Genomic DNA, 288,358 nt, shown 5'->3' with positions numbered 1-288,358 from the left:
TATACAATGAAGAAATGGCTTACACATCTGCCATGAAGTGAGTGAGAAGAACGATCTAGACCTCAAATGGAAGTTTCCCATTTTCTGCCAATGTAGCAGAGCACACTCAACTCACAGGAAGATTACAGTGTCTTACTAAAAACATCTTCAAAACTAAATTTTATAAGTTTCCATTTGTGCTTAGTAATACAATGCTACCATGTCAGGGTGCCTGGCTTCCTGTTAGTTTCCCAAAGAAAATTCAGAATAATAACTTCATGGGTAAAGGATAAATTCTTTATTGGACTAGATGCTTTAGGACACATAGTCTATTAATTATCCTATTAGGTGGTCATCTCAGAGAGGGACCCTGAAATTAACAACTATTTTGTACAACTATTTTGTTGTATGTACACATAAACTGAAATTAAGACACACTTCCAGTTTCCACTTGAATTTGGAGAGCTATAAATGGTGTCACTCCCTTCTTCTTAAAATAACAGCAGTAAAAAGAAAAGCCAAAGAAATCACAAGTTTTGGGGGTTTTGTTATGTTTTGTTTTTTTATTTTTTTGAACCCATCAAAAAGTTGAGATCACAGGGCAACCAACTAGCCCAAAATCTGACGAGATAAAGTACACAGCAGGAGCACTTTCTTACCAGGGGGAAATATTGCTAGAAAACAGAAGAATTCAGTCGGAATTGTTAACAAATTCACAGGGGTCCTGCGTGGGCTAGAGAAAGTGTGGGCCCCTGGGGGCGAGAGATACAGAATGAGCTCACAAATACTTATAATCTCTTTTTCATGGATCTTCAGCAAATGGTCACAAAAAAAATTAAAAAACTAAGGAAGGAAGGAAGGAAGGAAGGAAGGAAGGAAGGAAGGAAAGAAAGAAGGAAAGAAGGAAGAGAGAGAGGGAGGGAGGGAGGGAGAGGGGGAGGGAGGGAGGGTCAGAGGGAGGGAAGGGAAAAAGAAAAGAACAGAACTGGGCAATTCTCTAAAGGTGTAGGCTTAAAAAGGAGAACATCAGCCACTGTAGGAAAAGCATGAAATCCTACTCAGATTCTCCTTCCCTATCATCACTTCAAAGTTTTGGACTGGGGAGAGAGAATGAATAGTGTTGCTCTTAGGGCACGGGTGAAACCCATTCTATCTGGGGTAGAAAATAGGAGAAAAACATTCTGTCCTTGGGAAAGAGGTAGAAATGTGTGCTAGGCTCAGAAAAATAGCTGGAAGAGGATCAGAAGCACCAAAAATGCCACATTTCAGAAACTCAAGGGCACAGCACCTACTCAAAGCTAAGCTTTCTTTAGAACAGGAGAATATTTGTCCCCTATCCACCACTTTGAGAAAAACAAATATTTCAAATAACACTGAAGTATTGCTGGAAGAAGGACAGGAGAGAGACAAGAGGGTGAAGAGAGAAGCTATCTGAAGCAAAACTCATAGAGACCCAGAGCTCAGAGTTGAGTATATAAAGAGAAAATCCCTCTGGTAAATGATCCCCAGCCCTAAATACAAAATATCCCAAGAAAAATTTGAAACCTGTGGTTCTCTTAAGGTATCTACAGCTACAAAAAATCCTAACACAGTTCAATTCCAAACTAGATTGACTCATACCACCACACTACAGGGTTAATAGAAGGAAAAGCATGACCATTTTCTATAATAAAAGCTATTTAACTCAAGGACACCTGGATGGCTTAGATGGCTAAGTGCACAACTTTTGGTTTCAACTCAGGTCATGATCTTGTGGTTTGCAAGTTCAAGCCCCACCTCAGGCTCTGCAGTGATGGTGCAGAGACTGCTTGGTATTCTCTCTCTCTCTCTCTCTCTCTGACCCTCTTGCTGATCGTGCTTGTTCTCTCTCTCTCTCTTTCTCTCCCTCTCTCAAAATAAATAAATAATAAAATAAAATAAAAATAGTATGTCAAATAATAAAAAATGGCTCAATTAGACCAAGCAAAGGCAGAAATGTTGAAGAAATGGTATACATAGAAAAATGATAGCAAGATTGTAGATTTTAATCCAAGCTTTTCAGTAATCACACAAAATGCAAATAATATAAAAATAACTTTTAGGAGGCAGACTTTCAGGTTGAATAAAAAAGCAAGACCCAACTACATGCTGGTGAAAAGAATTTCACTTTAAATATAAAATATAGTTAACAGTGAGAAGTCAGATAACCCATGGATCCATGGATTAAATAAGATATCAAAAGAGGACTTAAAAAAAAAGACGACTTAAAATATTTTTAACTGAATTAAAATGAAAACACAATATATCAAAATTTATAAGATTCTACTAAATAGTATTTCAAAAAAAATAAATAGTACTTCAAGGAAAATTTATGGCAATAAATATCTATGTTAGAAAAACATAAAAGTTCTCAAATTAATAACTTTATAATCCATCTTAAGAAATTAAAAATGATGAGCATATTAAATTCCTTCTCACCCTTGGGGCGCCTGGGTGGCGCAGTCGGTTAAGCGTCCGACTTCAGCCAGGTCGCGATCTCGCGGTCCGTGAGTTCGAGCCCCGCGTCGGGCTCTGGGCTGATGGCTCAGAGCCTGGAGCCTGTTTCTGATTCTGTGTCTCACTCTCTCTCTGCCCCTCCCCTGTTCATGCTCTGTCTCGCTCTGTCCCAAAAATAAATAAACGTTGAAAAAAAAATTTTTTTTAAAAGAATAAATTCCTTCTCACCCTGGCATCTGTGGCCACAGGCAGTTCCTGTGGCACCAGGCTTCCATGAACCCAGTCTTCTAACTCATCCCAACTCTGGCTGGTTCCCATGGCCCTGAGCAGCTCCTGTGGCACCAGGCTCCCAGTGGGCTCAAGCAAACTCAGTTCCCAACATCCCAACACTGGCTAGCTGTCCATAGCCCTGAGTGGTTCCTGTGGCATTAGGTTTCCGATCAACATTTGCAAACCCAGGCTACAGTAGCTGCCTATGAATCCTGGGTCCCAGGGGCCCTGTGCCAAACCAACTACCACCTTTCCAGGGTTTTGATATGCATCAGCACCAGGCCACCCAAAGACTGAAGCAGCAAGCCCACCCATGGACATCACCAGACCACCCACCCAGAATCTCTAGATGGGCTGACTGATGAAGGGTATTGCTTCCTGAAGCCAATATATAAAGACTAGAGGAGGTGTCTACATCTTCAAACATGTAGACACCAATACAAGGCCATCATATTCACAAATAATCAAGGAAATATGACACCACCAAAGAAAACTAATAAAATTCCAATGACAGACCTAAAGAGAGATCTATGAATTATCTGACAAATGATTCAGATTAATCCTCTTAAAGTAATTCAGTGAACTGCAGGAATACACAAATAGACAACTAGATGAAATTTGGAAAACAATGAATGTACAAAATGAGAAGTTCAACAAGCAGAAACTATTTTTTAAAAAGAATCGTCGAGTTGAAGACTACAATGACTGAACTGAAGAATTCAATAAAGAGCTTCAACAATAAACTCAACCAAGCAGAAGAAAGGATTAATGAACTAGAAGATAGGTTATTTGACGAAATAGAGGAAAAAAAGAAGAATGAGGGGCACCTGGGTGACTCAGTCAGTTAAATGTCAGACTGTTGCTTTCAGTTCAGGTCATAATCTCACGGTTTACAGGATGAAGCCCCACGTTGGGCTCTACACTGACAGCACAGAGCCTATTTGGGATTCACTCTCTCCCTTTCTCTCTACCCTTCCCCCTGCTTGCTTGCTCTCTCTCTCTCTCAAAATAAATAAATAAATAAATAAATAAACATTTAAAAGAAGAAGAAGAAGAAGGAGGAGGAGGAGGAATGAAAGAGAGTGAAAACATGAAAACAGCCTACATAAATAATAGGATACCACAAAATAAATAACCTACATATTGAAGACCCAGGAGAAGTGAGAAACAAAGGAGCAGAAAGCTTATCTAAAGAAATAATGGCTGATTTTCCAAATCTGGGGAGATATTTAGATATCCAATTTCATGAAGCTAATAGGTTACCATGAAATTTCACCCAAATAATCTTCTCTGAGACACATTTTAAAAAACTGTCGAAAATCAAAGACAAAGATAGATCCCCAAAATAAACCCATTCATGTACAATCAAGTAACATTTGAGAGAGAGCCAAGAAGATACAGTGGGGAAAGGATAATGTCTTCAATAAATGATGTGAGTAAAACTGCATAACCACATGCAAAACCATGAAATTGGACCCCTATCTTATGTCACTCACAAAAATTAACTCAAAATGGATTGAAGACTTAAATTTAAGACCCGAATGTATAAAACTATTATAAGAAAACAGGGAAAACTCTCTCTGAAATTGGTCTTGGCAAAATTTTTTTGGATATGACAAATAAAACACAAGCAGCAAAAGCAAAAATAAACAAGTGGGGATTATATTAAATTTAAAATCTTTACAGCAAAAGAAATACTCAACAAAATGAAAAGGCAACTTATGAAATGGGAGAAAATATTTGCAAATCATCTATCTGATAAAGGGTTAATATAAAAAATATATAAGGAAGTCACACAACACAGTAGCAAAAAACCCAAACAAAATGATTTAAACATGACCAAAGATATACAAATGGCCAAATACATGAAACAGTGCCAATATCACTAATCATCAGGGAAATGCAAATTAAAACCACAATGAAGTATTTCCTCACACATGTTAGAATGGCTAACATCACAAAGAAAACAGGTAACAAATGCTGTTGATGTGGAAAAAAGAAAACACTTATGCACTCTTAGTGGGAATGTAAATTGGTGTAGACACTATGGAAAACAGTATGGAGCTTCTCCAAAAAATTAAAAATAGAATTTCTATTTGATCCAGCAATCTCACTTCTGGGATATATCCAAAGAAAATAAAATCACTATCTCAAAGATATTATCTGTACCTCTATGTTCACTGCAGCATTATTCATAGTACCTAAGACTTGAAAACAACCCAGGTGTCCAATGACAGATGAATGGATAAAGAAGACGTATGATATATAAAAAATGGAACACTATTTAGCTACAAAAAAGAATGAAATCTTGCCATTTGTGATAACATGGATGGACCTTGAGAATATTATGCTAAGAGAACACAAACAGAGAAAGAAAAGCACTATATGTTCTCACTTAGGTGTATAATCTAAAAAAGGCTGAACTCATAAAGTGTAGAATGGTGGTTTCCAGAGGCTGGGGGTGGTAAAAATGGGGAGGCATTGGCCAAATTAAACTCTCAGCAATAAGATAAATAAGATCTGGGGTCTAATGCACAATAGAGTGACTATAATCAGCAATACTATATACATTATTACAACACACACACACATACACACACACACACACATACACACACATACACACACACGATGATTATATGAGGAAATGGAGCTGTTAACTAACTTTATTGTGGTAATCATTTTATTATATATATATATATATATATATATATATATATATATATGAATCTAACTATCATATTGCACCTCTAAAACTAACACATGTTGGGGTATCTGGTGGTACCAGATATCATTTGGTACAGCATGTGGCTCTTGATCTTGGGATTGTGAGTTTAAGCCCCATGTTGGGTGTAGAGATTGTTTAAATAAATTATCTTAAAAAATAAATAAAACTTACACATATTTTATGTCAATAATAGCTCAATAAAGCTGGGGGGAAATAAAATAAATCTATGGAATCAGAATCTGAAGAAAAAGATAAACAGATCAATAAAACAGAGTCCAGAATATATCCACACATACATGGACAATGGACTTTGGGCAAAGGTATGCAGGCAATTGAGTGAATAAAGACAGTCTTTTCAACAAATGGTGTTGGAACAATTGCATATTCATGTGAGTAAAAAAAAAAAAAAAAAAAAAAAAGGAAAGAAAATTTGATCATTACCTCACTCCATATATGAAAATTAACTCAAACTGTATACTTACCTCTAAAACCTAAGACTCCAAAAGACTTTATAGGAGAAAACAAGACAAAAAATTATTGTGACAGATTAGGCAAAATTTTCATAGATATTTCACCAAGTTATGACCCATAGAAGAAAAATATTGAACTTTACTAAAATAAAAGTAGGGGCACCTGGGTGGCTCGGTTAGTTAAGTGTCAGACTTCGGCTCATCATGATCTCACGGTCCGCGAGTTCAAGCCCCGCATCGGGCTCTGTGCTGACAGCTCAGAGCCTGTTTCAGATTCTGTGTTTCCCTCTCTCTCTGCCCCTCCCCTGTTCATGCTCTGTCTCTCTCTGTCTCAAAAATAAATAAAACGTTAAAAAAAAATTAAAAAAATAAAATAAAATAAAAGTAAAGACATTCTCTGTGAAATGAAACATGCTCTGTGAAAGACATTATTAAAAGGATGGAGAAGAGAGACATAGACTAGGAGAAAATATTTACCAATCACAAAACTGACAAGAGACTTGAATCCAGAATACATAAAGAACTCTCAAATGCAACAATAAGAAAAAAAAACCCTATATAAAAATGGTCAAATGATTTGGATATTTCACTGAAGTGGTTATGCAGATGGTGAATAAGCACAAGAAAAATGTTCAATTTTATCAATAGTTTGGGAAACGTAAATTACAAACACAATGAGATCCTGTCATATACCTATTAAAATGGCTTAAATTAAAAAAGAAAAAAAAAAACAGACTTAACAATATCCCATGCTGGTGAGGATACAAAGCAACTGGAAATCCCACATACTGCTAATGGGAAGATAAAATGGTACAGCCATTTTGGAAAACAGTTTGGAAGTTTCTTATCCAGGTAGACATACATGTACTCTACGATCCAGCAGTTTCCCTCCTTGGTATTTACCCATGAGAAATAAAAACGTGCTCTCACAAAAACTTGTATACCAGTGTTTATAGCAGCTTTATCCATAATTACTGAAAACTGGTGCAACTAGAGAATAGATCTAACAACTGGGGAATACTGACACAACGGAATACTGCTCATAAATTAAAAAGGAGTGAAATACTGATTCATGAAACAATATGGGTCAATCTCACTGCAACTTACTAATTGAAAAAAGCCCAACCAAAACACATAGTGAGCAATTCCATTTCTATGACACTCTGGAAAAGACAGAATAATATGGATAGAAAACATCAGTGGTTGTCAGGGATTGGGGTGAAGAAAGTGCTGACTTCACGGGGGTATCCGGAAGAAGTTTTAGTGGTTGATGAAACTCTTCTGTATAATGATTATGGTATAAACATAGTACTCTAAGTATTTTTCAAAATCTACAGAGATGTACACCGCAAAGTATGAATTTTACTATCACTAACGTTTAATTTTTTTTTTAATAAACTGAAATCAAATCAGATGAAAAACTTTTTAAAGGCTCACAGGATTAAAAAAGTGGTCAAAAAATTTTGACTGTTCAATCTAATGGAAAGGCAGTATATATAGAAATTCATACATACCAACAGAAAATTAAATATCTAAAAAGACTGCATGATGTAATTGATCATTAGAGAAAGTATCACTCTGCTTTTTCCTTGAGAGAGAGAGAGAGAGAAGGAGAGATAGAGTATGACAAGTGGGGTAGAGGGAGAGAGAGAGAATCCTAAGCAGGCTCCACGCTGACTACAGGGTCAATGCAGGACTTGATCCCACATCCCTGGGATCATGACCTGAGCCAAAACCAAGAGTCGGACACTCAACCAACTAAGTCACCCAGTCACCCCAGAAGATTCAGTCTTAATCTCGAGCTTGCACCACCTTCCTGTGTATGCTTGGACAAGTCATTTGACCTTCTCAATTTCACCCATGGTAAAATCAGTTGTTATTTTTGTAGGGGAATGACATGGATTTTTCAGCTGGATAAGTAGGCCTCATTTCAAATGCTCTCACCTTCAATTTTTTGTTACATGATGTTGAGCAAGTTATGAAACTTTATGGCGTGCCAGGTTTCACCTATAAAATGGCAATAAAATATTAATGTGCCAATTAAGTTTACTAATGCCCTGTATTTAGTGAGGCCATTTGTAGAAATAGACATCTTCTATATTTGATTACATACAAAAAAAAGCTCTCACGGATAATAAACTAATTATGGTGACTACTTCTGTGGGAGTGTAAACAATGGGAATTTGCTGGAAAGGAGAAAAGAACAGGAGGGAGACTTGTAAAAAAATGTTTGCTAATAAATAACGTGAATGATTTAACTATCCAAAACACAAATAAAAATGTAAATAGATAAGATATAAAGAAACCATTCCAGGACCTGGCATTCAGACGGCATTTATAAGATAGTCCAGGTGGTGATGGGGGTGGGCACTGCCATAATTGAGCTGGCCTACAAAGGATTCAAGAGGGTGGAGTTCATTCTAACACGCAAATACTGCTACAAAAAATAAGCTGAGTATAGTCTCATTGGTGGATGCTATTTGGGTACTTAATAGCCTTTAGGTAATTGTCAATATTTACAAATCAAGACTTCCCCAATAGAACACCCCTTTAGCCAGACATTTTACTCTCATTTTGCTATTATCTCATTTTTTGAAACTAGCAGGAGATTATCTATTTTTTTAATTTTTTTTTCACAAATCAACTTCTAAGTCTTATTCTTAAATAATCATACTGTGTTATTCTAAGTATTAAGGTAGTGGTCTTGCTATGTAGTTTTGAGCAAATGTTTAAAGTCCCATTCACTTAAAAAGAAAAACCTTACTTCATTTTAGCAGCATTAAAAGAGAGCATTTCAGCACGGTCACCTGTCACATAATACAGTACATGGCAGTTTAATGTAGCATGCTGTAATTCCTCATGACAACACGCTTCCGTGGGTCAAAACCATGCAGTCTGGTTTCATAACAATTGATTTTACAAAAAGTGGGTAAATTTATGCAATAGGAATTATGATGATAGGTTATACAGCTTCTTATTACCCACTAGCAACCCCTCCCTTTTTCATTTCTTGCTGTCATGTCACTGAATCATCAAAGAAGTGCCCCCATTCAGAAGGATGCTGCCCTTCATCAGCTGTTGTCAGCTGTCCTAACAAGGCAAATGTTTTCCTGGTTTAGCTCTGCCAATATAGATTTTGTCACTGAAGTCCACTGTTGCCTAGGAAATTCATGGGTATGACATGCTGTGTGGCATTCCATTATCTAGGGCCCTGTCTGACATTTTACATGATTGCAGACAAACCACTATTTTAAAACACTTCATCCATTCCACATTTGGTGAACAAAAGAGAAAATTAAATTAATAGTAAATATTTCTTACTGTGCATAATCATGTATAGCGACCTGCTGTTACTAGAAAAGAACATACACATTCATTCTTTTTTTACATCTGTGTTGTATTATAATGACTGCGTTTTCCCTCCTTCAAAGATACACTGAATTATGTTCAGCACAGGGTTGTCTTCTCTAATTTTATTTACTTGAAAGCTCTACCACTCTTAACGAATATTAATTCTCATTAGCATCTCAATACTTCCATTTTATCAGCCAACATACGTTTCACAGTATGCTGTATTTTTATTTCAGTTCATCCTCAAAGAAATTCTGGAAGATAGATATCATATCCATTTTACAGATGAGGAAACTGAGGCTCAGAGAACTAAAGAAAATGGACAAAGTCACAAAGATATAAACAGGAGAAAAAGGACTGGAACTTTATCTGAGTGATTCTCCAAATAAGCTCTTTCTAATATATGATGTTTGCTCCCCTCAAGACCAAGGAACATCATTTGTATTTTCCCCCTTCTCTTATCCTTTACAGCACCTGACAGAATAAGTACATAATGTTGAGAGACAATTCTTCATGGCATTTCTGTATATCCTCGGACTATTGTTCTAATGATGCCTGTATAGCAAACAGCTTGTATAGCAAACAGGAGACAGATAGCGTCTCCTTTTGGGGCAGAAGATTTGTGTTCTGTCCAGGATAATAAAGATCATATCTTCCTATGGAGCAGAGGTTAGGAAGGTTTTGCTAGCAGTCTCTTTAAGAGATTGGAGGCATGGGAGGGGGATGGCATCCTAAGCTCACTGTCCTCAACTGTGACACAAACCCATTGTTTCTGCTTCATCCATTTGGGCCGCTTTGCACACCTCCCATGGGAGCTGGGGGTGAAAGAGAACTGAACCAATAGAAACAAAACCAATGATAGAAGCTCATATTTCCTGCTGTGCGGAGTAATATAGTCCCAGTAGTCTTACATGGCTAGCTAACTTGTTAGCTTTTATGCAGAACAGAATTGCAGACCCCTCTTAGTTCTTGACAATAACAGGTACACTATACCTATTGACTTTTTTTTAAGTTTATTTATTTATTTTGAGAGAGAGAGAGCCCATGAGCAGGTGGGAGAGGGGCAGAGAGAGAGAGGGAAATAGAGAATCCCAAGCAGGCTCCACATTCTACGCAGAGCCCAATGCAGGGCTTGATCTCATGAACTGTGAGATCATGATCTGAGCCAAAATCAAGAGCCAGAAACTTGACCAACTGAGCCACTCAGTCATTCCTATACCTGTTGACTTTTTAAGTATATCAGGCAGTATTCAGTATTTTTTTATTTATTTGTTTGTTTATTTTTAATGTTTATTTATTTTTGAGGGAGAGATCATGAGCAGGGGAGGGGGAGAGAGAGAGGGAGACAGAAGCCAAAGCAGGCTCCAGGCTCCTAGCTGTCAGCACAGAGCCCAACACAGGGCTCGAACTGTGAAACATGCGATCATGACCTGAGTCAAAGTCAGACACTTAACCGACTGAGCCACCCAGACACCCCCCAGTATTTTGAAATTTAGTGAACCATGAGTGCATAAAAACTCTGCTATGAATGATGTTTTACTAAAGAGTATTTTGCTTAGACAGAGAATCTATTTTCTGATACACAGTAACAGAACTTGATATAACTGACTAAGCAGACACACAAATGCCTTATCTCTTTTATAAAACTGAATAGTAATTTCTATCAAAATAAATAAATAGATAAATAAATCCATTTTCTATTCTGATCAACCAGACCATATTGTAATCTAATTAGGGTTATCAGATCAATAATTGTAAATAATAAGTAAAGAGAATCCTTGACTCCCGTTGCCCAAAGCAAATGAGATTGGATTTCAGGTTCTATTGTGTATCATTATAAAAAGACATTATACAGTATTTTTCTCTACCAAAAAAAAAATAGCTTAACATCATTTCAAATATGTTATTTGCCTAGTATAGATCCTCGCATCAGCTGACTCACATGTAACTTGCCATTGCTTTTAGCCATTTAAACTGCAAACACAAGCAAGAATTAATCATTCTCTATTGCTTTTGCTCTCATATATCTTCCTAAATTAAAGGATTCTGATCTTTAAACTCCCTTGACTAGGGGCGCCTGGGTGGCGCAGTCGGTTGAGCGTCCGACTTCAGCCAGGTCACGATCTTGCGGTCCGGGAGTTCGAGCCCCGCGTCGGGCTCTGGGCTGATGGCTCAGAGCCCGGAGCCTGTTTCCGATTCTGTGTCTCCCTCTCTCTCTGCCCCTCCCCCGTTCATGCTCTGTCTCTCTCTGTCCCAAAAATAAATAAACGTTGAAAAAAAAAATTAAAAAAAAAATAAACTCCCTTGACTAATTTATGAGCAGAGTTATGCAATGTGAACCATGGGAAGATCACACTGCTTTAGAAGACGGTACAGAGGAATAAAAAATTGGACCAGGTTAAGGTAAATTAAGACAGGCTTTGAGTGGGGGTTGGGATAAAATCAAGAAGCTGACATTTGAGGATTTTAGTATGATTCATCTTTTCCTTTCTAGGTTAGGTTTTGAATTTTTTAACTCAAAAATTCTATGACACTAGTAATCTGAAGAGGAGTAGAGAAGGATGTGAACCTAAAAGAAAAAACATAGGCTGATTAAATAATGGCAAGTTTTTAAATATTCAGTGAGTATTTGACACTTGAATGTGTTATTTGGAAAAATTCAGGATAGACACAGAACCCAGATTCCTGCATTTCTGGTTTTGAAATAAATTTCTCTATTCTGTCCGTAGAATCTGTTTTTTTCTTCCCCCAGGGTCACTTTAGACAGATGACCTAAGTGGGTAAAAAAGAAGGAAGATGCCCAAGAGCATGGCAGCTGCTACAAGTGTCCTGTGGCTTTTCCTATGGCTCAGAGTGCAGCTGACAACACAATGTATTTTACATCACTAGAGGGGAACCAGCCCTCTTCTTAACGTGCTGCATTTAACTCTTACTGTTCCCAACTACATCATCCTCTGTCAACTGTCTGCCCAGCCAGTGCTCCCCAAGCTTTAGTGAACATCAAAGTCACCTGTAGAGCTTGTCAAAACACACTCATCCTCCTGCTCCTGCTCCTGCTCCTTGATTTAGTGTGCAGGGTGTGGACGAGGATTTGCAACACTAAGTGCTCCTGGGCAATGTGGATACCACTGATCCTTTAAGTATCACTGTGGAGTATCACATTATCATGAGTGCAGAGTAGGAAATGTACCAGACTCTGAGGTTTCAGCTTCTACTCTTTTTTCCTCATGAAGATTACTAATAGTTGGGGAGAGGGGAGAGGGAAACTGTGGCTTTTATGCTATCTTATCACCATGATAGCCATAGAGAAAAAATGTTGTATTTTGGAAAAAGTTTTATGAAGAACTGTCAAGGCTAGAATTCCAACGGCTATACTCAAGTTATTATTTACCTTTAAAACTCCATTAAAGCCAAAATTATTATGTAGTAAAATTGCCATCTAATTAGTATAAATGGATTGTGTCTGGTCTTCTCTGAGATGTTCTATATAAAACCATTTTCTGCATAGCACAAGGTTTAAGATATGGTAATTAGGTCACTCTATTATTATTATTATTATTATTATTACCAGTAGCTAGTATTTATCAGGCACCTACTAAGGATGAAGGGCCAGGAGGAGGGCTTTCTCAAACATTACATAATATAATGTCAGTAAATACCATGGAAACTTCTAATAAAAGAAGCCCCAATATTGATTTTGTAAAAATTTTGACATTATATGGCCTGGTTCTCTACCCATATGTAATTGCCCATTAAACTTAAAGAACTCAGTTTAGCTGTGTGTAGACACAGCTTTGGAAAAATTATCACATTCCTAACTCATTTTTTAAGCCAGCATTTGTATCATACCAAAACCAAAGACTTAACTAAAAAAAAAAAACAAACAAACAAACAAACAAAAAAACCATGTTCCTGTTGAGCACAGACACAAAATCCTTAACATAAAACTTCTAGAATTTATCATAGAAAAAAAAAATCTCTGGTAACTCACAACAAGAAGATACCACCACAAGCCTAATAAAATCACTAAAATTGATAATACCAAGTGTTGGCAATGAAGCAAAGCAATAGAACTCTCACATATTGCTAAGGGAAATGGAAAATAGTAAACCACTTTGGAAAATAGCTTGATGGTTACCTATAAAGTTAAATATACACTTATATAACCCACTAATTTCACTCCTAGATATGTACCTAAGAGAAATGATAATGAATGCTCAAAGACTTACATTCAAATGTTTATGGTAGCTTTATTCATAAATGCCAAAATATGAAATATTACTCAAGAGTTAAAAAAGAAAGAACAATCTACTAATTCATGCATCATCATGCAAGAATCTTAAAAGTATCATGCTAGCTAAGAGAATCCAGATGCAAAAGGCAACAAAAAAAACTCTAAATTTCCACTTAGATATTCTATATGTATAACCTTTTGCAAAAAGCAAAACTATAGGCGCAAAACTCAGATCAGTAGTTGCCAGAGACTGGGGATGTGGACAAGTGACTGATGGATTATAAAGGAGTATGGGAAAACATTAGAGCAAACCCTTTTTGTTATATTTCATCTTTGGCATGGATATTACACAATTCTGTACAACTGTTAAATTACAAACGGTAAATTGTTAAAACTCATTGATATTTACATTAAAATGTGTACTAAATGAATCTATTTTTTTTTTCTTTTTTGGAGAGGAAGAGTTTTGGAGTGGCCCAGATGTTAGATAGGGTTTCTCCATCTTTTTAGTTCTCTCAGCAATCCAAATTCAACTGTCAAGAGCCTACTCATGGCCTATCAGTGCATTGACTTTAAATACAAAGATCTGGCATGGCAAAGAATCTGGAATGATCTAAATAAAATCTGACAAGGGGTGGGGGGTGGCGCCTGGGTGGCTCAGTGGGTTAAGTGTCTGCCTTCGGCTCAGTTCATGAGTTCAAGCCCCACATCGGGCTCTCTGCCGTCAGCGCACAGCCTACTTCAGATCCTGTGTCTCCCTCTCTCTGCCCCTGCCTCACTCACACTCTCTCACTCTCTTAAAAATAAATAAATACACTTAAAATCTGACAAGGAAAGGATGAATTTTCCTTGAGCTAGCCTTAGGTAGTTTCAAACTACAAGAACAAAGAGTTTTCTCTAATACAATTAAATAACTGCACTCTTGTTTCGTTTTGTTTTCTTTTCTCCTATGCTTTTTCATCAGAGAAACCTGGAACAAAGTGTTGATTTCTTTTGTAAGTGTGCTTTTCCTAAGGCTTTGAAGAATAACTGATATACTGACCTATCCTCTCATTTTGCTAACAGGGCTTTACCCTCTCTCTCCTCTTTGGCTCTGTCACTACTGACTTCTCAGTCAGGAATGGGTTCATCCATACATACCAGGCAGTTCCACAGTTAAACACTGAGGATTCCGAGATTTGCAAACCTGGTCTTATCAGTTTCTTTTCCAGTTGTACAAATAGCCAAGGCTCATTGAGACTAGCTCAAGTAAATGGGAGTGAGGGGGGGGAATTGTAATTTTGTTAATCTTTTTTTTTTCCTTTTCACCTCTTGACCCCCTTAAAGCATTTCTCCCACCTGTCAAGCCATGCCTCAGGCAATCACCAATCTGCTGTTCTCTATGAGTTTGCTTTGTTTGTGTTTTTTGCTTGTTTTTGTCGTTAGATTCCACATATAATATCATACGGCATTTGCCTTTCTCTGACTTATTTCAGGCAGCATAGTATCTTTAAGGTCAATCCATGTTGTCTCAAATAGGAAGATTTCATTCTTTTTTTACAGCTATATATATTCTATTGTATCCATATACCACAATTTTTCCCCATACATTCATTGATGGACATTTAGGTTGTTTCCATATCTTGGCTACTGTAAATAATGCTGTAACAAATGTGAGGCTGCTTTTAAAAATTAATAATAATGACTTTTCTTTTTTCCCTATAGCCTTTATATTTTAGGAACTTATAAGTATTCTTTCATTGGAGAGTGGGTGCTTGTTTATAAATTTCAGTCCTTTGCAACAAACAAAGTATCCTTCAAAGTTCTAGAAGGAATATGACTTTTGGGGGAGGAGGGAGGGTCACCTCTCTTGTTATCTTATACAAATTGTACACAAGTCTTGTTTAATAGTTTCATATTTGTTGCTGACAAATATTTGAATAACACATCAATAGATAATAAAAGCAACATTCAAAACATTCTTGGGACACCTGGGTGGCTCAGCCAGTTAAGTGTCCAACTTCGGCTCAGATCATGATCTTGCGGTTCAAGAGCTCGAACCCCACATTGGGCTCTGTACTGACACTTCAGAGCTTGGAGCCTGCTTTGCATTCTGTGACTCCCTCTCTCTCTGTCCCTCTCCTGCTCATGCTCTGTCTCTGTCTCTCAAAAAATAAATAAATGTTAAAAAAAATTCTTTTTAATATTCTTTACCGGAACATGAGTAAGGATAATAACTCTAATGAATTGACACATTTCATATAATTTAAATGAGTTTATGATAGTATAAATAATTAGTCACCATGAGGGATGTGTGTAAACCAAATTATCATTTTGAATGGTTAAATAAGTGACATAATTATTTATTCTGCTTTTCTTATTTGAACAGTACCACTGGATAATTCAAAGGCAGATAAGAGGAAGTTTCTCTTAATAGAAGTGTTAGAGTTGATAAATGAAGAAGAAATGATAAAATTAAAAGTATCATCATTTAGCAATAGGTTATTAACCTAGGTATTTATCATTAATGGCTTTCAACATCACAAAAAAGACAACCAAACATTGTATGTTCTGCTGGAAAAAAGAAAATACTTATTAAAAACAAATACACACAGAGACACAATCTGAACAATTCAGATGATTCCATCACTACAAGCAACTGAAGGATATGTAAGACACAATTTGGGAAGGCAATCAGCATAATCCAGGTGTGGGGAACAATCTTTTGAGAGAAAAATGTCCCATTTCTTCAACAAATTAATAACAAGGGAAAAGGAGAATGGGAATAATCTATAGATTGAAAAGACTTAAGAAACATATCAGTCATCCAAAAAAGACAATCCAGATAGTCAACAGACACACGAAAAGATGCTCAACACCACTCATCATCAGGGAAATACAAATCAAAACCACAATGAGATACCACCTCACACCTGTCAGAATGGCTACATTAACAACTCAGGCAACAACAGATGTTGGCGAGGATGCGGGGAAAGAGGATCTCTTTTGCATTGTTGGTGGGAATGCAAACTGGTGCAGCCACTCTGGAAAACAGTATGGAGGTTCCTCAAAAAACTAAAAATAGAAGTACCCTACGACCCAGCAATTGCACTACTAGGGATTTATCTAAAGGATAAAAAAAAAAACACTGATTCAAAGAGGCACATGCACCGCAGTGTTTATAGCAACACTCTCAACAATAGCCTGATTATGGAAAGAGCCCAAATGTCCACCGACTGAAGAATGGATGAAGAAGATGTGGTATATATACATATACAATGGAATATTACTCAGTGGTCAAAAAGACTGAAATCTTGTCATTTGAAACAACGTGGATGGAGCTAGAATGTATTATGCTAAATGAAATAAGTCAAAGATAAATATCATATGACTTCACTCCTATGTGGAATTTAAGAAACACAACAGATGAACACAGGGGAAGGGAATCAAAAGTAAGATAAAAACAGAAAGGGAGGCAAACCATAAGAGACTCTTAAATACAGAGAACAAACTGAGGGTTGCTGGAGGAGAGGTGGGTGGGGCGATGGGGATTTAGGAAGGTACTTGTTGGGATGAGCACTGGGTGTTAATGTAAGTGATGAATCACTAAATTCTACTCCTGAAACCATTATTAAACGATATGTTAACTAACTTGGATATAAATAAAATTATAAAAAAGAAACATATGAGTCATTTGCAATGTGTGGATCATATCAAAATCATAATTCAAACAAAATGTTAAAAATGTGACAATTGTGAGATAATGTAAACAGTAGATAATATTAAGTATTCCTAATAATGTCTAATAAGTATATGGAATTTATGATTATAAAAAGAGTCCTTACCTTCTAGAGATATATACTATAAATATAAGAAATGAATGAAAGAGTTAAGAGATGGAGATATAGATGAAATAGGATTGGCATGAGTTTGCAATTGTTGAATCTGGGCAATGGGTACAGTGGGGGTTCATTTATTCTGAACTTTAAGTGCTTACAACTTTTCATGATAAAAAACCTATTTTTAATGAGATACAGAAATACATACACAAAAAATAACATTTCTTGAGCCCATTTTATCTGGCTGTAATAATCACATCACCATTTCAAACCTTAATACAGGCAACACATAAAGGTGGGAAGATGGTTGACATTTATTACTTTCGCCTTTCAGATAATAGGAATTTTCTTTGCTCTTTCTAATCTTGTAACTAATGAGCTCTTAAGTTATAGTTATCATTCAATATTTTAAGACCAAAACTCCTTTCAGGATGACTCTTCAAAATAATCTTTACCACCACCAATTTGCTTCTCAACCTTATTCTAACACTGTTAGCACCTGGAACAAAACAGTCTTATACAATTGGTTATAAAAATGTCCACACTAAAAAGTGAAATCTAATGTCTAAGTATCACCAAATCTTCAAATTCCTTTATAAATTATTCCAAATGCACAGGGTGATATATGAAATTGCTTAATTACTACATTCTACACCTAAAACTAGTAACAATGTGTGTTAACTAACTGGAATTAAAAGAAACACTTTAGGGACACCTGGGTGGCTCAGTCAGTTGTCTGACTTCAGCTCAGGTTATAATTTCGCACTCTCTAAGTTTGAGCCCTGTGTCAAGCTCTGTGATGACAGCTCAGAGCCTGGAGCCTGCTTCAGATTCTGTGTCTCCTTCTCTCCCTGCCCCTCCCCTGCTTGTGATCTGTCTCTCTCTCAAAAATAACTAAACATTAAAAATAATTTAAAAAAAGAAACACTTTAATTAATTAATTAATCCAAATGTTGTCTTATTATTATGATGTGTTCTTTTGCCTCTGACTAGCTGAAAGCAATGCTAGTTATAAACGAAGAGTCTACTATTCATTTTTCCTTTTCTTAGTCAATGGCATTGCCATGAGAATACACATTATTTTTCCACTCGTTTACTCAGCAAGTATTCAGGATCTACTTAAGGTTCTCAGAGGGTATGAAAAGGAAGTCAATAATTATTTTAAATTTAATTAGATGGTAGAGAAGAAAATATTTTCAAAATTATTATATTAGTAACTTCATAATCATTTAGTCTACAGTATATGTAAATTTAGTTAGTCTTAAAGGTTCTGGATAACCTTTGTAAAAAGCAGTCTCACCCAAGTTTTTAAAATTAAATGATTTCAGTTGATGGAGATGCATCAGAACTGCTTTCAAGGAAAAATGAAACAGTACTAGATTTTTAAACAGAGATCAATAAAATGTAAGAAGCCATTCCTTATGTGTGAAAGTGCTGGAGAATGCTTACTGGAATGAAATAGAGTGAAAACAAGACTTCTTTGGATTGTACTGAATGTATCGATTAGATTGATTGGATTGACTGCGATGCTGGAGTTGAACTGATTGGGCTTAATTAAAAAAGGGAAGAACCTTTTTTGGGCACTAATAAGAATAAGAGGATGGGTAGTTAGGAGACAAGCAAGCAACGAGTTTGGGTTTGACTGGTTAGATCACTGAAAAGAGGTAAGCATCCTTAAACTAGGATTCACAAAACTAAACCATTGATTCAAATGTAAACGAACATTTATTAACCACGTGCTAGCAGGCACTATTAACTTTATAATTCTGGTTAAGAAACAATATCTCAGGGCATGCCTGGGTGGCTCAGTTGGTCAGGCATCTGACTTGATTTTGGCTCAGGCTGTGATCTCACAGTTTATGAAATCGAGCCCTTTATTGGGCTCAATGTTGGGCATGCAGGCTGCTTGAGATTCTCTCTCTCTCTCTCTCTCTCTCTCTCTCTCTCTCCCTACCATCCCCCACTTGCACTCTCTCTCTCTCAAAATAAAACAAAATAAAATAATTAAAAAGAAAAAATAAAAATGATCTCAGAAGCTCTCCCAGGACAAACTTGAAGAGGAATAGACTGCAGTGACAGAGATGAACAAAAAGGTCATTGAGTTCCTTCAGGCATGAAAAAGAAGGGTCTAACCAAGCCCTGAGAAGCAAGCCACCAGGATTTCAATAGCTTGACTCCCTTGATTGAGACCCAAGTCAGACCAAATATATAACAAACTCTGTTTTATACCAAAGCATATTATAGTAAAGTTCCAATGTATCAATATTAAAGTAATCTTGCAGTCAGTTTCTTTGGTAAATACTTTAGGCTTAAGTCATCCTTTACCACAACACTAGCAAAATAAAACAAACCACCCATTTCTCTTTTTATTACTGGCCAACAAGCAGAGTTATTGAACAGAGATTATTTCTGAAAGTGTAGTAAGTTCCCAAATGGGCCATATCTCAGAATTCTAGGGACTTGATGCTACTCTTTCAGATTACATTTCTATTCGTTTCTGTACATTTTCAAAGGGGATAGAAACCTCCTAGGAAAAGAACTCAAAATAGTTTGTACTAGCAGTTAAAGCCTACAGAAGAAGAAAGACCAACAAGAGGACTGTAGGGTTCCCAGGAGTTCATCCATTTGGGGGGAAAAGGTACCTAGGCAGTGAGTCAGACTGAAGGATGTCTGAAGACACTTCTAGTTTATAGTGTTGCATGCTGGTTATGACTGAACTTGACTTAAACCAGCCATCCTGGAGCATGTGTCTTAGGAAAGCCAATAAGTAGAAATAAAAGAGGTGTTTGGATAAGATCTGCAAACTTGGTGTCTAAGTCCTTCTCCTTGGAAGCAGTGGAGGGAACCAATTTCTTAGACCTTAAAATACTGGTAAAAACAGACACCCCTGTGGAGGACAGAGACTACAGAAATCAAAGGAGGCAGCAATCAATAATCCAGGGTTAAGCGACAGCAGTAAAGCCAAGAGCAGCTTGAGGGAGCTTCAAGCTTTTGCTTGATACTCTTGGGGGTCTCCTAAAGTTACAGGAAGGGAAGGGAACCTCCAAAAGAAAACTGAAATTCTACAGTTACTTATACTTGTATTAGGGACTATCAAAACAGCAAGATTCTGATTATTTAACACAGAACTGCCAATAAAGTGGATAAGTGATAAATAAATTGCAGGCATGTCACAAGATACTGATCCCTTCATCTCTCAGGGTAGACAGAGCCCTGTGCATCCAAAGCCCCATTTTCCACCCCACAGGAGTTAAATACTGGATGCTCCATGACAATGTCATGCTTGTAGCCAAAGAGGTGCTCTATCACCTGGCCAGAGTAGAGCCTATGATGGGCCTATGGAGCTGCCGGAGGTGTGTTCTAAGGACCAACAAGATAGCCTGAACCAAGGTATGGAGGAGTGCTAGATGTGGTGGAGATTGGAGATACAGGTCAGGGCACAGGTCTGGTAAGTACAGTCCCAGCGAACAGTATGAGATAATGCTTCACATGTAAAGGATAATGCTCTTTGTGGCCGATGTGGCCTTTACTAGCAATATCCAAGCCAGTGGCAGTGTGACTGCCTCAACAATGTGTGTGAATTCTGTAAGTGAGAGCATCATCAATACTTTGAAATGTTTAATATGAAAACTTCTATTGCATTCACAATCTGTTCATATTATCCCAAAAAAATTTCCATATTTCACTTGCTAATAAAAGAGCTGTAACTTTCTTTAAAAATAATTTCCAATCCTGTGCATTTTTGAGTAGTTGTGAAAAAAAATTTATCACTGTCTGTTGGAACAGCCTGGATGATGGGAGAGAAATTGATTGTTTTATTCAACACATATTTATTGAGCATCTCCTATATACCAAGCATGGCTCTGGGTGCTGAGGATACAGTAGCAAAGAAAAGAGACAAAAATCTCTGCCTTCTTGGGGTAGGTCAACAATGAACAAGTACAATATGTATGTTTTGGACAATGATAATTGCTAATGAGAAGAATAAATCAGGGAAGGTGATGAGGTTGCCAGGATCTCCAGAAAAGGCCTTATGAGAAGGTGATATTTGAGTTCAGACCTGAGTCCTGATCCAGTCAGGAATAGCAGAACCACTTCTAAATGTAAAACTTGATGTTAAAAAGTTATTTTCATATAAATAAGCTCAAGTTCTTAAAATTTGAAAAGTTTTTATTAGGAGGAAATATTACACTGCTATTGTGTTTAATAACTTTCCTAAATCTCTGATTATTTTTATAATGATATCATATAAAGAAACTCAAAGGACGTACTAACGAAGGTTCTCTAAGGCTGACCTTCCAGTGATGTAGAAGACAGAGGCAATGTCTGGATATTTCAAACTGCTGTCATTCTTTTATTATAAAGACGCTTGTTTTAAAAAATGATTTTTGTTTCTTTTGTAGCCTACATTTCTCATGTAACTGCTATTCTCCTCTATAGTCTTTGGAGATAGAAGGAGACAGACTCATATAACCCGGGTCTTTTCCCTCCAGAAGTGCCCACTCCTTAAAGGCAGAAACTTTGCCTTATTTGTTTTTATATTCCCATGCTTGGCCAGGCTGAATACATGGGAGCCACGAAACAGCATTTGTTAATGACTGAACTTTATTTTAAATATTTTCCCTCCTTCTAATGTCCATTGTAGATCTTCAAAGACAAGTTGAAAGAAAGAAAATTGCCCATTAGTGACATTCAGTGAGGACAGGACACCAGCTACAAGCCAAACTCCAGGCGGAATCTATCAGCAGCAGAGCAAGCGCTGATCTACTCTCCTATTCCTGCCTCTAGAAAAGCAAACCAGCCAAGGAAATGAGGCAGAAAAAACTGGCCCATGCCACCACCTGCCCCTGCAGTCTACACCTTATGGCTCCCTTTAGGCTGCTGTCTATACTACAGCTCTCCACAGCCACCCACCCATTCTTGCAGACCAACGCCAACTTTGTAGGCCTCCCTCCCAAGCAGCAGCAGAATTCAGCAAGTCCCAAATGCCCTTCTGTTCAAGGAACTGACAGGTGCGCAGGCCCTCTATCTTATTTTCTTCCCTCAGCATATCACTAGATATAAAGCTTTCCCATCTTCTGTCTACTCCCAATACTCTCATCACACCCAGAGTACCCTTTACTTCCTCTCCCCTGGTCCAACTTCCTGCTCCTCTTTTCCCATTTGTACACTCTTTAGACGAGGGCTGGAAGAATGATCAGCACACTCCTCTATGTCTTCCATCTTTGACATCTCAATTTCCTGAGCACACACCTCTCAGGAGCTGGCTACATCCCCTGTACCACCGAAATCAGAGAGAGGGGGCCGTGCCTAATTCATTCTCCAGTACCACTTCCAGCTACACTCTCACCTGTCTATAAAGCCCCACTCTTCAACGCTATCCAATTCTTTCTACTGCTCTTGCCTACCATCTCCTGGTCTGTCCTCCATTTGTGAAAAAGGCAATATCAGATTCATAGCCTTCCCTACCAACCCAAATCCTTTCATTATCCTGACTGAATCCAATGCCCATATGGACAATTGAGCCAATATCCTAGCCTCCCACCTCGTGTCCCCGTCGTCTTCAATGCCCATCGATTCCACTCCACTGGCTTTGTTACTTCTCATATTTCTATGGATGTACTGTTGAAATGTGTCATCACCAAAAACAAAATTAGTAATTTACATGTCCCAGTCATTCACTCCTCCCTCCTATCCTCCCAGCAAACTCACCCAATTACTCTAATATACTGTGATCTATAACCTCATAGGTGCCCCAGTCCAGAGCTCAATTGTTCTTTTTCACTACCCTCAACTCCTTTGCCTCCCTTCCCCAGTCTGTACCCAAAAAAGCACAAATATCAGACAGAGAAAGAAATACTTACAGGAGAGTGAATAGGCAGTTTGTAGAGTATAGGGTTATTCAGAGCACAGTACAATTATAGGAAAGAAGATAGGTATAAATAAGCTTCAAAGCTTTTACTAGTGAATTTATTGTCATAACTAAAAAGAGGAAAAAAGGCTCATTTTCTTCCTTCATATACATTAAGAAATTTGGATAACTGTAACAAGTACCAGCTAAAATTTCACTTTATCTAAAACTTAGCTGGTTAGGGAAGATGTCTACTAAAGGCAATGAAGCCTGATTGAGGTTGGAGGCCAAGACATTCTTTTCAGATAATTATAAAACCACTTTATGGGTAAAAACTGCTAAACATGAATAATATAACTGCCCAAAATGCACTTATATGACTTTTAAGATATAGCCCTCCTTTCCTCCCCTGCCTCTGTCAGCAGTGCCACTACAGGTATTTAAAATAATAAAACTGCATTTTTTTTTAATTTTTTTTCAACGTTTTTTATTTATTTTTGGGACAGAGAGAAACAGAGCATGAACGGGGGAGGGGCAGAGAGAGAGGGAGACATAGAATCGGAAACAGGCTCCAGGCTCCGAGCCATCAGCCCAGAGCCTGACGCGGGGCTCGAACTCACGGACCGCGAGATCGTGACCTGGCTGAAGTCGGACGCTTAACCCACTGCGCCCCCCAGGCGCCCCTAAAACTGCATTTTAAAAACTGAATGTTCCAAGTCAACTTGTCACTAAAACAGACAGGGTTTTCTTCCAATTAGGATTATTTTATCTTGTTTTACTGCATTTAAAGAGAGTTTTTAGAGATTCCACACCTGATTTTTTTCCTTTATGAAGGTATGGTCAACCACAATTAATTTAGATTCTCAAAGTAATCGGGAGGACAACTCATTTGAGTGAACAACATTAAATGACAGGTTCAAAGTTATTCAGTTGAACTTTTCAAGTTCAAGTGTTTTTAAATAAAGTTGTAATTATAAAATAAGGAAGCTGAAATTTGTTTTTAGCAAGAAATCAGAATAATGTTCCAATGGCCATTGTCTTTCGCCCAGAGACACGGTGAACCATTCCCAATGATCTCACTGTTGCATGAAATCTTATCTGAATTCTCCCATTAGAAAGACTCTAGAACGAGTTTCTGAGCCTCTCAAAAGAGAAAACAAAACAAAACAAAACAAAACCAAAAACAAAGAAACATCAGTCACACTACTATAATGTGACCAAAAACAGTATTAATTTTATTTCCAGTGTTGACCCCTAAAGAAAATTGGCTATTCCTACAAAACAAAAAACAAACAAACAAACAAAAACCCTTTCAAATGATATAGTTTATTAGTAAGGATATTCAAAAGAATATATTCTGAGAAATAATTCTAATAGAGGAGCTTCAAAAATATTTTGAACAGTGAGAGTGTCCTTCAAATAAATGTGTAACATCCCAGTGACACTGCTTACAGAAACACACCCAGTGAGAAATCAAAGTTCTGATGTGTTTATAAAAAGGTCATATCACTAGATAGTCACTTTTTATTTATTCAACAAATATTTACTGAACACCTATTTTGTGCTGGCTCTGTACCAGGCATACAGTGGTAAACAGAGATAGTATCTACACTCAGGGAGCTTAAAGTGTAGTGGGGAAGCTACAGTTGGTTAAGCATCTGTGTCTTGATCTCAGCTTAAGTCTTGATCTCAGGGTCATGAGTTTAAGCCCCGCACTAGGCTCAACACTGGGCATGGAGCCTATTTAAAAATAGTGTAGTGGGGAAACAGGCAATGGGTGAGTAAGACAAAAAATACATAGTATCAATTATATGTGACTCAGAGTCAAAGAACAAAGTGAGAGGGGTTGATAACTTCAGTGGGACCTTCTGAAGATAGAGTGCTCAGGGGAGGCTTCTTGAAGCAGGCTACACATGAGCTGAGATCTAAAGGCCGAGGCAGAGCCAATCATTTGAAGGAGGAAGAAGCTTAGTCCAGCCTGAGTAAGGACCCAAATGAGAAAAAGCCTAGTTGATTCCAAGAAACTGAAAGAGAGTGACTGTGACTGAAGTGTGGGGAGGCAGAAGGCATGAGACCAGTGAGACAGAGGTGGACCAGGCAATGCAGAGCCCTACAAACCCAAGTTAAAAAGTCGCCACCATTATAACTGGCATACCCACTGTGGAAAACAGTATGGAGATTCCTCAAAAAATTAAAAATAGAACTACCCTCTGGTCCAAAAATCACACTACTATGTAGTTACCCAAGGAATACAAAAATACTAATTCAAAGGGATGCATGCACCATGATGTTTGCAGCAGTATTATCTATGATAGCTAAATTCTGGAAACAGCCCAAGTGTCCACTGATTGACGAATGGATAAAGAAGATGCAGCGCGCACACACACACACACACACACACACACACACACACACACACACACTGGAACATTGCTCAGCCATAAAAATGAATGAAATCTTTCCATTTGCAACAACATGGATGGAGCTAGAGGGTATTATGCTAAGTGAAATAAGTCGGGCAGAGAAAGACAAATACCATATGATTTTACTTATATATGGAATTTAAGAAATAAAAGAGATGAACAAAGGAAGAAAAAAGAGACAGAGAGGCAAACCCAGAAACAGACTCTTAAGTATAGAGAACACACTGATGGTTAAATGAAGGAAGTTGGGTGGGAGATGGGTTAAATAGGTGATGGGGATTAAGGACTGCACTTGTTAGGATGAGCCCTGAGTGACGTATGGAAGTGTTGCATCATTGTATTGTACACCTGAAACTAATATTACACTGTATGTTAACTAAGTGGAATTTAAATTAAAAATTTTTAAAGTCACTGACACTACGAGGTATATTAATGTGGAAAAAAAAGAGCCACATGGTGGTCTCTGTACACACTGATGAAGGGATGTAAAATGTTTTGCAATGATAAAAAGAACACAAGCATTGAAACCACTTGTGTGTAAATTATCTTTTAATGTTTATTTATTTTTGAGAGAGAGAGACAGACAGAGAAACAGAGACAGAGCATGATCAGGGGAGGGGCAGAGAGAGAGGGAGACACAGAATCTGAAGTAGGCTCCAGGCTCTGAGTTATCAGCACAGAGCCTGATGTGAGGCTCCAACCCATGAACACGAGATCATGACCTGAGCCAAAGTCAGATGCTTAACCAGCTGAGCCACCCAGGCTCCCCAAAACCACTTGAGTTTAAACATGAGCTTTGTAATACTTTGTTTTAGAACTTGTTAACCAGGCAATAATATGGTTATAGTTTAGATTTTAAAAATGAGTTACTGCCACATATTTAAAAAGCTCATTCTTTCAGCTAAGGATTCACTTTAAAATCTTGGCATGCTACTTACTGACTGTAACAAACCCTGTTGGCTCTTCGCATAGGTCCTGTCTATCCATCTCCATGGTGCAGGGCATCAACCTTCCAGATTCTATATGCTTTGCTGCTAACTGTTCATTATGGAAACCTTAGATTTGTTCTTAGGGTTCAACCTTAGACTTTGTAGCTACCTGCAGGTGAGAACCAGAGGTGCCTAGGAGTTTGATGTCCTACCCAACCTGTGCTGGGTATAAACATCCAATTCACTTTCCCTAGAAAGATAAAACTGATGTGTAATGTACACTCCAGCACCTCGGGAGGAATTAGGCTTGGACTTTACTGGAAAGTAGACCTTTGCTTGAATTCTTCCCCAATTCATTCCTGGTTTTTCCTGGGAACACTTAATGCACTGACTGAACCCAAATCCTCAGCTCATGTTCTCATAAGTAGATCTAATCATTTCTTTATATCTGCAAGTTTTTATTTATTCATCTATGCATTTTCTCACCAATCTTTATTGAGGATCTACCAGGTGATGTGTGCAGTGCAAGGCAGTCAGTGTATAATGAAAAAACATGCTTTAGTCTAACCCTACATCTAAGTATAATATATTCTAAGTTAGTGAAGTTACTTGCAATAGATTAATCAAAGAATTTATGTGATTACTCAAACTAAGTTATTTGTATTTGATCATAGTCAATCAACTGAACAAATTAAGAAGGTACAACAAAGGTAGAATGCTTCCAGAAATGCCAGCACTTGAAATTGTTTCTACAATGAATACATCTTGAATAAAAGCAAAGTATATGCAATATTTTTAAAGCCTCTGCAGACCTAAAATCACTATGTGAGTTTAAAACTGGACTATGTGAAGCACAAGTTGGTTATAATTATCGTGTGTTTTAGAAGTAGTTCTGACTTATTATCTAGTTGTATTTAAAAATGCATTTGTAGGGGCACCTGGATGGCTCAGTCAGTTGAGCGTCCGACTTTGGCTCAGGTCATGATCTCATGGTCTGTGAGTTCGAGCCCCATGTCGGGCTCTGTGCTGACAGCTCAGAGCCTGGAGCCTGTTTCAGATTCTATGTCTCCCTCTCTCTCTGCCCCTCCCTCACTCATGCTCTGTCTCTCTCTCTCTCTCTCTCTCTCTCTCTCTCTCTCTCTCTCTCTCTGTCAAGAATAAACATAAAAAAAATTTTTTTTAAATAAAAATAAAAATGCATTTGTATTACAGCTGTTGGCAGAATACACTTATCCATAGACCTAATGTCATTGATTTCTAAGTTAACAAGAGCCCCACATTATAAACTGTTTAGCCCATAGTGTGCCTGAACTCTTATACATTCTCTATGGAAAAATAGTTAGAGTCCATGTTGGTGCGGTACTTTTATTTGATAAAGGAAGCAAGCAAACAAAGCCTGAAAGAAAGTCACTTTCACTCTTCCCTCAGGTCTAGTTCCATAGAGCAAGCCCTTCTTGTAGGAGTCTCCTTTCTTCTTGTGGGCCGTCCTAGGTCGATGCATTTTCCCTTCCATTTCTACCACCCCCCCTTCAATAATAGCGGGCCTCATTCAGTACATGTCACTCCCACATAAGGCTTTACTATGCTTCACCTGAGCCCCCGGAATTCCAGTAATACCTTCCCTTCCCCATCAACATCCTCCTGTAAAGGAATTCCATGAGATACTACTTACCTGTGTTTTCCTTGGGGAGCAGGATGTGTCACACGAGGAGACGGGAGGGTACATCAACAGCTGGCAAAAATCCTAACAGGTGAAGATCACAGCAGTTAGTAACCTTTTTACTGCTAATTTTACAGAGTTAACTGTCATTAATTACATGTTGAATTAATTACATAGTTTTTTTAAGTGTAAAAACATCTTATGCAACTTTTCTGTGTGAATATATATTCAAAGAGTAGTTATATCCCATGGCTTGTATGTTGTATTTTAAAATTAGAGACACGAGAAAGATGAAATCTTTCAAATAAGTACATGAGCATTTTTCTGTTAAAGTGGTCTCTGACTTTCCCAACTTGTTGGGAAAAATCTTCTTCACTAACTTTCATAATATCACCACTGTTTCATAAAAATAGTAAGAACTAGAAAAATTTGTTGGAGATGTGAAAGGCATGGACACTTTTTATCAAAACAAAATGCTCTTTTTTCACTATAATTTGACAAGGGCCTTATTTTAAAAGTTGGGTTAATTAGGGACAATAAAATTTTGATCTGTAGCTCACCCAAGTACTTGGAATCAAGTCAATCAACAGAGATCAGTCCCAAAGTGTGGGACTTTAGGACTTTTATTCCACTCTTTGTAACACAGATGCCACACAGGTTCCTAATACTCCTTAAAATGTGCCTAATATTGGTTCAAGTTGTTGCAAGTTTAAAACCTGCCCTGAGACATCTGCAAATTTCTGGGTGCTTGGACTCTCATGGTTACCGTTGGATTTTCCTTCTTAACTGAATCTCTTTCTCTACTCTGGGCCTTATAGCATTCACTTTATCTCCATCCTGGCATCAACCCAAGTTGCCCCTTGATTCCTAATCAAAACAATTGTATATAAAATATAATTGAATGTAGCAGAACTATTATTGAAGGTGTGTATGCTTCAAAGGAGAATTTAAAGACCTTATGTATCACTCATTCACCCACCTAGTTAAAAGAGCCTCTTAGACTTTCCTGTTCTTTTTCTCTTATTTATTAAATATAAGGATATTGCAAGCTCATATAAAAGATTCAAACAATGCATTAGAACATGTGGTGAACTAAAATTCATATCCCACATCTTTGATACTTTCTTGTTTGTCCTTCCCAAAGAGAGGTTATTCCTATTGTGGCACATTATGTTCCCTGACAAACCAAAAACCATCCCCTACTCCTGTGGGAAAAAAAAATTCATTTGTTTCAGGGCAGCAATATTGTTATTACTGGGGTGTAATCACAATTCATCTAAGCCACTTGTGTCAATCCATTTTCCTGTGTCAGATACTCATTTTCCGGCATACCTTACAATCAGTGGTCACTATTTGACACAGTTTAGAATGATGAGTCACATGTACGGTGTGTGTGCCTGTATTTATTAGGGCATGGGGCTGGCTTCTAGCACTTTGGAAAGTCCATGTGCCCAATTAGTGAAACATTCATACATTCACACAGAGATTCATTCACAAACACACCTATATACTCATATTCGCACACATTCCCAATCTTTTTCTCACATTCACAATCTGTTAAATACTTTCTCACAGGTGTTCTTCCCTCACCTTCCACATTCTCTGCTGTATTCACACTTTACTCTTGTGCATACTCTTGGTTGAACACTCACCTACACTTCCTCTTGTGCACTCTTTCTCACATACACTTTCTCATGCACACGCTCTCTCTTACGCCCTCAGTTTCACACTCAGCCACGAACATATTTTTAGTCTCACACACACTCTCACACACAAGTCACTCACTCTCTTATACGCTCTTATGTGCCCACTCTCTTGCACCCTCAGAGACAATCTTTTACTTTCTTACACTTTTTCATTCTTTCACACACACTCATACTCTACATACTGTGGTCTTATTTTCTTAGTCTTAAATAAATGTTTTGTGAGAATACTTGCAATAGAAATAAAGAAAATGGTCAAAGCAATATGTCTGTATGTGGTATTTCACCAGGGTCTAAGTTGTAGTCTGGTTCTAAAATATACATCATAGTATACCCAGAAACAGTGATGTTGAGTGTGGCAGAAATTTTCTAGGAGAGTTGATATAAAGTCCAAGGATTCTAATTCAGGATACTTCATACAGTTATAAAACTGAAAGAGATAGAAATCACTGTTTCGACCGATCCTCTCTGTACTAAATGAAGAATCTGAGACACAGCCAGGTCAAGCGATTTCTCACGCTGTAAGTAGTTACTTAAAAAACCCACTAGGGAAATTAGTCTCGGGCAACTGTTGAAGGCAACGACATAGCACAGTGATTAGGAATATGGCTTATGGAGTCACACTGCCTGCATTAGAAACCCTGCCCGACCACCCAATATCTGTCTCCCATATGCAAAATCGCTTCTCAAAGCCTCAGTTTGCTCATCTGTAAAATTAGTGTAAGAGGACCTACACATTGGGTTGCTGTAAAGGATATATTAGTTAATCCATGGAATGCCTTTAGTCTAGTTCTGGGTTCATAACAAAGGTTCTAGAAATGTTAACTATATTGCCTGCCAAGTTTTTATATCTATTTTCAAGATGTTGTTTTAAATTACATTGCTCTTAATTTATTAGGAGTTAGGTGGGGAAAGGCATTCTATCTAAATATTCTGTTTACAGAAATTATAAGAAATCAATGGACCTTATCCTATCAGGAAAAAAGAAATATATTTGGACAGGAATAAGACGAACAAGGACTGTTTTAGTTTCTTCAAAGTACCATCTAGAGTAATCTACATCATGAATCCTAGATGTTCTAAGAATGAACACATATCCTCACCTTCCTGAAAGTAGACATGTAACATCCTTCCTGAATTCTGAGTCAGACTCAAAAGATGAACACCAAGCAGGCATCAAGAGGCACATGGGGCCAGTCTCTGAAGAACTCTGAAGAAACCGGGAGGTAAAAGAAGAGGGCAATCAATACTGGCCCACAAAATGAGAGCCACAGCAAATAAAATTATTGATTGTGAGATAAAAACAAATAGAGAAAGTAGATTATGCCTTAGAATTTTGTTATAGTGAATTATTAAAGAGAACTCTCTTATGTGTATATTTTTTTAATTTTGAATGAACTATTAGAAAATAAAAAATAGAATGTATACTTTTTAAATGGAATCGTCTTAATATTTACACCTATTCTGGTTAGAAAAATCTAGCACACTTTTTGAAGATCATAGTTCACATTCAAGATGAGGGTGAAAACAGCTTTGTTTCTTTAAGTAATGCTATCAGAAAGCATTTAACAAACACTAAGTTACACATTTTTGCATGCTGAGTGACAAACAGCATAACCCACTTGCCTTCATTCTTAACACAGAAGGTCAAGACTGGACTCCAGTTTCGGTACTAACTAGAAGTTGAGGAAGAATTGTGGCTGGATTCTGCAGGTTATGCCATAAATTTTATGTTTGTCAGTATTAGTGTTCAAGGATTATACCCCCAACTAGCCTGCATGAATAGTGTGCTCTTCTCTACTGCTTCTCAGCATTCTTTTATATATATTATATATCTAATGTATTTATATAATATATATTTTATGTATATATATATTATATTAATATATAAATCATCACCACAATCTATGCCATAAGCATATCCATCATTTCCAAATGTTTCCTCTTGTTCTGTTTTTGTGTATGATAAGAACACTTAACATAAAAATCTACCCTCTTAGCAAAATTTAAAGGACACAGAACAGTATTATTAAATAGGCACTATGCTGTATGGTACATCTCTAGGACTCATTCGTCTTGCACAACAAATTTTGTAGCCTTTGAGCAACACCTCCCCATTTCCTCCTTCCCCTGGTTACCACCATTCTATTTTCTGCTTCTATGAGTATAACTATTTTAGATTCTTCATATAAGTGGTATCATGTAGTATTTATCCCTCTGTGTCTGGCTTATTTCACTTAGCATAATGGCCTATGTTCATACATGTTGTTGCAAATGGCAGAAATTTCTTCTATTTTTAAGGCTGAATAATATTCCACTGTATGTATTTACATTTTTAATCCATTCACCTATCAATGGACATATAGGTTATTTCCATATTTTGGCTATTGGGAATACTGCTACAATGAACATGGGGGTGCAGATATATCTTCAAGATTCTGATTTCAATTCCTTTGTATATATACCCAGAAGTGGGATTACTGGATCATATGGTAGTTCTATTTTTAATTTTTTGAAAAACCTCCATACTGTTTTTCACAGTGGCTGAACCGGTTTACATTCCCACCAAGGGTGTACAAGGGTTTCCTTTTCTCCATATCCTTACCAACATTTATCTTTTATTTTTTTATAATAGCCATTCTAACAGGTGTGAAATAATCTTGATTTGCATTTCCCTTGATTAGTGATTTGAACATTTTATTCTCTGTAGTGTTTATAAATTTCTGTAAATTCCAGGGCATACCTGTGTATTTATATTAAGCCTAGAGAGCTGTCAGGGGTGATGGTGCGGAGGGAGGATGTTGCATGAAGACAGCAAAGGAAATCGTGCATTGGATGGAAGGCCTAGCCTGGATCCACATAAAGAAAGTGTGTAGAAGAAGGGTCACCTGCATGGTGCCCCAATATTAATGACTTGTCTGTTTTGAGCGATGTGAAGAAAATAGAGACTTAGGTCTGGAGCTTCAGCTACTTGTGCCTTGGAGAAGCTAAGAACTGCATCCCAAAAGCAAAGTGTTGTTCAGTGAATGTTTGACTTCACAGCAGCCTTGCCAGGGCATGAACAAGATGGTGACCAGTACCCGCTTTGCATGAAAGCACACTATTGTGTGAAATCATATTCAAAGAATGACTTCTAGCTCACAGTGTAGGTTAGAAAATGGTCTCATTTGTTTTGTTCTGAAATAAGTTGAATCATGACAGATTGACTAAAAAAGAATTGGTGCCAGATAAAAGGCTACAGAGGTTGGCATGTTCCCTATATGCTGTGTTAAAGTACCTTTGGGAAAAACATGTGCCCTCAAAGAAATCATTTACATAGAAGCACCTACCATCTAGCTGGTGACATAGATCAATTTAAAGGCATGACCAATATAATACCAACCCATAATTACCACCAATAAAGAAATAGGTGTATTAGGGGAGAGGGAATTAAAATGCAAGTGAGTTTACTTTTTAGCTTGCCTTTCTCCATAGGTTCTCTCTTCTAGACATATTATCAGAATACATAAGCAGCCACTCTTTTTACCTCTATCCTATAGAAAATAGTACTTAATTCAACTAAAAATGACAACAGACCCACCAAGAAGCACAATCCAAGGTGAAGTCTCCTATGCCACATCTATAGAACCAGCCATAGAAAGTACCACAGAGAGCAAGATTATTCCCACTTCAGGGACACACAGATGGGGACAAGCAGATGTAGGACCAGATGAAGTTGTGTGATTCTGTCTTATTAACAGAATCAGGAAAACAAGGGAATTACTAGTGGAATTAAATCTGTTCACTCTCTGGGATGAACATAAGGAAGACCATAATAGAAAGTTGTAGTTAACTCAAGTGTTTTGAGCCACAGTAAAAACTATGGTCCCATTAAGAGTGAGAGACTGTGTCACCTCTTAGTAAACCTCTGGATTCAATTTTGCTTTTTGTGTGTTCATGGAAACAGGTGCTTTCAGGAGAAAGAAACCCCTAATTTTCCCCCAGTATGGTGCCCCTGTACTGATCTCCCTTATGATCCCAAATTGCAATTTTACTACATCAACTCAGTTTTTCCCCCCAATTTAAATGGAAGGAAATATTCTCATGGAAATTTAAAGCAACTTTAATAGAGCTGGCTTCTCCATTTTTCCAATCCTCAAAATGACAAAACCTTATTCTTTCTGAGTGTTTTAATTCATTCATCCAATAAGCATCTCCTGAGATTTTGCTATATCTTAGACAAGGAGAAAGAGCCTGTGATTCCAATGATAAATCAAAATCAGTCTCTGCTTTCAGAGATCACCCAGTCTTAATTCCCATGTTCCTATACTTCCCGTAATTCCCATAATTGTTCCCTTAAGTACCACTTCTGTTCCGTGTATTGGCCAGATCCTACATAAAAGAGTTTTCATAGAGTCTATAGCTCTTACTGGTCTATTCTGACCTGTGCAAACAACTGCCCATAACAGTGCCCAGCCTGCTTCCAACTCTCCTGACCACCAACTTCCTCGCTAGTTCTTACATTTGCAGCCCTATCCCTTATCAAGCCTGAAACAAACTGCTATCTTCCAAGTTATGATCTTGCTTTTTTCAGTGACGATTCTTGACCTCTACTCTGGCAACATGACAATATAAGCTTGGCTTAGGTATGCCCTTCCTGGTTCAGTTTATTCCCAGAACTTATATCACAGATGTAGCACAGAGGCCAAGAAATTAACTGTCAACTCCAAAGTCCTCTTTGTTTCTCTCAGCCAGGGCTGCCCCTAGGATGTGTAAGACCCTCTGTTTATATAAACCATTTTATTTAAAGTGCATTATAAAATTCATAGGTCCATGTGAGGTATGGTTACTTATCAATAAAGATTTATAAATATGAGTAAAAGTGTTGTTAATTTTTTTTTATTGTTAAATCATTGCATGGGAAGATTCTTCATGGTGTTTCGGCAACACCTATTCCTATTTAAGTCCAAGAACCATCTCATAATGTTCTTTTTTTTTAATTTTTTAAAAATTTATTTACTTATTTTTGAGAGAAAGAGACAGCAAGAGAGCAAGGGAGGGGCAGAGAGAGAGAGGGAGAGAGAACCCCAAGCAGTCTCCTCACTGACAGCATGGTGATGACACAGAGCTTGAACTAACAAACCATGAGATCATGACCTGAACCAATAGTCAGATGCTTAATGGACTGAGCCACCCAGGCACCCCTCATCATGTCCTTTATTGTTAAATATGCCATTCCTGTTAAATAAGTCATTCTTGTATAATTTTATATCTCCCACTATGACAAAGAAGTAATAATGCTATTATTATCCAAAATACCATGGCTCTTCAGAACATGTTTATATGGAAACAGCAGAGATCATGTTGCCTCTTAGTAAATAAATACTACTTAATCAATGGTGGTTACAGCATTACTCATGGCACTGCATCATCCCTCATGCTTCCATAAATACTGGCTTTCAACGACTTTCTCAAAGATTGCTACTGTGCTTCCTTCATGATAACCATTAATGCAAGTTTAACTCAAAGTCAGCAGAAAAATGTGAATGATAATTTTCTGAGAATGGTAAATTCACTGTTCTCAATTTTACAACATAAACATGAGGCAACATACCTTCCAACCATCTCTTCTCTTGAGTTCTAGAGTGTAATCACGTCATTCCTAAAAAAGTGATCGCTTTCAGTGTTGACCACACTACACCCCTGCCTTCCAAACACCACTTCTAGTGGGCAGGATAGACAAGAGGTTTGGAGATAGAACAAGAGCAGCCTCATTTGCTCAAAGAATGTCTGCACGTCAGCATGGCTAAAGACCAGGCCAGGCGTGCTTGATGACACATTAGTCCGAGGCAAAAGAAGTCTCAAAGTTCTCAAGGTGGCCCCATTCCTTGGGTAATGTTAATCAGAGGCAGTGCTATGGTCAGAATAAGGAAGAGCCATACCTAATGCACAGATTCACACGAGTGCCTCAAGCTAAGGTAAGTGGTTGAACACTAGTAGCCCAGAGCAATAAACCCTTCTTGTCTCTGACGTGAGAGTCACCCAATCAGTAGATTATCCCCATTCATGTGACTCAACATCATCCCCATGAAAGAAATACCACACTAGCCAGCAAGAGTAATCTGCTTGCCAGGCTGCTCTTCAGGGAACAGTTCCAGGCCAAAGGACCCAAGAATGACTCCATAGGACCAATTCCCAGAATATTTCTGGGCATCTAGTTAACCTACTCATATAGAATGGAGGGTTTGAGAGAGTCTGAAAGGGGAAAAATAGAGACCAGGACTTACAAAAATTCCTGAGGTGCCTCATTTGGAAGGCACTGGCAGCCCTGTTCAGCATGAGGCTTTGAAAAGGGACTTAGAAAATGTTGATAAAGACTCTTGAAAGCCCAGGGTCCCTGGTCTATGCCTCAGAGACAGAGGCTATGCTTGCCTAGATCAAAGGGCAGTATTGCTAGCTGAGATCAAAGTATGCAAATAAACTTCTTAACGATTGACTTTATCATCCTAAACTTTCTGAGGAAGGTAAAATCTGCAATTACCATGGTCTTGCTTTATTATTCTTGATCTAGCAAGAAAAACAAAACTAAAGCACTAAAAAGTGAAGGCAAAAAAGAGTAAGGTAATGGGAACTTGATAATGAGCTATAAATCTGCAAAAAAATAACAGAAAAGGAAGAGATAAATAAATTATATTCATGCTAAAGGGAACAAATATTGCACTGAAAAAGATTTCCCCCCCATAATCCAATATCCTCTTTTTCTCATTCTAACCCCTTTCCACCTCCTAATCAGACTCATTATTTTAAAATTATTACTTCAAATGTTAATTTTAGGCATATAGGTATTCTTGCCTAGAACATACAATTTTTTTCAGTCATACCAGAAGGAAAAGTTCCTGGACTTAGACAAAACTGGACATACCTGCTTCAAGCAGTTGTTATTGGACTAGCTTCTATCATCTATGCAAATTCCATGGAAGGAGTTAATTTTTGTTTTACTTTTCTTTTCTTGTTCTGTTACTACACTAAAGCTGAATTTTAACTCATTTTAGCATTATACCTGATTTTTCTCTTAAAATTACTTTAATGCCATTATTATTTAATGTGTTTTCCATTTTAAGTGTTGTATAGTATACTTAAAGTACTATAGTTACCATGGGAAACAGACTATTTGATCACTCCATCATTTTTCTATTTAAAAAGATGAATTAAATTCCCCCAAAAGGAGGTAAAATCACATTTCCTCAAGATTTTCTTGAGATGGAAACTTAGATAACTGATTTCTAATTTTGCTTCTTTTCTACTTACACTTTCAAAGGTATAGATTTCCCTCTAAGTCCTACTATAGTAGCATTCCATATGTTTTAAGAGGTCTTATATTATTCAATTTTTTTTGTTGTTTTGTTATTTCTTTTCCATGGATTATTTAGAAATGTAATACTTAATTTTTTAAGCATTTATAAATTTTATAATTGTTGCCCTATCATTGGCTTCTTGATTAACCCACTGCGGTCTGTCATATACTGTGTGACTGCAATCCTTTGCAATTTGTGGACGCTTGCTGTACTGTTTAGTAGAAGGTCTATTTTAGCATACATTCGCTTGAAAAGAATATATACTCTGTGATACCTGGATGCAGTATTCTGAATATGTCACTTAGACCAAGTTGATGATTATTTTGCTCAAGTTTTCCTGGTCTTTGCTATGTTTTGTCTACTTACCTTATCATTTCCTGGAGAGGTTTATTAACACACCTAACTATGGTATGGATGTGTCTGTTTCTTCTTTTAGTTTTGTCAGTTTTTGTGTATATGTTTTGGACTATTTTAACAAGTTTATATGAAATTAGGATTGTTCTGTCTCTCTAGATATTTGACCATTTTAGCTTTATGGAAGATTTCTCTTTATCTCTACAAATACTTTTTCCTCAAAGTCTGCCCACCAACTTCTTTTTCAGTTACTAATCACCTGGTATATCTTTTTCCCATAATTTTACTTTCATTTTATCTGTGTCCTTACACTTAAATTGCACGTCTTATAAGCAGCATTAATTTGGGTATTTTTTTAATATTATATGAACTATTTCCCTTTAATTGGAATATTTTGTCCACTTACCTTTAGAGAAATTTTTATATAGCTGTGCTTAAGTATGCAAATCTACCATTTGTTTTTAATAATTTATTCGAGTGGTCCTTCATTTCTTCACTTTTCCTTTCTTTTTTCTTTGAGAATCAAGTATTTCTTTAATTTTTCTATTTTATCTCCTCTATTGCTTTTTAGTTATATTTTTGTATTAATTTTGGTGGTTCTCCTAAAGATTATAGCAAACTCACTTGATCTGTCACAAGAAGAGTTAATTAACTACATCTACCACTTCCCCCCAAATGCAATAAGCTTACAATAGTTAACCTTTTACCCCTTTTCTGCCCCTTGTGCTATTATTGTTATACATTTACCCCTACTATCTTATAATCCTCAAAGACATTTTTATTACTTTTTAAACAATCAATGTTATTTATATTTACCTACATAATTACCCTTCCCAATACTCTTCATTCCTTCTTTAACTTCTATGTTTCAATCTATGACCATTTTACTTTTATTTTATTTTTAATTTTAAGTTGTAGTATAGTTGACATATTAGTTTCAGGTGTACAGCATACTGATTCAACATTTATAAACATCATGAAATACTCACCATGATAAACATAGTCCCCATCTGTCACCATATAAAGTTATCTCTCCTTTTCTGACTCTGTGTCTCTTTCCTTCAGTCTGCCTCTCTCTTACCCACCCTCCTACACACACACATACATACAAAGACTTTATTTTAATGTGACTACAAAGTTTAAAGACAAAAGATGAGAAATCAAGAGTCTAATTTTGCTACTTGCTTCTATGTACTTTCTTCTTTATAAATGAATACAGAGGACATCTTTCAAATTAAATGAAAGCATAGCTAAACTTATATCCTACTTCCCTTGCTAGACTCAACCCCAGTTAAGAGTTAAAATATTAGAAAGGGAATATTTTTATGTATCTGTGATGGTTAATTTTATGTGCTAACTTGGCCAGGCTATAAGCTATGCTGCCCAGTGGTTTGGTCAAATACAAGTCTAAATGGTACTGTGAAGGTATTTTTTAGTTGTGGTTATGATTCAAGTCAGTAGACTTGACTAAAGCAGGTTATCCTCCATAATGTGGATAGGATTAATCTAATCAACTGAAGGTCTTAAAAGAAAAGACGTATCTCCAAAAAAGAAAGGAATCCTGCCTCCAGATTGCATTTAGACTCAATACTGCACCAGTAACTTTTCCCTGGATCTTCAACTGCCACTCAGCCCTGAAGATTTAGGACATACCAGTCCCCATAACTGTGTAAGCCAATTCCTAAAGATATATCTTATATATCTGTATCTTATATGTATCATAATATATATGTGTGTGTGTGTGTGTGTGTGTGTGTATATATATATATATATATATTCCCAAATATATAGAAATATATATATCTTCTCTTTCTCCACAGAGATATTTATTTCCTGAGTTCCAGAGGGCATGGCTACCTCCTAGGACCCAAGGGTTGAGAATACCATCATGGTGTGCCTGAGGGGCAGAGCATCAAGCCCATGAGGAATCTCAAACTTTAAAAGGTAATGGAGTTTGCCCTGCTGCATTTCAGACTCTCTTCATCTCTGTGACTCTTTTTTTTTTTCCTTCTGATTTTTCCCTTTTGAAATAGAAATGTCTAGCCTGTGTTGATCTTAATATTGCATTTTTCAGGCATATAACTTTTCTGGCTTCACAAGTTCACTGATGAAAAAGAATCTTTCCCTCGGATGAACCATAAGCTGGTCTCACCAGTAACTGATTTACATGATTTAATATGATAAGATTTGGAACTTTTAGTTGATGATGTTTAAATGAAATTTTGGACTTAGAATTTGATGCTGAAATGATTAAGACATTTGGAAATGTTGGGACAGGCTTAATTAATATATTTTACATATGGAAAGAACATGAATTTTGTAGGACTACAGAGTCAACTGTAATAGGTTCAACTGTGTCACCCCCAAAAAAGGAGTTCCCCAGTATCCCAGAAAGGGACTTTTTTTTTTTGGAATAGGGTAGTCACAGATGTAATAAGTTGAAATGAGGTTATTAGCATGGGCCCTAATCCAATATGACTGGTATCCTCATAAGGGAAAATTTGGACACAGACATAGACATCATGTGAATATCACCATGGCTGGTGGAGGCATCAGATTAGATTGATGAAGCTACAAGCCAAGGAGTGTCAAGGATTACAAGCAACAACCAGGAGCTGGGAAAGGACAAGGAAGTCTCTACCCAGAGTTTCAGAAGGAGTGTGGCCCTGCCACACCTTGATTTCAGACTTCTAGTTTCTATAACTTTGAGACAATTTTTTGTAGTTTTAAGCAACTCCATGGTATTTTGTTATAGCAGCCCTAACACACAAATACAACAAATTAATTCTTTGTCCCAATGAAGCTATTTTCCCAATCAAGTCAAAATCCTGTACTAAATTTACAAAACAGAAAATTGGTTCAAATGTTCCAATGTTTAAGAGCATCACAAGGCCAGATTCTCATCTCTAGAAAGTGAAAGCAAAGATACCACCTCAGCTGCCTGCCTATGGACACTGTTTCCTTCTCTATTCAGCTCCTACACTGAGGTATTTTCTATTGGCAAATATATGACGGTGTTAGGTAGATGTTATTATGAATACAGATGGGGCTTGAACGTTTGGGACTAAAGTGTAAGGAAAGTTGAAGGACATTTTCCTCATGATTGAGGGATGAAAGACATATGAGGGATAAGACTACCTTTGAGGTTTCCTCTCCTCTCATATTCCCTAGACTACTGCAACCCACCAAAGCTAGACCAAATTGATGTCTTCAACTTAAGGCTCTGCCTTCTTACCAGGTCCTGGACCAATCATAACTTGATTTCTGCAGAACCAGACAGATGTAGCTGATATCAAGTCACTCTCACTTCCAAGCTCAACCAGGACAGAGAATCCCAGGGGTGACCATTGCTCTGATCTTTAACTCACAGATCACCCCCAAATAACCAGTCTCCTGCTTGGGATAAAGCACCCAATGTGCTACATCTGTAGGAATATATTTCTACTCTGGTCTTTGCAAGAGAAAAGCATGCTCATATGGTTCATGTCAAAGTAATCTTCCTACTCTGGTTTGTGTTTCGTACTTTATAGATGTAACTTTTAATGCTCACAATAACCCTGGTGTACAATTTATTATTCTCATTCTCTCTATAGGAGGCAACTAAAGTTCATGATGTTTAAATAATCTACCTTAGTCATGCAGTTAGTAGATGATGGGGTCAAGATTCAAACCAAGGACTGCCTGTAACTGGGTCAGAGAAGCACAAAGAAAACACACTGTTGGAGTTAGATTGTCTCTTAGGAGTACTTAGTTGCTTTCAGCCTTTGAGAACTTCTCACCTTCTCCCTGGTCTTTTCAAGGTGTCACCTGAGCATGGCTTAGTTAATCCTTTGTTGGCATAGGAGTAGAGTCTCATATTTGTACTAAATGCCCTATGCAGCATCCTTTACTCTTAATCAACTCATACCTCTTTGTCTGCCTTATCACTAGTGACTCTGCTAGCATCCATTTCTGGTATCTACACTAAAGAACTAAATCATGACCTGGTCTCCTTCAGTGTGGTGAGGGCCTGGTGGTCCTGTCTACTGCCCTGAAACCATCTTGGCTCTCAGTAGTATTGCAAACCCCCTTCAGGCCAACCATGAATCCTAAGTAGTCTGTCAAAAAGCCCTTGGACACTGCAGTCACTACCTCTTTGTCCTTGCAGCCACTGTCTTCTCTGGCAAGCTCCTCACCAAACTCCTGGCTGACTTTCTTTCTCCATATATCAAAGGAATCCTAGGGTTTGGGTTTCCTATCTCTACTACATGAAAAACGAAGTGGCTCAGGTGAGCCACACTGAGGTCCTCCCTCTGCCAGCACTACCTCTCTAGAACTGATGCACTCTCCCTCTTTTACAGTATGATCTTAGCCTAGAAAGTTGCTCTGATTTATAGTTCCTATCTATTATGCCTCCATCTGTCCAGGACTTCAGTCAGTCAGGAATAGTCTATATCTCATCTTTGCCTCTATTCCCATAATTCCTGATATTGGAATGGTATGTTTCTCCTTTCTCACATGAACTCCCCTCATGTTATTCCCTCCTTATTCCTGTGTGAACTATTTCTATGTCTCATTCTTAATGATGGAAGAGCTATCTTCTTTATATTATGGAAGAAACACTATACTCTACATGGTCAGGTGTGCCTCTTGATATGTTAATGAACAATTACCAGTTACAATGCCCTCAGCTATAATTAGTAGACAATGTCAACTCAATTTGGCTTAGACAGTAAAGAAATGGCATTATCAAATGTGATTATTCCCTAGGTAGGTTCATTCCAGGTTTGTTAATTCAGTGCTCAACTGCATCATCAAGACAGATCCCCTACATCTTTCTTCCCTGTCATCCTTAACCAGTTGACAGCCACATGAAAGCTGCCACCATCCCAGGTGTCCCAGGCAGGTACAATAATATCTAGCAGCAGAAGAAAACTACTTTTTCCTCTGTTGGGTTCTTTTATTTGTTTTGTAAACTTTTCAAAATTGAAGTATAATACTGTTGTCACACACTTTTGTAAACACTTGTACTGTCACTTATTTTTTTTATTAGGCCTTCTAGTGAGTATCTCAGTGCCCATGTATGTGTGGTAGGGGGGTGGTGTATTCCCTGAATAATAGTTATTTAATGCTAATTAGATTTAACACAGTGCTTCTTCTATAATTATTTTATATACTACAAGTCTTTTAAAACTCACTTTCACTAACAACTAAGTGATATAACTATTTGGCCAATTCATGCATTCAATTAGATGCTACAACAACATTCCTGTGACTTTTTATGGCAAAGAAAACATTCATCAGAATTATCCTCAGCATCTCACTTTTCAGAATTGTATCACATGCTGATACCTAAGCTAATCTTTGACAAAGCAAAGAACACCATGATTGGCTCAGACCAATGAGTCATAATTTATCCCTGGGCTGGTGCAGACATCTATCTGTCTTAAGGCTCATGGCCCAGTGAAGTTACTAAACCAAATCACGAGACTGTTAGGAAAAAAGAAAGGAAATGTACTGGTTATTGAATAGCCAAAAAAAAGTTCACACTAAAAATTTTTAAAAATCATTTTATCTCTTTTTTTAAGATTTTTTAAAGTAATCTCTATACCCAACATGGGGCTTGAACCCACAACCCTGAGATCAAGAGTCACATGCCCCACTGACTGAGCCAGCCAGGCATCCCTAAAGTGATTTTATCTCTTGACAAATTCAACCCTTCATAATTATTTTTTCTACTCAAAATCTTATTAATCTAAAGCTAAAAGACTGCCATATTAGGTAAATGAATGAATCAGACTAGTCAGAAGATCATGTACGTGGAAATGAAAAAGAGAAAAACACATTAACATATTTCAAAAACAATTTCCCCATTGACTTAAAATCAATCTGTCACCAAATGTTATAAGCTATAGTCTGAATTTCAAATGAGGTAACATTTGTTAGATGATAATGTTGACTTCAGTTGTGTCAGTTGGCTAATGACCAACATATATTTGAAAGTCAGCGAATCTATGTTTAGCCAACTAATGCAGCATTTGGCTATTAGCAGTGTTATTTGGCTCACAATGAAGATCTTTTTTCCCCCTGTGTGACACTTTGGTTCTCAGTCAGCTGTTAAAGTTAATTGTACATTTTGCTATCTATTGTCAAAAATCACCTGTTCCAGACTTTGGCTATGACATATGTGTTTGAATAGCCATATACTTCTTTTTATGACTACCAACGGTTCAAAGATCAAATCTCTCAAGTCAGAGGTTGAATCTTCCTCATTCCCCTAATAAACAATAAAATCCCTTACACCCTAGCAAGGTATGATTTTCTTTTGACAAAATTTTTCTATTTAAAAATATAATTAGCTTAAAAGTATCTTTTTTAATACATTATTTTATCATACAAATACATGTGTAAAAAATGTGAAAATTTAAAGAACACATTCGATTTATTCTATCATTTGTTTTTTACTAAGAAGATCCAAATTTAGCCTTATTATAATGATGTAGTCTTCTAATAAAACACGCTCTTAAGATTTAAAGATTTAACCACCATTTTCATTAGCTCTCCAAAGTAAATTTGGTAAGGTTTTATAAATTAGGTAACAGTTAATTACCCTTACAAGTTCATTAATTTGACTTTACTTAAATAAACATTAAAATTAATTAGAAACAAACATGATATTCAAGTCTAATTTTGGATAAGGGCATTTACATAAATCCTTTTCTAGATACAAAAAGGTGAAACTGCACATGCTGATGAGGCCAAGGACAAGCTCCTTCCAAATTTCTATTTCCATACATGTCAGCAAACAGCTGGATGCTAACAATAGTAGAGGTTGTTATTTTGACCCCTTTAAAAATAAAATAGGTTATACATTGAGAAGGCAAAAATAATAATAAGAATAATGCCCTAAGATTTAAACATATCTCTCTCAGGCTCACCCAAGCTTCCAGTAATAGTGTCTTCCTCTCAGGAGTTCAGCCATAACCAGGCACCCTGATCCAGTGCAGTTGGGCCCTGTGGTTCTCTCTGAGCCTTTCTCTAGCATATGTAAACATCCCTGGGGGAACAGTGTCCTTGGTTCCTAAATAATCAGTGAGCTACAGCCTTCCCTATCTACCCCTACCACACCATCAGGACTCCAGAGCCTATTTTTGGCTTAGCTCTCTACCCTGGAAAATTATGGTCTTGATCCTTTTTCCTAATTCCTATAGATATTTTTTTTTCTCTAGGGTTGGGCCATGCTTCCAGACCCTTCATCTTTTTTCCAGTCACACCTTCCATTCTTATATTCTGGATACCGAACAACAAGAATCATGGCCATCCTATGATCAGAAACTTCTCAGACTTTAATCTCATTCGGATCTAAACTGATTTTGACACTCTACTTCAAACTCTAATTTAGTTTATTTGCCTTCTCCTATTGGTCAGCTTTCCTCAGACTCCACCAATTAATTATCAATTCTGTGCAGAGGTCAAGTCTGTTGCCCTAGAAGGAAATAGTATTATACCATGCAGCTAGGTAGAAATGCTAATGACAAATGGGTATGGTGCATGTCAGAACACTGGCATTTAGTTGATAGCCTGCTAATGAAAGTCAGCGCACTTCAGGAGCTAGAACAAAAAAAGCAAGTGACTGTATCTAAAACAAAAATCTTTTTCCTCCTTCATTAGCATAACTGGATTTTTCAAACTGTAGTTCCAACTTTGTTGCTAGAGAGCAAACAGCTGGTAGGGCGACTATAACAAGAAAGAGGCTTAAAGAAAGCTGTGATTTTTACAGGTCTTCTAATACATGTGTGATATAGCCAATCTGGATACACAGGAAAAGTTAAGAGCTGAAAATGAATGAAATGCTACTTTAGATATATAATAAGAGGATTCTTCTTAAATTATAAGGTCAGAAATTTGTCCACTGTGAAGCATGTGTGTTAATACCAAGAGTAGGTTAGATTGATTAAACAGGCACTTTACATGTACTAGTTTAATTCCCACAAAAGTCAAAGGAGATAGTGTCTTTTACAGATGAGGAAACTGGGTCACAGATTGCTAAAGAATCTTATCCAAAGTCACAAAGCAAATTAAATGGCAGAATAAGAATTCAAACCCAGGCAGTCTGACTCCAGGATAATCCTAAATCAATATAAGTCAAAGTTCAAATGGTTAAAGAAGATGTAACCACATTGCAACAATGTGGATGGAACTGGAGGGTATTATGTTAAGTGAAATAAGTCAGTCAGAGAAAGATACCATATGTTTTCACTCATATGTGGATCTTGAGAAACTTAACAGAAGGCCATGGGGGAGGGGAAGGGGGGGAAGTTACAGAGAGGGAGGGAGGCAAACCAGAAGAGATTCTTAGATACTGAGAACAAACTGAGGGTTGATGGGGGGTGGGGGAGAGGGGAAAGTAGGTGATGGGCATTGAGGAGAGCACTTATTGGGATGAGAACAGGGTATTGTATGGAAACTAACTTGACAATAAATTATATATATATGTCAAGGTTAACTATCATGTAGAAATAAATGCACAAATTCTATGTACTTTGTTTCACAGTAAAATACTTCCAAAACAATTTTAGAAATAGTCTCGGGGCACCTGTGTGGCTTAGTCAGTTAAACATCCGACTTTGGATCAGGTCATGATCTCACAGCTCCTGAGTTCGAGTCCCGCATCAGGCTCTGTGCTGACAGCTCAGAGCCTGGAGCCTGCTTCAGATTCTGTGTCTCCCTCTCTCTCTGTCCCTCCTCGGCTCATGCTCTATTTCCTTCTCTCTCTCTCTTAAAAATAAATAAACAGGGGCGCCTGGGTGGCGCAGTCGGTTAAGCGTCCGACTTCAGCCAGGTCACGATCTCACGGTCCGTGAGTTCGAGCCCCGCGTCAGGCTCTGGGCGGATGGCTCAGAGCCTGGAGCCTGTTTCCGATTCTGTGTCTCCCTCTCTCTCTGCCCCTCCCCCGTTCATGCTCTGTCTCTCTCTGTCCCAAAAATAAATAAACGTTGAAAAAAAAAATTAATAAAAAATAAATAAATAAATAAATAAATAAATAAACATTAAAACAATTATAAAAGAAATAGTCTCTATTCTGTGTTAAGAGAGCAACACAAATTCTGGAAATTTCATGTCCTTCGTTAAAAGATTGATGATCAAAGATCAACTTAAGGCAGCATTTGAGTGAAACATCTTCTCTTGGCTTCTTCTATTATCCTGTCCTTAAATATTTAAGTGCTATCAGCAATGTTTACTGGGTCTCTAATGAGAGAGATGCTAGGAATTAAAAAAAAAAAAAAAAAAAATTGCTAAATCCTTGACCAGCCCATTAACATGGCTGATTTTTTTCTTAATGTTTATTTATTTTTGAGAGAGCAAGAGCACAAGCAGGGAAGAGGCAGAAAGAGAGGGAGACACAGAATCTGAAGCAGGCTCCAGGCTCTGAGCTGTGAGCACAGAGCCCAATGTGGGGCTCAAACCCACGTACCGTGAGATCATGCCCTGAGCCAAAGTCAGATGCTTAACTGACTGAGCCACCCAGGCACCCCTTAACATGGCTGATTCTTGAGAAGTCAAAGCATTGTGGACATTCTTGAAAGAGAAACACTCTTTATTACTAATTAAGACTGTGTTCCCTGTCTTGGTGTACTGGGCTGTACCATTTCTGATCTTGAGAATCCCTTTTCTAAGCAAGAGGCAGACCAAATGTCCTTCCTGATCCTTTTCCCCTAAACAACGCCCATACTGACCTTGATATTTGAGATCTTCCTTCCATAAAGATGAGAAGGAGGATGCAAAAATCAGCCCACAGAAAGCCTTTTCCTAACAGCTTGAATAGTGCACTTTATCTTTCCTTCCCCTTAAACTCTGTCCTAATCCCAAGAAAACTTCCCAGTTGAAAGGCCCAAGAATACCCATTTCCAGACTGCCCTATTGTACCAGATGGTTTCTGGAAGACACAGAAGCAGAATGATATGCAAAGCAATCAATAAAGGAGGATAATACAATAAGGGAAAGAAGGCATCTAGAGAGAATCGGCCAATGAAAGATAAAATTTCCAAAACTCTGCACAACTTGACCCAAATGTGTCTGAATTTCCCCCCTCAGAAGGAAAGACTAGATTATGCTGTAGAAACATAAAATCTCAGTGGCTTATAAAAAGAAATGTTTGCTTTTGGTTACCACTATATGTCCAATGAAGATCATAGTTAAGCAAAGAAAGAAAAGAGAAAGATTGACAGCCTTAAGCAGGCTCTTAGAGTTTCTGCTTCCATCCACATTCTCTGAGCCAAGGAAATCAGATGATCACTTCTGAGTTCAAAGGACAACAAAGTATAATTCTGCTGGGATGGGCGTCACATATAACATGATGCCAATGGAGCAGGGAAGTAAAATTTGCCCCCAGAGAAAGGCAGTGAATATTTTGAACAAAAATACAATATGCCACAGGTTGTGTTTTTTGTCCAGTGGTATGTTATATTCTATGCTGTATAACAAATTACCACAAGTTTAACAGCTGAACATAACACATGGGTGACTCCTATAGTTTCTATAGGTCAGGAATCTGGGCACAGCTTATCTGGATTGCCTGCTTTGGGGTCTCATAAAGCCGAAATCAAAGAGTCAACCAGAGTTTTGGTCTCCTCTGAGTTGTAAGGTCCTATCCAAGTTCACACATAGTTGTTAGTAAAATTCAGTTCCTTGTAGCTGTAGATCTGAGGCCCTTGGCTTCCCCAGGCTGTCCTCAATTCCTTGCCATGTGGGCCTCCCTTCCTGACATATGCAGCCTACAGTGTGACAGCTCCCTTCAGAGCCAGCAAGAGAGTCTCTGGAGCAAGTCTGTTAGGAAGACAAAGTCTTAAATACTATATTGTAATCATGAGAGCAACACACCATTACCATTGCCATCCTCTACCATTTAGAAGCAACTCACCAATTCCACACAAACGTAGGGGAGGGGATTATATAAGGGTGTGAACACCAGCAGATGGAGATCATGGGGCCCACCCTAAAGTCTGCTCATCACAGGTGGAGGGGTGGGGAAATAAGTGAGAGAACTTTAGACTCCCTCAAGGGAATATACTGTTAATATATACTTTAAAACCATGGCCAATAATATTCCAATTCTCACCAAAAACATTATATTATAGCTCCCAGTACTTGTAAGATTGTTTAGACTTGAGATTATGGCACCAATTTCATTTTAATCCCATAGTATTTCCCCTGCCCTGGGCTACTATTTCTCAAAACCATTTAAAAAAAAATATTTGGTCACAATATTGATAAGAACATTTTTGCTTCTTTACTTTTGTTTCCTTGACGATTGTAATTATTTTAATATATACTGACCCTAAATACATTCATATCTTTTTGTCTGTTCCTTATGAACTATCAATTAGCATTTCCACATTAGTCACAGACGATGTGTGTCATGAGAATAGCTAATAAACACAACCTATGCAAAGCAGCTTCTATCAAAGTAAGAGAATGCCAACCTCGTGGATTCCACAATCAATGTGTATTATGTGTTTACAAGACAACCAGTTCAAATAAAAACACTACCAGAGATCATACTAAATAAAAATGTTTGCTTACCAAAAAGAAATTTCTAAATGTTAATTATGACCAATCTGCTTTTTCCCAAGACTAAAATAATGCTGCAAAAGACTGTCAAATATAAGTTGTCAACAATAAGTCTGTCCAATTGTAGCAGTGCATGATATATATACTGTGAGGAATATTTTGACCTAAAGAGTAAAATTCATTTCAAAGGAAAAGTGCAAACATTTTGCAGAGCATAAGTTGTGTTGTGTTGTAGTACTAATAAAGTGCCTGATAGATGGGAAGTACAAGGTTTCTCTCACACTGTAATAACAAAAGTACCTTGGTCTCAACAAAGTTTCATAATAAAATATTATATTTACACACAACTACTAGACGACATTGGCAACACCAATGAAGATATGATTCCTGATCTTAAAGGTTACATGTTGTACTTATTCTCAAAGACACTGGATGGTAGCATGACAATCCAAATGAAAACTGGGCTTATTTAGCAGGTCAGAAGATACTCAGCTTGACTCATGAGTAATGAAATACTAATTCAAACAGTGAGATACAACTTTTCATCTAATATAATATAGGTCAAAGATCAAGGTTTTGAAAGTGCTGTGTTGGCCATGGTATGGAGACATAGGCACTCTCATGATATGTTAATGAGACTAGAAATTGGGACATCCTCCTTGGCAGGCAATTTAGTAATATCCATCAAAAAATTAAAATACACATAAACATTGACCAAGGAGCTCTGCCTAGATTTATACTTACACATCAGAGTAAAGACATTTTCTCAAGGATAACTTCCAAAACAATACCAGATTTAAAAATCTGAAAAAGGCAAAGCAGAGATGTATGTATACAAGATGGTCCCACTTTGTTTCAAAGAGGTGGTGTGTGTGTGGGGGTATATATTTACGCTTTTGTACACACATTTTTCTTTCCTTTCCTGGAAGGATAAACAAAAAACCTGTGAATAACAGTTACCTCTAGCAAAGAGAGCTGAATTGTGAAGTAAAAATACATATTTCTTTTTATTTGTAGTTTCTAGTACTATTTGAACATTTTCTTTCCATTTTTTACAATTAAAAATAGAAAAAATAAATAAGAAAATGAAACTGACTTCATCTGAATGAATCAGATACACTGAAAGTCATATTCTAATTAGAATTATGGAGTTACATTTGGCTTCTCAGACTACCCACATCTTAAAAGTCGTTAGGAGGCAAAATGAATGATAGGACAGTTGTCACTCAGAATGCTAATTGCTTTCGCTGGCATTCTGAGTGGTATTTAGGCTTTGAAGTCTTCAAAGCTAGCATGACCTCAAGAAATTCATCCTGTTAGGTTCAGAGTCATACTCTGAAGGTGACAGCATTGAGGTTCTGGGACTAGGACATGGTCTGGGAGACTAAAGCCTAGATGGTACCACTGTAGAGGGTAAGAAGTCATTTGTTGAGGAAGGAATCAAGAACCCACTCAAAATGTGATTAGGCAAAACTGCTTTGAGAAGTTTCTTTATTCCCAAAGTAGAAGGCATTCCAAAAACTGGACTCCCAGAGTCTGAAGACCAAAAATGGACCAAAAAACAACCCAAGTTCTCAAACACACTTCATCTATCCACTTACTCTCAAATTCAGACTACCCCCTGGTGGTTAAGTTTAAAGGAGAGATTCCTTTCTGTCTAACTGTGGCCATGGATTCAGAGGAATAGGACTTGTTTTATCATGAAGACAGTCATACTCCCCAGATATGAAAAACATAACACAACTGACCATCAGGCAGGGGACAAGTCTCTAGTATTGGCAGTATGAGTGGAGGCTGAGATGGGGAAGACAATAATTGGTAGGAAAAATTTTTATTTTAAGTAAAATATTTTAAAATGTTCCCCTGCTTTGTAAATGCCTTTTATTCTGGCCTCATTCTCCTTTCAAATGTCACAATTTTTATTCTGCTCAGTGTCATATGCCCCAGCCTCTCTGAGCTTCAACTGATTCCTTGGCCCTGATTTGTCCTCATATAGGTTAATAACATGTCACCTCAGTGTACTCTAAGTCACCAAAGACACACATGACTTCATCTTCTAAATTACCTAACACCCTCAGGAAGAATTTGAATCTCATGGCTAGAACTAATTCATGTATATTTATCTCACTGGATTTGGTGTCTTCTGAATTCAGTGTTAGAGTAAGCTATGGTACCTGAACATTATTTATGGAATACATGGCATCTTCATATAAATATCAAAATACCTATGGGCCCTAAGTAGCATGTGTAAATAAAAAAATGAAGAAATAGATATGTTTGCAGATTCTTTCAAGTGTCCAGCTATTTGTTCTGCTTTATTTAGTTTTAGTGAAACTGCAACTCTCCCTAAAGGGCTGACTTCTTGAAATTGCCTTTTTTCATCTAAGATTGGAATGAGAAATATATTTTGATATCATTGAAAAACCCCTACAGAGTTAAGAGGTGGAGGATGAAGTCTCTCACGTTTCTAAGATTAAAGATAAAATCCTCAGATCTTCCTTTCTTATGATAGTGCTTTCCATTCCTCCTTTTAAAAGCAAAATATTAAAATGTAGTCATGATTTTTTAAATTAAATAGACCAAAAGATAATATTCTAAAATATGGATGAAAATTTTGGCAACCAATCACTAAAATTAAAACTATAAAAAATCAAACAATTCAAAAATAGCCCTTTGGCCAAGAAATGACTCTTTCATGTGTTTGAATAGCTAAAAAGTGACTAACATCTTCAGGCATTGTGGAGATAGGATGTCCTGATTGACAGCCTCTCCCTAGATCCTAGTTTGGGAGTCTCGGCATCACTAACCATTCTCTCATGCCAAAGGTTTATGCCTACAGCAAGAGGGGGTACATTCACACCTTCAGATGGCACATCCAATCACAAACCAATAATCAAACACCAACAATCAGCCTTAGTATTCTTCAAGTCAACCATTAGCTCGTGGGACCACAAACCCTCTTTTTCTCCCATAGTTCTTTCCATCTTCTTAGAAAGTTAAAAACTATGAATTGGCCTTCACTAAGTGTTAAAAGAAGTTTGACCAATGGTTGCAAAGTATCAAGGTCATCACCCACAGTTAAAGCAAAAGCAGAAACTGAAAAGTCTTACTATGGCTTACAAAACCCTACAAAATCTGAACCCAGTCCCTCTGACCTGCTTCTTTTTTAGTGTCTCCCCTTCTCCCCATGCTTTAGCCAAACTCACTTCCTTGATTATCTTTCACACAACTGGCACACAGCTGCCTCGGGCCTCTCCATTTTCTCCTTTCAGATACCCTTGAGGCAAGCTTCTTGTACTCCTTCAAATATCTGGCTCAAATATCACCTCAATGCCACCATCCCATGCCCCAGCATTCCCGATCACCTTACCTTGATCTATTTTTTACATAGTATTTACCAGCTTCTTAATACTATTTAATTTAATCATTATATTTAAGTATTCCAGTCTATACCAAACCCCAACACACACACATTATAATGTAATCTTTACACGAATGGGTAGATTTGTCTGGGTTTTTTTTCACTGGTGCCTTATCTGTGTCCAGAAGAGTGTCTGGTATGAGCATCTGATAAATACTCAATAAGCCCAATGTTGTTAAATAAACAAACGAAAGCAAGAAGATATTAACAGTGTTCGGCAGATTGGTTCTTTTTGCTGTCTAAGAGCAAGTCTGGGTCAGAAAGACAGCCTGGGTCTGGCGCTCCCAAGTGGTGCAGTATACAAAATATACAAACAATGCAAAACTGCAGAAGCAAACAGGGTCAAAGGTGGTGTAACAGAACTTGAAATCTTCAGTAGTTACTGCTAGAATAAGTCTAGGGTAACAGTCGCTTGTCCCCTGCTTCTGAAGGATTTTTCTCCTTTTAAATCCAGAACATCTCTAGTCGGTTTACTAGGCTAGTCACCCTGTCCTGCACAAACACTGCCTCTGGTTTAAAGACTCTTCATTCTCTGATCGTAATTCCTCAGTTTTCATTACTACTTGAAGTAATGCCTTCTCTGAAAGGATAGAGGACCCTGAGGGCAAATCTAAATAACCCAGTAACTTGAAATTTGGCCCCACTCATTCTCATCAGAACTATCAACCCCCAGGGACACCACTTTGATATTAGCAAGAAGAGCTACATCATTTATATTCAGTTGACTGGGTCAGGAGAGATTCTTAACCACTCTCTTTTATTCCCTCAGAATCATTCTGCGGTGTATCTGAAATGCCTACCTTTGCAATGACTGCTTTTCTGCTGTGGATATATGTCTCCCTCTCTTATTTGCTCACAAATTACAGAGTGAGTACATTTGTGTTGTGACCTCTTCCCTGCATCACTCACACTGTTCAGGACCCACATTCGATTGGTAATCAATATCACCTGAATACTAAGTCTTCTTGACAAGTGAATACAGTGAAGTATCCTCTGTATGAAGATACAAAGAGAATGAAAACTAATGCTTATTTAGCTACAGCACGTCACACATACTTTCCAGATACTGCCTTATTTCAACTTCACAAGGAATTTTCACAAGAAATGGAGTATGTTTTACTCCATCAATTACATTTTAAGCTCCTTGAATAAGTGACAATGCTTCTCTTGCTCATCACTAGACCCACATCTAACAAGATCCCTAGCCCATAGCAGCTCCTCAGTAGTTTTAAATAAGTGAGTGAATAAAATTATATCATGGGAATTTCTCTTACCTATAATTCTGGCTCAAATTCCAATTCCATATCCTGTCTTATTAGCTGTATTTTACTCACAGGGCTGAGCCTCACAGGATGGTAACTATGATCTTTTTACATCCCAAGACAGTTTTTTAATGCAAACACAGTGATCATTAGAAACTCAGTTAATATAGAAAAATATCAGGCTGTCTCAGCTTGATTTAATTTCACTGTGACTTAGTAGAGAATAAATGTCTTTAGTAAAACATCTATTATTTCAAATATCTCATTGTCCTGCTTTTAGGTGGTTCATTGAAGCAGCCTAAGGTGAAATTCAAGATTTCACACAATAGAGCATTTCATAAATATATCATATTATTAAAACATGAGCTTTCTTCAGGATACCTTCTGTCAAGTTATAGGTTATGGAAGCAGCAAAGCAGTTTATGAATTCGTTTTAATTCCCATCATTCCATTAGGTGTGAATTAGACAACAAATCTGCATCTGTTTCTCAGCTTGAATCTTTTTGTAAGATGTTATTGACATGCAGTTAAGGAACCAGGAATATACTTCACTCTAAGTTAAACATGACGATTAATGGATGACCTTTTTTTATGGTTTCACTATTTTTAGAAATAATAATAAATATTTGTTCTGGTCATAGGCCCACTCAGGGTATATAATACTAGAAAAATAATTTTAGCTTCAATTCCAATATTTAGTTTATTAAACTTCTATCCCTTATTAGCCTTAGAGACTTTTGTAGTGAAATATTAAAAAACAATAAGACCATTAAAGCATTATTTTATAGCAAACACACCAGAGTCCTAGTCTCAAAAAATCCTATTGATAAAAATTTAAGGGCAGTTTGACTTACATAGAATTAATTCAACCAGGAAGGCAACAATGAAGTATGATATTAATCTTTTGAATTAATCTAGCAAAAAGTAATTTGTGCACTAATTTTTTAAAATTTATGAGTTGCTATTAAACTGAACTGTCCAGAAAATTATTGCCAATATAACAACCACCAAAATAGGAAAGTAAAGGGCACTTTCCTGTTTGATTTTTCTTCCTCAATGTTTTCTTAACTATTTTTACCAAATTTATCTTCTAGGTAAACTTTAGAATCAAGGTACATTAAAAAGTCAAATTTTATTGCAGTTATTACATTGAACTTACAGATTTTCTCAGGACTAATTGATGTATTTACAATACTGAATCATCCACACCAGAAATATGTTATACCTCTCTGTTTGTCAGTATTTTCTGTATCTTTCAGTACAGATTTATATTTTTTGTAAAATATGTACCTTTAACATTTTTGTTACATTTATTCCTAGGTATCTTAAAGTTTTCCACGCTCTGGTAAATGGATTCTTTCCACAAATACATAGAGATATAAGAAACCAAAGCAAATTACATTTGAAATCTAATGTAACTGGACCTGATTATCAATATGACTCATCAGGTCAAGTCACAATCCAGGAGTGGTCTTTTTAAGCTTGCCTTTTTAACTCTATTAGAATATGGTGATTCCAAGAAACTATTCAAGAACTTCCTGATCAGAAACATATGTGCAATCTAATAATGTTTTTATATCAAACTTGAAACAGCAGTCGTAAGACAGAAAAATGAGAAATAAGCTGAGATAACTTCACAGAACATCCAGTTACACAGAGCTCACTGCAATGTACTAGCTCTTTCAGAGCCAAGGGAAGAGGATGGAAGGGAAGCTTTATTCCAGCAATAGCTGCCAAAAATTTTTATGAGGCACATGCAGAGAAAGTGGCTTTGAAATTTCAATTTCACTCACCTCCCCAAATCCTGTGCTAAACACCTGGTGACTGGTGAGTTTATCATTGCAAATGATAAACTGCAGTTGTAATCTCGAAAGGATTACTAAAGAGAAATAGGAGTCTTTTTATTAAAAATAAGATTTATGGAATGGGAACAGAATTGTGCTTATCATAAAAACTCCTATTTGCTGAGCTTTTGTAGCAACAGAATCATTTGCTAGACATTTATTCTCCATAGGCCCTAAGTCTCCTTTTTTTTTTTTTTCATTTAGCTTTACAAGTCACATCTCCCACCTATTGAGTTCACTAAGAAGCCCAGTCATTTCCAACTCTTGTGAGATGAAGCAGGCACTTCGCAGAGCTCCAAGAATAGTTTGTCCTATTTAAGAAACACCAGATGGAACAGCTAATGCTGTGCCTTGCCTCATCTGTCCTGTCAACGTGGAACAACTTTTACTTTCTATCAAAACCAGGAAAGCCTTTCCCTCCATACAAAGAGAAAGGGAAGAAGCATCTCTGGATCTCCATCCTCTAACACAGCTGCACCGTGCCCTGAGCCCCTAACCCAGGATCAGTTTTTAAACAGCCATAGAAGAGGGATGGGTGATATAGATGAAGGGGATAAAGAGGTACACATTTCCAGTGATGAAATAACTAAGTCATGGAGATGAAAAGTACAACACAGGGAATACAGTCCATAATATTGTGATACTGCTGTATGGTGACAGATGGTATCTTCACTTACCATGGTGAGCACTGAGGAAAGTACACAAATATCAAATCAGTATTTTGCACACATGAAGCTAACACTCTATGCTAATTATATACCAAAAATAAATAAACAACCAAATAAATCAGCCACAGAATCAGGATTGGTGATTATTAAATAAAATTTTGAGCAGGGGTTTGCATAATGGTGTTCAGTCGGTATTGAGATTTCAAAGCTAAATTACCAACATAAATCTAAAAGAAGGAAAAGGTGACATATATAAAATCTATTAGAAGAATCAAACACTGAGGTTTCTGATGGCAATGACCATGTGGGGGGGGGGGGCAAAAAGTATCTAGCCCTTTCATCATTCTCCCCAAAACACCAATTCCCTCCTCCCCCTGAATGTGTTAATCATATACCTTTATTTAACTTCTACCAGTTTTTAAGGAAGACATAATCAAAGTTTACCCTTTCTAGGGACATATGTGCTGAGGGAAGATGCGTTTAAAATATATAAACAACCGTATTAGAGAGAAACCTGGAATAGAGAGTATCTCAGATCAAAAGTCCAGCTCTATGTATTCCCTATCTAGATGCCTTTAAATGACACATGGAATTAACAGAAGAAGGTACTATGAAATAAAGGTATTCCTTAAGATTTTCCAACAGTACCCTAATACTACCAGCTGAGCTTAATGTTATGCATGGTTATTCCCAAGTCAGCTAACACTGCCATTCATGATGGGAATATAGTCCATAATATTGTAATACTGTTGTATGGTGACAGATGGTATCTTCACTTACCATGGTGAGCAATGAGGAAAGTACACAAATATCAAACCAGTATTTTGCACACATGAAACTAACACTCTATGTTAATTATATACCAAAAAATAAATCAACAACCAAATAAATCAACCACAGAATCAGGATTGGTAATTATTAAATAAAATTTTGAGCAGGGGTTTACATAATGGTGTTCAGTTGGTCCCACTCATGATGTTACCCCAGGGAGAACTTGTTTCCCTGCATCAGTCATTTGCACAATCAGCATTTTAAAATCAAGTGGACAGTTGTCATATTACAAAGAAATCAAAGGTCATTCCTTACCAGGAAAATTTTGGAAAGTTTCTTCTTACAGGTTTCAGAATACCTAACAAAGGGCAAAGTGCTAGATATCAAAGTTCAGTAATAGCTCTCTTCCGGAAAACAGAGTTGATCTCATATTCCCCATCTGTAAGAAGGAGGTAAGTTAGACCCACTGCACTCAGGATGCTACAGCTGACCAACCTCTTATATGAGCCTATTAGTTGAACCAATCTGTCATAAATTCCCTCTCTATCAAGTCTATCTCCTGAAATCAAAAATGAGAAGTCAAACAGGCCAAGGAATATACAGTACTTCAGACTTTTCTTTAAAGTTATTTGAAAGGGAAGAGAACTAGAGTAATTCACAGTTTGATCCCTGTTCATAGATATGCTGATTAGAGAAAAGTTGACCAAAGATCATGAGCTATCTGGAAACAAAAGCTATCCAATGGATTCTTCATAAATTAGATGAGCAGGCCCCTAACCCCCCAAATTAGATTACAGCCCCAAAGGCATTATTTTCAAGCAAAAACTGCCATTCTAAATTTTTGTGTTATTCTCTTATTCTAGATGACACTTCTAGAGATAATATTATGTTCAGTTTCATTATTTTATTATCTACTAAATCTACATGAGTAAGAATAAAACAATAAAGGCCAAGTACAAATGGTGAAATTTTATATTAGGACGGGATATGCTATGCTATGCTAACAAATACACCCTGAAATGTAAGTGGTTTGACAGAACAAAGGCTTATTTACTGCCCACATCATAGACGAATGTGGGTTGGAAGGATTTCCTTCGTATCTTTCATAAATTGTGACTTTGAGTTCTTACATCTTGAGACAATGACATCTTTAAAACACACAAACTTTGCATTCCCAGTGGAAGGGGAAAAGAGAATCAGGATAAGGAACATAAACCCTTAATTGCTTCACCCTGGAAGTCACACAAGTGCCTTCTGCTCCCAATTCATTGGCCAGAATTCTCTCCTTGCAGGGAGGCTGGGAAATCCAAGGACACAAATCACCATCTCTGCCACAAGAACTCTGCAGTCAAGCATGAGAGTCTGATTCCTATGGCACCTTAGGCAAGTTACCTAACCTCTGCTCATCTTAGTTTCACCATCTGTAAAATGGGAATAGCAAAACAGCTGACAGGACTGTCACGATTAAATCAGCATCTGCATAATTATCTAAATTAATGCTCAAAATATATGGCAGCCATTGCTACCACTGTTTAAATGATTGAAGATTTTTGTAATGGCCCTAAGGCTAAAACAGATTTCAAGTTCAGCACCCTAAGATTATAAGACTCTTTTGGCCTTTAAAATCATCCTTGTGTGGATCTGAGCGTGTGCACTTTCAAATGCACTGCACCAGATCAAACTCTACACACACGAACATCCACCTTTAATTTACCACAGCTCTGTCTTCTCTGCTTTCTAATGAATGTTTCAGTTGCAACACTCCCAAGGCTTTTAGCCTGATTGTTTACCTCTGAAGATCAGGCATTTGCTTTTTTCTTTCCTTGTTGGTGTCCTTGTCTCTCTCTCTGTCCCCCACCCCTCTCTCACCACCAATGGATTGAAAGCTTCACAGATAACATTCTGTTGATCAAATGCATTTTTATTTCTGAAGGTTTACTATGTTTTCAGAAACTAGGTTGAAAAAAAAAAATTCAGAATCCCTGAATGCCTTAATAAGCAACGGAACCTAAGTGGCAGCCTTTTTATTCCTTCCCTAACTTTGCCTTCCCTCATTAAAGAGCTCAATTTAACACAGGTAAATGAATATACCTTCAACATTAAGCACTCCTGGGTCCAAATGCAGAAAAGACAAGTCCCTCTTCCATCTTCAACTCCCTATTTCAAAACAACTCCATAAAAGTCTTACCAAAAAGAGTGGATGAGAGCTCTGGTGTTGCTTTTTCTCATTATGCCTTTAAGATTTGATTCACACTACAAAGATCTGTCAACACAATCATTCCGGTGGCAAGAGAGACAGCAGCTGCTGCCTAACTAGGAAACCAATATTATTCCTGGAGTGTGTGTTGTCCCGCAGGGTTTGGATTAACTCAAGATGGATACTTTCTCTCCAGTGCTTTGTTACAAATCACTTCTGGTAGTACCAGAGGTACCGCAAAGAAGCATTCAACACCCGCAAAGGAGTTATTTAAAATGAAATATGAAGCGTTCTGACTGCTTCTGGATTATCTTTGCTGTGTTTCTTAATGAATTTTTTAAAGGAAGTAGCAGCTTTTCTTCTATTAGAGTTCCTGAAAATGTGCTTGTGCATATATCAACCTTGGTCAAGAAAATACTTGAAATATTAGCTTAGAAAATAGGAACCTATCCACTAGTCTTAGTTCTGCTTATACATTCAGTTAGTATTTGCTTTGTGATAACCCAGACAACTCTTACTCAAGCACGTTTGACTTCCACAGAGCGTCTGGGGGGTCCTCCAGTACTTAGACAGGCACTGAACTCCCAGCTCCTGCTGTTGTAATCCCTTCCTCCCTTTCACCGCCCCAGGCCCAACTAGGAAGAAAGTTCAAAATACTCTACAAACCATCTGAAGAATGTCTAATGCTCTAGGGCAAATGAGCCATCAAAGATGAGTCAAAGACCTGACTTTCAATGGAGCAGGGCAAAGAAATTACACCTAAATTGTTCTAAAAACCCATGGTCTTTAGTTCCTCCAATTCCTGAAATCATCTTGTACCTTAAATCATGCCTTATATAAGGTGACTCTGCTGGGTCATTACAGACATCTCTAGGAATTGCTCCTAGTTATCATAACTGACTTCAAAACTTCCAGGAAAAGTGGGGGGGAAATCTCTTGTGGTTCATCAACTCCTTGTGAAGGGAGTGTGATGTCACAAATCCCCAGAAATGCCTGACTCTTTTCTTCTCTCCTACTTGCCTCCTTAGATCCTCTTTGTAAGCATCTGAACAAAAAGAGACAAGATAAAACAGATGTCCTTTAACTTTGCTACATTAGTTGCTAAGAAAATGCTTTGAGTATGAGTCCTGAGCAGATTTTATAATGTCAGCTGCTGCTGGCTCCTCTGAGCATGGAAAGTTTGAAACCAATTCAGACCACATTCTAAGTGGCCTTGTCATTCACCCATAAATAGGGCTCCATCAGAAACAGATCCTGGAACCCAAGATAATAAGCATAGCAAGAAGGAGCTATTGTCATCATGTACTAAATATCTTTTATGACCAGAAGAGCAAGAGGTCAATTTAACTGCATGGCCTGGACAACTCCTATCTACCTCCTCCCTGAATCTTAGCCCCTCATCTACAAAATAAGATTTTCCTGGGGCGCCTGGGTGGCGCAGTCAGTTAAGCCTCCAACTTCAGCTCAGGTCACGATCTCGCGGTCCGTGAGTTCGAGCCCCGCGTCAGGCTCTGGGCTGATGGCTCGGAGCCTGGAGCCTGTTTCCGATTCTGTGTCTCCCTCTCTCTCTGCCCCTCCCCCGTTCATGCTCTGTCTCTCTCTGTCCCAAAAATAAATAAAAAACGTTGAAAAAAAAAATTCAAAATAAGATTTTCCTGACCTATTCTTCAGGATAACTCAGGCATGAAGTAATAGTTTTGTCTAATGTATTCTGCTATCTCATGTCTGCGATAAAGTGAAAATAATAAGGACTAAAAGAAAGGTGCATTAAGTTTCTTGTAGATATAAAATGGAGACAATTATTGGACAAAACTACACAAGAAAAACGGAGTTACAATCAATGCCAAGGATGGCCCATCACATGGAATGTGACTTAAGGAAAACCATGGAAACTAACATGCTTAAGTGCACCTCCTCCAACAAGCTATCCCTGGTACCCCAGTTGAAACCTTGAGTCCTTTAAAAATCCCAGCATACCTACGAGAGGAAAGAGGTAGATAGTAATGCCTTAGCTTTGATGAGTTATCAGAAAAGATTCAGCCCTTTGTGTCTGAACAGGTTACAGAAGGATTTGTAAGGGACAAGGCAGGCCCCCAGGCCCAGAGGAAATGGGGAGCTATGAACTGAGGTAAGGATTGGAATGCAAGTTTGGTGGGGAGAGGAGACAGAATCAAAATTCCTGGAAAGCTGGATACAAAGCGGGGACTGGATCACCAAAGAAATGATGGATCCAAAAGTCTGAGTTAGGCCTAAATGCACAGTAGGTGTTTCAGTGGCCCTAGCGATGACAAATGGTATGACAAATGGCCTCAAATTCAAGGAGTGATATACACAATTCTATCACCTTTCCACCTAAGGCTTCCTCTACTAGACTACAGTTTGAGATTAATTCCCTACATCACTGGGCAATATTACCAACTCTTTTTGTTGAACACCGTCATCATCCTCTGATTCTATAAGGATTTCTGTGCTACGTTTCTGAAACTCATAGTGGGACATCAAAGCCCATCATAGTCTTGGTCTTCTCCTTTCATGGCAAGTGGTCAATTGCCAAAAATCCAAGCTAATACTTAAAACCAGTAACCTAAACATACCAGAATGGTGAACAGGAAGGAAAATCCATTTCTTCACCAGTCTGTTTTTGATCTTTCTACACCTGAAACAGTACTTACCAGTTTTCAGCCAGGATAGTGTTTTAATTCTCTCATACATATGGGAAATTGTACATAGTTCTAAAGCCTCAGGCAAACAAGTAGACTCTTTCAATTTGCTACGACAATTATTTTGTCCCAATTAAAATAGCCCCACAGAACTCATAGCGGAGCTATGAATTTACTATATTGCTTCCAAGACCTAGTAAGGATAATAGCTAGTATCAGTTCAGGACTTCTATGCTAAGTGATGTTCTAAATGATCTACATTTATTTACTCATTTAATCCTCATCCAGAGATTGCTGAAGTAGCACCATTCATAACTGCATTTTACAGATAAAACTGAAGCACAGAGAACTTCAGTAATTTGCTCAAGGATGCAGAAATAGTAAGTGGTAGAGCTGTGATTTGAAAAGATTCAGGTTGACTCCAGTACTTAACTAACTTGCTGCCATACTTCCCATTGCTTGTACGTGCTGCTAAATTTCCTTCAGATGACCTTAGAGGAGACCTTTTCTTAAGCCAACAGGCTCCAGTGAAAACTGGAGTACCATTTCCTAAGTGGTATTTCCGAATTCTGTTCTCAAGGAGATCAATAAACATTCTGTGAAAAAGGGATCTCCGTTGAAATAAGCGTGGGGATGTTAAGTACTATATTCCCTTGTAGAGAGTTAAATTCATGCCAGCATTTCAAAAACAACGAGAAGTTCTATAGTAAAGACATTTGCTTAAATTTGTTTAACCCAGTATGTGTCAAGGGTACTTGACAATAGGACTCATTGTTTTTAACCCTGCATCAATTGACATTCTAGGGAACAGTGTTTATGAAACATTGTCTTGGGAAAAGCTGGTCTAGAGCCATGACAATATATTTAAGCTCATCTAAACATGGTTTATGGGATATGTGAACCTTGAGGTCTGAATGGAAACTGAAAAACCAGCCCCTTCCCAGGTGACTTTAGAGGAGCACAGAGAGTAGGATGCATGGTCTTATAGTAGTGGTTCTCAACTGGGGAAGATTTTGACCCTAAGGGACATTTGACAATGTCTGGAGACTTTGTCACAACTAAGGAATGGTACTGGTATCTAGTAGGTAGCAACTAGGGATGCTGGTAATCAGACAATGCACACGACAGCTCCCCACAACAAAGAAGTGTAGGGTCTAAAATGCCAATGGTGCCACTACTGACAAAGTCTGCCTTAAAGGATATGACCCCACCTATTGTTGACCTATAATTAGGGAGAGGACCAGTCCACTGGACCATGTAAATCCCACGAACAAATATCTATATCATCAGCACATGGCTATTCCTATTACATAATATACACTTTATCAATATTTGTTGTCTGATCATCTAAGCTAAAGGATTCTTCTCTAGCCTCTATAGTGTTTTCCTACTAGAATCTCAGTACTTCAGGAACTTCTGGCTGAAGGAAACCCCTGAGAAAAGCCACTCTGATGCAGGGAGGCTGGCTGACTTAAGAGGGAAACAGGAGGAGATGCTAGGTTCAGGCATCCTGGTCAATGAGCACATTTCTTTTATGTGCCTCACAAGTGTAAGGAATATTTGAGAACTTGTGCCTATGCCTGAGTGCAATGGCTGGCTAAAATAGTCAATCAGAATTTCTTTGTACTAGAGACAGTGTTTTTCTCCCTGGCTTTTAGGGAAGGTTCTTAGGACAGGAGTTTCTCTAACCTTGAATAAATAGGAGAATCTGGCCCACTGGGTTTGGAAGAAACAGATTAAGCTGCATATTAAGATACTTGGCAAATAAATAAAATGAATGAGAATAAACTGAATTGTGTCCTCAGACCACCCAAGAATAATGTCCCATGGTCTTGGGAGGTCACCTAGAGGCCTGGGAGCAGTAAACTGTGATAGTTTGAGGTCACTCTAGTGCATGGATCCTCATTCATTATTAGGTATACAACATTGTTCTTGGGGGCCACAGATTCCCCCAAACTCAGCACACATATGTCTGTAATGAATTAGGTTTCAGCCTCTGAGCATTTAACTTCTTACACATTCCAAGTCTGGAGTAACTACACTGGGAGCCATCTGCCACTAAGCTTCTGGTTGGATTTGGACCTCATCCATCTCTGCCAGGTGCCTGATAGTCACACACTCTGAAACCCCAGTGCCAAAATTGTATGTGAATCAAAGACCTAGGGTTTCAAAATGGTCCAATCATATATTTTTAGAACTCAACTTAATTTTTCAAAGGCTTAAACTTTAAGGATTATTATTATTACATAATCAGCAATCTTTTAAATGAAATTCAATTAGATAGACTTTTTTAAACTAGAGCATTTCTCCCTATGATTGGTAACTTTGTTAATACAATTAAAATATATCTATCTATACTTTTTTTCATAATTTTTTTAAAGTGGGCTTCACATCCAGTGCCGAGCCCAATGTGGGGTTTGAACACATGAACTCATGAGATCAAGATCTGAGAACAAGATCTGAGCTGAGATCAAGAGTCAGATGTTTAACCGACTGAGCCACTCAGGCACCCCTTTGTAATTAATACAATTTTTAAACACCTTTTTCAACATGATAGAATTCATAAGCCTTTGATTACATAGGCTATCATTTTGCCTCAAAAACAGGATTTTAAGTTTTCTGAGGAAAAATACCATGTCTTCCTCTTCTTTATATCTATAGTGTGATAACCATATAATAGGTATTTATTAAAGGTATTCATTCATAAATAGGTATTCATAAAGTAAACGTAAATTTAATTACCCCGTGATCTTACTAATAAAAATGGGGATAGCTAATGTATACTGTGAACTTCCTATTCCCCAGACATTGTGCTAAGCACACCTTACCTACATAATTGTCCCTAAAATCATCTGAGATAATCTCTGACTTTCCCCCATTTTACAAATAAATCATCTAGGGCTTAGAAAGCCTAAGAAAACTTCCAAAGAACACAAAGCTAGTAAATGGCAAACTGGAGTCACAAACTGAGATCTGAGTTCATATAAGTACCACATGCTAATGAATTGTGCTATTAGAGCTCCAAGATCTGTCTGACTTCAGAATCCACAGCCTTATACTTTTCTCCTCAGCCATGAACACATCCCTCATCTGGTCTTCTATCAGCAGTAGGCCTTGTGGAAGAAGACTGTTACATATTCAAGAATTCCAGACAGCAAGCTAACATCTTGAATTGTATGTGCTGACTATGCCAAGGGCTTCCTGGGACACCACTTCTTCTATCTCTGTCCTGCCTTGGTATGCCACATCAACTACTCTCCCTTCGCAGAAAACTTCAGACCAGGCTTCCTGAGTTTTCTACAGAGTTAGAGGAACCACTTACTTAGTAACAAAGTAGGAACCACCATTAAGATAGTCCAACAAGACTACAAAAGTGTTACTGAGGTAAAACAAGTGTTCACAGAATATTCAAAAACAAGTTACAGATCAAGTTAAATCCTCATTCTACATATACAGGCTTCTGAGGAGAAGGGATTTCCCTAACTTACACAGCCAATTAGTGACACAGAAAGACTAGATACTCATTCTCCTCTCTATCAGGACCTGTTTCCAGCATACCATACTCCCTTTCACCCTGAATCACTCCCAGGCAAACAAATACCAGTCTTTTTTGCAGGGTGATCCAAGGATTTTTCCAATGACCCTTCTTTCCATGGAACTTTCTAAAATTGGAGAAAGGAATTATTTATAGCCCTTATTTCAAGGTGCTTTTCAAATATCTAATTATCCAATGACCCACTCCTTAGCTGAAGGTGGCTAAGGACAGGGGACTTGGCTGTGTATTTTGTAATCACTCATGTGATGACCGAAACTCCAGTGCTTAGACAATGAATGCCCAGGTTGAGGATGCTAAGAAGTGAAACCAAACATCTGTGCCTGTCATTTAAAGATGTACTGAGGGCAGAAAAAAAAATCCTTGAAATGCTGTTAACCCATTAGAGGTAGGACACAAAATGTTTGAACTCTAAATGACATCAGCAAACTTTGCAAGAGTTGTCTGGGACAGATGTTGTTCCATTCTATTTTTCTTCAGTACTCTTTTTGGGCTTTCTAAAGCCTAAGATACAGTTAGGAGAATACAATTCTGAGTTGTGTAAGAGACTTCAACTGGCAGCATTTGTGATACAGTCCACAAGTCTTAGAAATGTTTCCATCTACCAAATTAGACTACTTCCATCTGGCAGACACTGCTACTTGCTTTGGGAGATGAATGGAGCTGAAAAAGCCATGGCTGCTTTTCAAGGTTTCAATTCAGTGTAGGCAGCATTCTCATGCCCAGGTCTAACTTGGTTTCATTGCTCTGAGACTACAGCACTGCAGTTATTATAGCCCAAAGAGAAAGATTAACTGTTCTGGGAGGAACCAGACAAGACAAAATTATCATAGATCCTGGTATCTGGCTTCAGGTGTTAACAGGTATGAGCCAGAGGATTTCTTTCAAAAGAAAAAATAGGAGACATAAACAAAAGCAAAGATCATCAGAGTACAAAAATGTTTCCTTTTTTTTTTTTTTTTCTCATTTAGACCTTTCACAAAAGAGAATACCATCAGAGAAATACACTTGAACTTCCTTGTGCTTGAGGCACCATCAAAGGATGGAATGATGATAGTAAGAGTCTTGGGCTCTAGCCACTACCAGAAATAACCAGAAAACACCAGCTTTCCCAATCTCTTCCTTGCTGGTGTGATTCTGTGATCACCCACTTGGGTTTCTCTTCAGCCACTAAAGTTTCCTTTTATTATTGCTGGGGGTTATTTCTCCATTCACTCCCTTGAAGCTCCTCTTCATTGCCTTTTATCTCTACTCTTGCTCACCAACTGGCTCCATGTTCTCCTTCAGAAATTACACCCTTTCTGAGCTACTGCTCCCCATGCTGCACAACTAGTTAGCTATAGTAAGTCACCATATTTACATCATTGCTTTCAATTCTGTGTAGTCCTCTACACAGAGCCTGTTTTATGCCTGTGATTTCACATGTAATAGTGTGGGCTCAATAAGACAAAACCTTGGGACTTGACTTTGTCACAATGACTTTACTGATTTCTCATAGGACTTTTGTCAATATTCTCATTTCCATATATAAGATTACAACAAAGGCAAAGAAAGCTAACAACATCCATAGAGCTACCACTCTTCTATTCATTCCATTTCACTTCTCCTTTCCTCTCCTCTCACACTCTCTCTCATTCTTTCACATTCCTCAAGAAACAATCTTTTGGAGGTCTTGAAACACTTTCTTCCAAAGTATTGGGCTGGAAGATGATATGTATTACATTACGCTCTATCTAGTATAGCAGCCCAGATCATTAGCCTGTTTCCTTGAACTAAGTGTGATCACTTAAACCTTTTGTCATTCCAAAGTAAGTCTTCTGCCCATTAGAACACTATTTGGTGTGTACAAAAAAGGCTCCTTCTCCCTAATTTCATCCATGCACTTATAAGCTCAATTACTTCCAGCAATAACAACCCCAATGGCTTTCCCAAATATGCCCCCAAGAATTCCACCAGTGTAACATTAAGTAAGCACCTCCCCTCCAAGGGCTTCATTCTGTATTTGAAGTCACCAAATGAACCATCTCTTATAATGAATTAATTTAAGAATCATTACAATAGCATGTGTCTGTGGAATTGATAAATTGATTGTACAGCAGGTCTTACTCATGAAGACCAATAGTTTAGGTACAAAGTTTAAGAAATCTGTCATTTCTTACAAATTGCAGATTTTCCCATAAAAGTAAAAGACAAAACAAAACAACACCTTTCATGATGTCTCTCTCAACTCAACTACAATTGAGTCCTTATTATAACAGCCCTCATTTGAAAATTTATTCTTTCTTAAATTGTATTGCTTGATATTTTTGGCTCATCAATTTATTCAGCAAATATTATTAAGCACTTACCACAAGCAAAGTATTGTGTAAAGTCTCTGGACTTAATTCCTGGTTTGATATTTAACCACCTTATTCTTAAGTTGTTCTAAGGATTAACAGAAATAATAGGCTTAGAAGTTCAGCATATAAAGAGACGATTTCTGGATGGCAGCATGAAGACCTCCAAGACCCTCTCCCCAGTAAGACAATCATAACTGGTGAAAAATATTTTTTTAAAAAAACAAATGAACAAAAATTCTGGAAATGGGTTTAAGGGAATACAGATAATGAAGAAACATTTCCTCGAGAAAATCTACTAAGTCTTGGTAAGAAGAGGAAGAGTTTGTGGCATTTGCATCAGAAACATCCCCCATCCCAGTTCAGTATGATAAAAGCTCCCCTCTGGGCAAGTACAACCAGAAATACAGGGCCCTCTTTATCCCAGTTCCCAATTTAAGGCTACAGTATTTCTTCAAGAGGGGTAGACTGCTAGTATGTCCAACAGCTCTTCCACCCACCCACCCTCATCTGTACTGAAGGAATTCTATTTCAAGTAAAAACACCTGTGAGATCTGGGGTTTTCTTCCTCTAAGTAGACCCCACCCACAGGGTAGAAGCTCTACCCCAGACATATAGGTCTTTAATTACAGGGGCCTGGATCACCCTCACTTCAGTTAATTCATAGGTTATACGTTCCATATCAGGAGAGAGAAGCTAAGAAGACCAGTGGCTACTGTTCCAGTCCAGCACTCCGCTTGAAAATCTGGGGTGTCATTCTCCATACTCAGGTCTGGGCAGTAGAAGAGAAGTTTTTCTCAGAGGGAGAAAGAGACATAAAACAGATCTCTGAAGATTTTCCAAGGGGAACTGGTTTTATTTGGAAGAAAGTAAGGAAAGTTGCTATGTTATTTAAAATGCCCAATATTCAACAAAAACATATAATATATGTAAAAAAACAAACAAACAGAAAATAGGGAACTATGTCCCACACACATGGAAAAAAAAGCGGGCAACAGAAATTACCTTTGAAGGTTCTACATATCAACTATACCAAAGGCTTCAAAACAGCTATTAGATATCTGTTCAAAGAACTAAAAAAAATCTTTGCTAAAAGAAGTAAAGGAAGACATGACAACAATGTCTTATCAGATAGAAAATATTAACAAAGGTCTAGAAATCATTATTTTAAAATATGGAACCAAATAGAAATTCTGGAGTTGAAAAGTACACAAACAGATGAAAAATTCACTAGAGTTACTCAACAATAGATTTGAGTGGGCAGAATAAAGAAACAGTGAACTTGAATACAGATAAATAGAAATGATACAATCTGAAGAACAGAGAAATAAAAATGAATGAAGAAAAATAAATAACCTCAGAGGAATAAAGAACACCATTAAGGGCACCTACATATGCATAATAGGAGAGGACACACAAACACAGAAATGATAAGGAGAGAAGCAGAAAAAAATGTCGAAGAAATAATGACTAACATTCCAAATTTGAGGAAATTATTCATTAACACATCCAAGAATTTCAATGAACCCCAAATTAGATAAAAACAAAGAGACGTGCACCCAAATACATCACAGTAAAAATGGCAAAGACAGGGGCACCTGGATGGCTCAGTCAGTTAAGCATCTAGTTCTTGATTTCAGCTCAGGTCATGATATCACAATCTGAGATTGAGCCTCAAAGTTGGGCTCCAGACTGACAGTGCAGAGGCTTCTTTGGATTCTCTCTCTCTCTCTCTTTCTCTCTCCCTCTCTCTCTGCCCCTCCCCTGCTCTCTCTCAAAATACCATTTTAAAAAATGGCAAAAGAGAAGTACAAAGATAAAATCTTTAAAGTAGCAAGAAAAACATAACCACTCATTAAAGAATACCAAACTTGTCAATGTCTTTCAAAAAACAAAAACAAAACAACAACCAAAAAACCAGAAAAGCCAAAAACACTTCCCAATTCTATGAGCTTATTATCAAAAACTTGACAAAGATGTCACTGCTATGAATGGAGTTGTGTCCTCCCCAAATTTCTTAATCCCCAGTGTGACTATATTTGGAGATAGGGCCTTCAGGATGTAATTAAAATTAATTGAAATAAGGGTAGAGTCCCAATTAAATAAAATTGGTGGCATTATAAGAGGAAAATCCCTCCCTTCCTTCCCTCCCTTCTTTTCTCTCCTTCCCCCCACCAACCCTGCCCCTTCCACAAGCTCAAATGAAAGGCCATGTGAAGACAAAGTTGCCATCCGTAAGACAGGAATAAAGCTCTCACCAGGAACCAAATCAGCCAGCACCTTGGTCCTAGACTTTCTACCCTACAGAACTCCAAGTAATAAATTTCTATTGTTTAAGTCATAGAGACTGTGCTATTTTATTGTAAGAGCCCAATTAGACTAATATAATCACAAAATAATAATAACACCTATAGACCACCATGAATTGCAATGCAAAAATCCTCAAGGCATTTCTATCAAACCAAATCTAACATATTATAAATATTTTTCACTATACCAAGTAGGATTATCCCAGGAATGTAAAGTTAGTTCAATATCCAAAGCTCTATTAACAAACCATATCAGTATAATAGAGTATAAAAGCTACATGATCATCTTAATAGATATAGAAAGAAAACATTTGATAAAATCTAGTACCCCTTCATCACTAAAAAAAAAAGAAGAAGAAGAAAACCCACACACAACAAAGCAGGAATAGACAAAAACTTCCTCAATATCATAAAGGGGTTCTACACAAAATAAGGATAATAATAATTACAGCCATCTGACAACTGCCCTATGCTCTGTGTTATAGATGGTATCACATACATCAGTCAACAATTGTTCCTTTTGACTACAAAGTCCGCACTAAAAGCATGATGACACCTTCCATCTTTACACCCAAATATCTTTCCATGTCTCTGTCAGTATACTACTCATATCCCTCTGTGCCAAATACATGGGGAGACTGGCTGTTCTCTAGAAGACTTGCCCTTTCCTACTTTGTCACTTGCCTAATATGCCTTTGCATTTGTTGTCCTTCAAACTTGAACTGTCCTACCTACCCATGTCTATCTGTTCATATCCTATTTGTTCCTCAAAAGTGTGTTCAAATGCCACCTCTTCTAAAATTTTTTTTTTCAACGTTTATTTATTTTTGGGACAGAGAGAGACAGAGCATGAACGGGGGAGGGGCAGAGAGAGAGGGAGACACAGAATCGGAAACAGGCTCCAGGCTCTGAGCCATCAGCCCAGAGCCTGACGCGGGGCTCGAACTCACGGACCGCGAGATTGTGACCTGGCTGAAGTCGGACGCTTAACCGACTGCGCCACCCAGGCGCCCCCAAATGCCACCTCTTCTAAGATGGCTCCATCAATCTTTTCCCTCCCCTCCCACCCCACCATAAACATCTGTCCTTTTCCTGCCTTTCAGTAGCCCTTTGCACTTCAACTATAAATCTTAGTATGTTCAACTTTGTAGTCCTTTCAGACATAACTTCTTGAAGTCAGGGATCTCATCTTCTGAAAGTTAGCATCCCAAAAAGAGACTGTTGACTACCATGCCTTGCATATGTTAGGTGCTCCAAAACTCCTGAAATGAATTTAAAAGCTGATCGTGAACACATTGTTGGTAGCATGCCTATGAGAGGCAAGTTCTGGTTTACATTCTAGGGGCTAACAGAATGTGCTTTGTGAAATGGTTCTAGAATAATCTGGAAGCACCACCATTTCATCTTAGAAAATGCCCAAAATAGTACCTTACCCTTCAGAAATTTCATGTCGACTGCCATAAAAATATATGAAATAACATGAAGTGAAGATAGTGTGCCTTCTGCTGAATTTAAATTTGTGACTTAAGTTAAAGGAAGAAATGCTGGAATGAAGCATTTGTGAATTCTAAATAAATCAGTAAAAAGAGGACAGACAGAAGACTTTCATATTCTCAAACATTTCCAGGAAAAGTGGTAAATTAAACAGGTAAAGAGAAGACTGAGGAAGACTTATTCATAACCCTCAATCTACCCACACTACTAATCAGATTAAAGGGCTGCAGGCTAGGGGTGCCTGGGTGACTCAGTCGGTTGAGCGTCCAACTTCAGCTCAGGTCATGATCTCACGGTCTGTGAGTTGGAGCCCCGATTTGGGCTGTGTGCTGACAGCTCAGAGCCTGGAGCCTGCTTCGGATTCTGTGTCTCCCTCTGTCTCTCTGCCCCTCCCCCACTCATGCTCTGTCTCTGTCTCTGTCTCTCTCTCTCTCTCTCTCTCTCTCAAAAAAAAAAAGAATAAATGTTAAAAAAAAACGTAAAGGGCTTCAGGCTATTGTGGCAAAAACACACAACTATTCATTGGGATTTACAGCAGAGCCAGTGAGTAATCAAGAGGTTGACAAAGTTGTGTGAGTGTGTGTTTGGGGTGAGGAGTGTCAGGATAGAGGGGAAGAGAATGATAGACTTCAATTAAAGAATTGTTCAATTCAAAATGAAGCATAAATGATGTTTAGAATCTATATTAATGTAATCTGGCATGTAGGTGACTACCCAATTCCAGTCAAAATAATTGACTTGATTAATGTTTTAAGTATTTTCTTCTATCAAATCTCTTCTTTTTTCTTTCTTTCAAAGGAGCCAGCATATTTTAAAGGGAACATCTCTCATCTTTGATATGACAAATCAATAAGAGAAGAAAGCTGAAAACAGGGATCCTAAAGATTCATACACTGAAAAATTCAGCGTTGCATATCATTTGACAATATTACTATCCTGCCTTTTATAATATCCCTTCCCCCCTGATGTTCAAAGCCCTTAACAACCTCATTAAAGTACTTGTGTCAGGTTACAGCTCAAAAGAGGTACAACTCTACTACAAAGCTGTCATCATCAAGACAGCATGGTATTGGCACCAAAACAGACACATAGACCAATGGAATAGAATAGAAACCCCAGAACTAGACCCACAAACGTACGGCCAACTCATCTTTGACAAAGCAGGAAAGAACATCCAATGGAAAAAAGACAGTCTCTTTAACAAATGGTGCTGGGAGAACTGGACAGCAACATGCAGAAGGTTGAAACTAGACCACTTTCTCACACCATTCACAAAAATAAACTCAAAATGGATAAAGGACCTGAATGTGAGACAGGAAACCATCAAAACCTTAGAGGAGAAAGCAGGAAAAGACCTCTCTGACCTCAGCCGTAGCAATCTCTTACTCGACACATCCCCAAAGGCAAGGGAATTAAAAGCAAAAGTGAATTCCTGGGACCTTATGAAGATAAAAAGCTTCTGCACAGCAAAGGAAACAACCAACAAAACTAAAAGGCAACCAACGGAATGGGAAAAGATATTTGCAAATGACATATCGGACAAAGGGCTAGTATCCAAAATCTATAAAGAGCTCACCAAACTCCACACCCGAAAAGCAAATAACCCAGTGAAGAAATGGGCAGAAAACATGAATAGACACTTCTCTAAAGAAGACATCCGGATGGCCAACAGGCACATGAAAAGATGTTCAGCGTCGCTCCTTATCAGGGAAATACAAATCAAAACCACACTCAGGTATCACCTCACGCCAGTCAGAGTGGCCAAAATGAACAAATCAGGAGACTATAGATGCTGGAGAGGATGTGGAGAAACGGGAACCCTCTTGCACTGTTGGTGGGAATGCAAATTGGTGCAGCCGCTCTGGAAAGCAGTGTGGAGGTTCCTCAGAAAATTAAAAATAGACCTACCCTATGACCCAGCAATAGCACTGCTAGGAATTTATCCAAGGGACACAGGAGTACTGATGCATAGGGGCACTTGTACCCCAATGTTCATAGCAGCACTCTCAACAATAGCCAAATTATGGAAAGAGCCTAAATGTCCATCAACTGATGAATGGATAAAGAAATTGTGGTTTATATACACAATGGAGTACTACGTGGCAATGAGAAAAAATGAAATATGGCCTTTTGTAGCAACGTGGATGGAACTGGAGAGTGTGATGCTAAGTGAAATAAGCCATACAGAGAAAGACAGATACCATATGGTTTCACTCTTATGTGGATCCTGAGAAACTTAAGAGAAACCCATGGGGGAGGGGAACAAAAAAAAAAAAAAAAAAAAAAAAAAAAAAAAAAAAGAGGTTAGAGTGGGAGAGAGCCAAAGCATAAGAGACTGTTGAGAACTGAGAACAAACTAAGGGTTGATGGGGGGTGGGAGGGAGGAGAGGGTGGGTGATGGGTACTGAGGAGGGCACCTTTTGGGATGAGCACTGGGTGTTGTATGGAAACCAATTTGACAATAAATTTCATATATAAATCAAAAAAAAAAAAAAAAAAAAAAAAAGAAACTCAAAAAAAAAAAAAAAAAAAAAAAAAAAAAAAAAGAGGTACAACTCAAAAGTACAGAGTAAAGCCAAGTTTTAAATCCATGAAGGAGAATAAAATGGAATTCTCATCTTAATTCTAGATACTACTAGTTAGAATATATACACCACATGCAGACAACATAAGGGTAGTAATTAACAGCATGGACTCTAGAATCAGAATCTGAAATTTGAACTGGGCTCCTCCACTTAATAGTTATGCGGTCTGCAACTTACTTAACCTCCCTCTGCCTCAGTTTCCTCATCTGTAAATAGGAAATAATACATACCTCAATTTTTATGATGATTAAATATTTGAAGTATTTGTAAGTATTTGAGAAAGCCTAAAAGAGTGCATATGCTAAGCATTATGTAAAGGTCTACTAAATAAATTTACATGGCAGTGAAACATCAAAAAAGTTAAAGAGCACAAGGAGTTCATACTAAAATCAAGAAAATAGTTCCATCTATGGTAAACATTATTTTGATTTGTTCAGGGCTAAGCAGTTCCTGAGGAGTGGGAATTTCAGTGCTAAAATCCAGAATCCAGGACTTTCAGTGAAAACCTAGACTGTTGTTCACCCAAAAGGGACTCAAGAGGGTAACAGGAATAGATTTCATTTTTAAAAAGTTTCTATCATGTACTAGTCAGTGCATAATTAGTCAGTATTACAGCATTTAGTCTTTCCAACAACCCTGCAAGTAAGGTAATTTTATTTTCACTGTTTAAAAAAAGTTCAGCTATAGACCAATAAATTAATTTTCCCAAGGACGTACAGTGTTAGGAGGTACTATCAGAGATGGACCCCCAATCTGGCTGAATTCAAAGCCTATGTTTTCCAATGTTTTTCTCGACTCTGATAGCCTCCTCTAGAAAGGAGTGGTTTCACAACCCAACCAGCTAAGGACCATTTGAGAACAGACCTGGAGTAATGAGTTAATCAAAATGGACCCTTAACACTCAAAGGCTATGTGGCCACTTTGTCCCTGACTTTCCAGACAGTATGGTCCCTTCCTGGGGGACTTTGATAAAGCCACTTGTCAATGCCATAGCTGTACATATAGTAAGTAAGGAGTCGCGCCCCTGCCTTTTTGTTGGAACTTAATAAAAACATCAGAGGAAGTTCTATTGCTTACCACTCTCTTTACCCTTTATTAACAGTAATTCCCTTTGAAAAATGCAGCCTTGCTTTTAGCATAAAATTTTGAAATTTATCCATCCTTTCCATATTTTTCCTCCATCCTTGCTATTATTTTGCTAGTACAACTGGAATAAAATAAACACAGCCAGATTCATTTTAATTTATTTTCTTTGAAACTTCTATTTGTTTTAGGACTCTTTCACTTCATAACATATTAGCAATGGGATAATTATACACCTGGGAGAGGGTCTCACCCAACAACATCATTCTCAGAACAGGGAAGTGTAGCTCTGTCTCCATTTAGAGAAGCCACTGAAGCCACCCCAACCATTCCTAACTTCTAGACCACAGATGTAAGTGTGTGGATGGTGTGAATGCCATAGTTTGAACAAAGAGTAAAACAAATAACCCACACACTCTCTCTATTTGGGGAACCTGTTCTTAATTGATTTGAAATACCCAAGAACACATTATACTGTCTTCATCTTTCCATGCAAAAGAGGATAAAAAAAATGATCAAGGGTAGCTTTACTTATGGAAGCCTCTAATAATAACTCTGATGTTAATTAAAAACTCTCTTGCTACTGTCAGAAATCTACTCCTTAAAGTGAAGGTTTTATTTATTCTAGCTGAGTAGCTGAAAAATATTTCTACATCCTTCCTTGCTGGTAAGTGCATGGGTTATGTTTTACAGTAAATGCTCACTCCGCCTTTTCTAGAAATAGCTGCGGCCCATACTCTGTCATGTTTCCACTCCTTTCCCTTTCCTAATCATACTGACCAAATTCAGAATATAAGACACTAGGCAGCATATTCATTGCCCAAGCAGATTCTCAGAATTTTCAAATAAGAAATATACAGAGGATGCCGTGTTGGTAGCTCCATCTTTGAAAATAAGCCCTTCTGCACCCCTGAGTCCCTGTCTTCAAAATGAGGCTTATGAACATTTTGCTTATGGGAAATCATGTTTGTTACAAAATAAAGGAGTGTCACCTCTAAACCAAGATAATTGTGTAAAGGCAGTAGACTTTTTGTTGCTTGGGTTTTTCATTTTGTTTAATGGAGTAATTTTCTTTGGGTGGGTCCAACCAAATTCAGGTCTTTATCATTTACAGCCTGAAGAAATTTTCTTAACATACATAGTGACAACATAAGTTTTAGTTGAGAATGACAGAATGTGCAAAATGGAATGAACTCATTAAATGACGGTAAGAGTAATAGACTCCATTTTTTAAAAAACTTCTGTCATGTACTAGTCAGTGCATAACTAGTCAGTATTACATTATTTAGTCCTTCCAACAATGCTGCAAGTAAGGTAATTTTATTTTCACTGTTTGGAAAAGAAAACTCAGCTATAGACCAATAAAGTAATTTGCCCAAGGAAGTACAGCCTTAGGAGGTATGATCCAAGATGGACCCCCAATCTTCCTGAATTCAAAGCCTAGGTTTACCAATGTTTTGTTCTACTCTGATAGCCTCTGTTGTGTTCTGATGGATATATACAGATGTGTATGTATGTATATATAAATATATATGTGTATATATATTTATACATGTATGTATATACATTTATAATACATAATATATATTTATATATGATACACAAATGCATGTTTTATACATAATGCATACATATAACACGCATTTATATATATATATACACACACACACAGCACACACAACACACATACATACATATATACATACATACACACAGAGCATTCCCACATTACACATAACTAGTATGATGGTAGTGCTAGAGCAAAGCATCACTAAGGTGCTGACGAAATCTTTGTTTTTCTGTTTCCACTGCTGTGACACACATAATAAATGGTAATATTGGCATAGCATACTGGGGAAAGCAGGTCATTTTCTCAATCTCCCGGTTTATCTCCCTTGAAATGATAATTTTCTCATATCAGGACACTTATGATAATTTCAGAGAATTTTCTATCTCTTTGTACTGGCTCAGAGTATACAGTTTAAACAGTTTCCATCAACTATTTTCACATAGCTCATTCTACTGGTGTCTCTAATTTGTTACAAATTCCTACACATCTTCTTGAGGAAGACCAGTACTGTAGCTACTCTCCCTTTTTCCATTTTGCTACAGATGGACATGCTGCTTTGTACCTGATCCGCAAACATAGCAGTTCATTCACACCACAGGCCTTTGTCCAAGCTATGCCCTTTGGTAGCATTGTGCTCCCTTCTCTTTGAATGACTGGCTCCTTGCAGTCAGAGCTTGCCTTAAATCTGATTGGTACTCCTTAATCACTAAATCTAAAACAACAATCCAGACACCCTGTAATGTTAGCCCAGTTTACTCCCAGCTGGTATTATGCTTATTGTATTTGTTTACTGCCGATTTCCCTCCCCCCTCCATGTAAGCACCATTAGAACAAGTTTGTGCATCTTGATCTCAAGTGTTCCCTGGAACCTAGAATAGTGATGGCATTTAGTCAACATTCAAATACTTCCTGAATAAATAAGTGTTAAATAAACTGTTCTCCTGCAACTGTTTCCTACCTGGGAATTATTTCTTTTTAAATTCCAATTTTAATAACAAGAGACCAAGTTTCCAGGGAAGTTCATTCGAATATAACTGTCTCACTGCACGGAACTTATTGATCATTTCTGAGACATGTTAATAATATCCTGAATTAATCAACAGGTCACTTTAAGTTTGTACTTTACTTCATGTTAATTTTTTATGTGAGGGTTATAAAAGCATTTTATAAATCACAAAGTCTTATGTAAAAGTTCATTTTTTATCTGTAGTCAGAGATGGGCACTGCCTATGCTTGTTTTCAAAGTACCCTTAGGTCTCCTCACCCAAATACATCCTAACATGTATCTGTAATTCCCAGACTACTCATGACTTCAGGTTATGCTATAAAAGCGATTTGAAATCCAAATGTATAATAAAGTCCTATACAGATCTAAAAGCAATTCCTAAGGTGAAAAATCACACTCAAATAAGTGAAAGTCTCTTACATTACCCATGAAGTATAGCATGCATATATGCCATTTCTCAGCAAATTTTACATCATTTTTTTTCTTCCCCAGTATTATTGGAACAGAAAACTATTTCTTCAACTGATATCAAATGAAGTTGTTAGCCATACTACAGGAAATTAACATATATTTAAATTTTAGAATCAAATCCAGCCCATTTGAACATATGGGCATTCATGGAATGGAAATAGAACTTGAGACTGACCAAGGAGAAATGCATAAATATATATATCTACATACATATGTAAGATATAGACAGGTCTGCCATTTTGTTCATCCTGATCATCCACAAATGGAATAGAATGGATGCTATAGACTGAATTTCGTTCCCCCCCCCCCCCCCCGATTAATATGCTGAAGCTCTAACTCCTCATTGTGACTATTTTTGGAGATAGGGCTTTTAGGAGGAAATTAAGATTAAATGAGATCATAAGGGTGGACCCCTAACCCAACAGGATTGGTGGCTGTATAAAAAACAGGGAGTTCTCTCTCTCTTCCCAACATGTGAAGAGACAGAGAGTTGGTGGCTATTGGCAAACTAGGAAGAGAGGCCTCACCAAAACCATACCATGCTGCACCCTGCTCTATGACTTCCACCTCCCAGGACTGTGAAATATAAATATGTTTGGTTGAACAAATAGACTGTTGGTTAAGCCTCCCAGTCTATGAGAGCTGACTGGGAGAATGGGGAACGCATTATAACTCATTATCTTCCTCTCTCTCATCTTTTTCGATCTTCAAACCCTCTGCTCGTGCTTGATTTAAGTTAAATGTGCATATGATACAACTCTTCTGTAACACACTGAATCATAATTGATTAATGCTACCTTAAATGGGGGAATTGATCACATTTGTTAGCCAGATATCAAGCAAAGCCTGGGAGGAAGGAATATGCTAAAGCAAGGGAGAACAAAGTAAAAGGAGTCCAGAAAAGTCAGGCACAAAGCTCCTCTGGAGGGAATTCTGAAATGTATGCTGGGGGGTGGATTAAGACTTGGGCTTTTAAAGGACAGCAGAAAGGTTGGGCACTAAGTTCTAGAAGTTTGGGAAGGAGATTAATAAAGGAGATAAAATAAAGATATGTTGGTAGCAAAGATAACTTTCTCAATTTTGCCTCAAGCTATTCCTGCTTATAAATATAATAACTGTGAGAATTGCTCTGTGTGTTATTAATCTTATAGCTGATGGATAAACAACCCCACTTACCAGAGTCTCATATGCCCTTCTCTATTCATCGTCTTAGAGGATGAAAGGAGAAAATTCACTTTCAGAAATGAGAAAAGGAAAGATTATCTATTCTTATTCACATCTATATAAAAATTTAAGGACACTTATAACACAAAGGTAGAGGAATCCTCTCCAAAGTAAAATGGCTTCTGTGATCTTCAGGATGGGAAAAGGAGCCACTTCATTTAAGCCTTCACAAAATAGGGAATTTTAAGTTAGGGACATTGGATGCTGAGGATTTGAGATAACTTTTAAGTGACTTTAATGGATTCTTTTTTGAGACTCTGCCCTTTATGGTCTTTTCGAATTTTCAATTTCTTCCATCTTAACTGTCAAAATAGAAAGGGTGCTCTGCCCATTACAGTAATTAGTCGAAATGAGGAGAGAGCTGGGAAAGGAATTCAGAAGCCACAGAACAGTCAGTATTAATGCTGTTTGTGTTTCAAATATGAACAATAGACAGCGATATGCATTCCAAATGACTGAAACGCACAGACATTTGGTCAATAGCATTCTTTGACATCTATTGTGTGAGAAGCACCATGCTTGGCTGCTGTCTGAAGAAAAGAAAAGAAACACAAGACAGCCCTTATCTTCCAGCTTGCCAGGCTGCAGGTCTCAATAGACCAAGACACTCAGAAAACTGAAGCTATCTCCACAACAAGAGGCCATTTTGTCAGACCTGATGTCAGCCCTTCCGTTAAGGGCAGTAATTGTATCTCTGTTACAAATAAATGTAAAGGTGTGTTCCCTAAATTTAAAGAGAACAATTAACTTTAGGAGACTTTAATCATCATTTTTCTAAGGAAAATCTCAATTTTGTCTATTACATGATGTAGCTCAAGAAAAAAACATGGCCCATTATCAATAGTTCCCTAGCAACTTCTAGGGAAGTGATGGAGTAGAAGGATCTTAAACTTACCTTGTCCCATGGATATAACTAGACAAAACCCACATCAGTGAAATAACCCAGAAAATGACCTAAGGACTGACAGAATAGATTCTCCACAGCTAAATGTAGAGAAGAGGTCACATCGAAAAGGGAAGGAAGGGCAGAGATGTGGTGGGAGCTAAATGGACCTGCGTGAGTGTTCACAAGAGGGAGGGATGCCATGGACCTGGGGAGGACCAGACCCCACACCAGGCATGCAGGCACGAGGAACCCACATGGGGTAAACCAAACCTCATAACATTTGGCTTTAAAACCAGACGGGTGTAACAATCAGTAGAGCTTAAAGCTTGGACCTTAAAAATCAGCAGGATCAGCTGGGGAGGGGGGTACTAGTAGGTTAGAGTCCACACCCTTAAAGAGACAGTACAACAAACAGCTCCACTAAGATACAACATAGAAGCAGCAGTTTGAAAATCGCTGGGGATACATAGGAAGGAGATTTACTTACTAATCTCAGAGCATGTGCTGGAAGGACAGAGATCTTTGGAAGAACTGTCCAAGAATCAAAGACTTTGAAGGTGTAATTTCTCCCTTCTGCCAACCAGCCTAGATACATGGACAGTGTGAACACTCTCTACCTAGCTTTTTAACAGGGCTCACCCCATCTCCACCTCCTCCTGCAGAAATGCCTCTTCCATCCATCCCTTGAGTTTTCCCAAGTGGCTATGGACCCTTCCTGCAGCAGACAAGCTCTGACCTTGCTGGCATCATGTGCTCTGCACCCATGTTCTCAGGCAGAATCACCTCCTCCAATATGCCCTTGGTCAGAGCCCATCCAAAGCAGTGTGAAAGCAGGTCCAAAAGGGGCGACTTCACTCCAAAGTGACTTCTGCCTGGGAAGAGAGGAAGAACACCACACATAGCATTATAATTGTGACCCAAGTAGTGGGCTGGGGGCAGACATCAGGTGTGACTGCAGGCCCTGCCAACCAATGAAAGCTTCTCAGGGGACAAAACAGGAAAGTGCTCTGCAGTTTAGTACTACTACATTTCCAGCAAACACCTAGTATGACTCAACTCAAACCCCAAGATGACCCCAGACTGGCCCACTAACAACAAAGAGACCAAATCCTGCCCACAACAGGCATAGAGAACAATTGCAGATGACAAAATTGAAGGCAAAAGTGGCTCAGCCACAATAGTAGGACACATGCAATATGCATAGGACATACTGCTGAAGCGCCTGTTTCTGGTGAATGGGGGACACTGCATTGCAGGGCATTAGGGGACCTCTTCTTAAGCCCACTACTTTCAAGAGCAAAAGACATAGCTGACTTTCCTAACACATAGAACCAGGCATAGAGAGTTAGACAAAATGAGACAGAAGAGTATATCCCAAATGAAAGGACAGGACAAAATCACAGCAAGAAACCTAAATGAAACAGAGATAAGTAACATACCTGATAGAGAATTTAAAGTAATGGTCAAAGATACTCAATGGACTGGACAAGAGTGAAGGACTTCAGTGAGACTCTCAGCAAAGAGATGGAAAACACACACACACACACAAAAGAACAAACCAGAGATGAAGAATTCAATAACTGAAATTAAAAATACACTAGATGGAATAAATAGTTGACTAGAGGAAACATAAGAATAGATCAGAAAACTGAAGGACAGAGTAATGGAAACCAACCAGGGTGAACAGGAGAAAGAAAAATCAATAAAGAAAAATAGACTCAGGGAACTCAATGATACCAGCAAGAGTAATAACATTCATACTATAGGATCTTAGAAGAAGAAAGAGAAGAGTGGGCGGAAAGTGTACTGGAAGAAATAATAGCTGAAAGCTTCCTGAAACTGGGGAGGAAACAGAAATCCAAATCCAGCATGCATAAGAGAGCCCCCAACAAAATCAACCCAAGCAGGTCCACACCAAAACACACAATATTTAAAATGGAAAAAAATAGTGATAGAGAATTTTTAAAGCAGCAAGAGAAAAACAAACAGTTAGATACAAGGGAAACACCATAAGGCTATCAGATTCAACAGAAACTTTGCAGGTCAGAAAGGAATGGCATGATATATTCAAAATGCTGAAAGAAAATAACCTGCAACCAAGAATACTTTATACAGCAAGGCTATCATTCAAAATAGGAGAGATTAAGAGTTTCCAAGACAAACAAAAGTTAAAAGAATTTGTCATCACAAAATCAGTCCCACAAGAAATGTTAAAGGGGTCTCTGAGCCAAAAGGAAAGATCACAGGTAGGAGTAAAAAAAGTAGGAAGCACAAAAGCAGTAAAATTAACTATATCTATAAAACAAGAGATTCACAACATAAAAGGATGCAACGTATGACACCATATACACAAAATGTGGGGGAGGGGGATAGAGAATGGGTTCAAACTTAAGCAAGTTAATATAGACTACTATATGCTAAAGATGTCACACATAAACCAAATGGAAACCATAAATAAAAAACAGCCATAGGTATGCAAAAAAATCAGGCACATCACTAAAGAAAGTCAGCAAAATGTGAGAGAAGAGAGCAAGAGAAGAAAGGAACAGGGAAGAACTTTAAACCATAAAACAAGTAACAAAATGGCAATAAGTACATATTTATCAATAATTATTTTGAATGTAAATGGACTAAACGCTCCAATCAAAAGACATAAGGTGAAAGAATGGATAAAAAAGGAAGACCCATCTATATGCTACCTATGAGAGACCTACATGCAGATTGAAAGTGAAGGGATGGAAAACCATTTCCCATGCAAATGGAAGTGGAAAGAAAGTTAAGGTACCAATTTATATTAGACAAAATAGACTTTAAAACAAAGACTATATCAAGAGATAAAGAAGGACACTCTATAATAATAAAAGGGACAATCCAACAAGAAGATATAATAATTGTGAATATTTAGAAACCCAACAGGAAAGCACCCAAATACATAAAGCAACTAGAAACAAACATAAAGGAACTAATCAATAGTAATACGATAATAGTAGGGGACTTTAACACAACACTTACATCAATAGACAAATCATCCAAACAGAAAAATCAATAAGGAAACAGTGGATTTGAATGACACACTGGGCAAGATGGATCCAACAAATATACTGAAAACGTCCCATCCGAAAACATCAGAATTCGCATTCTTTTCAAGTGTACATGGAACATTCTCCAGATTAGATCACATATCAGGCCACAAAAAATGTCTGAACAAATTGAAAAAGATCGATGGGCATTGAGGAGGGCACTTGTTGGGATGAGCACTGGGTGTTGTATTTAAGCAATGAACTATGGAAATCTACCCCTGAAACTAAGAGCACACTTAGTGTATGTTAGCCAATTTTACAATAAATTACATTAAAAATAATAATAAAAATAAAGAAAGAAAGAAAAAGAAAAAGATCAAAGTCATACCATGCATCCTTTCTAACCAAAATGTTATAAAACAAGTAATCAACCACAAGAAAAAAATCTAGAAAGACCACAAATAAATGGAGGTCAAATAACATGCTATTAAACAATGCATCAGTCAACCATTATATGGAGACAAATGAAAATATAAACACAACAGTTCAAAAATTTTTGGGATGCAGCAAAAGCAATTCTAAGAGGGAGGTTTATATCAATACAGGTCTGCCACAAGGGGCAAGAAAAATATCAGACAAGCAACCTAAGGTAACATCTAAAGGAGCTAGAAAAAGAACAAACAAAACCCCAAATCAGAGAAGAAAGGAAATAATAAATATTAAAGAAGAAATAAACAAAATTTAAACTAAAAAAAAGATGAATAAAACTAGAAGCTGGTTCTTTGAAAAGATCAACATCATTAATAAATCTCCAGCTAGACTCATAAAAGACAGAGATAGAGGACTCAAACAAATTCAGAAATTAAAGAGGAGAAATAAAAAACAACATAGAAATACAAAGGGCCATAAAATAATATTATGAAAAATTATAGTCCAACAAATTGGATAACCTAGGGAAAAAAATGCATAAATTATATATGCATATAAAGCAGGAAAATGGAAAATTTGAACAGATCAATTACCAGTAATAAAATTGAATTAGTAATCAAAAAACTCCCAATAAACAGAAGTCAATGACCAGATAGCTTCACAGGTGAATTGTACCAAACATTTAAAGAAGAGTTAGTACCTACTCAAAATGCTTGAAAAAATAGAAAAGGAAGGAAAACTTCCAAATTCTTTCCATGAGACCCTGATACCAAAGCCAGATAAAGACACAATAAAAAAAAGGAGAACTAGGGGCGCCTGGGTGGCTCAGTCGGTTGGGCGTCCAACTTCGGCTCAGGTCATGACCTCGGGTCCGTGAGTTCGAGCCCCGCATCGGGCTCTGGGCTGACAGCTCAGAGCCTGGAACCTGTTTCGGATTCTGTGTCTCCCTCTCTCTCTGACCCTCCTCTGCTCGTGCTCTGTCTCTGTCTCAAAAATAAATAAATGTTTAAAAAAATTAAAAAAAAAAAAGGAGAACTATAAGCCAGTATTTCTGATGAATATAGATGTAAAAATCTTCAACAAAATATTAGCAAACTTAATCCAAGTATACATTAAAAAAATCATTCATGACGATCAAGTGAGATTTATTTCCAGTATGCAAGGTGGTTCAACATTTTCAAATCAATCAACATGATACATCACATCAATAAGGATAAAAACATATGATTTTATCATTTCAACACCTGCAGAAAAAAGCATTTGACAAACTACAACATACATTCATGATTAAATCTCTCAACAAATTAGGTTTAGAGGGAACATACCTCAACATAATAAAGGGATATATGAAAAACCTACAACAAATATCATACACAATGATGTATGGGAAGAGCTTTTCCCCTACGATCAGGAACAAGACAAGGATATCTACTCTCACCACTTTTATTCTACATAATACCAGGATTCCTAGCCATAGCAATCAGACAAGAAACAGAAGGCATCCAAATTGGTAAGATAAAACGTTCACTATTTGCTGATAACATGATACTATATATAGAAAACCCTAAAGACCACACACACACAAAAAAACTACAACTACCAAAACTGATAAATGAATTCAGTAAAGTCACAGGATACAAAATCAATGTATAGACATCTGTGGCATTTCTATTCACTAATAATGAAGAGGAGAAAGAGAAATTAAGAAAACAATCCCATTTACAATTGCACCAAAAACAATAGATACCTAGGAATAAATTTAACCAAGGAGGCAAAAGACCTGTACTCTGATATGAAACATTGTTGAAAGAAATTGAAGATGACACAAATGGAAAGATATTCCATGTTCATGGATTAAAAAAACAAATATTGTGGGGCGCCTGGGTGGCGCAGTCGGTTAAGCGTCCGACTTCAGCCAGGTCACGATCTCGCGGTCCGTGAGTTCGAGCCCCGCGTCAGGCTCTGGGCTGATGGCTCAGAGCCTGGAGCCTGTTTCCGATTCTGTGTCTCCCTCTCTCTCTGCCCCTCCCCTGTTCATGCTCTGTCTCTCTCTGTCCCAAAAATAAATAAACGTTGAAAAAAAAAATTTAAAAAAAAAAAAAAAGAAAAACAAATATTGTTAAAATGTCTATACTACTCAAAGTAGGATTTAATGCAATCCCTATTGAAATACCAATAGCATTTTTCACAGAATTACAATAATCTTAAATTTGTATGGAACCACAAAAGACACTGAATAGTCAAAGCAATCTGGAAAAGAATGAAAACTGGAGGGATCACAATCTCAGATTTCAAAATATACTACAAATCTGCAGTAATCAAAACAGTGTGGTACTGGCACAAAAATAGACATAAATTGGGGCGCCTGGGTGGCTCAGTCAATTAAGCATCCGACTTTGGCTCAGGTCATGATCTCGCAGTTTGTGAGTTCGAGCCCTGCATCTGGCTCTGTGCTAGAAGCTCAGAGCCTGGAGCCTGCTTCAGATTCTGTCTCTCCCTCTCTCTCTGCCCCTCCCCTGCTCACTCGCTCTCTCTCTCTCTCTCTATCTCTCTCAAAAATAAATAAACATTAAAAAAAAAATTAAAAAGGGGGGGGGTGCCTGGGTGGCTCAGGGGGTTAAGCATCCAACTTCAGCTCAGGTCATGATCTCACAGTCCATGAGTTTGAGCCCTGCATCAGGCTCTGTGCTGACAGCCTGGAGCCTGCTTCAGATTGTATGTCTCCCTCTCTCTCTGCCTCTCCCCTGCTCATGCTCTGTCTCTCTCTCTGTCTCAAAAATAAATAAAAACATTAAAAAAATAGACAAAAAGATCAACACAACAGAACAGAGAGCCCAGAAATAAACCCACAATTATATATGGTCAGTTAATCTCCCACAAAGGAGGCAAGAATATGCAATGGGGAAAAGAAAGTCTCTTCAACAAATCATGCTGAGAAAACTGGATAGCTACACACAAAAAGATGAAACTGGACCATGTTCTTATACCATAAACAAAAATAAACAAAATGGATTAAAGACATAAATGTGAGACCTAAAGCCATACAAATCCTAGAAGAGACCACAGGGAGTAATTTCTCTGACAGCAGCTACAGCAACATTTTTCTAGGTATGTCTTCCGAGGCATGGGAAATAATGCAAAAATAAACTATTAGGACTAAATCAAAACAAAAAGCTTCTACACAGTGAGGGAAACAATCAACAAAACTAAAAGACAACATATGGCATTGGAGAAGATATTTGGAAATGGCATATCCAATAAAGGGCTAGTACCCAAAATATACAAAGACCTTATAGAATTGAACACACACACACACACACACACACACACACACACACACACACACAAATAATAATCCAAGTAAAAAATGGGCAGAAGAGGGGAACCACCCGGGTGGTTCGGTGGGTTAAGTGTCCAACTCTTGGTTTCAGCTCAGGTCATGATCTCATGGTTTGTGAGTTTGAGCCCTGCATCAAGCTCTATGCTGATAGTACAGAGCCTGCTTGGGATTCTCTCTCTCCCTTTCTATCTCTCAAAAATAAATAAATAAACTTTTTTTAAAAAATGGGCAGAAGACATGAAGAGACATTTCTCCAAAGGAGACATACACATAGCCAACAGACACATGAAATGATGCTCCACATCATTCATAAGGGAAATGCAAATCAAAACCAGAGGAGATATCACCCCACTCCTGCCAGAATGGCTAAAATCAAGAAATAAGTGTTGGTGAAGATGTGAAGGAAAAGGGAACCCTTGTGTACTGTTGGTGGGAATGCAAACTGGGGCAGCCATTGTGGAAAACAGTAAGGAGTTTCCTCAAAAAATTAAAAATAAAAGTACCCTATGATCCAGTAACAACACTACTGGATATTTACTCAAAGAATATGAAAACACTGGGGTGCCTGGGTGGCTCAGTCAGTTAAGCATCTGACTTTGGCTCAGGTCATGATCTCACAGTTCATGAGTTCAAGCCCCGCATCAGGCTCTGTACTGACATCCCAGAGCCTAGAGCCAGCTTTAGATTCTGTGTCTCCATCTCTCTCTCTCTGCCCCTCCCCCACTCGTGCTCTATCTCTCTCTCAAAAGTAAATATTTTTAAAAAACTTTAAAAAGAATATGAAAACACTAATTTGAAAGGATATATGCACCCCTATGTTTGTTGCAGCATTATTTACAATAGCCAAATTATGGAAACAACCCAAGTGTCCATCGAAAGATGAATGGATAAAGAAGATGTAGTATATGTACAAAATGGAATATTAGCCATAATAAAGAATTAAATCTTGACATTAGCAACAACACAGATGGATCTATAGAGCATAATAATAAATAAATTAGTTAGAGAAAGACATATACCATATGATTTCACTCACATGTAGAACTTAAGAAAGAAAACAAATGAACACAGAGAAAAAGAGACAAACCAAAAAACAGACTATTAACTAAAAAGAACACACTGATGGTTATCAGAGGGGAGGTGGATTGGGTGATGGGTGAAATAGATAAAGGGGATTAGGAGTATACTTGTCATGGTGAACACGGAGTAATGTATGAAATTTGTTGAATCACCATGTTGTACACCTGAAACTAATATATATAACACTATATGTTAGCTATACTGGAATTAAAAGAAAATAAAGAAGAATCCATCTGTCCCCAGTAGAGGTACACCAAAGAAAAAACAAGAGAAAAAAAAAGTCTCTTAGTGCCTTAACTGGTCATTTCCACAGATCCAATCAACATGAGTTATTCTTTGTGTGACTCAGAGATTTCAAAGTGAGCTTTGACCTGGTACCAGTGGAACTCTTCCAGTAACACATATTAGATTTACTCCAATTCTTTGACCATTCTATAGGAAAGACTTCCTTGACAGGCTCTCCTTCTAAAGTCTGAAGGAAATTAACCCAGCCTGATAATTCCATTTGAAAACAAAGTTTGTGAGAAATTTCAGCATCAACTAAAAATATGCCTGATTTGTCACAGAAATATTTTCAGACTAACATGAACAGCAATATCATACTAATCAGAGCTAAGCTGTGAAGCAGACAACATGTAACAAGCATGACTCATGGGGCAGAACTATAAACAACTTCATCTTTAACTCTCACAGTCTCTTCAAATGTATTCTTTTGGGTCATATTTGCATTGCCTCCAAATGAAAACTTGAGCATTCCCCATTACTTTTGCTAGGTATTCTTAAGTAATAAAAAGTTCTAGAGTCACTTTAAATTGCCAAACAACAACAACAACAACAAAGCATTTATTTATGTAATAAATCAAAAATCCAAACAAAACAAAGCCAAACCTTCACCTTTCCCACAGCAAAAGGCTAGAGGAGGAAAACACAATTGGAGAAGGGCAAATGTTTTCTCTCTTTTTCCATTTTGTGCTTCTACTTGTCCACCCCAAGGATAACATGGAAAAGCTAGAAGACAGGAGGTTCAAAAAAGACCTCACTTGACTGATACTCTCTTGTGAGTTGGTATTGGTCCTCCCAGGTTTATCAACAGTTTGAAAGTGAGTTTTTTTGTGGATTCTTCTGAGATCATTCTCACACAAACTCACCCATATACGCAAAGCTGGAGCTCTCTCAGCTGCCCTTGACACAGGAGATGAATTCTCCACATCATCTGCAAATATTGTTTCCTCATCTCTGGGCATGTGGCAGTCTCTCCAGATTCCACTACTGGGGTCAGCTCCTCTTCTAGTGTCTTCTTGCACATAATTTAAGATAACCCTAGACCAAGTCTCTCTAGGAATGGGAACATCAGTCACACAGAAAACAATCAATTAACCCATCAGCTGACTCATTCTTCAAATGTTCATGAGCTCTGATTAAGTACCAAGCCCTCTTATCAACATCATCTGCTAAAATATAAATAACCAAGCTTAAAGTGTACACTTTCTAAAGGGAATTTTAAAAAGGCATGATTTAGGGCAGTTGGGTGGCTCGGTCGGTTAAGTGTCTGACTTGATTTCGGCTCAGGTCATGATCTCACAATTTGTGAGTTCGAGCTCCTAATTGGGCTCTGCACTGACAGCGGGGAGTCTGCTTGGGATTCTCTCTTTCTCCCCGCCTCCCCACTTGCATACGTGTGCACACACACTATCAAAATAAATAAAATTAATATAATTTTTAAATAAAATAAAAAATAAAAAGACAAAGTTTTTTTCAACCACATGAATAAATCACACAACCCTAAATATACAGATGGATTTACTCAACAAAGTGAGTCCTAAAAGCCTATGCAGAAGATACAGATTAGGACTTCTACGTGGGGAGCACTCCAAAGGCAGCAATGTGCTCTGAAAGGTGAGGCCAGGGGGCTTTGAACTTTCGAAGTGCAATAAGACCCATTGCTTTTACTTAACTTGTGTGGTTATTTAGCATCATTTGAAGGTGGCTAATGGATTATGGAGAACAGAGGGGCTAAATCCCTTCAAGCTATCCTTGATTCTATTTTCACATATTTATAATTCTGTGTTCACATTAATTTTTAACAATAGAATCATAGAATATCTGTGCTGGAAGGGACATTAGAAGTTATCTGGTCAAAGTTTGTGTGTACTTACCTTTCCTGTGTATACATACACAGGTTCTTTCTATACATGTGACTATGGGGATTTTTGTTACCTAAGAATGTGTTCTGAGCATGTGTGCAAAAAACCCCACAAAACACCCGCACCAGCTGCGATTCTTTTCGGCAGTTGTTTGGCAGCACAACCGTGTATACTGCATCCTCAGCTCACCAGGATGAAGGCTAAATTATCAAATGACAGATCTTATATATGAGGGGAACATAATCCAGTCTAGCTTCAGGAGTTTTATTTAGAAGAAAAAATTACAAGAGGCTAGTCAGGTCCTTCCAGTCATAATTCTCTAGGGATCCTTGTGCCGGATGCTTGACATATTAAAACCTAAAGGAGGTTCGCTGGAGGAAGGATTGGCCAGCACAAAGGCTTGGAGGTGGGAGTGTGCCTGGTGTGTTTGAAAAATAGCCAGGAGACCTGTGTGTCTGAATATATTCAGGGATTAGAAGAAAAAGGAGGTAAGACGAGAAGGGAAAGTGAGAACAAATTTCAGAGGACAGTGGTTCACAGCCCTGGATGTCTATTAGCATTACTTGAGGACTTTTCAGCAAGTATCAATGCCCCAGTCACAAAACCAATGAAATCAACATTTTGGGGAATCAGACCCCAAAATGAATATTACTTTAAATCTCACCAGATTGTGTCCAATGTGAGCCAAGGTGGAGAATTTTTTGTAGGTGACTTTGGTTGAAATGGGAAACTGGGGTGCCTGGCTAGCTCAGTCGGTTAAGCATCTGGCTCTTGGTCTCGGCTCAGGTCATGATCTCTCAGTTTCATGAGTTCCAGCCCCACGTCCGGCTCCATGCTGATGGTGCAGAGCCGCCTAGAATCCTCTGTCTCCCTCTTTCTCTGCCCCTCTCCTACTCACACTGTCTCTCTCTCAAAATAAATACAATTTAAAAAGAAAAAAAGAAATGGCAAACCACTAGAGCAGGGATTTTGAACAGATGAGTACCTGACCTTGCTTAGGTTTTAACAGTCCTTCTGTCTACTGGGAGAACATATTGTAAGGGGACAAAAAGCCAGAACTTGTTCTAGAATACCTTTTGCAATAATCTGGAGGATAGTTGTTTGGTTCAGGGTGGGAGTAGTGGTGGTGTGAAAAGTGGTTGGATTCTGGTTATGTTTGAAGAGAGAACTGACAGGATTTGCGGATGCATCTGATGGGAGGTAGGAGATAAAAACAGAATCCAAGGAGCACACAAAGGCTATTTGTTTGCCCAAGTACATGCTTTCCTCTGACAAGCTCTGAAAGTGCCTGTTACCCATACACTAACCTCTTAAAGCTTTTCTCTCCTCTCTGTAGTTAATCCATTCCCTCAGCACCCCTTTTCTTCTCCCCCACGTGTTTCCTTCTCAAGATCTTGCTCCTATGAAAAGATATTAAAAACTTCATCTGCTAAAATATAAGGGAGTAGTAAGACTTGAATTGTCTTACCCTTTCCCAAAGGGTATTTGCATTTTAAAGAAATAGAGTCTTCTAAACTTCATGAGGACTTATTTTGATCCTAATTGCACATTGATTTCTTCTATGCAGCAAGTCCTCATTAGGAGCAGATCTAGAGTTTCTACTTTAAAGAGGATTTAGAGACAGCTCTATGAGGTAGGAGACTGGTCAGGGAGCTTATCTTGAAGCTGAGTTTGAAGTAGTTTGTAGGTGACTGATGGATTAGGGGGCTAGGTGGAGGGGAGGGAAAGGGCTAAAGTCCCACCCAGGCTGTGTCTTGGCATCATCATTATCTTCACATAGATTTTTTTATTTTTGAACAAAAAGAATAACTGAAATAGATGAGATCTCCCAAAGCATCTGTTTCACATCTGAAATTCCAGATAAGAACACTGAGCCTTGGAAAGGCTGAGTTTCTCAGCCATGGATCCATTGCTACATCAGATGCAAGGGCCTTTTAACACTGGAGCAAACCCAAGCTCTTCAGACATAAGATACAGTGGAAATCCATTCAAACTCCAAGCATCAGTGATCTCTTAACTAGAAATACGGTGTTTCTCTAAAATTTTATTTTTATTTCCTTTCATTAAAAATGTGTATTATCATAACTAGTGAAACAGAGCAGAGTTATACACAGAAAAAGTTAGTGATTTCCCATCTCCTCATTCCCTCTTTTCTAAGTTCATCTTTCTCATTACATATGTACATACATATGTGTGATTATGTTATGTTAGCAAAGTGGGTGATATCATATATATGTGTGCATATACATGTGTTAAAACACATAAATATATAAATTAAATTAAAATAAATATATGTATATATCTGTGTATGTGTGTATAAGTATATAAAATCACACTAAATTTATTTTCTCACCTAACAGTACTTCATATATATCTCTCCCAAGAAATATAAAGCTATTTTAAAATAGCTGTATAATATTTCATAGACTGGAACTATGACAAATTATGGAACCATTTTAGTTCTCAATAAACATTTTTGGGGGTTTTTGCCTCAAAAAACACTGAAGAAAAAAAAACCTGCACATTTATTCTTACATCCTGATGCTTTCCTTATTGCAGGACACACTCTCTGAAGGCTTGAATAAAATAAATGACTATTAAAAAAGGTTCATTCCAATCTCCTTTCTATAAATCCATTCAGTAGACTCTAGTATTCTTAAATTCAGACTTTACCTTTTCCTTTTATTAATTTATTCATTCTGCAAATATATATTTACTACTGTTAATGTAAATTGACCTGATCCTAAGACCCTTTCCTAGATTCTATATTTTTAGTTGGTATTTGAATATCAAAATGGTTCTTTTAATGTTCTCCACACATACCTCCATCAATTCACCTCCTATTGCCTACTGTAGTAGATAAATACCATGTAAGTATTTCAGGCCTTAATCTGTGAAAAGTAATAAACTATTTCTAGAAATCACCCCATTTGCCTTGGATTGGGACTTTCATTTTGCCAGAGAAAACACCTTGCAGAAGGGGCACTAGAAGATTATGAGTAGAAAGATGTTGATCAGCCTCTTGTCATCTTTCTTCCGCAAATCAAACCCTCAAGCAAGATCAGATTGCATTTGCTTCATATATAAGTAGAACCGCTGTTTGAAAATGTACCTTTCACTCTGGTGAGCTAAAGGTCCAAGATAAATGATCATGTGGGTTAACCAACATCTAGAGGGAGCCAGAAGTAATATTGATGGATTCCTCACACATACGTTCAAAGCACATTCTTATCTAAGAAATCTCCATCAACACTCTCTCTGCATAAACTCTCACATACGCAGAAGAGCTAGTGACACAGCCTTTTAGATATAAATAGAATGCTGTTTTCTGATTATAACAAGGACATATTCTTTGCAATGGTTTGAAGGTAGTCCCAATCTGAATAGGCATCAGTATCCAATAAGAGACAATATGACAGAAGAGGCACCGCGGTAGTGAAGACCATGATCTTTGGAGTCAGAAAGACACGGATCCAAAGCCTGAGTCTACCTCATACCTGCATGTTGACTTAGGTAAGATATTAGGGCCTATAAAAGCCTTTCTCCCTTCATCCATAAATGATAATATTCTTGCTCAACTCTTACAGTGGTAGCTATCATTAAATGAGTATTAAACAGAATATAACAGTTGCCACATAGTAAATACTCAGCAGATATCTGTTATAATGCCAAAGGAACTTCAACTTCCTTATTAGCCCTTTTACCAGGTAGAAATATCTTATATACAAAAATTATTATACAAAACTACTAAAGCCTTAGGAAAAACAACCATGAAATAAAGAATATACATCAAGGAGGTGGTAAAGCTCAGAAAACAGCAAGCTCAGAATAGAAGACCAAAAGATAGCCCATAAAACATACTTCAGAGCTGTATTGTAAACCTAGGAACCAAAAATAACAAGAAAATTAAAAGCACAAGTAAAAAGACAAATCAAAAAGACTGGGAAGACTGCAGTTCGAAAACTAAAATTATGGTCTCCAAATTCCTCTGGAGATAGACATCTCAATACCATTCTCATTACTTGTCCCTGAGTATTTGTGTGGTGGGGCCAAGGAAGATGTAGGGGAAGACGTTAGTTAAGAAATGAACTAAGGGAGGAAGACTAGAGTCATGTTCTTCTATAACTTCAAGTTCATTTGAGAATTTCAATCATCAGGAATATATGGATCCAGGAGGCTACACAACTACATTAAAGCAGTCAATTCAAATAAATCTGATATTCAAATGTCTACAATTCCTTAGCTAAGTATGCTGAAGGGGAAAATCAATTACTAAGGTTCAAGGCCTATACTTTAAAGTCTAATGGTTATTTTAGAATGGTGGATAAAATCATAAAATTGCTGATTTATAATGTTCTGTGCTACCACTAAAGACAAAAGAAAAAACTGGACTCAGTTCTCTGTTATCCATGCCAACAAAATCATACACTGGCACACTTTATTTTCTTCAGAGATTAGATTTCATATCCTTTTAATTTCTGGTTCATTTCCTGGCTGCTGAGATGTTCTACACTCTCTTAGTCGCCTTAGCATTCCTCACATCGATCCTGAAGGCTTTGGGTCACTCAGCCAGTCAGCAAAAAATTATGGGACATATCCCATCACCGGCTCAGGGCAGTGGGGCAGGCACAACTTTAACTCAGCTGCAACAGAACTCTAATAAAATATTCAGGGAGACACATCACTCTGAATAGAGATGAGATCAGCCACGAAAATTCTAAATGGAAAAAGTGAATTTCCATTCCTTCTCCTTTAGTATTTCTAAATAACTCATTTTCAGACTTCAAGAGGTTCAAATGCTAAATTCCAGGAAACAAGGCTCTAGAGTGCCTGATAAATAAATACTGGTTTCATTACAGTACAGGCTTTATTTTTGCCAGGTGGACACAATCTTTAACAGAATAGTATCAGAAATCTAAAGACAGTATGGCACAGTAGATAGATTCTTGAGTCTGGAGTTAGAAAATAGATGTGGAATCCAGACTGTGTCACATTCTATCAGTGTGACCTTAGGCAGGTTATTTTTTCTTTAAGCCTGTTTCCAGAGGGTTTTGTTGTTGTTGTTGTTGTTGTTGTTGTTGTTTTGGAGAATTGGGGGATAGTGTAAGTGAATATATTAAAAGTAGAACATTATTCATTCATGATAATTAAATATGGGGAAATTACTTTAATATTAGTGTATTTTCATTAAGATCATCACACATAAATATATATAATCACTATTATGTGCCTAGGCTAGTATTGGATTATAAAGAAAGTTTAAATACAATCCCTCCCCGTAAAAAGAAACTCCTAACATTTAGTTGAGCTCTAAGTTATTGCTTATATTTTACTTGGCTATTTGTCCCAGAGAAGACAGGTTTATCAGTGGAATTTTTAAAATTAATAATAATTGGTTTTATTTAAGCCATAAATATAAAGCATTTCTAAGGTCTTAGGATGTGAAAAACTGAAATAAGCAAAGGCACAAAACCTGAGTGTGATTCATTCAAATACCTTAATCACTAGACTTTCCTATTTTTCACTCTACCAGTCTGTTTTCTCATTGTGCTTGTTATCCTCAAAAGACCATACCCTACATCAACCCATTGTCAACATGAGTAGATTATGTAAATTAACCATGTAAATGTACTTAAACAATTAAAGCCACATGGATATTCAAAGTTAAAGAACAAAAGCAAAGAAGCACTAATTCTAATTAGAGAGCAATCAGACACAGGCTTAATTTCTCTTAGCACCACTTACTAAGGGACTTCTTAATACCTACTGTGTATATTGATGTATTTCACTTTTTTAATGATTATATACCTGCATATGTTAAATACATAAATATTAAAACTCCTTAAATTTGATTTGGTTTTTTTCTCCAACAAATTGTCCCTCCTCAAAATATATCTGCATACTTAAATCATTGTATTAATTAAAATGAGTCAGAAGCTAATATCATATAGTCCAGCTAACTATTACGGGAATATCAGGATCTGCAGCTGCCTTCCATTAACGCTATCAGACTGGACTTTCATTTGCAGAATGAAATCTATTGATTGCGTCAAAGAACATCAGTTTTGTCCTTTAATGATCCATGGCTCCTTTCAAAAGTAGCTCAGTAATGATTACTACATTAAAGCTTCAAACATGCGCAACCACAGATGAGTTTCTAAAGTAACACTTTCATCACCATCACAGGGTCATGTGGGAGGAAGAATATTGGCCTGGGAACCAACTGCTAGTGCAGACTCTGTTACAAACTCTTTACATGACCTTGGGCATAGGGTTGCCATAAAGAATACAAGATACCCAGTCAATTTCAATTGAACAAATTACATTTTAATATAACTCTGACCTAAATATCACATGAGGCACACTTATGGTAAAATATGATTCACTGGACAAGACCCATTTATATGCTGCCTGGAAGAGTCTTATTTCTGACCAAAGACACCTGCAAATTGAAAATGAGGGGATGGAGAAACATTTATCATTCAAACTGATGTCAAAAAAAAAAAAAGCTGGGGAAGCAATATTCATATTGGACAAAATAGACTTTAAAACAAAGACAATAACAAGAGATAAAGAAAGACACTCTATAATAATAATAAAGGGGACAATCCAACAAGAAGATATAAAATTGTAAATACTTAGGCACCCAACAGGAAAGCACCCAAATACATAAAGCAGCTAATAACAAACATAAAGGAACTAATCGTTAGTAAGCAACAATAGGAGACTTTAACACCACACTTACGTCAATGAATAAACCATCCAAACCATCAGTGAGGAAACTGGATTTGAATGACACACTGGACAAGATGGATCCAACAGATATATTGAAAACATTCCATCCTAAAACATCAGAATTCACATTCTTTTCAAGTGCACATGGAACATTCCCCAGAATAGATCACATATCAGGCCACAAAACAAGTCTCAACAAATTCAAAAAGATCAAAGTTACAGCATGCATCCTTTCTAACCACAATGTTATGAAACTAGTAATCAATCACAAGAAAAAATCTAGAAACACCACAAATATGTGGAGGTTAAATAACATGCTACTAAACAATGAATGGGTCAACCATTACATGGAAACAAATGAAAATGTAAACACAACAATTCAAAATCTTTGGGATGCAGAAAAAGCAATTCTAAGAGGGAAGTTTATAGCAATACAGGTCTGTCTCAAGGGCCAAGAAAAATAGCAAACAAGCAACCTAAGGTTACACCTAAAGGAGCTAGAAAAAGAACAAACAAAACTCCAAATCAGAAAAGAAAGGAAATAATAAAGATTAAAGCAGAAATAAACAAAACAGAAACTAGGAAAAAAAAAAAAAAAGAACAGATCAAGGAAACCAGGAGCTAGTTCTTTGAAAAGATCAATAAAATTAACAAATCTCTAGAGACTCATCAAAAAAAAAAAAAAAAAAAAAAAGGAGAGAGAGACTCAAACAAAATCACATATAGAAGATGAGAAAAAACATCTGACATCACAAAAATTTAAAAAGAATATTATGAAAAAATATATGCCAAAAAATTGACAACGTAGAAAAAATAGATAAATTTTTAGAAACCTATAACCTACCAAAATTGAGGTAAAACAAATGGAAAATTTGAACAAACTAATTACCAGCAATAAAGTTGAATCAGTAATCAAAAAATTCCCAACAAACAAAAGTCCAGGGCCAGATGGCTTCACAGGTGAATTCTACTCTTCTACATTTAAAGAAGAGTTAATACCTATTGTCCTCAAACTATTCCAAAAGTTAGAAGAGGAAGAAAAACTTCCAAATTCATTCTATAAGGCCAACATTACCCTTATTCAAACAAACAAAAACAAAAAAAACAAATAAAGACACCACTAAAAGAGAGAGAGAGAGAACTGCAAGCCAATATCTCTGATGAACATAGATGTAAAAATCTTCAACAAAATACTAATAAACTGAATCCAATAACACATTTAAAAAAAATCATTCACCAATCGAGATTTATTCTCAGTATGCAAGGAGGGTTCAATATTTGCAAAATCAATGTGATACATCACATCAATAAAAGAAAGGATAAAACCATATGATCATTTGAATACATGCAGATATAGCATTTCACAAAGTCCAACATCCATTCATGATGAAAATACTCAAAAAAGTAGGTTTGGAGAGAACATACCTCAACATAATAAAGGTCATATATGAAAAACCCATAGCAAACATCATAATCATTGGAGAAAAAATAGGAGTTTTCCCCTAAATCAGGAACAAGACAGTGATGTCCACTCTCACCACTTTTATTCAACATAGTCCTAGCCACAGCAATCAGATAACGAAGATAAAAGTCATCCAAATTGGTAAGGAAGAAATAAAACTTACACTATCTGCGTATGACATAATACTATATATAGAAAACTCTAAAGAATCTACCAAAAAAATATATATACTAGGACTGATCAATGAATTCAGTAAATTCACAGGATACAAAAATCAATGTACAGAAATCTGTTGCATTTTTGTATACTAATAATGCAGCAGAGAAAGAAATTAAGAAAGCAATCCCAATTTCAACTGCACCAAAAATAATAAAATACCTAGGAATGAACTTAACCAAGAAGGAAAAAGACCTGTACTCTGAAAAGTACAAAGCACTGATAAAAGAAATTGAAGATAACACAAAGAAATGCAGACATTCCATGCTCATGGATTGGAAGAAAAAATACTGTTAAAATGTCCCTACTACTCAAAGCAATCTACAGATTTAATGCACCCCCTATCAAAACACCAACAGCATTTTCACAGACCTAGAACATTGTTATCCTAAAGTTTGTACGGAACTACAAAAGACCCCAAATGGCCAAAGCAATTCTGAAAAAGAAAAACAAAACTGGAAGTATCACAATTCCAGACTTCAAGTTGTACTACAAAGCTGTAGTAATCAAAACAGTGTGGTATTGGCACAAAAATAGACACTACTGAGTATTTACCCCTAAAATACAAAAACACTAATTCAGAGGGATACAGGCACCTCTATGTTTATTGCAGTATTATTTAAGATAGTCAAATTAGGGGTGCCTGGGTGGCTCAGTCCATTGAGTGTCTGACTTCAGCTCAGGTTATGATCTCAGGGTTCATGGGTTCAAGCCCTGTGTCAGACTCTGTGCTGAGAGCTCAGAGTCTGGAGTCTGCTTTGGATTCTGTGTCTCCCTCTCTCTCTGCCCCTTCCCCACTCACGCTCTGTTTCTCTCTCTCAAAAACAAATAAACATTAAAACATTTTTTAATTAAGTAATCAAATTATATATATTATATGTATAATATATATACACACACAATGGAATATTATTCAGCCATAAAAAGAATGAAATCTTGCCATTTGCAACATGGATGGAGGTAGAGAGTATAATGTTCAACAAAATAAGTCAGTCAGAGAATGACAAATATCATATGAGTTTACTCATATGTGGAATTTAAGAAACAAAAAAAAAGGAGCAAAGGAAAAAGAGAGATACCAAGAAACAGACTTTTAACTATAGAGAACGGATGGTTCCCATAGGGGAGGTGGGAGAGGGATGGGTAAAATAAACGAAGGGGATTAAGAGCACATGGACCAAATAAAAAAAAAAAAAAAAGGTACATGCAACATGTAAAGCACTGAGTAATTTATAGAATTGTTGAAATGCTATATTGTACACCTGAAACTAATGTAATACTGTGTTAATTATGCTGGCATTAAAATTAAAAAGTTTAAAATAAAATACTTAACCATATGATCCCTGAAAAATAAATGATTCACTGGTTTTCTGAAATTCAAATTTAACCAATCCTGTATTTTTATCTGCTAAATCTGGGAACTATACTTGGTCAAACTAATGGTGGCTCTATATTTTGAGAAGTGCAGGGATTGGACAGTATGACATCCAAGTGACCATAAAAATTAAAAAAATAAAAAAAAACTACTGGGTTCAAAGGCAAACAAGAAGCAAAACTCAGTATATTTGTTTTCCTTAACTACTAAGCAGAGATTCATAAAATCCCTCACATTTAAAACAAAGCAAGCTAATGTTAGAGATAGGTATAATATCTCCGTAAATAATCCCAATGTAGACAAAAAGAAGACTCAGGTATTTTAAAGCTTTTGTATTTGCTATCTATTGTTGCGTAACTGGATAAGACATTATCCCAAAACTTAGTGGCATAAAACGACATTTATTATCTCACAGTGTCTGTGGGTCAGAAGTCCATGAACAGCTTAACTGGATCCTATGACTCAGGGCTTCATTAAGACTACAATGAAGGTTTTAGCTGGGCTACAACCATCTCCAGGGTCAAACAGAAAAGGACACACTTCCAAATTCATATGTGTGGCTGTTGACAGGATTCGGTACTTTGCAGTTTGTTGGACTGACAGCCTCAATTCGTTGCCGGCTGTTGGCTGCCCTCAGTTCCTTGCTGTGGGCCTCCCCTTAAGGAAGCATCATAAGCATTTATACTTGAGATCTTTAGAAAGAAGAAAGTCATCTGTCTTTATGAGATATACTTACAAATTGCAGCTTTTTCTACTAGAACAAGCAAACAAGAGCCAGAGAGAGTGTGGCCAAGACAGTCTTTGGTAGCCTAATCTCAGAAGTGGTGTGGAACCACACTTACCGTACTCTATCTGTTAAAAGCAAATTAGCAGGTGTAGATGCAGATCACACCAAGGGGAGAGCATCATGGAAAACGTGAATATCAGGAGGTGCAGGTCATTGGAAACTACTTTAAACCTACCTACGACACTTGAAAAATGGTATTTTTGGAGGGGCCCCTGGGTGGATCAATCCATTAAATGTCCGATTCTTGGTTTCTGCTCAGGTCATCATCTCACAGTTAGTGGGTTCGAACCCTGTGTCAGGCGCTGCACTGACAGTGTGGAGCCTGCTTGAAATTCTCTCTATTCCTCTTTCTCTGCCCCTCCCTGACTCGTGCCCTCTCTCAAAATAAATAAACTTTAAAAAAAGGATTTTTTCTGGAAAAGTTACGGAAGAGCTATTTCTTAGTTAAGTTTAATCGATAATTAGTTAAAGTGGAAGCTCTGTACTTGGGCCTTTAAAAGATGGGTAAGCAATACTAAAGACATCAAGCTTTGGATCTAAAGATCTCAAATACAAATGCTTCTTTTCCAGTTTGAAACATGCACATTGAGATTTGGTAATTCTAGATGTGCCAAAATAGAATTTTGTTCATTACTCCAAACGTACCGTGTTTATTAGTCCTTACTTCCTTTGATGATATAACACATTTATCTTGCCCTTTATTTGATCACTTCAGGTTTGAAAGTGCTATTTTTAGTTAATAATCAATTTAGGACTTAAAATCAGTCAAGTCTAACTAGAGACTCTCAAACTAGATGCAGAAAATGTTTCTAGGGATGTGTATTAGTTTCCTAGGGCTGCTACAATAAAATATCACAAACCAAGCTGCTTCACACAGAGATTTATTCTCTTACAGTTCTGCAGGCTAGAAGTCTGCAATCAAGGGGCTGAAAGAGCCATGTTCTCTCCATTCTGGCAGAAAATCCTTCCTTGCCTCTTCCCTGCTTCTGGTGGTTACCAGTAATGCTTGGCATTTTTTGGCTTATAGATGTATCTCTCCAATCTCTGCCTCTGTGTTCAGAGGTTCTTGACCCTCTCTTTTCTGTGTCTTAACACAGCATTTTCCTGTCTGTGTCTCCTCTGTACCCAGAGCCTCATCTTATAAGGATACCTATAATGGAATTAAGTCCTATCCTAAACCAATAGGACCTCACCTGTCTTAACTCGATTACATCTGCAAAGACCTTATTTCCAAATAAGGTCACATTCACAGGTACCAGGAGTTTGGATTTCAACACATCATTTTAGGGGATCACAACACACAACAGGGTACTCGATAAAGATGCAGATTCCGACAACACAGGAACCTCCCATCCCTTGGGAATTTTGATTCTTTAGGTATTGGGAAAGGTATAGGGATCCGCCACTTTGACAAAGCACTGCAGGTACATTCTATGGGAGTGGTGCACAGCCCACATTTTGGCAAACTCTGCTCAAGCCAACCAGCTAGACCTTCCCGCTAACTGTTGTTAGACAAACAATAGTTAAAGCCTACAGGCTTTTTCTCCTTGATTTTCTTAGTGAGAAAATGTAGGTGAAGGACAGTGTGGCAAAATGAGTAGATACTGAGGTTAGCATCAAAGGACCTAAGTCTGAATACTGGCTCCACACCAGCCATATGACTGTAGTTCAATCCCTCAGCATCTGATTCTTCAGCTATCTCACTAAGTTTTTCTTATAATTAAATCGAGTAACATTTGCAAAAGCATCTAGCCAGTTTAATATTATACTATTAGAACTAAAAATGATATAAAAATGTATTCATGCTATTTAATCTAGTAATTCCTCTTCATTCATCATTTATTTAACAAAAATTTATCGAATACATACCATATGCCAGACATTGAGCTTAGCACTGGGGATACAACACTGAACAACAAATATAGTCTGTACTTCATATTCTGGAGGAACTATAACTTAAGGAAATGATTTAAAATATTCAAATAAGGGGCGCCTGGGTGGCGCAGTCGGTTAAGCGTCCGACTTCAGCCAGGTCACGATCTCGCGGTCCGTGAGTTCGAGCCCCGCGTCGGGCTCTGGGCTGATGGCTCAGAGCCTGGAGCCTGTTTCCGATTCTGTGTCTCCCTCTCTCTCTGCCCCTCCCCCGTTCATGCTCTGTCTCTCTCTGTCCCAAAAATAAATAAATGTTGAAAAAAAAATTTAAAAAAAAATAAAATATTCAAATAAATTATAAACATAAAAGTCTTCATGACACCATTAATAAAATAGAAACAATAAATATCTAACAGTAGAAAAAATTTTTTATCTACTGAGTGAAATACCCCACCGGCATGTAACGAAGACTATGTCGTAATTTGGAAAATTGCATTTAATGTGAAATAAAAATTAAGGTACAAAACTACATGCATGCCATGATTACAAATACATAAAACTAATAATATATTATAGGGGGAAAGAATGGACTAACACTGACCAAAATGAAATCATGGTTAAGAAAATGAGGTAACATTACAAATGACTTCTTTTTTTTTCTTTTTCTAACACTCACTGGATGGAAGCATTAGTTTCTTCCTTATCTGAGTTTGGTTTTTGTTTTGTTTTCAACTTCGACAGAGTAATTGTTTTTGAAATCAGAAAAAAGGAAAAAGCATATTTTTAAATTAGTTGCATACTATCTGGTTACAGTGTGTGACAGTAAATCTACAAGTGTCAGGTAGATCCAGCATCCTACAGGTTTGTGAGGTCTTCCTGGAGGCAAGCAGCCCAAATGAATCTCTTCCAAGACCAGATGCACTGGGCTTGTGTCCAACATGCCCTCATGCTTCCCTCCTCCTAAGGGGGCCCAGTATTTTGCTGGTCTTTCTAGCTAAAGCAGCACCAAAACTAACAGGCACTCAGTTTTTATATGTAGGATTGAACTGAAATGTTCTATGTGGCTCCAAGATTCCTTTTGCTCATCACAATACACACTATCATATCAGGCAATAGAGTCTGAATTATTTTTCCCAGGTATATTATTTTTGGCTTCACTCACACTAACAGGCAGCTTTCTCTCTGCCCTGTGCTGTGTGCTTGGTGATACAAATTTTTGACCAAGGACCCACTTACTCCCACTCCTCCCCCAGCCCTAATTCCAATTTTCCAAGATGGTTATTTACAAAATTACTTTTATTAAATAACTAATCTCTATTTTTATTAAAGATAAAAACTAACTTCTGGTCAGAGCTTTAAACAAATATGAGATAGTAAGATTCCAACTGAGAACAAGTATGTTTAACCCTTTGGTTATCCTAGACAATGATTTGGGAAGGCAAAAATATGAATTCCATTAGGATTTTTACAATGTTAAAAATAACTGTTACATTCCCCATTACCTTGTCCTCAGATGCCCAAGGATCCCAAATAGGAAAAATTTTACCAGAACACAAATCTCACTCAAGACCCCATGATCCATGCAGAGATGAGTTTGAGAGGCCCAAATAAATTGTTTTCTAGTGGTACTCACTTCAACCCTTGGTAGGTAGATTAAAGGTAATTTTCTCATTGCTAAGTCCTGCATTTGGCGTCTGAGGGGAAGATTTATTTTCCCTTATACTGGAAAGAATCCTATCACGTGAAGAGGAAGGCTGGGCAGTTTCCTTATTTGTGTTGAGGTTGTTTTGTCTTCTTGCTTAAAGTAGAATTAAAACAGTACACTGGGCAAAGTGCCAGAGCCCCAGAGCAGGACTCTGAGGTGAGTTTATAATAAAGGACAGTAAAAATATTCCCCAATGGGCTTTAACTCTTTCTTCCTTATATATTAACACATTTGAAGCTTTTTTATTCAATATTTTGCAAACAATGTAATAATTATAAACATCATTGCCTTAGCTGAGTTTTCTCGGAGGTAGACTCTGCAAAAACTATTCCAAGGAAAATAGTTGGTTATATATAGGAAATGTATAAGGAATAAACTCTAGAAATATGACATCTTTATCATTTTTTATGTACAATGCATTTATTATGACATGTTCCAGTCATAATAGACAAATAATTGTTTCCTACTCTCAAACTGCCTTTTTATAAATAAATTTCTAACTCTTCAATTTCCTTATATTTTTCTTTTTTTTCTTAAAAGCAAGGATTTCACAAAAACTAATTAGCCTGGAGTTCTGGTTGGGGCCTACATTGAGACACGGTATAGTTGTTAAGAACCCCATGTCTGAAGCCTGGGTTCAATACTGTGCTCAGACACTTACCAACTGTGCATCTTGAGCAAGTTATTTAACCTCTCAGTGCTTCAATGTCCTCATCTATAACACGGCTCATAATTTTATGTATTTGGTAGTGCTATGGTAAAATTTTCAGGAGTTAGTATAAATAACCTAGAATAATGCCTGGCTCGTACGGAGTCCCATATAAGTGTATATTGAGTGGGGGAAAAAAAAAAGAAAAAGAAATAACAAGGATAATCAATCTATCCTTAGTGCCACTGGCTGTTCTTGACCTTGTAGCTATGCAGATCAATAAGATACATGACAGCCCACTATGAACACAACAGCTTAGTAAAAAAGACTAAAATAGGTGGACAAATTCTAGTTAAATAGATAACTGTATCACCATATAGTAAGGCCAATAAGAGCACAGAACAGGGAGCAACCAACCACTTGGGTGAAGCTGGGAAAAGTTTACCCTCAGAGTCCTTGTTAAAGGAGAAGCAGGCACTGGGGGACTGGAGGGGGTGATGGAGGCTCTGGAAAGGAGAACAGCCCAGGTAAGGAAGAGGACCTGTGACCTGGAACAGTACACTAGAGGAATAGTAAGAAATTGCAGTGTGACTGAAATTTAGGGTGTTGTGCATGAAGTAGTGTTAGGTTAAGACCAGGTTATAAAGGTCTTTGTCCACCAAATAAAGAATATTGACTTTTCTTCTATAAAAAAAAAGAAGCCAGAGTATGTTTTGCTAGAAGTGACATCAGGCTTGTTTCTCAGAAAAAAAGAATTCAGTCATCAATGGGAAGAACTGACTAGACTCAAGCAGTCAAAGAGTCTACTGTGACTATAGGCCAAGTCTGAGGTTAACTAAGTCTAGGGCAGGGGGGATGAAGAGCAAATGGCTGTTGAAGGAAAGTTTTGGAGTTAGTGACTACTTGGATAGGTCTGGGTAGAGAAGAGGGAGGGTTTAAGAAAGATACTATGATTTCCTACTCTTGAAACTTGGCTGGCCATAGCATTAATAGGCATAGGAAATAAAGAAGACAATCAAGTTAGTAAGCCAAGGGTGAGGGGCCCATGACAAGGTTAGACAATGACACGGTAAGTCTGAGGAGCCTATAGGAAATTCAGACAAAAGTTTCTATTTGGTTATCTTTTGGATTTGGAAGACATCAGCATGGGAGTATACAAATAGATGATCTCACCCAGAAATTATACTCTATTTGGAAGAAAATTCCAGTGCACCCTGGTGCCTCAATTGCACCAAAATAGATATGAAATAGTATATCTATTAAGCTGAATAACATCTCCATTTCCAGACTTTCAATGGATAAATCTCATATGGAAATCACTGTATAACATTTCTCTTTCATGTTTACGATAAAGCTAGCTGGCCATTCCATTTTATGATGCTACTACAATATATGCACTCTAAAACTGACAGGGAAAGTCAAATCTGGTTTCAAAAATATATGAGCCATAATTATTATTTTGTTCTGAAATTAATCTGTAAGTAATCATTTGATTTCCAAGATATATGTATTTATCCCAAGGTTGTACCATTGACAAAGACTTAAATAAATAAAGGAGGCTTGTGTTTAAAGCCTTGAACTGTGATCCTCTATTAGATCTCTGAAATAATAAGGCTGGGGGCACCTGGGTGGCCCAGCCAGTTTACCCTCCAACTCTTGGTTTCAGATGGGGTCATGATCTCATGGCTCTTGAGTTCCAGCCCTTCATCAGGCTCTGCGCTGACCACAGGGAGTCTGCTTGGTATTCTCTTTCTCTCCTTTCTCTACACCTCCCCCACTTGTGCTCACATGCTCTTTCTCAAAATAAATTAAAAAATAAAACAAAAAATAAAATAAAATAAGATAATAAAATAAAATAAAGAGGTTAATTACCTTAATTAAAAACTGGATGTAACTCTAAGTGTTCTTCACCTTCATTATGTTGTGGTCATTCAAGAGGCTAGACATTTTTTCCCCAATGATGGTGCAATCTCTTAAAACATTAGAATTTTTGTAAGGATAAGCAAAGCCTACCACTCTTATTTGATGTACTTAGTGACAGAAAATTCTCATTCTTTAAAATTGGATTTTGGGGCGCCTGGGTGGCTCAGTCGGTTAAGCGTCCGACTTCGGCTCAGGTCATGATCTCGCAGTCCGTGAGTTCGAGCCCCGCGTACGACTCTGCGCTGACAGCTCAGAGCCTGGAGCCTGTTTCAGATTCTGTGTCTCCCTCTCTCTCTGACCCTCCCCCGTTCATGCTCTGTCTCTCTCTGTCTCAAAAATAAATAAATGTTAAAAAAAAATTTTAATTGGATTTTATTTTTATGATCACCTAAATATCATTTGCAACCAAGTGATTAAGTAAACAAGTTAGAAAGTAAAACATAATCATAAAATAATAATAGTTTTCTTCTATTTTCCTTTTGCCATAGGCAAATCCTAAATACAAAATCTAAACATGACTATATTCTTAGAATCAATGACCACTTTGAGGGAAATATACATCAAATTATATGTCCTAGTCTGTTCATTAAAAGGAGAAAAAAAATCAATGTCATTACTTTGTTATAAAATCTTAGTATTTCACTATTCTTTTAGATTTTTAATAGAAAACTTCAACAAGACCTCCCAAAGAAATTAATTTTAGACAAAGTTAAATAGATGCTGAAGCTTTTTAAAAATATATTTACCTTGAGTCATTTGCACAATCATCATTAAGGATTTCAAGGCAACTCAATTTAAATTGGTTTATAACTAATTTAAATCTCCTTGTCCTTTATATATAATGTAATATCCTGGTAGTTTTTAGTTTATCCCCTACAACCACAACCTTAATTTAACCATACATCAACATTTCAGATAACACAGCTAAAATGTTAATGAACAAGTCTCAAATATACCACGGGCCAATTTTTCATTAAAAATAAAATACCCTTTGGAAAAGGGTCACACAGATTGATCATGAATGAACAGTGTTCCCTTAAGGCAGAGAAATGACCTAAGTTTAATTGGTTCACATAAAAAGGAGGCTTATTAGCTAAATCTGACAGAAACCTTTGCTGAATGTCATCTTACCCTTAGATTTTTCACCAACTCCTTTTTAAATGCATAATTACAGACCAATGATTTATATTATTATATACAAAGTAGGCAACTTTTTTTAGTACCTACTAAGTATTAGGCATGATGATATATAGTAAAGACACAGTGGAAAGCAAGAGGACACAAGCATGATTCTCAACCTTACAGAGTTTATGGTCTTGAACACATCATGAACAATTGCTGAATCTACATAGATTTTTAATCCCCCTTTTGTTCATCAAAAGGAATACTGACAATAATCAAATGTCACTTCCATTTCACTTTGATGAAAGCTTCAAGTATGATCACCAAAATCAAATCAGAATCTTAAATGGTCTTGAATTAATAGAAAGCATGAGTTAGCTTGATGACAATATACGCTAGTGTACCTTACAAGCACATTTCTTCTCAGTGGCATTGTTTTATTGCATTTCAGGATCATAAACAGATTTTTTTGATCTTGTATTTCACCTTTACCCAGGAAAGAAGGAGTAAGTCAGTGAAGGTAACTTGCTTATAAAAAATTTCCACATTCATTTGGAATGTGGAACAGACAAAAGTGTAAAGGCAGAGAAAGATGACAGAGGTACAGTCCAAAGCATAAGGACCACTTCATTTTTTATAGAGGTTTAAGATAGCATTTGAACAGCTTTTTGGAAATACTAAACAGTAACAGCTTTCTTATCCTGAAGTACTCACTATGAAGCAATCTGCTTAGTATTTTACACAGGTTATTTCATTTAACTGCCACGACCACCCCATGAGGTAGGTATTATTGTCCATACTTCGTAGATGAAGAAACTAAGGCTCAAAGAAGCAGTTTGCCAAAAGTCACATAGTTTGTATTTGTCTGAAATTAGATTTAAACTCAGGTCTGTCCAACTGTAAGTCCAATTCTTAACTTCTACACTATACTGCTTTGCAACAAAAGAAGGAGGAAGAAGTAAAGGAGGAGAAGAATGTTTACTAGTGATCAATGTTGAAATTCATTGGTAAAGGCAGTTTTTACCATGCCAGTTATATTCATTGCCAAACAAATTATAGCCAAAAGATAGTATAGAAATAGCTTCCCATGTCTGACCTACATCCTAGAAAAAAATGAGAAAAAAGATAACTTTATACCTCCAGGTAGGTTGTAGGTTCCCATTAGCCTGTCATTTCAATTGTTATCTCTTTCCCATATTGAGTTGTCAAAAGCAATCTTAATATCAAATTCTCACTGGTGGCAGTTCTCAGATGTGTTCACCTTTCTCTGCACACTGAGATCCAAAGCTATTACTAGCTCTTTGAAGTCGACTTCAAATTGAGGATGAAAGGATAATTATTTTAGTCAATAGTTTCTACCTCAAACTCTTCAATCTTTTCATCAGACTGCTGATAAGTAGGAGAATTAACTTCTTCTCTAGTCATGGCAGAAGGTCCCAGTCCAAGAGTTAAGGTTAGTGGGGAGTAAAACCATGGGGCTGGCTGCTCAGAAGGATAGGAAAGAATCTCCACAGGGAGAGAGGAAAAAAAAAAAAAAGCTATGAAATCATAGCCCCAGGAACAAGCAGACCAATAAAACATAAGGTCTGGCACAAAAACAGACACATAGACCAATGGAATAGAATAGAAACCCCAGAACTAGACCCACAAACGTATGGCCAACTCATCTTTGACAAAGCAGGAAAGAACATCCAATGGAAAAAAGACAGTCTCTTTAACAAATGGTGCTGGGAGAACTGGACAGCAACATGCAGAAGGTTGAAACTAGACCACTTTCTCACACCATTCACAAAAATAAACTCAAAATGGATCAAGGACCTGAATGTGAGACAGGAAACCATCAAACCCTTAGAGGAGAAAGCAGGAAAAGACCTCTCTGACCTCAGCCGTAGCAATCTCTTACTCGACACATCCCCAAAGGCAAGGGAATTAAAAGCAAAAGTGAATTACTGGGACCTTATGAAGATAAAAAGCTTCTGCACAGCAAAGGAAACAACCAACAAAACTAAAAGGCAAACAACGGAATGGGAAAAGATATTTGCAAATGACATATCGGACAAAGGGCTAGTATCCAAAATCTAGAAAGAGCTCACCAAACTCCACACCCGAAAAGCAAATAACCCAGTGAAGAAATGGGCAGAAAACATGAATAGACACTTCTCTAAAGAAGACATCCGGATGGCCAACAGGCACATGAAAAGATGTTCAGCGTCGCTCCTTATCAGGGAAATACAAATCAAAACCACACTCAGGTATCACCTCACGCCAGTCAGAGTGGCCAAAATGAACAAATCAGGAGACTATAGATGCTGGAGAGGATGTGGAGAAACGGGAACCCTCTTGCACTGTTGGTGGGAATGCAAATTGGTGCAGCCGCTCTGGAAAGCAGTGTGGAGGTTCCTCAGAAAATTAAAAATAGACCTACCCTATGACCCAGCAATAGCACTGCTAGGAATTTATCCAAGGGACACAGGAGTACTGATGCATAGGGGCACTTGTACCCCAATGTTCATAGCAGCACTCTCAACAATAGCCAAATTATGGAAAGAGCCTAAATGTCCATCAACTGATGAATGGATAAAGAAATTGTGGTTTATATACACAATGGAATACTACGTGGCAATGAGAAAAAATGAAATATGGCCTTTTGTAGCAACGTGGATGGAACTGGAGAGTGTGATGCTAAGTGAAATAAGCCATACAGAGAAAGACAGATACCATATGGTTTCACTCTTATGTGGATCCTGAGAAACTTAACAGGAACCCATGGGGGAGGGGAAGGAAAAAAAAAAAAAAAAAAGAGGTTAGAGTGGGAGAGAGCCAAAGCATAAGAGACTGTTTAGAACTGAGAACAAACTAAGGGTTGATGGGGGGTGGGAGGGAGGAGAGGGTGGGTGATGGGTATTGAGGAGGGCACCTTTTGGGATGAGCACTGGGTGTTGTATGGAAACCAATTTGACAATAAATTTCATATATAAATAAAAAAAAAACATAAGGTCATACAAAAATGTAGAATCATAATCCAATTTTAGCAAATCTTAGCATTTTTGGTGGGGCAGGACATGCATCATCTCTAAAAGCTCAGATTGGGGCAAGGTAACCTTCAGGTCCTGCCCACAGAATTAGCCCACGTGGCAGTTTGATGCAGGAATAGAGAGAAGCAATGTAGCCTGGGGGACAGCCTAGTAAAGAAAGCTTCAAACTAAATGGTTGAGATAAAGCTCTGGGCTGGCTCAGATGGCAGAGATGGGATTAAAAGAAAATAAGATAAGCATGTAGTCTAGATTTGCCCAAGAAGGTCTCTCCAGCAATCATAGAATCCTTATGTTATCTCATTCCCCCCAGTGGATGAACCTAGAATCAGGAAACTAGATCATCAGATTTAATCATTAAACAAACCAAACTATTTGGATAACAGGCTTAAATGGGCCACTGGTTCTGATCTTTATCAATCCTACCCCTTAGAAACAGCTCATAGCACAAGAGAGCTTGCTCAAGTGCATAGCAAGAGTTTCTCCTTGGAGAAGATGTAAAGGATTCCAAAGAGTTTCTTGTGTAAGTTACTGGGAAGAAGAAGAGGAATAAGGAGGAGGAGGGGGAAGAAGAAGAGATATTAATGAGTAGTTATTTAATATAGATCAAACAATAAGCTAAAAATTATATAGTTTGGTGGTTCTCAAACATGTCCATTTTGTAATTATGGGAGCATTTTGAGTTGTAATAATTACTGAGGTCACTACTGGCATTTAGCAAGTATGAGCCAGTGAACTAAACAGTCTCACATAATGAAGAATCAATGAACCTGGAATTCCTGTGGTATCTCTTTTTGATACAGATATGATCTAGGCCAATCCTACTCCCTTGAAATAGCCCTGTGAGTTAGTTCATTTGATCTTGACAATGCTACAATTGTCATCTTCATTTATTAGAGGAAAAAGCTGAGGTTGAAAGATGTTAAGCAACCTATTCTTTATTGTTGCTCACATCAGTGGCAGAACCAGGATAACAATACAGAGAATCTAGCCCATTATTTTTCATGCTTAAGCCCTGGAATCATGTCCACAAAATGACTCACTAGGGCTAAGTGTTAGGAATAGATGAAAAATTAAGAGAAGTGGCAAGGCAAGAACCGTCTACTTCAATTTTTGTCAATAGGCAAGTGCTATTTCACTATCTAAATAGTGAATCTAAATAGCCATCCCATTGCTGTCTTGACTTGAGATAAATACGAAAAGTAGTAAAGGAAAGCTTTGGAAAGAACCTCTTATCCTGGGCCAAAACCATGTCCAAAACTATACCTTTTCTTTCTATTTAATGTGATATAATGAAAAGCACACAAGATTCAATCAGAATTGTAAGTTTATAACCCTGGATTGGCCACTAACAAATTTAGGCAAGTCACATTTCTCAGTTTTTTCCTAATATAAAATGAGATGTCTAACAATGATCTAGATCATTTTAAGATCTGGGGAGCAGGAGTGATTTGCTTTGAATGGTATATGAGACTAGATATACGTACAATATATTTTGCTTCACTCAACGTACATGTCTTTTAAATGAAGCATGATTACCCAAGGAACAATGCTAAATATTGCATTAGCATCTATCTTCAAAATTCCATCAGCATCCAGAGTATCGCAGATACTTCTGAGTTCATAGGACTCAGTTTTGCCTATAACAACACCAATATTTCACATGCGCTTCTGTAAAATTTGTCAGAACCCTGCAGTACAAGATTAAGGAATGTTATTACTTGATGCATTTGAGCCATAAAATTTTAACAACCCACTGCTTACAGGAAAAACAAAAAACATTTAGGCTCTTTTGCTAAGGTTTTGCAATACTATTGACGCTTGCAATGTGGAATCCAGCATGAAGAAACAGAAACATCAAAGTCAACACCTCCAGAGTACAAAGAGTTAGGATCTGTCTTCCTGCCCAGATGAGCAGAAGATACTCTTAATCTCTGTCCTTTACTCTTTCAGAAAAAGGTGAGGTGTCAAACTCAAAATCATATGAACCAAGCATCTATGATTCTTGCCAGAACAAAAAGGGACACTAAAGTCCTCAACAAATAGCTTCTTAAAGTACATAAATGAACATTTTTAGAAATTCATAATTGGACTCATCAAAGTGGGGATATACATATAACATGATTCTCAAAAACCTCTCTTCCTTTCTACTCTGGCATTCCTTAAATGGATTTTGAACTGACTGAACCTGTATTTTAGTGAAGTATCTCTCATTCCTGTCTCTTCTTTCTTTTTTCTTTTAGTTTTATTTTTCTAATGTTTATTTATTTTTTGAGAGACAGAGAGACAGAGCATGAGCAGGGGAGGGGCAGAGAGAGAGGGAGACACAGAATCCGAAGCAGGCTCCAGGCTCTGAGCTGTCAGCCCAGAGCCCAATGTGAGGCTCAAACTCACGAACTGTGAGGTCACGACCTGAGCCGAAGTCAGACGCTTAACCGACTGAGCCACCCAGGTGCTCCTCTGTCTCTTCTTTCTAATTGCAGATCATCTGATTGGAACATATATGAGAGAAGAAGCTCTTTGATTTTGACAAGTTGTTCTCTATATATATCTTCCCCCATGCTGTCTTACATAGATTAAAGCTAAACCACCGCCAAAAACACCTAGCAGTGAACAGCACATTTACAAACTCCCGTTCTACATACAACTTTATTGAACAGATAGTGGATGTTTGTCTTTGAGAAGGGAAAGAAGGGGGACAGCTCAGTCGGTTAAGCATCTGATCTTGGCTCAGGTCACTATCTCACAGTTTCTGAGTTTGAGCCCTGTATCGGGCTCTGTGCTGACAGCTCAGAACCTGGAGCCTGCTTCAGATTCTGTGTCTCTCTCTCTCTCTGCCCCTCCCCCACTAGTGCGCGCGCTCTCTCTCTCTCTCTCTCTCTCTCTCTCTCTCTCTCTCAGAAATAAATAAACATTTAAAAAATAAAAATTTAAAAAAAGAAGGAAAATTAGGGGTGCCTGGGTGACTCAGTCAATTAAGTATCTGACTTCAGCTCAGGTCATGACCTCACAGTTTGTGAGTTTGAGCCCCGCATCAGGCTCTCTGCTGCTAATGCAAAGCCCACTTTGGAACTTCTGTCTCCCTCTCTCTCTCTGCCCCTCCCCTGCTTGTTCTCATTCTCTCTCTCAAAAATAATTTTTTTAAAGAAGGGAAATTAACACTTCAAATAAGGGTATCAATATGTGTCTATAATTAAGAGCATAAACATAAACCTAGTTCAATACCCTTTTTCATTTTCTAAGTGCTGGTGCTGATTTATTCTCTAAGCAAACATTAGCCTAGGAGGCGTAAGAAGACAAAGAAGTAGGGGGATGCTGGGCTTTCCTCATCCCTCAAAACATTAGCCTGGGAACAGAAGAATAACAGTAGTCAAAATTTGTACATATCTTTGGTATTTGATAAGGGCTAATTAAGATATTCCTTCCCACTTGAATATGGAATTAAGAAATAAAAGATCTTGAGAGCAAAAAATGTCACTTAGTACAAAAATAGCTGAATAGGTAGATGTGGCTTAGATCAGTGGAAGAGTTCTAATAATGAATCCAGAATTAGACTAATCTACCCAGTCATCGGCACTGCTGGGCAGACAGGGCTCTCCCTCCACATTCAGCTAATGAAGGGTAGAAACTTCACTGGTGAGGAGCAGAGCACATATTCCCTATAGGCAGCTGGCTTCCAAGAGGATTAAAGAAAAGAGTGGATCCAAGCATGCCCAGTTTACTTTAGCCAAAGTCACTAATCAGACATTGTTCAGTTACCCTGGGAATGGGTCAGCAAAGAGGCAGAGAGAGGCTAGGAATGTTACACCCTGCCCCTCCAAATGAAAGGACACATTAGGAATAGGGAAGAAATGTCATTCCTCAATAATGCTGTAAGCCAGACAGGCATTAGGTTTGGGGGTGGGGTAGGTTGCAAATTCATATCCCCATTACCCAATATAACCTTTAAACAGGTATTAGAAAAATATTTTATGTAAATTACTACCATCTCACAATTCATAAGGATTAGATGTCTCACAACGTAACAGTCAACTCCCAGAGACATATAACACAGGGCATTTATGTTTGATCAGAACTTTATAACTATTTTAGCAACCACCCTTATAGTCAGAAGGGAAAGAAGGAGACGCAGGTCCAATTTCAGAGAAAAGGATAGTATTAGTGTGATCTATTGTGATTTAAAAGTTCTTAGGAAAGTCTACTAAAATTACTTTATTTTTCCTCTGCGATCCACATGAATTGTGAGAAAGTTTACCTAAACTACACCCAAATCAAGCTGAGAATTATTCATGTTGGCAATCTGGGTAGGCAACTATTCCCATGTCTAGTGATGTTGCTTTAAAATCACATTTTCCCATCCTGTTAGCTCTCTAAAAACCGCTCCTCTCACACTGGGTAAATTTCTCTATTTTTAAATCATTTAGACTTAAATTAGTCACACACAACCCTTCTCACCTGTAAAAATAGTGACAAAACTGAACTATAGACTTTACCCAGAATAAGATTATATGGAATCTCTAGCCAAGAGCATTCTCAGTATTATGAAAGGTGCTATTAAAAAAAAAAATGGAAACAAATTTTGTTTTTGACTGTCATTCCGGTATTTCAGATTTGTTTTTGGTTGTCAAAGATATTGAAAGGAATTACTAAGTTCTTATTGTTTGAGATCCTTTAATGGATTTAATAAGAAATAGAATCATGATCTGATAAAGAATTTTTTTAAATCCCCAACAATATGCACACTTGTAACAATGATAAATGCAATTTTGGAAACCTCTATTGAGTTATGGCAACTCAATAGTTTATGCTTTTTGCAAAGCAAATTCATATTTATCTACTTCTCTTTGCTGTCAGTGACTATGGAGGGAGGAAGAATAGACGAGGTGAAGGTTGACAAGGACTGGTATGTTAGGGTAGTTCTTTTATAAACTTTTATGGGGTCATTCCAATCTCAAAGTTACTTGGGTTCATAATGATTTAATAGGCTTGGTCTTCTCTTGTACTCCATGAAAGAATCCTGTTTTTTTAACTTTATTTACTTATTTTGAGACAGACAGAAACAGTGTGAGTGGGGGAGGGGTAGAGAGAATGGGAGAGAGAGAGAGAGGCCCGATCAGGTTTCGCATCATGAGCACAGAGTACTTTAGGGGCTTGAACTCACAAAACTGAGATCATGACCTGAGCTGAAACTGAGAGTCGGACGCTTAACCAACTGAGCCACCCAAGCACCCCTAAAATGTGTGCTTTCTTCTAATACTCCAACTGAGCCTAGACAAGATTCAGTGCGTGTGATAGTCTCACCTCTTCTCCCTCAATATAACTCAAAGGTAGAAAGAAAGCCATAATATTGCTGATGACAGCAAGGCATCTTGCCCCACCTCCTTGACTATAATCCCACAAATAATCCTAGAACATCAAAGATGTAATGGTAGTGATTACATGGACCCCTCATCTGAAAGCAGTGAAAACTGGGGATCTCAGATGGGAGTTGTCCTGCCTGGAGTCACATCTGGTGAAAGGAAGAGGCAGAGCTAGAAACAAGAGTTCCTCACCCAAGTCCCATGGCCCTCCATTTATTAAACCTGCGGCAAGAACAGAGGTCTAAATACCATTAGTAGAATAAGAAAAAAAAACAGTTAAGTTGTCCTAAAATCCTACTACAAGAAGAGCTTTTCCAGAAAGAGTCCTTTACCAAGTTTTTAAGACTTACCTTTGGATGGTGTTTATTAGGTATCTGAAAGTGTCTATTATATGATTCCATTTTTCCAGCCTCAGGAAGACAGATCTATACTTAAATCTTTTAGAGCAAAATTTTGCCTCTGCTACAAAGCTATCAATGATCAAATGTGGGAAACGGGGGCCAAGGGATAGGAATAGTAGGTGAAAGGGCTGCATTCCAACTACTTGTTATTCGTGTTTTTGGTACATTTTGAAGAAATTCCAGTTCATTTTATTGATAGGATTTATGGGATGACTTAGTTTCATCAGAAAGTAACATTTTCTTCACGAATGTGTATTAATCCAAATAAGGTAACTCTGTCTTCATTTACAACCATCTGTTGAAAATGAATTTTTATGAGTTGTCTTCTCAGGACAGAGAGAAAACAGATGTACATTTAACCCCAAACCCCAGGATTGCTCAGCCTATTCTAAAGCTTGATAAGATGTCTAGGATGCCATATATACACATTAAAAATAAATTTGTTTACCTTGTGCTTTTATAGTTTAATATTTCATGCAGAACCCAAGTCTATAAATAAAACTGTTTAACTTTCAAACCCAATACAGCCCAAGTCACCCTGCTTTCTGCAAACTCACATCATCACTGAGCCTTTATTTTTAACACTTTAAAAGAATTAAAATTGATTCAGGCTTACTAAAAGTGTCAGATTATTGTCCTGAGCAGACAATGAACACAAGGGTCCACAGAAGATGAATAAAACTGGCAGAAGTGGAGATTCACAGACCTTCCTACGGGACAACTTAGATCATAATGCAGGCGTGGTACAACTTGCACTCTGAACTTTACACCACCTCAGTTGCAGAAGGAGACATTAGGTTGTTTCCTACTCATCAACACTGGACTGTCTTTCTACAAGGGCGGATAGAAAAGTCTTGTTTCCCGAATGTTAACAGAATCAAGAGAACTATCCTTCTGAAATGGTCTGTTCTGTTTTCCAAAACAGTGTGTACATATTCCTTTAGAACAGTACCAGATTTGAGGGTGATTTGCTTCCACTGTGCCCAGCAAATGCTTGGAGCCCATGAAATGCTTGTCAATGGTGAGGAGGATTATGACCAAATGTCATCTTAAAAGTTCCTCCCAAAACACTGAGCAGAGAGTCAGAGGACCTGCTTTCAAGGATTCATTTAACTATTGTATTATCCATGTGGACATCTCCTTCCTGAGTTTGTTTTCTCACCTTTAGAATTGATTCTCCCCATCTGTGATGTATACAAATTATCAAAATCCCATGAAATGTAGGGGAAAGAGACAGAAAAGAGATCTATTAAGAAGCAGTCCTACAGCAAGTTCATCTAGAAATCTCTATTATCTCTTGGACATGAAAACCCCAAGGCTATAATCATGTTATTTTATCCTTATCAGAGCCTAACCTACACTTGCTTCAATTGAGGCTCCAGATGCATCTTTAATATCTCTGTATATGAATTTATAATTGATCCCATATATACCAGTTTATTCAATGAAATGTCTTTATATGGGCACACGGCTACAAATCATATTCACAGCCCAGAGCAGCCAGAGATGCAATAGAGGGAAAGCACTACAGACAGCACTGGTTTCTGAGTTCAAAGATGTTGGATTTTAGGGCTGCTTTTTACCTTTGGGAATTAATCTCTGAGGCTCACATTCCTCATCCTTTAAGTATATCTTCAAGTGATGGCAGAATGACTAAAATTAGCAACTCAGGAAACAACAGATGTTGGTGAGGATGTGGAGAAAAGGGAACACTTTTGCACTTCTGGTGGGAATGCAAACTGGTGCAGCCACCCTGGAAAACAGTATGGAGTTTTCTCAAAAAAAAAAAAAAAATTAAAAATAGAACTACCCTATGATCCAGCAATTGCACTACTAGGTATTTATCCAAAGGATACAAACATGCTGATTCAAAGAGGCACATGCATCCCAATGCTTATAGCAGCACTATCAACAATAGCCAAATTATGGAAAGAGCCCAAATGTCCATTGACTGTAGAATGGTTAAAGAAGATGTCATATACAAACACACAAATGGAATATTACTCAACAATAAAAAAGAATGAAATTTTGCCATTTGCAACAACATGGATAGAACTAGAATGTATTATGCTAAGCAAAATAAGTCAGTCAGAGAAAGACAAATATCATATGATTTCACTCATATATGGAATTTAAGAAACACAATAGATGAACATAGGGGAATGGAAGGCAACATAAGATAAAAACAGAGAAGGAGGCAAACCATAAGAGACTCTGAAATACGGAGAACAAATAGAGGGTTGGGGGAGGGGTGGGGGGATAGGCTAAATTGGTGATGGGCATTAAGGAGGGCACTTGTTGGAATGAGCATTGGGTATTGTATGTAAGTGACGAATCACTAAAGTGTACTCGTGAAATAATTATTACACTATATGTTAACTAATTTGGATTTAAATAAAAATAAATGAATAGAATAGAATAGGATAAAGTATCTTCAAGGGGATGGGATCATCCCTGTCCACTCCCAGAATTGGGCTAAGGTCATTAACATGAGGTAGTATGTGTGAACATGTATTACAATACTGTAATAAAAAGAGATTAGCAAAACTAAAAGGCAAGCAACAGAATGGGAGAAGATATTTGCAAATGACATATCAGATAAAGGGTTAGTATCCAAAATCTATAAAGAACTTATCAAACTCAACACCCAAAAAACAAATAATCCAGTGAAGAAATGGGCAAAACATATGAATAGACACTTCTCCAAAGAAGACATCCAGATGGCCAACTGACACATGAAAAAATGCTCAACATCACTCATCATCAGGGAAATGCAAATCAAAACCACAATGAGATATCACCTCACACCTGTCAGAATGGCTAACATTAACAACTCAGGCAACAACAAATGTTGGCTAGGATGTGGAGAAAAAGGATCTCTTTTGCATTGTTGGTGGCAATGCAAGCTGGTGCAGCCACTCTGGAAAACAGTATGGAGGTTCCTCAAAAAGCTAAAAAATAGAACTATCCTATGACCCAGCAATTGCACTACTAGGCATTTATCCACGGGATACAGATGTGCTGTTTCGAAGGAACATATGCACCCCCATGTTTATAGCAGCACTATCAACAATAGCCAAAGTATGGGAAGAGCCCAAATGTCCATTGATGGATGAATGGATAAAGAAGAGGTGATAGATGGGGCGCCTGGGTGGCTCAGTCGGTTAAGTGGCTGACCACGGCTCAGGTCATGATCTCACGGTCCGTGAGTTCAAGCCCCGCGTCGGGCTCTGTGCTGACAGCTCAGAGCCTGGAGCCTGTTTCAGATTCTGTGCCTCCCTCTCTCTGACCCTCCCCTGTTCATGCTCTGTCTCTCTCTGTCTCAAAAATAAATAAACGTTAAAAAAAAAATTAAAAAAAAAAGAAGAGGTGATAGATATATATACAATGGAGTATTACTTGGCAATCAAAAAGAGTGAAATCTTGCCATTTGCAACTACGTGGATGGAACTGGAGGGTATTATGCTAAGTGAAATTAGTCAGAGAAAGACAAAAATCATATGACTTCACTCATATGAGGACTTTAAGAGACAAAACAGATGAACATAAGGGAAGGGAAACAAAAATCATACAAAAACAGGGAGGGGGACAAAACAGAAGAGACTCATAAATATGGAGAACAAACTGAAGGTTACTGGAGGGGTTGTGGGAGGGGGGATGGGCTAAATGGGTAAGGGACCCTAAGGAATCTACTCCTGAAATCACTGTTGCACTATATGCTAACTAATTTGGATGTAAATTTTAAAAAAATAACAAATAAAATTTTTTGAAAAGTGATTGAAAGAAAAATGGAACAAATACCTTCATTATCTTCTAAAGTTTTTAAATGTTTTATTTTGCTTTGTTAAATGGGCATAGTTTAAGTGATTGTAATCTTTGAGATGAGAAGACACATGAAAGTTAGAAAAGTAATTGTCATGGGGCACCTCAGTGGCTCAGTTAGTTAAATATCTGACTTTGGCTTAGGTCATGATCTCCCGGAAGTTCATGGATTAGAGCCCCATGTTGGGCTCTGTGCTGACAGCTCAGAGCCTAAAGCCTGCTTCAGATTCTGTGTCTCTCTCTCTGCCCCTTCCCTGCTCATGCTCTCTCAATCTCGATCTCTCTCTCTCTCTCAAAATATAAATAAACATTAAGAAAAGTTAAAAAAAAAAGAAAAGTAATTGTCATAAAAAAACACAAATTGGCCACCATGTTCACAGCACTACACTCCCTCCCCAACTGCAATGCACAAAGCATGTAATTCAGGGTTTGTTACAAAGTAACCACCACATGAAAAACTACTTGTTCCTTATGGATTTATTGTATTCTATTTACTACAAAAGTACCAAAACCTACTTATGAGCCACCTGTGAGACAGTATGCTTCCTTTTAGTAATGGTATGTGTTGTAGAGAGTGTTTAACCTATTAACAGTTACCACTTACTTAGCTATATTTGGATTGCTCACTTTGTGGATTTTCCCTGGCAAACTTTAAATCCCAAAATGGCTTTCCTTTGTCATTCCCCTACAATGTGGGGAGCTAGTTCTCTCCACCCACACACATTCTTGGGTGTGTATTTTGGAAATGAAAACCTATTTATTATCCTAAGCAAAATTAAGTTATGATGGTAAATTGGCTGCCAAAACATGGTCAGGACATCTTCCAAAGGCAAATATAAAATGATTTGAGGTCATCCGTTTTTACTCTTCTGTTCCTCTTTGGGCAAATAGTCTACTTTACTCTTGGTTCAGATGTCTTTTCCTTTAGTTTGCTGTCTGTTGTGCTCCTTGAAATCAGCATTGTTTGGTCAAATTGTGCAATGATGACCTTGAATTTGAAGTGAATTAATAAGAGTCACCACACAAACAGGTTTTAAAAATAGAATCTCAGTCTTTCTCCCAGATAGGCTAATCACTGGGAATATACATTTTAAGGAACACATTTTGACACATTTGGAAAACTACCTACCTCATGCAGATCGGGACAGACCCACACTGGAGTCCCTATATCCCCTCACTCACTTGGGTCATTGTCTCAGCCCTCTGAGAGCTTTTAGTGTCTGCATCTTGACAGTAAGAACTTTTGTCTTAGGGCATCTCAAGCAATTCAGCTGCACTTTATTTTGGACCTTATTTTAGTCTTGGATATAAATATTGCAAGGCCACCAAGTTGTCCAGATTAAGATACACAGACACACAAAGAGGACTTCTAAATGTGACCTACTTAAAGTTAGCAGGGTCTTTATTTTTGAAACCTATTTACCTACTTCAGCTTCTCTTTTCAAAAACTGTGTTGCCTAGAAAACTCAGCTGGGGCAATTTACTTCTCTAAGTATTCAATCAGATTTTCATACCAATTAGGATAATTATCAGCACAATTTAAACAGATTTCTTAATTATAGCTACAAATATCTCTCTCAGAGAAAACAAGTCCCAGAGCTTTTAACAAAAAGAGTTTCCTATAAGTAGGAGGTGAGCACTAATTTCCATGCCTCAATCGGTGGAAACAAATATCCCTTCTAGCATTCATTTGCAGGTCATCAAGAAATCATTTATCCTCACTCATAATACTGTATACTCAGGCCTACATCTCTTGGTGTCTGATATTTGGGTACACATCACACTGACACTGGCTAGAAAACAACACCTAACCACCTCATTCATTAATAAGTAAGTGTTAAGGTGTCTTAGATTCCCTTTCGTGCTTAGCCTGGAGGGTCTCATTTTTATTCCTTGTTAAGGAAACACTTGCCTAAGATGCAAAGAAGTCTTATGTTCACTGTGCTGGCACTTAGCTTCTCTCCGCTTCTGTAGAGAGAGTCATGGCATGAAGCACACTACTCAATCATATCAGACACAGATTCATATTGAGAGAGAGTGTGCTGGACCAAATGCTTCAAGGAGGAGTTTAGACAGGTTAAGTTCAGTGAAAGGCCAGAATCCCCTTGAGCACAGGCCAAATGATCCATGTTCTAAAGATATGCCAACTACACAGGGAGAAAATGATGCATAATTCATCACCATTTTTTTTAAGCCAAAATATATGTTGCCATGAACTTTCCCCTTTCATTTAGAAATCTAAGTATATGTCAAGGGAAATGTAACCACACAGCTCAACTCTGTGAAATGTAGTCTTTGGGGAAGTTATTTGAATAATAGTATTCACTTTAATTAGCACTTCTGAATATCCATGGGGGCCCCTGAACGCATCAAACAGGTGTTCATAACACAGAAAAGACACTGCCCTATGAACAAATGTCAGGTCAACAGAGACTTGTCAGTTCTATATATGCCAAGATTAGTAACTGAAATTAATACATCAAGAAAACATTTAAAAAAATTTTAATTGTAGGATAGTAAGAGCTAGAAGGAATGTTAGGTATCAGCACACATCATTCCTACTTTGTAGAGGAGAAGTATGGCCCCAAATGGTAAAATGATCAGAAAATACATCTGAAAAAGTGGTAAGAGTACCCAAGCATTCTAACTTCTATATGAGTTTCATCCCTTCATACTGCTCCTAACCAAAAAGAAGCTCCTGTGAGAAAATTATACCATTCTCTTTCTTTCAAAGCCTTACATATTTCTATCTATACATAGTTAAATATGGAAACGTATCAGACTTTGACTAAAGTCAAACACGGCTGGGTTGGATTACAGGTAGTTTTAGGTAGTTACTATTGGATCATCACTAGCTCAAATTACGTAGACACTGTAGATACCGTATAAATCTAAGTCTCAAACTCCAATATGTAAAGAGTCTAAGCACGTACTACAAACGACTGAAGCAAGACCAGAGGAGACCATGGTGAGCCAGGGCACGCGCATGTTTCCATCATTTGTTGTCATGAGGGTGTAGGAACACAGGGCTGCCAGGTTGTTCTAATTTTCACCAGAATCACAGGTATAAAATTTTGATGAAATCTCACTTTTCAATAGTAACAACTAATTCAAAATGTTAAAAACATCGTGAGAGCCAAATAAAATACATATGCAGCTTAGACTATTGGGAGCTGCTAGTTTGTAGTGTTTAAGTGGAGCAGGTCTGGGCAAAGACAACATGAGGAATGAGGCCAGATCAGAAACATTTAAATTTTTAAAGGGAAAAACTGTTACTTGCATTTAACAGAAGAGTCATGTTAATTCAAATTCACAGTTCAAAATGTAAAAGCCTAAATTAATACAAAATTAGTACTGCTTCAACTCACATTGATGCACTAATAGTAAAGTTGTACAAGGCATTGTGCTAAAGGTTGTAGAGGATATAAAAAGAAGTACATTATCCTTGCTCTTCAGAAGCTTATTCTTTAGTACAGAGGATAGGAAATTCACAGAAATTGTGAGAATAGAGAGAAAAATGTGAGGTCGTTAGAGAGTGAGCATAAGGTCTGAAGGAAGGGAGAACTTATATTTGGATTGGAAATCCAAAATGTTTTCTCAAAGAGTAAGTGAACCGGCAGGCAGTGGAGACCGGGTTGTTCAGTCCATCAGCAGATGGCAAATACCTATTGAGCACCTTTCAGACACAGTCTGGGTATATGGGCAACAGCAATGAACAAGGCACTACACATCTGCCCTCAAGGAACTTATATTTTAGTGTGGAGTGATAAATAATAAAGAACACAAACCAAGAAAAGATTATTCAAATACCACTGATAAGTATTGAGAAGAAAATCATCAAGGATCCGTAGTAGCCCTCTTCATCTATTTACAAGGGTAACTTCATTCACTCTGCACATCCAAACGGGAACTCAGGGTCCCTGAAAAGCCAAACCTACATCTGATAACAATTTGTACTCTCTCCTCAAAATTCCCTGTCACCTCTAAGAAATATCTACCTCCTCAAACTATCCGTTACGGTCTTTCCATCACACATACAATAATGAGAGAGAGTATTGGGGCCTATATAGGGTAGACAGGCAAAGTGTCTACCATAAGTAGTTCTGAAGAGTGTTCTGTGGGGGAGGAACAGCAGGAACTAAGCCCAAGAAGATGAAGAGCTTAACTTACCTCAAGAACACAGAGACGACCAGTTTAGCTACAACAGTGAACAAAATGTAGTATAGGAAGTTTCGGGTCCGTGAGGTACTCAATGGCAAGTATTGCAGTCTTTTAAGCCATGTGAGGAGTTTCATTTCTTCTGGGTGCAGAGCAAAGTCCCTGAAGGATTTTAAAGAGGAAAATAACATGATGTAATTTAGGCCTTTAAAAGGTCGGTCTAGGGGCCTCTGGGTGGCTCAGTCGGTTAAGCGTCTGACTTCAGCTCAGGTCAGGATCTCTCAGTTTGTGAGTTTGAGCCCCGCTTTGGGCTCTGTGCTCACAGAGCCTGGAGCCTGCTTCGGATTCTGTGTCTCCCTCTCTCTCTGCCCCTCCCCCACTTGTACTCTGTCTCTGTCTCTCTCTCCTTCTCTCTCAACATTAAAAAAAAAAAGCCAGTCTAACTGGTCTTTCAAAAGTGACAATGAGGAACGAGGAACAAATATGGAGGCCAGGCACCAGCTAGAAAGCTACTTAGCACTTTCCACCCTGAACTGTGTTTCGGTAAGCATGCCGTCCCTCCTGCCAACAGGCTATGCCTCTTACCTGTCGATATAATAGGTGTTAGCCAGCAACACACTTCATCACATGACTAAGTTAGTTCTAGGATCCCTCTGATAGACATTGCCATGACAGTATTGGCAAAAATACATTTTCGTATTTTAATGTTTCTTTTTGAGAGAGGGAGAGACAGAACTCAACCATTGAAAGGGCAGAGAGAGAGGAAAGCATAGAATCCGAAGCACTGTCCAGGCTCTAGCTGTCAGCACAGAGCCCAACGTAGGGCTTGAACTCACGGACCATGAGATCATGACCTGAGCCAAAGTCAGACGCTCAGCTGACGGAGCTACCCAAGTGCCACTACGTGTTCATATTGATTAGCATCTGTTGGCATGCCTGTGAAGGGTTTATGGTATACCATGTGACATGGCATGACAACTGATAAACACGAAGTTAGACTTAAGTTAACTTGAAGACTTAACTAGAAGATAAATTAGCCATTTTGGGCAACAGTTCTAAGAACAAACCAGATTGAGAGGGTATTATATGCCATCCCAACACTTACTATGAACTTTAAGTATTAAATACTATTAATATTTAAAAACACTAATTTAAATAATATGCCTAAAATGCATAACAAATCACAGCCTACCACAGGCAAATTTTCATTATGTTCTTTTTCTAATGGTGATAATATTTTCCTCCAAGGAAATGTCAACATTTAATTTTTAAACTGAAAATTGGAGAACCCCAACATAGCAAATGTCCCTTTCCCAATGGATAACAATTATTCAATAACTGAACTTAAGATATAACCACTAAAATAGTTAAAGATACTTCTGATTTAAAAAAAAAAGACACAATAAAAATTAAAGTCAATCTGAAGTCAAGAAGGAATGAATGATTTTTTTCTGAAGTTAGATGTAATCTATATCCAACTGTATATCTGAAGACATAGAACTGATCCAAGATGAAATGGTTATCTAAGTAGACCAATAACTATTGAGGACATTGATAGAATATTCAAAAGTCTACTTTTAAACTGAACAGAACACTTTTACAGTTTAAACTTCTAAGTAGTAGATAATCTCTATCATATATAAACTCTTCCTGAAGAAAAATTATACAGCTTACATTATAAATCAGGTATAATCTTGATAAGATAACTAGAAGAAAACAGAAGAAAAAATGGGAAATGAACTGTATAAAAAAATGTTATAAAATTGGAATCAAAGGTAATTTTTAAAATAAAAATGCATCATTACCACAGGGAATTTATCATGAGAATGACAGGATATTTTCACATTAGGATATTTATCAACATACTTTACTACAGTAATGGATGAAAGGAGAAAAAAGCATATGGTTTATTTCAACAGAGGCTAAACAAGAAAAAAGCATTTGAAAAATTTAACCCCTGTTATATAATTAGGAAACTAGGAAAAGAATGGCATTTCCTAAACTTAATAAAGATTATCTGCTAAAGCCATATAACAAACATCTTACAAATGGTGGTACTTTAGATATATTCCCATTAAAGTCAGGAAAAGACTGGCCTCACAGCTGAAACACTGTGCTAAAGGGCCTAGCCAAAACCAGAAGCAAGACAAGGGGGAAGGAATATAAGGATTGAAAAGAATAGGTTCTGTTTCAAACAGAAAACCCGAAGGGCCAAGAAAGTAGTTTGGTTTTTTATTTTTTTCTCCCCTCCTATAAATAAACTTTAGGGACCTGGACAGATAATAGACTTGACAAGTAATAGGGATTCACAACCTACTTTCTCTTGTGGATTTGCCATCTTCAACATGCAGTTTGCACTTCCTGGCCCAAGATGAATGCTCCAGCACCAGCCATCATGTCTGCATTTCATACAAGGAAAGGAGTGGTGGGAGATTATACACGTCCCTTCAAATACACTGCCCTGAAGTTGTATAGACTCCTTTTGGTTACACCACCATAATGAAAACTTAATCATAAGGCCACACCTAACTATAGGAACACCAGGGGAATTTAGGCTTTATCCTGTATAACCTATGCCCAGGTAAATGCAGTCTTCAAGAGGAAAAAGGATATTGGAGGGAAAAAACTGTTCTCTGTCACAGAAAGACTTTAAATATTGTCATTATTTGGGTTCATTCTCCAAAGAAACCCAAAAAGAAAAAAAAAATATGAAAACCCAGGTAGTTTAGTAACATTTCTCAAAACAGGATCAACATTCAAAATTAATCTTTTTTTTTTAATGCCAGTAAAAGCTGCTTTGGAAAAAGAAAAAGAAAAAGAAAAAAGAACTAATTCACAGTAGCAGTTTTAGTATATGAAAAATCCTAACCAAAAATGTATGAGACCATTTTGGATAAAATGATGAAACTCTTTTTAAGTCATAACATAAGCGTAATAAAAGGCCTTCTCCCAAAACTGACCTAAAATTGAATGCAACTCCAAAAAAAATTATGATAACATTTTCATGGAACTTAAGCTAGTTCTGAACTTCATATGTTAAGTAAAACAAAATAGCTAAAACAAATTTTAATGAAGAAAAGAAGGTTCTTGCCTATAGTAATTAAAATGGTATGGTGTTGATACCATAATTGTCAAATAAATCAATGGAATAGAAGAGAAAGCCCAGAAACTGACCCATAAATAAAGAACAGGGTACATAATGTATGTATGAATCAGTGAGAAAAATACAGAGTTTATAATAAATTATTTTAACAAAAGTGACTCTCCTGGGGTGCCCAGGTGGCCCAGTCAGTTAAGCATCTGACTTCAGCTCAGGTCATGATCTCACAGTTCACGAGTTTGAGCCCCACATAGGGCTCTGTGCTGAAAGCTCAGAGCCTGGAACTGCTTTGGATTCTGTGTCTCCCTCGCTCTCTGCCCCTCCCCTGCTCATGCTCTGTTTCTGTCTCTCTCTCTCAAAAATTAACAAACATCAAAAAAAAATTTTTTTTTAAAACGTGACTATCCTAAAGAAAATCTGATTTACTATTACACAACATAAACAAAAATTAGGCCCTGATACGTTAACGATCTGAATGTAAGACAGAAGCCTCTAAAATATTGGAAAATATATTTATAATATAATTAATTATAAATAAGACCCATCAAAACACTGAGTTTTAAGTAAACATTTTTTATTTTAGTTATAAAGTTAAAATAGAGATGGAAGTTTTTTGCCATGTATTATGCAAAGCAAGAATATCCTAAATACATGAAGAACTTCAACTAATCAATGAGAAAAAGACAAATCATGATGATAAAAATGTGCAGAATAGAAAAAACATTTCCAAAACAGTAACTCAAAATACAGATATGAAAATATGCTAATTCTCTCTTGTTATCAGGGAAATACAGATTAAAATAACAGTGATATTCTTCTATCATGCTTGCAAAATGTTTTAATCTAATAAACCATTGGCAAGAATTTAGGGGAAATGATATGCACACTTTGCAAAAAAGAATGAGAATTGTTATAGCTACCTTGGGATGTAATCAGCAGTATCTAAGAGAAATGCAAATATACCCCTATCCTATACCTCAGTGACAATGGTCCTGAAGGTGTGATGTCCAGAAACTCTCACAGAAGTGCACACACAAAAAATTTTTGAGCTATACTTATAATCCAAAAAGACTACAAAGCCCATGTCCAAAAGTGATGCATAAATACACAAGATAGAATGTTACACAGCCAGTAAGAAAAATGAACCAAATCTAGTATATATCTATATAGATTAGTAAAAACCAAAAATACAGAAAGTATGATGCTATCAATGGATATATATGGATATATAAGCATTTATGTGTGCATATATATGTTTATGTAAATGTATAGATATTATGGACATATCTACGGAAAAGTGTAAAATGGAACAGTATTAAGTTCCTGATAATGATTACCTCTGAGATTGGAAAGAGAGAAGGAGATTGAGGGTAGGGTTAAGGTAAACTTTATCTCCAACTTGATGGAGATATGTATATGTATGTATATGTGTATACACACATACATACACATGCAGAAAATAGGACAAGATATTTATAGTTGTAAGTGAAAATATATTTTTGTGAGCCTTCTTCATTTTTTTATTATCTTAAAAGATAATGACAAATGGCAAGTAGGTCAATTTTGAAGAATTATGTGAAACGTAATCAGTTGTTAAATTTCACAAATCCTCTTCATTGCTGAACCCAAACTCTTTGAGACTAAAAAAAACAGAACGCACTACATTACATTTGAGATAATAGAAGGTGAAGGGAATAGTTTCTCAAACATGCCCCCCCCCAAAAAAAAATCCCTTCTCCAGCAATAAAACCATGACAGATGATAAACAACCTGTGAGCACTCTAACATTCCCTGGACATGGTCAACCTTGAAGGTTCCTTTCTACTTCTGCCGAGCCCATAAAAAGAGTAATCTCAGATCCAATGTTTGCAAACACAGTGTGTTTTCCAATGGGCAAGTCCACTGACATTCTTTTCACTGACAAGACAATAGCCTAGTAGAAACTAGGGAGACTTGAGAATGTGTGAGCATGCAATTAAATAATGCTGCTCTCTGCCCACTAAAATAATTCAACAAAATTCACACAAACGAGAAATAAAGCAATTAGGTCTCTGGAGTGATTTTTCCAAGGTAATCCACGTATCACCATGATTAGAAAGAACATTTTCAGAAAAACACTAGTCTTAAAAGATGCACCATGGGGGGGAAATTGTTGCAGTCAAGTTAGGGAAGTACCAATTCTACATCTGCTTCTTGGATATTTACAATAAATGTTTTAGCATTTGAAGGTTCTAGGAAGTGTTACTACTGAGGAAACCATACTTTGTTCAACCCATGAATCTTCACATTTACTTACACAGTTACTTGTTTTTGGAGGCACCAAGTGACTAGCACTGCCATGCATAACAACTATATTGTAGACCACAGTGTGGATGATGCTGATTTATCTGGATGCATAGAATTTAGAATATATTCAATAAGTAATACCTATTAAACAACGCTGCCACCCATAGTGCCTAGCACTTGGCAGTCCGTCAGGGTTGGGCAGGACAGATAAAGGACAGGGTCAGAATGATACAAATCAATTTCTCCGCTCCTCACAGTGCCTTCGCGGCAAGAGCACAAGCTTATCTCAAATTCTTCCTAATGTGATTCTCAGGACATGTCTCCTCTGTGCTTCATGAACCAGTCCCTTTAGCTGCTGCCTAGTAACTGAATTTTCCTTCTTCCTCTTCAGCTCCTGCTCACTGCAGCATTGCTTCCTGTAACTGCTGAAACCCAAACCCATTATTATACTGCCACCGCTAAACTGGGAATGGCCTCTGTTGGTGACACCCAGGACTGCCATATTGACTGCTGAGGGCACCATGGGCCCCAAGGGTATGGTCACCAGGCACTGCCAATCTGAAGCCTCTGCCCATCACTGGCATCCGACACTCCACTGGACACTTGCAAAACTACAGTCAAGCTTTCTCTCCTCACCCTATGCATGAGTGCTTGGGCAGGGCCTGAGGACAATCTGCAGGACAAGGGGCTGGCATCAGAACTGGTATTGCACATCCTGTTCCTCTTCCTTGGAATGCATCTCCAGTCTTTGAAGCATATCCTAAACCTAAGACAGGACAAAGCTTACCCATATTGTTCATGAGCCCCTTTTGGAAGGAAAGCTGTGAAACGATCCTACAATCCTAAGTGAAAATGTTCTTACAACTTTGGGTTCTTTCATTATTATAAAAACTTAATTTTCCCCCCTGCTTCTATGACAACAGATGACCACAGAAGTAATAGAAAAACTTGGCATTTTCTGGGTATGAAGGTGTGAATGCTTTCAAGGGTCTTATTTGAACTAGATAAATTGGTTGAGATTCAGGTCAATCCCACACAAACCTGATCCGCAGCTCTGCCTCCTCCACACCCATACCTCTCAGCTCTCAAAGGTCTCCCCAGTCTGGCCTCACTCTACAGCCCCAGCCTCACAGCTTTCTGCTACACAGCAGCTGTGCATTTAAACAATGAACAATACTTATTGATCAGCCACTCTATGGTAGCCAGGCACTAGACTGAGTCCTGAAGTAAAAACAACACCGTTGCTGTTCTCTAAAGAGCTTTTACAAATAGTTCTCTTCTGCCAAGTGAATTTCCTTGGAGTTTCATAAGCACACCATATTCAACTGTCCTTCTGTGCATTTGTTCGTTCTTCTCCCTGGGCATGCAATGGCCTTCATCATTTTAAACACGGTTTATATATGATGTAGCTAGGGTTGCCAAATAAAATGCAGAACACCTAGATAAAAGTATCAGATAAATGATGAAAAATGTATGTCCAGATTATTGCATTTTGTTTGCAATGTTACATGATACATATTTATACTAAAAGAATAAGTATATATGAGGGAGTTAATGTCAAAAAGATATGTTATCTTTCACTCTAGATATTTGTTATATAAGGAAATCACACAAATTAATGGAAAAAGGTATAAATAAAATAACCTGGATTCATGTGTGTTTCTTCATAGGAGTTCTATTTTTTGTAAACAAATCACATCACTTTGTTATGTTTCAGTTTTCTTTTCCCTTTTTTAAAGTTTATTGATTTTTGAGAGGGAGGGAAAGAGAGAGAGAGAGAGAGAGAGAGAGAGAATCCCAAGCAGGCTCCACACTGTCAGCACAGAGCCCAACATGGGACTGGATCTTGCAGTGTCAGCGCAATGCCCAATGGTGAGATCATGACCTGAGCTTAAATCAAGAGTTAGATACTTAACCAATTGAGCCACCCATGTGCCCCTCAGTTTCTTTATCTTAAGAAGCCATACAAGGTGTCCTGGAGCCAGCACCTTTTTTCTACTCCATGTTCAGTAGCAAAGAGCCTTGACAGCTTAAATTAAGTCATGGTTACAATATTTACCCCACGGAAATAGGCAGATGCTAAAAATCAGGGTTTTATTTTTCTCCAAAAACCCATTGTTATTCTCACGGGTAATCAAAATGCTTCTTTATATGTCTTAATAAGTTGTTGACAGAAATAATATGTACACATATGTACACATATATAGACATTTGTGTTATATACTTTACATAAGTTATATGTTATGTTATAAGCATACAACATAAATATATGTAAATATACAGAGACCTTAGATATTACTACCAACCGGTTGAGATGTGTATACTTTTCTTCAGTTTTTATTAATGAATATACTGATATAAATATTTAAGGTCAAATAAAAGGAAGGCAAGGAAAGAAAATACTCATTTTCATTGGAGCATGAAATAATGTAACCAATAATCCTACAAGAGTCATAAACCCCATAGGTCACATTTAAAGAGAATAATTCCTTGTTTCTTCCGGAACAATTTTCCCCAAGTACAATTGTTTAAAAGTCCCCAAATTGACACAAAAGGCTTCTCTACACAGCAGTAAGTAGAAATTCATTTTCACAGACAGCTGACAGAATGTTGTAATTACATCGGCTATTGTTCCTGGTTTGATAAGAAGGGAATGCTTTCCTAGTTGTCATTCATTGTAGCTCCTGTGGACAAAAGCCAGAGCAATTCATGGCATATGCTCATTAGCTAGGAAATCCATATGTCAGCTTCTGCCATATTTTGTATAGCCTGGAGAATTTGTTTTTGGGTTTTTTTTCTGTTGTTGTTGTTTTGGTTTTGTTTTTTAGATAAAGCTCCCCTTCTTTTCAGGTTCATCAAACTTTGATTTCAAGCATCCCTGGGCTGTAAGGACATAACTTTAAGAACCCACCTGATCCTTTCAGAGAATTTCTTAACAATTTTCTACTTATTGTTTACATTATGAAATGAGAAAGTACGTGTACTTCTTCTAGAGCTTGTACTAAATGACAGTCAGAGAAGAATTACAACCTGGAAACTCTTCTTCCCTCAGTCTCTCATTTCATACAAAAGTAGCCATTAGGTGACAAATCGAGTTTTCTCAACTTCTAGCCATAATTACCGAGATGTCTTCTATACTACTTTCTACTCTCCTCAGAAATAGCATGACACTCAACTACAACTGAAGTCACTTCCACAATTTGACTCTGGACTGGCTGCATACTATGTGGGAAAGTATTGAATGTTTGATTTTTTCAAAATTGTGTCCCCTGCATAATATACTATAAAAATTGTAAGAGGAAAAAGAAAAATAATGGATATTATGCCTACTCTACAAGAACTTATAATTTAGACAATGTATAAAATAAGCAAAGACCACCACTACTCTACATGAAGATATTCAGCTATTAACGTTTCTCTTTTAAACATAATTATCTTGATTATTATAACATTTTAATCAAACTTTCTAAAATGCATTCTGTATTGTTCTGTTTTTATAAACAGTGTACAATACCAAATCAACATTTTTCTTAACTCAGGTTTATCAATATTATACATTTGATAATGTCACTAGAACACATTTGAGCTATATGTAGCTCAAGCTGCTACACGGCCCAAAGTACAAGACTTGAGAATTTTTACCTCTTTTGGTCATATTTCAATCTATTCTTTTATTGTCAAAATGTCACAGAACACTAAAGCAAATAAACAAGACAAAAGAAAAAAAAAAAAAAAAGACCAGGAATCCACGACCAGCTTGGTGAATGATCAGCAATGGAATTTCAAATTCATCATTTGAGAACTAACAGAAACTCATTTTTATAAATGAAAGAGTTAAAAAAAAGATGCTTTCCAAGTTTTCTTCCATCTCTAAGAGCCTATCTCAAAGACTACTGGGAAAAATATAAATGCTTGTAAATTGCTACAAAAATTCTGGAAAAATCTTTATCAAGTAGAAGAATCATACATACTCTATGATTCTGGAAATCTACTCCAGCTAATTTCACCTTGAGAAATGCAGGAATGGTTGAAACATCCAAATATTAATCAACAAGATAATGGATAAATTATTGCATATGTAGTCTGTAGAATACTCTACAGCAATGAAAAGGAATCAATTATAGCCATACACAATGATGTGGATGAATATCAAAACTAAGAAGTTTAAAAGAGAAACCTGGCTGGCTCAGTTGATAGAACATTCAACTCTTGATCTCAGGGTCATGAGTTCACTCCCCGTTGGGCATGGAGTCTACTTTAAAAAGTAGGCTTTGTTTTTAAGTCAGAAAAAATACATACACTACATGGTTTCATTTTTATAAAGTTTTCAACATTCAAAACTAATATAGGAATGTGTATTTAGGTCATTAAAGTATAAAGATAAGGCAGGAAAAGTTACTATAAACACATGATAGTAATTTTAGAGGAGGGTTTGCAATTAATAGCACAGGTATTTGCATTATTGAAATTCATTAAGCTGCAAGCCAAGCAGCTATTGAAGTAAGTTGGCCTTTGAGTATAAAGACCACATATTGTTATGAATAAGAAAGAGTTCAGGGTACACTGTTTCTAAGAGCCCTCCATGAAGAAGTTTTAGAAAACAAACTTCAGAAAAGTCAAAATGTGCAAACATTGACATAAAGACTAGTGGTGAGCATTAAACATATTTAAATAACTAAGAACTAAAATTAAATGATGGTTATAAAGGAGACTGTATGTTAAGTAGTGGCTATATAGTCTGGCAATATATATAGAGAGTGTAACTAACAAAATTTAGGAAAGAACGGGGGAATTTTACAGAAAGTAGAATAAACTCATTGATTATCTGACAGAAATTAGCTTGGAATAAAATTTGTGTACAACTAGTTGTTCAAACCTTTATATATAACCAAAAATACAAAAGAAAGGGAGAGATATCTACCACTACCAAAGAAAAAATATATATCATGTCATGGAATATTTTATCCATGTGTGTGTAAAATATGGAATTTAAACTAAACAGATCTCAGATAACCTAAAATTGAAAAACAACACTTTGCTTTATATAAGAAACATATCTAAAATTTTAAATGGGAGAGACTCAGAAAGGTTAAAAATAAAAGGATGAATAATGTATACCAGAAAAAAGCAAATAAATGCAGCGGTCACAATGTTCATATTTTAACAGTAAGAAATCAGAACAAAAAATATTAAAAGGAGAAAGATAGTAATTATTAAAATTTCTTTTCCCAGTAACACACACTATAGAATATTCAAAGAGAATAGAGAAAAACATTTCAAATATATTTAACATATCTCCTAAAGGAACTACAGAAAGAACAAAGAAAGCCCAAAGTTAACAGAAGGAAGGAAATAAAAAAGATCAGAATGGAAATAAATGAAATAGATACTTAAAAAATAGAAAAGATAAATGAGACTCAGAGCTAATTCTTTGAAAAGATAAACTGATAAAACATTAGCCAGACTCATCAAGAAAAAAAGTACCTAAATAAAATCAGAAATGAAAGAGAAGTTACCACTGACACCATAGTAAAAAAAAAAAAAAAAAAAAAATCTTGAGAGATTTCTATTGAAATTATATGCCAATATTGAGGAGGGCACTTGTTGTGATGAGCACTGGGTATTGCATGGAAGCAAATTTGACAATAAATTATATTAAAATTAATTAATTTAAAAATAAAGAAATTATATGTCAATAAATTGAACAACCTAGAAGAAATTGATAAATGCCTAGGAATGTATCATCTTCCAAGACTGAATCAGGAATAGAAAATGTGAACAGATTCCTAGCCTAAAATCCATCAATAATCAAAAAAATCCCAACAAATAAAAGTCTAGGACCAGATGGTTTTACAGGTGAATTTTACCAAACATTTAAAGAATAGTAATACCTATCTTGATCAAACTATTTCAAGGAGGAGGAGAAGGAAGAGGAGGAGAATTTTTCCAAATTAATTTTATGTAGCTAGGATTACCCTATTACCAAAACTAGACAAAGACACTACAAAAAAAAAAAAAAAGAAAAGAAAATTACCAATATCCCTGATGTACATAGATACAAAAATCCTCAAAGTATTAGCAAACTAAATCCAACAACACATTAAAAGGGCCGTTCACCACAATCAAGATTTATTCCAGGGATACAAGAATGGTTCAATATATGCAACTCAACGTGATATGCATTAACAAAATAAGAGGTAAAAATCACATGATCATCTCAATAGATGCAAGAGAAGCATTTGACAATATCTATTCATGATAAAAACTATCAACAAAGTGGGTATGGACTAAGGAACAGACCTCAACATAATAAAGGCCATACATAACAAACCCACAGCTAACATCATACTCCATAGGAAAAAGCTTTCAGTGTTTTTTAAAAAAGATCAGGAACAAGATAAGGACATCCACTCTCACTTTTATTCAACATAGAACTTGAAGTCCTAGACATAGCAATCAAGAAATAAAAGGCATCCAAATTGGTAAGATGTGGGGCACCTGTGGCTCAGCTGGTTAAGCGTCCAACTTTAGCTCAGGTCATGATCTTGCAGTTAATGGGTTTGGGCTCCCCATTGGGCTCTGTGCTGACAGCTCAGAGCCTGGAGTCTCCTTCAGATTCGGTCTCCCTCTCTGCCCCTCCCCCACTTGCACTCTGTCAATCTCTCTCTCAAAAATAAACATTTTTTTAAAAAATTGGTAAGAAGTAAAACAGTCACTATATGCAGATGACCTGATACTATACATAGAAAACCCTAAAAACTCCACAAAAAACTATTAGAATTAATAAATGAATTCAGTAAAGTTGCAGGATACAATATACAGAAAACTGTTGCATTTCAATACAGTACTAACAAAAGAGCAGAAAAGGAAATTAAGAATATAATCCCATTTATATTTGCATCAAAAAGAATATCTAGGTAAGTTTAACAAAAGAAGTGAAAGATCTATAAACTGAAAACTGTAAGACACTGATGAAAGAAACTGAAGATGACACAAGTCAATGGAAAGATACGCCATGCTCAGGGATTGGAAGAATATTGTTAAAATGTCAATATTGCCCAAAGCAATATACAAATTCAATAAAATCCCTATCAAAACATTAGTAGTATTTCAAAGACCTAGATCTCAAATATCCTCAAAATTGTATGGAACCACAAAAAAAAAAAAAAAAAAAAAAAAAAAAAAAAAAAAAAAAAAAATTAAATAAATAAATAAAGAAATAAATAACAGCCAAACAAAAAAAAAAAACCCAAAAAACCCACACAAATAGCCAAAGCCATCTTGAGAAAGAACAAAGCTGGAGGTATTGCAAGCCCAGATTTCAAACTATATTACAAAGCTGTAGTAATCAATATAGTATGGTAATGGCACCCAAAGAGACATGGACCAATGGAACAGAATAGAAAGTCCAGAAATAAGCTCATGCTTATTTGGTTAATTAATCTAAGACAAAGAAGGAAAAATATACAATGGGGAAAAGACCATCTCTTCAATAAATGTTGTTGGGAGACTAGACAGCTACAGGCAGAAGAATGAAATTGGACCACTTTCATACACCATACACAAATTCAAAATGGATTAAAGACCTAAATGTAAGATCTGAAACTATAAAACTCCTAAACAACAAAACCCAAACCATAGACAGTAATCTCTTAGACATTAAACTTAGCAAAATTTTTTCTGGATAGGTCTCTCCAGGCCAGAAAAAAAAAAAAAATTGGGACTGCATGAAACTAAAAAAGCTTCTGCACAGTGAAGGAAACAATCAGCAAAATGAAAAAGCAACCTACTGAATGGGAGATATTTGCAAATGATCTGTCCAATAAGGGGGTAATATCCAAAATATATAAAAGAACCAACCCACACAAGTCAACACCAAAAACAAACACCACCACAAAACCCAAATAATCCAATTTAAAAATGGGCAGAGAAGCTGAATAGATATTTTTCCAAAGAGGCATACTAACGACAACAGACACATGTAAAGATGCTCAACATCACTCATTATCAGAGAAATGTGAAATCAAAATCACAATAAAATATCACCTCACATTAGTCAGAATGGCTAGTATCAAACAGACAATAACAAGTATTGGCATGATGTGGAGAAAAGGAGCACTGGTGCACTGTTGGTGGGAATGTAAATTGGTGTAGCCACAGTAGAAAACAGTGTGGAGGTTCCTCAACAAAAAACAAAGAGTAGAACTACCATATGATCCAGCAATTCTACTTCTGGATAGTTATCTGGAGAAAATGAAAACACTAATTTAAAAAGATCTATGCAACCCATGTTCATTTCAGCATTATTTACAAGAGCCAAAGCATGTAAACCACCTATATATGTCCACCGATAAATGAAGACAATGAGATCTCTCTCTCTCTCTCTCTCTCTCTCTCTCTGTCTCTCTCTCTCTCTCTCTCACACACACACACACACACACACACACACAGAAATATTACTCAACCATAAAAAAAGATGAAACCTTGCTACTTGTTATGCACAGATTCACAGAGGGGGTAATGGGCTAAGTGACATAAATTAGACAAAGAAAGACAAATACCATAGATTTCACTTATGTGTGAATCTAAAAAACAAAACCCAAAGACAAAAAGAAACTGACTCCTAGAAAACGAACTAGTAGTTGCCAGAGGGACTAGGGTGAGGGAAAATAGATCAAGAAGTACAAACTTCCAGTTACAAAGTCATGGTAATGAAAAATATAGGGAATATAATCAATAATACAGTAATAATAAAGGAAAACAACTTAACATACCTCTCAATCTAAGACCGAGTAGACCAAAAAATGTGTAGGAATACAGAAAACCTAAACAACAAGACCACATAGATGTGTATCAAACTGCAAACCCCAATAATAGAGAACACATCTTCAAGGGCGAACATAACATTTATGAAAATTTCCATTTAATACCCAAATTGGGAAACTGTCAATTAATGCTCAAATTAGAAATACAGCATTCGCAGAGCGCCTGGGTGGCTCACTCAGTTGGGCGTCCAACTTCAGCTCAGGTCAGGATCTCACAGTCCGCAAGTTCAAGCCCCGTATTGGGCTCTGTGCTGACAGCTGGGAGCCTGGTGCCTGCTTTGGATTCTGTGTCTCCCTCTCTCTCTGCCCCTCCCCTGCTCATGTTCGGTCTCTCGCTGTCTCAGAAATAAATTAAAAACAAAAAGAAATACAGCATTCGATGACCAAAATGTTAATGAAAACAAAGGAGCTTTCTCTCTGAAAATTAAAAGCATTCTATAATGAGCTATTAAACAACTCAAATGAAAAGAGAAGTATAACACCAAATTACAGAATTTTATGTTAATAACAATGAATATACAACATCTGAAACCATAAGATTGGGCTAAAGCAATTCTAAGAAGAAAATTTATAACATAAATACATATCCATAAAACTGAAAATATCTAATTTAAAAAGCTACCAAGAACAAATGAATTATCACCCCCTACCCCTCCAAAAAAAAAGCAGTAAGATAAAAACTGAAATCTCAGGGAAATAAGAAATGAATATAAAAGCTAGTTCTTTATGGGGAGTCTGGTGGCTCAGTTCCTTAAGTCTTCTGCTCAGGTCATGGTCTCAGGGCTCCTAGGGCTTTGTGCTAAGGGTGCAGAGCCTGCTTGGGATTGTCTCTCTCCCTCTGCACACCCCCCTCTTGTGCATGTTCTCTCTCTCAAAAGAAATAAATAAATTTTTTTTAAAAAAAGGCTAGTTCTTTAAAAAACAAAAACAAAACAACAACAACGAAAAAAACCCAAAGCAAACCTAATTCAAAAAAAGGGGAGGGAGGAGAAAGAAAATCAAAATAAACAATGACAATGGGAAATGACCAGATGGAACACTACTATGCAAACACCTTTGCACATAACTTTGTAAACCTAGGTTAAACTGATATTTTCCAGAAAATGCAGTTTACCATACACATTAACAAGGTCTTTTATTTTCTGCATTCTGATGCTTCAACAGCTGGGCCTTGCTGTCCCTGGAGGGACTGTCCTTCCCAGAGTCAGCCAATTCTTAGATGAGGCAAACAACTTGCCCCAGAGCACAGTAGGCCTTTTAAATGCAAACCTTCCAATCCAGAAGCCACACCCTCAACCACCACCTCGGTAAAGCTCTCACCCTCAGGACCACAACCAACTGCTTTAGTCACCCCAAGGTCAGGTACCAGACACAAGGGACAGCCCCTCTCCCCCAGAGACTGTAAAATGATTCTATTTTGCAATCCTAAACCTGCTAACCCTGTCTTGCCTCTTTCTGTCCCTGTAAACCAGGATAAAGGCTCTCACCAGAGCTTCCCCTCTCCCTCTCCCTCCCCACCATTCCTGGGGCTTCCCTTCATAGCAGCAGGGCACAGCATGCTGTATCCTCTTAGTCTGGGAGTATAACCAACTTTTTCAATGGTGGTCATCTCCTCATCTATTGGCCTTGCCATATCTAAATAATAATAATAAAACCTGTATTTTAATACACTATATTGGCCCCAGGAGAGAAACAAAGTCAGAAAGGTCTAATCTCCATACAGGAAACAGAGGTAATGATTGAAGAGCACCTCCTTCACACTTCACCAAAACAAAACCCAGGAGATTCAGATGGCTTCACTGGAGATTTCTACCAAAACTTTAAAGATTAGATAATACCAATTAGATGATTCTAGAACATAGTAAAAGAAAGAAACTTCCAAGTGCTATAAAGTGAATCTAACATGGATTCAAAACCATGAAGATTGCACCAAAAAAGAAAATTATAGATCAGTCTCACCTTGGCTATCAATGCAAAAATACTAAACATATGTTATTTTTATGTGATATTATAATCTTGACTAACATATCTAAATGAGTTGATTCTAAGATAGTAGGGGATCTATTAATGAAATCTATTATATTAATTGAGCTAAGGAGAAAAGATCATAGACAACTCCATAGGTTCAGAAAAATCATTTAACAAACTAACACCTGTTCATTATACTAATACTTAATAAAATACAAATTGATGGGCGCTTCCTTAACATAAGGCAACATTTTATTTAAAGAAGAAACACAAGAGGCTTTCCTACTGAAATTAGAAACAAGTAAAAAAAATCTTCTCTTCATAATTATTTAATACTTGTTGGAGATATAAATTAATACAAGGAAACAGAAGAAAGCTATTAGAGGTATAAGAACCAAGAAAGAAGTAACACCTATTTACAGATGATATGATCATACATCTGGCAAAACCCCAAAATTACTGGAAAATTACTGCAAACATAAGAAAATTTAGAAAATAACATGTTTTGAAAACCAACAGACAAAAATCAATAACATTATTTACACACTTTAAACTTAAAAGAGTTTATTTTCAAAAGTGAGAGAGAGGAGAAAGAACATACCTAGGCACAAACTTAGCAAGAACAGTCTGAAATCTATGAAAAATACTATAAAACATTTCCAAAAAACATAAAACTAGACTTGAACAAATGATACACATATAACATCCTTGGAAAAGAAGACCCAAAGTCATAAAGATGAAAGTTCTCCTTAATTTCTAAATAAAACATAAATCCAATAAAAATACCATTTTTCCCCTGGAGCTAGATAGCTATTTTTAAAGTACATTAGAAGAAATAAAAACAGGGGCGCCTGGGTGGCTCAGTCGATTAAGCATCCAAATCTTGATTTTGGCTCAAGTTATGACCTTGTGGTTTGTGAGTTTGAGCCCCACCTTGGGGCTGTCAGCACAGAGCCTGCTTGGGATTCTTTCACTCCCTCTTTCTCTGTCCCTCCCCACTGGTGCGCACTCTCTCTCTCTAAATAAAATAAACTTAAAAAAAAAGAAATAAAAGCAAGCAAGTCGGAATAACTTAAAAAGAACAATGAAAGGAGACCTTCACAACCAGCTATTAGAACATATCATAAAGCCTCAAGACTTTCATTGGTGTGCTCTATGTTTGAACAGACATACAAACCAGTGAAGTAGAACACAAAATCCAGACATAAATTTAATTGCTTATGGAATTTTAGAGGATAAGAAGTGGCCAAGAAATCAGTAGTTTAAAGTATATTGTGATAATTAGAGCTTTAAGTACAAAATTTGATCCAGTTCTCAACTATACAACAGCATGAATCCCATCAGAGATCTGAAATGTAAAAAGTTGTATCATAAAAGTATTCAAGAAGAATATTCAAAAAGAATTCAAGAAGAAGCACATGTGAATAGCTTTATTACCTAAAGTAGGGAAATTTTCCCTAAATGGGCCTAAAATCCAGTAATGTAATTAAAAGACTGATAAACTTCGTGATAATGTTCTTATGGCACAAAATATTCAGCAACCTAAACCAGGTAAAAAGACAAATGACATACTGGGAAAATACATTTGCAAATTATATTACAAAAGTTTAGCCTCCTAAATGTAGAGGGAAAAAAAACCTAAAGGGAAAAAAAATGTCTGGAGATATGGAAAGAATTCACCCAAGGAGGAATTCACATGGTTCTTACTCATTTCAAAACATGATAAATTTCTCTCATAGTAAGAACATAGTAATATAAGAGTAAAGAAGATACAATTTTAGCAAAAAAATTTAAAAAAAATCCAAAACTGGGCACATACACTGTCGGTGAGGCTATGGGGAAACAGGCATTTTCACATATTGTTAATAGGAATGCAAAATATATCAATCCCTCTGAAGAGGAATTTGACACTATTAGTCAAAAATATGATTATATTTAACCTTTGACCCAGCACCCCTTTTCCAGGAATCTATCCCCAAGATGCCCTGACAAAAATACAAAAGGACTTTTTATAAGGTTGCCTATGGCAGCACAGTTTGTAATAGCAAATAAAGTGGAAACATCCATCAGTAACAGACTGATTGCATACCCTGTGGAATAGTCATACAGTGGAATGCTATGCAGCTATGAAAAGAAGGAATCCCTCCTCATATCCACGCAGGGACTCCCACTCTACACTAGACTATAAAAAAGCAAGGTAGAGACAAGTATTTAAGTTATTCTATTTATCTAAGTAAAAGGTCAAAAATACATACACACACTAAAAATAGAAGGATTAAAAAGTAGAAAGATAAACCACAAACATGTTTGCAGTTACTTATAAAGGAAGGAGAAAAATGGTGAAAGACACAGGAATCTAGAAGCTAGATTTTCCTGAATAGATCTTATTTTTATACAGTTGACTTTGGAACCACGTAAATATTATATGTAAAACTAAGTCAGCTTTATACAAAAGACAATTCTTCAAAAATGTGAAATAAACAAACCTTAATTTTTGAGTTAATAGTATAACTACACAGAAAGCAATTATTTGGTTGTACAGTCCTAGAGATATTTGCTTTCAGAACTGTTTTTTTTTAAAGAAACCCTTAAATTGTTTCTTATAATCATAGCATATGTGGCAGTGTTGATATTGTTCTGTTTTTGTGAACTGTAAAGAAAATAAGTGTGCAAGTGTTTTTACAGAATGATGTTTTTGACACAAGAAAAGAGACACAAATTTAAAAAAATACATGTCCTAACTTGACTATCTGAAGAAGCCTACACACAATGACCAGCCCTGTAGTTATTAACACCACACCACCCAGACCATAATATCTTAATATTTTATACCAAAACAAACAAACCAGAGCTTTTTGAAGACAAGTCTGATTTCATGTCTTGGCAAGAAAATATTGATGACTAAAATGACTTAGGAACTAACTTGATGAAGCTCCCATTGGCCAAAGAGGAAAATTTGAACATAGGTAAGAATAGTATGTATAGCACACTGAAACAAGTGTTTAAACTTGAAAGTTGATAATGATTCTCAGAAAAAGATCTTGTTAGTCACCTTCAAAAGATGTTAGAAAGGGGATTCTTGCTATTTTGAATTATTTTGAAAAATAATTATTTTGAAAATTTTTGAAAAATTGTAGTAGGTTGAAAGATTGCATTCTTTACTTCAGAGTAGATAAGTGTATTTTGGAGTAGCCTATAGTTAATGCAGTGCTATTCCTTTTTACAGAAGTATCCCAGCAAATAAAGAAGAAATGGTTAAGTAGAATACCACCAGTTTATAATCCCTAATGAGTAAGTGGATTTAGTCAATGTGTACCAATGGCTGCTAACATCATAAAAGAAGCAAAAATTTCAATAAAGTATTTAATACTATTTACAGCAATTCTAGATAAAATATTTGAACCTGAATCTGATTAAGTTTCTAGATGCAATCACCAATTTGCAATAACAAGGTAAAGGATGCACTATGGGATAAAATTAGCAAAGTTCATACTATGAGACTCCAAAGTCATAGGACTCAGTTTTTTTTTAAAAAAATTAAATTGGAGGGATGGAGGGAGAGAAGGAAGCAATTTATGGATTAAAAGATTTAAACAACATGCTAGCCAGTTACACTGCACTAATCCTATTTAGATCCTATAGCAAACTAACCTTAAATTATACACAACTGGGGAAACTCAATCATTAACTAGATAATATTAAAGAACTGTTAAATTTTTGGACTATAATGCAATTATTTTGTTTTTAAAACAAGTCTTCGTCTTTGTAAGAGACATAATGAAATATTCACAGAAACTGGTAGGAGGTCCCTAATTTTCTTAATCTAGAAAGGGTGGGGTTTAGATGAAACAAAATTGACCACAAATTGATAAGAGTGAAGTTTAATGGCAGATTATGAGTGATCATTTTATTATTCTTTCTACATTTGAGTGTTTTATATTTTGCATTAACAAGCTAAAGAAGAAAAATCTACACAGCTTTCACTGGTTTTATTTTGAAGATTTATTCGTTTTCTCTGCTATACCATTAACTTCCAGCTGGTTTGTAGAATATTAAAAATAATTAACATTATTTTTATTCTTTGTTAATTTCATTGTACTGAAACTGAAAATATACATATTAAACATCTATTTTTCCTCAGAACAATGTGTTAAATGCAATGGAAACCACAAAACAGGAAGAGCCACTAATCCTTTCCTTGAGAATGTTGAAATTTATTAGGAAGAAAATATGTATAAACATCTTAGGAAACTGATCCATGACCTTATTAAATAAGACCTCATTTTGCACAGCACATTAAATTGCAAATGTGTGACCTGCTTATGATTTATATCATTAGGAGTACTGTGAATTAAGTGAGAATGTGTACAAAGCATTCAGGTTCATGCAACGCATATAATACATGCTCAATAAATGGTGGCTATAAAACCACCAATCCTTAGTCCTCGGATCTCATTACTAAAATGTTCTACCATATTAAAATGAAATTTTAGGGGTGCCTGGGTGGCTCAGTCAGTTAAGTGCCTGACCCTTGATTTCAGCTCAGGTCATGATCTTACAGTCATAGGTTTGAGCCCCACATCAGGCTCTGCACTGACAGTGCAAAGCCTGCTTGGGATTCTCTCTCTCCCTCTCTCTCTGCCCCTCCCCCACTCATTCTCTCTCCCTCTCTCTCTCTGTCTCTCTCTCAAAATACATAAACATTTAAAAAAATGAAAATGTAGGAAATGGAAAGATGAACAATAGAAGAAGATAGAGAAAACAGTCATCCTTTTTAAACAGTAGAGTCCCTGGAAGTGAATTCTAAACTGGGGATTTATGTGAAGGGTATGGACTGCAGGAGAAGGCATCTTTGACCAGGCATATTACAAAAATCAAGGTACAGAGACCATCTGTAGCAAGCCATATATAATATAGTTATAAGCTGAAGTGAAGAAGAGGTAAAACTGGAGAGAGGTGGCCTGGGGTGAGGTGGGGGAGTGCTGCGGGGATAAAAGGGAAGGAGGACATGCCTTGCAGGTCACATTCAGGATATGAAGATTAATATTTTAGGGAGAAGGGCTCCTTCCCTACTTCTCAGTTATTCTTTAATGTGAATCAAGCAGGCCTACATTTGAACCTTGGTTTCTTTTAACTCATTTCTTCTTTTTGGAAGAAGACTGGCTTGTTTGGTCCAGAAGTTTAAGAATGGAAAATGCCCTATACAGCGCCCCCCATCATGTCCCCCCCTCTTGGTAAGCTACCTGTAGAGTCACATACAATTGTGTTCCTCGCAGAGGGTTCTGTTGTGGTCCTACACTTCTTAAGGGAAGAGAGGGCCCATTTTGCATTCACACAAAGCACGCCTCTAAAATTAGCCTTTAGCAGTGAGGACAATGAGGTTTGGCCTTCATCTACCTTCCCTTTGTCTTATTTAACATTTTGTTCAGGACTTGGGTTGAGAGGAGGATGCTAATTATTGAACCAACTCAAAGACTTCATTAATAATATAAGCAATAGAAATATACTAACGGTCCTTCAATAGAGGAGATAAAAAAGCTTTAAGTAAATTATCTCAGCCATTTTGTGTGGAAGGAGCAGAGATAAGAGCTAATTAATTTAGTTATAGGAAACAAGGATTGGAACTACACGTTTCTAAGACAGAGGCTGGCAAATTTTCTGTAAAAGGCCAGATACAAATTCTGTAGACCTTCTGGACTACATCTGGGTTTTGTTGTATTTTAATTTTAACCCTTTAAAAGTATAAAAGCTATTCTTAGCTTCTAGGCTTACAGGAAAAAAAGGCTGTAGACTATATAAAAAAACTGATGGTGAGCCACATTTGGCCTGTGAGCCCTAGTTTAACTTCATTTAGGGAATAATTCCTTGGAATAAGGGATTATGTCCTTGCAAAATTTATTAACTGAATTCCAATAAACAAAGATAGCCAAGTTCTCTCAGTCAATGAAATTGACTAGTTAAAACTACTCTGGGGCTCTGGCCCCTGCTTAGTAATAGAATCAGGCTTTCATATGTTGCTTGTAAGGCCCCTATACATAATAAACACACCACAACACACACACACACACACACACACACACACACACACACACACACCCCTTCATACAACCACATTGGTTATTGATTTTGGAGGCTGCATGCATGGATTGCTCTACTAGGAAGGCTTCACTATTCTCATTGACTAACACTAACCATCACCTCATGTGGTTATTATGTTACCCGGGAATCTAAGTGGATCTGGTGGTTCAAATTAAAGAGACAATAAATGCCATATTAGAAATGGGGACACAGAAAAGCATAAACTTTATAGGACTAATTATTTTCTCCTTCCAACAATGTCCTTAGTACAGATAAAACTATTTCATTTCACATCAATCTGAATATGACACATTCAATTCCTTCTATTTGCATTCACATAAATTTTAGAAGTAGTCTCTGTTCCTGCACAACTATGGTTATTGCATCAGTAAGAAGCTTGAGATATTAACGTGTCCCAGAGGGAGGAATTTTTTTAACTGTAGTCCTTCTAAGAGACTTGCATTCTAGAAAACTGGATGTTTAACTGCAGTTATTTATGATTTATGAGTGTTAAAATACCTATGGGCTAAATACAAAAAAATAATATCAGTGTTTTTATTCTTAGTCTCATAACTCATATTTGAAGAAATTGAATTTCACAACCCTTTAAGATTTACCCTTGAGCTAAGACCAAGATTAGAGCCATTTCAGACTGAAGACAGCAAGGTATTGAGAAGGTAGAGAGGAATGAACAAAGGAGGTTTCTAACGTAAAGCTTGTGTAATCATAATAGAAATGCAGGTGTGTAGTTTCCCTAGGCGATGCAAAACTCATTGCTGAGGAAAGCCCCTTAGAACTTCTAGTGACGCCATATGTATTATAGGGCACAAGGTACACCTTTTGTTTTTTTTAATTAATAGACCATTTTCTAGCAATTTTAAGTTTGTAGAAAAATTACAGAGAATTCTCATATACCTCCTCTCCTACCCTAAAACAGTTTCCTCTATTATCAACATCTTGCAAGAATGTGGGACGTTTGTTACAACTGATGAACCTTAATCATTATTAACCAAAATCCACAGTTTACATTAGCACTCACTCTGTGTTGCATAGTTATGGGCTTTGAAAAATGCATATTGTCCACCATTACCATGTAATACAGAATAGTTTCGCTGCCCTAAAAATGCCTTGTGTTACACCTATTCACCTCTCCTCCACGTCCTCCCCATGGATCCCTGACAACCACCAACCTTTTTATGGTCTCTCGAGTTTTGCATTTTCCAGAATGCTGTATAGCTGGAATCATAGAAAGTAGCCTTTTCAGACAGGCTTCTTTCACGTAGCAATATGCACTTAAGTTTCCTCCATGTCTCTTTGCGATTGATAGCTCATTTCTTTCTATCATCAGCCCATTTTTAAGACAGAAAAAATAATTCTCAAAAAATTTAAGATCTCACCAAAAGGCATTTGTTGAAGAATGTTAAATAATTCTGAGTGAGGGGTGGCTGGATGGCTCAGTCAGTTGAGCATCCAAAGCCTGATTTTGACTCAAGTCATGATCCTGGGGCTGTGGGAAAGAAATATTCTTTCTCTCTCTGCCTCTGCCCCTCTTCCTCTCTCATGCTTTCCAAAAAAAATTCTTAAATTATATATGTATATAATTCTGAGTGACTAGGTGAGCTTACCAGTAGGATAAACATTTTTCTGCCAAAAGTTGTTTTCACAGGTTCTTCATATAAGACATTGCTACAAAATTTTGCTGGACAGAATTTCCAAATACAATGGCATCCAAAAAATTAAAAAATGGCAAGAAAATATTTAATACACATTGTCTCTCACTCCAGGTTAACATCAAAGTCAGGTGCCACCAGAATAGAGGGACATAAAGGCAATAAACGTACAAGCCTATCTTCAGAATGGTATCCATTTGCAAATAGGTACAAATAGACTCAGGAAATGGGGAAATAATCCATTAATCCATTTTTCAATTAAGTCTGTGCCATTGTAGGACACCCATCTTATACAAGAGCTCCACTTTGAATAGCTTGTATCTCAGCAAATAATGATGGAACTAGCACAGGACACTAGTCCCTGTTCTGAACCTTCCTCGTTCTGATTTCAGCAAATCACTTTTCTTCTGTAAGCTTCCAGACCTTCATTTGTAGCATGGAGAAAATTGTGCTGCCCTCCTGACTGTAAGCTATTGTGAGGATCAAAGGAGACTGAGATGAATACAGGAGATAAAGATGATGCATGGAGAAACACTGCCAAGCCTCTGAAAGGTTTACTCTGTTGCCATGGTAATAATAATGTTAATGATGTTTTTATTTGATCACCTTCCCATCCCAACTCCTTTACCACCCCCTCTTCCATCCACTGACATTCATCCCAGATAAGATGTTGTCTGGGAGAACATCATAAAAGAACCTGCTTAAGTAGGAAAACAAAAGACCCTGTAAAACAATAAGTAAGTGTCATGGGAAAAGACAGAGTTATGCCTCAAAAAAGGAAGTGTCAAAACCTTTCTACAAGGAAAAGTGTTGTGATTGCAATGTATAAACTAGGGGTGAATCACTAGGCTTCCAAAGTAGCAGGCCAGTCTGAAAGGCAGAACACAGCTGGTGGCTAAAAAGCAAAGAGGAGGCACAACCTAAAGGTCTCAGGACACTCTTTCGCTGCAGCAAGAGAAAGGGGGCATCCTGGCAGAACACAAAAGTGTGATTAAACCTGATTTCTTCCCGTTGCTCCAGTTGCACAATTGCACTGCCCTGAATGGCTGAACAGAGACAACTATTTAAAGCACAACTCTCGTTAAGTGAAACTGACTCACCTAATCCAAGATGGTCACAGACAAACCAACACCTTACATTCAAGAGAAAGCCCAATAGGCACCAACCCACCTGAACGAAGTAGTGCACCTAATCGTGGTATATGCTGGCACCAAAATCTATAACTCGACTTTCAAATGCATATGTATCCAAACCAAACACTGAATGTAAACATGGGCAGTCTACAAGTGGCTGCAAAAACAAAGGTAAGAGTTCTAGTCAAAATGGTAGGAGTTCACACCTGAATAAACCATCTGCATTCCAAACACGGAAATGATAGAGTATTAAAGAGGCAACAATTCATATATATAAAACCTAGATAAACATCTCTTTCTAGTGGAAATTGAACAAACACACAAAGCAGTGAAGAGAATGGAGGCCTTGAACCTACTGAGTGCTGGCAGGCGGTTAGGGCTAGAAGCTCAGCCCCCATCATTTGAGAGTTAAAAGCACCCCCTGTGAAAAGGGGAGCGGCAGCCTGGCTGGTTGTTTGAAGTGAGGTGTCAGAGGTGCCCTAGAAACCCAGTCCTCAGAAAGGTAGCTAAATGAAACTAGTATCAACTACCACCTGTGTCTACAGTTTCAAACAAGCTGTGGGACAAGGAAGGCAGAGGGCACAGACAGAATCTAAAGATCAAGAAATGAATCAAGCCACCCACTGGTTCTGTGACTAGATCTGAAACCTCTTATCACAGGACAAGAGCCTCAAAGAAACAATACAAATCTGATTCCAGGCTGCGGACCCAGGGGAAAAGGAAAAGTGAGAAGGGGTAAACAAAACTGCCCAAAGTAAAAATATATATGACATTAAAACAAAGGAACACAAACTCACTACACAATTTACAAAATAGTCTGAAAATGGCTTTAAATTAAGTATCCTTGGAATGTTGAAAAAGATAAAGAAAAAAAACCCTCCCATTTAGAAAATAGAAATTGTAATAAAATAGGGGCAAACACAGCAAACACAGAAGAAAAAAATGTATTTTTGAAAAGAGAAATATGTCCAGTGGAAAATATTAACAGAGATGATAAAATGAAGGAGGCCAGTGATAGATGAAACAGACATCTAGAGAGCTGCAAGACAGGAGGGAGTAATTTACCAGAATGCAGCATCAAAGTGCACTCAAGAGATATCAAGCAAGGCTCCAAATGGACATTTCAGGAAAAGAGAAAGGAAACTCATGGTGGAGGAGCATTATCCGAAGAGATAGTAAAGGAGAAATTACCCGAATCAAAGAGAATTCCATGCAAAACTGCATTTCAAGAACCTAACAGGAGAAAAGTAAAATGACATCTACGCACACCACCATGGAATCACGGAATACCAAGGAAAAAGATAAAAGCTTACAAAAACATAGTTTACCTAAAAGGAAAGCACACATAACAAACTATTATAAATTATATAAAATAGTGAAACTACCCTCCAACCCTAGAACCCCAAAGATTAGCCTTACACTAATGGCAATGGGGAGCTGGATCTAAGACTATCCCATTAATTCAGAAATAGGTGAAGGGGACTACATGACGTAGTCAGAGATTGGTTGCGCCCCCTGCAGCCCAGCGGAAAGGACATACATACACATCCTCTCATCAGGAAAGCATTCTCAAGTTAGACCCCAGGAGGCTCACAGGTTAATTTCAAATAAACATGAACTCACACTTAGAGTTTATCAAACCCACAAGAATACAAATCACGTGGTAAAGTGTCAGCAAAAACAAGAAACAATCCCCAAATACTTTAAGTATTTATATTATCAGAACAAAAATTATAAAACATATATGAGGTATTTACGAGATAAAAGATGTCTTCACAAAAATGAGTTATCAGTGTTGTCAAAAGTGACCAGGAAGACATGAAAAAGAACCCGGCAAAATTTTTAAGAAATTAATTTTACTTTATTTTTTAAACCAAAAACACAATGAATGATGTTAACAGCAGAATTCATGAACTAGATGATAACTTTGAAGAAATTACCCATATGTGGCTTGGAGATAAAAGTAGATGGGAAATACAGAAGAAAAGTTAAGAAATAAGCAGGATAGGATAAGAAGTTTTAATTCAAGTTCAGAAGGACATTCAATACCTTTACTCATATAGGACCAGAGATCTGTATTATCTGATTCACTTGTGAACCTTTGAGCCATTTTCTACTGAGCCCTTCAATAAACAGCTTAAATTTCTTGACTGTGAAGCTTTGATTTCCCACCCATGTCCTCTGTCTCTCTTTTAAAGTAATTATCCAGAGCCACTAATTACATTATTTGTTTCACATTCTCTACTCTTCTGTTATCTCTTAGAGAGTTGGTCCAAGAATATGTCATAAATTCATCTTGTTGGGAAATATTACAGCTGAAGAGTTCTCTCATTATATAAGTTCCACTAGGTAGAAAGGAAAAATAAGGGGGAAGAGAGTTAAGTGGGGGAGGATGATCACTCATAACAAAGGACAGGGAACAATGTCTTAAACAGATGAAATAAAAACATCGGCCTCTTTTTTTTTTTCTTTTTTCAAATTCTTATTTGAATTCTAGTTAGTTAACATACAGTACAATATTGGTTTCAGAAGTAGAATTCAGGAATTCATCACTTACATACAATACCCAGTGCTCATCACAACAAGTGCCCTCCTTAAAGCCCATCACCTATTTTCCCCTCCCTCCCCCACCATCAACACTCAGTTTGTTCTCTGTATTTAAGAGTCTCTTATGGTTTCTCTCCCTTTCTGTTTGAAACTATTTTTTCCCTTTCCTTCCCCCATGGTCCTTCTGTTAAGACAGTCAGAGAATGACAGATATTGTATGTATTCACTCATATGTGGATTGTGAGAAATTTATTTCACTTAGCATAATCCCCTCCAGTTCCATCCACATTGTTGCAAATGGCAAGATTTCATTCTTTTTCATTGTCGAGTAGTATTCCATTGTGTATATATACATATACATATATATATACATATATATATATGTGTATATATACACATATGTATATGTGTATGTACACATATCACATCTTTATCCATTCATCAATTGATGGACATTTGGACTCTTTCCATAATTTGGGTATTGTTGATAACATGATAGTACTGCTATAAACACTGGGGTACATGTGCCCCTATGCATCAGCACTCCTGTATCTTTTGGATAAATTCCTAGTAGTGTTATTGGTGGGTCATAGGGCAATTCTATTTTTAATATTTTGAGGACCTTCCAAATTGTTTTCCAGAGTGGCTGTGCCAGTTTGAATTCCCACCAACAGTGCAAGAGGGTTCCCCTTTCTCCACATACTTGCCAACATCCGTTGTTTCCTGAGTTATTAATTTTAGCCACTCTGACCAATTTAAGGTGATATCTCAATGTGGTTTTGATTTGTATTTCCCTGATGATAAGCAATGTTGAGCATCTTTTCACGTGTCTATTAACTATATGGATGTCTTCTTTGGAAAAGTGTCTGTTCATGTCTTCTGCCCATTTCTTCTCTGGATTATTTGTTTCTTGGGTTTTGAGTTTGGTAAGTTCTTTATAGATTTTAGATACTAACCCTTTATCTGATATGTCATTTGCAAACATCTTCTCCCATTCTGTTGGTTGCCTTTTAGTTTTGTTAATTGTTTCCTTTGCTGTGCAGAAGCTTTTTATTTTGATGAGGTCCCAAGAATTCATTTTTGCTTTTATATCCCTTGTCTTTGGAGATGAGCCAAGTAAGAAGTTGCTGTGGCTGAGGTCAAAGATGCTGTTGCCTGTCTTTGCTTCTAAGATTTTGATGGTTTTCTGTCTCAAATTTAGGTTTTTCATTCATTTTGCATTTATTTTTGTGTATGGTGTAAGAAAGTGGTCCAGTTTCATTCTTCTGCATGTTGCCGTCCAGTTCTCCCAGCACCATTTGCTAAAGAGACTGTCTTTTTTCCATTGGATACTCTTTCCTGCTTTGTCAAAGATTAGTTGGCTATACATTTGTGGGTCCAATTCTGGGTTCTCTATTCTTTATATATATATATATATATATATATATATATATATATATATATATATTTTATGTTTATTTTATTTATTTATTTATTTTTTTGAGAGGGAGAGACAGAGTGGGACCAGGGGAGGGACAGAGAGAGAAGGAGACACAGATTCTGAAACAGGCTCTAGGCTCTGAGCTGTCAGTACAGAGCCCAGTGCAGGGCTGGAACTCACAAACCATGAGGTAATGACCTGAACCGAAGTTGGATGCTTAACCGACTAAGCTACCCAGGTGCTCTATCTGGGTTCTCTATTCTATTCCATTGGTGTATGTGTCTGTTTTTGTGCCATTACCACTGTCTTAATGATTACAGCTTTATAGTACAGGCTAAAGTCTGGGATTGTGATGACTCTAGCTTTGGTTTTCCTTTTTACATTACTTTGGCTATTTGGGGGTCTTTTGATGTTCCATACAAATTGTAGGCTTGTTCGTTCTATCTCTGAGAAGAATGCTGGTGCTATTTTGATTGGATTTGTACTGAATGTGTAGATTGCTTTGGGTAGAATCGACATTTTAACAATAATTGTTCTTCCAATTCATGAGCATGGAATATTTATCCATTTATTTGTGTCTACTTCAATTTCGTTCATAAGTTTTCTATAGTTTTCAGTATACAGATCTTTTACCTCTTTTTTTTTTTTTAAATTTTTTTTTCAACGTTTTTATTTATTTATGGGACAGACAGAGACAGAGCATGAACGGGGGAGGGACAGAGAGAGAGGGAGACACAGAATCGGAAACAGGCTCCAGGCTCCGAGCCATCAGCCCAGAGCCTGACGCGGGGCTCGAACTCGCGGACCGCGAGATCGTGACCTGGCTGAAGTCGGACGCTTAACCGACTGCGCCACCCAGGCGCCCCAGATCTTTTACCTCTTTAGTTAAGTTTATTCCTAGGTATTTTATGGTTCTTGGTGCAATTGTAAATAGGATCAATTCCTTGATACCTCTTTCTGTTGCTTCATTATTGGTGTATAGAAATGCAACCAATTTCTCTACATTGATTTTATATTATGTGACTTTGCTGTATTCTTGAATCAGTTGTTGCAATTTTTTAGTGGAGTCTTTTGGGTTTTCCATGTAGAGTATCATGTCATCTGCAAAAAGTGAAAATTTGACAATTAATCACAAACATAAGCAAACTTATTGATAATAATACAGTAATTGTAGGTGACTTTAATATTCCACTTACAATAATGGACAGATCGTCTAGGCAGCAAATCAATAAAGAAAAAATGTCCTTGAATGATACACTGGAACAGATGGACTTGACAGATATATTCTGAATTTTTCATCCAAAAACATCAAAATATACATTTTTTCTTGAGTCCACATGGAACATTCTCCAAAATAGATCACATACTGGGTCACAAAACAGCCCTCAACAAATATAAAAGGATTCAGATCATACCATGCACAACATGTGATTTCAGATCACAATGCTATGAAATTTGAAATCAACGACAAGAAAAAATTTAGAAAGCTTCCAAATGCATGCTACTACAGAATGAATGGGTCAACCAGGAAATTAAACAAGAAATTTAAAAATATATGGAATCAAATGAAAATGAAAACATGACAGTCCAAACCCTTTGGGATGCAGCAAAGACAGTCCTAAGAGGAAAATACATTGTAATCCAAGCCTATCTCAAGAAGCAAGAAAAATCCCAAATACAGAACCTAACTTCCACATAAAGGAACTAGAAGCAGGTAGCAAAGAAACCCCAAAGCGGCAGCAGAAGAGAAATAATAAAGATAAGAGAAGAAATAAACAATATAGAATCCCCCCCCACAAAGAAAGTAGAAAAGATCAATGAATCTAAGAGCTGGCCTTTAGAAAGAATAAACAAAACTGATAAACCCCTAGTCAGACTTCTCAAAAAGAAAAGACAGAGAACCCAAATAGATAAAATCATGAATGAAAGAGGAGAGATCACAACCAACACCACAGAAATACAAACAATTATTAGAGAATAGTATAAAAAATTATATGCCAACAAACTGGACAATCTGGAAGATATGGACAAATTCCTAGACACCCACACACTACCAAACTCAAATGGGGAGAAATAGAAAGTTTGAACAGATCCATAACTAGCAAAGAAACTGAATCGGTTATCAAAAATCTCCCAACAAATAAGAGTCCTGGGTGAGATGGCTTCCCAGGGCAATAATACCAGACACTTAAAGCAGAGTTAATACCTATTATTCTCAAGCTGTCCCAAAAAATAGAAATGGAAGGAAAGCTTCCGGACTCACTCTATGAAGCCAGCATTGTCTTGATTGCAAAACTAGACAAAGACCCCCACTAAAAAGGAGAATTACAGGCCAATGTCCCTGATGAATGTGGATGCAAAAATTCTCAACAAGATACTAGCAAATCTAATTCAACAGAATATTAAAAGAATTATTCACCATGATCAAGTGGGATTCATTCTTGTGCTGCAGGACTGGTTCAATATTCGCAAATCAATGTGATACATCACATTAATAGAAGAAAGGAGGGGCATCTGGGTGGCTCAGTCAGTTGAACATCTGACTTTGGCTCAGGTTATAATATCAAGGTTCGTGAGTTCAAGCCCTGCATCAGGCTCTGTGCTGACAGCTCAGATCCTGGAGCCTGCTTTGGATTCTGTGTCTTCCTCTTTCTCTACCCCTCTCCCACTCTCTTTCTCTCTCTCACACAGTCTCTCTCTCTCTCTCTCAAAAATAAAAACAAACATTAACTTTAAAAAAAAATAGAAGAAAGGATAAGAACCATATGATCCTGTCAATAGATGCAGAAAAAGCATTTGACAAAATATAGCATCCTTTCTTAATAAAAGCCCTCAAGAAAGCCAGGATAGAAGGAACATACCTTAACATCATAAAAGCCATATATGAAAGGCCCACAGCTAATATCATCCCCAATGCGGAAAAACTGAGAGATTTTCCCCCGAAGATGAGGAACACAACGGGGATATCTACTCTGACCACTGTTGTTCAACATAGTGTTGGAAGTCCTAGCCTCAGCAATCAGACAACAAAATGAAATAAAAGGCATCCAAATTGGCAAAGAAGAAGTCAAACTTTGACTTCCATAGGCCTCTTATAAGTAACTTACTAAAAGATCCAGAAAGGAAAAAAAAGAAAGAAATCAGAGGAGAAGACTACAGAATATGGGTTTTTAATAGATGGGGTGGGGGGAAAGGGGGCGGTAAAAACTCTTACAATATAAAAATATAACAGCTAAGTGTAATTGACTCTGCAGAAAATAAAATTAGAGACCTGTTAGTCTAAATTGAAAACCTCTCTGACAAGTGCAAGAAAAGATTTTTAAAAACACCCAGACCATAGAAATACAATATAACAACTACAGGGAGGGGCATTAAAGATGGGAACAGAGGAACATCCAAAGAAAACTTTCTTGTTTGTAAAACAAGAAAAAAGAAAAAAAAGAGAAGAAATCAAGTATGAAAAGTAAAAGGACTCACCACTTTTCAGGCAAAATCAATCTGGGTCTCACTGGGCTAAATTAAGGTGTCGGCAGGCTGTGTTCCTTTCTGGAGCTCCCGGGGAGAATCTGTTTCCTTGGCTCTTTCAGCTTCTAGAGACCACCTGCATTCCTTGGTTTTTGCTCCTTGCCATCCTTCCTCCATCTTCAAAGCCATGGGGACAAATTAAATTCTCCCTTCTCAGCACATCTCTGACTCTTCTACCTCTGCCTTCCTTTAATCTCCCTATTGTAAGGTCACATAATTAGCAACCTTCTGTCTGCAACATTAATTGTACTTGGCCATACAAGGGTGCATACTCCCAGGTTCCAGGGATTAGAAAGAGGACATCTTGGGGATGGGGGAATTATTTTGCCTAACTAATGAGCCTCCTAATAGAGTTTGCTTAATTGTGTTTCAGAACCTGTAAGCATGCCATACCTGATCTAATTTAGCTGATGCTCTCCTAAACACCTGAGCCATTCTCTACTTAATCCTTAAACATCCAGCATAAAATTCTCCACAATGAAACCTTTCTGCTACCTCCACAGTCCTATCTCCCCCTTAAACTCATGATTTAGACCAAATATTCACAGAATTTTTTGAACAATAATTCTTTAATTTACTGTGTTACTCTCATAATTCTGTTTCCTGTGTATTTTTACCCCACCAAAAACTTTCGTCTGTATGGGAAAAAATATTGTTTACAAAGCACTTATAATAATATAAGTAAATTGTTATCAAATGATCTAAGGCTTAAGAAAACAGAAAGCAAAACTGAAAATACAGTTCATCTAATCATTGAAAGAAATGTAGAGAAAAAGATGGGAATATTGAAATGACCACATAGTAATGTAATTAAGAGGTTTATCTCCTTTTGTAAAGCTTGTTTTCTCCTGTGTTCTGCACTGTGGCAAACATGGCCTTTATCTTTTCTGCCCACCCCTGAGTTCACCTGCAGCTGCAGAGGACAATTCCCAGACTGAAGGCAGATCCCAACCTCAAGACCTGTGTCTCTCAAATTCTCTTCCCAGGAGTCTTTCTCCATCTTCTTTGGAGCTCGCTTAATCTACACACAAACTGCCTGGAAAGGCCAAGGAATCAGTGATAGGCAACACACAAGAAATGAGGGATAATAGCTGGTGATAAATACGCCAACTTCCCTGTCCCATAGCATATGTAAGGTACAATTTACACAATTACCAAGAGGGTCCCCACTGTGATTAGCCACAGTCACCCACAATGGCAACCCATCCATCCATGTATGCTTCATTGGTTTTTCACTTTTCCCCATTTCCCTTTCCCCATTTCATTACTTTTGCTTCCTTGGATCACCTTCTTTCTTCTTCTTCTTCTTCTTCTTTTTAATGTTTGTTTATTTTTGAGAGAAAGAGACAGAGCACAAGACGGGGAGACTCAGAGAGAGGGAGACACAGAATCCAAAGCAGGCTCCAGGCTCTGAGCTGTTAGCACAGAGCCCCACGCAGAGCTTGAACTCACGAATGGTGAGATCGTGACCCAAGCTGAAGCCGGACGCTTAACCAATTGAGCCACCCAGGTGCCCCCCATTTCTTTAAGTTTATTTATTTATGTTTGGGAGAGAGAGAAAAAGCATGAGTAAGGGAGGGGAAGAGAAAGGGAGAGAGAGAATCCCAACTAGTTTCCTTGCTGTCAGGACAGAGCCTGTTGCGGGGCTCAATCACAAAACCACAAAATCATGACCTGAGCTAAAAACAAGAGTTGAATGCTTAATCAACTGAGCCACCCAGCTACCCCAGGGGTCACTTTCTAGATAAGCCACATCCTGTAGGAAAACTGCTCAGCTATACAGTACCTGGTACCTGGCAATATCACAGGTATCTACATAGTCACAGGCTTAAACCACAACTTAACCAGAGTCTTGGTAAAACACTTCATATTCTATCTGAAACATGAGAAGAGATCTGTCAGGAGCTGATATGAGGCCATCTCTGACTCGCCTCCCCATTGACCATCATAGGATGACTTCTCACCACCTCCTACATTCTGATGTGAAGGACCTTCTACCTTGGCATCATCAGAATAGAAATGGAGAATATGAAATCACTAGCACAGTAGTCTAGACTTCATCTAAACTGCTGCAATCTTCTGGGTCCTTTTCTTTCCATGTGTGTGACAAGGGTCAAGGATGGCTGACCCCTCAGGCTTGTGCTTCATTTTGCTGTAAGTAATCAATTTTATAACCTAAAAATGGTTCAGTTTATCTTTACCATCTGAATTGTCATACCTTGCCTTTGCCCTCTTTTCTATGTGTGAGCTGGACATCCACATCCAAGTCTCAGGGTCTGCATGTGGGGGAACTGAAACTAAGATAGACATATATCACTTTTATAACTGGTCACTATAGGATTTTTTTTAAAAATCTAGATATAAACATATCATACTATATGAATTTGAATTTGAATTTGTAAATAATGTATAAATGTAAAAGCAAATAAGACAAAAAAAACCCAAAATGTAAATAATAATTATATATCTAGGAACAGGGATATTTATTATGGCTTTTATTTTCATCTCTACTTTTTACAGTTTCTAAACTCTACATTAATTCTTTTATAATGTTTTAAAAACATGTTTTTAAAAAATGGAAAGAATATCTGAAATATACATGGCAAGTGCTTTTATTCTTTACATATAAATGTTTATATATGTCAACATGTAAAATGTAGACATCCTAAAATAAAAGTGAACAAAGGACATGAACAAGCTAATCACAAAAGAAATATAGATGTTAATGAACAAGTGCAAGGCAGTTCAACCTTAAAGCATCGTTAATCAAATAGACAAAAATTATAATGAGAAGCCATTGTTTGCTATTAAGTGGGAAAATTAAATGGTAATATTCAATGTTAGCAGGGATGCAATGGAATAGACATTCGTATATACCATGTTAGAAGTATAAACTGATCCAAATTCCTGGAGGCATTTTACAAAGCTTTACAAATGTTCAATTTCTTAACATGGGTGATACCCTGCAAAAGAATTTTCCTCTGGCAAAAGCAGAGATATTCACAGAAAGTTCTGCACAAAAGAGTTATTTCTAACTGATGGGATTTTTTTTTTTTTTTTTTAATTTTTTTTTTTTCAACGTTTATTTATTTTTGGGACAGAGAGAGACAGAGCATGAACGGGGGAGGGGCAGAGAGAGGGAGACACAGAACCGGAAACAGGCTCCAGGCTCTGAGCCATCAGCCCAGAGCCCGACGCGGGGCTCGAACTCACGGACCGCGAGATCGTGACCTGGCTGAAGTCGGACGCTTAACCGACTGCGCCACCCAGGCGCCCCAAACTGATGGGATTTTTATGCATGATTTTCATTTTCATACTTTTATGTAGTTTTCAAATATTTCCACTAAACATGGAGAGACACTAATAAGCAGAAAAATGAAGTAAAAATACTTTTTATTTTAAAAGATAAAGCATAAACCAACAATTGTATTTCACAAAAGGACCACACCCTTTTGCTTTTCCTATTTCCACCCCATTAAAGCGTACAAGGATGATACAAGTGAACTAATTTGCCACAGCAGGCCACGTGCAGAGAGAAAATAGACTTCCCTGTCATCTCTGCCTTGACATAGAATCAACATGGTTTTTCTCTAAAATCTAAAATCTAAAAGATAGAATGACTTGGCAGCATAAGTGAACTGAAGGCAATTTTCTATCTCTCTGGATCTTAATACTCAGTTACGTTTCGGATGTCACCTACAGGTATTTTCTGCATTAACAACCCCTTATTTACCACAGCTAAAACACATAATGGATATAGCCAATTACTCCGAGAAATAGATTAGCACATGCTTCATTCTTCATACAATGAATGTTAACATGGAAGCTATGATGAGGAGAAAAATAATGATGTTTTCTTCTCAGAACATGATAGCTTTGACTTGAAGAGCTGGAACATTTTAATGTCAACTCCCTTCACTTGACAGATCAGGCCTTTCTTGTTCTTACGAACACATACTGAGATATTCTGAATTAATGTTAAGATACTCACTTCCTGGAACGTGAAGAGATTTTCTCGTATTTGCCAATAAGAAAAAATAATCTAACCACGTCTTAATCAAGTCAGCAATTTCTTATACTCATAAATTTTGTCAAATCTAAGATGCCATAACTTAAGATGCATCATTATCTTAGGAACTATAGAAATACACTACAAACTATGAGAAAGTACACACCTCAATTATAAGATGCACACCAATTTCAGAGATTCTCAATGAGGGGGAGTATGCAATTTAGACGTTTCAGCCTTAGACTGGAGGCAATTCTTGTTCATTTGATTCATCTTCTGCATTCTGATGTATGAAAGGAACTGACAAGATTAGAAACATATTCAAACTTAACCACTCAAAGACTAGCAGTAGAAAGTGAGATCCAATCTCCATACCATGGTACATTGCCTATGAGCAGTGATGTGTTAGAGCCAGCCTCAAACCAGGATAAACAAGCAGGTTGTCAAGTTGTCAAGACTCATGTGGTTTGGTTGTTACAGCAACTAGTAAAAATTAAATTATATTCCCTTGAATTAAATATATTCTATTAAAAACAAGGGTAATAAATACTCAAAAAGCATCACCTCCTAATTATTTTACTACATCTTGCTATTATGTATGCTCTCAAGATTATGTCTAATGTGTCTGGAGAGTTGAAATCCTACCTACTGGTGATCAACAGCACATCTCTTTCCAGTTGTGCATTCAGTGATGTCACAGTGATAGCTTGAGATCAGCCAAAGGTGGGAGTATTCATACCATGGAAATCAGCAAATGTTACCAATTGGCTCCTTTTCCCTCCCTAGAAAGCCTATTATTAAACATTCGCCAGCACACCACTGTGTACAATAACAGAAAAGTCAGGTTCTAAGATTGGTAGTCTAGCTACATGTTATACATATTACACATAAATTTACATTATACATATTACACATAGAATAGGAGGGAGGGATACTACAAAGAAAAAGCAAAATTTTAACACTGACCTCAAAACAAATTGAGAAGGTTTTATACACACACACACACACACACATATCTTTATACACATATGTATATATCTTTATATACATATATATAAAATATATGTATGTAAGTACATGTGTATATATACACATATATAGTGTATATATGTGTGTATATACACACACACACATACACACACACACACAAAAGATTTATTTTATTTGAATTATTCAGTGGGGGGAGAAAAGGTTACTTGAATTTTCAGCATTCAACTGTCTGAATGACCTTCTTACCTTGACTGCTTAATAAAATGAAGAATGCTACACATTGCAATTTTTTACCATATGGAACCTCTAATTTGAGTGGGAATACAATTTATCCATAGTTTCCCACTAAATGAGAGACAATATTACTATCATTTTTCAATGACAACAACCTGGCATGGATTTGACTACATAATGTTGCCCTCGGAATGACCCTCCTCATCTACAGACCAGTGACATCCAAATAGGTCAAATAAAATTTGTATGCTGAACACGGATTACTGAAGCAACAATCTTTTACAATTTTCTATCGTTTCGTGAAGAATTATATTAAATGATTTCTGTATAAAATAGTAAAAAGAAAACAAAACAACAACAAAAAACATGATCTCATAAGATGTCAAAGACTGCAGTTCACTGTCCTTTGCCTCCTATCTGAGGACTCGGGTAACCTGAGGAGGTTTATTTATGAGAATTCATGTAAATTCCATTAGGCTCTTCTTAATACCCACTGGCACTTTAGAGAGAATATATTTTATTTTATTTGCATTTACATAATACAATTTGATAGTCTCATATTGTATAATTTCATTTCACTCAGTTCATTTTTTAAGGGAAACGAATTTCTTGCAGCTTTTCTACAAAAGAGACCCTATTGAACTATACCCAAATAACTCACAGAGAACTGGTTGCCATGGGTATTCAGAAAAAAATAAGACACCATTGCTAATAGAAATGTTGAAGAGCCTGATTTCCAACCTGGATTTATAACACTAGGTTTTTGATCATATGAATTAATGAAGCCAATGCAGCACCCACTTGTATTCAAGGAACTGAAGACAAATCCTCCCTTTCATAGTTTTTCTTAAATAATGTGTAAACACTTAGAACTAAACTATTAAAAAATTAGAGTTATCCCTATCACCTGTGTTGACTCTGTTTTTGCTTCCTAATGCAACGTTACTTTCTCCTCTTTAATGTAACTCAAGTTTTCACTAGGGATTACTTCTGACCCCAGAGTCATTAAACACAGTTTGTCAGTGTGAACAAAGAGAAATAAAAATGTGACAGAGTATGGCCTCTTCAGGAAATGTCACCAATCCCTTCATTACTGGGACAAAGGTTCCCAGCAAGGTTGGAGGAGAGAATGACAAGAGATAAACCTAGAAAGCTACACTGGGAAAGACTGTGAAGGGTCATGTGTATGTGGTGATAAGAAGTCTGGCATTCTCTTGTAATGCAGCCAAGTGTCACCAAATGTAATTTTTTAAATAGAGTACAATTTTTAAAAACACTTTATAAGCTTCGACTTGGCGACTGAGCAAATGTGTTAGAAAAGTTGCTTGAATAAAAAATACCAACATCTTAAGACACAACCACAATAATCTGAGAAGGAAGTTGTACTCTTTGAAATAGACTGCAAGAATCACTGCATAGACACTCCTGTTTCCCATTTTAAAAATCCAGTCATACTACTGATGATACAAGAGCTTTGTAGCTTTACTGAGGCTTAAAGACTTACAGGTTTCTATTTCACTGCCTCCCCACTTCATGCTCCTCTAGAAGCTTCTCCCTACCCACACACACAGCTGCAGGATGAAATGCTGATGCTCCCATTCTCCGTCTTAAGTATTCATTTCTTGGTAAGCAGCCCAGTCAAGCCAGTCTGCCCTTTCTAGTCCCTGGAATTCTGGAGAGGAACATTTTCTCCATCTTATAACACATATACCTGGATTCTCCTCTCTGGGTATAATTAGTAAAAGCCAGTTTTGAACCTTTTCTTTAGTTTCTGGCAAATTTTGTAGACTTAAAATAGTATACATTGTTTTTAAATACATACCTCTCTTGCATATATACACATACACACACACACACACACACACACACACACACACACACACACTATAATATATATATAAATATATAAAATAATTTAATAAAAGTATTTGTCTTCACCTAGTAGTTGGGGGGAGGGCATGCAGGGGGATCCCATTGTAGAGAAATTTTTCAGATTTATTTTTTGAAGAGTTTTCTAAAGAACTATATCTGAGATAATAAGGAAATACTGTTTCAAGGGAAAAGAAATAGTGTTTTTATAAGAATAGATCAGACTTCCTTCTGACTCTTCATTGGGACTATATATTGGAGTTAGAGAGAAAGGGAATTAATGCATAACAATCAAAATCTTATTGGACTAGGTGACCTTTTTAAATTTTCATTTATTTTTGAGACAGAGAGAGCACACAAGCATGAGTGGGGAAGGGGCACAGAGAGAGAATCCCAAGCAGGTTCCACACTGTCAGCACACATCCCAACATGGGGCTTGAACCCACGAACTGTGAGATCATGACCTGACTCAAAATCAAGAGTTGGATGCTTAACCGATTGAGCCACCCAGGTGCCCCAAGAGTAGGTAAACTTTAGAGGGAATGGTTTTCAATCTTGTTTACATCCCCATCATATCAAAGCAACACCCAATCCTATCATCAGCAGTAAAAATAGCTCATTATAGCAGTACTTACTGGGGCGGGGGCGGGGGGCGGGGGGCAGGGAAGGGTGATCTACCTCTGCTTGGGGTGGTTCATATCCCAGCCTAGGGGCAGGAGGGGAAATTAATGGATGTGTGCATTTTTACAAAGCTTCCACGTGAAGCCGACATCTTTCAACCAGCACCTGCCATCTCACCCATCTCCACCCCTACCAGAAATAGTCTCCCCATCCCTTGCTTTGAGTTAGTGTCTGCTTTAAGCCTGGTCCACAAGAAGGGGATCTGAGACCTGAGGCTCCTACCAGGATTAAATTGAGTTTTGGTTGGAGTAGTCAGATCTGTATTCATATTCTCACTGTGCTCCTCTGACATGAACTAAACTCTGTTTCTTGATTTAAAGCAAACTCCTAGACAAAAGCTGAATTCAGTTACAGACAGCTTTTTCAGGCCAACACAGTGATTTTTTTTTTAATGTGTTTGGTTGTCTTTAGATAGAGCATAGATTTTCTAGTTCTCTGTAATCATCTCTACTCTCTCACATACCAGGTTTTATTCATTTGTTTGTTTTCTATGTGGTACCTAAGAGGGATTTTAAAAAAATTTTTAAATGTTTTTTTTAACGTTTATTTTGAGGTGGGGGGTGGGGAGGGACAGAGAGAAGGAGACAGAATTTGAAGTGGTTCCAGGCTTCCAGCTCTCAGCACAGAGGCTGATGTGGGGCTTGAACCCACAAACCATGAGATCATGACCTGAGCCAAAGCTGGATGCTTAACCAACTGAGCTACCCAGGGCCCCCCTAGAGTGATTTTAGTTGTGACTTCCTGGTTAGGACAAAATATTTTATAAAGATGTAACACATGGGTTGCCTGAGTGGCTCAGTTGGTTGAGCGGCCGACTTTGGCTCAGGTCATGATCTCATGTTCATGAGTTTGAGCCCCACATTGGGCTCTGTGCTGACAGTTCAGATCCTGGAACCTGCTTCAGATTCTGTGTCTCCCTCTGTCTCTGCCCCTTCCCTGTTCACACTCTGTCTCTCTCTCTCAAAAATAAATAAACATTAAAAAAATTATAAAGATGTAACGCACTTTACTTAAAAAGCAAAGGTTTCCTAACCAAAAGTATGTCATAAGGAATATAGGGACAGAATTGAGTTTTCTCAGGAAAGTATAATTATTCTATTTCATTGTCTTTTCATCAAAGATCTTGCTCCTTCCAGGTCTATCGTGAGACTTAAGAGTCGTAGAGTAAGTTTGAGTCATCTGAGTCTTGTTGTAAAAAACAAAAGGCCTTTGTCCTGTATCTCAAGAGCTGCCTGAAGGTTTCAAATGAAACCTTGCCATCTGTCTATGTCTCTGACACTTTCTTGCCATTACAAATTAGGTCACACTGTTCCCATTGGTGTGTTAACATGACAATCTTCCTTGACTCGTAAAGGCTATAGTTTTGGTTGCCCCCAAATTATATGTTAAATCCTATGCTCAATATGATGGTATTTAGAGGTGGGGTCTTTGGGCGATGATTAAGTCATTAGGGTGGAGTCCTCATGAATGACATTAGTGTTCTTATAAAAGAAACTTCAGAGAGCTCCCTTTCTCCTGACATGTGAGGAGGACACAGAAGAAAGATGGCCAGGCAACAGGTTCTTACCTGACACTAAATCTGTTTGTACCTTGATCTTGGACTTCACAGCCTCCAGAACTGTTAGAAATAAATTTCTGTTGTTTATATGCCACCCCATCTACAGTATTTTTGTTTTAGCAGCCTAAAGGAACTAAGACAAAAATCAAGAATTTTCTTACCACTTGTCTTATTGTCCTATATCAATATTTCTAGGTCCTTAAGAAACTTGTTTTGGGCTTACTATGATTTTTTTTTAATTATAGACCAACAAGATAAAATGATTTAATGTTATAGAATGCAACAATCTAATATAGTTGACAGAATTTGACTCAGTTTCTGCCAAGGGATTATTATCATTGAGAGTGACATTCAAGAATGTCATAAAGATAAGAAAAGAATGCAAATATGTTAAGGGAAAAGACTGATTAACATGAGATAGAACTCTATAGTACAGGTGAATCTATTCAAGGCCCTTACTTGAACACCGCCAAAATGTTCCATCACTAATCTTACCTTCAACAGGCATAAGAAAAAAATATATCCCTCTGATTTGAAATAATTTTAAAACATTGCCCACTTTTCCTGGAGAAACGCTCATCACTCTGTGACAGCTTTGAGTTGGAAAAGTTGATGTTCCAAGGAGGTTATTGACAACCACACGTTTTCCCTGCAATTCAGGAAGCTACCATTAGGTGGGTAGTATTACACCAATTTTGCTAAATAGTCCAAAAAGTTTATGACCAGTTTATGGAAATCAAGATAATAGCATTTTTTTGCCCTCACTTTTGATTTTCAAATGTACTTCTTTATTAAGCATAAGCACTGAATATTATAGTGGTTGCAAATTTTTCTTTCATATACCTAGGTACGCATAAAACTTGACTCTATAACTTTAATTAATCTCATTTGGCCCCAATCTCAGTCAGTTTGGAAGTCTCCGTTCTCCTTTGTTTATGTCCTGTGGGTGGGGAGGAGTTAGAAATCATCTACTGGCATACACTAAAGAAAGGTTAAAACGTATAGTTTGAAAAACAACTACATCAATTTAGTAGATCACACCAAATGCATTTAAATGACAGAATAGACTAGAATGAAAAGAAAACATAAGCCAGCATCATAAATATTGTTTTATGAACATTTTATGTATCCTGGAAAACAATGTAAAATGTCTTATTGTAGACAAAAATTGGCCATGGGCCAAAACTGTCAAAGAAAACCATAATGGGGCATAATGGGGCACAAGGGTAGGTCAGTCTGTTAAGTGTCCAACTTCGGTTCAGGTCATAATCTCATGAGTTCGTGAGTTCAAGCCCCCACATCAGGCTCTCTGTTCTGTCAGCTCAGAATTCACTTCAGATCCTCTGCCCCCTCTCTCTCTGCAGTTCCTCCATGCTCTCTCTCTCTCTCTCTCTCAAATAACTAAATAAATAATAATAAACAACATTAAAAAAATTCTGCATAAGACATTGAACTACTGTGTCTCCAGACATGAGGTCCAAACACTGCCTACATCTTCCATAAACTATCATCCATAAACTATCATCTCTGCAGTGCCAGATTTTTCTCACTTTCAGGCCTCATACTGGGATGCACAGAAACATGTGGCCAGTCTCCCATCCTACTTGAGAACAGCAGAGGGCTTTCTGAGGCTCTGTGAAGTCCTCTCTGCCTAGACATGCCAACATAGATATTTCTATTCTACATGCCTTGACTTCTCAGGAATTCAGGAGTGCTTTCCTTAATAACTTGCTGTCTCCCTGGGCTTCAGTCCTGAAGTTAAGGATTCTGTTGCCACTTATCCTGAATACCCAAACTTACTCAAGGGTTTTAATTTCTGCCCCCTCCCTTCTAACCCCAGGGAGGGGGTTACAGACCCACTTATCAGGCAGACACACTTAGATCTCATATTCTGCCTTCAGATTCTCAGACTCTTTTTGTCTCCCAGTCCTTGAGATTTTTATCTAGTCTGGGAGAAGAAAAACTGTCTTTGGTGGTATTTTTTCATAGCTCTTGTTTATAGTGTAATTGCATGGCCCAAAGTGCCTCAATACTCTGGCTTTTTAAGCCAATACAAATGCCCAGATTCTTCAAACTCAAAAACATTTTTCTTTCAAAACTATTGTTTCTCCCCCACATTTATAAGCCTATTTTTAAAACTAAAAGCTAAAAATTGACAGGTTTTTCCTTTCTTCTTCTGTAACAACCTTTCCCCAAGGCAACGGATACCTGAGTCATATGTTTTAGCTTCACTAGGAAACAGGTTGTGGGTAAAGAGGAATTGCCGGACATGAATTACATTTCTAGTATTTCAACACTATTTCTAATGATCAAATTTATTTTTGTTTTTTTTTTTTAATTTTTTTTTTCAACGTTTTTTATTTATTTTTGGGACAGAGAGAGACAGAGCATGAACGGGGGAGGGGCAGAGAGAGAGGGAGACACAGAATCGGAAACAGTCAAATTTATTTTTGGGACAGAGAGAGACAGAGCATGAACGGGGGAGGGTCAGAGAGAGGGAGACACAGAATCTGAAGGAGGCTCCAGGCTCTGAGCTGTCAGCACAGAGCCTGACAAGGGGCTCGAATTCACAGACTGTGAGATCATGATCTGAGCTGAAGTCGGATGCTTAACCGACTGAGCCACCCAGGTGCCCCACTAATGATCAAATTTAAAAGGATAATAGTTAAGGAAAAATTCAAAGATGAGTGTGTATGTGTATGGTACCCTCACACTGGTGTTGCAGTTACAAAATATGGTTTAATCAAATTCTATTTTTATCCAAAGATTGAATGGAAAAATTCTTTTAAACTTTCCTTGAAAAATTACATAATAATTTTTCCCCAAACCTCTGATTACCTCTATCCCCATTGATTAGTAAAGCATTAAAATTTTCTTCAGTGACTTGGGCTTTCATTCAATGTTAAACTATGCAAATTTGCTATGATGCAAAGTAAGATGATACTGAATTGTTGCCTCCTGTATAACATTTGGAAAAAGAATTGTTTAAACCTCCCCAATTTGTAAAAGCTTACCAAAAATCTTATAGTTTGAGAGGTGGCAAACCAACTTGACTGTTAACTAAGTGGGTACTGTTGCCAAATAGATAACCCTTTCATGTAAACTATGAATACCTACCCAGTCTTTCTTCTGTAGCATGTAAGTCACCTTTGTTTACTTGCATCAGAATATACAAGAAATTTTTTTGAAATTATTTTCTTTTTTTTCTTTTTTTATATTAGAGGGAGAGATAGAGTGTGTGAGCGGGAAAGAGGAGCAGAGGGACAGAGAGAGAGAGAGAGAGAGAGTCTTAAGCATGCTGATGCGGGGCTGGATCCCATGACCCTGGGATCATGACCTGAGCTGAATTCGACACTCAACTGACTGAGCTACCCAGGTGCCCCATGCCATTTTCATTCACTATTATCATACTGACTTTTTTCCTAATATGTAAGATATGGTGTATATTATTAATCAAGTGGTGGGGCTGGTGTTAGTGCAGGAATATTCAAAATCAATAATTTTGGAAAGAAGATGTGGTAAAAGACCATGAAGAATACCAATCAATTTCCAAGACACCTTTTACTGATAAAAGAAATTGTAGATTAATTCAGGCTTATGGAAAATTTAGTCTTGAATTATATGAGTTTTGAATTATAGGTGGCCTTCAGAGAAACATCCTTTGCATAAAATGCAAATGCCTAGTACTTGAGCTACTTATAACCGTGGCAATAAGTACTTCAAAGTTGTGAATTATTCTGATGACTGTTATTTTCCTCAAACTAGTATCAGAGTGATTCAAATCACCACATCTTTGGATCCATCCTTTTCAAAATTCGTTCCTGCCAACATGAATTATCAGAAGTTGGGAAAGTGATTGCAGCTATTTAATGTGCCTATATATTGTTTCTGAGATGCCTGTGACTGTTTTTTTGTATGTGTGCCATTTAGAAGGATGATGCATAACAGCTTTGTAAAGTTGCTTTTCCCACTTGAAAATGTGTTAAGCACCTATCAGTCACTGTTCTGTTTTCTTGATATATACTTACAGAGTTCTATCACAACTTTACAAGTTAGACATTTATGTCAGTCAAGTTCCAACCAAGAAAACAGAAACTTTTCAAAGAAATTAAAACAAAGATAACATCAATACAAGGATGAGGATGGGGAGAGGGATCAGAAAGGCAGCTAGTAGTTAGAAACAGCAGAAATTGTGACTGGCTGAGAGATAGAGGGGGAGAGGGAGAGGAATGGATTACTGAAATCTAGAGTTTTAGCTATTCTGGCAGAAGTTGGACTGATGATTGGGCTGTCCAGGCATCATGGAGTCAGAGAAGAAACAAATGGTGTCAGAAATGACAGCAAGGTAGAAAAGAGGGGGAGAGCCCAATCTGCCAGTCCTTCCATTTGGTATAACCCAGGACAGAAATCCAGGGAAAGCATCCTGCAGAAGTCAGCTCCCCCACCAAAGAGAGAGAGCCAAGCTGGTGAAGGAAGGGTCAGGAAGGAATCTTAGAGCAAACACCAGCACAGCATTACCTCCCCCTTCTCTTTATATGGGGAAACCATGCCACTTCTAGTCAATAGCTTAGCTATGTGTGTGTGAAACAAACTTTGCATTCAGTTCCTTCTATGACAATAATTACATATAACCCCAGAAGACAGTTTTCTGGAAGAGTGTGGAGCCACAAATCTCACCTATACCAGAATACAATCTTAAAAATAAACATAAATAGGACTTCAAATCTTTTGTATGTATATAAGACACACACACACACACACACACACACACACACACACACACACACACACAATTTATTCTAAAAGACTCAGACCTAAAATGTTCTAAAATGTAGTTTAAGATACCTAGTGCGGCAATGTAATAAATTCAGCATAATTGCTTCATTTTGAATATAACCATCTACCACTTGGTATTAAACTCCAGCAGGGACAATGAGCATAATAAATCTTAATTACATTAACCTTTTTAATCAGTTATATATAGGTGACTCCAGTCTCAAAATTTCTGGATTGATTTTTATATGGCTTATAAATATAATTCTTAAAATGCATAAGGTAATATAAATTCAGATCCTGCTTTTAAATTATCAATATTCTAATTATACATATATTTTCTGAGTTTTCCTGTGCCATTAACATGACTAAACCTGTTGGAATTCGAGGGGCATGTAAATGACTTTCCTTGGGTAATTGACAATCTCAGCCACTGTACAAATCAATTTCACTAATCTTCAGCAAACTATAAATTAAGAAGGGAGGCTACAGCCAGCTTATTGATTCCTTGCCAACAATTTTCTCTAATATGCTGCTTCTATTCCATAAATTAAAATGTTTCCACTGTGTCCTCAAAAACTCATACTTAATTATTGACAAACTTCCCCATGACATCAACTTCTTTTCTAAATGTTGCCTTGTCTCCTAAGAGAAAACTAGCTCTCACTAGAGAACTCCACTACCCCTGTTGATCTTTCAAAGGAAATCATTCATTCTCCATCGTGACATCCATTTTGGGATGTGATTCAGGGTCCTTCTTGCTCTTCACTGCTGCTCATATACAACTTCCACAGTCTCTTTTGCAAGCCTATCCTCCTTTAAGGTTCACTCATGTCGTTGGCTGTATTATACTACATTTCCACTTTACCAACGGTGACTACCAAGCTCATAGCTAGTACACACCTAGCTCACTGCCATCACCTTAACTTCTTCTACCAATCTGGCTATCTTCAATATCCATGGGGAGAACATTTTCTGAAATCCTAGTACCCTGGATCCTCCTCTCCAATGACCTTCTCCTTCACTCCACGTCAGCCATCTACTCCCATGACCACCCAGAAATCCATCATCATTTGGAACTGCTCTATTCTTGACATCATAAACTTAGACTTTCTGTTCTCTAACTAAAATATCTTACTTTTCTGTATTGTTCATTCATTTGGCCCCAATATACTAGTGCTCTCAATCCATTAGGATCTGTAGTTCTCAACTTTTTGTTTGGATCTTTCTTTTCTCTCTCTCCTCTCTCTCTCTCTCTCTCTCTCTCTCTCTCTCTCTCTATGTGTGTGTGTATATATGTGTGTGTGTGTGTGTGTGTGTGTGTGTGTGTGTGTGTGTGTGTGTATATATATATATATATATAGAGAGAGAGAGAGAGAGAGAGAGAGAGAGATCCCAACATTTCAACGACCCCTTTTTCTCCCTTACGTCACTATTTTTCTATAATTCTAGCCCAGGAGAACACCAACCCTAGGTGAACCCTAATGTCTTGCCTTCTCTGCACATGTACTTGGGCAATGGAGATATGCTATATAAAAATCACAAAACTGGTAGATTTGTAGCACTATAAATTTAAGACCACCAACTTCATCTGGAAGTTCAGCATTTTCCCAAAATACCATTAGGTATCCTTAATCAAGTCTCTGCCCTGTTTAACATTATCACTATTTTAAACATCCACTGTCCTCAGACAGGTTGCTTTGTTGTTCCCCACTTCCTCTGTTGTTCCCCACTTCCTCTCAATGGATGACCTTTCCTTCAACTTCATGAAAATAAGAAAAGCAAAATAGAGTGCAGCTCCTTCAGTGCCCAGCCTGTGGCTCCCTATTTATCTTTTCTTCTTCCCTTCCTCCTCCCTCCTCTTGTTAGTGTATGTTCTAGGCCAGTGGTTCTCAAAGTTTAGTTCCCAAATAAGCAGCATCAGGGAACTAGATAGAAATGCAAATTCTCAGGCTCCACTTCAGGCCTGCTGAATCACAAATTCTCAGAAGAGACACAATTATTTCATGGTTTCACAGGCCCTCCAGGTGATTCTGAGGCTTGCTCAAGTTTGAGAACAACTACCTTATACTAGTTCTTCTGTCTGTGCTCAGGATCCCACCCAATATCACATTCTTGAGTTTGGAGAAATAGCACCAACCCTTCCCTCCACTGCCACCACCTCATCCAACACATGGCTTTTTCAGTGAACTCTTAACTCACCTCTATACTTCAGTCTTTTTTCCCAGCAACCAATTCTTCATCCTGCAACCAGTGTGATCCTTTGGGGGCATAAATTTGCTGGTGTCAAATTTTTCACTTAAAAACTTAAAAACTGTCAAATTTTTCACTTCATCATAGCATACTATCTAATCTTTCAGGCTGTCTTATACGTCTTTCAAGTTCTGGGGTCTGTCTCCCCAGCTTCATCTTATACCATCCATCTCCTTGAATTTTAATACTCTAGGCATCCTGAAATTCTTTTTGTGCCTTTCATTCCATATCTTTCCTGGCCTTTTGTCCTTCATGGATGTTGATTTCCCATCTTGGGACATTCTTCCTGCACACTGTTTCTTTTGGCTAGATATAGTTGTTCTTCATGTCCCAAGTCAGATCGTACTTCATTGAGGAGTCCTAGCCTGGCCTTCAAACTAGAATGAAGTTCATTCCTATATGCTTTCTTAACTCCATGTTCATCTCCAATCATGATTTTTGCTATTTTCTAATGCCTGTTATCTATGCTAGACTAAAACCTATTTGAGGGGGCGCCTGGGTGGCGCAGTCGGTTAAGCGTCCGACTTCAGCCAGGTCACGATCTCGCGGTCCGTGAGTTCGAGCCCCGCGTCGGGCTCTGGGCTGATGGCTCAGAGCCTGGAGCCTGTTTCCGATTCTGTGTCTCCCTCTCTCTCTGCCCCTCCCCCGTTCATGCTCTGTCTCTCTCTGTCCCAAAAATAAATAAACGTTGAAAAAAAAAAAATTTAAAAAAAAAACCTATTTGAGGCCAGAAACTACGTTCACCTAATTCACACTAGGTTTTGAACCCAGAAAAATGCCTATGTCTGGCATAAGGCAGGTGCTCAATAAATAGCTATTGAATGAATAAATAAACAAATTCCAAAATGTATGTTGTGTTTCAGGTCTTCATTTTCTCTTCCCTTTAAAATATCCTTCACTGCTAAATGCCCTTTCTTTTTTTTCCTCCCTAATTCCTTCCATTATGCTTTTAAAGTCCTAGATCTATGGTCATCATTCTGTGTGCCAAGGTACCCCAGAATGCCTTTGCAAACTTACAGGGTGTCATGATATATTTCCAACGGAAGCACAGCAACATCTATCAGACACTGTGCAAAGTACTAGCTAGAGGGAGTTTGGAGCTTCAACATTAGATAACCACATTTCTTCAAAAAAAAGTCATATCTTTGTAAAGCTGGGTTTTCGGCAGTGCCTGTGATAAAAAGGAAGTATCACATGGAAATATGTACAGAAACTATGGTAGAGGTGTCCAATTTAATTCAAACTTTGAGAAGATGTGCAGCACCCGATAGACATTAAGTTATTAGGACATAAATACTCTTTAAGTTGTTTGGACCTAATTATTTAATTAACAAACCTGTTAGGTATTTCCTTGGGCCCAGAAGTATATGAAAAACTTATCAGGACACTAAAGGAGCTGGGAAGGTTTGGGAGCCTCTGTCCTTGTCAACTGTTAATTTTCCTTTATGTGGTTTCCCCTTGCCATCCCGTTCTATTTTTGTTTATATTCCAATCCCAGTTGTTACGTATTATGATTTCTTTCAGTTTGTTCTTTTTAGTAATCATGATATACCTGTTTGCTGTCATTGGTTTTGATTCTTTTTTCATGATTTCTATCATAATTTCTTTCTCTTCTCCTCTGTAATGATTTCTAAATCCTCCTATTATTATCTATTTATTGCACTAAAATATTACATTGTAAAGAAAAGAAAACTGGCTTTGCGAAGCTCTGTGTGCATACACATAAATATCTGCTTCATATGCTTGGTGTGTGTGTGTGTGTGTGTGTGTGTGTGTGTGTGTGTGTGTGTAAAGCCCATCATGTACCTCAACCTTTTCCTAAAAGGGAGATGTCACAATGATTTGACCTCACACGACTATGGGGCTGGCTGAAGAGTCTCTGTAAGGCTGTTATCTTTGCATCTGATGCTGGAGTTTGAAGTTCCCAGGCAGACCATCAGGAAGGGAAGATGGATGTATAGTAGGGGAGAGCAAGGTAACACTGGAACTCACAAGCATACAAGGAGTCTAAACCTATGTCAGTTCTCTTGCCTCCGACATTAATGGTATGTGTGTCCTGCAAATCTGGGCCCCTTCATCATGGAATTACATACACATGCATACACCTGAAGAAAGGTCAGGGGACAGTGAATGGTTACAGGCCCAGTGAGCTCCTCATAGCAGCAGGGGGAGGCAACAGATCAGCAACAGCCTATGTGTGCTACAAAATGGCTGCTGCTTCACTGTTGCCCTGAAAGTCTCACACAGGTGCCTCTCTTGGGGCTTATCCTAACTGGGTACATCCAGGAAAGGTGGTTCTGGGAGATGGAGTTCAGCCTAGCAAAGTAGGTACCAAAGCCACCAAAGGCATAATACCTCATCCCTTTACCAAAGTAGCTTATAGTATAGTTACAGGCAAAATATGTGTTCATTAAAAGATAATCAGAAATTCAATATATGATAAATATTAAATGAGTGGTTTCAGAGGAAGTTGAGAGAAGTGTAGGCAGTGGTTAAAAGGATTGGCATCTACTTTCAAGTAGATGGTGAAGAAGTAGTGTTCCAGTGAGGGAAAATGGCAAAGCCCCAGGGGCAGGAATAACCAGGGATTCCAAGACAACTGCAGATCAATCTAACCAGAGCAAAGGATTTGCAAAGCAAGGAGTGGGTGAATGAGTCTGGAAACGAAGATTGGGACTGTGGTCTGGCTCCAGATGCCAAACCTATTTCTGGCTTTGTTTTGCAGACACATGAGAAATTCTTATGATTTATCCAAGTCACTGTGGTTTGTTCTGATTTTTTTGCCAGGTTTCTTCTATTTTCTCCACTCTACTCTCTGAAGTGATTCTTTCCCCTTGTACTAACATCATGTGTTGGATGTAATGAAACATTATATTGTATAGAAAAAGAAATTTGGTTCAAACTTGGTATAAGGCAAATGGGGTATGTGATATAAATAGGACTTTAAGATTGTGACCTTGCTGACAGTGTGCAAGGTCAAGGGGAAACTGAAGACATAAACTTGTCTCCCAGAAACGCCTCACAAACTAAAACTGGAGGGCAGACTACAATTTAGAGCCTTTGGCTATTACTCAATCTTCTTCCCATACTTTGTAGGATTCCAGTCTGTCCAACATCCCGATAAACCTTTGTTACCCTTTCTATCCAGAAGATGGCTAAATAACTTCCATCCTCATTTTAAGGCCCAATGATGAGAAAGGCTGACCCCAGTAAGATTCGTGCTGGGTTTGATGGTAATGGCATAATGGCATCCAAATAAGTTTTCCTTAGCTCTGTGAACTCTCCTGAGAAGCTTCTGGTACTAGGACAGCCAGCTCCTTCTGTAGGCCATGGCATCCTCACAGCATCCTTCCTGGGATGAAGCATCTCCAGGAACCCATGTCTACTAATTGCTCCTGCAGGCTGCAATCAACAACTAACAGTCTTTCATTGGACAGAAACCCACTCTATCCCCACAGTCTTGTGCTCCAGTGGCTCCAGAAAGAGAGCTGCAGCAGGGCCCCCTGCTAAGCTTATTTTAGTGGAAAGCGCCCTGGGCCTGGGCTGAGATCCAGCAGGGCCGGATTGCAATTCCTGTACTACAGCTCATTAGCTGTACAACCAAGATATAGCCTCTGTGGACTTTGTAAAGTGAGTTGGTTAAATTAGATACTCTCTAGGTTTTCTTACAGGTTTAATTTTTTTTCAAGATATGCCAATTAGCCCCGCATCAGGCTCTGGGCTGATGGCTCAGAGCCTGGAGCCTGTTCCCGATTCTGTGTCTCCCTCTCTCTCTGCCCCTCCCCCATTCATGCTCTGTCTCTCTCTGTCCCAAAAATAAATAAACGTTGAAAAAAAAAAATTAAAAAAAAAAAAAGATATGCCAATTAAAATTAAATCCAAATTTTACTTATCAACAGGCAAAAGTGAAAAGAATGTTACTGTTCACTGTTGGCATTGTCTCTTACACTGCAGATGAGAAATCAAATTAGTAAGAAAAAAGAAGGTAAACATTTGCCATTATATAGAAAAGCTATTTAAAATACATGTATTCTCAGGAATCCCCAGCCCTAGAATAACTGATTTCAAGGACATATCCTGCATACATGCAATGACATAGCTATGTTGATATATATCACAACATCACTTATAATGATAGAAACTTAGAAATAATAAAATATGCACTAAGTCACTGGTTAAAGAAATTACAGTAAATCCATGAAATGATATAGCATAAAGCAATTTAAAATAAAAACATTAGAGGAAAACACTGAATAAAAATGGAAAAGTTCTCTATATTTATAAAATGGAGTGATTTACTTAATATTTCATTAAGTCATCCAGTATGATCTCAATTTATATATGTAAATGTAAATATACAACAATACTTTCTCAGAGCAGAGATGCCTATGACTGCTAAATAAAACCACACCATCTTTAACTGCCAGTTGACAACATGTGAGCTGCTATTCTTCAGAAATCCATTCTTCTGTCAGGGTCCCCAATCAGGAATGTCTAGGACTCTCAAAGGAATCTTACTTCCACCAACACCCACTGCTGGTCCAGAATGCTAAAAGTGGGTCTATGCCTCAATATAACTGACTTGCAATTCTTCTCTCCTCTTCCAATACCATTAGCTCCAAGTGGAAAATCTATAGAAATTTGAAAGAATAATCTTTTCAAAACCCAAACCTGATCATCCCCACCTCTCTTTTCCTTCTTAATATTATGGTTTGCCATTACTCTAAGGGTAAATTTAAATGGTCTTAAGAAGCCTACAAAATCCTATAGTCTTGCCCAGTATGTCTTCTATGTGCCTCCCCAGCCTCAACATATCACTCCCTGTCTTTCCATTTCAGCCACTTTGGGTCTTCTCTCAGTCCCTCATATTTCTTCATGCACTTACTTATTTAACTACCTTCTTTTTTTTTTTTTAATTTTTTTTTCAACGTTTATTTATTTTTGGGACTGAGAGAGACAGAGCATGAACGGGGGAGGGGCAGAGAGAGAGGGAGACACAGAATCGGAAACAGGCTCCAGGCTCTGAGCCATCAGCCCAGAGCCTGACGCGGGGCTCGAACTCACGGACCGCGAGATCGTGACCTGGCTGAAGTCGGACGCTTAACCGACTGCGCCACCCAGGCTCCCCTTATTTAACTACCTTCTTACAAAGTTCTTGTCCTGCTGTTTTATTTAGTTAATTCTTTCCCATGCTTTTGTCTTCAGTTTGTCATTTTCTCAGAGAAAATGGCTACCAGACTTGGCAAATTATCCATACCACACATTTGCATAGCATCATGTAGCTTTCTGTTATGCACTTGATCACAGTTGCACATTTACATTTTAATCATATGAGTTGATTAATAAAGAGACGCTGTGTCTGTTTTCTCCTTCTTCTCCTCCCTCTTCTCCTTCCCATCACCCACCCCTCCCTCCATATTCTTCTTCTTCCCCTTCTTGATCATCATTCACACCTATACCCTTGGCTTTCCTTGATTTTTTGGTGTAGCTCGCTCTCGTTTGAGCCAGATGCACAACAAATAATACAAAGCTTTGTAAGAGCCTGGAAATTATAGGGTTGATGACACAGGAGCTGTGTCTCACTGAAGATGAAATACGGTTACTTCAATAAGCAAATCAAAGCACACCTACTTAAAGATCTAAACACACCACCACTGCAAGCAAGGAGGAGCTCTGCAGAGGACTGACCAGTGGAAAAGAGCAAACAAAATTCAACAGAAGAGTGCACACAGCAAACACCAGAAACACTGCCTGAAGTGCCAGGCCCTGGACAGTGTATAACCCCTTTTTAATATAGCAGTACTCTCAGATGCAGGAAACATAACAAGTTTTTAAAACACACAAAAGACAGAAACTTAGCCAAAATGACAAGATGGAGGAATTCTCCCCAAAAGGAAGGTCAAGAAGAAATCACAGCCAGGGATGTGCTCAAAACAGATATAAGCTATATATCCGAACAAGAATAGAGAATAACAGTCAAAAGACTACTAGCTGGTCTTGAAAAGAGCATGGAAGACACAAGAGAAGCCCTTGCTTCAGAGATCAAAGACCTAAGAACTAGTCAGGGTGAAATTTAAAAATACTATAACTGAGATGTGAAACAGGATACAGTAACAGTGAGGACTAAAGAAGCAGAGGAGAGAATAGGTGATATAGAAGATAAAATTATGGAAAATAATGAAGCTGAAAAAAAGAGAGTAAGGAAATTATCAGATCATGAGAGGACACTTAGAGGGCTAAGTGATTCCATGAAACAAAACAATATCCATATCATAGGAGTCCCAGAAGAAGAAGAGTGGGGAAAGGGGGCAGAAGGTTTATTTGAACAAATTATAGCTGAGAACTTCTCTAATCTGGGGAAGAAAACAGGCATTCAATTCCAAGAGGCAGAGAATTCCTTCAAAATCAACAAAAACAGGTAAACACCACAATATATCATAGTGAAACTTGCAAAATACAAACATAAAGAGAGAATTCTGAAAGCAGTTAGGGACAAAAGTTTCTTGACCTACAAAGGTAGACACATAAGGTTAGTAGCAGACTGTTCACTGAAACTTGCAGGCCAGAAGGGAGTGGCAAAAAAATATTCAAAGTGCTGAATGGGAAAAATATGCAGCCAAGAATGCTTTATCCAGAAAGGCTATCATTCAAAATAGAAGGAGAGAGAGTTTTCCAGACAAATCAAAACTAAAGGAGTTCGTGACCACTGAACAAGCCCTGCAAGACTCTGAATGTAAATGGACTAAATGCTCCAATCAAAAGATATAGGGTATCAGAATGGATTAAAAAAAAAAGAGGTCCATCCATATGCTGCCTATAAGAGACTCATTTTAGACCTAATGACGCCTGCAGCTTGAAAGTGAGGGGATGGAGAACCATCTATCATGCTGATGGACACCAAAAGAAAGCCAGAGTAGCCATACTTATAACAGACAAACTAGATTTTAAAACAAAGACCGTAACAAGAGATGAAGAAGGCTTTTATATCATAATTAAGGGGATCTATCAAGAAGATCTAACAATTATAAATATTTATGCACCCAACTTGGAGACACACAAATACATAAATCAATTAATAACAAACATAAAGAAACTCATTGATAATAATACCATAATAGTAAAATACTTTAATACCCTGCCTACAACAATGGATGGATCATCTAAGCAGAAAATCAGCAAGGAAACAATAGCTTTGAAAGGCACACTGGACCAGATGGACTTAACAGATATCTTCAGAATATATCATCTTAAAGCAGCAGAATACATATTCTTCACAAGTGCACATGGAACATTCCCCAGAATAGATCACATACTGCATCACAAATCAGCCCTCAACAGGTACAAAAAGATTGAGATCATACCATGCATATTTTCAGATTACAATGCTATGAAACTTGAAATAAACCACAAGAAAAATTTGGAAAGTCCTCAAATACATGGAGGTTAAAAAACATCCTACTAAGGAATGAATGGAAATTAAAGAATAATTTTTTAAAAAATATATGGAAGCAAATGAAAATGAAAACATGACAGTCAAAACCCTTTGGGATGCAGCAAAGGCAGTCCTAAGAGGAAAGTACATTGCAATTCAGGCCTATTTCAAGAAGCAAGAAAGTTCCCAAATAAACATTTCATTCACACCTAGCACAGTGCTTGGTACATGTTTTTTTAAATGACTAACTACAGTCTATTTCAGGCTTCCTTCTAGTAGAGGTGGAGGGTCAGACTGGCTCCCACAATTGAGAACATCCACCCATCTCCACACTCTGAGCCCAGGATCCCAACTTTCCTTTCATCCCTTAAAAAAAAAATCAGGCCAGCTTGGTGAAGATGTCCAGTTGTTTTGGGAAAAACTCTTTCTTTTATACACAAATTGTGGCTTGAATTCCAAGTTTCATTGTACTCCATTACAATATTTCACAGCCCCTTCTCAAAGCACAGAGGATTAAGGCCTAAATATTATTCTAAATTAAATAGCACTAATCCAGACCAAACTCATTGCATAATCTTCCCTCCGGGGTTTGTAAAGACTCTGGATCTCCTACAATAAGATTCCCTGAGAAAAAAACAATATTTTTAGCCATAGGGCAGCAATGCAAATGTAGGAAAAACAAATTATCTAATTCTAGAGCACCCTAATTCTGCTAATGATAATCTGAATTAATATTACTAAATAGATTATTTAACATCTCAGATTCAAGCATCAGCATTTGGACCACTTCCTTAACCTTACTTGAGAAATTAATATCTACATGTAAAAGATAGACCAAATTCATAAAAAGGGAGTTTTCCATGGATACAAAACACAATTTTTATCATCGATGAGAGAAACTGCTTATAACCCTCCAAAATGACACTTTTCCGACCTCCCTAATTCAAGCTTCATTCACCCAAGACATCTGTCTACACACACAAAGACAGGCACAGGTACATATTCAAAGAGGATTGTTCCAGGGCTGGCTTTTCCTCAGGATGAGTGGTTCCTTGGCTCTATCTTGATCATGGTCCAAGACACTAAACAGAGTGATGGTGAGGTGGGGCTAGGAGTGATCCTTGACTGGGATTCCCCAGTTCGAAGAGGTCAGTCTAGGGTAATCTCTTTTCAGTTTTGCCACACAACTGAGTGAGTTGCCCAAACCCTAGAAGAAAGGAAAGGACTGAAGCAACTGTTTCTCTGGAACATTCTAACAGACTGACTGAATAACAGAATGTTTCCAATTCGCTTGGATATCGTCAATCCATTAGTACAAAAACCACCTTAGTAAAAGTTTAGTGCCAGAAATTAGTGTATTTGTACATATTTAAAGATTTTTAGGCAAAAGAAAAACAGAGGGGAATCAGGTAGCCCAAGGAGCTGAACTATGGGTATGCATTTTAACTTTGACAGTTAGGCAATGGTTAGCAAAATGTTGAAAGATTGAGTGTTGTTTTTTTTTTTTTTTTAAAGAAAAATCTTGAATAAAAAAATCTTTAGATCTGTGCAAGAAGTTTGTAATTTAATAAAAACTTAGCATTATATTTAAAATGTTGAGGGGTGTCTGGGTGGCTCAGTTGGTTAAGCATCCGACTTTGGCTCAGGTAATGATCTCACAGTTGGTGGGTTTGAGCCCCACGTCAGGCTCTGTGCTGACAGCTCAGAGCCTGAAGCCTACTTCAGATTCTGTGTCTCCCTCTCTCTGCCCCTCTCCTGCTCATGCTCTCTCTCACTCTCTCTTTCTATCTCAAAAATGGATAAATATTAAAAAAAATAAAATAAAATGTTGATAATACCATGTACTGCATTTAAGGATTTAGTGAAAAAGTAGACACAATTATAAGACTACATAGACAGTCCAGTGTTGGAGAGTAGGTCTCCTCTTCCCAAGTCCAAAACCTGCATTTTTCCACTATAAGATGATTAAGGTATTTAACATCTTTCTAGAAAAGCATGTACTTACAAGATGTGCTATGACAGCATGGCCCTTACATGGCAGTCTATCTAGAAATGTAGCAAATACTCCTCTACACATACACTTCAATATATTACTTACTTCTACAGGGATTTGAGGGTTTGTATAAACTTTAAACCTCTACCTTCAGAACATAACTACTTTTTTTATATGCAGAATTGTTTCCAATTTTAATGGAAATCATCTTAATTTCCCCCAAGAATATGTGTTTCTTTCTAAACAGTGAGAATAACAAAATTCAAACAGTAAATTGCCTAATGCAAATATAACTAAGAGAGACATTGCATAGGAAATGAATTTTTGCTAACAAAAACTAATAGAGATTCACTAAGAAAATAAGCCTGAAGAAAATTAATTCTTACATGAACTTTAAAACACAGACAACTGAATGCCTCTTAGTGAAAATGTCCATCAGTACTAAAAAATACACTGCCAGTTTTAGCATTAATCTATGAAATATATCCCTATAGAAACACAGAATTCAACTTGTCTTTTGTAAACTATATATAAACATACCCTCCTCCATTAAAAACATAGGCAGCTGCTTGAAACAAACTATCTTCTTCCAAACCTTTGGCAGAAATAAAATTCTATAGTAGCATAGTTTTTAAAAACATCTTAGAAATTTCACACAGTAGCAATCATTTAGTACTGAGACATATGGGTGTCAAATGTATATATAGCTTCTACTATCCCCACACCCACAGAATGTTTTCCTTTGCCATGTGGCATAAACAGTCAAAAATATTCCTGGTATCCTCTGGTTGTCAGGTGGTCAAAGTAGCGACTAGTAGTTTATAGTAGTGATTCCATATATGTCCACTTGGAAATAATTTTGAGCACTACACTTTGCTAAGAGCATTGGGGAATAGGCTATAAACAAAACCGCGCCAAGGTCATCCTTTTAATAAATTTAAAACTCTAATAAAGAAAAGATGTGGAACTATAGTTCTGTAGTTCTATAGTATCAGAAACAAAGGAAAAATAGGGAAGGACAAATTCATTCCATGGCAAGTGGGAAGGAAAGAGTAGGTCAGGGCAAATGCCTAAAGAAGTGACCTTTTAAGTCAGATTTGGTGGGATAGGTAGACTTTATACAGAGAAAAAGGAGAGCTTTAGCAGAGGAGAATGGCTAAAAGAGAACTGCCATCCTTCTAGTCTGATTTTAGGAGTTTGGCATTTTTAGATTCCACATATAAGTGACATACAATATTTGTCCTTTTCTGTCTGACTTATCTCACTTAGCATAATGCCCTCAAAGTCCATATCCATGCTGTCATGAATGGCAGGATTTCCTTCTTTCTTGAGACTGAATAACATTCCACTGAATATATATCACATACCAGGGGCTGGGGAATGAGAGAATTGAGGAGATGTTGTTTAAGGGAACAAACTTGCAACTGATGGATGAATAACTCCTGGAGAGCTAATGTACAGCATTACAGACAACAACACTGTATTATAAACTTCAAGTTGCTACAACACTAGATCTTAATTGTTTCCACCACAAAAAAGAAATAATAATTATGTGAGGTGATAGAAGCATTAGCTAACACTATAGTGATAATCATATTGGAATACATAAATATATCAAATCAAAATGTTTTATACCTTAAATTTATACAACATTATATGCCAATTATATTTCAATAAAAATAGATAATAAACAAGCAAGTAAATAAATAAGATTTCCCCAAGGAGAATAAAAAAGAGAACTGCTCTTTAAAACCTCAAATTGGAATCTCAACCCTTGCTTTATTTGAGGTAGGATTTCTAGTTTCACATCAAGAATTGGTTGTCATCTGAAACATAATTCTACCTACATTCTAAGTTCACTCTTGGCAACACCATTGTTCACAATGTGTCATAAAATATAAACAGAATATTTATCTTCTGTGCATCTGTAATGAAGAAAGTACAACTAGAGGAAGTAGAAGAGAGGAAAGAAAATCAATGATGAAAACCACGTCAGAAGCGCTTACTGGTAAATGTCAGATTTCATATGTCTTGATATCATAGCTCATGTTGTCAAACAGAAAATAATTACTTTTCACAAAACTACCTGAAAAAAATGGAAGCTGCATCATCAACCTTCACAAATTCAGACTAACCATGCTTAAGACTGGTCTAAACCAGATAAAAATCAGGAGAATAAGTTTATCATATAATCAAAATTGAAAGAAATTCAAAACATAAAATTGTTAGATGATAAATTCAGTTTGTTTCTACCAAAGCTCATTGGGAAAATAAATCCCAAATAAAAGAATGATATTGTGGGAATGATATGGTCGGTGCTTAAAGGATGTTTAGAATTAGGTTAGACCTCTGGAAGACCATCTTCTTAAAAACAGGAATTTGGCCCCTCACAGTCTCATTAACACTGTCCTTTAACGTTTTGCCTTAATATTAAGATTTTTGCTTTTATCAAGGATCATTAAAAAATATAGATGTAGATGGCCAACTAATCTTTGACAAAGAAGGAAAGAACATCTAATGGAATAAAGACAGTCTCTTCAGCAAATGGTGCTGGGAAAACTGGACAGTGACATGCAAAAAATGAACCTGGACCACTTTCTTACACCATACACAAAAATAAACTCAAAATGGTTGAAAGGCCTAAACAAAAGACAGGAAGTCATCAAAATCCTCGAGGAGAAAGCAGGCAAAAACCTCTTTGACCTCAGCCACAGCAACTTCTTGCTCAACACATCTCCGGAGGCAAGGGAAATAAAAGCAAAAATGAACTATTGGGACCTCACCAAAATAAAAAGCTTCTACACAGAAAAGGAAACAATCAGCAAACCGAAAAGGCAACCGACAGAATGGGAGAAGATATTTGCAAATGAAATATCAGATAAAGGGTTAGTATCCAAAATCTACAAAGAACTTATCAAACACAACACCCAAAAAACAAATAGTCCAGTGAAGAAACGCGCAAAAGACATGAAGAGACACTTCTCCAAAGAAGACATCCAGATGGCCAACCGACACATAAAAAATGCTCAACATCATTCATCATCAGGGAAATACAAATCAAAACTGCAATGAGATATCACCTCACACCTGTCAGAATGGCTGACATTAACAACCCAGGTAACAACAGATGTTTGTGAGGATGCAGAGAAAGGGGATCTCTTTTGCACTACTGGTGGGAATGCACACTGGTGCAGCCACTCTGAAAACAGTATGGAGGCTCCTCAAAACATTAAAAATAGAACTACCCTACAACCCAGCAATTGCACTACTAGGTATTTATCCAAGGGATACAGGTGTGCTGTTTTGAAGGGACACATGCACCCAATGTTTATAGCAGCACTATCAACAATAGCCAAAGTATGGAAAGAGCCCAAATGTCCATGACGGATGAATGGATAAAGATGTGGTGTGTGTGTGTGTGTGTGTGTGCGTGCGTGCGTGCGCGCGCACACACACACACACACACACACACACACACACACACACAATGGAGTATTACTTGGCAATCAAAAAGAATGAAATCTTGCCATTTGATACAATGTGGATGGAACTAGAGTGTATTCTGCTAAATGAAATAAGTCAGTCAGAGAAAGACAAATATCATATGACTTCACTTATATGAGGAATTTAAGATACAAAACAGATGAACATAAGGGAAGGGAAGCAAAAAATAATATAAAAGCAGGGAGGGGGACAAAACATAAGAGACTCTTAAATATAGAGAACAAACAGAGGGTTGCTGGAGGGGTTCTGGGAGGGGAGATGGGCTAAATGGGTAAGGGGCATTAAGGAATCTACTGAAATCATTGTTGCACTATATGCTAACTTGGATGTAAGTTTAAAAATAAATTAATTAAATATATATAGAGAGAAAGAGATGTAGAATTTGCCTTCAAATTCAGTGGAAAAATATTATTGGGGTCATTCATTACCCATTATATTACTCAATATCAGCTGTTTTCTTTTTTATTTCTCCGTATTACACGGTGTTGCCCAATTTACTGCACACAGAAGGCACAAAATATATATGCTCTGAAATATTTGAAAACAATATATACTCTTGTATAGAATAACTATACATGTTGCAATCTTGTTCATACCACTAATCTGCTTACTTGAGTGTAAGAAAGTTAAATGTCAACAAAACCCCATATGGATTATAAAAGTTTCTAAATTTGTATTTCTCTAGATACTGCTGTATTGCATGTGCATCAACAAATTAGTAGGCAGATGCTCTCCTTTGAGCTATCAAAGTTATAAATTAAAAGAATTGGTATATTCTTTTCATGAGCAGTTGCTATGAAATATAAATTAAATTACACATAAACAAAGAAAAATAGAATAAATTAAAACTATCGAAAAAAAGATAAAACCAAAATGGGTTCTGTGGCAACATATAAAGGTTTCACATAATTGTATTCTGAAACATACATTTAGTTAAGTCTAATAAATACTTCAAAGTAAAAGATGATTCTGATTTATATCCACCAGTGGCTTTTGGAGCATCTAATTAATATTATCCATTCACTGCACATCTCGTATTCCTGTAGAAGAGTTGAATGTCCAATATTCACCCTCACTTTGGAATCAGCTATCCTAAAGGGCAGCTTAGACCTCAGGCAGTAATCCCTTTAAGCAGGGAGTTAACACTGGTAACTACTGAAATCAGAAATTTTCTGCATTTCTTAACAGATAGATGTTACTAGAGCTAATAAGAACTGGCACTGACTAAATATTCACTGAGCTCCAAGGCATACGCCAAGAGATTTGCATGCATTATACTATTGAATTCTCACAGTAGTCTTCATAAGGTCCGTACTCATTATTTCCATTTTAAGTGAAGCTCTGGATCACAGAGTTTAAGTGATCTACCTAAGGCACAAAACTAGGAATTGGCAAAATAGTTTCCAAACCCAGAATTTTTGGCTCCCAAATCCCCAGTCTTAGCGCTACACCGAATCAGTATTAGCAGAAATTATTTCCCCATTTTTTTCAAAAAAGCAGGGCAAGAAGAGGATAGGTAAAGAAAACAAGTTTACCTGAAATCTTCTAAAGAACAGCCAAATAAAATAAGAACTAAAATATATTTAATCATTTTATCTTAAAATTTAACTCATGTTTGAGGATTTAGATAAAAATAATTTGGATGAGTTAGAAAATGTTAATTATGGGAAAGTATTTTTTAATTTAATTAAAATTTAGTCTTCACAGTTCATTCCTGTGGCAATTCCTGTTGCCTAGTTACCAGGAGGCAGAGATAACTAACCACACAAGAATTATCACAACTATACTAAAAATAATGAACATTTCTTATCTCCCTGTTGTACTGTTAAATACTGAATTATAAAATAGACAAAATAAAGTTATATTATATGCCTAACAATAGCCACTTAATGTATAAACTAATGATTTTTTCATTCTTCGTTGAGTCTTCTAATCTCCTAGGTATATAACTGACAAATATATCTTTAGTTTCAATGACAAAAATTCCTTATAGCATCAGACCAGTGAGTCATCCAAATTGCTCTGTTATTGACAGTACTTTTTGATAAGCCCTACGGAGATGAGAAATGAATAACATACAGTCAAAATAAGGAATATATAAAGCTAACATCTGTTGTTTTGCTGTCTGAAGACTCTCACACCTTTTTCTAGTAACAAAACCCCTTTTACTTGGGAGAACTCAGTCCTTACAGTTCAAGCAGAGTTGAACTTAACATATTCCAAACCACAGAGGTGGACACAGGACCCCTAATTAAACAAAGCTCTCCGTCTCCTTGGACACAGCAATTGGGCATATTATCCAAGAAGTCTAATCATATTTTTCAGTGAAGATACTATATTTACAGTAAGAGAGTGCTTTGGGGTCTGTCCTCTGGATTATGATCTGTAAGGACACAGGCTTGTGGTTACTGGCAGCTCATATTTCCAACCATTCAGGGAAATCCTGTCTGAAAATAAAATCAGTAAACAGAAGAAGAAAAGCTGAGTGACAGAACAGCGTCATTTGGAGCCAACTCTTCCTTTGCCCTTTACAGTTACATGAACCAACATACTTCCTTTTTGCATAAGCGAATTTGATCTGAATTTCAACTGCAAGTTAAAAAACCTGACAGATAAAATTGTCTAAACCATGGAGTTCCTTAATTCTCTCTTGACTATCCTGGGACTTGAAGATGATAACCACCAGCTGTATAAAATCATCTTTCATTTTTGTTTGTCTTTAAAACATATTGAGTGTTGAATAGTGGTAACAAATTGGAAATGTGTCAGCTAAACAGACTACGTCTATACACTTTGTCTACTGTAGTCACCAATAGTTGGGGAGAATGCTTATGAAAAAAAATCTTTCAAATAATACTTTACTTCAGTATCCTGAGACCTTAAATTCTATCATCAGAGGTTTATTTCCTTTGTTAAGCCCTGCCATTTTCCTGCAGTTCTCTTCTGAGGAATAAATGACATTGAGGCACTTACATCTTGGTGTAAATTACTCGTACCATCTTTCTCCATGACAGAAGAAGAGTAGGTGCCAAAAGTTTTAGAAAGAAAGTAAAAGGTAAAAGGATCAAGAGAATGAGAAGGAAAGTCATAAATCAAGAGAAATATTTACAAAAGATATCTCTGATCAAGAACTATTATCCAAAATACACAAAGAACTTTTAAAACTTAATTTTAGAAACCTGATTAAAATATGGGCAAAAGATCTGAACAGACATCTTACCAAAGAAGATATATAAATATCAAATAAGCATATGAAAAGATGTTCAATGACACGATTGGGGAATTGCAAAATAAATGAGAAACCACTACACATCTATTAGAATGGCCCAAATCCAAAATACCAGCAATGCCAAATGCTGGCAACAATATGATAACAGGCACTCTCATTCACTGCTAGTGGGTATTCAAAATGGTACAGCCACTTTGAAAGACAGCTTCTTACAAAATTAAACACACTCTTCCCATACAATCCAGCAATTGCACTCCTTGATATCCAAATGAGCTGGAAACTTATGCCCACAGCAAAACCTGCACATGAATGTTTATAGCAGCCCTATTCATAATTGCCAAAATTTGGGAGCAGCCAAGATGTCTTTTAACAGGTGAATAAACTGTCATACATCCATACAATGGAATATTACTCATTGCTAAAAATAAATGAGCTTTCAATCCACAAAAAGACATAAAGGAACCATGAGTGCACTCTGCTAAGTGAACGAAACCAATCTGAAGAGGCTGGATACTGTATAATTCCAGTTATATGACATACTAGAAAAGGCAAAATTATGAGGACAGTATAAAGATCAATGGTTGACAAGGGTGTCGGGGGAGGAAGAGACAAATAGGTGGTACATAAAGGACATTTAGGGCAGTGAGACTATCCTATAATGTATTATAATGGTGGATACATGTCATCATACATTTGTCAAACAAAACTCATCGATGTACAGCACAAAGAGTGAACCCTAACGTTAACTGTGGACTTTGATAACGATGTGTTCCTATTGGTCCATCAGGTACAACAAATGACAGCACTGGTGCATTGATGTGAGATGTTGATGGTGGGGGAAGCTTGTGCATGTGTAGAGAGAAGATATGTGGAAATTCACTGTATTTTCTGCTCAGTTTTGTTTGAAGCTAAAACTGCTTTTAAAAATAAAGTCTATTGGGGCGCCTGGGTGGCGCAGTCGGATAAGCGTCCGACTTCAGCCAGGTCACGATCTCACGGTCCGTGAGTTCGAGCCCCGCGTCAGGCTCTGGGCTGATGGCTCAGAGCCTGGAGCCTGTTTCCGATTCTGTGTCTCCCTCTCTCTCTGCCCCTCCCCCGTTCATGCTCTGTCTCTCTCTGTCCCAAAAATAAATAAACGTTGAAAAAAAAATTTAAAAAAAATAAAGGCTATTAACTTTTCTAGAAAAAGTAAAAGCAATGAAACAGATGATGACCAAGAGTTGCAACAAATGGCACACATCACAGTTTCCCCATCCCTACTACTCTTCCATGGAAAGAACCCTGGATTTGGGGCCTTCTATTCACATAACAAATATTTATTGAAAACCTACAATGTGTTTAGTACTCTGCTAGGTGCTTTGGAAATAGAACAGAAATAATCATTTCCCATATGCAGCTTACAATCTAGTAGAGAGAGGAGTAAGAGAATAAACAAATAATATATAATTACAGATTATGGTAAGTGCTATAACGGAAACATATAGGGACCCAAGAGAAAATGATTCTGGGGACAATTTTATCAGGAAAGGGAAGAAGAAAAATAGGCCAGTAGATGTAGAGAGATGTAAGATCCAAGAAGCATGTTTGTAACATCAGAGCACTAGATAATATTTGAATATTGGTGAGACTGGTCCAATAGAGAAAAAGAAATCAAAATGCAGGAGAGAGAAGTAATAAATTATGAAACAAGGACTTCAAGATGGCATGAAGAGATGGAATTCAGAATATATGTAGAAGATTTGCTCTTTGATAGGACAGAATTCCTCCATTTTAGCAAGAAAAGAGGAATATATAGAGAAGAGTATTTGCATGCATACTAATGGGAAGGCATAGGTCTTCCCATCATGTAAACAGAAATCTTTGGAGTGTGTGTGGTGGATGGCAAAGGCAGAAAGAGCTGAAATAATTTTTTATGAAATCTAATCAAAACAGGAACCACATTCTTGGCCGGCAAAGGGAAGAGTTTTTACTGTGGTGGTCTTGTTAATGTTAATCAGGTCCCGAGGACAGTCATGACAGTTTATGGTTTGCATGCTAACAGGAGAAATGTCTCTGTTCATATTAATTAGATGCATTTTCTCTGAATTACTTAAAAGCTTGCCATGGTAAGGTACACTTGTTTCTTAAGTAAACAATGAGAAAGTCAGCCACTGTAGTTAGTGGGAAGACTAACCTGGAACTGGAGTACCCACACCGATCTGCACTCAAGGGACACCCTCCATCACCTGAGTCAGACTAGGAAGTTCATTAGCATCCAACCAAAACTGAAACATTCTTGTCTTAGAGGGCAAGGTGGATGTCAAAGGGAGGTGCCATGGCCTCCTCTCAGGATCGGAAGTGAAGGTTTCCAGAGCAGAGTGTGTTGACCTGAATGCGATGTGAGAGAGAGCGCTCTAGAGAACAGAAAAATAAGGGGTAATGGGAATTTAGGAGAGAGAGAGACCTGGAGAGAGAGAACATCTACTTGAAACATTTCCTCTTAGAAGGTCTGAGTGTGGAAAGCCCTTCACTAAGTTGGGAGAAAATGATTTGTTTCTCCAATATGATGTGGCTGTTCTGAGATCTTCCTAGTGCATATTTTTCCTGGAGGAACAGGAGAGAGAGGAAGTATTTAGAGGAGTGACTAGCACTGGATCACCCTAGTGGATTATTCTCACTCTGACATGAGTTACCTAGACTGGAGGGAGAGAGTGACAGGTGCTGAGGTCCGAAAATGAGGATGGCTGAGAGAATACTTGTCACAAGTGGGTCACAGAAATATGAAGCAAGATCTTCAGTGAGAGTTTTAAAGAAAGAAGATATGAATAGTTTTTTGTGACAAGTGGGAGAATGATGCTTCAGTACAACACAGGTTGCTGGGAAGAGTTAAGAGCCCATTTAAGACAGAACATTTTGTGACTGAGCCTTGCCTCTGTCATTTAGTAGCTGTGTGATGCTTTTAAAATATACTTAACCCCTCTGAACCTGAATTCCCTTGCTGGTAAAATGGGAATAGTAACACCTATAATATAAAGCTGTAGAGAAGATTAAATGACATTAGGTATATAAAGCTCTTTATACATATTAGAGTCTTAAAAAACTATTTGCTTCTTCTCTGCTTCCATAGCTTTCAGGATTCATAAGCTCTGCTAAGCTGTAGGGTCTTTTATTTTTAGGTCAATACTCACTTAAGGGTGTCTTCCTGGATAAAGTGTTAACAGTAAGCAGGATACAAAATTAAAACACAAAAATAAGTAGTGTTTCTATATATCAACCACAAGTTATCTAAAAAAGAAATAAAGAATATGATCCCTTTAAAAGAGCTTCAAAAACAATAAATACTTAAGAATAAATTTAACTAAAGAGATAAAAGACCTCAACACTGAAAACTATAAAAGACTGATGAAAGAAATTTAAAAAGACACAAATAAATACAAATCCCATGTCTATGAATTGGAAGAATTGATATTGTTCAAATATCCATACTACCCAAAGCCATCTATATATTCAATGCAATCCCTATCAAGAATCCAGCGACAGTTTTTACATAAGTATAAAAAAAAATCCTAAAATAAATATGGAACCATAAATGATCCCAAAAACAACTCTAAGAAGAAACAAAGCAGGAGGTATCACATTTCCTGATTTCTAGCTCTATTAGAAAGCTATAGTCATCAAAACAGTATGGCACTGGCACAAGAAAAAATAGACAATGGAACAGAATCAAGAGTCCAGAAACAAACCCAAGAACATATACTCAACTAATATTTGACAAGAGAGTCACAATGCTCAATGGAGAAAAGACAGTCTTATCAATAAATGGTGCTGGGAAAATTGGATATTTCCATGTAAAAGAATGAAACTAGACACCTATGTCACACCACTCACAAAAATTAACTTAAAATGGACTAAAGACTTAAATGTAAGACATGAAACCATAAAATTTCTAAAAGAAAATATAGGAAAAAAGCCCCTTGACATGCATCTTGGTCACAACATTTTGGATATAACACCCAAAACACAACAACAAAATAGAAAATAAACAAGTAGGAGTCCATCAAACTAAAAAGCTTCTGCCCAGTGAAGAAATGGGCAAAAGACATGAAGAGACACTTCTCCAAAGAAGACATCAAAATGGCCAACCAACATATGAAAAAATGCTCAACATCACTCATCATCAGGGAAATACAAGTCAAAACCACAATGAGATACCACCTTGCACCTCTCAGAATGGCTAACATTAACAACTCAGGCAACAACAGATGTTGGTGAGGATGCAGAGAAAGAGGATCTCTTGTACTACTGGTGGGAATGCACACTGGTGCAGCCACTCTGGAAAACAGTATGGAGGTTCCTCAAAACATTAAAAATAGAACTACCCTACAACCCAGCAATTGCACTACTAGGTATTTATCCAAGGAATACAGGTGTACTGTTTCGAAGGGGCACATGCACCTCCAAGTTTATAGCAGCACTATCAACAATAGCCAAAGTATGGAAAGAGCCCAAATGTCCATCGATGGATGAATTGATAAAGAAGATGTGGTATATATATATACAATGAAGTATTACTCGGCAACCAAAAAGAATGAAGTCTTGCCATTTGCAACTACGTGGATGGAACCAGAGGGTATTATGCTAAGCGAAATTAGAGAAAGACAAATATCATATGAGTTCACTCATATGAGGACTTTAAGATATAAAACAAATGAACATAAGGGAAGGGAAGCAAAAATAATTTAAAAAAACAGGGAGGGGGACAAAACATAAGAGACTCTTAAATATAGAGAACAAACAGAGGGTTGCTGGAGGGGTTCTGGGAGGGGAGATGGGCTAAATGGGTAAGGGGCATTAAGGAATCTACTCCTGAAATCACTGTTGCACTATATGCTAACTAACTTACATGTAAATTTAAAAAATAAATTAAATAAAAATTAAAAAAAAATTTTTTAAACTAAAGAGAAGAAAAAAAAGAAGTGGAGTGTACTTCTTGTGATGAGCACCAAGTGTTGTATGGAAGTGCTCAGTTAGTAGATTATACACTTGAAACTAATATTACACTATAGGCCAACTGGAATTAAAATAAAAACTTTTTTAAAAAGTGAAAAAAAAATAAATTGGAAAAAAATTAAAAACTTAAAAAATGAAAAGCTTCTGCACAGCAAAGCAAATGATCAACAAAATAAAAACTTACTAGATGGGATAAAATATTTGTAAATCTGTTAAGATGTTAATATCCAAAATACATGAAAAACTCCTACAACTTAATAGGAAAAACACCCCAATAATCTAATTAAAAATGTGCAAAGGAACTGAACATTTTTCCAAAGAAGATATACAAATGGACCACAGACACATGGAAATATGCTCAAGATCAGTAATCATCAGGGAAATGCACATCAAAACCACAATGAGATATCACCTCACACCTATTAGAATGGCTAATATTCAAAAAAGAGAGAGAGCGAGCTAACAAATGCTGGCATGGATGTGGAAAAAAGAAAGCACTTGTGCACTGTTTGGTAGGATTACAAATTGGTACAGCCATTATGGAAAACAGTATGAAGGTTCATCAAAATATTTAAAATAGATCTACCATATGATGTAGTGATTCTACCTCTGGAGATATATCAAAAGAAAACAAAATCACTATGTCGAAGAGATATCTGTATCCTGATGTTCATAATAGCATTGTTTACAATAGCCAAGAAATACAAACAACCTAAGTGTTCATCAGCAGATGAATGCATAAAGAAAATGAAGTATGTATATATAGTGGAATAGTACTGAGCCATAAAAAAGGTAAATCCTGCCATGTGTGACAATGTGAATGAACCTTGAGGGCATTATGCCAAGTGAAATAAGTCAGAGAAAGACAACAACTGCATGATGTCACGTATATGAGGAATCTAAAAAAAAAAAAAAAAAAAAAAAAAAAGATTAAAAAAAAACTCAGAAAAAGAGGTCAGATTTGTGGTTATCAGAGAGAGGGTATAAGGGATAAGAAGCTAGAGGAAGGTGGTCAAAAGATGCAAAATTTGAGCTATAAGATAAGTAAATACTAGAAAGGTAATATACACCATGATGACTACAGTCAACACTGCTGTATGGTATGTTTGAAATGTGGTAAGAGAGTAAATCCTAAAAGTTCTCATAACAAGGAATAAAACATTTTTTTCTTTCTGTATTTGTATGATACAATGGGTATTAAATAAACTTATTAACTAATGGGTATTAACTAAACTTATTGTGGTAATCATTTCACTATATAAGTCAAGTTACTATGCTGTACACCTTAAACATACAGTGCTGTATATCAATTATATCTTGATAAATTAAAAGAAAACAAAAGAACTAGAAAAAAAGTGTTAACAATAGAAATAATAATTCCTAAATCCTTTAAGGCATTTTGAGCATTGAAAATTGTTCAGGGTATGACAGGGATGTCCACTCTCAACGCTGTTGTTTAACATAGTGTTAAAAGTTCTAGCATCAGCAAACAGACAACAAAAGGAAACCAAAGGCATCAAAATTGGCAATGATGAAGTCAAGCTTTCACTTTTTGCAGATGACATGATATTATACATAGAAAACCCAATGGACTCCATGAAAAGTCTGCTAGAACTGATACATGGATTCAGCAAAGTCCCAGGATACAAAATTAAAACAGAAATCAGCTGCATTCTTATACACTAATAATGAAGCAACAGAAAGACAAATAAAGAATCTGATCCCATTCACAATTACACCAAGAAGCATAAAAAACCTAGGAATAAACCTAACCAAAGATGTAAAAGGTCCATATGCTGAAAACTATAGAAATCTTATGAAGGAAATTGAAGAAGATATAAGGAAATGGAAAAACATTCCGTGCTCATGGATTGGAAGAATAAATATTGTTAAAATGTCAATACTACCCAAAGCTATCTACACATTCAATGCAATCCCAATCAAAATTACACCAGCATTCTTCTCGAAGCTAGAACAAGCAATCCTAAAATCTGTATAGAACCACAAAAGACCCCAAATAGCCAAAATAATATTGAAGAAGACCAAAGCAGGAGGCATCACAATTCCAGACTTTAGCCTCTACTATAAAGCTGTAATCATCAAGACAGCATGGTATTGGCACAAAAAAGGACACACAGACCAATGGAATAGAATAGAGACTCCAGAATTAGACCCACAAAAGTATGGCCAACGAATCTTTGACAAAGCAGGAAAGAATATCCAATGGATAAAAAGAAGTCTCTTTAACAAATGCTGCTGGGAGAACTAGACAGCAACATGCAGAAGAATGAAACTAGACCACTTTCTTACACCACTCACAAAAATAAACTCAAAATGGATAAAGGACCTGAATGTGAGACAGGAAACCATCAAAACCCTAGAGGAGAAAGCAGGAAAAAAACCTCTCTGACCTCAGCCACAGCAATTTCTTACTTGACACATCTCCAAAGGCAAGGGACTTAAAAGCAAAAATGAACTATGGGGCCTCATGAAGATAAAAAGCTTCTGCACTGCAAAGGAAACAATCAACAAAACTAAAAGGCAACCAACGGAATGGGAAAAGATATTTGCAAATGACATATCAGACAAAGGGCTAGCATCCAAAATCTATAAAGAACTCACCAAACTCCACACCCGAAAAACAAATAATCCAGTGAAGAAATGGGCAAAAAACATGAATAGACACTTCTCTAAAGAAGACATCCGGATGGCCAACAGGCACATGAAAAGATGCTCAATGTCACTCCTCATCAGGGAAATACAAATCAAAACCACACTGAAATACCACCTCATGCCAGTCAGAGTGGCTAAAATGAACAAATCAGGAGACTATAGATGCTGGAGAGGATGTGGAGAAACGGGAACCCCCTTGCACTGTTGGTGGGAATGCAAATTGGTGCAGCTACTTTGGAAAACAGTGTGGAGGTTCCTCAAAAAATTAAAAAGAGATCTACCCTATGACCCAGCAATAGCACTGCTAGGAATTTACTCAAGGGATACAGGAGTGCTGATGCGTAGGGGCACTTGTACCCCAATGTTTATAGCAGCACTCTCAACAATAGCCAAATTATGGAAAGAGCCTAAATGTCCAAGAACTGATGAATGGATAAAGAAATTGTGGTTTATATACACAATGGAATACTACTTGGCAATGAGAAAGAATGAAATATGGCCTTTTGTAGCAATGTGGATGGAACTGGAGAATGTTATGCTAAGTGAAATAAGTCATACAGAGAAAGACATACACCATATGTTTTCACTCTTATGTGGAACCTGAGAAGCTTAACAGAAGACCATGGGGGAGGAGAAGGAAAAAAAGAAAAGTTAGAGAGGGAGGGAGCCAAAGCTTTAGACACTCTTTAAAAATGAGAGTGGGGCGCCTGGGTGGCTCAGTCAGTTAAGCGGCCAACTTCGGCTCGGGTCATGATCTCGCAGTCCATGAGGTTGAGCCCTGCATTGGGCTCTGTGCTGACAGCTCAGAGCCTGGAGCCTGTTTCGGATTCTGTGTCTCCCTCTCTCTGACCCTCCCCCATTCATGCTCTGTCTCTCTCTGTCTCAAAAATAAATAAACGTTAAAAAAAAAAACTGAGAATAAACTGAGGGTTGATGGGGGGTGGGAAGGAGGGGAAAGTGGGGATGGGCATTGAGGAGGGCACCTGTTGGGATGAGCACTGGGTGTTGTATAGAAACCAATTTGACAATAAATTTCATTAAAACAAATAGTAAATAAATAAATAAAAGTTTATATAAATAAAAAAAGAAAATTGTTCAGGGTATATATTGCTGAGTCAGATTATGTTTTTATTCAAATCAGTCTTAGGACCTATAAAAATATAAAGTATGAAACCAATTTCATTGAGATTTATTTCTATCTAGAAGACAGTGCTTCCAGAATGAAAAGAAAATGTCCTTTATTAATAACATAAGGATTTTAATACGTCATCGGTAGACTAACTATGAGAATCCAATTTGATGAAACTTTCATTTAAAACAGAATAAAGAAATTTGGGTGTTTTGCTTTCTGGGGGGGGGGTTGTATTTACTTGTGTTCTGGGTTATTTGAAATTCTACCATGGTGCCCCAGATTCTCATACTTTAATGAACATCAGAATCACCTCAGGTGAAGTTTAATATTCAAGTTCTTAGCCCTTAACCCCAGAGCATCTGATTCTTTAGGTCTGAGTGAAACGAAATAATACGCATTTTTCACCAACATTCCAGATAACATTAATGTAGGTAATCCTTAACACTCATTTTGAGGAACACTTGTAGCCTAAACAAAATGCACATTCACTTTAGGAAAATTACCTGTTTTTATCATGTGGATAATCTAAAGAAACTCATATTTATTTTCATGTATAGACCATGACTGTTTCACTTCTGAAAAGAAAAATCTTCCCTTAATTTGAATTTTTGTTCACTTTGAGTGTCACACCTTATGAATACATGTATCTTACAGAGCTTGGAATATTATTTTGACATAGTTTTCATGACAAACGTCCATATGATTTATATATTTGTTTCATTAGAGGCTTTGACAGCTGTTTAAATGATCACTTGATAGTACAATAGCTTTTTCATTTTCCTTTGTCTATGAAAATATTTACTTTGAAACCCCAGGAATTACCAAACCTCTCCTATTTTTAGGATCTTCATGTGAAAAAAGAAGGATTTCCTTGGGAATTTTCCCAAGGATATTTACTAACTGTATCTTGTCTATTCCTTTCCATAATTCCTATAAAAAGTCATATTTCTTTACACACAGTAACAGAGAACACTACAAACACAAACTTGCAAGATTATGTAGCATTCAAGCCAGATAAAACTTGGAAAACAACTATATGTCTTTCAGAGAATTGCCTTTCAGCAGCATTGAAAATATATAGTTCAGATACCAAATAGCAGATAAATGCAATGCTTTCCAAGATGGAACATAAGGTCTCAGTCTATTTTAAGAGGAAGAAAAGATTGGAAAATATCCCAGAAATGTCATTGTGGGAGCAGGTTGAACAACCCACTAGTATAAAAAGAATTTTAAAAAAAAGCAATCACATCACACATTTATTAAATTTAGGGAAGACAGTAGAATAAAAAGGGTTAGATTTCCTTAGGGAAAATATTCAAGTGAAACTTAGTTCTGGACTATAATTGAATATTACAGTTTTGTAGATGTTGCTCAGAATCATAGGAACAGAAGGGACCACAGATACTCATCTGGTCATTTTCCTCCTTTAGTAGAGACCTACCACTAAATCACCTAAGATTACTAAATAATCTATCTCAGTTTTAATGCTTGCAGAAGAATAAATCTTATAAGTCCCACATTCATCTGATCAGTAACCAATGCATGGGTTGAATCTATTTCATTCCTTCTTTTATTTAATCCAAAAATTACTGATTAAGGCCCTTCTATGTTTTGGTTTGCAACCTGGCCCTCATCCATGGCAGACAAGGTAAGACTGAAAAAAGAGGCAAGCCACTCCAGACTGGTAGGTAGAAGGTTGAATAAGTAAGGGAACTTATTCATGAGGCTTATCTTGGGTGGCTGCAAAACAGGTAGATCTTGGCACCTGCTTGCTAGATTCTTAAAAGTTTATATAGAGGTCTATGGGGTTTAGTCACATATACCACCCAGATCATCTGAACAACACATTGCTCTCTCAAGGCTGTGTCCTTGAAAATGGTTCCCATCATGGGAACAGTGGAGAGAGTGTACATTCTAAGCATGAGAGAGGGTAGCAGAAGGCTCTGATTGTCCAAGTCCAGCTCGCTGGTCAACCAGCAGTCACATCTTGTCAATTACCTCCTCTAACACTGTGTACAAGATGCATTATGGCCAAAACCTCCAAATAAAAACTAGGAAACTTAGTCAATCACTAAGGCATCTTAGATACATACATCAAATGGCAGATTTATTTCAGTGAGGTAGACCCTATACAAAACTATGAACTTTAACTGTTTGCTTCCATTATTTTTCCTGTTTCAATATCTGCCATCTCTACCCCCAAATCACAGTATAAAGATTGATGGGAACTTAAAATGTCCAGCTCAAGAATCCTTAAATACTTGCTTCATCTGCAGCCTCTGAACATTTAATTTGTTGATTGTTTTATTTTGTTTTTTTGGCGGGGGTTGTTTTGTTTTTGTTTTTAGTTATGCCTTTATTTTTTATTAAGTTGTAGAAACTATTATTAAAGGTGTTAACTATTTGCATGCCATGTGTTTTATGTTTTTGTTTTATTTAAATTCAAGTTAGTTAACATACAATGTAGTATTTTCAGGGGTAGAATCCAGTGATTCATCACTTCCATAGAACACCCAGTGCTCATCCCAACAAGTGTCCTCCTTAATGCCCATCACCCATTTAGCCCATACTGTCACCCATCTCCCCTCCAGCAACCCTCAGTTTGTTCTCTGTATTTAAGAGTCTCTTATGGCTTGCCTCCCTCTCTGCTTTTATCTTATTTTTCCTTCCCTTCCCCAATGTTCATCAGTTTTGTTTCTTAAATTCCACATACGAGTGAAATCATATGATATTTGTCTTTCTCTGACTGACTTATTTCATTTTGCAGAATACACTCTAGTTCTATCCACATTGTAACAAATGGCAAGATTTCATTCTTTTTGACTGCTGTGTAATATTCCATTGTACATACAAACCACATAATTTGTTGGTATTTGATAAGCCAATGATATTCACAAATCCATAACCTGTAGGTTCTATTGGTATGAATTTATATTCAATCAGAAATAACACATATACTGTTATAAGAGAGGAAAACATTCAAGTTACTGTTGTCCTCTCCAACACCTTATTCAAATGGGACAGAATAATAGGCCAAAGATGGAGTATAAAGTGAATACTGACTATCTCTACTTACCAGAAGATCCAGAGGCAATTTTTTTCAAGAGGTAAAGTTTTGCTAGAAAGGAGGGAGGAAGTATTGACTACTCTACCATCGTTGAGCTAAACATTTACAAGGGGAATATGTGTCCCCTCTAAACTAATGTATTCCAATATTACAAGTTCATGCATGATTGATGGGCATTTGGAGCCTCTCCTCTGCTTATCAGCAGAATCCAGTCTCATAAATTCCTTCAACCCTGTCTTTTCTAATCTGATTCTGGAATAAAAGGATTAGGTTCTCCAAATATATAATATGCTTATTCTATGCTCTCATTCTATCACATGCTTTCAAATGATTTGTCTTTGTCATGTTTCCCAGGGCCAGAATGATCCACTGTATATATTTTTCATCCAGAATCTTGTCTGAAGTATTCAAAGTAAAAAGTAGTTCGATTTGATCTTTAATTGATGATAATGTTGTTAAGAAAATTGACTCACTTCACCAGACCAGGGTTTTTGTTTCTGTTTCTGTTTTTATTTGCTCCTATGCATTCCTACGGACTCTCTTGTTTCCACCTGTCTCTTAATTCAAGCTACCACCGCAGGAAATTCTTCCTGGGGTCTGACTAACTTCACACAGGACCTCCATCCCACCCTACATGCCTGTTTTCTCCAGTTCCAAGCTTTACTGTGGATATATTTTAAAACTTTTTGAAAGAAATAAAACAGACCTAAGTAAATGGGCAGATATGTCATATCCAATAGCAACAAAGGTTCTCATGGACCTTGACAAGCAGACACTAAAAGTTAAATGGAAAAACGCAAGGCCAAGAATAGCCAAAATATTTTTGAAGATCAAGATGAATGCCTAGTCCTATATTATAAAACTAGAAAAATTAAAACAGTGTGGTATTCATGTAGAGAAAGACAAATAGACCAATGGACAGAAAAGAGAACTCAGAAACTGGGTCCTCTGTACTTTGAAGTACGTGGGATATGACAGAGGAAGCATTTCAAGACACTAGGTAAATGGCAGAATACTCAGTAAATGACACTGGAGAAATATGCTCTCCATATGAATAAAAATAAAATTAGATCCTTACTTACACCACATGAAAAAAATTTTCTCAGTGGACTAAAGAACTAAATGTCAAAAATAAACTTCAAACTTTTTGAAATAAGCATAGGTGATCTTTTTAATGAATTCATTGTTTGGGATAATTTCCTAAACAAGACACATAAGCACTAATTGTGAAAAAAGATGGATACAGTTCACTAATTTAAAATTAAGTGCTTCTGCCAAATAAAAGACTTGTCTTTTCAGTGATAATGCAAGCTAGTCTGGGCAAGGATATACATAAAAATATATAAAAATTATACAGTATGCAAAGTATAGATTATAAAATTGATATTAAAATATATTATAATTATCGTAGTATATAAATATATAACAAAGGATTACTATTGAGAATCCAGAGAGAACTCCTATAGATCGATTTAAATGACACAATTGCAATAAAATATTAAAATGGCAAAGGATATAAATAATTTACAGACTGAGATATACACATGGTTATTAACAAGTATATGAATGCTCCCTGTCCTAACTACCAATTAGGGAAATAAAAATGTAAAGAAATTGACCTTTCATGTCAATCAAATTTGCTAAACTTAGAGTTCAAGTTATAATAATTGTAAGAAAACAGGAATTCTTACTACAGTACCTGTGAAAGTACAAATCTGTGAAATTTGTCAACATCTAGGCAATTAAATGTGCTTAGCCTACCATCAAGCAATTCCTCCTCCCAAGAATACATAATAAACTATAGAATTCTAGGGGAATTCCTCGGGAAACTGTCTTACATATACACAAGAAAACATGCAAGAATGTTTATTGTAACAAAAGATTGAAAACAATTTCAAATCAGATAAATTGTGGAATTATATATAATACTATGTAACAGTAAAAATGAATGAATTACAGCTCTTTAATTGCATTGTTTAGATATCTCAAAAAACTAATGGTGAATGAAAGAAGCAAGTTAGAGAGTATTAAATATATTACAACACTGCCTAGGTAAAGTTTAAAAACTTTAAACATTAAATGGCATAAACTGCATGCAAACTTAGGATGAATTTGGCCAACAGACAAGCTGGAAAACTAGTTTTCCAATTTATTACTGATTTATTTAGGGTAAATGTAATTTCTAGTTCATGAAGAGTAAGAGGGTGTTGGATTTATTACTGATTTATTGCTGATTTTTATTTTATTTCTGTTTCATAGAGAGTACATAAAGTTTAAAAAAAGAAACACTTCAGAAGATTTCATATCAAATCCTTACAGATTAAACAAATGAATCATTAAAAAGCACATTATTTTTAAAGATGACTAAATTTAGGGGTGCCTGGGTGGCTCAGTTGGTTAAGTGACCGATCTTGGTTTCAGCTCAGGTCACGTTCTCAGTTTTGTGAGTTTATGCCGCATGTCAGGCTCTTCACTGAAGGTGTGGAGCTTGCTTGGGATTCTCTCCCTCTCTCTCTACCCCCCACCTACTCACACTGTCTCTGTCTCTCTCAAAATAAATAAATACAACTTAAAAAATAAAGATGACTGAAGTTTAGTGAACCCCAAATTTGGTATTGATTATCACCTAACTTATCCTTAATAACTTTGAAAATGTTCCAGATATTTATAACATCCCAAACTGAAGTAAGGTTGCTGACTCATCTAATATTTCTATATTTCACATAACTCCAAGTCAACTATATGAATAAAAATGATTTGCAATTTTAACATGGTGATAACACAACTTTTTTAATGTTTATTTATTTTTGAGATACAGAGATCACGCCTGAGTTGGGGAGAGGCAGAGAAAGCGGGGTACAGAGGATCTGAAGTAGGGACTGCATTGACAGCAGAGAGCCCCAGACAGGGCTCAACTCACGAACCATGAGATCATGACCTGAGCTAAAGTTGGACACTTAAACAACTGAACCACCCAGGCACACTTATGATAGCATAACTTTGATAAAAACAAATATCCTTAATAATTTTTATTATTTATCTTATGCATAAACATACTAACATTTACATTGGACTGAGAAAAATTCTCTTTACTTCTAAATCCATGAGTAAATCCAAAGGCAAGAGCTAATTGATGAGAAAATGGCATTCCACAACTTTTTTTTAAACAGTCTGGGATGTAAGTTTCACTAATTTGTAACTTCCTTGGAAGCACAGAAGTCTATATTAAATCTTGTCACATTTTAATCTACATTTAATTATCATAGATCAGTCTTCAAATGCCTACTGATGAGAAAGAAAATCACATGGCATATAATAACCAAGGAGCACAGAAAAATTTGCAAGGCACCTCTTCCTTTGCTTCTGTGGTAAAACTAATCAATATTCTCTTGCAGTCTTCCAAAATTGATAAACTCTAAATACAATAAAACCAACCTTTCAGTATAGATCACTATAGGAGAACTTTCAACAATTGTTGACACTACAGGTTGCATGAAAGTTTTTGCTTTCTTTGGGTTATCACATTCCAGCAGCAAGGCTCTTGGGATGTTTATATTGCTATGTGGGAGTTTCCTGAGAATACTGCCTCCCCTAACAAACAGAATGATGGCTCAGCTCCTCCTTACAAACCATGAGAATACCAGATACATCTATCATCTGGCCTACCACTCTTTCCAAGGAAAACCTGCTGATGAAATATGCCAATGCTTCTGTTTGTGCCGGAAACACTGTACTCCGTATCACATAACCCACCACCTCCATTGCCCTTGCATTGCACCTGATTGGGAAATGGATGGTATCTGACTCAAGGTGAGGCCGTCTTTTAGCTGTTCAGTGGCCCGTAAGGTAGCTCATTGTGAAAAGCTTATCGGAGTTCATTAAAATCTCACTCTGGGAACTGGAAACATTGTAAAAATCTGTCTCAGTGTAGGACCTAAAAATACAAGAATGCTCACATAGAAGCCATGAGGCAAAAGAGAGACCATGAGGCCAGATTAAGGAAGGAAGAAAGAAATGGGGGTGGGTGGAGGATGCTAAGGAAAACCATAGTAAAGGCAGCAGGTTTTAGTTGAAAGACCACTCACTAGCGACAGGGAGAAGCTGGGTGTTACTGGCGGAGGGGCACCGCCCAGCTTGCTGAGAAAGCCTTACCTGACCAAAATTGTCCATCTTGCACTTAGTCTCCATTTTTGTTACAGATATCCTTAAAATAACACCCTCTTACTTGAACTAGATGGGTGATTTAGGATTGGAAATAATCATTGTTTTTACTACATTTTAGAGAATGACAAACAGTGCAAAGTTGATGAAACCACATTACAATCTCAGTCTCTAGGCTCTCTTATTCTGCTTACAGGATTTCTTTTGTACCTTTATGATTAATTTTGATATTTACTACTACTTTTGGATAAACAACTCAAACCAAATGGGGAATACAGAAGTAACCAAGAAATTTGAGAAGTGAGTATAGTATTTATGATATTCATATCCACTCATACATGACTTGGACTTTTATGCTGGCAGACCATTACAAGGAGAAGCAGATAATGGAGAATAAGATACAACCCCTTAATTCTGTTGATTTTCAGACAATTGAGCTATGTCAATTATACAAAAGAGAAAGAGAACTCAGGTCCCATTTCTGAACTCAAATATTTTCCATTTCTCACATCTGAACTGTTCCTGAGTTTTACATAACAATGCCAAATAGGAAAAAAACCTCAGAAATATTTTGGAGTGTAGCTTCACTTACAAAAAGAATAATAATAAAAGGAAAAGGCAATTGAACAAAATATTTCCCACAAGTGATCCCACATTCCCCAAGGAAGTTATTTATAGTTGGTTCCAGAGTCACATATTTGATTTTTATGGCTTAAAAAAACTGCCATCAGAGTTTTCACAAAGAACTTCTGTTTTTCATGCTGCAGATATCAGAGAGTCAATGACCTTGAATGTGAGGGGGGAAAAAAAGATTCTCTTTTTCTGAGATACACATAATTATTTCTAAGTCTGTAGTGTCTCACATGTTTTAAACTTTTAAAGCATTCTTCTTATGATTTTGCAGTCTTTATGGCCATCCACAAAACTAGTAATTGGTTCTAGATTACAAATGCAATTTTTCACAGAATTCCTGTTTCTTTCCCTCTTTTCCTTTTTTTTTTAATTTTTATTTATTTTTGAGAGACAGGGAGAAACAGAGAACAAGCAGGGGAGGGGCAGGGAGAGAGGAAGACACAGAATCAAAGCAGGCTCCAGGCTCTGAGCTGTCAGCACAGAGCCCATTGTGGGGCTCAAACTCACGAACCACGAGATCATGACCTGAGCTGAGGTTGGATGCTTAACCGACTGAGCCACCCAGGGGCCTACTTTCCCTCTTTTACAAATACAAAACTTGAAGAATTCTTCATAAATTTCTATTAACTCACAACATTCTTCTAAGCAATGATTACAACTAATAAATCATTTGTAATTGTAAAAACATAGTAAATTAAACTAAAATAGCAACAGGATAAAGTCATTTTAAAATAAGCTTGTTCAACTGTTACTCAAACTTGTGTATACTTTATATTCTTGACATTTAGCTTTTCCTTATTAAGTATAAATCCAGATCAAAACTATACTTAAAAGTGTCACTTTTTCTGCCAAAGTATAAAAAAGAAATGGATAGCAGTATTAAAATTTTTTTATATCACTACCAATTGTGAATACTTTTATCCCAAGAATTAACATTTAGTATTCAATTTTCATGTTAGCCTCATTGACTCACAATGACGCAGCTATCCAACCATATCAAAAATTAAAGTCTTTAAGTAATCATGCTTGAGAAAAAAAGGTAGCTAGCAAATTAGATCAACAATCTGTATTAACCTTAGTTAAGTGGCATAACTCATAAAGACATTGTCTTTGAAACGTAGATAGCAAATTAGATCAACAATCTGTATTAACCTTAAGTGGCATAACTCATAAAGACACTGTCTTTGTTGTCTAACTGCAGAACCCAACATGTTATACACCCAAAAGTCCTAACAAGTTGCTCCAAAGCATTCACAATGTTCCAAAAAATTACTTTATAAACTCCAATAGAAATCTATTATTTTAAAACATGCTGCTAAGTATTGGTATTAAAGTAAAACTTAAACATGATAAAACAAATAAACACCAAATTTATTGGAGAAAATTTTAGATATACACCCATCAAATTCTGGAAAAAGGCAAGGATATCCACTATTACTGCTATTTGTTATTCAGTATAGTACAGGACATCTTGGTAAATAATTAGTTTATTAAAATAAAATGTATAGGGGCGCCTGGGTGGCTCAGTCAGTTAAGCGGCCGACTTCGGCTCAGGTCATGATCTCACGGTCCGTGAGTTTGAGCCCCGCGCGTCGGGCTCTGTGCTGACGGCTCGGAGCCTGGAGCCTGTTTCGGATTCTGTGTCTCCCTTTCTCTGACCCTCCCCTGTTCATGCTCTGTCTCTCTCTGTCTCAAAAATAAATAAACCTTAAAAAAAATTAAAAAAAAAATAAATAAAATAAAATGTATGTAAGAATTTAAAAGAAAAATGAATTTGACTTAGCAGTTAACAACTGTCTAAATAAAATCAACAAGCTATTAAACTGCTAAAATTAGTAAGTAAAGTAAATTTACTGCATTTGAAATGCAACTTCATTTTTCCCCTTTGCTCATTTGCTTTGTTTCTTAAATTCCACATAGGAGTGAAATTGCATGGTATTTGTCTTTCACTGACTGACGTATTTCACTTAACGTGATACTCTCTAGTTCCATCCATGATGACAAACCATTTTAAAGATGTCAATTTTCTCCCACCTTAATGTATATATTCAGTAAAATTCCTATTAAAATCCCAGAAATAATAATTTTGGAATATGACATAATGAATTATAAATATACATAGAAAAATAAAAATCTGTGAATAGCTGTGAAATTTTTTTAAAAGAACACATCTAGAGATCCCTTTCCAGATCTTAAGACATACTTTAAAACCATGAAACCAGTATCAGTACAGGAAACAGATGAGGAAACCAATGAAATTCAATAGCAAGCCTAGAAATACCCAGCATAAATGCAACGTTAGTATATGAATGTAATGGGATCACAAATCAGTGGGAAATGGACTAATAATTTAGTAGATAGTACTGAGAGCACTGGCTTATTACACAGAGAAAAATATATTTGGATACCTTCCTATACCATATATGTAGATGAACTCCAAATTGATAAAGAACCTAAAATTAAAGTAAATATAAAAAGCCATGTAGAAGCATAAGGCCTCTACTACACAAATCATGAGAAAAAAATTAATGGATATATATTCTACACAAAAGTTAAAGACTTCATTTGAAAAAGACACCAAAGTTGGCAGAATGGTTCCAGACTAGAAGAAAGTAGTTGAAATATTTAAGTCTGACAAAGGATTAATTGCAATAGAATACAATAAAGTATTATAAATTATTTTATTTTATAAACAAAAATTATTAAACACAAAAGAAAAATGGTCTAAGAACATGAAAAGGAAATTCACTAATGGGGAAGCCCAAATGATTAATAAGAATATGAAGAGATGTTCAACCTCCCTAAGGATCAGAGAGAAAGCAAATGAAAACTAATATGAAATACTGTTACACAGTGATCAGAATGGTAAAAATTGGAACATGAATAATAGCAAGGGCTAGCAAGGATGTAAGAAAATTGTAACATCCATTGTTAGTGGAAATGTAAACTGGAACAGACATTCTGGAAAACATAAAATTATGTACCATGACCAATCTTGAATACAAACTACAGAGAAACTCAGACAAAATGTTCATCACAGCGTGACTTTTCGTAGCAAGTATTCGGAGACATACTAGACATGCATCACTGGAGAAAGTATAAGTACAAAAACTCCCATACAGAGTAGCATTAACTAGATGCTTATTTTAAAAAAAGAGGAGGTGCATGCGCCCCAATGTTTACAGCAGCATTATTAACAATAGCCAATTTATGGAAAGAGCCCGATGTCCATTGATTGATGAATGCATAAGGAAGATGTGGTACACACACACACACACACACACACACACACACACACACACACAGGAATATTACTCAGCCTTCAAAAGAAATGAAATCTTGCCATTTGCACGACAGATGGAGCTAGAGTGTATTATGTTAATTAAGTAAAGGAAGTCAGTCAGAGAAAGATAAACACCAAATAATTTCACTCAAAGGTAGGATTTAAGAAACAAAACAGACAAACATAGGGGAAGGGAAAAAAAGAAAGGGAAACAAATCATATGAGACTCAACTATAGAGAACAAACTGAGGGTTGATGGAGGTGAGGTGGGGGGGGGATGGGCTAAGTGGGTGATGCGTATTGAGGAGGGCACTTGCTGTGTTGAGCACTGGGTGTTATATGTAAGTGATGAATCAGTAAATTCTACTCCCAAAACCATTATTACTCTACATGTTAACTAACTAGAATGTAAGTAAAAGTTTGAAAAAAAAATTAAATTAAATTAAAAAATTAAAAGGAGAAGGGAAAGTAATGTTCGTGCCAATAGCACGGGTCTCCTTTAGCTACACAAATGTGCTTTGTTATAACAATATAAAAGCAAAGCGGAATACTCTTCAGTAATCAAAAGAGAAACTGGAGATTTAAAAAAAAAATCTCCTCAGCATCTCGATCATTTTGGATCTTTAGCACTTCGTACAGCGTACATAGTATGTATGTCACAAATATTAACATGAATGAATGATGCTACTGGCTCCTATTAATGTTCACTGTAATAGGGTTTCTTCTCTCCTGTTTTCCAGTTTTGCTAGGCAGAATAATGATTCTATAATGTAGTTTCCTTTACTAGGTTGTTGGCATTACACATTTTCAATTCATATTTCTCCTTTAGCCAAAGTTCATATAAAGACACTTTTCTTGTGTTGTGCAAAAGTAATCATCTTTGTCAAGTCTTCCAATGAGCTAACATTCCATGATAAATTTAATTCACTGTACTATTTTAATCACTAAATTGTACTTTACGTTCATATCTTGTGAGTGTCAATAGATCACTGGTTTAATAGAGTGTAATAAATGGGTTCTTAATTGATTATTGTTCTCATTAATCACTGCACTTCCACAAAGAAGATCTGTGAAATACACAGACATAATGTGATGCCCCAGAGCACAGAGTAAAGAATGGATGTGAAGCTTAGGAATATAATTTTGAAAACTCAGGAAAAATAAACCCTAGAGTATCACGTATTAGAATCATATTGATAGTGGAATTTTTTTGACCCAGTCTGCAACCACAAAGTATAATTTGGCTTTAAGAAATATCTATAATAAAGAATAGTTCCTCAAGGTACTATTGATTCATCAGTACCTCAAGGTACTGATGAAAACGGGTTTTTGCCCCCACACAGCAATATGTTTCAAGATATCCCAGGTGTTTTAACTGATAGCCATTGATATTTCAAACTGTGGCTATGCACTGCACTGCTATTTCTGCAAGAGATAGTGATGGTTATTTGGTATAATGCAGACTTAAAGCACTCCATAATATAAAGGAATAGTTTTCGAAAACAGCTTTAAGTTCCGCTATCACTACTAAATAACCAATGACAAAGAGATATTTACCTACCCTTTTAAAATGTATTTTATTTAAAACATCCTTGCAGGGGAGGAAAAAGTCCTTTTATTCCAAGCAGTTGACAAGAACACTGGAAACATTGAGAAAATTGTACTCATTTCTTCTGAATAGTAAATCAATTGCTTCATCTTATCTTTTTCTGTCTTTGTAACACTCACAATGCTATAATGGGCAACCATTTTTAAAAGATCTTCATTAATCCGCTATATAACTGGGGAAACCAAAGGTTAGGAAGTTATAATTTAACAAGATTCAAAAGGGTAGAACAAGGCAAAAATAGGACTTAAATCCTGATGTTTTGACTCTAATTAAATGCTCTTGACATTACAGCCTAGCAGATTCTTTACTATGGGTACAAAGTACCCTATAATGTTATCCTCCTCTCTCAAAACTATATCTTTCTCTTTATTCTAAAAGCCTGAAGCCTTTAAAGTGTGTTTGTATATGGAAAGAGCTCAAGGCTGAGGGTATGGGAAATCATTACAATTCCTTTTTTTGAGCACTTTCTTCAAAGACCTTTAGAAAATGCATGCTATAATACTTTGTTCTTATTTCATATAAATTGTTTAATAATGGCATATCATAAAGGTCCACATGTCATACAACGTGGCAGGTGAACAATGCACTCATACTATGTTGGTGGTCAAGTCCCAGTTTGTCCCCTGTGAGTGCTTTGTTGCTCTGGGACTAGGCACTTCGATTCCTAAAAAGCTGTCAAGAGGATTTAGCTACCAATGAGTAGCTTCACTTACCTAGAATACCTCAATGATAACAAATGAAGTTATTTACGTCTCAGATCTTTGGCCTGTCAAATAAAATCCCCAATGAAGTAACACTACTCATAAAGCAATGGCAGAATAGAGTCATGTGTCTCTCCTTTTTCTGCTCCTTATTCCCCATCACTCTGGCCCCCCCATCTCTAGTTACAGAAGTAGGAAATAAAGGCAAAAATAAAGTGAATATCCTTTAAAGTGTCATTACAAATGTGAAATAAAATCTAGTTAAAAAATAGGCTCTTAAAATGAATTCAATACATTGCTCATTAGTCTTCTGGCTAAATGACTTTTAATGACTTGATCCGGAAGCTCCTGCTCTCAAAGCACATTAGTGCACCCCACCTTGGAGGCATGCATATATATATCGCAGGCTTGGACACTCGGTATCCCATTCCCCAGCTACATCCAAGATATATACCAGATACAAATCTTCACTCTGTGAACATTTTTAGAGCTGTGGGAAGATTTTTAGAGCTATCCCTCTTCCCTTTGTATATTAAGCTATAAGAACCATGTAAGCCTGGGGCGCCTGGGTGGTGCAGTCGGTTAAGCGTCTGACTTCAGCCAGGTCACGGTCTCGCGGTCCGTGAGTTCGAGCCCCGCGTTGGGCTCTGGGCTGATGGCTCAGAGCCTGGAGCCTGTTTCCGATTCTGTGTCTCCCTCTGTCTCTGCCCCTCCCCCGTTCATGCTCTGTCTCTCTCTGTCCCAAAAATAAGTAAACGTTGAAAAAAAAATTAAAAAAAAAAAAGAACCATGTAAGCCTAGAATTGTCAGTGGCCACCTTGCCATGTTGTAGAATGAGACTCAGATGCAGAAGAAATCAGAGACAAGGTATGGACAGAAATGAAATCCTGATCATATAGTTGAAAACACATAAGAAGCTATTCTTGAAGACTGATGCCTCTCGACTTTTCAGCAATGTGAGGCAATACATTCTCTTTTTGAGATTAAGCTCTATTGAGTCAAGTTTCTACCTCTTGCAACCAAGAGTAGACTAAAGGATTATGACAAACACCGAGAAAATTTTAAAGTGGTCTACAAACGTAAGGAATTTCTATTGTTGCCAAATAAAGGCAAGAAGTTTCTCCCAAATACTCAGTTTGATCTGATTCAAGTGACTCTGTCATTCTTTAATATAATTTCCAACTCAATTCTCACTATCTTTATACTGGATAAGCCAGTATGACTATTATATGAGGTTGAAATAAAACTTAAATAAAATCAACATAGAATTACCCAAACTTAACTGCAAAGGCCATGGAAGAAATTTAAAAGTGTCATGAAAGCAGTGTACTTGTGACATGGAGAAACACTATTCTGACTGCCAAATAGAAATGCATTCAATTCATTATAAAAATTATTCAGTTATTGTGATTAATAAGTACTGCTGTATATGTCCATGAATAGAGTTGAATTTCAGGGACTTCATTAATCAGCATACAAATTCAAGGATGACTAGTCTTCAATAACAACATATACTTTTACCTCAAAGAGTAAGTAGTGTTACCCAATAGCTCTTCTCCCAGAAATGATTGCATTCATATCCTCCACAAAACTATTCTTTCACCTCTAACTCATCAAGCAGGAACCATGCCATCATCCCAAATCGTATTAAAAGATTATTTCATAGGAAAGCTCAAGATCATGAATTTCAGTCCTTTGAATAATCTTTTTTATATGCCAACTCTACCTTAAAAACTTTTATTTGTAAGAAAATTATTTTCAGGTTATGTTCATTTCATTTAGTATGAATGACAGTATTTATTTCAGTTCTTCATTGTGTATTCAGATCTCTATTAGACGGGGAAATATTCTCTTTTTGCTCAGATCAATTTCTCTGGTCCTACCATTAAGAGGCTTATTTACACGAGAGAAAGCAATTTCTAAACATCATAAATGTTGAATCTGATTTTCCTCCCTCCCCCACCATTAGCAGAGATACCAGGCTGGCAAAGCTGCAGAGACAGAGATGCTGCTGGTCACAGATCCCCATGAAGAGAAAGAGTGCAGTTCTAGAAAAAAAATCTCAGCAGAGTTCCCCGTGCTGAACACAAACATACACAGAGTGTGATGTGTGGAGTCACCTGGCTAAAACTCTTCTAATGTGTGATGAGAATACAAAATATGGTCTCCCTCCAAAACATACTAGCATCCCAGATCTGAAAACCTGGCTAGAAAACCAGCTCCTCAAAACCCATTACTTAATCCTTTAGAATTTCAACAAAGAAACTCAGGCTAAATATGGACTAGAGGGGGAAAAAAGAGGTAAGAAGACCGGGGAAATTTGTATCAAAGGAAAGTAATGTTTTTCCCAAACCCCAAACCACCAATTAATTGCCCTTCTGGGGGTAACACTCAGACTCAAAGAGTGAGTTTGTAGGAGGTCTTAGGAATTGCAACTATGGCTCAGTTTTAACTAAGTTTCCCTCCTAGAATGTACTTACTTACCTGTGTGTATTCAAATCCTACCCATTTTACCTAGCCCAGCTCCGATCCTACTTCCTCCAGTGAGATTCCTCTCATTTCCCCAGCTCCATGTCAACTGTCCTTTTCTGAAATATAACAGTTCTTAACCTGTTACCTCTCTCCCCAGATTCCTCTATTACTCAACTCTGTGTTATTGATGTTTGTGTTCATGTCCTATATTCCCTGATAAATTATGAACTCCTTTAAAGAAGGTTCCCTGGCTGGGGCACCTGGGTGGCTCAGTAAGCTAGGTGTCTGACTCTTGGTTTCAGCTCAGGTCCTGATCTCATGGTTTCATGGGTTTGAACGCCACCTGAGGCTCTGTGCTGGCAGCATGAGCCTGCTTGGGATTCTTTGTCTCCCTCTCTCTCTCTCTCTCTCTACCCCTCCCCCATTCACCCTGTATCTGTCTCAAAAATAAACTTAAAAAAAAAAAACAAGGTTCCCTGCCTAATTCAAGTTTTTATCTTAGCCAAGTACCTTGCATAATTTAAGGCACTGAATAAATACTTGTTGAATTGATGCTATAGAGGAATGCATGGAGAAAATGTTTAAGACCAAACAAAGATTAGCAAACTTTTGCTAAAAGAGCCACACAGTAAATATCTTAGATTCTGTATGCCCAGAGACAACATTGAGAATATTATATAGGTACTTATATAACCATTTAGTATATAACCATTGTAAAAAGTAAAAACCATCTTAGGTTTCAGGCTGTAGAAAAAGAGGCAGCAGAAGAGATTTGGCCCACAGGGAATAATTTACCAGCCCCTGATTTATACCATTAAAAAAATTAAGTATCCTCATTAAGAAGGCTTATTTTTGGGGCGCCTGGGTGGCTCAGTCGGTTGGGCGTCCGACTTCAGCTCAGGTCACGATCTCGCGGTCCGTGAGTTCGAGCCCCGCGTTGGGCTCTGGGCTGATGGCTCAGAGCCTGGAGCCTGCTTCCGATTCTGTGTCTCCCTCTCTCTCTGCCCCTCCCCCATTCATGCTCTGTCTCTCTCTGTCTCAAAAATAAATAAACGTTAAAAAAAATTTTTTAAAAAAAGAAGGCCTATTTTCAATAGATCACTTTTAACTACTTTTTTTTTTAAAAACCCTTGAAATGGTGTGTGACATAACTGGGACACATAATGAATAAGTATTTTTGGCTACCAAGAACCAAACCCCGTTGCTCTACTCTTGTGTTTTTTAGACCCATTTAAAACATCTTCAGCCTTCAGCTCCAAGCTTCTCTCCACACTTGCCTTATTTGACGTTGTATCACAGTCTTTTAAAAGGTTCCATTTATCAGACACTTAAAGACAAAAACTGTGTCATGTGAGTATCTCCAAAAGTAGAGGGAAAATTTTGTTCACAGGTGGAGAGGGTGGCAAAGGAAGTAGATTCAGGAAACAGCAAGTAATCAAGTTATTACCAGCACATGGGAAGTGGTGTAGTTTTCAATAAGGCTAATCAGCATGGAGGGCCAGGATGTGTACTTGGATGTGTTCGCTGTCGGAGACATCTGTACTTAACAGTATAATTACAAAGGGACAATCATAGACTTCCACCTCGGGCCTTGATGGAGTAACTGGTAGCAGACTTGTTCTCCGGCAATAACTACAAATCTTGTCAAATATATGAAGTAACTATTTTCAGGGTTTGGACAGTAAGCAAGGGAGGGATATGCTTCCTAGAGGAAGTGGTACAAACAAGGTGGGCCGCATGATCACTCCACTTTCTGGCTGGGAAATTAAGGCCTGTAGTACAGAAAGGAAAAACCCCGGGGAGGACAGGAGTATAGCTATATTAAGGAAAGGGAGATCAGGGTTCAGGGAAGCTAAGGTAGCTGAAATGTGTGTGACAGAAACGAGAGGGGCTATAAAAAGAACTTCATAATATAACACTGTATGTTAACTACACTGGAATTTATTTTTATAAATAAATAAAAAATAAAATTTAAAAATAATAAAAACTTTTTAAATAAAAATAAATAAATAAATAATAAAAAGAACTCCAAAAATCTGCATGGGAGTTCCCTTGAATCTTTTGCTAAATACCAAGGGGCACATGCATAGGGTAAAAACTCCATTAAGCTAGACAAACAACAACTAAGTTGCTGTAAACTGAACAATTCCCAGAGCTTCTATAGGGCTGGGAGATGTTTAATTTTTTTTAATGTTTATTTATTTTTTGAGAGAGAGAGAGAGAGAGAGAGAGAGAATCCCAAGCAGGCTCCATACTGTCAGCACAGAGCCCAATGCGGGGCTGAAACCCAAGAACCATGAGATAATGACCTGAGTCAAAATCAAGAGTCAGACACTTAACTGGCTGAGCCACCCAGGAGTCCCTGGGAGATGGTTAAAATATAAATAGCCGGAGTGGAGAGACCTTGATGAACAGAGTAGAGAGCTCAGAGACTGACCCAATAATACCAGAGCTAAACTAACCTGGAGTAAAAGCTACTCCAGATATGCACTATTGAAACTTAAAAATAAGCTTCTGGGAATGCAAGCTGGTGCAGCCACTCTGGAAAACAGTATGGAGGTTCCTCAAAAAACTAAAAATAGAACTACCCTATGACCCAGCAATTGCACTAGTAGGCATTTTTCCAAGGGATACAGGTGTGCTGTTTTGAAGGGACACATGTACCCCCATGTTTATAGCAGCACTATCAACAATAGCCGAAGTATGGAAAGAGCCCAAATGTCCATCGATGGATAATGGATAAAGAAGATGTAGATGTGGATAAAGATAATGCATTTAGCTGATACGCTCCTTATGTTTCTTTTAGTTTTTATAATTTATTTGTTGAGGATACCAGGTCATTTGTCTTGCAATGGAGCATTACTCGGCAATTAGAGTGAAATCTTGCCATTTGGAACTACGTGGATGGAACTGGAGGGTATTATGTTAAGTGAAATTAGTCTGACAAAGACAAAAATCATATGACTTCACTCATATGAGGACTTTAAGAGACAAAACAGATGAACATAAGGGAAGGGAAGCAAAAATAACATAAAAACATGGAGGGGACAAAACAGAAGAGACTGTTAAATATGAGTCAGAATAAACTGAGGGTTATGGGAGGGGTTGTGGCAGGAGGGATGGGCTAAATGGGTAAGGGGCACTAAGGAATCTACTCCTGAAATCATTGTTGCACTATATGCTAACTAATTTGGATGTAAATTTTAAAAAATAAAAAATAAAACAAGTTAATAAAAAAACTAAAAGGAAAAAAGTGAACTACAACAGAAGGCATTGATTTTTTAAAAGATGCCGGTTTGAATGCTCAATATGTTGAGCTATGTGTGTGTTCTTGATAGTATGATATTCTTAGATATTCACAGAGCCTCTTGTACATATGTAGGATCATTCTTCAACTAATTATGAGAGGGGAAAGGTGTTTGATATTTGTTGTGTTTTAGCCAGAAAGTTATATCACTTAATCAGTTCTATTAAACTGTACGTGATGCCTTAAGAAGGTACAGTCTTCAAAATGCGTTGGTATAGGGGAAATGATGGCAACTGATAATAAAACACCATTGTCAAACTCACTCCTTCCAGTGTTCAGTTTCATCTGGGCTATATTTAGAAGCTCTAATTTGGAAAGGATAGTTTCCATGACAAATGTGTTATATGAGTATATTCGTTGAACTTAAAAATTTCGTTGAGTTGTAGCAACACACACAAGGGCTTGAAATAAGAATTTTTACACATTAATTCAGAGCAACTTAAAGTAGCTTTCAGTGCATGGTTCAAAATACATAATCCTGGACACACAGTTTTATTTGAGCATATAGTTCTTTCTTTCAAATGCTACACCTTTGGAATATTATGGCTTTTTTAATTAAAAAAATGTTTTTTAATGTTATTCATTTTTGAGAGAGATAGAGAAAGACAGAGTGCAAGTGGGGGAAGGGCAGAGAGCAAGGGAGACACAGAATCTGAAGCAGGTTCCAGGCTCTGGGCTGTCAGCTCGAACCCATTAACTACGAGATCATGGCCTGAGCCAAAGTTGGATGCTTAACCGCCTCAGCCACTCAGGCACCCCCGGAATATTACGTTTTATCAAAAATAATAATAATAATAATAATAAGCTTCAACATCATCAAGCTGATCTTCATGTTACTTAACTGCCTGCCATAAAACAAGAGTCATAAATTTATAAAAAAGAAAACAAATCCAGATCCTCAGTCATATAGTATTTATATTATCTAGCATCTAATAAAAATTACTAGATATTTGAAGAAGCAGAAAAACATGTCCCATACCAAAGAGAAAAATACAATCAATGGTGAGAGATGAACCATACACAGCAGAGCAAAATAAGAGCAAGGTTCTGAGGGCAAACATGATCAAGACTAGTCAAACTGCCAGATGAACTTGGTGGTAAAGAAGCTAAGATCAACTGTGCTTCTCTCTTCCACAAGTGCCAAAAAAGCAGTAAGCCTTCACGAGCCTCCTGGCATGACACCTGATACAGATACAGAAGGGGTAAGATGGCTCCCAGTGGTAGGTAGACAGCCTAAGGAAGGCTCACTGAGCGTTCCCTACAGCTCCAAGATCCAAGAGGGCAGTCAGATGATTTCCTGTGACCGAAGGCTGGAACAGGGATTTGAATATAGATAGGAGAGCAGGCACTGAAGAAGCTTAAGGACCAAAAAATACACCAGAATGAGTGTACCTATGAGGATGCTCTGAGGCCAGTGATACCATGAACCAGGTTCACCATCTGTCCCCATACATGTCTTGGTATCTCACTATCCCCGGAAACAGAAATCTGAGGAAGATAAGAAACCGATTTGAGAGAATAATAAATTGACCAAGATTTAGTTTTTAAGTTGTAATTAAGGGAAGTTATAGGAGAAAAAAAGACATTTATTGCCAATCTGTGTTTCACTGTAGTATTGTTGTTTTGTTGTATTTACTACAATAGAGATAATGGTATCACCTACTTAAACAAAACTTGTACCTCACTTAGCCTTGGACTCTTCTTACTCTCAATTTTCATATTTTACTTCATCCCTCTCACTGATGCATTTCAGCTTTTGGGTCCCCTTCCAGCCCCCTCCGTACAAGTGCCTGTGCTCGGCATCTTTCTTCCTGATTGAAATATGCCTCTCCTCTTTTCCCTGGGGATCCTGCTCTCTGCTTCTAAATATTTTAATTCTGCCAAATGAATCTATAGAAAGGGGTGTGTGGCTGCCAGTACATTCATATTCTATCTCTCAAAGGTAAGCTATTTTCATTAGAATAAATGTCTACTTGGCAAAATGTTCTAGAAGAAGAGTAGAAACTTCATTTCTGTTGAGAACCACTGACCCACATGAGTCAGCCCGCCAGAGTATAACATAGGGAAAAGCAAAGCCTTGGAACAGGTTCAGATACATGATAGCATTAAGTAACTACATTTTAAAGAACATGAATGACAGCTGACAGTTGCAACATTTTAGAAAAATATAATCTAACACAATTTTAAGAGGGACAAGAATGCTATTAATAATTTCTCTGGGACAAGAGTCCTAAATCATGACTGTTCTAGCCAAACCTGGGTGTATGATCAACCACATATAAAACAATCCACTACTGAAATCAATAAAGATAAAATACAAAGTTTTCCAAAATACACTGACTATTCCTTTATGGCATAAGATGCCTAGTGAATGAAGGGTAATCCAAAAGTGAAAAAAATAAGTTAGAAGTGATGGAGGACAAAGAAGAGAAAGCAAAGGGAGGAAAAGAACTAAGAGGAATCTAAACTGTGCAAAGACATAGAAGTAAAAGGGGGAGACTGGCTGATGGAGAAGAGAATTTTAAAGAGACATCTTCTGATTATATCCCCTTCATCATCCTCCCACTTTTCAGCTCTCTGAAAATGAGCCCTGGTACAAAATGATATTTTCTACAGATGTATGCATTGCTGATTTCCCACCTTGAGTTTAGTATCTTAAAGATCATCACAGCCTCAGTTCCTTGGAATTCATGCATGACCCAATTCTTTTTCTTCACTTAACTATATTTTTAAAATGTCATATTATAGATTTTTCACACATACCCATCCACCTAAATCATCGCCTCAATTTGATTATTTGGAAAAAATCTCACACATCATATCATTTCTTATGTAATTACTTGAGTTTGAATCTCTAACATATAATCTCTGAAGTATAAATCATCTGAAGCATAAAGATAATCTCTCTTTAATAATATAACAACAACATTATGCCACATAAAAATGGCAACATTTAAGAATACCTTCATGTTATCAAATATACAGATTATAGTAAAAAATTCCCCATACAATGTTTTTGGGTTTATCTTACTATTCTTGGTGTTTGTCTATTTATCTCTATAGTTGCTTTATTCAAATAAGTTCCTGATAATGCATTTAGCTGATATACTCCTTACATTTCTTTTAGTATTTATAATTTATTTGTTGAGGAAACCAGGTTATTTGACTTGCAAATCTTCCCACTTTCTGAGTTGCACTGGTTGTACCCTCATATAATAATCTAGCCTATTTCCCTGGTTAGATTCATATTCCTTTTTTATTTAACTTTTCTTTTATTTACTTAATAAATTAAAAGATAACGAGAAGGCATCTTTTATGTACATTCACATAAGGACCAATACATTCCCACCCCAACATTCTCTTTGCCATTTCTCCAGCTTCTTCATAGAAATAAGTTTTTTTTGTTTTTTTTTTTTTTTGGTATATTTTGTTTTTTAACATAAGTAACAGACACATGCACACACACATACATAAACGCACATGTTCATATTTTCTCCATCTTAGGTAAAAGGCATTTTGCTAAACGATGTTCAAATTGTTACCTTTCTTTATTTAACTGTTCCTATGAGGTTCACCCCACATAGAGATGGATAATTCATTGGTTTTTACAGCTTTCCAGCATTTTACCATATGGACATACCACAGAATATAGGCTTGTTTCCAGTCTTAAAAATGCTACAATGAGGGGTGCCTGGGGGGCTCAGTCAGTTGAACATCTGATTTCAGTTCAGGTTATGACCGCATGGTTCCTGAGTTCAAGCCCCACATGGGGCTCACTGCTGTCAGCTTTGGTTACTCTGTACCCCTCTCTCTCTCTGTCCTTCCTCCACTCATGTGCGCTCTCTCTCTTCTCAAAAATCAATAAACATTTAAAAAACATTTTTTAATGCTACAATGAATAGAATTGGGATTGCTTTTTGCTACCATTGTTAATTTGTCTCTAATGGCCTCGCTAACTCAATAGCCAACTAAACTTTTCTCAGATAACCAAAACAAAATACTTGACATATCTGACATTCCTTCTATGCCTCTCAGCCCTTTGAATACCCTCATCTTGTTTAATACAGCCACATGACTACCATAAACACGCCCTCCTCTAATAGGACTATTATTCTAGAACTTAATCCTAAAAGGAACTGTAGAGATTATCTAGTTCAATTCCTTTATTTTCTAGATGAAAAAACTACAAAGAGATTACATAATTACAACCAGGTCACATAGTATCAGTGGGTCACCCAAGACTAGGAGATTTATCAAGTTAAGGAAGCTCAAGCTTCTACCTCATTTGCATGGACCACTTCCAAGGCCCAAGGACAACTCCTAGCAATGTTTATATTATTACATACTCTTGCAAACTTTTTAGAAATAAATAGCTGAAATCAGTTAAGACCACTTTAATTTCCACTCTAATTTCTCTGTATCATGGATCTGTAGGTACCATTGGAGTAGCAATGAGTATTTTGGGGATCTGGCTAAGAGAATATTGGGTAAGGAATGTACCACTTCTAATGTGGATGGATATGAAGCTGCCTTCTTATTTTTTTAATGTTTATTTATTTGAGAGAGAGAGAGAGAGAGAGAGAGAGAGCGCATGAGCAGGGAAGGGGCAGAGAGAGACAGAAACACAGAATTCAAAGCAGGACCCAGGCTCTGAGATGTCAGCACAGAGCCCATTGAGGGGTTTCAAAGTCACGAGCTCTGAGATCATGACCTGAGTTGAAGTCAGATGCTTAACCGACTGAGCCAACCAGGTGTGCCTGAAGCTGTCTTCTCTTGTCATAATTAGGTTTATTAGTTAAATAAATGAGATAAATTTAATTTAAATTATAAATTAAAAGAATATGAAATAAAAGTGATACAAATGAGTGATTAAATCAATAGAAATTACTTGGAAATAAAGAAGGGAATTATAACAAAATTTTTTCCAGTTTTTTTTTTGTTTTTTTTTTTAATTTAGAGACATAGAGAACATGAGCTGGAGAGAAGGTCACAGGGAGAGAGAGAATCTTAAGCAGATTCCACACTGAGCACAGAGCCTGAGGCAAGGCTCAATCCCACGACCCTGGAATCATGACCTGAGCTGAAATCAAGATTCAATCAACTGAGCCATCCAGGCGCCCCCAAATTTTTTCACATTCTACCAAAATTTTCAATAGGTAGGGGTGAAAGGGCATTCCAAATAGAGATAATAGGATGACAACAAAAATGGAAACAAAAATTGTAGATTGTATCAAAGAACAGTAATTCTTTGCTGTATGGCTAGGCTACGGGCTGTGCACTGAAAAGACTTTTTAGAGAAGAATAGAAGAATAGTCAGCACTAGATGGAACATCAGCATTTGAACTTTGTCATTTCTGGGGCGCCTGGGTGGCTCAGTGGGTTGAGCATCCGACTTCGGCTCAGGTCATGATCTCGCGGTCCGTGAGTTCGAGCCCCGCGTCAGGCTCTGGGCTGACCGCTCAGAGCCTGGAGCCTGTTTCAGATTCTGTGTCTCCCTCTCTCTCTGACCCTCCCCCGTTCATGCTCTGTCTCTCTCTGTCTCAAAAATAAATAAACGTTAAAAAAAAAAAAAAGAACTTTGTCATTTTTGTGAGCAGAAAACTACATGGCGTGATAGTGCCTAAGACATATGATTGAGGATGCAGCATGGAAGATGGAATTTGGAAGAAAGAGATTCATGGCAGCAAGAAAAGATAGAAGACCTTTAGAATGGTCCAGACCAGGGCTGATGGAATTTAACCTGTAGTTGTGGATGAAAGCAGAAATAAAAGTGTACATTTGTGATGCACTGTGAGATAGAAACCAATAGAACTTGAACATGAATTGGATATTGGAAATGTGGAAGAGTAAAATGCCAAGAGTTTCCATCTAGAAACAGATTGTCAGGGTAGAGAATAAAAAGTTCAGGCATTCCCTGTGACCCTTTTCTCCTTTACAGTAATATAACAGCAAATTGCATGATTCTTCCCCTATCTTTTCAAAATTCTACTATTCGTTACCTGTCTTCTCTCAAGAAAACATAATATTTGAAGGAAAATGAAGGGCTTCCTAAAACGGATTACATCAGAAAGCTACTGAATAGAACATAATCTCATTTGTTGATTTTCATAGAAATTTTGTGCTCCATCTCATCCTAAACCTCTTGAGCTGCAACTTCAGTCTTTTTTCGATCCTTACGCCCTTGTTTTGCAAAGCATTTATTAAATCACTTGATTGCAAGAACTGATTACAGTGGCACACAGTTGCATGAAACATCTAAAAACTTCCAGAGCCCCCAGTCATACTCGATTTCCCTGAAGTAGGAGACCAAATACTATTTTAAAACAGCCAAGATAACTCATGGGACAAGGTCACAGGACAAGAGGGATGGCAATATTCAGATGATAATAGCAATGATTTATATAATGTGCAAATCATACCTGATTCAATCAATTAATTAATCAGTATACTACTAGGCCAGACCTCATAAGGAATACAAGAGAAGTTTGAAAAATACTTGCTACCTTCCCGGAACTTTCTGTTTGCTTTGGAATGAGAAGAGACAGAGTCTTACTGTTTCAGGTAAGCATGTGATTAAATACCACAGTAAGTTGTTCACATTAATCAAATGCAGTTACACATTTTAAAAAGAAATCATGTTCACTGGCTGGAATAAAAGAAAGCTTTATGTAGAAGAAACGACTTCATTCATCCATAAAAGATTGGTCATTTTAGGATCATCAGAGAAGACAGAGAAGAGAACAAGAGAACAGTGGTGTGAAGGAAAGCTAACTTACAGCATTGGCATGAGCCTCCTTCATATGTGAAACCGAAAAGATTTGGGTGAAAGAGGGTAAATGTTAAAGAAAAGAACAAGAGATTAACGAGGATGGGAGAACCTTACAGTGGAAAGCTTGTTAGCCACAATTCTATAGGCAAAGGAAGCTACTAAAATGCATGACGAGAGAGTAAGATAATCAAATTGGAACGTTTAGAAAGATGATTGACATTGATAGATGTGTCATGATCACGTGGATACTAGATACTAGAGAGATATGAGAGACAGGAAGACCAATTAGGATGCTACTAAGAGGTAGGATCAACAAAATTATCATGTTAAATATGAAACGCAAATGAGAAGAAAGCAAAATCAAGTCCTCCAAAAGAGATTCTATAACTTTATGAGCTGTTAGGATTGTTATGAATGTCAGAAAGTAGATGAGAAAAAAACTGTTTTTTAAGGCCAAAGCTTTCTATGCAGGTAAATGTTAAAGAAAAATAGGTTATTTTCATCACCCTTAAAGTACAGTTTGTATCTATTTGGTTTGACCATACCTTCTTGGTTAATCATTCCAAAAAAGAGATACTAAGCGCCAAGATGAAAAGAAAAGTTTCAGGGGGAAAAGAAGGAAAAAAGGTTTCCAGGTTTTTTTGGAGGCAGAAAGTGATTGCCTTTAAGTTAATAAAATGGGACTATGAGGAAAGAAATCATGATAAATTGAAAGCTTCTCTAAAAAATAGAAAGAAAATACTTTCTGAGCACCTGCTTTAGATACTTCATCTCATTTAATCCTTCCTACAACCCAAGAAAGTAGTTTTCCAGACTTATATCAAATATAGGGGAGAGAAGGTTAGAAACTAAACCCAGAAACTGCTGTGGCCTTCCTGCTATGGAATACTACCTAATCAGCCTAAATCCTCCTTGAAATGCTCCCAGAAAAGTGTTAGTTTCCCTTCCTGCTAGCAGCCTGCTACTTGTGAACTCTGACCAACATGAGACTTTATGGTGTTAATAGGAATTTGGGGAGTGGGGCAGAGCCCTGTGTTCAGGTTCTTAGAGAGGTGCTAAGTCAAACCTTTAATAGGTTAATAGGCAGAAACTGTCCAAAACAGTGATATTATATACAACATGTTCCCAAATTTTGTATACCAGAACTTTTCTCTCCTGGGTGCATCTTGTGGGATTAGTATTCCTAATTAGGCTGGACTATATGATCTGATATTTCTGAAAAAAAAAAAAAAAAAAAAAAACCTTAAAGGATGGAAAGAGAAAGACTATTGGTACACATTCACTTCATACATCCCACTGAATCTTACTACAGAAGAATTCAAATGGCATACATAGGAATCACTGTGAGAGTGGACTTTCAAGCTTGCACAGCCTCAGATTTGGGTGCAGGAAGCCCATTTGGGTTTCTAATAAGCAAACCCTTCCCATGACACCATGACAGAGACTTCGCCAAACACAGCCTCTGGTTCAACATACCACTTCTTGTTTCATATGACTTTATCTTTGACAAAATGTGAAAGGAAGTGGTCAGCATTTGGAAATACGCAAATGAAAACACAACAGTGGGTCAAAGAGGACAAGGGCACATAAAATTATAAAGGATCTTCCTTCAATTAGTTGAGCTTCAAACTTTCATGATAAATACGGAACCAAATGGTTTCCTAAAAGAGTGGTATTTAATTATTTTACTTTCACTTTTCTCTTTACATATTTTAATTATAAAATCAACATATGATCTTTTTAAAAGAAATCTATATACAGGTATTATAACATTGTATCCACAGAGCTAGAAAAAAAAAATGTCAAAAGCTTTGAAGAGTAAGAAAAGGAGTGCGGATAAAAAAGGGAGTATTTTATTTCATTATCCTTCACATTTCTGTACTGAAAAAATATTTTATACCAGGTATGTATTGAGGTTTTTATCTTTAAAGAAAAAGTTACTGAATGTCTTTATTCAAAAGTATACAATCCTCATCTCATCATGAAGTTATGAATATTCCCTTTTTTCTAACAGAAATGTGATTATTCTTTTCTGAAACTTGATTTTTTTCACTTAAAACATACCAATTGTTTTTCTATGCCTATGTGCATGAGTACACTCCACTATTCTTATTAGCTGTAAAATGGCAGAATGTAACTATACAATAACTTATTTGACTATTATGTTGTGAACCTATCAGCTGTTTTCAGTGTTACAAACAAGCACTTCAGTGAACATCACGGTTCATGTATCAGGCACTCTTGTGTGTATCTGTGACATAAATTCCTGAACGTACAGTTGCTAAGTGAAGGCGCGCATAATGGTTTATTAGATAAGCTAAACTCAACGAAGAATGAGCAAAAAAACTTCATTCAGTCCAACATTTGTCTTCTGTCCCTGCCCTGCAAGCAAACTGCTTAATTTCCCAGTCATTTTTACTTTCAGATATTAGAACATCTACGCTAGCCTAAAACCAAAACTTCATGCTCACATCCAATTTAAATCTCCCTTCTCCCAGCTCAGATCGGACCATGTTTCACTCTTCTCCAATGGGGAAGGAAACCAGGACTGTTCTTTCAGTATTTCTCCCCTCCTGCTCGAAGCATCTGTGGAAGTTTTCCTTACCTGGCTTGAGTTTTCCTTACTTTCCTGACTCATTTGGTTTCCCAAATAACTAACTTGTGACATCAATTACAGTTTGTTTTCTGTTTTCTAAGGGGAGGGAGGAGAACCTGTCTCAGTCTCTTTCCCTATAGCTCTTGCCATTTGGGTGAGACTAAAGTTTAAGAAGCAGTTGGGGTACACACTTTTTGTAATTTTCTCATAGATCATGCAAAATTATCACCTATTATTAGTTTCACTTTGATATATTCTGAGATATATCAAAGAACACTAACTTCTTTCTCCTCACCCAAATTTTGAACTTTTGTCATTCTGATGGTGGAAAAATGTGTGTCTAACTTTTGCTGCTTTGCATTTCTTTTTTTTCCCCCACGAAATTTTTTTAACATTTAGGCAGTTTTGAGAGAGAGAGAGAGAAAGAGAGAGAGGATGAGTGCGGGAGGGGCAGAGAGAGGGAGACCCATAATCCAAGGCAGGCTCCAGGCTCTGAGCTGTCAGCACAGAGCCTGATGCGGAGCTCAAACTCAGTGACTGGAGGATCATGACCTGAACCAAAGTCAGATGCTTAACCAACTGAGCCACCCAGGTGCCCCTACTTTGCATTTCTGTATCAGACCACACACTTTTCATTTATTTACTGACTATCTATATGTGTTTCCTGGCACCTGTCAGCACAAAGTCTTCTCCAGTTTCTACTGAGTTTTCTTATTCTTGTTGGTTTTTATATCTTATATATATTAAGGAAATTAGTCCTTATGCATCTTCAATACATATTCGAAGTAGACATAGACAAGATATAGGTAGATAAAGAGAGAGAATATAGAAATGTATTTTGCTGGTGTTTAGTGTGGCCTTTTACTTTGTTTATGGTATTGTTGGTTTTGTACATATGTTTTTAATATTAAAATAATCAAACTTATCAATCTTTCATTCTGGGAACTGGATCATTGTTTAATACTGTGTATTCATTTTCTATTGCTTTTGAACCAGTTTTGGTCATTTTCATTTTTTCTAGAAAATCACTAATTTCTTTCTGATTTCTCCTTAATGTTTGTTCTATGACATCATGTAATAATTTACTTTTCTCTTTGCTTATTATTTTCCTGTTTGTATTTTGATGTTTAGATTTGAGCATTTATTGTTCCCTCTTTCTTTTGCTTGTTTAGGCTGACTCATTTGGTTTCCCAAATAACTAACTTGTGACTTATCAATTACAGTTTGTTTTCTGTTTTCTAATTTATTAGTTTATACATACTATAAGGTTCAATCACTTTTTTGGTTTTCTCAGGTATATTTTATCTTTTCCTAACTTCTTGGGTTAGGAAATACTGACTTTTAATATATTTATTTTTGTTTTATACTGTAACTGTTTAAAAGTTACTGTTAAACAGTTACTGTAACTGTTCCTCCCAGTATCACATTAGCCTATATGGAAATATAATTTAATTTCTAGATAGTCTAAAATTTTAAATTTCCTTTTCTATAAGAGTTATTTAAGAATGAAGTCAAGGATTGCCACATTACCCAAGTAAAACTGCTACTTAATTGTATTCTATTTTGGTGTCACTCTCTATAACTTGGGCTCAATGTGAATGGTGCCCCCAGAATTGCATGACACAGTGGCCCTGAAATGTTTGTTTTTATCTTAGGTTCTTAATTATGTAAGTCTCTGCTGTTAATTCCTAGTTCAGTTGCATTGTGGTCAGAGAATGTAGTCCGCAGTGTTTCTAATTTTGAATATATTAAGAATTCTTTAGGCTTTTAATGGCAAATTTTTATAAAAGGCTATCTTATGGAATTAGCATATAACTATTAGAATATCCATATTAATCACATCATTCTGAATTTAGAGTTACTTATTTTTCATCTAGTTAATCTGTCATAGGCTAAAGGATAGGACTTAAAAATCTTTTACTAATATTTAATTGTCAACCACTATTTCTATACAGTATGTTATTTGGTGTACAAAATTTTTTGATGGCTATATATTTATTGTGGATTTTACCCACCAGCATTGAACAGAAAACTGCCATGCCCCCCAAACATTGTCTAATCTCCTCCCCCTAGTTGTCTAGAATCTATATAATTTAGGTTGAACTGAGTCACCATCCAATTCCATGAATGATGCCTAATTAATCTAAACAGAACTGAGAAAATTTTAAATGTTTATTAATTCATTTTTTTAAATAGCAACACAATAAAACTATTATATGTTACTACAATTATCATCTTTTTATGGAAAATAACTATATTTACCAAACTAAAACAAATTTACTGGAGAGGAGAGAAATTGTTTTTCATTTTTGTAAATCTCTTAACATCTTAATAAAAGTTAGTTAAAATCTAATATCTGCTTTGCATTCAATTTATGTTGATTGAATTATAAGCAGAAAATCTAGACATACATAGATATGTAGTTGGAAAAGAGAAGAATATTTTAATGCTTTTTCAGATAATTATGGATATTCTCTTCTGATTCTTCACTATATCAACAACTGGTAAGTATCTTAAATATTAATTGCAATACAGAATCTAAAACCATATACAGAAACGTTTTGTATTCTTTAAGCATTTTGTTATATTAAAATTTATTGGTCCATTTTGTAATGTGATTGGATCTAAGTTATGTGAATCTTCTAAACGCTGACATATTTCATTATATAATGTCAAAAAATCACATTTGGTAGTATCATCATCAACATAATCAGAAAAGTCTTTTAACATCAGGGTGCTATTGAGCTCATGGTGGCAGACACAAGTTTTCCAAAATTCAAATTTTTGCCTCAAAGCTTGAATTTTATCTTTGGCAAAAAAAAAAAAAAATACTATCAGTGGTTCCCTTGAAGTGACAGATTCAGTTCATTTGTTTTAAATAATAAAATGTCTGTCAAATATTCAAGTCTGAATAACAATAGTTTGTCTGCCACTGCTTCTTTGAAATAAAATGGTGTTACATGGGAAAATAGCAGCTAATTCAATTGCAACTCAAATAATCTCAAAATGCTTTCCTTGAGACAACCAGAAACACTCATTGTACTTCAAAATATTAAATGAGTGCTTCATGCTTACTTTTAATTTCATCACACAAAATATTAAAAAGACGTGCATTTACCTTTTGGGATGAGCACTGGGTGTTGTATGGAAACCAATTTGACAATAAACTTCATATATTGGGAAAAAAAAAAAGAAGTACATATTCTATTCAATCTGGTAGCAGTTTACCAGAATAAAATATGAGAAAGATGGCAAAAGAACAAAAATAAATAAATAAATAAATAAATAAATAAATAAATAAATAAATAAAAAATAAAAAGACGTGCATTTGAAGGCCAAGGTTTAATAAAATTAACAGTTTTTACAGCTTTGTCAATGACATTAATAAGTTAAACTGGCATTTTGGCTACAAGTGACTGTCAGGGAAAACTACAAAGATCACCATGCAGTTTGGTACTCTTGTCTTGAATCATGCTGAGGCACCAACACTTTTATCTATCAGCTTTTGAATCACCCTGGCAAATGTCAGTACAGTGAAAAGGGTAAAGCATCTTCTGGTTTTATTATAAAAATAGTTTTAACCTTGCAGGTCTCTTGAAAGAGCCTTTGGAACCCCTGGAGATCTGTGGTTTACACTTTGAGAACTCTGATCTAAAAAATTAACCAGTAGGTAACCCTGCCTGCATTTCCACTGTAATTGGTTTAGAGTGGTTGGGATTTTGCAGGGGAGAGGGTGGAATAAGGAGGAGAGGAAAGACTGGATGAGGAATCACATTTCCACAGTTATGATGGACAGCCTTCTTATGACTATGAGGCAAACTTGAGAACAAGCCACAAAAGCAGGGTACACACCAGGGACCTTCACAGAAAAACAAGACTACAGACCCTATGGCATTCACTATTCCACTGAATTTTTGGTTACATGTGTTAAAAACTAGACAACAGACCCAAATAGTCACTTATGCCAAGCTCCATCATGAAACCAAGATTTTAACTTAATTCTAGTTTCAGCTCTCCCAGAAATGGAATCTTAAACCAGTCAATCAGGAATCACCTCATCTGCACTAGTTAGGTAATCAGCCAGAGAGACCCCAGCCATCTTCCAAAGGAAAGTACCCTTGAAATAACCAATCCACTTTTTTTTTTTTTTTTTACCTAGTATAACTTCCTTGTCCTATGTCCAGCTTAGAAAAGTCTTTCGTTTTGTACAGCTCCTCAGAGCTTCTTTGTATCTCTAGATTAGATTCTGCTTGATTCATGAATTGTTGAATACAACTAGTAAGATCTTTAAAATTTACTCATTTTTTTTTTTACATAAAAGCCAAATAGTCCCTTCATTTTCAAGCCAGTTTGACTTCATCTCTGTTCCATGGACTAAAGGTATGACAGTGAATGATACAGACAAAAATCCCTGTTCTCATGGAAACTAATCTGAGACTCTCTTGTTAAAGGTACTTTATCTCATTTATCTTAATTTTTTTAAACAAATAATATGCTTTATTCTTATTCTTGATATTTTACTTATATTTTCTGATTTCAATACTTTATTTCTATCTTTTACAAAGTTGCTTCTGGCCTCCTTTGTCCTTTTATTTATTTTTTTTTTTTTTAAATTTTTTTTTTTTTTTTCAACGTTTATTTATTTTTGGGACAGAGAGAGACAGAGCATGAACGGGCAAGGGGCAGAGAGAGAGGGAGACACAGAATCGGAAACAGGCTCCAGGCTCCGAGCCATCAGCCCAGAGCCCGACGCGGGGCTCGAACTCCCGGACCGCGAGATCGTGACCTGGCTGAAGTCGGACGCTTAACCGACTGCGCCACCCAGGCGCCCCTCCTTTGTCCTTTTAAAGAAAAGTTTAAATGATATACTTAAACCATATTTCTTGAAATATCCACTTTAGAATATATTTTCTGACTCCTTGCTTAAAAAGTACAGTTACATTTTCTTCTACCTCACACTTTTTTCTCCCATCTCCCATTATTTTGCTTTTGAGATTATTATTTTTACATTGTCTACATTTATAACACTTATCCGTTGCCCTATCATCACAATGTCCATAATTGTTGAGCCCTAATATAAATTCTAATACAAGCATATTAATATTCACTGCAGTCTCATAACACTTGTGTACCTACTTCTGAAACCTTTATTATGACCCCCTGATTTTCATCAGGTAATTTTTTTCCTCAAGGCTGAATTTTGCTCTATTTTTTATACATTTGACAATATCTGTCTTTAATATTTTATCTTTAATAGAATTTTAAAAATCATTGAGTCACATTTTTCCTCTTAGATATCACATGTTGCCATATGATACTCTATCATTGAAAGTCACTGCATCTGATGTAGTCTAAGTGGGTTAACATTTTTCTTTTGCCCTAAGCATAATTTCTAGATCCTGAAATTCATTATCTTCTCTAGGATATAGCTTGATATTGGTCCTACTCTACCATCTTTTCCATAGCATACCCTGTACCCTTCAACCTGCAGGTTCTTTTATCTCAAGACAGATTTCTTCTGTCCTGTCTTTGAGTGCCATTTACCTGATTCATCTACCCTGTTCTCTTCAATAGCACTGACTAGAAGCTAGTGGGTAACAATAGGAATGTTTCCTTTTGTCTGGAATTAAGACCAAGACCCCAAGCTGAGAATGAAAGATGCTGTACATCTACATTCTAAGTTCTAATAACCAATAGCAGGTGGTACATCTCCCTGCAGAGCTTTTCGAGAGAACTTTTAGCAGGACCAGCTCTCCGAGCATCACCTAGTCAATTTAAAAGCCAGACTAGGGGCGCCTGGGTGGCGCAGTCGGTTAAGCGTCCGACTTCAGCCAGGTCACGATCTCGCAGTCCGCGAGTTCGAGCCCCGCGTCGGGCTCTGGGCTGATGGCTCGGAGCCTGGAGCCTGTTTCCGATTCTGTGTCTCCCTCTCTCTCTGCCCCTCCCCCATTCATGCTCTGTCTCTCTCTGTCCCAAAAATAAATAAACGTTCAAAAAAAAAATTAAAAAAAAAAAATAATAAAAGCCAGACTAGAGAGAGAAGACATTACTATTAGGAGAGTCTAGTGTTCAGAAAAAAACACTATCTCTACTTCTGTTCCTCCTCATGGTCAGGAAAGAGGGACACTTTGCTTACCAGAAGCTTTTAAATCTCCTGAGTGGGATGGAGCTGCATTTCCAGGACATCTAGGAGGGTACATATTTCTAATAAGATATTGATTGCAATCCAAGTTCCTGAGTTACATAGGTATAGCGTACTATATAGATATGGCACATATATAAAACAGCTTGATTCTATTCCTTTATTTTTTTTCCAGTTTTTAAAAATTATACTCTATGGTATTTGTTGTTATTGTCTACCCAGTATCTAAACTTCCTTCCTAACTTAGGGGAGAACTCCATGTGTGATTTGGCAGGAAGCAAGTTCCCATCCACTCACTATGGCATCTAAGGGGAAGCAGATGGGTCAGCTCCCCACTCCTGCAGCCAGGGCACAAGCAGGTGGCCCAAGCTAGCCAGCTGGCTCTCTGCCCAGGACTTTGAATCTGGAGCAAGCGAGGCAAAGAAAAGGGAATGGCTAGAATAATTTGTGGTGGCATTGTCCGTCAGCATGGAGTCCAATACGAATCTCAAGCAGGACTGCCTTTTTTATTATTAAAAAGAAACAAACAAACAAACAAACTAGAGTCAATTTCTATTAATTGCAGTCAAGACCCTGACTGCTCCACATAATTAGGATGGCTAACGCGCTTTTAATATACAGTTATCAGGTTAACTAAACAGTATATATTATATTAAGATCAAAATACAATTAACAAAAAGCTGTAAACCATTCCGCATACCTTGCTTTTTTTTCTCATACACTCCTCTTTTCTTGGCATCTCCCCAAAAGAAGAAACATTTTTGTTCTTATAACTGCTGCCAGGTAAACTGGGGAGATCCCAGTCCTGGGGCCTGACCCACCCTGTCCCAAAGGTACCACCAAAGGTTCTCGGCCTCAGCACGAAAAAGAATTCAAGGACAGACACACACAACATAGCCCACAAGCAACATAAGCAGGAAATTTTGTTACAGTGAAAATACACTCTAACGATGGGGAGTGGGAGGCTGGGAGAGTGCAAAAGCACCTGTGATGAGTCCTCAGGGTTCAGGTTTCTATCTTTTATTGACAATTGTTAACTAAGGGGTAGAATAGTCATTACTTGGGGCAGGGATTTCTTGGAAGCAGGGTTTCCAGCCTTTTCTTCTTTATGTGGTCAGAGGTTTCCTGTCATGGCACCCACCATCTTGGGCTTGTCTGGTTTGAGCCAACTTCTTGTGGTGTGCTGCCAGGACAGGTTTCTGACTTCTGCAGTAGCTGGCCATGACCTCCTCTATGCTGGCCTCCAGGCATGCTCTTAGAACCTAACTAACTGCCTTCTCTAACTTAACTAATGGATGCATGGTAGAAACCAAAATAGCATAAGTCCTTCTTCTGAACAATTTAAATTGGGTAATGTATAAATGAGATTATGTGTTCCCAAATTAGATTTTCCTAGATTTGTTTTGTTAATAACTTTCAACTTAGCACCTGAGTGGACTTGGTTCCAGAATTCAAATAGAGAAGACAGGTGAAACGATTATATGGATATACCCTTCATACTGCTACGACCCATTGCGTCAAATCTCTTCACATACCATTTTTCCTCCAAACATAAGTCAGTGAAATCTATTGCCATTGTATCTTTTTTGAAGGGAAAAAGTCTTTGCCAGCTCCTCATGTTCTTACTCTCAAAAGTTCTGCCGCATTATTATGGGGATATTAAATGCCAAGCTCTTGTTTGAAAATACAGGTGACTTTCAATAAAGCAACTGAACTGCAGAGCAATTGATTCTCTGCCTTCAATGAGATTTAGGCACTTTTGCTTCATTAAAAGTCTGTTATTAAGCCATCTCCCTTTCTGAAGTATTTCTTGGTGCTATTTTCTTTTAATGATTCCCATTCTCATTTTATAAAACCTACTTGAATCCTGTTACCTTGACAACAAGATAACATAGTTCAGGCAGACTAAAGACAGCAGAGTTGAAGCCAGTCTTTTTCGAATTTTTTCATCATTTAAGGGATCACATATGGAGGATTTGTGGTATAGTGATAAAACAATATTTGCCTACAGCTTTAAGAAGACTTAAAACTATTGCTTCATTGACATTTTTCAGAAACATCAAAGTATTTTTTTAACAATATGTAGAGGGTTAATGTGTGTCAGATAGTGTTATAAATCTATAAAATCTAAATCTAAATGTCCTTAGCCTTCTGAGTTATGTACTCTTATTATCCTCATTTTACAGATGAGGAAACTAAGGCATAGAACATTTAACTTGCTCAAGGTCACAGGGCTAGTAAAGGTCAAAGGCTGTTACAACTCCCATTTCAACTCCTAGTAGCTTGGGTCCTCTGTTACTGAGTTACATGGTGTTTGCATATGAATGAAGATTATTTAACGTTGAACTTGAAATCTGAATCAAATTTAATGTTTGGTGGCAAAAAGTAAAAAATACTGCTTCCACATCACAAAGAGAATTGTCACACCTTAGGCAAGGCAAACACCCTCACCTGTGTTATTCACTCCCAACTGGTTTGGTCTTCATGCTTCACTCAATGTTAAAGAAAGCAAAACAGGAGAAGGAAAATAGCTAACATTTCTTGAAAGAAATATGTTCTTGCGGCCCTTTATACACGTGGTCTCATGTAGTACCTATAACAGGATAGGCGTTTTGTAATCTCTGTTTGGTGATTAGGAACCAAGACCCAGAGAAGTTAAGCAACCTAAAACCATTCAGAAAGCAAATACAACCTTGGTTCTTTCTGCCTTACGTGGCCACAGTTTCTACCAAATTGGGTACTGCTGAAAACGGTAAAGCCCAAACCGAAGTGGGGACTCTCACCTGGCCCATATAATTAGCTCCCTCTGAATAAAAATATCATTTCCTTTACTCTTTGGTTCAGACGTTGTATTAATTAAGTCTTTAGTCTGTTGCCATCATTGGAGGAAAAAAGTTTTCCTCAACTCTTTCAGGATCCCAGACTGGGTCTGAAAATTAAACTGACAAAGACCAAAAGGAGGAAATATATACAAAGTTATTTAATACAAGTTTCACCTGACACAGAAGCCTTCATAAGGAAACAAAGACTGTGGGAATAGTTAAATCTGAGTATCTTCATGGTTGGTTTAATAAAGAGTCATGAAGAAATATGATAGATCAAGGAGTGTGAGGTAAGTGTAGTTAATTGGGGGAAACTGAGCAAGGCTTGTTTGTTAGGATGCTTCTCTGTATCCTCTTGTCTTTAGAGATAAGGATGCTCCTTGCTTCCAGTATAGGGAGGGTACCTCTCACGGGAGAGTTTTATAACCAATTGTGACCTTCCTGCTTCTGCTGTTTTCTCAAACTCCTTCAGCTTAAAATATTCAATATGTCAGAGTGCCCTATTTTGAGGTAGCACGTTCTGAAGTCCATCACCATCTCACTACGGACCAGGCAATATACTCACACTCTGGAATCTATTTGATTCCAAAGGTTGTATTGGGGTTTTTTTGTTTGTTTGTTTCTAAAATATCTTTAATGTTAATAGTATTTGCATTATTTCATCACTATTAGAATCTACAAAGGTGAATTCGAGGTTTAAGAAAATAAAACCCATTATGGTCCTTAAAACACAATTTAAACTTATTTCCAAAACAGCTCTACCAAATTACATTGCCACCACAAATTTATTAATGTAATATATTGCATCTTTGTTGCATCTTTGCAGAACTGGGCATTTTACAATTTTAAAAATGTTTCACTAATACAGCAAAATAAAAGCATCATAGAATCATTTTTTATTCATTAATGTCCCTTCTCAGCAACTTCAACCTAGAAAGGAGATACCTCCATTTTAGACAAATACATAAAATAATAAAGTATTTCCTTAATAAGATAGTAGTTTCTAGCAGAAATTTCTCACAAATCCCTACTAAAATATCTATAATACAGAGACAAAAATGAAAATTCACAACTGATTTCAGATTTTCTGGGAGCACAGTTAGTGGCCATGCCTACATTCCTAACCCTCCATTATTATTTCATTCCCAGCTTTGACTTTTATTTGTCAAAGGGACCTTGAGAAAGTTACCAGCCTCCTTCTGCCTTAGTGGTCCCATCTATACAGTGGGAAAGAAAGTGAACCTATTTCAGAGCTTGTTTTGAGAACTGAATAAGTTTGTATACACAGAGCTCTTAAAAGGATACCTGGCAAAGAGTAAATTCTCAATACATCTTTAGCTAGCATCAGCTTCAATTATTGTAGTTTATCCAGTGTTTCTGACAGTGCATGATAAGTATCACTGCAGATATACAAGATTAGAGTTGATACTCAGATTATTGTAGGAGGTACTCAGAGGTATCATTAAATGGCATGAATCATATGTAATGAGAAAATGGTGCTCTCCTTTTCCAATTCTCACTTAATCTTTTTGATTAAAACAAGATTAAAGTTTCATTTTTGATGCCAAGCATGTCTTTATCATCTAACAACTGAAAACCTCCTTTACTACTTAAGATAGCAGTTTTCAGACTGGCAGGGAATAATATGCAGATAGAATTTAATAACAAGTTCATGTTAAGCATATTTGCCTTCATAAATATCTTCCATTTATATTGCTTTGCTAATGTTTTTGTTTAAATAACAAAGCTTTTTTATAAAATAACTAAAAAAGGATGAATATTTCTAAAGAAAATATTAAGCAGATAACAGATGATAAGCAGATGTGACAAAAAAAAGCAGATGTACCAATATGTACATGAAAGATTTAGTTTGGAAAAGACTATAATCCTAATACTGTAAACCAGAAGTCAGTGAACTCTTTCTAAACAGCCAAGTAGTTAGTATTTTAGGCTTTGCAGAACATACACTCTCTGTCACAAACAACTCAACTCTGCAATAGATAACATGTAAATAATTGAACACAGCTGTGCTCCAATAGAACTTCTACCTATAAAAATGGCTGGCAGCTGGGTTTGGCCTATAAGCCATAGTTTGCTGAACCCTGCTCTAAGCTAAGAGACATAGTAGTATCCTGAAAGAAGTATTTGATTATAGTCAAAATATTATTTACAAGATTTTACTACTGAAACAGAAAAATAATAAAATAGTTCATTTGAGGTTAGGAGAATTTAAAATAGTGATTCCCTATTAATTTCTTAAAAGACTATGGCAGAGAGAACTCGAATAGCCAAAGTAATGTTGAAAAAGAAAATCAAAGCTGGAGGCATCACAATTCCAGACTTCGAGTTATATTACAAAGCAGTAGTCATCAAAACAGTATGGTACTGGCACAAAAATAGACCTATAGATCAATAGAACAGAACAGAAAATCCAGAAAAAGCACACAATTGTATGGTCAATTAATCTTTGACAAACCAGGAAAGATGATCCAGTGGGTAAAACACTGTCTCTTCAACAAATGGTTTTGGGAAAACTGGACACCAATATGCAAAAGAATGAAACTGGAACACTTTCTTATACCATACACAAAAATAAATTCAAAATGGATTAAATTCCTAAATGTGAGACAAGAAACCATCAAGATCCTAGAAGAGCACAGGCAGTAATTTCTTTGACATTGGCTATAGCAACTTTTTTCTAGATAGGTCCCTGAGGCAAAAAACAAAAGCAAAAATAAACTATTGGGACTACATCAAAATAAAAAGCTTCTGCACAGTGAAGGAAATAATCAACAAAACAAAAAGGCAATCTATGGAATGGAAGAAGATACTTGCAAATGACATATTCAATAAAGGGTTAGTGTCCAAAATATATAATAAACTTACACAATTCAATACCCCCAAAACAAAGAATCCAATTAAAAATGGGCAGAAGACCTGAACAGACATTTCTTCAAAGAAAACATACACATGGCCAACAGACACATGAAAAGATGCTCGTCACTCAGCATTAAGGAAATACAAATCAAAACCACAATGAGATATCACCTGACACCTGTCAGAATGGCCAAAAATCAACAACACAAGAAACAATAGGTGTGGGCAAGAATGTGCAGAAAAGGGAACTCTCTTGCACTGCTGATGGGAATATAAACTGGTATAGCCACTCTGGAAAACAGTATGGAGTTTCCGCAAGTAGTTAAAAATAAAACTACCCTATAACTTAGCAATCGTACTACTGGGTTTTTACCCAAAGAATACAAAAACACTAATCCAAAGGGATACATGCAACCCTCTATTTATAGCAGTATTATTTATAATAGACAAGATATGGAAGGAGACCAAGTGTCTATTGATTGATGAGTGTATATAAAAGATATGGTGTGTATAAAAGATATGTGTGTATTCACACACACACACACACACACACACACACACACACACACACATATATATGGAATGGATTATTATATAAGAATGAAATCTTGCCATTTGCAACATAGATGGAGTTAGAGAGTATGATGCTAAGTGAAATAAGTCAGACAGAGAAAGACAAATACCATATGATTTCACTTATATGTGGAATTTAAGAAACAAAACAAAAAAGCAAAGGGGAGAGAGACAGAGAGAGACAAACCAAGAAACATACTCTTAAGTATAAGAGAACAAACTGATGGTTACCAGAGGGGATGGGTGAAATAGATGAAGGCGATTAAGGAGTGCACTTGTCATGATGAGCACTGGGTGATTAGAATAAAAATGTACATAAATGAATATATATAGAAAATATATTTTTTTTAAACTGAGGCAGAGATTTTAGATTAAAAAACAGCTTCACAAACTTTAAGAGGAAGGAGGATGGATAAACAGGACTCAAGCATCTGTTTCTAATTCATATTTTAAAAATATATTTATAATAAACATGTGAGATGATAGATGTGATGATTAACTAGATGGGGGGAATCTTTTCACAGTTTATATGAAATCATGATGATGTACATGTTTATAATGTTATTTATCAATTATACCTCAATATAGCTAGAAAAAAACCCACAGTGTAATTTTTAGTTTCTTAAAAGTGCATACTAAAGTCACCCAGCTAAATTATCTCTCTTGTAATATTACTGTGTATGTATATGCGTATTTTTAAAGACCCAGCAATAGCTTTGCCTTTAATGATAAAAGATAACCTGAAAATGGTTTCATAGATGTTTAACTTTGTGCAACTTCACCTTCACTATAAATGACATAATTACATTTATTTATAAGATTTTAAAATGAAAATGTTTAATTACAAAAATAATGCATGTGTAGCATTCACCAGGCATCAGGCACTATTCTAGCAGTTTACCTGTCTTAACTCACTCCCCCTAAAAATTCTCCGAGACTGGTAGTACCATATCTCCACTTACAGCTAAGGAAAGGGAGGCACATACAATACCTCCTCAGAGGCAAAGCTGGGATTGGAGTGTAACAGGTAGGCTGAGAGCCCATGTCCTTACTCTGCTGCTACTGCTGCCACTTGGCTCAGGACACAGTGGTTGCTTGTGTTTTCCTGCAATCTCTAGCTCAGTGGAAAATCTGCTCAGGATGGCAGGGATTTTCCTCTGCTGCAAATGAGAGAAGCTCAAGGTCTCAATCAAGGAGGAATACTCCTTGAGCAGGAATCAGAGCAACTGAGAACGATTGCAGGTCACAGCTCATGAAAACTTGGTGGGCCTGAAGTTACTAGCTTCACAGTAAAGTTCTAACATCCCTATCCTCAGACAGCTCCGCCCAAGGAGAATCTGGCAAGCTGTTGTACAGCTTGTACAAAGGCAGAAGCCCGGTGGAGGTTTCATGTTAAGTGTTTGTTAGGCTGGAAGGACATCTTATTCCAATTAAATTAAATGTTGATTTTAAAATTTAGAATAATACTTTCCTTCCAAGCTCAGCCACTTTTTTTTTTAATCTGGCTACAAATCGGTCTTACTGTTATATTATCAACATCAGTGATAGTTGACCTTCATGAATTTTGATGTTTTTATGCTTATGTTTTTTAGACACACTTTAAGAACGTGTGAAAGTTATTTTGGATGCCTCCATACGTGTCCCATGTGGACGTAAGCATGGAGGACAACAATACCTGATAGTGATTATGGAAGTCAGAAATGACAGAATCATAGCCTAAAACAATCAGCATGAAGAAAGGCATGCCTTACACACTTCCTTGACTCCCACTATGGCAAGTATGACATGAGGTGACAACAGTGCAACTACAGAAACAGCTTCCAAGAGTATTATTACAAATTATTCTGAAAATCTAAAATATATTTTCATTTAAAATTAAAACTTCAGGGGTGCCTGGGTGGCTCAGTCGGTTGAGCATCCGATTTCAGCTCAGGTCATGATCTCGCAGTCTGTGAGTTCGAGCCCCGCATCAGGCTCTGTGCTGACGGCTCAGAGCCTGGAGCCTTCTTCGGATTCTGTGTGTGTCTCTCTCTCTGACCCTCCCCCGTTCATGCTCTGTCTCTCTCTGTCTCAAAATAAACATTAAAAAATGTTTTTCTTAATTAAAAAAAAATTAAAAATTAAAATTAAAACTTCAGGGCACCTGGGTGGCTCAGTCAGTTAAGCATCCAACTTTGGCTCAGGTCATGACCTCACGGCTCATGAGTTGGAGTCCCACGTCAGGCTCTGTGCTGCCAGCTCTGAACCTGGAACCTGCCTCAGATTCTGTGTCTCCCTCTCTCTCTGCCCTTCTCCACTCGTGCTTTGTCTCTCTCTGTCCCTCAAAAATAAACAGTAAAAATATTTAAAACAATTTAAAATTAAAACTTCAATGGTTTTTGCGATTTGAAATGAACAAAGTGATATCAATTAACCAATCTGGGCCCAATGAAGTTTTCTTGTTTTGTATGTTTCAGTTTGATTTTAGCAATCATGTGAATAGTGAAGAAAACTGAGGAAATTCGGGGCTATTAACCCACCACCCACTGATTGCTGTCTAATTGTGCCTAAAGCAGCTGCCAGAGTGGCATCTGGACACATTGTGCAAGCACCGAGAGGGGCTTCAACTGTCTTGGTCCTCCACACCCTTCCCTCTCTGCTTTCTGACTCCCCTTTTAAACGATTCCTCTTCTTCCCACAAACAGTGTTCTTCTTTTCAAAGTTTATTTATTTATTTGGAGAGATAGAAAGAATGCAAGCGGGTGGGGCAGAGAGAGGGAGAGAGAGAGAGGATCCAAGCAGCCTCTGCACTGTCAGCACAGAGCCCAATGCAGGGCTGGAACTCACAAACCATGGGATCATGACCTGAGCTGAAACCAAGGGTCGAATGTTTAAATGACTGAGCCACCCGGGCACCCATAGTGTTCTTTCTTTTTCTCTCTCTCCACACCCTCAGAACCTTTATATTTCCATAGGACTGGATACAGTTCTCTTTCGTGGGACATTTACAAGACAGCCAGAAGAAGAAAAATTAGGAATTTCTATCCCATTGCCAAATCCCTCTCCTTTTTCTCACCTATTCACAAAGTTAACCCTGTTGCCAGAGCTTCTCTGTTATCCTCTTAATGATTGGAGCTTTAGAAAACAAGGAAAACTTATCTAATGAGTATGAGAGATAAAAAGTCTTTAAAACTGACATTTTTTATAACTACATTTTCCCAGAAACTATTTAAGAAAGCTTCCAGATATATTCAAATTAACATTATTAAATTAAAAGAAATAGGTGGCATTTTAGGACTGAGGATAATAATAAGCAGGAAAAAAAGATTAAAATGAAGTGACTTCACACGTAAACAGATCTTCTGAGGCTCCGTTTTTTACAGATGGGTCACAAATTCAGATTCGTGAAGTCAATTAAAAAAGAGAACACAATTTGTTACATTATTTGTGGTAAACACAAGAAGAAATTACAACAGCTTCTCAGGAAAAGCCCAAGTATTTCTAGAGACCGTGGATAGAAAGCAATGTCCCCAGCATTGTTACAGGAAACACAGTAAAAGGTGTCGTAATATACATCCAATCCTATTTCCCAAATCAAAAGTCATAACAAGCTATTCAACAAAGAAGTTCAAAAGTACATGTTGAGCAAAATAAGGGGATTCAAGTGGAGAAACACACCAAAAAAAGGTAGAAATTACATAGGAGCTACTGTTTAGAAACACTGTAATTATCTTTGTAAATGCTTCTTATAATGAACTCTTCTTATACTGGCAGAAATTAGCTTTACCTAGACTCAGAGGACCTTTGTGTTATCCCTGCCCTGACAAGAAAAGATAGATCCTAAATGCAGGATCCTTGACCATCTACTCTCCAAAGTGTATCTTCTGCACACAAAACACTTTGGAGAGATGATGTTTCACTATTCACTGTGGGTTCAGCCTCAGATTGCTATATGCTTTCCTATCCAGTGCATCAGGCTAACCACCTATGAGCCCACCCATTTTAAAAATGTGAATAACAAAAGGATACTTGCTTTCTAAATTGATTTCTTCTAATGTATCAATATGTTATCACTTAGCAGATATGAAAGTAGAGTGTCACCATTGTAATAAATCTGTTTTATTCATTATACCTTTAAAGTAGCCTTTATAAATATCAGACACATCACAGCACTAAAAATTAATCACCACTATGAACAAGCACTGAGCCAATTAAACACAGAATCACAATTTGCTTTGATAAAGAAAAAAATCCCAACTAAGAAGAGGATCCTAGCACTGGAGCCATAATGAGGTAACTCAGGTTGAGGACAAAGCCTCATTAAACCTCCTGGAATTCTGCTATTTGTAATGACAGTGACAACAATTCCCTTCCAGTATGACATATTAACCAAGTGCTTACCACAAAAAGTTTGTACACTAATAAAATTATATTTGGATATTTAAATACTACTTGAAGATAAATAATGTGCTCACTCTTTCTGTCTCTCTGTCTCTCTGTCTCTCTCTCTCTCTCTCTCTCTCTCTCTCTCTCTCTCACACACACACACACACACACACACACACAGAAATGTGTGTGATAGAGAGTGTGAGAGTATTCTCCAAGTCAAGATTGCTCTAGCAAAGCTTACAACAAAGCCAGTTTCTAGACAAAGTGTGATTGTGATACATACCAAAGAAGTTGGGTCCAAAATTAGTGAAACAATGTCATAACATATGTAAGTCAAATCATTATTCTCTACACTTTAAACTTATACAGGGCTCTATGTCAATTATACCTCAATAAAACTGGGGCAGGGGGAATAGTGAAAGGAATAAATACAAAACGGCAGGTAAAAAATCAGTATGCAACAAGATAAGCTGAATATATGGAGTGTCCTAGTTCAGGCATGAAAATAAGCGCATTAAATGCATTTCATCAACTTTACCTCAGATTCATTCTACCATTCAATCTATAGCATAAGATCAGGCCAGAATGCATAAGGAGTAAGTGAAAAAAAATTCTTTTGTAATTCCGTATATAACTCCAATCCCTGGTATTTTCTTTTAGGATACAAAAGTATCTGGAAAAGAGACAGATTCTCTCCGCTGCTTTTAGTGTCATGCAAGTTTGACTGAAATTAGATGATTCCTTTTTTCACTTTCTTTAGAGTTTTGTTAATTAGTGCTGAGCATTAACAGACCATACAGATAAGCTGACAAATGACCAAAAACATGTTAATAGAGAATTGTTCAAAATTCCCTTGCCACCAGTCAGAAATAATTGGTACCTTCCTTCAAGCTTTCCTAGGAGAATGACAAATCAAAAGGAAATGCCTTTATTTCAAAGGATTTTTATCAGTTCTGGATCATAAAGCATGGCAATTTCTTTCCCCTTTTTTATTATAAAGGAAATATAACAACAGCATTTTTAAAGGAATACTGATCAAAGTTAAGGAGTTTAACATCTGTCAAAGTACAAATCCCTCAGCATCTAGAGAATCTGAGGACACAAAGCTGTTGTGTCTTGTCCTGGATCCTTCACAGAAATTACATTATTTAAGTAAACGACACTTTTTGGTAGGAAGATGCAGATGTACTCCACATTGATAAATGAAACAGAATAATCTACTGTCACTCAGAAGTAAGTGTATAGTTTCCTTAAGTACTGGAATGGAGACAAAGAGAAAAGATACTTATTTTAAAAGCAAGTAAAATGAAGAAATAACCTACCTCTGGTTGTTGTCCAAGATAAAGACATAATAAGCTTGCACGAAACTCAGACAAGACTACCCAAAACAGAGGGCGGGGTTGGCAAAATCTGGCGATTCTGTGTGTTAACAACAGGAGAAACAAAACTTTTAGGATGGGCAACAACTAAAACTTTACTTTTCCCAAGTGGTTTTAAACTATTCTTCTATGCACAACATAATATTACCAGACGTGTTTGCCATTACCTTATTATGTATAATATAAAGTGAAATTTTTACTATACTTTGTGCTATACAGATTTAATCTTGTGAGGTCTGAGTCTAAGGCATCTGTGATCCACCTTTAAATGAGATTCTCCATATGCTCTATTAAAATGCATATGCTGCTTGGAGAATTAAATTATCTCCTGATGCAGATATGGATATTTGAAAATAAGGCTCCATTCCCACTTTATATGTGTGATTTTTTAAATGAAAATTCACTGTATTTTGTAGCTTACTGGAAGTTGAAATGTTTGAAATGGTTCCATTTGAACTTCCAATGGGGTACAAAATATGGTTACTTTTAATATTAAAAATCACAAAATTAGTAGAAAAAGTAAAAATGGGGGCTTATTTCTGAACATACCTATCTAATTCAAGAGATAGTTGGGTCTATTTGAGCATAATTGTGTCTCTTTTATGGACAGGAAATTATTGGAAACTGAAAGTTAGCTACTGTTGTTTAGGGTGTCTCTACTGAATAGTAGGGTATTTGTTTCAAAAGCATCCAAAATCTTCTTATAGAAATGAGCATATCAGTTTCCTACACAGCTAAAGTGAACATATCTGATCTTTGTTTTAAATTTCACCAAATTATTTCTGATTTCTGAAAAAGCTTATGCCTTGAAGTCTGTTTATTGCTTTTAGAAACTACATTTTCAGGGGCGCCTGGGTGGCGCAGTCGGTTAAGCGTCCGACTTCAGCCAGGTCACGATCTTGCGGTCCGGGAGTTCGAGCCCCGCGTCAGGCTCTGGGCTGATGGCTCAGAGCCTGGAGCCTATTTCCGATTCTGTGTCTCCCTCTCTCTCTGTCCCTCCCCCGTTCATGCTCTGTCTCTCTCTGTCCCAAAAATAAATAAACGTTGAAAAAAAAAATTTAAAAAAAAAAAAAAAAAGAAACTACATTTTCCACCAAAGAGTGAAAGAATTCGTTTCCTTTTGGTTTCCACAAATAAGGGATAAAACTCCATCTAAGCAGCTTACACATGCAATTTTTTATCACAATGTCTGATCTTGTCTGCATTTAATGAGATTTCATCAGTTGTAGGTTTTCTTAATTCATCTTCACATATACACAGATTATTTGTGAACATTGGTTAGAATCCATGCAAATTTGCAACTAGACAATCAATAAGGAGTCTACCAAGCTTTGGGCCAGTTGGAATATATACAAAAGAGCAGGTAAAAGGAATATATACAAAGAGGTAAAAGGAATATATACAGTTGGCAGGGGAGGAGAGTGGCTGTAACTCTTACTTTAAAAGAACTTGGTTAAAAAGTATCCAAGTTTATAAAATAAGTAGTCTGGAGAATGATTATTCAATTATTCAGGCTCACTGAAAGATTTTTCCAGTTTCTCTCAGTAGCAAATTCCCTAAGGACTTTGATATCAGTGATTCAACCAGCATTTGTTGATTCCCTGGTATGCACCCACTGTTTTAATGAGCAAGAGGGGTCAAGGTGAGAAAAATCCCAACATCTGCCCTCCAGAAGCTCAAGTTTGACAGTCGAGACAAGTCCATATAATAATAATGTTACAACATTTTGTATATTTAGACTCTTATCTTGTCCAAAAATGAATTTAGGTAACTAAGTTACAATAATTGTGGGATTAAGTTCAACATTGAGACTACAAACAAAGGTGCCCAGGTGGCTCAGTCAGTTAAGTATCTGACTCTTGATTTGGGCTCAGGTCATGATCTCACATTTCATGAGTTTGAGCCCTGCATCAGACTCTGCGATGACAGAAAGGAGCCAGCTTGGGATTCTCTCTCTCCCTCTCTCTCTCTGCTCCTCCCCACTTGTTCTCACTCACTCTCTCAAAATAAATAAATAAACTTAAAAATATTTTTAAAAAGTATAAAACACAGAAAAGGAAATTACAAATATGATTCGATTTCTAGTCAAATATAGAAGGGCTTTGATGAGGAATGAAAGAGTGGTGTCCCTACTATGTTGTCCACCTGAAACTAATATAACATTGTGTGCCAACTATATTTCAATAAAGATATAAATATTTTTAAAAATTAATAATAATAAAGTACAAAAAAGAAACGAGTGGGATTCCCATAAAGAACCAATAGATTGGAATCTGGCAGAATTCCAAATCACAACTTATGAATCTAAATTCTTTTTTTTTTTTTTTTTTAATTTTTTTTTCAACGTTTATTTATTTTTGGGACAGAGAGAGACAGAGCATGAACGGGGGAGGGGCAGAGAGAGAGGGAGACACAGAATCGGAAACAGGCTCCAGGCTCCGAGCCATCAGCCCAGAGCCTGACGCGGGGCTCGAACTCCCGGACCGCGAGATCGTGACCTGGCTGAAGTCGGACGCTTAACCAACTGCGCCACCCAGGCGCCCCATTTATGTATCTAAATTCTATAAGTGAGTTAATATCTATCAATAATTGGCAGATAAGTAGGCTGTACTATTTTGCCATTTCTATTCTCATTCTAAAGAGTTCTTTTAGATGGCCATACATGGCCAAAATGCCTGTTTAAAACAGCACATCAAGGGGCGCCTGGGTGGCGTAGTCGGTTAAGCGTCCGACTTCAGCCAGGTCACGATCTCGCGGTCCGGGAGTTCGAGCCCCGCGTCAGGCTCTGGGCTGATGGCTCGGAGCCTGGAGCCTGTTTCCGATTCTGTGTCTCCCTCTCTCTCTGCCCCTCCCCCGTTCATGCTCTGTCTCTCTCTGTCCCAAAAATAAATAAACGTTGAAAGAAAAAAAATTTAAAAAAAATAAAAAAAAAATAATAAAACAGCACATCAAAACCCTGTTTTGGGGGAGAGCTCAGAAAAAAAAACGATAAATTTGCTTGTGTCTTCTTCTCTGTTTCCTCATCTAATTGTTGGAAATTTAAATTCTTTGGGTAATATTAGATTTCTAAATTAATACCAAAGAAAGCATTAGACCTGCAAAGATTTATTGATATGGTTATAATTTGAAAACATTAGTTCCACAATTCAATATATCTGTAAGGTGGGGGGGTAGGTATGCTTCTTATTTCATTTATAGTTTCTAGAAAGTAGCTACAAGCTATCTGTTACATAATAAGAACTTACAGTGGACATGATGAGCTTTTGGATGACTAGAATCAAAATCTTCAGGGAAGCACCCCTGCTGTTCTTGTCTCCTAATAGCTCTTGGAGTGAGCATGTAATTTAGTTCTGGCCACAGTAATGGATCAGGAATGGCCATGTGATCCAAGTCAGGCCAATCAAGGTCACTGGAAAGACTTTGGAGCTGCAAGGAAAGAGGTGCTAGCTGTACAAATAATATATGTCTAGAGTTGCTAGTTGCCATCTTCACCTCTACGTTGAAGACCCCACTTAGAATTAAGCTGATCCAGAGGAAAGCAGAGTCAAGAGATAGAGTGACTCAGATTCCTGATGGCATCAGTTATACTTCTATATAGAGCATGTGTAAAGCTAGATTCTCCTCTTGAATTCATTAACTCAATAAATTGCTCCCTGTCTCTCATTCTCCCCTGCCCCCCATGTATGTACATGTATATACAAATATACAGGAGTTCTGGTGGCTGCAATTAATGAGTCCTGATTACTGCAGGGCTTAACAACTGTGAGTTTCTGTCCCCTCTCTTCCTTCCCTTATTTCTTTATGTATTACTTGAGAGACTGCCAAAATGCATACATTAGACTATAGAATATATAACTATAGACTATTAGACTATGTAACAAACTATTTTGTATGAGGTGGACAGAACATTTTTGAAAGGAATAAATATCGTTGCATGTTAGATATTTTTACATTACTAATTTTTGGTCTGATCTGTCATTTACGGATGGAAAAAAATCACTGTGCATCTGTAGTTTCTCTCCAAATAAAAGATAAAATAAGTATCACAAATTTGGAAAACTCATTGTAGTACAAGAGCACAGATACACGCTTTCATGTTTCACAAGTCTAATTCTGGAAACTCACAGAAAACTTCAGGAAGCACAGACTACATTGTGTTATGTCAACATTAATAAAAGCTCTACTCTTTGCTCAAAGACCTAAATCTAAGATGTAGCCATTCTTTGTGGCTTGAAAAGTAAATATGCCGTATCTCACCCTATGCTTCAGGAATGCAGAAGAAAATCTTAATGATTTTTCCTTGCTAAACTTCATAGTGCATTAGCCAGACCATATACAAAATAAGAGAAGCCAGAGAGAAAAAAAAAATGGTTCTGGTTGTCACAGAATATTCTAAGAAAAAAATATAAAACCATTTGTGCTTCCTATTGAAGTTTCTTGGGTTGAAAGGCAGTGGGTGAAAATTAGGGAGCAGGCTAAGTTGTTGAGAAATAAGATCTTCAGGTTGTCAACACCTTCTAGGAAGAGAAATCAAAGGGAACTTGCTTCCTTTCTGGCCCAGCTAGGATTTGAAGAGTATTATTTAGCAGAAAGCAAATTACTCTCTTTTTCAAAACCCACTCCTTTCTGTGAGGTTCTCCTTGTAACAAAGTTGGGTGCTTTTCCAAGAACATGCAACATACATTTGTATATACTCAAATCATTTCGTTTGGTCTCATTCCCATTCCTGGTGCAGTAACCATTTCTTGTCTACCCACCTACGTGAAAGGAAGAGATGCTTTTGCAGCCCTAGTATTTGGCATAAGCAATCTAAGCTTTCAATGATGGAATCAGTATTCCCATAAGAAGCAAGATATGCTTGCAAACACTGTTATATAAGTAAACAGATACATGAGCAATACCACCTCCTTTTTTTCAGCTAATTTTTGACCTCTCTTTCAGGGCATTTGCTCAATATGTTTTCTCCTTTTTTTTTGTTTTGTTTTGTTTTGTTTTGTTTAATTGCTACATTAACCACCAGCAGCAGAAAAGACCATGTGCAACCAATCTGCTGCCCAAGTTAAGGCTCTGTTCAATATTTCAGGGTTTCCATAAACGATGTGCCACTTGTTTTGGCTCTGCCTATAATCTTGTTCTCAATTTCTGTCTGCCCTGGGCATCTTACTCCCGCCACATAGCTATATGAGCCTAACTACACCACATGCAGCGCCAGATGCTAGAAATGCCATGATACCCAAGCATGTGACATCAGGATGATCTGCTCTTTCCCTTATAATTAAATGAGAAAACTGCGGGTATATTGTCTCCCGCTTGGCCCCATCACAAGTGCAGCCAACAGATGCCACTGCACGTGATTTATCTAAGTACAAAGGAAAGATGTAAACATGCCTCTTAAAAAATTATTTTTCCTCTAGGGCTGAAGCCCCATGAGTTTGGTTACCTTGTGAAGAAAAGCAGGTGTTAAGGTTAAAGACAGCACACGGCAATACCCAAAGTAACCAGCAGCACCCTGGGGCCTCTGTCCAAAACCATATCACACGCTTGTCTCATGCTTTAACATACCTGTCATTTCCTATTGCGAGCTGCCCGGGCACTGGGTAGGCAGAATGCCAAGATTAAACCCACTGGCAACTATTCACTGCCATCAACATGTGATCTGAAAATCTCTCAGACCCTCCAACTTGCCAGCAGCGGCCAATGTTTCCTTTGATAGCTGCTACCTCCCAGTAAACTGCATTCAGAACAGACAGTCCATCTGAGGGCACTTGCTTTCATCTCGGCTCTCCAATACCACTAACAAGCTTCCCTCTAGTAACCATATAATGATTGCACATTGAAAGGCAGCTTATAAAAAAAAAAAAAAAAGCAAGTAGTGCAAACAAGGGTTTGCAGTATAAATTATAAACGTGAGGACACTGTGGATAAATTACCAGTGATGCTGGGTACAAAGTGTAACAGTTTGGCTTAAGAAGATTAAGTACAGCAAGAAATCATGAATTTTTACAACTTTACCCCAAATTCAGTCTGTAGTTAGGCCTCTGCCTTGATTCTATTGATTTATCTTTAATATTAGGGTCTAACAATTTCCAAAATTATCTTTCTCCTACAATTGTTGTAAATACCAAATGATTATCACTTAATGCTGCATTATTCTTCAAACATTTCAGTGTTAATGGCTCAGCATTAGATCCTGAAAAATAATCAGGAGAAATTGTGCAGCTACTAATAATTTTCCCAGAGGTATACATTCCTCACAAAAGAAGGTTTCAAATTTTGGGGTGTGAATTCACATTTTCAGGCAATCCATGTGGCATTTAATATCTCAAGTAATAATATAATGGCATCACAATTAGCCAGATCTATCTCCCCTCACAAATGTGTATCTACTTCTCTAAAAATTTCCTATCATCTGCTCTGGATTCTGTGGGGTTTTCAGCTTTCTATCTTCTACTAAACAATCTCAAAGGAAGAAATTAAAAGAAAGAATGAATCAGAACTATCCTGTACTCCTTGCGATGCACGGCATTTTCACTTCAGCCCCTAGCCTTGCCTTATCCTCAGCTGTTAGCACTTACATTGATGACCACCTGGCACGTGGACCTCACTTGCCTGTATTTCTCCTTAGCTTCAGTGGCCTCCTGCCCAAAGCCAGCCGCAAACATTTCACATCAACCTCTTCATAAAGCTCTAGTCCCACTAAACTATAAGGTGCATGAGAGCAGAAGCTAATGCTCGCTCATCTTTGCAGCTCCCACAGCATCTGGCAAAAATGACTAGCATATACTACACCACTGAAGCTTGAAAAGCTTTCTGATCTGAATGCAGTACATCTGAAATCCTTACCTCAGCCCTCTCTCTCCTCTCGCTGATCACAATCCTCCCATCTGTTTTCCTCTCCGTCTCCAATCACATCTGCACCTCATTCTTACAAAAAACATTTAATAACCAAGTCTTTTGCACTTCTTCCAACCCATCATGCTCTTTCCACTGGCAGTATAATCCGTACTTAGTCCTGGACTGCTGTTGAGTCACTCCCCTGCCAGCACCATCACCAACATCAAAAGCCTCGCCCTATGATCTACTGGCAAGCTTAACACCAAATTAGTTTCCCACATATGTATGTCCTTCCAGTCTATTTCTAGGCTGATTTGGGATGTCTAGAGAAAAGGGAAGAAATGGTCCAGTACAGTCACATATTGGGGAACCCTAAAAAGACTTATTTGCTATCTCTCATCAACTCTTAGCTTACTCCTAGTGATTTACCAGTACTTTCCTCTCATTAAAGCCCCCAACTGTTCACACTTTAAGCACGTCAGATTTGCTAATGTTCTATTTCAAAAGGCTGATGTCATATGCAAGTTAAATAAAATGGACGCTACATCAAGGAAATACATTCCATGCAGTTAAAATGGGAAAGAAGATTTGAATTTCTCCATGCTTTTTAATGTGATAGCCCAGTGAAATCTATTTTTGGGGGGGGGGGGTTCAGTCATGTGGCCAATACTTTACCGAAAAAAAAAAGTGCTGACATATACTGTCATCTATCAAAGTATAAGACCCCCATTCAAACTTTGAAACAAAAATCAAAGCTGCAAAGCTTGACTTATCGCTCACCTAGGTAGGGGAGAGCTATGCTGATTAGGCACAGTCTCACTGAATTAAGCAAACTGCTGATGTTAGGGGATTTTTAGAAAGGGGGGGGTGGAGAGCAGGGGACTGTGTTAGCTACAGAGGCAATAATAGTGTCAAAGGTGATAAAGAAGCATGCTTACATTGGCTACAGAAACAGGAATTCGTTAATGCCAGCTTCAGATCCACAGTCACTGGAGTGAGTCCACTGCCTATTGGCTGACTTTCAAAGGATGAGGCTGTTACTGATTGGCTGGTTTTCAGAGGCGGGTTCACAGAAGCAAATTGTCATTGATCATTAGGTTTAAAAGCAGTTCTGGTGCATACCGCTTATTGTGTGAGCTTTATCCTGGGGGTGCAAAGAGTTTTTTAAATTCTCATACTTAAAAAATATACTAGCTATAGTAAATTTTGGTATTGGCAGTATTTTTAAATTCTATCTAGCATAATATACAATTCCCTTAACTAAAACAGAAGACCTAAGTTGGCACAGGGGCTTCACCTGATTTGCCAAAGTATACAATCCGTTGGTAGTGACAGCCTAGAGTGGCATATTGAGAGGATCCGGAAATTCCATCCAAGCCCAGCAAGTTAGAGTACCATCATTTATGAGCCATGTTTGTTATGGAGAGAAGAAATGAATGGCAGCATCATGCCATATCTTTTCTGATTCTGCCCTAGATCCAAAAGCCACATTTGACTAGGCGGGATTCCATGAATGGTTATAGCTGAGATTAATTTTAACAAAAATAAATTGAACTGGCTGAATTGTAAGCAGTTGGCATTTTTTAAAAATGACAATGACCTGGGCAAAATAAAGGGTTATGTGTGCTAAAGCAATGAGGACGATATCAAAATTCAGTGAAATCTTGTAAATCTCTCTCTGTTCCTCCCCTGCTCATGCTCTGTCTCTGTCTCTCTCAAAAATAAATAAAGATTAAAAAATTTTTTAAAAAATCACTCCCAAAAAACTATTGTTGCCTACAGGAGTCATCACTTTTCTCTCAGGATTTCGTATGTGTGTTTTCCACTATTTTGAAAGCAAGTCTCATGATCTCAGCCTATAAGAATTTCTGAATTGAGTGAAACACAAATTTGAATTGGACACTTGGTTAGAGTATAAGAATATGTCACTTTGGGGGCTCCTGGGTGGCCAAGTGGGTTAAGTGTCCAACTCTTGATTTCAGCTCAGGTCATGATCTCACAGTGGTGAGACTGAGCCCCAGGTCAGGCTCAATGCTGGGCATGCAGCCTGTTTGGAAATTCTCTCTCTCCTTCTCCCTTCACCCCTCCCTTCCTCTCTTTCTCTCTCTCTGAAGTAATAGTTATAATAATAAAGTATATGTCACTTTTTCGTAAGGGAGTCTAGAAAACCTTCCAATATCCATATCCCAGCTTATTTTTGCCATCCTTAGCCCATCACTACATAAACAATAATTCCAGAAAGTAATTTCTATAGCTTTGATTTTTATTTTTTATGGTCCCCAAAAGGAAAATGATTACTGCTTATAATGAAAATAGACAATGGGGGTTCGAAGGAACTAATGAGATTCATGAATTTAGAGAACTATTTAGGTCTCCAGAAATATTCCTCATGATTGTCAAAGGGCTGCTCAATTTTACTTTCCCCTCAAGTGTCCAGGGCTTAAAACTGAACACATCTGGTGTTTCCTTTTTGACAAAATATCTTTTTAATCATCAAGATATGAGGAAGAGCTGAGCTCTTGATTATTTTCTTTATACTCCAAATAGTTATGGACAGTAGTAAGCACTTATATCTATAAAGTTTTCTACTAGACAAAATGAGGGAAGAATAATGGACTGTATGAACACTGCATAAAAATTACAGATGAGGAATAACAAAAAATGGGATTTAATATCAATACATAGTGCATATTGCAAATGCAAAGGTTAAAAGAAAAAGGCAATGCCATTCATTAATGGTATGACTAAGCAAATTTCTTAGGTTCTCTGAACTTTATTCTCCATATTTCTAAAATGGTGACCTCTCTCTCATTGTGTTTTTTATTATTAAATGTGATAATTAGAGTGCTTATTCAGTACTTGACACATGACAAGTATTAATAAATAATGAGTAAAGGCATAGTGACACTGGGTGTGGAAACCAGGGATGGCTTTCTCAAGATGGTGAAATCTGAGCCAGCTCCCAAAGTAAAATTCAGAGAAAAACCAAATCTATTACAGGTAGAGGGATGAGCAGAGAAATGGAAATGGAAATTATCGAGAAAAGTATTTAACTGCATTCATCTTAGAAATTATGTGCTATTCTACATAAAACCATATTAACTTTCTTTTTAATAGCATAGAGACTGAATTGAAAGAGATCTTGAAAAGACACTCAAACTATTACTTTGGCTTCACACAGTCAGGATCATTTTTAGGCTACTTACTTGTTTACTTGAGATGACAAAAAAAGAAAAATCAAAACAATTTTCAAAAACTAAAACCCTATATTTGCTGGCCAAGCCTACTTTTCACTTTAAGGCTAAAATAACACTTTCTAGAAGTAGCTGCCACTGGACATACTCTACAAGTACACCAGTCCTTTCCTAGATCTCCTTCCTTTCCCTAATCTGTCAGTCATCATGAATGTTTCTGACAGTCTGCTTCAACCAGGGCACCTGCTGAGGTGGAAGGTGTTTCTCCTGAGTGTCCAATTTATGGATAGACGACAATATTCCACATGAAAAGTTCAATCAAGCAAATGCCCAAAGAAAGATCACCTGCCGCAAATAACTTCTATTTGTCCATCTTGGTAGATGGAGATACTAAGTGTTTATTAAAGTGCATATATTGTAAGAAGGGACAGTGTTGCTTGTGAAAAAGAAATTGTTTTAAACAATAAACTTAAAAAAAATAACCCTCAATAAAGTGGATTATGAAGACCCCCATAGACTTAGTAGCTTTTTAAAAAAAGTTTTGTTTTCAGGAGAATTAATATACCAAAGGTAGATGTGGACATTTTATTTAAAACCATACTGGTTTTCATAAACCAACACTCCCACCAAAAGTAACTTGAAAAGCTGTATAAAACAGTTTTAAAATATATTTGTAGGCATTCAAGAACTTTGGGGGCATGCAGGAACTGAGAGACCAAGATCTCAGAAAGAACAGAAATTCTTCGAAGTGAGCCCAGTATTCTGCATGAAACTTTTCCCCTTGGTGCATTTGCTAAGTCTTGAGCAAGAGAAGAGACGGTGATGGCACAGCCTAAAAATGTTTGCAGAATGCAAATCCTAAAAGACAAAGAATCCAGTTAGCTTTCTCATAAAGTTAAGAAGGGGGAAAAAGTGTATTTTGGGCCTGTTAATGCATCCAGAGGGGCCCAGAGAGGCATTGGGATCACTGACAGAAGGGAGGCACAGAGAAATAAGCCCAAACTCACATATATATTCTCTTCATAGCCTTTGCCAACTCTTAAACTGCTGATTATGAGAAGTATGACTAAATTCAAAGACACAGAGATTTTGGAAAGTAAAAATGAAAAAATGATAAAATATGCAAAAAAAAATTTTTTTTAAGATTTTATCTTTAAGTAATCTCTACACCTAACATGGGGCTCAAACTCACAACCCAGAGATCAAGGGTCACATACTTTACCAACTAAGCCAGGCAGGCACCCCTGCAAAAACTAATTTTTTAAAAAGCTACTGTGTTAGGTTGCCTGGGTGGCTCAGTCAGTTAAGTGTCTGACTCTTGATTTTTGCTCAGGTCATGATTTCACAGTTTGTGAGATCAAGTCCTACACTGGGCTCTGCACTGACAGCATGGAGCCTGCTTGGAATTCTCTCTCTCTCCCTCTCTCTCTACCCCTCTCCTGCTCACACTCTCAAATTAAATAAATAAACCTTAAAAAATGTTCAAAATAATTAATGAATAAAGAAAAAGCTTCTGTGGTCACACTAATAACCATAAAAACATACTTTAAGGAAAGAAACAGTACAAAAGGTAAAAGAAAGATTCTCATAATGGTAAAAGAAAAATTATAACAATTTTAAACTTGTATCTCCCTAATAGTATATAGGTTTAAGTATATAAAATGCAAAATTTAAAGAACCAAAGAGAGAAATGGATATATTCTCCATCATAATGGGAAATTTTAAGACATCTCTCTGAGAAGGTGATAGACTAAGCAATAATAAATCTAAACAATGCAATTTACTGGCTTTACCTTATTTTCATTAATTCTTAAAGCAAGACAGATGAATAATTTTTTTCAAGTGCAAAAAAAATGTATCAAAATTGACCCATTATAAAGCAAGTCTCAACTAATTTCAAAGGACTGAAATCATTCAAGAAAATTAATGTAAAAACCAGAAAAGGAAAAATTATTAGAAAATCACCAATTATTTGGAAACTAAGCAACTTATGTGTCAAAAAAGTAATCATAATAGATATTAGAAAATGTTTTTAAATTAATGATTATTAAAATGCCATATACTTAATCTTGTGAAATTCAGCTAAAACTATAATTATAAGGGAAATTTTAGTCTTTAAGGCAAGAAACAGTACAAAGGGTAAAAAAAGATTCTCATAATGATGAAAGAAAAAAGAAGACTAAAAACCAATGATGTAAATATCTATTTTATGAAACTAAAAATAATAGCAAATTAAATCCAAATAGAAGTAATACAGTACAGAAAATCAACAAAGCTAAAATTTGATTCTTAAAAAAAAATTGGGGCGCCTGGGTGGCGCAGTCGGTTAAGCGTCCGACTTCAGCCAGGTCACGATCTCGCGGTCCGTGAGTTCGAGCCCCGCGTCGGGCTCTGGGCTGATGGCTCAGAGCCTGGAGCCTGTTTCCGATTCTGTGTCTCCCTCTCTCTCTGCCCCTCCCCCGTTCATGCTCTGTCTCTCTCTGTCCCAAAAATAAATAAACGTTGAAAAAAAAAAAATTAAAAAAAAAACTAATAACATTAAAAACTCTTATCAAGAAAGATCAAGAAAAAAGAGGGAAGATACACATGACCAATATAAGTGATAAAAATAGGACATCACTACAGACACTATGGACATGAAAAAGAAAATTACAAGGTATTATAAATGTTTGTCAATAAATTTGAAAATGCATATAAAATATACTCCTAGATAAATACAACTTACAAAAATTAACACAAAACTTTGAAAATTAGAATATTACCATACTAGAAAAGAAATAAAATATCTAATAAAAAACTAGCCACCACTAAACATTCTCCAGATTCAGATGGTTTCACCAGTGAACTCCTCTACAGATTTAAGAAAAATGTGGTACAAATCTTATATGAATTCACCCAGAGAATAGAAAAAGAGGAAATACTTCTTAACTCATTTTATAAAGCCAGCATAATACTTATATCAAAACCTGAAATATACAATTCAAGAAGGAAATTTATAGATAATGAACATAAACATAAATATATGAAACAAAATAAGTAAATCAAATCCAGTAGTACATAGAAAGAAATAACAAATTGGGGTTTATTCAATTAATACAAAGTTGGTTTAATAACCCAAATTTATTCAGCATATTTACCACCTTCACAAAGTAAAGGGAAAAAACATATAATCATACAAATATATATAAGAAACATTGTTTGATAAAATTGTACATCCAGAAAACTCTTGTCAGCTTCCTTAATCCAATAAAGAATAAGAAACCTAATGAGAAACTCATGCTGAAATTTTTCAAATTTCCCCACCCCGACTCTGGAGATCATGAATAAAATGAGAACACTCTGTTCAATGCTTCTAATCAACATTATAAATCTTGCAATTAAAAATTATAAGATATTATATATATATATATCACATTCATGTAAACACACATACACATATTTATAATTTTAATATAATATATATGTTGTAAATACTGAAAAAGAAAGAAAAATTATCATTATTCACAGATAATAAGACTTTATCAATAGAAAATCTAAAAGGATGTTCAGACATTTATTAGAATTAATAGAATTTACCAAGGAATCATATAAGATAAATATGCAAATATAAATCTATCTCTATATACTAACAACAGGTATCAAAAAATATTTTAAAGATGTCATTTCTTAAACCATCTAATACCTAGGTATAAATCCAATAATAGAGGGGCACATGGGTGGCTCAGTAGGTTGAGCGTCCGGCTTTGGCTCAGGTATGATCTCACCGGTCGTGAGTTCAAGCCCCACGTCGGGCTCTGTGTTGACAGCTCAGAGCCTGGAACCTGCTTCAGATTCTGTGTCCCCCTCTCTCTCCACCCCACCCCTGCTTGTGCTCTGTCTCTCTCTGTCTTTCAAAAATGAATAAACATTTAAAATTTTTTTTAATCCAATAATAGATACTCAGAACTTAAGCATAGAAACATGAAGAGATAATTTAAAAGCTCTATATAAGAGAAATAGCATGTTATCACACTTGAAGACTCAATATTGTTAAAATGTTGGTTTTCTCAATATTGATATATATGTGAAATGCAACCTCAGTCAAAATCGCAGAAGGCTTTAAGGAGGAGGTAGGAACAGGCTGATTCTGAAGTGTTTTATGGAAATTCAAAGAGCCAAGTTCATTCAAAAGACTGAATATGGAATAAAATAGAACTGGAGAACTTACCCCACTGTTATCAGGATTCAAGTTACAAAGCTCTAGTAATTAAGATACTATACTTGGAACATAGATAGACCAATAGAACAGAAGAGTCCAGAAACAGATCTATTCTTTATGATGAAGGAGATACTGTGGTGAAGGAAGAAGAAACATTTTTTCAATAAATGATACTCTGTTAATTAGATACTACATAAAAATTAAATACAGCCATTGATACAAATATAAATTTTAAATAGACTATACATCTAAATGTGAAACATCAGGCAATAAAACTTCTAGAAGATGAATAAGGAAAATACCTGTATGACGTGTGGTAAGCAAAAATTTCTTAAATATGACAGAAAAGTCACTAAACATAAAGCAAAAGATTAATTAATTAGACTACATTAAAATAGTGAAGTTCTGTGCATCCAAAGATACTGTTATAAGAATAGAAATTTACAATTATATATCTATCAAACTATTCATATGAAGAATTTTAAAAGAACTACAAACCAATAAAAAAACAACCTACTAGGATAGTTGACATTGCATAGAAGAGATTCTGCAAATGGCCAATAAATATATAAAAGTTGTTTGATTAGTGTTCAAGAAAACGTAAATTAAAACCATAATGATATTTCACTGTACATCACCAAAATGGCTAACAGAATGAAACTGGACCACTTTCTTACACCATACACAAAAATAAATTCAAAATGGATAAAAGACTTAATAAATGTAAGAAAGGAAATCATCAAAATCCTAGAGGAGAACACAGGCAGCACTCTTTGACTTAGCTGCAGCAACTTCTTCCTAGATATGTCTCCGGAGGCAAGGGAAACAAAAGCAAAAATGAACTATTGGACTTCATCAAGATAAAAAGCTTCTGTACAATGAAGGAGGCAATCAACAAAACTAAAAGGCAACCAATGGAATGGGACAAGATATTTGCAAATGACATATCTAATAAAGGGTTAGTGTCCAAAATCTATAAAGAAGTTATCAAACTAAACACCCAAAAAACAAATAATCCAGTGAAGAAATGGGCAGAAGGAATAAACAAACATTTTTCCAAAAAAGACATCCAGATGGCTAATAGACACATGAAAAGATGCTCAACATTATTCTTCATCAGGGAAATACTTATCAAGAAAGATCACACCACACTTATCAAGAAAGATCACCACAATGATATACAACCTCACACCTGTCAGAATGGCTAAAATTAACAACTCAGGAAACAACATATGTTGGTGAGGATGCAGAGAAAGGGGGACCTTTTACACTACTGGTGGGAATGGAAACTGGTGCAGCCACTCGGAGAACAGTATGGGGTTTCCTCCAAAATTAAAAATAGAACTATCCTACGACCCAGCAATTGCACTATTAGGTATTTATCCAAAGGATACAAAAATGCTGATTTGAAGGGCACATACACCCCAATGTTTATAGCAGCACTACTGACAATAGCCAAATTATGGAAAGAGCCCAGATGTCCATCAACTGATGAATGGTTAAAGAAGATGTGAGATACACACACACACACACACACACACACACACACACACAATGGAATATCACTCGGAGATCAAAAAGAATGAAATTTTGCCGTTTGCAACAACATGGATGGAACTAGAGTGTATTATGCTAAGAGAAATAAGTCAGCCAGAGAAAGACACATATCATATGATTTCACTCATATATGGAATTTAAGAAGCACAACAGATGAACATAGGGAAAGGGAAGGAAACATAAGATAAAAACAGAGGAGGAGGCAAACCATAAAAGACTCTTAAATACGGAGAACAAACTGAGGGTTGCTGGAGGGGTGCTGGGTGGGAATTTGGGCTAAATGGATGATGGTCATTAAGGAGAGCACTTGTTGGGATGAGCATTGGGTGTTATATAAGTCATAAATCACTAAATTCTACTCCTGAAGTCATTGTTACACTATATGTTAGCTAACTTGGATTTAAATAAATTAATTAAAAATAAAAATAAATGATTAAGAATACCAAGTGTTGATAAGGCTGAGAAGCAATCAGAACTCTCATACACTAACAGAGATGGAATAAACTGTACAACCATTTTGGACAACCATTCAGTGGTAGCTGCAACAAATGTACATGTGCATTTCCTATGGCTTAGCAATTCCACCTCTAGATAGATATGTGTGTGATTAATATATTCAACAAAAGATAGACAAGATGCCTCACATGAACCCATGTGAATAGAAGCACTATTTGTTATATAAGTCAAAAATTGGAAACCACCCATGTGTTCATGATAAATAAACAAGATAAACTAACTGTATTATATTCATACAATTGAATATTAAACAGCAATGAAAATGAATAAATTATTGCCACAACAACAGCATGGGAGAATTTTACAAACATAACTTTGAGTGAAATGAGCCAGAGAGCACATATTGTATGATTTCTTTCATATAAAGTTTAAAACTGATAGCCTTTATAGATGATGGTAGACATCAAGACATTACTTACCTTTGGGAAGAGGGACAATGACTGGGTAATTTACCTTGAATAAAGACAGGTCTGAAGTGCTGGCAATTGTCTATTTTTTGATCTGGGCAGTAGTTATACAAGTGGATTCACCTCATGAAAATTTATCAAGCTTTGGATTTATGCATTTTCCATGTGTCTTATACTTCAATAAACAGTTTTTTAAAAAAAAGATGAGAGTGACTACATGAAGTTGAACACTGGAGAAAGATTGGCTCTTTTTAGCAATGGACATTAAGAACAGGCCTACACAATGAGAAAGAATGAAATCTTGCCATTTTGCAGCAACGTGGGTGGAACTGGAGGGGATTATGCTAAGTGAAATAAGTCAGTCAGAGAAAAACAGATATCATATGTTTTCATTCATATGTGGAATTTGAGAAACTTAACAGAAGACCATGGGGAAAGGGGAAAAAATAGTTTCAAATAGAGAGGGAGGCAAACCATAAGCGACTCTTAAATACAGAGAACAAACTGAGGGTTGATGCGGGGAGTGCGGGGCGAGGGAAAAATGAGTGATGGGCATTGAGGAGGGCACTTGTTGGGATGAGCACTGGGTGTTGTACGTAAGTGATGAATCATGGGAATTTACTCCGGAAGCTAAGAGCACACTGTATACACTGCATGTTAGCTAACTTGACAATAAATTATGTTAAAAAAAAAAAAAAAAAGAACAGGCCTACAATGTAATTGAGCACTCACAGAGAACAGCTATTTCAGGCACAGAAAAGGCATTCTGTTATAGTCAAGGGGACTAGAACACCTTTCTAAAGATTAATGGAAATATACCAGAATATTGCATTTAGATTAGAATATAATAATACTTCAAAATGGAGTGCAAAGAAAAATTTTTTCAAGTTCAGAGGAAATAAGTTTTTGATACAGAAAATAAAAGCATCAAAGTCATTTTTTCTATTGAGGGAAAATTATGCCAAGGGCAGAAATAAAACAATTTCATTACAGATAAGAAAAACATGGCTTTATAACCATGATCCTTCCTCCTCTTTTCCCTGCTTTCTCTGCATCCTATACCCTGTCTCCCAACAACAATATCAGCAACATTATTCATCACTGCTGTGTTGCCTCAATTTCCCCCAAATAGCTACTGTTTGAGAAGAGAGAAAACAAAAGTTTTAAATGAACACAAGATTTCTTGGTCACCACTGCTCAAAATGGTCCTTCTTATCTAGACTATGGTTATCAACCAAGTTCTTCAGAAACTGGTTAGAGAAAAAATACATGCACAAAAGTATACATTCTCTTCCACTAAAATTAACTTATCTCCACATCTTAAAAGCAAATGAAAGTGGTTTGCAAGTCTAAGCATGCAATGCTCCAGGATAAAAAAAAACAAGTGTTGGTCTCTGAGAGGTCAATTGTTGCAGGAAAACAAGGACAAAAGCTCTCCATGCATGTCAGAGTCTATATTCAGGCTTAATGTTGAGTATATGTGCTGTGGCAAGATTATTCCTACCTGTGAACAGAGGCTAAAATGAAAAGCTGTTAGCCTTGGATCATGAGAAAGAACAAAGGCTTTCAGGAATGGATGTACAATAACTCCAAAGCCAATATAAGATATCATTTTGAACTGGTAACTCCAAGAATCTGAAAGGAAGCAACTGCCAAATCACCAACTACAAGGATTGTGTCAGAGGAGACAAGTAAAACTCTCACTTAACATGTGCTTGAAAGTAAAAAAAAAAAAAAAAAAAAAAAAAATTCTTGCTACTCCTTGTCTTACTGCCTATCATTAAAAGAGACAATTTGAAGTTGACCACAAAAAGAAAGATCAGACATAATACAAATAGAAAGGCTATGTTTGGTCGAAGTATGAACAGTGAGATTAGGAACTCAGGTTGCAGAGAGAGACAGACCTGGGTTTAAAATCCAAGTTCACCATTTAATAGCTGTGTGAGTTTGAACAAGTTACTTATTCTCTCTAGATCTTGATTTCCTCATCTGTAACAAATGGAGACAATGATAGTACCACCTTCCTGTGAGGATGAAATTAAATGATGCATGTAAATCATTTAGCAAGCCCAAGTTCTCAGAAGGTGTTCAATAAATGTTAGCTTCTATTATTTTCATTATCCAGTATTTGCTGGGTATCTCTTGGGTAGCTTTCTTTCAGAACACTAGAATTCACTGACTGGCTCAGGGCAAGGAAGCTCTATCACAGAAATGAATTCAAACAAACTGAGAAGGCTTTAGAATTGTTCTGAGAATGACCACCATTCAATTCTCATAATTGTTTTTGTAATTGATGTCAATTGTAATCAACAGTATCTTACAGAGCTTGCAGTTTATCAACTCCTTGTATCTCTGCCCATTTATGGCCCAGAGGAAATGTTTGTCATCATACTGCACTGGATATGGCTTTTCTTTTAAGAAGACATTGATTCACAGATACACTTTTAAAAAGTAAGGCATCTGATTATTTGGTCCATGCAACCTTATTTCTATTTTGACTCTCTTTCCACTCTGGGATTCCTTCTTAATTAAATTAAAAAGTTAGGGGCGCCTGGGTGGCGCAGTCGGTTAAGCGTCCGACTTCAGCCAGGTCACGATCTCGCGGTCCGTGAGTTCGAGCCCCGCGTCAGGCTCTGGGCTGATGGCTCAGAGCCTGGAGCCTGTTTCTGATTCTGTGTCTCCCTCTCTCTCTGCCCCTCCCCCATTCATGCTCTGTCTCTCTCTGTCCCAAAAATGAATAAACGTTGAAAAAAAAAAATTTAAAAAAAAAAAAAGTTAAACTGTAAAAGACAAAAATCCCATTCCACATTTCACCTAAAGATTCCTAAAATAAACCCCTCATATTTAACAAATGTAAATGGTTAGTGAGATGTGTACTCTTTCTTTACTCGCCACCTGATCAGTGAGCCCAGGGTGCATGCCCGGAAACTATGCCAGAGAGAACAGTAGAACCATTTTTCAATATCAAATCTTTGTTTCCAAATTACGCAAAACCTAGACTTTGATTTTCCTCATTTACTTCAAATTATATATTTCAGGCTATTCACCCAATGGCACATTATACGGGAGTAAAACCACATAAAGCAATAAACAGCAATATGGGTAAATCCTAACAATAAGTTAAACAATAAATTCCAAAGATTACATACCACATATTACCCATTTCTGTAAAGCTAAAACAACCATAATTACAATTTATCATTTTTTAGGGTTAGGGACACATATAAACATAATAAAACTACATAAGTAGGACAGAAGGGAAGTGACAAACAATGGACCAAAGCCATGGATTACCATTTGTGGGAAGAAACTGGAAGATGGGATAGAGACACATGGCTAGATTAGATTTTACACCATTAGATAAAGGTTATTATCAAGGACCTAGCTTTGTTCTTGGATGCCAAATTCATGGGTGATTACTGCATTATTAAAAATAACTGTTATCAATCTGTGTATCAGCCAAGATCCATTCAGGAAAACAGAAACCACACCAATTATTTTAACAGACAATTTAGTATCAGAAAGCAGTTAAATAAGTATCTGAGGAATTAAAAAGCCAAAGACACAATGAAAGGAGCATAGCTATAGTAACTGCATTAATCAGCTACTATCCTTAGGACTGGAAGAATAAAAGAAAAAGATCAGGATTATAAGAATCAAGAAACTCAGAGGAGGGGCCTTGTGGAGTCTGAGGAGGGGGCCCTACCAGACTTGGGCTAGCCTCTCTGTGGAGGTACAATAAAATTGGTTTTGAAAATGCTAGAAGCTAAAAACTGGAATCAACTGACTTTGTCAGGGTGAGAAACCATTGTTGAAGCAATACTGACAGGAACAACAAGCAAAACAGAAAAGTCCCTTTACCATCCTCCTACTCTCTGTTTTCTCTCTGCAGTCACCTATTGGTGGAACATAACAGGGAGCCAGCTGGTCAAGGAAGAATATGATTAGCAAAATCCTAGCCCCAGAAAAATGGTAGACAATGGTATGTTTGGCACTGAGAAACAAAAGCTTACTAACTGGCATGGACAGGTAGGCTAGGTTATACTGTTCCGATGAGTCAAATTCTCTAAGACAATGAAAGTATATGTCCTGTCCATTCTCCATATCCAGCGCAGATCAGTAGGGAGAATCTATTCATCAGAGCACTCAAAGACCTGGGTTAGAAAGTTTCCACAATCACCACAGGAGTGGGAAAGTTGTATGGATCATACACTTGCTTTTAATGCTTCTGCTCAGAAATATTTCATATCATATCTGGTCATGTATTGTTAGTCAAAGCAAGTCCATAACCATGCCAAAATTCAGAGGGTATGGGGAAGTACAGTCTATGCCCAAAAGACCAAGAAATGAATAAAAATGGTCCATTCATGGACAAATAATGAGCATGGGTCATAAACCAAGAATTACAATTAATCCAATTCCAGGAACCTGAAGTAAACACTCATACACACACACACACACACACACACACACACACACACACGCATGCGTGCACATGCTTCATAAATATACTCCAACTTCAGGGTGCCTGGGTGGCTCAGTCAGTTAAGCGTTCAACTTCAGCTCAGGTCATGATCTCACAGTTTGTAGGTTCGAGTCCTGCATCTGGGCTCTGTGCTGACAGCTCAGAGCCGGGAGCCTGCTTCAGATTCTGCGTCCTCCTCTCTCTCTGCCCCTCCCCCACTCATGCTCTGTCTCTCTCTGTCTCAAAAATAAATAAACATTTAAAAACTTTTTAATAAAACAAACATACATCAACTTTAAATTAAAACCTTGTCATGTTACAATAAGTAACATGTGTCACAAGTTACAATAAGTTTCATGTGTCTATTGACCATCCGGATGTTGTCTTTGGAAAAGTGTAGGAGACAAAATTCTTTTAAAAAGTTTATTTATTTTAAGAGAGAGAGGGAGGAAGAGAGTGGGAGCAGAGGAGGGACAGAGAGAGAGAGAGGGAATCCCACGCAGGCTCCATGCTGTGAGTGCAGAGCCTGATGCAGGACTTGAACTGACAAACCATGAGACCATGACCTGAGCAGAAATCAAGAGTTGGATGCTTAATCAACTGAGTCATGTGCCCTTACAGGTCAAAAATTTAGAGATAATGTTGCAGGTATGCAATCTGTGATTAAACTATCTTGGAGACTAGGTATATCTCACTGTGGCTCCTATGGCCTAAGTCAGCCTGTATCCTAAGTTTAGCCTGTATCCTTGAGGCAGTCAGGTACACAGAATGGAAGACAGCACATACCTGTCAATTTCACACTTCTAAAAATAAGTCTCTTGGAAGAAACAGAAAAATGTGGAAAGGCTTTCATTTTCCAGTCTTGAGAACTACTGTCCCACCCTCTTCTACTTTTTAGCCAGAATATAGACAATAAGACAATCCAGATGAGCCAAGGTATAGCTCAGGCAAGTGTGTTTGTGAGCACAGGATCTGCTAATGAGCAGTCAGACAGCTATGGTGTGGTAAAAAAATCTTAAAAATGGCCTTCTCCCAAACTCACAGTGTTGACCCCCTAAATCCTATCCTGAGCTTATATGTAGACTTGAAATAGAGGGGAATTTATGCAAGAAGGGAGGGGTTCTAATGACCAGAGACCCCAGTACTTCCTGGCATCCCCCAGTCTTGTCCCTAATAAGACAAGATCGTTTTAGTTCTCAGGTTCTTCTCAGAATGCCTATTTTACAGGCATTAGTCCATGGCATCATTTCTTTTCAGCTGATCATCTTCCTAACACAGCACCAGCAGGTATAGCTTAGGTGCCATGTTTTGCCGGACTTTTCAGGTGGCAGAAACCCAGTTCAAACTGCTTAGGCAGGAAAAGTCCATTTTGACTCAAACCTGAAAATGTGTCTGGCATGACTAGGTTCATAGATTCAATAATGTAGTCAGGAATCTGGCTCTGCTCCTCTTTGATCTGCTATCTTCTTCTTGGCTTCATTCTCAGGCAGGCTCTTCCAGTATAGTGGCAAAGGTGAGCACCAGCAGCTCCAGTTCCACTCTGCCAGGTTAGGAGTCCCAGAAGAAGAGAGCATACCTCTTTCCCAAGAGCTCCAACAAAAGTCAGGGCAATGTGGCTCTCATGACCAAATCCTGAGCCATATAAGGAACCAGGGTCATGGTCAGCTTTGCCCATACCACTTGGGCTATGAGTGATGAATGGTAAGTGTACAAAGAACAATCATGGAATGGATATACAAGCAAAAACAAAAACAAAAAACAAACAAAATCAATATATGCCCAGTACCAGGACAGATGATTTAGGGATGCAGCTGAACTAAGAGTGCTCAGGCAATGTCCAAACAGTCCCCAAGGCCCATTCAATAACACAAAAATGCAGCAAAAAAAAAAAAAAAAAAAAAAAAAAAAAAATTAAGATGTAGTAAAAGGTAAATAAAACAGTAGACTGCTTTATTTTTAATAGCATGGAAAGAAAAAAGGGATAGAGGGAGGAAAGAAGAGATGGAGAAAGGGAGGGAGGAAAAGAGGGAGAGAGGGACCAAACTAGATTCAAAGCTTAAAAAAAAGTAGACTCTATGCTCCATGGCTGAAATTTTCAGAAGCCCTGAACCTGCCCCAGGATTACTATGAATTCCTGGGATGTTTGTGTTCTCAAGGTGAAGTCATGAGATGACTGTGCTTCCTTTTGCATTCTGTACAATCCTTGTTACACCTTGACTTCTACCCCCAGCATCTTTCTTTGCACCAACAAAGGCAAACAGTTTAAGGCAGCCTTCCCAGATCTCATGGCCTGTGGGTATGGGCTGTGACACTCCAACTGTTCAGGGCCAAGGAATCTGTCCTTTGGATTTCCCAAATCTGCAGCATTGACCCAGGAATCTCTGGTGTCTCAGTGCACACTCCTGCCCCCATAAAAGCAGTGATGGGGGCATCTCCGTTCCCTCTAGAATATAGCCCTCCATCTCCCACCTATAGCCCCTCTCTCCACAGGGTTTAAACTCAAATCCCTAAACTAGCAGGAGAACCAAAGCTGAGGCAAGTGTCACACTGTCCTCCCCGCCTACCCCTAGTCCTTCAGGAAAAATTTCTCCTTCCTTCATCAAGCAAAATTCTTGCAGCAAGTTTGTTCAAACAGGTCCACCTTCCATTCTCTTACCAGGTGAATAAACTTTCCCAGACACTATTGAATACCAGCTTGGACCCAAGCCAGAATTTCTGATAAGCACTGACAAATATCAGACTGTCTCCCTAGCTGTATATGAAAAGTTTCTTTTGGAGTTGTATTTTGACATAGGATCTTCCTAGATTTATTCCCTTATGTCATTATGAAACACTTAATAGCTCTGACTTCTTTCTCAAGTATCTCATCCATTAACTAACTATATGAGGAATCCTTAATTTACCACCAGAAATGCCAGATTGCATTTTGCCCAAATAAGGTCTTTTCTTATCATTGTTTTGCCTTCCTTTTTTATCATTTATAATCTTCAGTACGTTTTGCTTCCATCGGGGTCCACAGCCGCAGCCCAGATTATCATTTGTTTTGCTCTATCTCTGCATCTCCCTCTCCTTGCCCAACTTTTGAAGTCGTTACACTTAGAACATAGCACCAAAGTGGACGTCACCAATTCCTTCAGTGCAGCTGCATCAGCAAATACCTTTGAATGTTTTGGTCCAAAAGCTCATCAAGCAAATAAAATTAAGGTTCAGACTCATAGTACAAGGGGATCTTAGAACAGCCTACTTAACCTACCTAGAATGGATCAAGTCATCCTAGAATGGACCAAGGAAGGTATAGGGCTGTAGCTCACCCGTGAGTCATATGGGCTGAGTAGAAAGGCTGGCAGCACGGCACTAAATAAGGAGCAATGATAAAAGGAACTTCAAAGTAGTCCAGGTTTCCAGACACTGTGCAGAACACAGAAGCACAACTTTTGTTCCACGCATATTAAAGTAAACAAACAATAAAAACTAGAGAAGCTGTTACCTATAAAACCTAAAAGGCACATTGTCCTTTTGAAGAAAATGACAGACAAGGAGGAGAAATTAGAGAACTACTTACTTTCTTTCTCCTCCGATGTCCTGAAGTAAGCTAGAAACAGCTTCCTAGAGCTCTCATTCTCTACTTTACAATGTTCTAATGAAATGTCATGCTACCAAGTTACTTAATGTCCCAGCTCCAGTGCCTCATCAGCATTCACCAGGGAGACTTTGGCAAGCAAAAATCGAGCAGCAAATCTTTGGGGACTGAGAAAAACCATATTTATTGTGATTAGAAATAGAGATTCTATAAAAAGAAAAATTAAAGACCAAGAACTTTAATCAGAACTAAATCAGATGTTTGATAGGGCTAATCATAGAACCCAGATTTTAGCTCTGTAGAGATTAACCGGGACTTCAGAATGACCTATGGTTCAGAGTCTTCCCAGAGAGCACCAGAAAGATCTGTATGTAGATAGAAATCTATGATGGAGTCATGAAGAGTTCAGATTCCACTCCCTGTGGAAGACATGGGAGAAAGCAACCAGAGATGGTCTCCTCACCTGGTTTCTTGAGTAAATTTCTTGCCTGCTTTGTTCTTCATTGTCCCTGCACAATTTCCCCTTGTTAGACAACAAAAAAAAAATTTTTAAATAAAAGAATGAAACCTACACTTTGTGGGTGCCTTGAATATGTATTTAACAAATAGCTATTGGTTGGAAAAAAGAAAAAAGGGAAGGAGAGATGGAGGAAAGGAGAAAAGGAGGGAAGGAGCAAAAGAAAGAGAAAAGGAAAAAGGGAGGGGAGAAGAAAAAGTAATAAACTCAATATTCTTCATGTTTCATGTAAAAAAATTACCACTTTTACTTTCTAAAGGAAAAAAAACATGACTAGTAATATATTTTATCCTGACTTATTAATTTATAGCCATTTAAAATGTATAAAGATAAATATTAGATCATTTTTCTTAACACTTAACACAACACATTTATTAAGAAGGACAAAATTAAACAAGAACAGAACTGTTCTAGGAAGTTTCGATGTATAGTCTTAGAGCCCAAGAAGCAGAAATGTCTAAGTATTCCATGAGAGAATGGCTGTGAAGTGATTTTGCAGAGCCTTTTCCTAAAGATTATGAGAATTTTTGTTCATAATTTATGCTCAGCTTTCTAGTCTAACCTAAAACAGGCACCATAAAGTGCTCACAAAAACTTGATCACCTCTACATCCTACACTCTTCTTTCTTTCAAAGGTTACCTTGCTTTAAGGAGCAAAGTAAAGTGCTTTCTCAAGTATTTATTAGAGGTAATCCAACTATGTTTCAAAGTTAGAGGAAAATATTATTTCCTGAGTTTCTGAAAAGCAAAGCCATGGGCAAGAAATGTAAGTTTCAGACTTTGTAAATACAAGTAGCAAAGGCAAACATTCTGATCAGTTCATTTTCTGAATTTGGCTTTAGAAGTTCAGATTTGAGGTTTGTCAGCCCTCTGCATTCCTCTTATCACAAGTAGATAATATTTATTCTAAAGGAGGCCCAAGTCACTTAAAGTTTTATTGGTTAGGTTTAACATTGTGAAAAATATAGAAATAAACTTCAGGGAAAGCTGTGAATTACAAGACATATGTATAAATTCATTCACAACTCCTCATCAATTATTCTATGGCAGCAATGGAAACTTAAGAGGAGTTGAAATCAGGGATTACACAGGCCTTAAAAAAATGAACAATAAGAAAAACAAAAACAGCTCCAGTTGGGCATGGAAGGAACTTAGAGGTTGCCATTTCATCCTAACAATAAGTAAAAGCTGAACACACTGAAAAGTCAACAAGTCTTCTTAGATCCATCAGAGAAGTGATTGACAAGGCAAACCACTCCCTGAAAATTGGAGAGACTAATGGAGAATCACAACCTACTGCAGCAGAAACCACCATGGGAGTCAGAGCCAGGAAACCCTGAACTATAATTGATGGATTGCTGGAGGTTCAGTGTGGATCGGTCAGAGTTAAAAACTCCAGGGGGGATCAGCAAGGGGGTTCCCACATGTTTGTGAGTTTTACCTCCAGGAGCTCTACCAGAGCCTCACAGTGAATACCAGAGAAAAATTCCCTCGTGCTTCTAGCAAGGAGGAGGGAATGGGAACCGATTTGAAAAACACAGAATATTCTGTTTTTCTTAGCAAGGTCTGCCCTCAGGATAAACAGTTTTACCAGAAAAATCGAAAAACATTTTACAATTTTAACCTGCTGAGGATTTATCGGAGCCTAACCTACCTGGGAGAAGGGAAATATCCACTTCAGCAGGGCTCTAGCCTCCTGAGGGAAGGATGATACCCAATTCTAGCCCCTTCCAGCCACCCTGTCCCAATTAAGGGTTTGGGGAGGGACTGAAAAGCACAGGTAAAGTTCACAGTCCACTGGCAAAGGCTCACCAGAAGACTGAGACCTAATCATAGGACTATAGAACACTTCCCCTCCCCCACAGCTCACCACTACATTATTAAAGATTTATGCAACACAGTTCATTTTACCAAGTACACGTTCACCTTTCAACAAAAAAATTATAAGGCATACCAAAAGGCAACACACAGTTTGATGAGACTGAACAAGCACCAGAATTAGAATCAGATATAGCAGGAATGTTGAAATTATCACACTAGTAATTTTTTTTAACTATGATTAATATGCTAAGGATTTTAGTGGGGAAAGTAGATAACATAAAGAAGAGATGCATAATGTAAGTAGAAAGATAAGAATTCTAAAAAGGAATTGAAAATGCTAAATATCAAATACACTCTGACAGAAATGAAGAATGCCTTTGATGAGCTCAACAGTGGACTAAACATGCTGAGACAGAGTCTCTGAGCTTGAGAATATGACAAGAGAAACTTCCCTACCGAAAAGCAAAGAGAAAAGGGACTTAAAAAGCAAGGAACAGAATATCAAAGAGGTGTTAAGATAACAATAAAAAGTGTAACACACACATTAGGGACATACCTGAAAGAGAAAAAACAGAGAAAGAAACAGAAGGAATATTTAAAGCAATAATGATTGATCATTTCCCTAAATTAATATCAGGCACAAAAACACATATCCAGGTATCTTAGAGAACATCAAGCAGAATAAATCCAAAAAAAATTGCACATAAGCATATCATATTCAAAGCTCTGAAAATCAAAGATTAATGAAAATATTCAAAGAAAAGAAAAGGAAAAATATCTTACCTATAGAGGAGCAAGATAAAAATTACATGCAACTTCTCTTCAGAAATCAAACAAGCAAGAAGGTAAAGTGAAATATTTAAAGTATTGAGAGAACAAAACCTTCAACCTAGAATTCTGTACCCCAGGAAATTAACCTTCAAAAGTGAAAATGAGGAGTGCCTGGGTGGCTCATTTGGTTGAGTGACCGACTTTGGCTCAAGTCATGATCTCCCAGTCCGTGGGTTTGAGCCCCATGTCCCGCTCTGTGTCCAACAGCTCAGAGATTGGAGGCTGCTTCAGATTCTGTGTCTGTCTCTCTCTACCCCTCTCTCACTCACAGTCTGTCTCCCTTTCTCTTTCTCAAAAATAAACATCAGAAAAAAAAGTGAAAAAGACATAAAGATTTTCTGAGACAAACAAAAATTGAGAGAATTTGTTGCCAGTAGACTACCTTACAAGAAATGTTAAAAGAAGTTCTTCAGAGAGAAGGAAAATGCCAGAAAATTTGGAACTACATAAAGAAAGGAAAAATATGAGAAAATGAATAAGCAAAAGTAAAATAAAACTTATATTTGTCTTAGTCTTAAAGGATCTAACAGATAACAGTGTGATCAAAATAATAATAGCAAAAGATGTATTAGATTATATACAGATAGATACATATATATTAGATTATATATATACATAATATAGATATGTATATATTATGTACGTATAATCTATGATCACGTATAAGTGAAATGAATGACAACAATGATATAAGAGATGGGAGGGAAGAATTTGACAGATTTTTTCATTATAAGGTACTGGCAACTACCCATGAAACACTATAGTGTTATTTGAAAGTGGACTTGGATTAGTTGTAAATGCATATCGCAAACCCTAAGACAACACCTAAAATAAAGTAAAAAGAGAAGTACAACTGATGTGCTAAGAAAGAAGAGAAAGTGGAATCATATAAAACGATCAATAAAAATCACAAAAAACAGAAAAAGAGTGGAAGACAAAACTAAGAACAAAGAACAAGGACCAGACACAGAAAACAGTAACATGTGGTAGATACTAATCCAGCTATAACAACAATCATTTTAAATATCAATGGCCTAAATACACCAATTGAAAGAAATTATTGCAGTGGATCAAAACACAAGACCCAGCTATATGCTATCTACAAGAAACCCACTTTAAATATAAAGGCACATATAGATTAAAAGTAAAGGGATAGAAAAATATATACTATGGTAATGCTAATCAAAAGAAAGCAGGAAGGGGTGCCTGGGTAGCTCAGTCAGTTAAGCATCTGACTCAGCTCAAGTCATGATCTCAAGGCTCATGAGTTCAAGCCCCATGTCAGGCTCTGTGCTGACAGCTCAGAGCCTGGAGCCTCCTTCAGATTTTGTATCTCTATCTCTCTCTGCCCCTCCCCAGCTCATGCTCTGTCTCTGTCTCTCTCTCTCTCTCTTTCTCTCAAAAATAAGTAAACATTAAAAAAATTTTTTTATTTAAAAAAAAGGGGGGAATAGCTATATTAATGTCAGAGCTGACTTCAGAGCAAGAAAAATTATCTGGAAAATACACTATTGTTATGTAATAATAAAGAAGTCACTTTTCCAAGAAGACATAGCAATCTTTAATTTGTATGTGCCTAACAACAGAGCATCCAAATACGTGAAACAAAAGCTGATAGAACTGCAAGGAGAAATAGATGGATCCTATTATAGTTAGACACTTTAACACCCACCTATCAGAAATGGACAAAACGAACAGGTAGAAAATCAGTAAAGACATACTTGAATTCAAAAGCATCATCGATCACTGGATATAATGGACATCTATACACTACTTCATCCGACAGCCCAATACACCTTCTTCTCAAGCTCACATGGAACATTCATTAACATGTATCACATTCTGAGCCATAAAACACAGCTTTATTAATTTAAAATAACAATATTTATACAAAGTCTGCTCTCAAACCACAATAGAATTAAACTAGAAATTAATAACAGAAAGATAACTAGGAAATCATAGAAAATATGGAGAATAAACACTATACCTCTAAATGACACCTGAGTCAAAGAAGAAATCTCAAGAGAATTTTAAAAATATGTTTAACCAAATGAAAATAAAAATACAACTTGTCAAAATTTGTGGAATTCAGCAAAAGCAGTGGATCATAAGCCTAAAAAATTACAAAACTAGAAGATAACTAAGGATAAAATCTAGATGATCTTGGGTGTGGCAATATTTTAGAGTCAACAAAAAAGGCATGATCCAAGAAAGAAACAGTTAATAAGCTGGACTTCATTAAAATGAAAAACTTCCGCCCTATAAAAGGCACCATCAAGAGAATGAGAAGACAAGCCACAAACTGGATGAAAATATTTGCAAAAGCTACATCCGATAAAGAGCTATTATCCAAAATATACACAGAACTCTTAAAACTCAGCAATAAGAAAACAAGCAACTCAATTGAAAAATGGGTTAAAGACCTGAACAGACCTCTCATCAAAGAAGATATACAGATAACAAGGAAGGAAATGAAAAGATGTTCAAAATCATATATCATCAAGGGAAAGCAAATTAAAACAACAGTAAGATATCACAACAATAAGATACCTATTAGAATGGCGCAAATATAAAACAATGACAACACCAAATGCTGGTTAGGATGTAAAGCAACATTGTTGATGGGAGTGCAAAATGGTCCATCCACTTTGGAGGACAGTCTGACAGTTTCTTACTAAAATACACATACTCTTAACATATGATCTAGCAACTACACTCCTTGATAATTACTCAAAGGAGTTGAAAACTTATATCCACCAAAATTCGCACACAGATGTTTCATAATTGCCAAAACTTGGAAGCAAGCAAGGTGTCCTCTGTTAGGTAAATGGATAAATAAACTGTGGTACACTTAGACAATGGAATATTATTCAGTGCTAAAAAGAAATGAGCTATCAAACCACGAAGAGACATGGAGGAAACTTAAATACATTATTAAGTGAAATAAACCAATCAGAAAAGGCAACATACTATATGATTCCAACTGGATGACACTCTGGAAAAAGCAAACTTTAAAGACAGTAGTGACAAGGAGCTATGGATAAATTTATAGGCCACAGAAAATTTTTAGGGCAGTAAAACTATCCTGTGAATTACCACAATGGTGCACTTGAACACTGTCCAAGTTACTAGGAGAATAAAATAAATGAAACCCAGATCCTACCTAGTGGGGTGGGCATATAATTACATAATTATACTATACTGTGAGAAGTGTTATAATAAAGATATGTACAAGTATTTGTAACAGAACCTAAGGAGATATATAGTAGAGTTTCAACATTTAACTTATCTGCTGAACTATGGAAACTACCATCTGTAATGATGAGGTATTATTACATCAAATGAATACGTTAATTTTCATAAAATTTATAACTTAATAGTAATACAAAAAGGAAAAAAAACCTAAAGATAAATTAGTGCTATAGAATTCTTCACCTAGCCACTGTTCCACTGCTAGAGATTAGAAAGTTATCTTGAAAACAAATGTTTTTAATATCCAGACATCTGCATTTAGGCTGTCCTGGTATTTTTCCTTTATTCTAACTCAGTAGTTCTCAATCTCTAGGAACTATAGGAATTAGTATGTTAGGGTTATAGACACACAAAATTTTATATATATACTATATTTTGTAGGCTAGCTCAAAATTTTTTAAAATTATTTTGACCACATAAATTTGCTGGCTTCATATGATGTTCTCTTAGCACTCTATTTCGTTTTAGGTGTTCTCCCAGAGGATGTGTCAGTAGAGCAGAATCCAACAAGATAAAGCAAATTGTTTTAATTTAAATTTAAAATAAGCTCATTCTATAGCAAACCCAGAAATGGACTCACAAACGTATGGCCAAATAATCTTTGATAAAGCAGGAAAGAATATCCAATGGAATAAAGACAGTCTCTTCAGCAAATGGTGCTGGGAAAACTGGACAGTGACATGCAGAAAAATGAACCTGGACCACTTTCTTACACCATACACAAAATAAACTCAAAATGGATGAAAGACCTCACTGCAAGACAGGAAGCCATCAAAATCCTCAAGGAGAAAGCAGGCAAAAACCTCTTTGATCTTGCCCACAGCAACTTCTTACTCAACACGTCTCTGGAGGCAAGGGAAACAAAAGCAAAAATGAACTACTGGGACCTCATCAAAATAAAAAGCTTCTGCACAGTGAAGGAAACAATCAGCAAAACTAAAAGGCAACCGACAGAATGGGAGAAGATATTTGCAAATGACCTATCAGATAAAGGGTTAGTATCCAAAATCTATAAAGAACTTACCAAACTCAACACCCAAAAAATAAATAATCCAGTGAAGAAATGAGCAAAAGACATGAAGAGACACTTCTCCAAAGAAGACATCCAGACGGCCAACTGACACATGAAAAAATCTCAACATCACTCATCATCAGGGAAATACAAATCAAAACCACAATGAGATACCAACTCACACTTGTCAGAAGGGCTAACATTAACAACTCAGGCAACAACAGATGTTGGCGAGGATGCAGAGAGAGAGGATCTCTATTTCACTGCTAGGGGGAATGCAAACTGGTGCAGCCACTCTGGAAAACAGTATGGAGGTTCCTCAAAAAATGAAAAATAGAACTACCCTATGACCCAGCAATTGCACTACTAGGCATCTATCCAAGGGATACAGGTGTGCTGTTTCGAAGGGGCACATGCACGCCAATGTTTAGAGCAGCACTATCGACAATAGCCAAAGTATGGAAAGAGCCCAATGTCCATTGATGGATGAATGGATAAAGAAGATGTGGTATATATACACAATGAAGTATTACTTGGCAATCAAAAAGAATGAAATCTTGCCATTTGAAACTACATGGATGGAACTGGAAGGTATCATGCTAAGTGAAATTAGTCAATCAGAGAAAGACAAAAATCATATGCCTTCACTCATATGAGGACTTTAAGAGACAAAACAGATGAACATAAGGGAAGGGAAGCAAAAATAATATAAAAACAGGGAGGGGGACAAAACAGAAGAGACTCATAAATATGGAGAACAGAGGGTTACTGGAGGGGTTGTGGGAGGGGGAATGGGCTAAATGGTTAAGGGCCATTAAGGAATCGACCCCTGAAATCATTGCTGCACTATATGCAACTAACTTGGATGTAAATTTTAAAAATTAAATTAAATTTTAAAAAATAATAAAAATAAAATAAAATCATAAAATCATAAAAAATAAGCTCATTCTGGTTACAATCAAAAAGATAAGAAATAACAAGTATAGTTGAAGATGTGTAGAAAAGGAAACCCTCATACACTGTTGATAGGAATGTAAGTTGGTGCAGTCACTGTAGAAAACAGTGTTGAGGTTCCTCAATTAATTAAAAATAGAGCTACCATATGATACAGTAATCCCACTACTGAGTATTTACCAAAAGAAAGCAAAAAGTCTAATTCAAAAAGATATATGTACCCTTGTGTTTATAGCAGCACTATTTACAATAGCTAAGATATACTCTGGTTTCTCTTCAGATAGCATAATCTTTCGCCTTTTACGATAGCCAAGACATGGAAGAAACTCAAGTGCTCATCAAAGATGATGGATAAAATAGATGTGGTACAGATATACAATGGAATATTACTCAGCCACAAAAAAGAATGAGATTTGCCATTTGTGACAACAGAGATGATCTAGAGGGTATTATGATAAGTGAAATAAATCAGAGAAAGGCAAATGCCATATGATTTCACTTATATACGTAATCTAAAAAACAATTCAAACAAACAAACAAATAAACCAGAAAACAAGACTCTTAAATACAGAGAACAAACTGGCAGATGCCAGAGTGGAGATGAGAAGCCTTGAAATAGATAAAGGGCATTAAAAGGCACAAACTTTCAGTTCTAAAATAAATAAGGGGCACCTGGGTGGCTCAGTTGGTTAAATGTCTGACTCAATTTCAGCTCAGGTCATGATCTCATGGGTCATGAGTTCAAGCCCTGCATCAAGCTGTGTGCTGACAGCATGGAGCCTGCTTGGGATTCTCGGTCTCCCTCTCTTTCTGCCCCTCCCCTGCTCATTCTCTTTCTCTCTCTCTCTCTCTCTCTCTCTCTCTCTCTCTCTCTCTGTCTCTCTCTGTCTCTCTCTCTCTCAAAACTACATAAACTCTCCCCCTCAAAACTATATAAATAAACATTTAAAAAATAAAATAAGTCATGGAGATGAAAAAGTCCAGAATAAGGAATATAATCAATAACATTGTAAAAGGTTGTATGGTGACAGATGGTGACTATGCTTATGGTGGTCAGCACTGAATAATATGTAGAATTGTTAGATCAATATGCTGTATGCCTGAAACTAATGTAACATTGTATGTTAATTATAATTCCATAAAATAAGCTCATTCTTAGATCTTTTAAAAGAGGTGATTTCATGCTTAGACTGGGATTCAAGTACGCTATCCCATATAATTTGACTGAAAAGTGTATATAATGTGACATGTTACTCCCAGGAATTCTCATCACTGAGTGTGCCATTGATTAAAATATTTACACATAAAATTGAAACTAGTAAATAAGTAATTTAAAGGATTTTTGCATGAACACAAATATTAACTTACTGTTGACAGAAATGGAAAAGTAGAAAATTACATACAAGCTACCATTTCCCAAACACTATAATCTTGAATACAAAACTGGTGAATTTCACCTATGTTGTGGCATCCCTTTCCCCTAAATCTCTGTACAGCCAGACTTAGTCATAACCACGCCTTCTTAAAATGGCATTTGGCTGACACTACTCACTTTGCATATTACGAAATTCCTCACAGACATGGTTGGTTTCATGGATATTTAGATGACAACATGTTGAAGGTAGGATATCAGTATATAGCCATGTTTCTGCTTGTTCTTAAGGACAGAGAAGGAAAGAATGAACACAAAGATGGTTTATTTACTTCCAAGTCGTACAAAACATATTAGAATTTTCCAAAATGTGTTTTTAGAATACCAGGCTCAAGAGATATTCCATGAAGAGTTCCATGGACAAATGACTTTGGCAAATGACATACAGCATATTCCCTTCCTAGAAATTTACAAGGTGCATTAAAATATTAGAAAACTCTTAGAAGTCTAATAGTAGGGTAATATGGTTCATTCTGTTTAGCCAGCATTCCCAGACTTACTTGATTATGGAACTGAAGCATGGCAGAATATGTTACCCCAAAATATGTCATTTGTATATAAGGATTATTTTGAGCTAAAGGCACCCAAAGAACAGTAGAAAATGCTGCACCAGAGAAAACTATAGGGGCTATTGTTGAAAGTGTTTCTCCCATTTTAAGCAGAAATTCTTACTTTATAAAATGGATAGATGATGGGGTTGTTATTCAATTGTCATCAATATTCACCATAGCATTATCTTATTAAACTTCCCTTATACATTTAAAATGAACTAACTTTAGGGGCGCCTGGGTGGCTCAGTCAGTTGAGCGTCCGACTTCAGCTCAGGTCACGATCTTGCGGTCCGTGAGTTCGACCCCCGCGTCAGGCTCTGGGATGGCCTGGAGCCTGCTTCTGATTCTGTGTCTCCCCCTCTCTCTGCCCCTCCCCCGTTCATGCTCTGTCTCTCTCTGTCTCAAAAATAAATAAATGTTAAAAAAATTTTTTTTAAATGAACTAACTTTTAATTTGTTTTTATTAGTTAACTTATATGCAAGTCTTTCAGAAAAATAGTAATTGAAGTGGTGTTCTTAAAACCACTGAATGTCAAAATAGTTCTTCCCACCCAAACATGATATGATTATAAAAAGTAAAGACCCAGAATTCAGTAACACAGTAACTCATGAGGTCTTCTATTAAACATATTTATTAAAATAACTTGCACAAAGTAGGGACTTAATAAATTCTACTTGAATTGAATTGAATTGAACTGAACTGAATTGAAACACAGTATGCTTAATGGGGGGGAAGCCTAAAAAAAATGAGCTAGTCTTCTGCCAACAATGTGTTTCTACAAATCAATCAGTTCACAAGTAGAGGAATTCTGCCAGTTAGAATGCAAAACTTGTTTTGGTTGATGTGTTGTTGTTGTTGTTGTTGTTGTTGTTGTTGTTGCTGTTGTTGTTTTTCCAGGTAAAAACAGTGGAGGAAGAGGATTCCTCTTTAGCAGGAAAGGAGAACAGTCTCATCTGGTAGCTGTACAGATAGGAGCCTTTTTATTCTATATTATTTCAAATGAGTGTCTTCTCTCTTCTCCAAAGAGGTGCACCCCAGCCTTGAAATGCTCTTCTTTCTTTCCTCTGAGCTCCAGTTCCAGTTTCACTGTCTCCATGTTGGCCAGCCAGCATTTTCATTCTATTTTGCTTGTGAATTTGTAATCCCCTGAGGCAGCTCCCAGCTGTTTAGTCTTCAGACACCATTCCTGTTTTTGTTTAAGTTCTGGTTCCAAAGCTGCATAGGTTTTAAGTGGTCTGCCCCAATTCTAATTCCCCATAAGCCTTGTTATTTTTAGAACCCAATTTTTCAGAATTGGAGGCTTTTTTTTTTTTTTTTCAACGTTTATTTATTTTTGGGAGAGACAGAGCATGAACGGGGGAGGGGCAGAGAGAGAGGGAGACACAGAATCGGAAACAGGCTCCAGGCTCCGAGCCATCAGCCCAGAGCCCGATGCGGGGCTCGAGCTCACGGACCGCGAGATCGTGACCTGGCTGAAGTCGGACGCTTAACCAACTGCGCCACCCAGGCGCCCCAGAATTGGAGGCTTTTTGAGGAACATAAATTTCATGTTCTATTAAAAACTCCTGCAGTTATAAATAAATTACTCTCTTAAAAGAATGAATGAGTAGTATGTTTTGATGATATAGGCCATTAGGTTATTTCTCAACTCCAAAGGGTGTTGGGGGAGGGGAGGAGTTGGGATTTAATCAATTAGCTCTGTTATGGTTTGGATAACTTCGATATCCTCCCAAACCTTCCATTTGCTCTCATCTAGCCTTTTTTTCTGTTTCTAGAAAACATCATGTCAAACTCAGGGCTTTTGTAGATATTATTTCAATTCATTCAAGTCTCCACTCAAATGTCACCTTCTCAGAGAAATCTTTCCTGACCACCTTACCTAAGGCTGTACCTCCCTGAACTTCTGTTCTAGCCCATTTCTCTTTTTCATTGTCTTTGTAACAACTTAATATTTCCCAACTTTTGTGGTTTGTGAGACCATGAAAGCTTGGACCATATCTGCCTTTTTGACTAGAGATAAAGCCAAAGACAAAGGCGCTCACAGCTGGAGGGATATACACAGTGAAAAGACACCCCCATCTCTACTCCACCATCCACCTACCTATGCTTCTAGTCCTACCTATACTGCTTTCCCTAATCACTTCTCATCACAGCCCTAGCCATTATTGAAAATTTAGGAGGAGCAATGAGTCTCTTAGCTTGGTCTCAGGTCATACCCTATCCTTGCCAATTCATTGATAAATCCTCAGTTTCTAGAAGACACTGGCTTCTGGGAGGCACTACAAAAATATTTCTTGATTGTATGGCATAATTAAAAGAAAAAATACTAATAGACAAATTAAGAGATTTTTCTCTGGCCATTTAAAATGATCTTTAATTAGCTGAATTTTGTCAATTTGTTTTTTTCTCCCCTGTGCTTCTCTGCTGATTGTCTCTCAATGCATTTAGATGGATAGACTTACCATACTTTCAGGTTATTTTTGTTTTCTGTGTCTTCTTATGGATCACTCTTCAGCTCTTTTCCCTGTTAGCTTTAATGTTTTTTAAAGAGCTGTATCATCTAAAGACAATGTTATAAAAACAAGCAGAGTTGAGTGAATGGATGCCTTAGTGACTCAAACAATCTGAGTACAGTATGTTCTAGTAGAAAACCTTGCTTCAGAATAGATAATACACAACAGACTGGAGGATCTTAATGTCCATATTCAAAAAAAGTGTCAAGTCCATAAAGCCTTATGCTTTTTATCGCCATAAAATAAGCGAAAGTAAACAGTCTCTAGGACTATTCTTTTAAATATACATAAAATGTATTATTTTTTCCCCTTCTCCTAATCCAAGCTCCAATTTCAAAGAATGATTTCCCAGGGAAGAGAATTATCTCTATTCTTGATGTGTAAAATCAAAACTATGCTGTAGTGGGAATTTACATTTAGATAGATTTTCCATAATAATAAATTTACGAATTAAGACATAAAAATTTAAGCCAAACAAATAGGCATTTTGGTCCATATGATATGAATATATATTTTGATTTTTGATTAATTATTATTTAGGTTAATGCCATACAGCTACAATTGCAGTGATAAATATGGGCACTATATTTATATAAGGAACCATATGATATGAATATATATTTTGATTTTTGATTAATTATTATTTAGGTTAGTGCCATACAGCTACAGTTGCAGTGATAAATATGGGCACTAGTTATAGTTGGTATCTTTCTTCATTCACCTGACATCACTGAGTAATTTGAGTCATGATTATAATGTTCAAATTTAACACCAATGAATTTTTCTGTGTAATTCATATACAAAAGCTCAGGCACATGGCACTTTGTTCTAACATAACAGGATCTTTAGGCCTCACCAGCTCCCACAGCTGTGTTACTGTCACATTCTAATGGGGCTACAAAGCCATTACTCTGTACACTGCCTTGCAACTAGAAAGAGCCCCTGTTTCTCTGAATAGTAATTTCAAATGTAAACAATACCTGTAAAACAAACTATTGGAAAACTCTGAGCCTAATGCAGCTGCAAATAAAAAAAGACCAGAAAATTGAATGTTCCCACTGCAATAACAAATGAATTCACTGTAGATGAAGCAGTTTCTATTAACTGGTGCCATGGGGGCTAGGTGGCTTAACTGTCAAGAAATTTCCCATGGGGTTGCTACTCACAAATCAGTCCAACACTAATGAATCTCATCCTATTTACCTCACTTCTAAAACCATTATATAAATTGGTTCAATTGCATGGAGGATAAACACAGTTAGCAGGCTAGAGGATAAAAAAGGACAGGGAGAGAGAGCTTAGCATTAACACGCACTGGAAATCCCACATGAAGAAATTTTCACCAGATCCACTACCTAAATATAAGCTAATAAATAGTAGTAGTAGTAGTAGCAATAGTAGTTAGTATTATTATTTGATGATGATGATAAGTAATATTTATTAAGCTGCTAAGATGTATCAGGATTTGTTCTACCAAGTGCTAAATGCTATGCATGTCAACTCCCTACTTCTATAAACTCCCCTTGAGAGATAAAGGTAGGACTTAGGGAAGTTAAGTAACTAGTCAGGGATCATATAACCAGTAAAAAGCAAACCCTAAATTCCTTGCTACAACTCCAGAGTCTGTCCTCCTGTCATACTACTGCATAGAACAGATAAACATAAAAATATAATAGGAATGAAAAGTTTTGGTTTCCTTCTGGTGATGTCAGGACATGTGATTTCCTCTCTTCAATGAATTAAATATGAACAAGTACAATAAAGAGATCTCAGACTAATATCACCTTCCATTGTATGTTATTCCTGCTTTCAGAAACATGAGATTAAGATGATTTCCAAAGTCCTTTCCAGTTCTCCAGTTCTGACTTTCTTCCTGAGTATGTTTTGCTATGACCAAGTCCAATTTCTTCAACGAGATACAGATCATCAGGTACAGAGAGCCATTGTCCTGCTCCATGCAGGCTTCATCATCTGTTGAAACAATGGACTGCTGTTGTGAAAATTGGGTCTCCCTAACTAATATTTTCTAAAATTCCATGAATATTTTAATCTTCCTGTGCTTTCTAAAGTGGAGCCTTATCTCCTTATGTATGTCCAAAGTCCACAGGTCTAATCGTAAGGAAAGTGAAATCCGACCATTGATAGATCCCATGAAAGGACATCTAGGAAGGCCTAGAGAAAGACTACAAAAGACCATAGGGCCCAAGAGAGTAAACCAAGAGACAGAGAGGTGGTCAAGGTCATAGGCCTGTGACTACTGATTCATGGATGTAACAAATTCAAAAAGAGTTGTTTACAGAATACTTTCAAAGCCTCTGTGGCTCTGTAAATCAAATTTATCTTTAATAACTACTTTAAATCCAATAAACATTCAATTATTACAGTTGTTACCTCCTAACTGAAAATCAATTGCTTAGCTTAGTGAGGCTTTATCGTTTTGGTCTGACCTACCTGGAAACATGCAGGGCCAGCAAAGTCATGGTCAAGGAGGTAAGCCCTGACAATCTCTTCTTTTTGTCTCCTTTGTAGACAAAAAAGGCTAAAAAGAAATCGCTAATGCTGGGAAACAAGCCATTTTTTTAATTGAAGTATAATGTATTGGAAAGTGTATACATCTAATATAGACAGCTCAATGAATCTTTACATATTTATAACCCCCTTTTAACCACTACTCATATAATCGCACTGGAGTCTGGGAATCTCTAGCATCACAGATGGTTCACTTGTACCCTCTCCAGGGTACTACCTCCACTATTCACTTTCATGGATCCATTTTACCTGTCTGAACTTTTTAAAAAATGGAACCATGAAGATACAGTACGTATTCTTTTCTATCTGGCTTACTTTGCTCAGCATTGTTTTTAAAATGCATCCATGTTTTGCTTGGATCAATAATTCATTCTTTTTTATTGTTATGCAAGTAATCTATTCTATAGAAGGATATTTAAGTTGTTTCTGTTTTGGGGCTTTTCTGACTAATGGCCATATGAACATCCTCATACAAGTAATTTCTGTTGGGTAATGCCCAGGACTAAAATTGCTAGACCATAGCGTAGGTATACATTTGCCTTTAGTAGACACTGCCAAACAGTTTCCCAAGGTAATTGTATCAATTTGACCCCTACAGCAGCGTATGAGAGTTCCAACTATTTCACACACTTGACTGGTATATTGATTTTAAAACTAGCTGACAGCAAAGACTTTTTCAAACTTGCCCATGACCTCCAAATTTCTAGTCATTCCACAAATCCAATTACTATCTTAATTTCCCAGAATTAAAGCAACCAGAAATGTTTGCTCAGACAGTTAATATGAACATCATAAGGGGTGCCTGGGTGACTCACTCAGTTAAGCATCTGATTTCGGCTCGGGTCATGACCTCACGGTTCGTGGGTTCAAGCCCTGTGTCAGGCTCTGTGCTGACAGCTCAGAGCCTGAAGCCTGCTTCAGATTCTGTGTCTCCCTCTCTCTGCCCCTCCCCTGTTTATGCTCTGTCTCTCAACAATAAATAAATGTTTAAAAAAAAAACATGAACACCATGAATTAAAAAGAACTCTATGGATCAAATACAAAGATTTTCTGATAACAGCAAATATCCAATGGAGAAAACATTTTCCAACATTTCTGTTGGATATGTATGCAAGAGTTTTAACCTTGCTTCATGAACAAAAGTCTGTATTTTGAGCAGGGTGGCTAACAACAGCTTTAACAGGAATTAAGCAATTAGATGATTCAATTTTTATCCTGTACAAACAAATTTGCCTTTAGCCAACACAATGGGGAATGAAAGGTCCTCCTCCACAAAGTGCAATCCCTACTTTATCCCATCCGTCTTCATTAGCTGGCACAAGAGCTAATATAAGAGAGTTCCACTTTCAGCAATTTATTCTTGAACCAATTTGATTATGAAGTTTATGCGCAAAAGGCCCATTTGTCAAAAATATAGAATGTACATGGTTGGGAGATAGGTTTTGAGGAAGTGAAAGATAAATAAAACAGTCACAGAAATTAACACAGAAATGTCCATGCCTTTGCACATTAGAGTAAACAGACAATGTGTTTCTCTAAAATTCTTACAAAATAGTTTTCTTTCTTTTGGCATATGTCATATGCAAAGCAATTATGTATATCAATCCTACTCAGTTTCAACTACTTTTTATTCTTTGTTAAAAGTTTGTTCATGACCCTACTTCCTCAAAGTCTGACTCAGGCTTACATGCAGACATTCTTCCCTATGCAGCACTTTTTGTCATAAAGAAGATGTCCAAGACCATTCTCCTAAATGATCAAGCAAGACAGTACCTCACATGTTTGATGTCTCTTCTTCCTCCACTGCCATTTTTGAAGGAACTGTGTGCTTCTGTAAGTAAACACAACCTAAGAGTTTACTCTTCCATCTTTTCTCCTACATAAGCCCGCATCCATGAACTTCGTAAAAGCACCTACTATAAAAACGCAGTCACAGAAATTCCTTTTCTTTAGTCCAAAGCACTTTTATCTTCTAAAAGAGGATGTACCAAAATGCCATGATGGGCTTATCTTGGCTCCTCATGCTATAATCCCTAATTTTTCATTTTTTAATTCCAGGATATTCTTAGGGAACTCTCTGCTCTAATTTGTCTTCACTTACTTCTCCTTAGTTACCTTTCCTCTAGTTACTACATCTCTAGTATCTTCTCCACACTTTCTGCTTTCTACCAACTCCTTATGCTCATTTAAATATGCTAATAAACCCCATTTTTCAAAACAAAAAAATGATCTACTCTCATCCTTTTCTTCAGTCCCTATTCTATCGCATCCTTCCATAATCAAATTTCTTGAAAGGATTGCCAGGATTCTATTTGCTCACATCCTAATCAACCCTCAATCTGCTCAGATCTTCCTTCTGTCTCCACCAATCTCTAGAAATTTCCACTTTATTGTATACCATTAACATTCTTTTTGTTAAATCTAATTCACAATTTTGGGACATTCCATTACTTTACTGTGGAA

The sequence above is a fragment of the Puma concolor genome, chromosome C1 (genome assembly GCF_028749965.1).
Source record: "Puma concolor isolate L17-30 chromosome C1, mPumCon1.1.hap2, whole genome shotgun sequence".
In the NCBI taxonomy this organism is placed as follows: domain Eukaryota; kingdom Metazoa; phylum Chordata; class Mammalia; order Carnivora; family Felidae; genus Puma; species Puma concolor.
This window is presented reverse-complemented; position numbering follows the sequence as displayed.